This window comes from Wyeomyia smithii, chromosome 2 (assembly GCF_029784165.1).
Source record: "Wyeomyia smithii strain HCP4-BCI-WySm-NY-G18 chromosome 2, ASM2978416v1, whole genome shotgun sequence".
NCBI lineage: Eukaryota > Metazoa > Arthropoda > Insecta > Diptera > Culicidae > Wyeomyia > Wyeomyia smithii.
In genome coordinates this window covers 208053667-208297459 of record NC_073695.1, presented here as the reverse complement: position 1 = coordinate 208297459, position 243793 = coordinate 208053667, and the positions used below count along the sequence as shown (strand labels likewise).

The 243793-nt window shown below is 38.6% G+C and overlaps 3 protein-coding genes and 1 non-coding gene across 6 annotated transcripts; 2 read left to right on the top strand and 2 right to left on the bottom strand.

The window, feature by feature from the left end:
* Window positions 1-350: 350 nt before the first annotated feature.
* On the bottom strand, window positions 351-123422 carry LOC129722806 (transcription factor Ken 2). 3 transcript variants are annotated; one of them, XM_055676572.1, is made up of 8 exons: window positions 122640-123422; window positions 121464-121532; window positions 45434-45800; window positions 7170-7335; window positions 6892-7106; window positions 6167-6828; window positions 5823-6099; window positions 351-5766 (listed from the first exon to the last, which is right to left on the bottom strand). In XM_055676572.1, exons 3-8 carry the CDS (start codon window positions 45441-45443, stop codon window positions 5057-5059), a joined length of 2040 nt encoding a protein of 679 aa, XP_055532547.1. In that variant the 5' UTR covers window positions 45444-45800; window positions 121464-121532; window positions 122640-123422; the 3' UTR covers window positions 351-5056. The 3 variants fall into 3 exon arrangements, with proteins under 3 accessions (XP_055532547.1, XP_055532548.1, XP_055532549.1); XM_055676573.1 differs by having other exon boundaries at window positions 122647-123422; XM_055676574.1 differs by having other exon boundaries at window positions 123358-123377.
* A 40251-nt stretch (window positions 123423-163673) lies between these two features.
* Window positions 163674-163747, top strand: Trnat-agu (transfer RNA threonine (anticodon AGU)). The gene has a single exon. It is a non-coding gene; the product is annotated as a tRNA-Thr (tRNA).
* Window positions 163748-204597: 40850 nt separating this feature from the next.
* Window positions 204598-206100, top strand: LOC129720373 (uncharacterized). Its single transcript, XM_055671835.1, has one exon. The coding sequence runs from the start codon at window positions 204598-204600 to the stop codon at window positions 206098-206100; it is 1503 nt and encodes a 500-aa protein (XP_055527810.1).
* An 8371-nt stretch (window positions 206101-214471) lies between these two features.
* Window positions 214472-216295, bottom strand: LOC129720372 (uncharacterized). The gene has a single exon (XM_055671834.1). It carries the CDS (start codon window positions 216293-216295, stop codon window positions 214472-214474), a length of 1824 nt encoding a protein of 607 aa, XP_055527809.1.
* Window positions 216296-243793: the final 27498 nt, after the last annotated feature.

Here is a 243793-nt window from a genome sequence, read left to right as displayed (position 1 = left end):
CAAGATGGCCGCTCAGGTTAGTTAACAGAGTGTCCAAAATATGTTGAGTGATACCTTTTCGAAGAAGAGTACGATGAAAATTGCACCATGTCAACATTTGAGCCCGAAATATCAAAAATTGGTTGATTAATTCTTTCGACGTGGTACACGATTTTACCAGAGAGATGACAAAAGGTAACGAAAAACAATAGTCAATACTACCTAACTCATTAAACGTTGTAAAAAACGCAACAAGGTTCAATTGGTTTGAATAACCTCGGTGCAACGAGTTCTTTTCTCATATTTTACTCTGCTTCATTTGTTTCGGAAAAGATAGTAACAGTTTTAGATAACTTTTCAAATTTATTTGCTTCTGCCACTAACTCTCCATTGTCACATCGAACTCGCTCACTTTTGTGCTGACGCTTGCATACACTAGGGCCTCGAAAAGGTTGGAAGTTTTCCTTGTTTTGTTTTGTTCGTTGCCTAATTGTAATTCCTACGCAGAACGTTCGAGACGAATTTCACGCTTGTTTTAGGCTAGGATAATTCCATTTTCTGACTGTTTCAGTCATCTATTTTTTGTTTGCATGGTTTTATTTTTGATTGTTCTATCGAATATGTTTTTTTAAGAGGAAAGAGAACTGTACTGGAACAGTAGCACGGATACGGGAACTAGGCAAAGATAGTGTTACAATACATCTACGTACAACATACACATGTAAAATTACACAGATCAAAAAGACTATTTGTTTTTTTTTTTCGGTGGAAAAATGCCATTCCGTTGGCAACAGAGTTTAGCGGCTTTCTTCTGCTTGTCTACGCTATGTGCAGGTATGCAGAGTAGCAGCATAATGTGTTACAACTTTGTATCAAGTGGCTGCATTAAATGTAACACAGACTAAGTGAGACCTTCGATCGTACAGCGGGAAGTGGGTGCGTGAGAGAGAGAAGCTGGGTTTTTTTTCGCCTGTTTTTACAGACTGATGAAAGGATACAAACGCTTCTGCTATCTCACTTTTTTAAACTCATTTATTTTTTTCTTTACAATCTAACAACTCTACAATCTACTACTGAACAAACTAAACAGGTAAAATAATAAAACAAGAACTTGTTCCTTCATATAAGTGGATCGGATATCATTCCTAGTAGGTATAGTAACGAATGTTTCATTTTTTTTGGTGGTCAAGTTGTCTTTTTTCGGGGTACTTAAGCTTTCGAGTTTGTTCTCTCTCTCTCTCTCTCTTTTCATCTCTCACTCTGAACAAACTAGATATCCTACTTCTTCTATGTTTTTTTTTTAGCTTGCAGCTTACGCGGTTTAAGTAATCGGTTACGGCTACTAGAAATACATTAGTATAATACACTACACGTTTACGCGGAAGGGATTTTCGTACCTAATTAAGTATGTTTGAATTTGCTGTTTTTTGCCATAAAATTTACACTCTACATATATCCAAGACGGGACCGCGCAGAACGAAGTGTTACCGTCCTGGCGGAAGATTTTGTTTTTTTTTCGCCAACAGTGTTGAGGATGGTGTCGTTTGGCGAACGTCATTCAATTACATAACTTTTAATTTATTAAATATTAAATCACTATATGTACACGAAAAATAGATATTCTGAACATATATTTATATGTATGTATATGAACAAGTTTTATCACCTAGAAGCAAATATTTATACTATGAACAAAGGAATAACGTCAGGAAGAGGGGTTCAAGGGGGAAGTATTGGGTGGATCAAAATTTACAACTATGCTTTGCTACACACTATAAATGGAAAAAAGCTGCACAATAATTGCATTTGTGGTTTCGCATTTTTGTTTCAATTTTGTTTTTTTTCGCTTATTTGGAACAACTAAGAAGTAAATATAATATTTCCTACTGGTTCTGGGGGAGACCGTTTTCGGCTCCACGTGTTTGTTTTTATTTCTCGTTTTAAGGGGACTCCCTCCATCTAGAGGGGGGTCTGTTTCTCCAATGCAGCGCAAGTACCGATGATTGGACGTTAAGATATTAATCATAGGTGAAATAGCCTAGGTGGAAGTAAGATCGACACGACAGGGTCGGTTGAGTACATTAGTTATTTTTTAGGGTAGGCTTTTGACAACTTCCGGTAATTTGGAATATACGCACCGCGATTAAGTAATCAATTTGTAGTTTTTGTTTGGAACACTGCAAAAAAACGGGTTTGACACTTAACCAAATCTCTGCTTAAACAAATAAGCTTTTGCTGATAAGGGTAAAAGGATACGGGTTAAAAAACATCTACCTACAGCGAACGGAATGATTGTGAGATTTTGTGGTTCTCTGGTTGATTTGTGTTAATTTATTTTACTTTTTTTCAGTTAGGTGTCAATTTTTTATTATATGAATTACTTTAATATGTCGTTAATGGTTTTCTCTCTTTTTGTGCTTCACTACAATTGTAATTTGTACCATTGGTTTACTATATATTTTAAAGTATCGCTTGTTTATTCACATGTTTTGTTGCTTTTATTCGTTAGTTGTATTATTATACTTAGACTTTATGAGGATTAGTCATCACGATGTCTCAATTTTGCGGTCTACCTTTCAAACTAATTGAATGTAGTACGTCGTAAGTGAGTTCGTTCGCGTGTCAGCTTCAGTATGATTAAGTGGTTTGAGTATAAATCTGACATACTGCCGGTAGCACGAATCGTGTCGGGAAGAACAGCATCGCGGGTCTAGTGATACGACTGGTTGTGTTCACGCAGAAGAAGAAAAACAAGTTTTAATGTAAGCCAATTAAGTAGAACTTGATTAAAAGAATCTTATCCTTCTTTTACAAATACATAGACATAACAATAACGCACGCTTAGCCTTGGGGCTAATAGCGGTCTCGATCAACTAGATTATAGTTGAGAGAATTCGTTATCGATATTGTTTTTAGCACATTTTGCATGTGTAGGGTACTTATCCTACACGATACACCGTGCCCCATGCTGAGTCGAGAAAATTTCCAGCTCGAAAAGTTCCTTGACTCGATCGGGAATCGAACCCGATATCACAAGGGGGAGAGTGGGAGAGCTAGCCGACCGACATCGCTAACCACAGAGCCACGGGGACCACATACATAGTACATAGTTACAGCGAATTCGTTTATCAACCCGGCCTAGGGTTAACCTGAACCCGCTTGCACTGAAGTCCGCTTTCATTTTCAAACTCCTTGGTATATTATTCATTCAGGGAACATGGACGATAATATTGCAACTGTAATGATGAAATGGTAGAAAAAAGAATGAAATCATGTTTTCATGAAAAATTGTGTTACGCAAGCTTTTAGCATTTAGAATATTTTAAATATGATTCAAATAAAATTTAAATATCGTATGATTTATTTGTGGTGTATTTGTGAAAACATCAATAACCTTCCACAAATGAAATAAATTTTTAGAAAAATCCATGTATATTAAAATAAAAAAATAAAAAACTGAATTAACATGTTTAAAATGCCATACAAAACTTAGTGATGAGTATTGAAATAGAGGAGGCGGTGAAAGAGTTCAGAGAAATTGAAATGGAACAGAAGTTGTTCAATATTTGTACACACATTTAGCAAAATCGGATCTATAGTTGGTTTTTAAAGGTTATATAAAGTAGTGTTTTCGATAGTCAGCTAATTTTACAATAAACAAAAAACAGGTAACGCTCGATTGTTAACAAGGTGTCAATTAGTCGATTTTCGATCAAATCGAAAAATGCTTGCGTGCAACATTGAGTGCAACACCAGGGGAACTGTCATAAACAATTCGATAGAGCTGAATTAAATTATGACTGTGATAGTAATTGAATTTTTGTGTTCTATAGTGCAACACGGTTATTAAAAAAGTACAGATAAAGTATCGCGAATCAGCAGCAAATTTGTGACGAATTATTAGAACACAAATTATAACCAGCGCTTAGTTAGCTTACTCGAATAATTGACAAATCTTGACGTACCGGTAAAAAGTGAAAAGTTCCCTAATATACGAATTCGCTAATAATCAGTCGTATCAGAGACCGTTCTGTTGTTTCCGTCCACAGTGCCGTCTCAGTTTAAATGCGACTACATTTCCGCCCCACTGCGCGCGCAGCTTTTCTGTCGTTTTCTCGTGCAGAATCGCTGAATCAGCGATCGCAGTAGGCTGCCCATGCAAGCTACCTACTAAAACATAACCTTGCTCTATTGCCATTGCTGCACGTGTCATTTGTTTACTTGTTTGTTGGTGTGGATGAAACTGAAATAAATTAATTAGATCAAACGTAGGCTTAACCTAAGTGTGCTGTTCGTAGAGTGTTTTTTTCTTAAATGGTTGTATGTGTGTTTGTGTGTGTGCTTTTCTGGAGGGTTCTGGTAGATATTTGTGTTCTACGTGACTTGTATCGGTTTCTATTGGTAATCTGAGTGAGGTGGTTGGTTCTGTGTATCACCATAGGTTCTAACAACAATAAGTTACTGCTCTTTTCACAATAAAAGACTTAATCTTAGATATTGCTTTTTGCTTGTTTTCGTGTGCTTGTAAGATGTTTTAAATTAACAAATGGTGCAATTTTTGTTTTGTTTTACAACAAAATATTATTAAACGAAGCAAAAAAAAATAATATTAACAAACAGTTAAACGCTTTTTGCGCTTTGGAAATGCCATCACCATCAATCACTCACGCGTAGACTATTGTGTGGTAAATAATCTCTTTCGGTGAGAAAAAAATCCTCAAAGGGGGGAAAGAGTGTCTTCTAGCTTGCGGATATCTTTGTTCTAGGGGGATGAATATTGGAGTGGTTTCTGCTGTCTAGTAGTATGTATGCGTATACTCGAGTATCCAAAAAACGAACAGTGATGGCGTCTGTTACAGAGGTTAGGTCACAGTTTTGTTTGTTTCGCGTAATAAATTCGAAGCTTACTCGTGGATGCTGCACAGTTTTTCGCCGTGACATTCCACGGCTAGCACTCCAGCGTGAATTCACGGTTTGTATTCTATCACAATTTCCAACTTCATATATCTTACAAACGGGTGGTGTACATCTCCAACCGATAGCAGTAATAGTAATCCAAATCCAGCATCAGCTGGTATCATTCGTGGAGGTTCTTACTAAGTAGTAAATTGTTATGATGCCCGGACAGATGTCGCACCAGCTCCTGCAGCGTCTCAAAGTACAGCGTACAGAAGCAGCAGGTGTACCGGCCGCCTGCCTCCGGTGCGTTGATGATGTTCCGATGCACCGAACAGAGATGCTTCAGCAGATGGGCTTTCTGTTTGAACATTGCCACACAGAGTCGACATGCGAACGGTTTCTCTCCGGTGTGAACGCGCAGGTGGGTTTTCAAATTCCAACTCATACCGAAAGTTTTCCCACAATATTCGCAGCGGTATTCCCGCACAGCAGTGTTTCCGCTCATATTGCCGCCACCGGCGACTCCTCCGGATCCATTACCGCCACCTGCCCCAGCACCTCCTCCACAACCGCTGTTTCCAGACCGAGCATTCAGCTCTGCCTGACTGTTCTCGAAGTTCTTCATTTGCTGGATCAGCTCTGCCGGACTTGTTTCCGCATTTGGTCCGCCATGGACGTACTGCAGCCCTAAGAGATCACCGGGGCCTCCCGGTAGACCAGCAAGCGCAGCCGTAGGCCACGGATACACGAAAGGAGCTACCGCCAATTTGTTATCGGTGCTCGGAGGACGTATCCGGTTGTTGTTGTTATTGTTGTTGCTGACATGGTTGCCGCCGGCAAGACTAATGTCGCCGGACCGTTGGGAGTTCGGGGAACCTGGCCGGACGTCTGGAAGAGCAACGTAATATGTAATGGCATGTAAATCAAACAAACCGTATACTAACCAGGCAGGTACGTGGGCGGAGCGGGCAGGAAACACTTCCGTGTCCTCAAGTCATCCAAGCCGAGATAGCTCGGTACGAAGGGCGGATTCTGGGCGGGCGAATTGTGGAAACCTGGCCGACGTTTTCGCCACGTGGTAGTGGGCCGTCGTGTCACCACATAATTGTCCGGTGTTTCCGTGTCGGGAGTTTCGGCGTCCGGTATTTCGGCATCCGGGTGCATGTAGTACGCTTTTCGCTTACTGCGAAACGGGTCAAGGTATCGGGGCGGTAGTAGATTCTGAAATCAGAATTAAAGAGATCGTAGTTAGAGCAGTTATCAACTAAACACACAACACCAAACTTACTTTGGTCGGAGCGTTTCCTATCGTTTCCACGTCAATGTTTGCGTCATCCGAATCGGCGTCCTGGGTCTTCACGATCGACAAGTTGACCGGATCTGAAGAGCTTCTTCGTCGATTCACTGCCGAGTCGGCCCTCCGTTCCCGTCGTTCCGCACTGTCCGCATCCTCGCCTTCACGATCTTCAACATCCAGCTCGTAATCCTCGTCGTCCTCCGGGTCTCGTTCGCCACTCCCACTTCGACGACAGCTGCCAGCGCATCCGCCGGTACTGCCTCCGCTCAAATTTGTCAGCGTTGGCCGATCGGCGCTTTCCTCGGTCGTCGAACCAGCTCTAGCCTCTCGTCGCTCACCCCCGCCTGGTTCACTTCTTTCATTCCCACTCCCACCTCCCGCGTCATCGTCCCCGTCATGTCTGCTGATCTGATGGTGCTGCAGGTTGTTGTTGCTCTTGATGATTGCCTCGTCCACCTCATCCAGAAACTCGTTGTCATCGCGGTCGCCGTCTTCGGAGCTACCCGAATTGCGTTCGCTTTTGACACTGACCTTCGGATTAGTGCTGTCACCGGACAGCGAATCCTGGCTCCGGGAACGCCGCCGAGAGTGATGGCTGGACACGATCCCTTCGTTGCGATTGATGTCCACGAGCGGTTCGCACTTTCGTGAATCTAAATCAAAATAAAATAGAAGAATGAAACAAATCTGTGGGCACTTCAACGGGAGAAATTTACCATTGTCGTTGGAGCCGTCACTTTTCTTCCATATACTGGCCTTGATTTGCAACAGCGCTAGCAGACCTTGGAGGTGGTGATACTCGTCAACGGACCGCACATACACCTGGCCGGAATAGAGAAAGTCTAGCAGCAGCCGAAAGTAGTACACTTGAACACCCGGGAAGTATACTGTCGTGATACCATCCAGAACGGGCGTTTCCTCCAGGATCATTCTGCGAAGGAAAAGAGACAAATTAGAAGGTTTCTGAGGGTAAACAGTCAGTCATCACGCGTACCGGATGAGTGGACTGGCCGCTGCCAGTACCAGCTTGTGGGCACGAAACGTTTGATTGCCATCGCAGATGAGCAGGAGGTCTGTTGCATGCTCGCCCCGGAATGCTGCACCAATTTCCTGGAGTATGCACTCGCCGTGTTTGTGATAATGCAGCGTCAGCATCGTAACTGGAAGAGAGAGAAAAGAGGTGAGGATAGATCCGACGGTGAAATGGAACCAGGAAATGCAATAGTTTCGAGGATGTGTAGTTGGTAGATTTTGCGGTTCCAATTAGGGAGTTGTGACCTGTTGCGACGGTAAAACAACTAGCGTCTACACATTTTTATGTGAAAGTTGTGAAACATTCGCCGTACCTATTGAGAGTCAATTTTCAGATTGCATAGGCTCAATTTATTTGGAGATTCCATTGCTTCCTATGAATTCGACTATAGAAACTTTGCGCTTTGAGTAAATAAAGGAAGAAGAGTACAAAGCATAATGACTAACGAATAACTTCAAAATTCAGCGTAAAAGTTCAAACCATTTTCAAAAATTATCTCTGCAATTTTATTGATCTTTAGAAAATTATCAAATTAATAGTGGTTGTTAGTTTATGCTACACAAAAAAATCTACGCAATATTTTGCACACACTTGCATGATAAAATTTTTCAACGGTAATAGGTTAATGAAGAATTCTCTCAATTTATTTTATGTTCCAGAAATGTTCATAAACTATATTTATTCTATGATGGCAATGAGATTTTTAGAAATACTATATTTCGAACGTCTCTCAAATTACAGACAGGACTGATATTTTTCAGTCTTTTTGTATGAAAGTGAAAAATAGCCACCATAACCGTTAGTGTTACCATGGTAAGGAAATATTTCACTATCATGCAAAGTTCACTCTCTCTGCCTTCGTCTTTTCATTGTTAGTGTAGAGAAGTCAAACCATCCATCAGTCGCAGTGAAACGTGTTAGTTTGATTTACACAGCTTAAAACTTTCTGAAAATTTATTACTCAGAGATTTGTTGTGTGACCTGTAATTTTCTAAATTCTTTTTGGTGAATTGTATTGCGTGACCGTGAACGACGCGCGTGAAATATTTCGTCAGAGTTTGACAGCTCTTTTCAAGGATGAAAATCTAGTGTACCTATCTGCGAGGGTACTGTGTTCATCATAAGTGAAAACTGAAAACATCGGTTGTAATTTTCCGAAAATTTTGCAAGGGAAAATGATTTTCATCAGTACATATATATGTATATATACAAAGACATTAGAAAAGAAATATATTGTATAGATTTTGCTTTTGCAATGCTTTCTGCACTTTATTACGAAACAAGTTTAGTGCACAGCAAGAAAATGTACACTCAATTTAATATTTCAAACCACGAAAAATCGAAACAAAAGGTAATAAATTTACATTAATTCTGGTGCAAAAAATATGAATAAACAGAGAAGTATTAAATGAAAACTTGAATCGTGAAAACTTGAATGGCAAGCCACATTTTTTCTAATTACGGAATCACCGCTAAGAGGTCAGTATTCATCATTGTATGCTTTAGAAATTAAAAACTTAATAAACTTAATTATTGGTGATTACAATAAATACGGAGCAAGTTTGAGTGATATTCTATAGAGACTTATTTTCGTGGAAGAAAATTAAACGCGTTTCTCATTTTAATTTTAGATTTAGACTTTCTGTTTCGGAACCCTTGTTTTCAGTTATTTTTTTGTCATTAAGCTTTAAAGAAACCTATTGTTCGTTCTGGAAAACCTGAGTTGTTGTTGAAATTATTGGTTCAAGTGTTGAAAGTTTAACGAGTTCAAGGATCCGAATCATTTCGAAAATTGTATTCCTAATTGATTGATCCTTATTGATGTTTAACTAATAATTTTTGTATTTTTTGCATATGTACTTTTACCAGTAGAGAACGATAAATTTAAATTTAAGTTTTGGAAAACCGTTTGGTTCTTTAAGCACCTAATTATTAATATTCATTTATAGCCCAAATTTATTATTAATTACAACATTCAGCTGCTTTCGTTTTTCCACTCAAAAGTCTAATCAACCAGCAGGGTTTCCCGCCTTCAAAGCTGTTGAAGTCGTTCGTCCTTCGCATCACGCAAAAACACGGTGCGGCGTGGGAAAGTAGGCGACGTTCCTTCCACATAGAACTATACGTTGACGTCAACGGACGTCGAGCCGACAGCCGAGCACAACACAACGACGACGACACCGATGTATGACAGCGAAAGCTGCATGCATTCGGTAACCATGTTGCGCTCTGTCGCTCTCTCGTTCACATCCCCCGTTCTGCTGCTGCTGCTGCTGGTGTGATTGACTTGGCACATGCTCAGAAAAGGCAGCACGGCGTCGAAGCAGAGCTTTCATGGGCCGTACAGTTTTAGGGGAGGAGGTTACATCAGTGATTCCAACAGCGCGCCGACTTGGTGACTTGGTCCAAGGTCGTGACGAAAAACTTCTTCCACTCCGCAACGTCCTCGCCAGCAGCCGGCGAAATCTCATTAACAATTCGTTTAGCAGACGAACTTTACAGTGTGTCTATTCAGAAGTCGTAATTTGATTTTTGTTTGTGTCTTTGGTTGGTGATACGCAGGTTTCACCGTGAACGCACGCGTTTCTCATCGGCAGGTTGCTTAGATTACCCCGCTGAGATGTCCTTCGGAAGCCTTCGGTTACGCTACACGCTCTAGTCCTCTGTCGTCGTCTCGTTTCGCCGGAGCAGAAAGAATTCGATTAAAATTCGAAAGTCGCGTCGTCCCTGGGGGACTTTTTCGTTACAAGCTCGAACGACATGCCCGCACTATATTTGGAATTCTGATTGATTTCCTCGTTTTAAAGTTTAGAACAGTGACTGAGGAACTGATAACCATGCGTTCCCACCGTAGATATTACAGGTGGTGACTGTAACAGTAAGTAAACTTATTTATTTACACATGACACGCTTCTTGTTGTTTAGCGAAAGTCACCATCGTGTGGCAATCGCTATTTAATAAATCCGTTCGTACTCTGTAATCTGCATTATTTGCATTATTCCGCAGGTCGTATCACGATTTGTTCGACATAAATGCGATTCAGGTAATTTTATGTTTCTTTCGTTACAAACGCCGTACACTACCATTCTCCGCTGAAGGTGTTAAGCTTGTTGCTGTGACTGCTGAAAGGTGGATTGATTGCACGATGGATTAAAACAAGCAGTTTGCGCAACGTCTGCTGCAGGAGACGTGTGGCAGGCTCATTTCACATAGGCAAGCGAATGAGTCACGCTTCTGACATGACAAAAGGCATGGCAGAAATAGTGTCATTAGTAGGTGCAGTGCACACGGGAACGAGCAAACGATACTGCTCAAGAAAACGAGTCAAGTCCAAGGTCATCGGCAGCTTCGAGCTTTTGTTTTGTTTCTAATCATTATGATTTTGATCGCCACATGGGATTTCGTGATCGCTTCCGCTGTAATGGTGGGACGTAATTAAATATCACGAATAGTTGAACTTACATTGCTTTAGTTTGATAAACTTCAACCCAATTAAAATGTGACTCGGTTTGCACTTGTTCAAAACACATGCACCGGTTCGGTTTGGTCGTTCTCGGGCGGTGCGAATGACACGAGTTGCTATGGGTGGACAGGATATAGTTTGACGATTTGTATACGCATTTGCATGTATTTTACATGCAAAATTTTTTAAAATTGTGATAAGCTTACCGCGCTTACTTACTAATTCAAAACAAGAAGAAGGTGGAAATGCGGGTTGTTAATGACAGGTGACTGAGAAAAGACCGGTTACATGACGTTCGCACGGGCAGCTGAACTGCTGCAGCTAGGCTCAAGTGTAAAAGCTCACTTGTTTAGTTCCGTTTCATTGCGTAATAACGGAATTGCGTGTTTGTTTGGTAAGTCAGTTACTTAGTAGGCTAACCAATTATTTAACCATGATCGCCAGCTTATTTTGAATGTAAAAAAAACACTTGCAGAAAGTGAACGGATAGTGCAAACAACATTTTAGCATTCTGAATTAGCAGATTTTTTTAGATATAATTGATTTGAAAATGTCTAAATTTGTAAAAACGGCTTAACCAGGTAATCATTTTTTTTGTTTTTTTTTTTATCAAGAGGCTGATCAGAGTTGCCAGAACTATTTCGTGTAGATTCTACTGATTTGTGTTTTGGTGAAATATCGAATGAAAAGTGAAAGTTTGTACAAATCTAGCTCAAATATTAGCGATCACAGATAGCACTAAATTATAATCCAAAGCAGGGCGAATTAGAGTTGCCAGGACTATTACCTTTTTTCGTGTTGATTCTACGGATTTTTGTCTATTTGGTAAAATTTCGAATGAAAAGTAAAAGTTTGTGTAAATAACACTGTCGACAAAAGGGAAAAAAGGGCTGCCCAAAGCTCGAAATAGCTGCCCTAGAAAGATTATAGCTTTTCAACCATTTCTGTGAATATTGGTGCCCTTAGCCATTACCAAAACGCGTCAACTTACGTGAAAGTTCGCGTAGTGATTGCTCGCTGGGTTCGTCGCTTCAACGATATGTTTACGAGAAAACTCATTTGAGTCTTTGAAAAAAATGTGGCTGAAAACCTATAATATTTCATAAATTTTAAGTTTTAGCTTTAGAACCACACCTGTGTTGACCAGTGTGAAAGCTTCAGAACCACACCTGTGTTGAGCAGTGCAATCAAACGTCGGAGGTACAAAATTAAAAACAAAATTCCATGTTCCAAACTCGACGGTGGCATCGCTGTATTGTTTGCCGATCTCATCAAACATCTGTATACCTGCCGAGAAAATGGTGGCTTTGCTGGTGGAGGAGATAAAGAAGTATCCCGTAAAACCGGGGAAGTGTTCCGTAGATCTCGTTTGGAAACTAGAAGGGTTCAATGTAAGGCGGGGTGAGGTTCTGGTGTTGTTTGATGTCGCTGCTTTATTTCCAAGCGTACCAGTAGCCGACGCGTTAAGAAGCCTACGAAACTAATTAGAGCAAACCACCACATACAAGCCTATCTCCTAGTGGCTGAAGTTTGGATGAACCAAAACTACTTTGCCTACAGGGGGAAATTTTACAAGCAAATTTTTGGTTTCAGCATGGGAAGTAAACTTTCATCACTTCTCGCTAACGTTTTCATGAGCGATTTTTAGGTGAAGGTAGAAAATGATAAGCTATTTCCACGGGTCTCGAGGCGGTACGTAGACGATGTCTTTGCGTTGTTGAAAGAGCGCTACCTAGACCAAACGTTTAACACGCCAAATTCACAGCACCACAGGAGGTGGATGGAGAGCTGCCTTTTCTGGATCTGATGATCACCCGAAAGAGAGACGGTCCCCTCAAATTCTGCATATACAGAAAACCAACATCCACTGACCGCGTACAAAAGCAAGCAGCCTTTCATTCAATGGCACATAGAATCTACAACATACCTGTGGTAAAACATGAATTTTAGGAAAAAAAAACGAAATATCTGCAAAGCTTAAGGTTTTACAGAAACACAAACGCAAAAACACATACGAAATATAATAGCACTCCAACCCGCAACCGAAACAGTTAAACGAATAAACATATATTTCTACCCTAAAGTCACGAACCCAATTCAAAACGCACTCAGGAAACACGGATTACGCATAGTATTCAAGAGCGGCACCACTTTACGCGACTTATTGTGCAACTCAAAAAATGAGGTATTACTGGACGATCAGTCTGGGATCTGTGAAATTCCCTGCCAAAATATTGAGCAAACCCGCCGCAAAGTTAAAGCTCGCATTAAGAAACACAAATATCGAAACTTATTGATATTATAAGTCATATTGTTTTTAATAAGAAACACAAAAGTGCAGTCGACAACAACAGGAGCAACGAATCGTCTGTAGCAGCCCACACAGTGAATTTGAATCCACCAAATCGATTGGAGTTATAGTGAACTAATTAAATCAGTCCGGAAATCATCGCATCTCAACGCATGGGAGTCGATGTATGTCACCAACTTCTAGGTGCCACTATTGAATGTCGATGACCCCACCCCCATCAACTCCAGCTTGTACAATCAGGCTTCTGAAAATGACTGTATTTCCGTGACAGCAAATTTTTAACAAATTTGGCTCTCATTGTATTGCACAGCTCTCCCTGCTCCCCGTACGTTCGGTACATAACCCGACAGCCACTGACGACAGCACACACATGCAATGCCAAACGGGCTGTTATTTTTCATCTCCTTATGTCTGTTGGTTCTTCCAAGCTGTCGCTATTGATATCCTATAATCCCCGACATCCTTCGACACGCGTCCGAGCGGGATGCCAGGTAATTATGATGCACGAAAGTAAGGTCGATGCTGTAATGAAAACGAAGCGAGTCGACAGCGCAAGCCAAACCAACAGGACATCCTCAAAATGAACAAACTAGGCTGTCATGTCCGAACGAACAAAATACATGCGCAAGAATGAGCTATCGTGTGCAATACAAGATAGTTTCATTGCCTTGTGTAAGCTCTAACTGTATGTGAGCTCTCATGAACAGCTGATACATGACGTTGTTAGAGTGAAAAGAGAGAACAGTCGTCAGTATAGTGTCGCACCGCATTTTTTTCCGAAGCCTGTGTACAACCTGACGAAACTTAAAATCCAGTAACAGATTTTTAACTTCGACTGAGTTGAAACAGATAAATACGAAGTTCTAGCAGCACTGTGCTCGAAACCGGCTGACTTTAAACTAATTTTTATGTTTTTGTACGAACAACAAGGGTCGCGTCGATGTATTTGGAGAATGCTATAAATCCCATTTCAAAAGCAGCACGTCACGCCGAACGTAACGGACTCCATCGCATCGAACTGCCAAATCAGACAGTGGATTTTGAGGAGTGTCATTGAGGATGACGACGACGCAGGTTTTGAAAATGACATGGTATAGGAACTCAAATTAAACGCATCCCTCTAATGCACGCAGGATGACCTATCCATGAAGTGGTTCACCTGCTCCTAGTACTTCTTCTTGAGAAAGTCAAATCACCGTACACTAGTAACCACGTCATGCGTTATGTCCTACATCAGATTTTCTGCACGATCTAATCTAGTACTCTGGCTTTTTCAGTTGACTGTATAAGAAAACCTGGAAGACAGAATTGATCAGTACAAGCTCTGCACGCAGCCTCGACCACTATAAGGCAAAACGTAACGTCCACGAAACAAGCCGTCAAGTACTACGACATCCGCGGCAGTCATTAGCTTTGACAAAACGCGGATTCGAAGTAAACCAAAATCGTTCCTTAAGGACTGTTTTCATTCCAGCTGAAGAATATGAGTTGGTGGTCCATATTTTGAACATGTAGGTTAAAAAAACACTGCTACATGATCTGAAATTATATAACAATTCTCCCTCGTAATAATGTAGAAAATTACCGAGGGATTTCACTTCTATGCTGTATCAGTAAGACCTTCGAAACGCTGGTTCATGAGGCACTATATGATGCTGTTCGACCCTTGATCTCGGAATTCAACACGGACTCGTCCAGCTACCAGTACCTTGACATGCTACCTACAGTATGTCCCAAAAAATATATGGAAAAGTTTTCAATACTTACTTTTGGGAAGTTTTAAATATTATTTTTACTGTTTTAATGCGTATGTGTAATCATCTGACTGTATACTCTGGGACGATGTAAACAAAACAATGGTTTGCGAGTAACAAAGTTGAGAAAAATTTACGCAAAGGAGCTTGTGACTAGTTTGCTGCTCGCCCAAGTGGCTACCGTTTACCGTATCCAACGTACAATCCTTCATGAACCACGTTCACGAAAGCCGGGAAATGGCCGTTCACGGTCCGCTTGCACACCGAAGGTCATCAGATCAGTGAAGGACAAAATGAGATAAAATCCTATCAGATCGATCCAGAAATTCGCTATGGAAGCCGATATTTCAAAAACTACTATGCAACGGTTGATCAAAGATGACTTGAAATGTTCGTCCAGGGCAAGAGTAAAGTGCCACCTTGTACCGGCCGAATCAAACAACTACGACTGGAGCGCTCGAAGCGTTTGGTGTCAGCATTGAAAAAGAAGTATACCATCATCGTATTCTCCGACGAGAAAATGCTGACCATCGATTTCGTATCTAACACATGTACAGACAGGTTTATTTCACCAAAGAAGATTGAGGATGTTCCAGAGAACGTGAAATTCAAGTTCACAACCAAACATCCGGCCGGAGTCATGGTTTTCGAGGCAATTGCGTCCAATGGCTTGAAAATGCCTCCAGTATGTATTAGTTAAAGCAGGATAAAAAGTGAATTCCGAGGTTTAGATGAACATTTTGGAGGACCACGTTCTACCATGGGTGAAAGCCAACTTTGGAGCACACCAACACATATTGACATATTGGACGTATTGAGTAATGTAACCAGGAAAGGCCTAAAAAACGATTCACAAATAATGGATCCGTTCGTACTTAACCAATCGATGCACTTTCGTGGAGTTAAACGTGTTCGGAGTCTTTTACAATCACCTCGGGTGTTCCACAAGGCAGTGGCCTGGGGTCGCTGATCTTCGTATTATCCGTGATTGATTTATGTCCTCGTATATCACCTTTCAATCAGTTGTTTGCAGATAACCTGAAGATTCACAGGATCATCACTTCCACTCTCGATTGTTTGGCTCTCCAACGTGACAAAGATTATCTAGTACACAGTGGTATGAAGAAAATTGAAAGAGAATTGAAGTCAAGAAATGTAGAATATACTCCTTATTTATCAGTACTCCCTGGAACAATACCCGTTGGAACGTGCTCTCTTCATCACCGACCCATGAGTTACGCTAGACTCCTAACTGAGGTACAACGACCACGTAGCATTAACGTCATCAAAGGCATATGCTGTATTGTACTTCCGGCGTTTCGCCTAGCATTTCACGGATATCTATGCTCTGCATAAACTGTACTGCATTTTTGTTCGTAGCCTTTGGAATACCCTACTAGCATTTGAACTCTGTGCCATCAAAATTGGGCGGATACATAGGCAGTTCATTAGGTTTGCACAACGCAGTTTACCTTGGCATGATCCTCTTCACCTCCCAGAATATCCAGCTCGCTGGCAGCGCAATTTGGATAATTATTATTATTATTTGGATAATTATTATTTTCCACTGCCCTCAATTAGTTCAGGAAATTACACTCTACTCCACTCCGACAACTACGAAGATTCCTTCTTTTTTCTGTACCTTCACATAGAATCACATACGGCCAGAGCAATCTACTTAACTCTTGTCTGAGGGCCTTCTACGATGTTAGTGTTCATTATTACTGTTCAATTAACAAGAATATAGTAAAGGTAGTGTAGTCTGTACGATTTATTCAAAGACGAAACAATTAACAATAATCCTTTCAGAGATGTTGGAAATGCCTCCATGCATGGTGCAACGGACAGCTTTTCAAGAACAGAATGAATTTTAGACACCGAGTCTGCTGGCGAATCACTGGATGGCGAACCAGGTCCTTCTCAGAGCAGAAATAGGGAATAGTATCATGCCGACTTCTGTAACGTTACTTGTAAGCTCATTATTTTCTCTGATATTTTCTGAAATATAACAATAATTTCCCTGATATTTTTCAGTATTCAGCGCCAAAAAAGTGCAACGCAGGTGAACGCAATTCTGAAATCCCAATTAAAATTTTCCCTGATTGTTTTTCAGATTCCCCTGATATTCCCTAGTTTCCTTGATCGAAAAATGAATTCCCTGGCATACCCTGATTTTCCAGGTTTTTTTCAGGTTTTCGACACCCAGAACTGTACTGTACTAGAAAAATCGTTCGTGATAGAGAGACGAAAAGACCCACAATATAACAGTCAGTCCCTATCGGAACAAACGGAGGTCAATGTAGGCTGCTGGTGAAGAGAGCCACGAAGATGGAACATAAACCATTTCTAACAAATAGAGTGCCTAAAATATACAATTTTCCATAACTATGTGACATTTCGGGTAAGTTTAGGAAGTCAATTATCTGAAATGCATTTATTCTATAGAGGAACAATTTTCTTTATCTCGTTACACATTGTTTCAGTAGAGTTAGATACTTTAAAAATTGTTTCCGGTTAGAACACCCAGTCAAACGGTGGCATCACAATTATCTGTCAAAAATACTACACATTAGCATTCACTAAAATCACAGTCAGTTCGTTGTTGCAAAAAAGAAAAAAAAAACAAACTAAAGAAAAATAATATACAAAGGGCAGCAGAGCAGCTCACATCTGCGAAAGTACGCGATGAGTACTGTATGTGTACCCACTCTGCTGTATGACGGCTGCGCAAAAATAATAACGAACGAAAATCGCAGCTACAGCCGGAGAGGGAAGCGAAAAAAGCAGTTGACGATAATGACCTTGAACCGAACAATAACTCCTTTCTCCCGGTTTGGCTCATTACAAGTATTGCATTAACTCGCGAATGACGAACTCTTAGCGGTCCACTACCTTTTCGGGGGGTAGATCAGAGCATGTATTTTGTAACTTTCCCACCAGAAATGTTAAGCTAGCGTGTTCAATACTGTTCTGATCTACCTGTTTGCCGAAATGCAGCCAAAAACGGTTTCAAATGTCCTAACCATCAAAGGGTTAAGGATAGCGAACATTCACCCCCTTTTATAGCCTTGTACATCATTACTCCTATTCGTTATTTATAATATTGCTACTGCGTTGTAGCTACCGCACATGTCACTCCTGGTTCTGTGCAATTTCCATATGAAAGGAAAAAAATCGCGACCGCCTCTCGCTTCCGAGTGAATTAATGCCAAAACGTGTCGAGGATTTGCTTGGCGAAATCCGTTTGGCAGTGAGAACGACAAACAAAGGAAGAAATTTTTAGCCGCTCAATCATTTTCGTCCCCCGCGGATTCGGTGAGGCAGCATCTTTCGGCAGAATAAAGTTCGTTTAAAATGATCCCTCTGCTAATGAACTGTACATACTTTACGAGCCACTCAACGGACAAGAATTCGTCAACCTTCGTACTGAACGCATTTCTTCTGATTCGTCAGATCAATTTCGGCGAAATCCTTCCCCTCCACCAGCGATGGCACGTAAGCACAAACCACACCAGCATGAGAAGCGGAAATGATTCTTTCGTTAAGGTGCTGGTTCTTCTACCTTCGATCGAGATGAGGAAGGTTCTGGGAAACAATCTGGGAAGTTCTGGCTCATCACAACACGATGTGGGTTTCGCCGGTCGCCCACAAGCAGGTGAAGCGCGCGCGCGTGTGCGAATGTGTGATCGCCGCTTTCCGTTTATATTTTATTGTTGTTCTATGAGAGTGTACATCTAAACCCGCGGAAAAACTTACCATTTCTTGCTTGCGGTGCAATTTTACCCATATCTGTACGGAGTGTGTTATGTTCCCACTCACTGTGTGCCCGCCTAACGGCGGCACGTTTCATCAGTCAGTATTTTTCAGCGGTTGGCGCGTTAGTTGTTGACTAATGCGCATGGTCTTTTGGTTGGATCAATGAGTTGACGATTTTTGATTAGTTTCTCATGATTGAAAGCGAAAAGAAAGAAGGTGAAGTCTTTCTTTTCAGTTTTTTTTGGTTAGCAATGAATATTGTTTTTTGATAGGGAAACAATTTTTGTCTTAATTTTGTGAGGTCTCAAAATACAAACTGAAAGTTCATGTTTGCGTTTTTTTATTTGAGTTGCACAGGCCCATCTTATAACTTTGATCTTTTTGTTAATTTCTAAATGGGTCTTTGTGGGATGAAACTTAACAATATTTGGCATCGTTTGCTATCAAAAACACAAAAATGCAAAATTTCGAGTTGTGCCGGTGTTGCTCGAAACCGACGTCACTTTACATTGTAAATCATATTACTCAACTGTAATCGTGAACTTGTCGCTCTAACAACTTCAGTATTGAAGTAAAATTAAATGTACAATTACTATAAAAGGTTCGTGTTTAGAATCGCCTGCAGTCTCATGTTACAGCTAAGTGAAGATACTTAGCTGTAACATGTACCGATAACTAAACCAGGCTGAAAAGTATAACGAATAATGATGCAACCACCCGAAACGGGCTGTGATTATGTGTAATTTCTCCTTCCGAACTAACAAGTCGCGACTTTGAAAATTCTGGCCTCGCCAGCCAACAACAAAGAGAGCACTTTTTTCTCTGCTCGGCAGCGGCAGCGAAGCCACCAAACGAAAAAAGGTGAGGAATCTAAACGCGAGCGCGGCGGCGAACAAACCGGTTTTTTTTCGGTTTACATTTTTCTTGTTAGTTTTTTTCGCGCAAAACGATTTGCACACACATTCGCACCGAAATCCCTGCTGCGGCCATGCGGGGCTCGATCGAGGAGGGGGACACCGGCGGCGAGTGCGTGCGGCGGGGTTCATCAGACAGCCGCTCCGATGCCGGTTTCCTCGGGTCCGTTCTTTCTCCGGAATCAAGATCAGCCGAGAGCCGCTCAACAGCGCTACCAGACAGAAAGTGTGGAAGAAATGGAAGAAAGAAAGATCACGCAGGAGGAAGAGAAGAAAGAAAGAAAGAGTGCAAAAATGTTAAAGAGAGTCTCCGGGTATTACTGCAGGCACACATACACGAACGAAGGGTGCAGAGAAAAGGGAGAGCTTGCGCCGGGTGCAGTGCAGCCGGATGGATGGATGGATGTGGCATGGAGTGAATGGCTCTGGAGAAAAAAAGGAGTGCATGGCCTTGAAAATTTTTGCAATGTGTGACTGACGACGACGGCGCGACCGCCGGATGGCTTCGATCAGGCTGGTAGTGGAGGTGCCTGGTAAGGTTACACGTAATATGAAGCGAAAAAGAGACCGAGTGAGCTGGTGGTGCGCCGTCTGCCTCCTGCCAGTTTGTACCAGGGCGACTTGAGCGAGTGGCGGAAGAACGCGTGAAAGTCGTGTCGCGTCGCGCACATGTTCCACGAGTAGACGCAGCGGCGAACAGCGTAAGAAAAAATGCGACGGATGATTGAAAGGCTGGTACGTCACGGATATTGTGTTCTGGTTATATTTGAAGCATTTTCTTTATTTTTCCCGAATTTCGAATTGAATCGTTGTGCAGATAACACTCCCTATCTTTGCGTAATTGGGGAACCTCCTGCCGATGCGATAATCACATTAACCAACCAAGTGTGATAATTTCGTAACGACTCCCATTTATCGTGTAACATCCACCCCCGAAATTTATTTGCGAGCGCATATGTACAGAACCGAATTGACCGATGATGACCAAGGCGGGGTGCCAAAATTTCGGTAATATTTCCGCTACTTACATGCATGCAGCTACCGGACAATTTTGAACCCTAGTCTATTTTCCCGGGTTTATGCGCTTCCCGCAGCATGCGACAAGCAATTTTGAGTGCTTCCCCCGAAGCAGTCATTGAAGAGATGACCTTGGCAGTAAATCATCTTTTTCCCCGGTATTTCCATATTTGGGGTTAGAAACAAATGCGAAAGGTGGAGGGCGTAAATGAAACGTTTCATTTTTTGGTGAAATTTGCCCGTTTTTTATGAGGGTTAAGGTAATATTTGTTGAATGTAGTGAATGGTTTGTTTAGCTTTTCGATTAACTACAATTGCTACCTTAAAGGTGTTGGGCTTCTAACACGGTTGTAAAACTTGAAGATTTTTTAAGTTTTTAGTTCATGTAATGATGAATCAGTTTGTAGAAATTCGTTTTCTTAAAAACAGTTTCCCATATTTTATGTAGATGTAAGGTAAGTGCTGATAAAAATCATTTTCACTAGCGAAATTCTTTGACAATTCTAGTTTTTTTTTTGCTAATTTCCACTTCCAATGAAAGCACTCTTTCAAATACATTAGAATTTTATTTTTGCAAGGGCATCTTCAGCGGTGGTCTATTTTTGGAACAACTGTATACTAGATTTACACCAGCGAAACCTGAATAGAACCAGTTCACATAGACCAACTTTGCATTCCACGCACTGGTGTTGTATATTTTGTTGTTTAAACCGCTGGCCTAGCCAAACGTCAGTGACATATTTTCAGAATGGATTGGTATGATTCTAGGGTAATTATTTCATTATTCATCTCATTAAGCCGATATTCACGAAGAATGCACGGATTAAACACCAAATTTTCACGAAACAAATGAACAAAATACGCTTACGTGCTCTTATGGAATCGCCCAGCATTGTATATTTAGTAAACTTAGCCAGATTTATCCTGACTTTTGTAAAACAAACCATTTTTCACAACGCTTCCATATCCATCTCAAAACTTGAATCACTGCTCAATTATTCATCTCACGACGCCCCCATATTCATCACACTGCTAATCATGAATGAATCACATTATCATGAAAGAACGTAGCCACAGACCGTTGTAGTAGGTTACCTAGATATCCGCTCTAGTTGTTTACGTGCAAAATTGGTAACCTAGGTAACCACTGCAGTGCTGTCGATTTCTGTCAATTATTTCGGAATAATTCAATATTTTCAGTATGATGATTCGTATAAACAGGAACTGATTTGGCAATTTTTGATTTTTTTCAACGCAGTGAAAACAGATGAAAATACATACAGTTGAAATTTAGGATATGTAGAAATTCATATCACATATTTCTACTAATTCAAGCTTGTTTTTGGAAATTTGAGGTGAACATTTCAAAGATTAAAGTATTCTTAGTGTAGTAAGTGATTTTGTTAAGCGATTAAAATAAAAAGTGGTCCGCTAGTGATGAGAAAAAAAAAACTTTGGTTAGCTGCTGAATGAGTCTCGTTGTAGCCATTTGAAGCAAAGCGCGGATTTTGTTTTCTGAGGTAGGTGATTGAAATAAATGAGTTTTCGAGTGCAGATGCTCGACTATAATATCAAATTTAGAGCTTTTCAGTGAGTTTTTGAGGATTTTACTTTATGAGAAATCTAAAGTGAACTAAGAAGAATCGATTCCATGGATTAGTAGTCTGGTTTAGTTAGAAAATATGCGTTTTTTTCCTGTTTTCAATTGTGTTTTCGTGTGTATGAGAAGAATATATGGGCTGAGATCAATAATGGAACAGTTCCCCTATAATTTAAACTGTCACTAGGGTTTCGGAGGATGGCGAAATATAGTTGATCATAAAGATACTCGTCTTCCATTTTGTTTTTTTTTTCAATTTCTTCGAATCTAGCAGTTTTTTGAACTTGGGTTCGTCTTTGAGAATATAGTAACAAGCCCGTACTTGAACGTTTTCAGTTCAGTGTCTTAGAGCAGCGGTTCTCAACCTGAGGTACGCGTACCCCTGGGGGTATTCTAAAACCTTCAGGGGGTACGCGAAAGAAAAATCAGTAATGGCGGACGAAGCAATTTTTCTTTACGATAATTCATTTGTTGTTCAATCTTGCTCTTAAAACATGACTGTATTAAACAAACAAACCATAGTTCAATTTAAAATCTCAACTAGACTACCACATCATAATCTACCATTACTCCCTCCCACTCTGCGAAAACATTCCAAGCCAGGGGGTACAATCGATATGATATATATCGCCAAGGGGTACGCGGACAAAAAAAGGTTGAGAACCGCTGTCTTAGAGGAACATTTTTCTGGCCTCCTGAGACTGATTGACTTTTCCGATTCGGAACTTGACCTTCTGTTTATTTATACACAGACTTCGCAGCCAACTGTTCAGTATACAGGACAATTGCGGCGCTAGATCCTACTGACACTAACAGTCTCTGGCTTGTCAGGCCAGCATCGTACCTCGAGACCATCTGGGAGATGGCTGAAGTTTAATCTGCTTAATATTTGGTCGCAGCTTTTTATTTACTGTGGCGCCTCTATAGGTGGTTACGAGAAACCAATGACAGCACAGTGATGAGGAAGGTTTGTTTACATAGTGGTGAAAGTTTCATCAAATTCGTGTCAGTGGATCAAAAAAGTTTTCGACTATGGAACGTGGAAGACGTGAGAAAATCTGGTGCAAAAATTGCGGAGTGCCTCAACCGTAAACAGCGTGCTGAAACGATTCAATGAAATTCTAACGCTGGATCGCACTGATCACAGCAACCGTAAAAGTGGAATCACCATGCGTGATTTGGCTAAGAAATTCTCGGCACCGTACAGCACTGTTCGACGAATTTGTCGCCGTGAAGGCCTTCCACGCCAGCAAGCACCTCAACAGGACCCTCAAGCAGAATCTCGTTGCACAACGCCGCGCGAGGAAGCTGTATGAGAAAATCGCCAAGCGGTTTGAATTCGTGTTTGCTGACAAGTTCGTTCGCTGATGGTGTGGCAGGGATTCTGCAGCTGTGACAAAAAACAAGGTTTTCATTACCGGAATGAACCATGAATGAACAGGTGTACAAGATACAGTGCCTCCAAAAGCGGATTTTGCCTTTTGCTGATCTTCGCCACTGTTTCGGGTTTCATCGGTTATGGTTATAGCATCGCTGATCTAAATTAAAGTGTTACGGCAGTGCGGTATTACTATGCCCTCTATGGTAACTTTAGCAGCTATTTCCGACGGCTTCTAGCCGAAACGGTTACACGTTGTTTTGTTTGGAAAGCGCGCGGTGTAGATGTAGAAGATTGTGCCGCTGGCTCGCTTTGACTGCTACAAGTTTTGGTGTTTGCTCGCCGGATGGAAAGAGCGAAGCGAATGGCTACCTTAGGCTAAGTGTCATGGAGTAGAGGAGACATCATTCCATCGAATTCCCCCTCCTCTGGCGTGCCTCAAGGAAGCAATCTAGGTCCATTGCTGTTTGTGATATTTTTTAATGACGTGACGATATTTTTTGCGAATGGTGGAGTACTAATCTACGCCGACGATTTGACAATCTACCTGATCATACGACATAAAACTGATTGCAGAGAAATCCAGAAACTACTAGATGGATTCGTTCATTGGTGCAAGTCAAACTTCCTGGTAGTGAGTGTGGCAAAGTGTTACGTGATCTCATATCGACGACTTAAAAGACCTATCCTATACAACTATGTCATCGGTGATCAGATGCTTGAACGGGTTGGCGAAGTCAGGGATCTTGGAGTTCGATACTCGAGTTCGCATCGGTTGTTTGGTCGCCATATGAAGCTGTGTGGAAATCTAGCATCGAATCTGTTCAGCATAAATTTGTCCGTCGTGCGCTAAGAAGACTTCCATGGCGCAATCCTAACGACCTGCCCCCTTACGAATATCGAGGTGCCCTATTGGGTATAGAGCTGCTGGAGTCCCGTCGAGATATAAACCAAGCTGTGTTTGGCGCCAAAATACTACGCGGAGAAATCGATAGTTCCAGCTTGCTGGGGTGCATGAGAATCGATGCTCCAGAACGAGTACTGCGTCCACGGCAACTTATTCTGCCAGAACCAAGGAACACCGTATACGGTGATAACGATCCAGTCAACACTATACACAGACGTTTTCAAGAAGGCTATCATGTTTCTTGTGTCAGTTTTAGACAACGTTTGCGAACTATATTTTTAACTTTAGACTAGTTTGAAAACCATATCATTAAGACCACGATGTCAGATAAAATTTAAATTTATAAAGTAAAGTAAAATAGAAAACCATCGTTACAGCTGCTGGTAGATGGCGCTAGCTGTAGAAGCAGCTCGAAAGAAGCACCGGACGTCTTCATTCGGAATTTATTACCACCAACGACAGTGCTCTAGCCGAAATACGAAAATCCAATAGAGGTATTTTGCCGCTCTGTGAAATGTCGGGTTTGCCGGGCGAAATTACGCAACCCGAGAGTAGTTAGCTACTTTCTGCAGTTGGCTATATTAGTGTGTAGGGTAACCTCCACTAATAACTTATATTTTGGTTATTTTCACTGTTCGCAAAAATAAAATGTATTCTATAAACATTTGTAATTTCAATATTTACACATTTTTACCATATATGCCTTATTGCGTATTCAGCATATACAATACTCGCCATAAGTTTGGAATCGCTTCGCTGAGTATTGCAACACCCAGTTTGAACATTGCAGCACCCAGAAAAGTTTCACGTTTGCGGTAAAAAAATGGATAAAAATTGCCAATTTTTCATGGGTTTACCTTCACACGGATTGACGAAACTACCCATGCAGCATCAATAAGTCAGCAGAAAAAAATTCATTGCTCTATCAGTCGAACTCTAACCGTGATGGCGAAAATAGTGAAGCTACTCCGCTCAGAAGTGTGCGTGTTCAAAGAACGTCGCGTCGAAAACGAACATCGTGTGACAGTTCGAGGACACTGGATACACCCGTACCGGCATTTACAACATCTTGGCATTATTGGACAACAATCAGAGCATAAAAAAAAGCCCGGTTCCGGACGACTGACGACCGTGAACGACAAGAAGCTTTAAAGGATGCTGCAAAGAAAGATCGAGGGAAAAGTGGCTATATCGCTACGTGCGCTAGGCCGGGAGGTCCGCGCAACCGGCCAAACAGTAAAAAAGTACCTGGCATTGACATGCATGTCAAAAAGCGGCAATCTCGTTCACTGATCTCGGAGCTGCAGGCAATGACGCAGTGGCAGCGCCTGAATATGATGGTCGAGTCAATTTTCCCGGCAAATGGCGGTGGTGATGGATGACGAGACCCATCTCACCCTGGATGGCAACGACTGGCCGGGCACTTCGTATTTTACTTTTCCCACGATGGAAGTGAGCACCGAGGTGAAGTTTATTTCAGTTCCCGAAAAAAGGCTGTTTTCCGCAAACGTTAGCATCACCAAAAAAGGCCGATTTATGTTACTATATCACTTGATTCCTAGAGATTTGTGGTCTTCAGTAAACGTGTTCAGGACGTCGAAGGCTTGTGGTCGGTGGATAGCATTGTTCAGAATTCAGCAGCAATGCAGCTAGTGTGCATGTAGTTCAGATTTTTCTAAACCTGATTTATCTTTTGAACCCGACCACATAGAATGTCGTCTTCAGTAAAGATATTTAGGAGGTCAAGGGCTTCTGATGGGCTACAAATTTACTTCGGAATTCTGTCACAACGAGGTACTAGTGTGCATGAAGTTTAAGTATTGACTACTCCAAATGCATTTTTTTAAGCTGGCGGCTCCCGGTATAAAACAGCCTGATCTGAGCACATACTATCTAATAGGAGTAATATTGGGGTTCCGTAGCTGCAAGGTTACAGAGTCAGCTTTGACGAGCGGGTAGTGGTGAGTTCGAATCTTAGTAGAATCCAAGCCATTCGATGTCAACGTTTTACGTTTTAAGTATAGATTTATTTTCAGGCTCCTCACTAACCCTTCCTTTTGGGAGCTGCGTAGCCGCAAGGTTACAGAGTCCGCTTTGTCAAGCGGATGGTCATGGGTTCGAATCTTAGTAGAATCAGGCCATCCGATGTCAAAAAGGACTTAAGCATGTGTTTTTTCTCAGGCTTCCCACTAGTTACCCTTCCTTAACGCTGAAATCTACAAATACCTTTGCGTGACTTCCTCTTAACAAAAAATAAGTCCCTCTTATCAATAAAACTCGCCAGAAGGACGCACGACGAAACTTCTCCAGGGAATTATAATTGGTGATATTTGGCAAGAGGAACGAGTATCGGTATAGTAGAACAGAGAGCGTGTAAGGAAGAGTAGCACATTACACACAAGCACTGATGAACAATAATAATAAGCAGCCCACTTCTCAATACAGGTATTGGTATTAACAGAAGTGCGGGATACAGCAGACACCCGGGCATATCTCACAATAGATCTACGATTCTGGTCGCAGTGAGGAAGCCCATACAGGAAAAAAACCCTTCCTTTACGTTGATGTCTAGAAAACCTCAACAAATACCTCTTGATAAAAATAAGTCCCTCTTACAATAAAGCTCGCCAGAGGGACATTCAGTTGAAGGCTCGCCAGAGAATTGTAATTGGCAACGAAGCTCGGAGTAGTAAGCGTAAAAAGGAAGGGTGAAAAATACACACAATACACAACAATATCGCACGCTTAGCCTTGGGGCTAATAGCGGTCTCCATCAACTAGATTAGTTGAGAGAATTTGTTATCGATATTGTTTTTGGCACATTTTGCATGTGTAGGATAAGTACAACGATACACCGTGCCCCAGTGCTGAGTCGAGAAAATTTCCAGCTCGAAAAGATCCTCGACTCGATCGGGAACCGAACCCGATATCACAACCGTGTGGGAGAGCTAGCCGACTGACATCGCTAACCACAGAGCCACGGGGACCACAAAATCATACACACAAGAATTATAATAATCATGTCACTTACTATCAATAGTGATCATACTAATAACAGAAGTGCGGAATAAAGCAAACACCCGGGCGATATCATCCTCTAGAGGGTGACACCCATGAGGACAATTTTCATACGTGTCACCTTCAAAAGGATGACGGTCACGCTACGCCACTGCCACCCAGAAGCCTTTGACCACCTGAACAAGTTTGAACATCGCAACGAGACATCTGCCTATTTCAGGTGATGCTAAACTTTTTGGGGGTGCTGCAAAATTTAAACTGGGTGTTGGCGGGTAGTGCACCTATTTGTTAAATAAAAAAGCCACTTTCAACTTTTAACTCATACGATCGTGATTTCCCAGATCAAAACAAAATCTCATCGAACCGAAAACGTGTGCCACCTCAAATGCTAGGTAATCAACACCCGCTAAATGTTTAAATTACCGTACATTATCGCAGCTAAAAATGAGTAATACAAAATGAGCAATGAATTCCTTAAATCGCCCTGAACAAAACAGACATGCACACGAGGTTCTCAACAACTATGTGGGAGGATCGTGCAGCTAGCTTTTCTGTGTGCTTCTTCCCATTTCAAAACCAATCGCTGGTGGGTGGCAAAAGGCAGGCAAAACGCGCGTGTGACTGCGCTTTTGCAGGATTGCGATTCGTTTCACGGTCACCAGCCAATGACGGATTATATAAGCAAAATAGAATAAATGGAAGTAGTTTCGTGATTAACATATTCTTTCGCGATCGGAGGAGATGTTGGAATGTGTTTGCTTGCTACGGTATAGAGAGGTTGGTGATTGCAGCAGTTAAATTACGTATTTGCATTTGTTCTGTTTCCAGCTGATTTTTCGCTCTGGAGTCTAGATTTAATGACAGTCAAACGATAAGTTCTTATCGTTCGGTATTGTTACGTATGGATAATTCTCACTAGGAAAATTATCTATATCGAGTGCATTCTGATCGCATCGAATTCCAGCGAAGTGAAATTACGGCGGCGCCATTTTTTGCCATATTGTTTTTTGTTCTCATAGGTTTTCTTGGTTTCTATATGCTTCGCACATCATCGGCCGGGTTTGTCTCCGGTTAATCTGCGATCTTGTTTGTTACATAAATTTGCATATTTTCCACCCCCAGGCGAGTTTCTCGGACGTGGGGTTCACACGTTCTTGCAAATATGTAAAAAAAAAAAAAATGACGCCTACGTTAGAATCTGGCCACGTGTTGCAAGGAAATTAACCTCTCACCAGCTTCGCCAACGATTGGCCGGGAAAGGGCCCACGGTTCCCACATTTCTTCCTTTTCTAACTAACCCTTCACCGCTTTGAGTGGTTCTCTCCATATAGAGAGTACGGAAAAAACGCGCTAGCAAGAACAGCTGCCTGAAAAGTTCTAAGCAACAATCACTTCGATTGTTTTCCCTTTCTTTTTCCCACACGCGGCTGGACCGGACAAGACGATTAGATGCAAATATGCAAAAACTGAACTGAAATGCAGTGGCACATCAGAGGCAGAGATTATGGGAAGAGCTAACAGATGGAAGCGGGTTTGGGGGGTACACTGGAAAGTGGAGATCGATTAGAGCGTCGTAATGAGAGGAATTCTTGTCTGACAACATTCTTCTTTTCGTTTGTGCTGTTTTAAATTAGCTAATTGTGCTTGGTATGACTTAAGCGATTATTTTGTTGTTTATAGCGAAATAATCGTTAATGGTTGGACTAAAATATCAAAAAAAAAAAAAATACTGATGAGTAATCAAAAAGTCTACAAACTAGTAAATTTTGATTGAAGAAAGAATTCGTATATCATTTCAATAGTACGTAATTTGTAATTTGTGGTGTAAAACTCATATAACAATATGATATAGCTGCGAACAATCTTAATCGTTCAGTTTGATCTTCCGACATGACGCACTGTCTCAGTTCGCCCAGCTGAGCAACGCTAAACGCTTGTTGAATATATGTACTAGTTTTACTACTTCCAGAATTTATCGCTCATCTGTCAGATGTTGCAATGCCGCGAGCTCGGACTAGGCGTAGCGCAAATCACTTATTAACGAATCCGGTCACATACGGCCACTGTGTTCATAATTGCAATCCGACCCCCCCACCTTCGCTGCCCTTGTCCACCACACGAGTCAAGTCCGCCATAGAAACGCATCAATGAAAGCGACGCGAAATTTTCAGGGTCAATCGCCACGGGCCGGTTTCTTGCACGGAATGACAATCAGTCCGGACGGTCTCGAAATGCGCTGACAACAAAAAGCGACATGGCCTCATAGGCTTCTTATGCGTGCAACCGGCGCGAACCTATTGCCCACGGCGATAGGGGCCAGAAAATTATATAATTATTATTTTTATTGTTTCTTGAAGCCGTTTTGTGGCGTATTTCACCTTCGACGGAGTCATTTCTTTTCCCGTGATGGCTCGAGACATTAGCACGGGTCTCGCCTGAAACCTGATTCCGAAATGGGCTGTCGTTATCACGTTACCGAAAAAAATAATATGCAATACAAATAATGTGGCACATTTGGAACCAGTTTATCGTGCGAGGGTCAGTCTCTATTGTTACCGTCGTAATGATGAGAAAATATGAAAAGCACATCGAAAAACGTTTGGCTATCAAAATCGATTGCAGATTGTGAGGCAATATTCGCCAACTGTCTGCGGTGATTGCCGAAAGGTCAAAATACAACGCTGGCAGTCTTTTTTTTTCCTTCTGAGAAATGAAATTTGAATTTCTGAACGAGAGAGAGGAGTAAAAAAAGCAGTCTATAGCCAAGCGAAGAATCTATCGATGTGTGCGAAAAAAGGGCCAGACGGGGCCGCCTTTTGCCATGAGAACAGGGAACTAGTTGTTCATGGTTTTTATTTCTTCTCTACTTTTACTTTCATGCGAAACCGGTTTTTCGAATGTTTCGCGAAATTATTTCGAGACTACGGGCGATCGGCGGCGATACATTCTCCTCGGGACGTCAAAAGAACAAGGCAAGCTACCTGTTTGGCCATCCACCGGCGCACAGTGGCCGGAGGCTGGACGAAATGGATGTTTTTTATGTTGATTTTTTATACTATTCTAATAAGTTGCACTTTGATGGTTAATTATAAGTTGCTTTTCAAAAAATGTCTAATAAAATGATTTTTGAGTTAATATGAAAAAAATAATACTCGAAATAATGTGGTTTAATGGAAATGAATTCAACAAAATTTATTTTAATTGCATTTTGTCCGACATTTGTTCATAGAGCCACCACCGTGCGTCATTGCTCCTGTGTGTCTTTTTGGTACGTAAGTAGCAGCGGCGGCAGCATCAGGCGTTTCCATCGGTGCTTTCCCGTCTCCACCCGTGGATGGCATTTCCTTTTTCCTTTGAGTCTTACCTTGTACTTCGCACGTTGTTCTTTCTTCAATTTCTAACTCATCCTAATGTTTCCCTTTCACATCGTGTGCGAATCGACGGAGACGGATTGGATAAAACGAAGCAATATTTCGAAATGTGTTGCGTCTACTTCGGTTTCCCAGTGCTTCTGCTTCTGCTTTTTTTTCATTTATGGACTTTTTTGCATCTAAAAATCCCGAATGCAGTTTGCAAATTTATGCGAAGAGCGCTCCGGTCTTGCCACCAGCGGTCACAGGCGGTAGCATTTCTTAAAATCGTGTTCCGTTTGACTGCACTCAACCAAAATGGTGCTCTCCGTCTGGCTCAAGCCAGAAAAAAAAACAATAAAAAGTATGGAACCGTGCGAAAAGGCTACCCAATAGAAAATGTCAATTTACCAATAGTAACGTTCCTTCTATAATATATTCTCATATATATTATATGAGTAACTCAACTATTGACATTAATTAAAAGTAATATTATCAAGAACGCGGAAAATCTGCTGATGTTTTTGGTGCATCGTCAAACAATTTGCTCTAATTTTCCATCAGCTACTCCCTTCGGGTGGACAGACAAAAAGAGTGCATTTTTGGGCCCGCCAAAAACCGGCGAAGACAACTGAGACAACCGAGGCGAAATCCCTTCGCGTGACGGCGCATTTCTTCGAGACTTATTTTCGGTGTTTGTTCTTTTCACCCCGTGTTTGGGAAACGCTTTGCTGATTCGCGTGTCTGCCGGATGCACTGTCTGTCTAATCAGTCAGTCAGTTAGTCAGCCCTGCAGTCAATCATCGGCTTCAGGACTTCAAATTTGCCAGCCCAAGATGGTGGTGGTGGTGGCGAATGGTAGGGAGGTCCGGTGATGTTCCGGCGGTGATAGAGGGTATACCTTTTTAGGTACGTTCTCGATTTGAGTGCATTTTTCGCTGTAATTCGTGTCTTTAAACAGGACTATTGCTCCCGAATGGAGGTGATAATTGTCAGGCGGTGAGAGTGGCGAGTGGCGCATCGTGTAGATTTGCGTGACGAACAGGATGATTTCAATCGGGACGATATGGTACAATGTAATACTTTGTAGCAGTACTTGGGCGTAAGCTTTTTTGAAAGATAGGTAAAATAGGATAGGATAAGGTAAATAACCTTTATGGCATTTCCGAATTTCAAAATTCATCACGCGGCATTTCGTGTGGACAAATCTATGCCAAACAGTGTTTATTGTCTTATAACGCAGTTGTTGACGTTAACATTTTGTGATAAATACTATCTCCGACTTTATGATCCATGATTCAAAGATTATGAAAACTTGAATACTCTTGAAGGACATAAACGCTATTTATGGGTTGAATGACTTTAGTGCAGGTAAAAACTTCTTAACTAAAAAAATAAAAAAAAATCACAGGAGGGTTGTGTGCAAAGCCACGACCGCAAGGTTGAAGTAGAATACTTTTACAAGAAAGATAACCCGGCTGCTTGCGTGTCAGTCATTTTTTCTAGCAAATAAATGTTGACCGCTCATTGGCAGTATTGAAAATTCTGTGCAAATGAAGTTGAAGTACTACTCAATTTCAGTTTGCACATATAAATACGATCCACTGAACAGGAAAAGAACAAACTCTTTGCGGCAAGTTTGCAAACAAGTTTCAACAGTCAGAGTATATGTACATGTGAATTCAAATTAAGATATATAACTTTTGGTTAAAGCTCAGAACGAGAAAATATTGAATCTTCAATTCATTTGTTTCATTGTCCTAAAAAGGACAGTTTGTTGTTAAATTTAAAATCGGATATGACGCTGATTGCATCTCTGTGTTACGCCGATATCGGGAGTTATGGTGAACTTGCGTATGACGAAGGCATCGTATTACCTGTTTTATTGAATGGGAGAAAGAGGAATATTGTAAAATTTTGTAAACATTTAACACAAAAAATATTACCAAATCGTAGTCAGGCACTCTGAAAACAAAGTTGAAGGCTGTTTTCACACTGAAAATCAGACAGCCAGCAGAAGTTTTGATTGCCAAAATCCAGAATGCCGAACAGTAGTAAAAAGAGCTGTTTATTCACCTACGGCAAGTTTCTCGCCCCATAGCTCGCGTTCGCGTTCACCATGGCAGAGGCCTAACTGTCTTTGTGAATGCGTTCTAACAGGGCAGTTTGTTATTCAAAGTCGATTATGCGTATCGCAGCCTTTGCGCTGCCCCTACAGTGGGGGATTTACTAAATAAAGTAGAAGTAACAATTAGACAACTACAACAGAATTTGATTGCATCCCGCACAGAATGTCTGCTTGTGTTGATGACAGAAAATTACTAACCTTCAATTATTTGTTTATTTGCCTTGAAAAAGGCATTTTGCGGTTCAAAATCAGTTGCTGATCACAACCTAACAGTGGGGGAATTAAGATACACGGACAACATACTTCAAAAAATACTTTCTACTTCAAAAAAAAAACGTTATTTGCACAATTATTTCAGTTTCAGTTTGACAAACATAACCAAATAATGTTTTTGAAATTCAATGATACCATATACAAATTTAACGCATTGTTCCCTGCAATTAGGCATATATTAGCTTGTTATTGCTTTTTCAAGTTATTACGTATGAGCAATTCTCGCTAAAACCAGGCCATTAGGTGCACATGGTCTATCAAATTAGATATAAATGCAAAGTTGGTAAAAATAGAGAAAAAATGATAAAGCTAATTTTGTTCGATCGAATTTGTTAACCCCTCCGTCACCAAAAAGTGAAATGGGTTTTCGAAAGATTAAAATTTTAGCTATCCTTGATGTTTTATTTGAGCTATATTTCTAAATTCGGCTATGAATTCTACTACAAGTAATACTTTGCTGTAAAGAGGAATGATAGGGCTTTCATTTGAAGTGATCAGAGGTTGGCCACTATCTTGAATTTGGGTGCCATCTGAGGTTATATCAGGAAAATGCGATTTTAACCGTTTTCTTAACTACCGACATTCAATCCTAGACAAACATTGGAAAGCTCAGAAAAAAATAATTAAAAAATTGGACGAGCATCACGGCTATCACCTAGCAATTGAACCAATTTTCAAAAAGTAGTTTCAAAATATTCGATGTATACCCAATAGGGTGCCAATCACTTATATGGGGAAAAAGTAACCAGAAAATTAAGAAAAAAAAATTCCTACACAAAATGTTTACCTACTCGAAAAATCACCAAAATCATGATTTTTTCTTCAGATAATACAAGATCTCGACGTTTCATGCATTTTTAAGTCATCTGGCACCAAAAAAATATTTCGAAAACCGAAATTTCATGCATCCCATTTCGTTGCGTTAATTTTTGGATTTTTAAAGGCCAAATTTAATCGCTTTGCGCCACCCCGTTTTTGGTCCGATTGAACTGAAATTTCGCACAGGGTTTTTTTCTCGGACAGGTGAACATTTTGTATAGGGGTTCTCAAAATGACGTTTTTGGTTGGCACCCTAGTACCCAACAATCAATGTAGTCATAAATAGAAACCCTTCCCTCTAATGTTATTTTTTTGCGATGCGATAATTTTGCGGACATCAATGAGTTTAGTAGTAAATTTCGGAATATAAATAAAAATTTTCCTATTCAACGTTGATTACAGGTTAAGTACCACTATCAACTGGTTCGAAAAGACTGTTCATCTGAAAAGTTCGTAGACACTTTTAGTGGCAAACTGAAACAATGCCTAGCTCAATTTTTGTCTCTCATGGTAAAACTTATTAACATCATAGTGTATTGTACTTTAAAAAAGCGTGGAATTTTCACGCCATTATCAATATTAAGCAACATTCAAATTGTCCCAAGAGTCAAATACACCTTACAAAGAAGATTAGACATAAATATCAATAAAAATCGATTGTTATATTAGTATCTAACATGTTCGTGTTGCATTCATTTTTCGCTAGATAGGTTCACACTAAGCTCACCAAATTTTTTTAGTTGCATCTTGTAGCATTTTTTCTCCCCAATATGTGGAGAGAGCAGAGTGAATATTCACCGTTTACTTCTTGTTCAGCATGAGGAGCTGCGTGTAGCTTTTTTTTGCACTACGCTTTTCTTTCAGTCTGGTGTTGTGTCTCTGTTGTTCGCAGAGAAACACACTTGCTGCCTACACCACAGCTGAGTGAAACAAGAGTGGTGAATCACTCTATAGAGAATACACAGAAGAAAACTGCTGAGATCTATTTGATGGAATTCGAAGAATACACATTCGTGACGGGCGGCTGGGAGCATTCTCAGTACAGCCGACATAACTAGACACCAACCATTCCCTGTGATATTCTGTGTATCAAAATTACAAAAACAAATTGACACAACACATTGACAGTACCTCTCCGTCCCAAGTGGCCAATTTATGTTTGCATCCATGAACCAAGACTAATTTGAAGTCTCGAAGGAAAAAAGCTTTTAAAAAAGTTAGAAACAACCCTTTCTCTTGAACAATTTTTCAACCTGCTGTTAGAGCATAATGAAAACTAATGTCTTGAAAGAAAACCTGCAGTTCGAGCATAACAGAAAGTGCCGTACAGTATATGTGGTGCCGAGTGCGCTTGAAGAATTGAACATTTTTGTAACGGTTATAAGTTACATTTTTTTCAATTTCATTTTATTTTTAATATTCACTAAATAATCGTTAACGGTATGTTATAGAAAGAGTAGACTTTCAAAAATACAAATTTATAGAAAAGTAAGAGCCGCAAATGGTTGTGAATATTTTGTCTTCGAAAATATTTTCAGAATAAAATTCATATAATAAATTTAAAATTATAAGGGTTGAATAAGACAAAACCATTCATTGTGATAACGTAAGTATTGTTGGATTTTTTTTTGAGAAAATAGAATTAAATCGGATTCAGACGCGTCGCGAGAAATTCCTGGTGCTTCTTCAACAACAACGATACGGCACAAGACCTTGTCAAACGAATGTTGTTTGCACAAAACAAAAATACTACAGGCACAATATCGCCAAGTGTAAACGAAGTTCATTTGAGTGTTGTTAAATTTATTTCTGAAAAACACTAAGGGAAGGCTGAGGAAAAAATACGTAGGTCACTGAACAAACGAATTGATTCTGTCAGGGGACTTTTTAACTTTTGTATCTTAAAATCCCTCTAATTACAGTGTTCAGTTCCAATTTCATACAGCCCTAGGGTTGTATATTCTGTAGTATTTCAGTTTCGACATGCAAAGCAAACAACGCAGTACACTTTTTTACCTAGACTCTCCTCTCATTTGATATTTACTTGAGAAGAACACAGTAAAAGCACTGCAGCGAGCTCTGTTGTGTAGTTATTGAGCGTATTTCGTGTGAGAAAGATCACGCCAGTTTATTATCTCTCTGAAGACATATTTCAGGTTCACCTGATTCACTTTGCTCAGTAATGTGAGAGTCGTTGTTTGCGCAGTGAAAGATAGTCTGCTACACGGTAGTGTTTCTTCAAGGAAAAAAAGACAAGCCTGCCGATCACTGTTGCAAGAGGATGATTTACCGGGAACTGAATCGGCCAGCAGCAGGCGGTGATTTCGTATATTTCACTGCCTTCTGTAGTGGACGGATAAACAAAGTAAACAGCACTTTCCTTAGCGCTTGATTTTGGATCTCCCTTCTGTGTGGAAAGCACCGTTGACATACAGGCATGTCCCTAGTTTGGTGAAAACTGAACCTAACCGTCCTTTAAAGGACGATCACATATTTTCAATTGAAATAGCAAAATGAGTTTTCCACAACTGAGTACTTCAGTAATCGTGAGGTTACTGTCAAGAAACGGAGTGCTATTTACTCCTAGGAACTGTAAGCGTCATAGTAAAAATACAGCACCCGTGATTGGTCCGCAGTAAACTCACAAAATGAATAACAAAACTGTCACAAAATTGACAGATCGTCAACTCATATTACATAGTATCGAGAAAATGGGTTTAAAAGTTTAAAACTTCCCATTCTCATTGAACCTTTTTGGGTCTATTCATATTAAGACTTTTGGAGATACATAACAAGTGGCAGAAACATTTCACCTACTGTACGCACAATCGAATGATCTTTGGGTGCTAAGAAATCAATTTCTCTTCATTGCATTTGCATGACGTAAGGAATGGCTCTCGTGCTGTTGCCACCTCGGTAACAGTTTCTACCATATTCAGAACTAACAATATGTCATAAGAACATGTCATAATCTCAAATCTATTGCAAGAAATACGTTGACATGAGTCAGGCTGTCGTAATTCTACGTTGACCTTGCGGTCGTGTCTTATACACAACCTCTCCAATTTTATATTTTATAAAAAAAAGATTGTGCTGTAAATCAAATAAATATGGTAATAAATTTCAAAAGTAACATATTTTGCGGTAGACATGATGCGCTGATCCTGAGCGAATATTTCTATTTCTCTTGTTCTTACAAAGCAAACACGCAGCAAACTCTCGACAATCATGAACTTAGTTTGTCCTCCGTGATGGATTCGAGATTATGAAGTTGCACAAAGAACCACCGAAAGCTTCCGCTTTGTACAGATCGGCACCGTCCTTACAATCGGTTAGGAAAGGAAAGAAGAGTATTACAATCGTTGTTGCCAGAGACCGAGTTTAGCTCTGCATCTCTAACAAATATAAAGGAAAGAGAGGCTTCTTTGTCCTGGGGTGGTCAGTGACGGATTTTTAAACTTTTACTCTTCTCTCTACACACCTATATATACTCTACCGCTATTGTGTATCAAGCCTCGTTAGTTACCCTTCCAAGTATCGGCAATCATAACTGCCTGTCTGTTACTTTTTTCTCTACAATTTAGCTTGAGAAAGAGGTCAAATAGGGGGATGGGAGGTAGTCTGAGAATAAACCCATGCGTAAAAGTCCCTCTGAGACCGAACGATCTGATTCTACTAAGATTCGAACTTATAAGTCGCATGCTAAGCGGACTCTGTAACCTTGAGGCTACGAGCTCTTCTACATCAAACTTTCGAAAATTATGTACACAAACTCGCATCTTACACTTCTAGAAAAATGACATCATTAGTATTAATTTTCCTTGGAGTATGCGAGATTGATGACGTGACTTCACTTTTATTATGCACGGCGATGTAATTGAGTACGTTTACTTTCAATTTATGGCAATAGAAATTAATCAAATAAACAAATCAAATTTCTTTGAGCAAACATAGAAGCGATGAGCCCGGCGAGCAGTTACTGTGCGACCTTTTGCGGCAATTCCAACCTGGCACCAAAATTCAAAGGAATGGTTAAAAATCTATAATATTCCATAATTTTTTTGTTTGAGCTCTAGGGGAAAACGGCATTTAAGCGGTTTTTGGTCATAAGACCTCATTTAACGCGAAGATATAAAAAAAATCTGTCGACCTGTCATGGATCTCCACGAATTTGAAATTGGTACAAATCTCGAATTGATTTTTCATTTATTACTCTGATGGGATGATCTCTTTTGGTAGTAGAAATGCTGATTTCTGTCTCAGAATTTATTTTTTGATAATATTTGTGGGAACGTTATCTCTAGAAACAACTTGTCAGCTGGTTTGACAAAAAAAAAAGCTGGGAGCAACAAACCACAGTTCAAAAAATATTACTTTTATACGGTATAGACCGTTCCGATAATTATAAATACACTTACGATCAACCGTCATTTCAAATAACGTGCAGTATTCAATCAAACGTTGGCTGCGTCCTGTTGTTTACATCCAAAAGAAACAGATGCTGTCATTTTTTCTAACATTTAGTGCGAGCAAAGAAAGCGAATTGTGCACAACTGGGGCACCGTGAGTGGTCTTTCTATAAAAAAATTAACCAGAGAAGAAGGTATAAGTGTCGGAGCAGTTCAAACCGCATTGCGGAAGTATTGTGAAGAGTGCACATCTACTGATGCCCTGGGCCTGTTGATCCCACAATGGACAAAAAGGTTAAGGAATACTACAAGCGGCATTCTTCAGTATCAGTACGAGATGTGGCGAGAAAGCTTGGAACCTTGGCGAGTAACGTTATGCGTGCCAAGAGAAGAATGGGTCTGCAGACCCGTCGGAAGCAGAAGCAGCCAAAACGAAATCCAAAACAAGCTGAATCTGTGAAACCGAGAGCTCGGAAGCTTTATGACAAACTTCTGACCAAAAAAATGGGGTGTGTTATCATGGATGACGAAACCTACATAAAACTGGACTATAAGACTCTGCCAGGACCGCAATTTTATACATCACCGAAGGGAAAGGATGTCCCTGGACCAGTGAAAGCCATTTACACCGAAAAATTCGGCAAGAAGGTAATGGTTTGGCAGGCCATTTGTGAATGTGGGAAAATATCTCGTCCATTCATTACGAATGACACAATGAATGGTAAAATTTACGTGAAAGAGTGTTTGCAGAAAAGGTTTTTACCCATGGTTAAGCAGCATAACAATCCCCCAATCTTTTGGCCCGATCTTGCTTCCTGCCATTACTCTAAGGATGCACTAGGGTGGTATAAAACAAATAATGTCACATGTGTCCCAAAGGAGATGAATCCTCCAAACTGCCCTGAAATTCGCCCTATTGAAATTTTTTGGGCTTTGACCAAGGCAAAACTGAGGAAATATGTCAAACAATTACACAGTTTTTCGGAACTCAAGGACGAAATCGTTAAAAACAATCAGCATGTAGCTAAACTTGCCGATAAGGTAATCGCTGCAACCCCGGTGTGAATAACAAATCGAGACCGTCCCGCTAAGCGTCGTCGCGGCGAGGCTGAAACTCCAATCGAACCGGCTGTTGGTACTAGACACGTTGAAAATCATGACAGGCTAGTGGCTAATTCTCCACCTGATTTGTTTTGGGTATACCTCTCACGTTTTCACCCTACCGTGACCGTCGATGTCGTTGAGAAACTAGTCAGGGATGGATTACAGACACGGGATGCAATCAAAGTCGTCTCTCTGGTAAAAAAAGGAACTGATCTTCAGTCACTGAACTTTGTTTCGTTCAAGGTCGGTGTTCCCCCTGAACACAAAGCCATTGCCTTGAGTCCTGGTACTTGGCCACAAGGGATCGTTTTCAGGGAATTCGCCGACACACGAGGCAACTCCACAGTTTGGTTACCTCCCACCACCTCCGCTTTCCCAGCCACTCCGGTAATAATTCCCAACGGAAACATTGCTACTGGGACTGCATCCGCTACCCCTGTTTTGCCCGCCCCTTTTGGAGGAACTGCGTCGGACAGCGCTTCAATACAAGCATCTGCAATAGAGGAACCCTAATTAACCACGCTTCGTCACCGAGACGCAACGTTATCAGCATCATGGAAGTTCCCGACCCCGCCTCCGCATTCGAGCATTTCCCGCCAGCGTTCATCAGTCGTCCCGGTCCTGCGTGTGGGTTAGGGGAACGGAACTTCCAGATCGATGTCTGCGGCAAGTATGAATTTGTTAGCAATCCTTCTTTTGTTGATGCGCTACGCGTTTCCAGCCCACCGACAACTGACTTATCGCTCCTGGACGATCAAATCACTGACTCCCGCTGTCATGACAGCATTCTCACAACAAGACGACATCTTTCTTCAACTGACACTTCAAGATTCAACGACACCGGGACGCATCGATGTTGGCATCATGGATGCTCCCTACCTCCCCGCCGCAGTCGAGCATTTCCAGCCAGCGGCCATCAGTCGTCCCGGTCCTGCGTGCGGATGCGAGGGACGGAGCATCCAAAATCTCAGATCAGGCAAGTGCGCAAACGTTAACCATAGACCATCCACGGACTCGCTACCCGTTTTTAGCCCGTCGACCAATCCGAAGACGAATAACGTTGACCATGGACATGATATACTTCTTTATTACCAAAACGTGGGTGGTATGAATGCTAGCGTCTCCGACTATTTACTAGCATGCGCCGACAGTCCATATGACATCATTGTTCTGACCGAATCCTGGCTCGACAATCGAACACTCTCTCGTCAAAACTTCGGACCCAATTACAAAGTTTTTCGTTGTGACCGGAACCCTAAAAATAGTCGCAAAACTTCTGGTGGTGGAGTTTTGATCGCAGTTCACCGTCAACTCAATGCTTCTATTCTCAAACACGATGATTGGTCGACCGCCGAGCAAGTGTGGGCAACAATCAAACTCGTGGACCGCACGTTATTTTTGTGTGCTATCTATGTTCCTCCTGATCGTACCCGCGATACAGACTTTCTTCGCGCACACATGTCTTCGGTTAACAGCATCATTTCGAAGACGTCCGCGGTGGATGACGTAATAATCTTAGGCGATTTTAATTTACCTGGTATCACTTGGCAAGAGCGGGGTAATGGTTTCATGTACGCTGATTTCGGCTCGCTCAGCTTGTCACCAGCCACTGCCGAATTGCTAGATAGCTACGGTACCGCTACTCTTCAGCAATGCAACAGAATCACCAACGAAAATGGGCGCTTTTTGGACCTCTGTTTCGCTACTGTGCGCTGCCAAGCCCCTGAAGTGGCATTGGCTCCTACTCCGCTCGTTAAACACGCCCTGCATCACCCGGCCTTGCTGATGTCTGTCCATCAGAAAATCTCCTGTGCCGAGACTACGGCACCGACATCCGTTTATTACGATTTCGCCCGTGCCGGTTTTGAAAATATCAACGTATTGTTGTCTGAAATCGACTGGAACACGGTTCTGGACACAGACGACGTCAATGCCGCCGCCTTAACTTTTTCCCATATTCTCAATTACGTCATTGATCGACATGTACCGAAAAAAACTATCTCCGATCAACAGCGATTGCCATGGCTGAACACTACGCTACGACGTCTAAAATCAGAGAGGAAAGCGGCCTTGAGAAGGTTTTCAAAATACAGAACTCTACCTCTACGGAACATCTACCTATCGATCAACGCTCGCTATAAACAGCTAAGTCGCTCCTGTTTTCGAGGCTTCCTTCGGAATGTCGAGCGCAAGCTCAAACGTAACCCCAAACCATTTTGGAAATATGTGAACGAACAGCGAAAAGACGGCGGCCTACCATCAAGCATGTTCTTAGACGGTGATACAGCGAATAGTGTTGAACAGATCTGCCAACTATTTTCGCGGAAATTCTCTAGCGTGTTTATAGACGAAAGGTTAACGACGGACGAAATTACTTCTGCGACGGCACGTGTTCCTTTTCTCGGTCGTGCATTGACTAACATTTCCATTGACGTTAGCACGGTTACATTAGCCGCCTCGAAGCTCAGGTCTTCCATATCCGCTGGGCCAGATGGCATACCGTCCTTTTTCCTGAGAAACTGTATCAGTAGTCTGGCTGCTCCAATGAGTAATCTCTTCACCAAATCCATCAGTTCGGGTGTTTTCCCCTCGATCTGGAAATCGGCATACATGTTTCCAGTACATAAGAAAGGGAACAGAAGAAACGTTCATAACTATCGAGGAATCTCAGCGCTTTGCTCTATCCCGAAGCTTTTTGAGCTCAGCGTGTTCGAACCCACTTTCTCGTTCTTCAAGCAGTACATCGCAGACGAACAACACGGTTTCATGCCCAAGCGATCCACAGCCACGAACCTCCTGACGCTTACATCTTACGTAATGAACAGCTTTGACGAACAGTCTCAGACGGACGTTATCTACACGGACCTTTCCGCCGCCTTTGACAAACTGAATCACAAGATCGCCGTTGCGAAGCTTGAAAAGCTCGGAATCGGAGGCCTCTTACGACGATGGTTTAAATCCTACTTGACAGATCGGCGTTTAGCAGTGAACATCGGCGGAGTTTCCTCGAATTCGTTTTTCGCTCACTCCGGCATTCCTCAAGGTAGCCACCTCGGGCCACTGATTTTTCTTATTTATCTGAACGATGTCAACTTCCGGCTTCAGGGCCCTCGACTGTCCTTCGCTGACGATCTGAAGCTATTTGCAAAAGTGAAGGTCCCATCAGATGCCGCTGCACTCCAGGAGCAGTTATCGATTTTCGCGAAATGGTGTGTCGACAATCGCATGCAATTGAACGTCGACAAATGCGAGATTATAACGTTCTCAAGGAAGCTTAGCCCAGTGACTTTCGATTACAAGCTATCAAATACGCCTCTACGACGCACAACCTGTGTTAATGACTTGGGAGTACTGCTCGACTCCAAACTCACATTTAAACAACATATGACCTTCACCGTCGACAAGGCCAGCAGGAACCTGGGATTCATAATGCGCATTGCAAAAAATTTCAGCGACATTTATTGTCTAAAGTCTTTATATTGCGCTTTGGTACGATCTAGCTTAGAATACTGCGCTTCAGTGTGGAGTCCCTACTACCTGAACGGAGTAAGCAGAATCGAGGCAGTACAACGACGGTTCATTCGCTTTGCTCTCCGTAGACTACCGTGGACTGACCCCTTTCAACTACCCAGCTACGAACAGCGTTCCAGGCTTATCGATTTGGACACCCTGCAAATTCGTCGGGATGTGATCAGAGCTATATTCATCTCGGACGTATTGACTTCACGGATAGATTGCCCGGCGATTCTCGAACAACTTAACATCTATGTCAGACCACGTATGTTGCGAAATAGCCTGTTTCTTCAAGTGCAAAGTAGACGAACAAACTACAGTAGCTTCGGCACGATAACCGGTCTACAGCGCCATTTTAACCGTTACGCATAATGTTTCGACTTTGACGCCAGCCGCGAGGTACTGAAGAATCGATTTTTAACATTAGCACGTAGCACTTAGATTAAGAAAATCAGTTGGGCCACAAGGCCTGTTGATGTATTATTTACAAATAAACAAATAAAATAATCCCAACTTGAATTGAAACTGGAAAGAAAACACTTATTATCTATATTTCAGAATAAAATGACCCGAAAAATCCTGTATTTGTTTTATTCAAGAAAGAAGATGTATTTATAAATTTCGGAACAGTCTATAGTATTGACAAAAAAAATTATTTTGCAATTTTGCAACTGAAATTAAATTATCATTATGTTCCATACACAGTTTAAAAAAAGAACATTTGAAACATTCTGGCTTAGGAAACAATTGTATGGATGGTTTTAAAAATAACTTAAAACAAGTCCTTCGATTACACGCTAACGCTCGCAGCAGCCGAAAGGAGTTCTCTTTCATTTCAAGTGGATTCTTTTATTCAACTGTACCAGCATGGACGAGTTGTTGGCAGGCGGCACGGAATAACGAGGCTCCGAGTGATAAATCGATGACGACTATTAATCAAGCTAGTTTTAATTACCGGCAACAGTTCCGATAAGTTCTCCCAATGTTGTTGAACAGTGTTGATCTCTATCGGACCCGATTGGCCCCACAACGAAAGCCATCCTTCGTCCGACCCGCGTTTTCCATAACAAATCACTTTGCGCTGAATACACTTGTTGCAGTTGTTTTCTAAAGGGGGACTGCCCTAGCAAGTTTTGCTTGAGCTACAACAGCTCGTACACACATGTTAGGCAACTCCGTGCTCACAGGAATGAGTAATTAGATGCAAAAAGAGGTACATTCACCTGCGATCCACCGCCCCCCCCCCCCCCGGGAGCGAAGAATGATCACAAATCAAATCGCACTCGGATTCAGGTGCATCGAAATGCCATGCACGAGGTTTCCTGATTTCAGGTGAATTTGTAAACCACCTGTTTTCAGTGAAACAAGTTACATTTTACCCTGTTCTACCACCTCGCTGTACATGGAAGTGAATGGAAATGAGTAATTCAATATCTTGCTTTTCCATCTCGTCACGAGCGGCTTGGGGCTAGCAAATCTCAGCTTCCACGCCGGTTAAGCTTATCATGAGAAACACTGCCGGCCACTCTAAGTCACGATGGAGACTTTTGACAAGTCGTTATTTGCTGTTGTGGTGGCGGAAAATTGTGGAAATGTGTTATATAAATACACATCAACAAACCGAATCCCGGCAGCGAAAATAGCAGCATACTTTCGAAAACTATTGCTGCGTCGCCATCACTCCAACGTATTGCGGCGTATTTCGAAACACAGTTTTGTTTTACTGTCGTCATTTTCCTTTCACTTGTCAAGCCGTCAAGCGAACAAGTGGGAGAGGCGGTACGGTGGGCTTCTTCACTTTGCATTGTTTTAAGCTTCACGATGAAGATAATTCAACGTCTTCCCGCTTTTCACTGCCGCACCCGTTGTCATCGTCGTCGGTTTCAATTATATAACACACTTCGTTTATTGTTATTACACGCCTGACCTTGATCTTGCAATGCTGAATGTAATAGTTTCAACCGGAGATACTCACTCCGATCGTTTGCTTTCCGTTTTTTTTTTTCGCAGATCGATCGTATCTCCGGCCGGTCGGCCCCACCGGCGTTGTGGACAGGCAGGGAAAGCGTAACGACAAGAGAGCGTCTGTTTGGTTTAGTCGCGAATATTTCACGAGCGCGCGAACAAAATGTCTTACTTTGTTCTTGAGGAAGTTGGGCAAAAAATACGTAGCCTTATTCCGTTCTCTGAATCTAAATAGGAATTTAATAAATGCAATATAATGAAAAGTTTCCAACATTTCCAGAAGTGTATTACGTCATCGTCTCTCACTCTCGGGAACCCGCATTTTTCGCTTCTGTTTCGAAATAAATGAGTCAAGCGATTGTCTCATTTAAATAATACGCTGCTGTAGCCCCGTGTTACCCTCGGGAACCTCGCGCAACCCGATCCAGGTCCAGATTTGCATCAATATGCAGCTCACCGATATCGGGGAGGAGATGCAAATTTACCAACACTCGCTTACAGTAATCTACCCTCGAACGCGGCAGAATTGATTAATTATAACCTACCTTCAAGCATTTACACGGTCGCGTTTTACGTACTGCCCAGCTGCCAAAAAGCTCCAAGAAGTCGCAATTCGTTTGAGAACAAACGGACTAAAGATGGTGATGCTGCAGATGACGATGACTATGAAGGAGATCTGGAAATCGCCGGACAAAGCGAAACTTGAAGGTTGATGGTTGTGAATGGTGGGAATGTGTTCTGTTTGCTACCACCACCGCCGTCGCTGCGCTACTGGCCACCTCAGGATGAACGGATTGGACTCGTGTAGGGATTGTTGACGAATTTAGCAGTGCTGCCAGCATACGCGATGTTCCAGCGCTGTTCACGGTTCGGTCGGGTGGATGGATGTGGCCATTGCGGAAGGGGATCACGCTGTAATTAGAAAAGAAAACCGAGAGACGCTCACTTTAGTTGCAATTATCACACATTGTGTAGTGGACACGACACTGGCAGAAGGAATGCTGATTCGAAATAAATATTCGTTTTGACGGTAATACTGTGCCACCGCGCGTTTGGTTTGGCGTTAGGCGGCAACCGGTGGCGGACGCGCACGGTGAAGGAATATCGGATTGCACATTTCACCGAGAGTGTATCTGATTGCGTTGTCGATTCCTGCATACGCTTAGCGAGTCACGTTGCGGTTGAAAGTTATTGCTGCAAGATGCTGGCAGCAGCAGCGTGAAATGACAACCTGGTGGGATTTCACGTTCCTTGGTTAGTGGGTATATTTGCAGTCTTTGCTTCCCCGTTGCTAGAGATTAGGAAACTTGTTTGAGAAGAAGTAACTATGCTCGAAAAATTTCAAAATTTTGAGATACGATTTTGTCATCCGGTTTTTCCGATTAAATTTTATAGAACAAGAACTGGGTGCAACTTTTATCGTTTATTTTTTCCTGGTTTCACTGTTAAACCAGTTCTACAAGAACAAGAAACTATCAAATAAAAATACATAAATTCTCTGATTATCTAAAATTTGATAGTAAAACTTAGATGGCCTTCATATGACCTTTTGAACTACAATTTGGCCACTGCTGCCACAGCTTAATCCATTAGGTTTTATTTGAGCCACAGTTTTATAGTAATTCAGTTTCTACTGTTGAGTATACTACACACATTAGTTTTTGCCAAGATCACACCAATCAAGCCATTTTTCGATGTCTTCCTAGGACTAGAACTGTCGATAAGCCAGCCCAAGTACAATCGAACGGAACAGGTAATAATCGGACGGCATAATATCGAGAAAATATGGTGGGAGAGGTTGAACTTCCCATTTGAGTGTTTCTATGTATGTCTTGACTACTTTCGCAGTTTGAGGCCGAGCGTTGTTTTGCAGAAGAATCAATTTTCGTGCCTCTGTTTGTATTGTGGCCATTTTTCGCGCAATGCTCGATCTAATTGCATCAATTGAAGCCGATTCTGGTCCCTCGTGACGGTTTCGTTTATTTTCAACAGTTTATATGAACGGGTAGTCCCCATGACATTGTTTTCTCCGGGTTGCTATAATAAATCCATTTTTTATCACCCGTCACGATATGATGAAGGAAACCCTTCTTTTTTGTTGCTGGACAGACGAAAAAACGACGCTGAACATCTGTAGACTTCGAATCATAAGGAAGCCAAGTTCTTTTTTTCAATCATTCTTAAAGCAAACTTACTGGCTAATGCCGAAGCAAGCTGTTTCTGCGTTTGGTATCGCTCCTCATCGAACAATTCTTCCAGTTCAGTGTCTTCGGAGGTTTATGGCCTTTCTCAACATCGAATTTGCCGTCTTCAAAGCGACCACTCAAGGCATCTTATTTCACTTAGAGCAGCGTTTGCGTGAACTTTTTCAACGCTCGATGTACCTCAGCTATCGTTTTCTCTGAATTTAATGAGAAAAGTAACGCTTTAAGGTCTTTTCAACGCGAGGGATGCGTTCCAAATTTGTATAGAACCGTGTAAAAATAGGCTTTTTGGAGTTGAAAATATAACGAAGAAAACCGCCCTGAAATGTTTGAACCCTGTTTGAATATGATAATGGTGAATCTATAGGCCAAAACGCAATATTTTAACTTTCCAGTATTTAAAACAAAAGTTGTGTTTTTTGAAGACGAATGTGTTATAACTTTAGGCTTAAAACGGAAAACGTGATTGAAATGAGGTCGTATCTTGTATCGTTTTTGAATAACGGAGAAAGGCAACCCGCGTGTATTTGATCTTAGTGTATTTGCTGCAATATTAGACATTTTCACACAAGTAAAAGTACATGACACCACAAAAAAATCACTAACGACTCAAAGCGTTTTCTTTTACCATATGTATCAGATAAGTTTATCACGTTTTCGATTCAAACTGGTCCATTTATAGCCAATTCGTCAGAAGCGAAAAAAATATCAGATTTATTTAGCGAAAACTTCTATAGTTTTATGAAGCTTTCATCGCAGATGAGAACAAAACAAATTAAAAATTAAGAAAAGATAAAATCAGGAACTAGTAACATCGGATCAGCACTTTTTTCATTCGTAAGTGGTGTGTCATTATCGTTCATTGAAGAAATTCATGTGCCACAGGGTAGTAATCTGGGATCACTTCTCATCAGATTTTTCTTACGAATCAGAAAATGATATTTCGCGGCTGTTTTTTTCCTTTCCTCTGAGGAAAAAGTAGAAAAGTCTTTGCCTAAGTGTACAAATGTAAGCTTACTAAAAGACCAAGGATGGTATGATGAATTGTTTTGGCTATGAGTCAAACATTTCAACTCTTTCCAATAACCGCACTGCAAATGAATACGATCATCAGTTGGCAAAATTCTTGGACCAAGGGGGAACTGGGAAGGTGGTTACATTCCATAATCCCCAAGGTATCGACGAACCCGTGGTTCAAGGGGTTGGATGTAGGTCGGGATTTCATTTGCGTGATGTCCCGGCTTATGTCCAATCACTATAGATTTGACGCGCATCTCCGTCGTGTTGGGCTCGGGGAGAGTGGTATCTGTGCCTGTGGTGAAGGTTATCACGACATAGAGCATGTTGTTTGGTCATGCCCTGTACACCGTGACGCCAGGTCTAGATTAATAGCTTCCCTGCAGGCCGAAGGTAGGCAGCCGGCTGTTCCTGTTCATGATGTCTTGGCGAGCCGTGACCTATCCTACATGTCCCTTATATACATTTTCCTGAAATCCATCCACGCCCCAGTTTAGTCCTATCCCCTTCCGCCTACACCCAACCAAACGACAAGAACACGTTAAGACCCCGGATCCGAAACAGCAATCAGACCCGCACGATTCTCTCAAGGCCCGATGGAAACAACCCAATATGCCAGTCCGTAATATCTTGGCCCAGCAGCGGAACAAATTTAATATGCTGCTTACCTATGGCAATGAAAACCATCAAACAGCAAACCTGTGCTTTTAATGCAAAATATTCTAGCTTTAAGTTAGATTTAGTTTCAGCTCGTAGTCGGCAGCGAGGATAAAAATTTGCTTTTTGTTATTAAGATACTTTAGAAAGTAAGCTACCAGATATAATTGGCGCCGTTAAACATTGAATTGTATTTGTGCCGTGTCAAATAAACTATAGATGAAGAAAAAAAAACCGCACTGCAAAGGTGTTTTTATGAAGTGAACACCGTTAGCAAAATTTTGCTACAAAAGCCGGATCTAATCGTACGGGCCTCAACAGGGAGACACCATATGCCAAAAGTTCAGCAATACAAAAGTGTTTTTGACGTAGAACTACGTCTTTGACCTTCCTTAACATCGCAATTACCGTCTTCAAAGCGACCATTAAAGACACGTTGTTTCACTTAGAGCAGTCGTAAACTCTCGATGTACTTCAGTCAATCTAAAGGGTTTTTCTTGAAAACGGATATAAAGTGACTTTTAGCCTAAAATGGAAACGAAATGAGGTCGATATCTTGTGGCATTTTTGAGCAGTACTTATTACTGGTGCCATCTATTGACAAATGGCGATAGCTTAGTTGCGCACCTAATAATAAGATAAATCAATTTTATAAAGGCAGTTCGAACTTTTCCCATAATTTCGGATGAGACTCGTCAAGGTATAGAAGCAAAAAAATATCAGTTTTACTCAGCAAAAAATTTTAAAGTTTTATCAAGCTTCTATTAAAGATGAGAACAAAGAAATTTTCAAAATTTGGAAAAGATAAAATCAGGAACCACCGTGCTGGATCGAAATCCGTACACCTCAGCACATGATCATCTTCGACGGTCAATATTAAATCAAGAAATCACATATTGCTTTAAACTGACATGATTACTTATAGGTCTACTTATATTTTATCACTATTTTAAAGCAAAATGATTAAAATCACTCCGAAACTCGAAAAAATCATGTTTAAATAGAACATGTTTTGAATCGAAATCCGTACACAGTTTTTTGTCTGAATCAAAACCCGTACACTTTTGAATCGAAATCCGCACAAACGCAATATAGACTGGATCAAAGTCCATACAACAATAAATCAAAATCCGTGTAGATATAGAAGTACAAAAGTGAACATCTTCTTTTTATAATTTATCTTTAAGTTTACGAATAAATATATTTTGAGGATCAATTGGTTCATAAAGTTTCACATTGTTTTTTAATTTTTTATATCAGCTAAAATAGTGCAATTTTCGTAGCGTTTCGTAGTAACCGGAACGCCGGAACCTCTCGAAGCTTCCCGGTACGACTTTCCCTTGCGCACCTCAATCGCAGCTCCTTCGAAATTGTTTGCCGTATATTTATACTTGTTTTCTTCCATTATATGCTGAAAACAAGAAGAAAGTTCAACAATATATGCATGATACACACGCTGTACGGATTTCGATTCAAGCAATTAACAAGAATCAAAATCCGCACGGCACAGTTTTTGTTGAATAAATACAATTTAGACTATTTACCAGACAATATACAGCACGAAAATGACAAAGACTTCCTTTTTTCATCAATTTCGAAAAGATTCACAGAGTAAAACACTTATATCCCACTTGAAAATCGATTTTATCTGAAGAACGTTTCCCTAGTAAATTATCTAACGATACAACGAAATGACAACTGAAACCGATACACGATTGATTTTTCATTTTTAATATTTTTATTTCATGGCCTACTGGCGCATAGTTTAATTTAACAGAAGGCCAACAGCTCAACGGATATGTACATGTAACTATCATATGAATTTTAATTTTTATAATGCTTAAAACTGAAGAAAAACATGAAGGTGTACGGATTTCGATACTGTACGGGTTTCGATCCAGCTTGGTAATAACATATGATTATAAAGCATTTTTTTCATTCAAAACTGGTGTGTCACAATCGTCTATTGAAGAATTTCATACGCCACAGGGTAGTAATCTGGGATTACTTCTATTTAAGTTTTTTAACAGAGCAAAAAGAGCAAATTCCGTGTTTTTTTTTCACTTTTTCACTGAGGAAAAAGTATAACTATTCTTGGTTAAGCATACAAATGAAAGAATACTGAAAGACCAAGGATGGTATGACGAATAGTTTTGGCTATGAGCAGAACATTTCAACTCTTTCTAATGATCGCACTGCGATGATGCTTTTATGATCTGATTTTAGCGATAGTGATAGAGTAGCAAACAAAATTTGCTACCAAAGTCGGTTCCAACCGACACCGATTGCCAAAATAAGATCAATACGAAAGTGTTTTTTGACGTAAAATAACGTCTTACAGCAACAAATTCTGGGAAAGGGATGCAAATTGAGATACCGGAAACATCACGAGCGTCACGAATATTGTCCAATTTTAAATGCATAAAAATCAGTTTGTAATAAATTTCTTCATTCTTGCAGTAATCGATTGAAAAGAAAGTTAAGCGTACGCCAAAATGCGAAAAATTGCGATTTTAACTATTGTACTGTTGATAAATGTGGAGCCTCGTTGCTGTAAAGGCCGTACACACCTGCACGGGTCGACAAGAAGATGTTAATTGTCAATATTTATATTACAAAAATGCCTGCCGTTTGAATTGAAAACTTTCTTTATACCAAGCACTTTCACAAAAATAGCAAAACCTTTTTCTGGTCACAGACATCTTTCTATCTTTTTGAAGGAAATAAAGCAAATAAATCTGTTATGACGATTTGCAGTATATAGGATTTAGATTTTTGCAAGAGAAATTTATTGTATAATTTTAGGAAGCGATAACTTGTTCCGGACCGAATCACAATTTATCACGGTTTTATTCATTAGTCTTGACATACAGAAATGTTTGACGATTATTATCGTTTCGTTTCTCGGGTCGACAGTAAACAGTGTAATGTTGGTGTTTGGTTGTTAACTCTTAAAACCGATAATGGAAAGATATATTCTTAAGGAGCAATTCTCACGACTGACTTCTTGTATAATCTGTATGTATTTCAATAGAAAATCCAGTGATTTCATCATTTTCGGGCACTTAAAGTACCAAAATACATCTCGCCAGTACTAGCCTTCCGATGCGAAGTTCTTGAAACAGCGAAGTGCTACACCGTTCGTCTGTTTGGTAAACCGATACCCAGACACGCACGTGCGCCTTTGAAAACAACGGGAAACTTAAGAAAACCAACGAAAATAATATGCGACAGTTTGGCCGATGCGTTTCGTGGTCTGGTTTGGTTTACGCGTTAATGCTTAATCTCAACCCGGCAGTTGGGATCCAACGAACGACACGTGCGTATCCCACCGGTCCGCTATCCGCCAGAGCCAAGCCAAGTCTGGCTGCGGGTCGAACCGATAAGACATGCGTGAATGCGTGTAACAATTGCGACACTTGGTGATGACTTTGTTTCCTGTTTATTTTTCCTTTCGAGCCCGGTTTAGTTCATTCAAAAGGTAGGTTAAGCCTCCACCGCAATGTGTAAACAATGGTACCGGAAATAAAATGAATTACTCTCAATTGCGCAACTATCGAGGTGCTTCGGTTTACAACGTAACGCAACCACGCGCGACTAATTTTCATATTATTTACTTAACATATTTGCTGTGAGAGAAAGCATTGTTTGGATAAATCTTGCTGGGAAGTTTCTTAACGAAATAGGAACCTAAATTAGATCACTCAACTGGTAAATTTGATAATTCCAAAGCTTGCGTAAACACCGATTATGTTACATGAATCATTTTGCCTTCACTGGTTGCTGAACACTCCTTGTTCGCTCAGCTTCCACATTCCTTAGAACAAATAAATCAGCAGTTTCTTCTTCCAGGCTTGTACCTCTCCCCTCTCCAGCACACTGAACGTAGAAAAAGCGACCCAATCACCCACAGCGAGCGGCAGCAAACCAATGCGCGGCAGATTCGCAATCACTCGACGAAATTAATGTCGCCTGACACATCTGTGCTGCCTGCTTCCATGTTCGCGCGTTCGCCTGTATACCGAAAACCCCGAGAACAGAACGGCGTCTTCTCGCGTGGCGGAGATTTCTCCAAGGACAAACCGTGCTCCTGCCGCGGCCGGATTCTCCCCCACACGCTACAAAGAGATCGCTTTAGGATTTGCCACCATCATCTCGGTGGGGTACACCATTCCGAAACGGGCGGCGGAGATCATAATGATAGTAATTGCACCGTGCGCTGCTGCCGCGCGGTGCAGCAACTTTGGTGCCGCCGTTCGAGTGGCGATCTGCACCGCCGCCGCCGCGGTAGAATGGGTGGGAAAAGGCGAAGGCGGCGTTAACGATGCGACGACGAAAATCGTGCGCTGCTTGTTTTGATTGTAAGGAAATTGAATCTTGATGAAATAATTACCCGTGTGTCAGTTGCTCTCGCGCATATGCACAGCCACCTTCGAACGCGGTGGCAGCGGTTTAAGGCGCTAGGAAGAGGTGGGCCTTTCGCAATGGAAGATAGAATGTATCTAGATTGTTTTTTTTTATTTCCTGTTCAATGCCGCAGGCACTGGATTGAGAAGGTTTGGAAATACTTTGTGGAACATTGTAATACCGCATCGGTTCAGAACAGTGCTAGCACTTGATAGGTTCTAAATGAGTCACATTTGAAATAGTAAAAGGTAGTAATAAAAAATGTTGTGGTTCTAAGATCACATCACACAGAGTCAATTTTGGATAAATTACCGACTGACAATTAACAAGAATGACAAAAATGCCAACAATGTCAAAAATGTCAAAAATAAAAAAATAAATTTCAATAATGCCAAAATTCTCGAAAATGTCTCATGACTCATGTCGTAACACAAAATTAAAGCAGGTTGGAAATATTACTGATGGAGCTAAACAAACAATACTAAATACTAAAAACTAAAATACTAAAACATAATAAATTTTTAGTATTTTAGTTTTTAGTATTTAGTATTGTTTGTTTAGCCTCAGGCAATAGATTGTGTAGAATAATCCTAAAAGTAGTATTTAGACCAACATTGGAGTTACGAAAACAATGATGTGATTGGCTCAAGAAATTTGTGGAGGCAGAAGCTTTTTTTGTTTTGTGGAAATGGCAAAATGTTAGCATAGTTCACGAAATCGTATAAAACCTAACCTTAATCCGATTCTAATCAAGTGCATATTTTATTGCCATTTTCAAGTACTGGTAATGTATTTTCGAAATCTTTTCCCCTTATGAGATACATTTTTCCATATCGCGATACATTTCCATCAATCTCACACTCCATTGTTGATTTACAACAGCGACTCTGGTGCGCAAGCCAAGTCAGTGCAGTGCAGAGCTGGAGAGCGCGCTGATGAACACGCGAAAACTCATTTGTTAAGCTACTACTGACGAGATTACATAACCTCTCTTCTGTGCGACTTCTAGGGCGACGCCGGGTGGTACGGGGCAAATACGAGGAGGAACCCTCCTCCCCCCACGGTTGCAGGCAGCGTTCATGATCCAATTGTCATTCTTCTTTGGACTGCCCGGACTGAAAGGGGTTAGCAAAGCAAGTCGCTAGTCAGCAACACTCCTCCCAAACAACGGGGCGCAAGGTTTATCAATCGCGTTGCCCTGCCAGCCGGGGTAGGTACACAGGGCCAGAGAAGATTGCCATTTCAGCATGATGCCTTCGCGGTAGCTGCCGATTTTTCCTCCCTTATTGTCAACTCTCGAAACAATAAAACAAAAGACTTTACTATTATTGTTATTAAATAGCAGCTCGGGGGTTAGGATTGGCTGTTGCAGTTGCTACCGCTGCCTGAGAATACATTCACTTTTGTCGTAGATGGGGAAACAGCGCAGAAATAGTGAGCAGGCTAGAAGCAGGCGAGGAAGAACGAGAAGGAGGGGGATGCAACCTAGAACATTTGTTCGCTGTTGCTAGCTTGGGAGATGAGAACTATCACCACACCCTGTTACGGTCCAATAGGTACTAATAATCGAATTTTTCCGGCTAAACCATACCAAGAGAGCGGAGGTGGCCGCGATTGTCGCTGTTGGAATGTGAGATTAGCTTTTTATGTTCGAAATTGGCACTACCTTCCGAAACCGACAGCACGAATGGCTTGCGTAATCCGGATGGATGGTCGTTTGGATGCTGAATCGCAATCCAACTAGGTAACCTTGTTTCGAAAATTGTGAAAAATCCAACAATTGCCAACTGGGTTTTATTTTCTCCATCGCATCGAGTCGGTTTGTCAATTTGAGGTTCAGTTGTCCATTGCTGACTGATTTATTCTCTGGTGATTCGAGTTTAAGCTTTTTTATTTATATTGCTTGAAACTAAAATAAAATTTCAATATTCTTTTTTTTGCTTTGTTTAATTTTATTTTAAGCGTTTTAATTTATTTTAAATATTTCAAGTCATTTTATTATTGATTGTTGATATTTCTTCTAGAACTCTATTTAAACCAAATTTTGTTTTTTTTGTGCGTTTTCATATAGGAACTGAATTTATACTGTTGACACTTGTTGTACCTTATCCCTTATTTTTTATACTAAACGTCCTGAAATTTATCATTTAGAATGTTTAATACCATATAAGCTAATTCATCTCTTTAAATTTTTCTATCGATCGCTAAGCATTTTTGTTTTATGGAACCTTGATAAAATTTAATAGAATATGAAAGCAATTTCATGTGGAACGATGACATCTAAATGACCACCTAAAAGAAAAATTTTTTTATACAAATTTAAAAAAAGAATCTCACAGCATACAACAAAGGTCGGTCTCTTTTTATTTTTTCATGTTGCAAAGTTGTAATGGCTATTTTTTCGAGAGAAAAAATGGATTGAACAAACATATAATAAAACAGGTTCTCGTAAGTCGATTCGCTCGATTCGTAAGATTCGACGCATAAATATGTTCATCATATAGTTGTCTCAATTTGACATTTAACTGTTGTTAATGAATATATTTAAATAAGTTTTTGCTGTTTTTATCAGTATGCAACTTTATTCTGAAAACGCACGCATTCGCAGGTAGCTCTTAATACTGAAGTAAGCTGTTCCTGCGTTTGGCATCGATCCTCTTCAAGCAATTGCTCCAGTTCAACGTCTTCGAAGGTTTTTGGCCTTCCTTCACACGAGTAGTCGACAACATCAAAGTTATTTACCGTCTTCAAAGCGATGAAACCAATCATGGTACGTTGTTCCACTTAGAGCTCCGTACAATTTTCTTGACTCTCGATGCGTTTCAGCCGTAATTTTCTTTGAATAAAATAAAAAAAAACGCTTTCCGCGAATGACGATTTTTTGGTCAGATATTTTCACTTCTCATTTCACCACAGAAATACTAGCGTGTCAAAACGTGATGTGTACCACATGTCTCAGCTTGATTCATCATATTTTAGACATGCCGAAATCACACAGCACATACGCCAGGTGCCATCTATTGACAAATAGCGAGAAGTTAGTTGCACCTAATAATGTGAGTTGATGTAGTTTAAAAAGCATGCAACAAACTAATAATAATAAAATAGTTAGTTTTATTTAAAAGAACCAAAAAAATGACCTGTTAAAGATATTATATTGTGAACTTGTGCAGAAATCAACACTTGCCATGTTGATCTTGTATATATTTTTTTAAACAAAAAAAAAAAAAAAACAGAACCCGACTCGGTCCGGTTACATGTCCGGTAAATGGAACTTCGCAAAATAAGTGGCAACATATAACAAAACTTCAAAATGTGTGAATATCTTATGGTATCAGAAAAGCGATATGGATTTTGTTTATTCGAATGTCTGCTGTTATATAACTAACTGTCGAACGTTCGAAAAAATTTAACATATTTTTTTGAGGTTCTTAGAGTAAAATAAGAGTATACTCTCTCTCTTATTTTTATGCCAGTTTTTTATGCATTTTCAGCTATGTTAAAAATGTCATCGAAACAAGAAGCATTGCGCAAGCGTACAGCTCTATGAAATGTTTAAAAATTCCGGCAAAAAGTTCCGGGCAAAACATTTTAAAATTGAAAATCTTTTTGTTTCGACTGTGAATAATATTCTGGACAAAAAAAACCGTTGTTATTATCTAAATCATGGTTGAAGCACAGTGTCTTACATCTAACATTTTAGACTCTTCATCGTTCCGTAATTTTCAGCTATTCATTTGGAAACAAAAATGCAATTAGAATATTCATGTACTGCCTGTGATCGCATAATTGTAACATTCGACATTTTATGGATTTCGTGCTTTTTATTGGGAAATGCTTAGAATAGTATGTACTTTTTACATCTGGAAAAATATGCTTATGTTTGTGTGAAAAAAGTCGTAAAAAATACCAAGTTATTTTGTCACATAGCGTAAATAACCGCATAATTGTCACACTACTTAACTTTTTCAACTTTTTTGTCAAAAAAGTTTCCATCCAAATCCACTTCTGCATCTTTTGGAACTCGGAAGTTATTCTGGTCCGGTAACCAACCACCGGTGATCCGTTTCTGATGTTCAGCTCATGCTTGTTGAATACATGAAAAACTTCTTTTTCCATGTGATATATTCCAAAAGTAGCTTGAAAGTGACGGCATAAATGTATCATTGCAAAAATTTCAACCAATTTGACTTTAAAAGTTATATTCAATGTATACATAGTGTAAATTAGTGCTTTCTTCATGATACTAAGTTTAGTTAAAGTGTCTATTTGCGAGAATATATTAGTAACAATGCATTTAAGGTCAAAATATAAAAGTGCGAATTGGTCGAACAACCAATTTTGCAAATGTTACAAATATGCGATTATGGGCAGTGTAGTTATACCTGGTAATTTTTTTCTTTTAATTTGATATTTATTTAGGCCTAACCGCAAAGAATAACAGGGCCGAATGTCTTTTTTAGAGCAGGGAGAAGCTCGCTCGAATAGAGCCTGCATCTCGATGATAAATTGTTGTAATTCGATATAACCTATTTGTTCTCACCTACGATTGGTTTTAATTGACGTTTTATTCCCAAGTATCAATTGGAGAATTATCTCTTATAGTAGGCTTCACGGCTGATAAGACATGCTAAGGGCATCGCAAAGCCTGGGAACTGATATAGATTACACAGGTCGACAAACGCGACAAAAATGCTGCCCTTAAGCTTAAAATAGTTGCTCTAGAAAGATTATAGCTTTTTAACAATTTCTTAAAATTTTGGTGCCTCTAGTGTATGCGGAGGCGCGTCAAAGTGCAGCAGAGTAGGCCGGGTTCATCGCTTCTACGTTGGCTTATGCGAAAACTTATTTAAATCTCTGAAAAAATTACCTTCACTTCATTTTTACCCAGTTTGAGCTCTAGGGCACCTGTGTTAATCAGTGTTATCATTTACGATCAAATAGAAGCTCCGCTCCTTTTCAAGCTTTTCAGATGACTTTTAAACACAACATTAAGCCATAATAGTTGCTTTCGAATGTTGAAATGTTATGTAAGCTAGCTGTACTTTCGGCTGAGCAGTCATAGAAAAGTAGAACGACTTATTTTATACGTTTCGTCACTGAAGATCAAACAGTATAATATAAGTCGTTTTACTTTTTTGTGACTGCTCAGCCGAAAGTACAATCAACGTATCTAAGTTCAGGATAGCTTTAAAACTATTTGAAATTATTTCCTGTACTTTAAAAGCTACGCCCATAACCCCTTGAATACGACGATACGATTGGGAACTAGACCTTCTGTTTATTATACACAGACTTCGCAGCCAACTGTTAAGTGTACAACAATTGCAGAGCTAGCGCTACGATCTTACTGACACTAACAGTCTCTCTCGAGCCGAGACTTAAATTTACGACGACTGGCTTCGAGACCAGCTGGGAGCGATCTGTAGCAGTCTTATTTGCAATATTCAAGTTCAATTTGACCAGTATTGAATGTTCAACGTCTATTTTAGATTGTTTAAAAGAATACTTGCACAATTTTTATTTTTACTTCAAAAGCAATAACAATTTTTTTTTCCATTTGTAACAAATTTGTTACTTAAATAGCAATAAGATTCACCTTCAGTTAAGTTACAAAACATCGTATGTTTTGCACATGTTACTGGTTTTTCTATCCCAAATAAATCTGATTTGATGCACATTAGTTTGTTTGGTATATGCATAACGAGTGAAGAAAAAATGCGAAGAGAGCTGTCAGGTACACTAAGGTCACTTTTTACACGGTTTTTTACGCGATTTTTTTTGCGCGGATTCCAAAGTTTACGCGTTTTTTTTTCTTATGTGGATTGCGGAATTTCTTTACTCGGATTCCGGAGTTTACGCGGGTTTTTACGTGGTTTTCGCTTCTTTAAAATTCGTTTTTCTCAAAACTTCATCGTGTAAAACCGTGAAAAGTCTCATATGTACCTGTTTGATGGTACAGAACTTGTGCCAATCTAGAAAACCCATACTCGCTTTTTGACGTAGAATTACTTCTTACGGTAACGTATAACAAAACATCTAGAGTGTCACGAAGATTGTCCACATTCCACTTTTTTAAAACTCAGTCAGTTTGCAACCGGTTTCCTCCATTCTTGCAGCGATCGATTGGAAAATCATCTATGCGCTCGCCCAAATGCAGAAAATTGTAGTTTGATTATTTGAACTATATATTGTTCTATTGAAAGATTTAAAGCCTTGTTGAAATGCAAATTAAGACCTCTGGTTGGTCGCTTGATTGTTTGCTTTCCCTAACACGGTCGAAAGAAGATTATACCTAGTTATCCGGGAATGCACTCTTTGTTCGCCTAAGCATCTACCTATCTGGCGGCTGTTATGGAGTTTCTGGTAATTGGAGAATTACTGGAAATGACGGGAAATTCTGCCAGATATATCGAGAGATTTAGAATCATCGGCAAATGGCAATCCGAAATGACGATGAAATAAACAAACTTGCTGCTGTTACTGTTAGTGTCAGTAGGATCGTAGCGCTAGCCCCGCAATCGTCCTGTACATTAAACAGTTGGCTGCGAAGTCTGTGTATAATAATCGAAGTCAAGTCAAGTTTCGAATCGGGATGTAGCACCAAGGCTTGGCTTTGCTTTGCTGGTGTTGTTACTATGGTGAAACACAATGGTGCCTTTTGGCGCCCCAAAATTATGTGATTGTACTTCAATCGAAGTTTTTCTACCATTCGCCGAAAACTACGGAATCTCGTTTTTCTACTAAGTGTTTTGTTAAACCACAACTGTGGTTAGAAACCGCTGCAAATGCGCAGTAGTGTGATGTTCACAACAATTCGTTGATACTGTTAAAGCCCGCGGTATACGAAACTAAACCAATTGTGTACAAGAAAGTTCGGCATTCTGATAACAATACTGAACTCGTTTTAACAAATTCGAAACACTTAAAGAATGTGGATTCGATTACTGTTCGAAATCTTGGCAGAATTCCGACTGGAGTATGGAACTCATGTTTGCCACTAATTAACGCTAGCACAAACATAGTTTTTCACCAGTCGCACATCAGCAATATGTACCACCCAACAGTTGCACTCTTCCATCCAGTTGCTGGCTTCCATCTGACAAAGGAATAATTTGATTGTCTTTCTCCCAAGCAAATTAGGCAATTTTGTTCAATTCCTCGCCGTTGAAGTTTGCCACTTGCAGGGCGTGCGGGATAATTCACGTTCTGTTGGTATTTTGGCAGCATTTCTTATCATTTTCAGCATATCATCAGCTACTAAGGGAACATTCATAAATGATGTAGCATTTCAGGGGGGAGGAGGGGGTTTGCAGTTTTGTGACGAAATGTGACGAGGGGGAGGGTAGGGGGTCAAACCATGCTACGTAGCAAATATGAAACAAAGAAAAAAAGTGTTTGTTTTAACTGTTCTATTTCATCATTGTTTTGTCTGTTTAGGGTTATTTTTATTATTTTCTAGTTTTTTCTTGTTCATTCATGTGTTTTTGATAATAAAAACAGGCAAAAAATATCATGAGAGGGAGGGGGGGGGGTGCTATAATGCTACGTAATTATCTAGAGGGGGTCTTAACTTTGTGACGAAATGCTACGAAGGGGAAGGGGGGAGTCAAAAAAACGTAAAAAAAAACTACGTCATTTATGGATGTTTCCTAAGTGTTTTATAACAGCTAGTCGATAGACGAGCTCTCCCGCATCAAAGCCTCGCAATCTTTAACACATTTTTTCGTCTTTCTTTCAACAGGGACAACATAAGATGCATGTGTAGTGAGTAAAAAAAACTGAAATGAACCTGAATGTTGCACCAACACAAATGCAGTGAGTGAAGTCTGACTAGCGCATACATTGCGGCGGCTGGTTTTACGTTCTCCTGCAGAAACACATACAAGTACGTAGCTTTCATTTATTTTGTAACTTGTTTAATGCGCAGTCATAAGTCACGAAAGGCGATAAAAAGCTGATTTAAGCAAATAGAGTCAAATTAGGAAAATCTCATCTAGTCTCATTTGACCAGGATGTCGTTTTTTGTAGGGACCCCACTACCACCAGTTATTTTGATTTTTTGTGGCATTGTACGACCGTTTCTTACTGCTCGCACCTTTTTTATTTTTTTTCCATTTTGTTTTGCTTTTTTTTCTTATTTGGGCTGATACAAATTTCGGATAGTTTTTATGTCCACGGTTATCAAAGTTGGCTAAAGGGAGGGTAAAAAATAAATAACACTGAGAAGAAAAAAAGGTATCTGAAAACTCAATGCATTCATCATTTTGCTTCTATGTGTGAGCTTTGGCTTAAAAACTTATTACGATAACAATCAGATAAACCGTCCATATGAAAAACTGATAAGCCGCCTCATAAAAATTTATTTGCAATGTTGTCCAATAAACTAATAAACGTTTTAAAATAACTTTTAAAAGGACGCAACCAATGACCGAAACGTCGGATTTAAGAAAATTATAGTTTTAATAAGAATCTCTTCATAACCGTAGTCGAAACAACAGTCGAAAATCAATATTACAAAATGACGGCAATACACTTCGTCAGTTCCAGTTTTAGAAATTGGATGTCAATTTTCTATAGATACACTTTTTTCAGCATTAAAATTGTATTTTGCTGATCTTTCTGCTTCCAACCGACAAATCAATTGTTAGAAAATTTTATACAGACATATTGGTTATTGTCAGACTGTATAAAAGTCGATAAAAAAGTGAAAAAAATGAAAAGAGCAAAATTTAAAAAAAATTATTCAGTATTATGCTTTTGTTCTATTAAAAAGATGGATGTTCAGTGACTAAAAAAAATAAAATGGTGTATTAGATTCTAAGTTTCTTTGTTTTGCCAGGCACTCCTTGGTATATGTTGTTGAAGTTTGTGTTCGTAATTAGTGGGTAGTGCTTTCAATATTAATGTACACTGTGTTGACAAAGTGCACAGTTTGATAATACCCACTCAAATGTTCATCTGTCGATGAAGTAAACTCCGGTCTAGCTTGGACATTTTATTCGCAAAAGTTTTTTTTTTCACAACATACATATAAAAATATAATCGAAAATATCTGGACATCTCCTTTGAAGCCCTAATAACTCTTTATATAATTTTTCATTTCATCAGTTAGAAGAGTATAACCACCGGGTAGTGAATGGAAATCAGTAAGCACTTACATCATAAAGGCTGTGCTGTTTTTTAATTTTCATTGAAGAATAGCTTAATTTACAACGAAACAAAATAAAAAACAAATTTTAGATTGGTTCTTCTCTAAATAATACCCTGAGATCATAAATAAATAACTCTAAACTCCACATCAAAATGCATTCGAATCTAATTTAAAACGGCACCATCTTTGATGCAACGCTCCCACTCGAGCACTGATTTATTTTCGTTTTCAATGTCCAACGCTAATCATTATTTTCCCTTTGTGTCAGCTCCCGCAGCGACAGCGATTGCCAGCCTACTCCCCCAGCAAGTTAGCCCACTTTTCACGAATCATTGCACAAGCGCTTCACCAGTGACGAGGGGGCGAACCGAAGAAAAACACTCCACACTAGCAGCAGCAGTCGAAGCCCGCGGGGTGCACATTTGAGCTAGACAGAGAAGACATGATCGTGGCGAATGCAGCCAGCAAAGTAAAACAAAGACCTTAATTATTACAAAATTCACACCAAGTGCTGACATAATCGCTGCCGCTGCTGCTGCTGCTGCTGCTGTTGCTCTCCTCTCAACGCCTATGGTACTCCAGTTGGCGAGTTGCTTCGCTTGATACGTACAGCTCACACGTTTTGCTTTGGGAAGGCGGAAAAAGCAAAGCCACGTTTGTTTGTCGAGGCACCCCTGCAATTGCAAGTGCAGAGCAATACCAGTGACCCTTTCCGCTGTGCCTCTGTTCCCTGAAGGCGTGTTCCAGTGGCTGTATTCGAAGCTTCAACCGAAAGCGTGCGCGCAACGGAGAGTGAAATGAAAAATCAAACATTACCCCTTCCGCGACTCTTCGCTGCTTCTTCAGATAAGATATAATGTGATGCTGAGGTAACGAGCCGCCGGTTGGCGAGGCAAAACCGCCCCCGAACCCACCACGACAGTAGAGTAAATATTGCTGTGATAGCCCCAGCCTCACTTCTCATGGCACATGGACGGTTTTCGATTGCGAAATAACTGCAGAGCGCCCAAGATGAGAACAAGATCACTCTCCCATCAGCTTATTATTAATTAGAATTAAAATCATAAATTGTCCACGTAAATCGCGACCGGCAAGCGACTAGCGCGCGGCACAGAAGCTGCAGCTAGCGCTGCATCAGCCGGGTGAAAAGTTTTGTGATTTGGCATGATTTATTCCTGGCGGGATCGTTCCCTTCGCCTTGCTGGTGGACAAATTTTGGGGCAAAAATAAATGATTTAATTATAAATTATTATTTCTGATGAGTTTCGCACGCGGAATGTGCAATCCCACTTGTTCGTCAAACCGGCAAACGACGACGACTTTCTTCGCCGCAACCCGTGCAGTCTGGTGTGGATAGTGGGCCACCCGTTGCGATCAGAATTCAAAGTGAGTCGAGATTCAATCAAATTCGAAATTGGGATAGAAAATTCAGTGATATTGATGTTTGTTTAAAACAAAAATGTAAACAGTAACGATCTCATATTGTTACCCTGAGGGACCGAGTATTAAAAGCGAGCAGCAATTACGACCGTGCGTTGCGAAGCTAGGATCACCGTGATTCCCGTCGGTTCCCCATCACGCTCGATGCCATTGACGTGCTGACCGCATTGCTTTGTGAATTATTTTTTGTGAGTAATTGCACCCAGCGTGCATAACCTGAATAAAAGTTGTACCGACTTTTCCTGGTCGCGCTCCTTCTCCAAGGTGCCAGTACCTACTGTCAGTGTCAGTGCAAGCGCAGTGCGGTACGTTCGCGGAGAAAACACATCACCAGATCATGTCACGAAAAGTAGTCGCTCATTGTACCGTGTAAATTCTATACGACACTAACAACAAATAAAATACGGTCGTAAAAACAACGCAAACTGTCAACATTTAGTTGATAAATTGTACGATATTGTACGATCGGTTGGGCCAACTTTCGGTTCTAATGTCAGTGTAAACAGCTGTTTGTCACTTATTTTCATTAAATAAATGGCAATAGTGCACGACATGTGCTTTGAACGGATGATTTGACTAAACGGTTTCGACACGGATTTGGCCGTCATTCATACGAATTGTTAGTCTCGACATCCGGGGTGGCTACCTCGGGTGTAATACTCTGGAACAAGCATTACTTGGCCTTCTTAGTCTCGAAACGCAGTCTCACCCGAAACTGCCAGCACGTGTGTTTGCTCTCCATTATCCGACTGGAACTTATCAGTGTGAAGCTGTTTGCTCTGTGAGTGTCAAAGTTTTGGGCACGAATGTGAATTATTTTACCATGTTTACTTTGGGAGATTGTTAATGGCTGTAGGCGAGATATATTTCCGCAAGCACAGTATGATGCAATGAAAACTTAAGAGTGATTTCCAGAGACAGTATTTTCCGATAAAATTTGTAAATGTCGCATTTGTTCTAGTATAAATGCTATTAATATTGAAGAAAAAGTTGTATTTATTGTATAATAGATAGAAAACGACGCATTTGTTGTCTGAAATACTGAGCGTACCCGGAAAAAAAAATCAAACTTTTAAGATTCAGTACTAGCGAAACTAATGTCTCCTCATATTAGAAGATAAATTACGATAAAAATCATACCCATGCCCCAAATATTCTCCAACACTTCAACTATCATTAATGTCACCATTGGTGGCTTAAATCACATTCGCCCTAGTGCGCATTCTGTTCCCGCGAATTTTGCCCACGCCCACGGCCAGCGACCCTTAGCAAAACGGGCACCCGCTTCCCACCGTGGCGTAGTTCGCAGTAAAGTGGTCTGTCATAATAATATCGTACACCACGCCGAGCGGGTACAAGTAGAATACTTGACTGCACAACTATTCTCTCGTGAAAAACATTTAGGTCGAAACTGAAACCCCGTTCACTGGATGTCTACTTGTTTTTGTTTACTTCTATCTCCTGCGTTACTACTTACTGCGCCGAGTAAGAAGGGCTGGCAAAATACAGGAGAAAACTGAAATGAAAACACTTTCAAAAGGGTGCCCCCCTCGCTCCGGACCCCGTCCCAGCGGCGTACTAATGAAGTATGTCTTGTCATTTACTTAGCTATTTTCACACTCTTCGGTGGACTAGTTTACTAGGCCTTACCCATCCAGTTGCTCTGTTCGTGTGCGCGAAGATTGACAGTCAATCGTCATCCAGCAAGAAACGGCCATAAATTGTACACGATTTCCCCAAACTCGCCCACGATTGTTTCTTTTTTTTCACCAAATTCGTTAACATCTGCCTGTCAGCGTCTCAAAATTTCAAGAAACGATGTAACGATAGGCATCAACTTGCCATATAAATATGATGTAAAAAGCACAGTGGACGCATGGTAGCTTTTGTCAGTCATTAAATCATCATGCGTTTGCTTTACGTTACGACCGGCGAATGTCACTTACAGAGTAGAGTTTTTTTAAAGGGAAAACATGGACTGCACCAATTGGGTAATATTCTCATTATCATCGCAACAAAATGACCCCTGCCAGCTCTGCTTTTGTGCTCGGAATTCATCACAGCCATGGAGAAGTTGCACGAAGTTCGCCGTTCCAAATGAGGTAATATCAAGCGCGATGATCGGAGCGGTTGCTTTTCGCCTTTCGTGTATTGTTTGTTGTGAGACTTCACTTTTGTTTGCCATCTCACCCCGCTGGTGGTGGCTTTTCTTTCTTCGTCTTTGGTGCTGTGGCGGCGTTGGATAACACCGAGCTGGGTGTGAAATTTGTACAGTTTATTGGCTTTTAAAGCCGCTTATCTGGCGGCTTTGAAGAAGCAATAACGAGATTGTTATCGCAATCGATATCGGGGTAAATCTAATTATGGTGGGACCAAATATTTGCGGCAGTTGGCTTAGCTTTTTGTTTTCCTGTGCGTAACCAATATTTGGAGAGCTTACGTGCGGATCAGTTTTAATGGATAATAGATTTGGTTTGATAAATCAATGGCGATCCCTGTACATGAAGCAGATAAATGAGTCATAACATTTAGTGATTCAAAATGAAATTGTTTTTTAAATTTATCCTACCTACTACCACGATCTTGAAATAACAGCGTCTCATTATTACCTGAAACAAATAAATTAAACAATGATTATTTTGTGATGAAATATGAATTAACTTGTTTTTTCATTATTAAATTATACGAAAACTATTTTTAAATTGAAAGTTACCACGTTTTTGTGTCTGTTAATTATGCTAAATAGAATATCACATAGAACTGAAAGACAATTCCAACAGAATTGTAATACAATCTGAGTACTGGTGTTTTGACACAAACAATAAAATATTGACTAAGATTTTGTCTTTCATTTTCGCTTGTTTTCTACTAGTTAATTTCCGTCTAACTCATAAAAAAGTGTGTTTTCATTGAAAACTGAAAATTTCCAAACTTAAGTTTAATATATCTCGAAAATGGATACATTTCGAAATTCACTACCAAGAAGTTTACGATTTGAAATTATTATTAGAATTTGATTTTTCTTTATATAATTTAAATTTGTAAAATTGTGTAAGACTTAACTTTTAGGATTTCTTTTTATTTCTCTATGCAGGCGTTCTTATGAAAGGTTTCGGAATAATGTCAAGTTTCATGAAAAATAAGATTGAAAAGAAAATTCAACCCTTTTTAGATTGAATGTATAAGTTATTGTTTATTTTTTGATTCGCAACCAAAAACCATAATAACTTGAAAACGAAGAATGAATTTATGAAGAAGATCATCATGAGCTTTTTGATTTAGAATAATTTTTTAAAATTATTTAACACCATTAGGATTTAATTATTTAGAAAAATGACGAAACTGACTTTTTTTTATAACTTACACTTTAATAATAAAAATTGGCTTCCGCCTCTCCATCCTGGACTTTTTGCCAAAAGTTTTGTTATAACTTCCGAATCGACTCTTTTTTTCTAAATCCAAATTAAGTGTTATTTTAGAAATTTTCACACTGAAAAACATTGTTTTTATCATCTTTCTGTACGATCAAAGGCTTTAAAATGATCCAATACCAAAAGGCATACGCCCTTTTAGAGAATAGGTCTTGACTCTAAAAAACCCTCTACTTGTAAAAAATGCGCAGTTCAAGCGTATCGTGTCATCATGTTTTCTAGAAAGCATTTAAAAACAATATTCTACAGCCCATAACATTAAGTTTTTCGACAAAGACGAAGCTGGATTCAATATTTCACCGACAAACTCGACAAGCTTAGCCAAAAAAATTGTAAATTGACGGTATAAAAATATATTTTCGGTTTTGACGCGCAAGAAGGCCTGGATTTCTTGAAGCATAAGGCGAAAGACTTTGATATTAAAATCATGGAATCTACGAGCATCATTAAAAGTTAAACCGTATTGCTCAGTAATCGTTTCCAACCCTTCGTATCGTATTGAACGTAATTCAACGTCAAATCGGGGACACAAACACATTACCTAGTTGCCTTCTCCTTTTGCCACCAGCGTCGACTAATCAATCGAGGACGAGTATGAAAGCAACTCATCACACATGTGCCAGCCCGTAGTATCGGCTGATTGCAGTGACTGAAAAGACATTCTAATAGTGCCACTAACTACGACGAAGCATGATTGGATCATATTCTCGGCGGAAAAGATCCAATCACTTTTTCAGCTCACAACCGCATTAGATCATAGGCCGAGCTGACTGACGCTCACTTTGGAACAGCGCAAATCGTCGCTGCCTGAGCCTCCCCCCTGAGGGCGGGAAGAGCCTGTGAAGGTTCCGATCACGACCGTGTAATGTTGTGCGAGTTTGATGATCGAACGCGTTAGATAGCTATGCTACCGGCGTTGCCCTTCTAATACACGGGAAATCGAACACCATTCAAGTTTTTTTGTTCAATATAGTCATAAATGAAGATGTATTTCGGCAGATACAATCACCTAAGTTTTTGTTTCATGAGGCAATAAAAGAACGCAGCATTGCATTGCTAAAGGGTCATGAGTAAGCGGACCTCGATGTTCGGAGGTGAGTGGGACTCGAACTGAATAACTCAATTAACTTCGATTGGAAAGGGCCTGACACTACATTGTGTGTGGAGTATGATGAGGCATACTGTTTTTTTTTTTACTGCACACAACATAAGACACGTTCTAATGACTACTCGGCAGTGTGATTGCTTAGATCTAATATGGGATTAGAAAAAAACACACAGTGCGAAATCAGATTAATACAATTAACTGCGGCTCCACGTGGGAGAGGAAGCGAATAACTCAATCACGACTTGGCGTAGAAAAATCCTGCAAATCTCGCACTATCCTAGAGCCATCTAATTGCGACGGATTGCGATTGAAAAATAATGGGAAGGTGTAGCAACAACCACTGTAGAACTTTGGTGCCACACTTCGAGAGATAGCGCATAGTCAACATTTGTATGCCCCGTACCTGAACCCGCCGATGTTGAAACAGGCTCGGGTGAGGTTGGGCACGATTTTGATTGTTTCGGTTATTACGAACCGTGCGCGTGATGCCGATATTACTGGGAAACTGACAATGAGTCGCTCTTCATTAGCAGGGGTACGCTATCGCCAGCGCACAAGGCGCAGAACGGCCAACAACACATTCATGGCGAAAGAATGCTTATTGTTTGCGAATCAGAAGATTTGCGCGGACCATGCGTGCTGAAGCATTTTTTGGCAATTGAGCCATCACGATGAATTTAGAGATTTTCTCATTTAAAAATTCTGTTACTGAAGAATCTCAATCCAAAACAGCAAAATCGAGTAGAACCTACGTCACACAATTTTGGAGCCTTACTATCTCTGTTGAAATGTGTATAAAATTATCATTAATATTCACAGAGAAGGTTTAATATTAACACTATTGCTTGTTTGTGATACTCTAACATACTCGGACAAGAAAATGAGAAGAATTTAACTTTATCTGAGTTTTTCTCTAATAGGACCAGCGATCATTATTTGATTTATTATGGTATGCCTCAACTTACTCGGTGTGCGTACGAGCAGGCTCGTCACTATTCAACAAGTTGATGTCCTTGTCACTGCGTCATTCCCCCTCCAAATATCGGCAGGTTCAACGTGTCCCTTACCGCAGATACGCAATCTGCGACATTTATCAACATCATGTTTGCTTAACTTTTTAAGATGATACTTGCTTAGACAATGCCTTGTGATTATCCGAGTTACAAAAGAATTTTTGATCGTTGAGATTTCAATTTTCGTGGAAAATTTTCCAAAATTATTTTTATTAAATTGCCAAACATTCAAAAAAGAAGGCTCATCAGTTTTCCATTCTCATGGTAAGTTATATGCAATCAATTTGAAATTGAAGTTTTTGTTAAACAATATGCAGCAAATCAGAAGTAACAGACATGAGCTTAAATGATCATTAGATTCTACGAATATAAATCAAATTGAAGCTTAGCTTAGTTTTGACTGTACATATCAATGGTTGCTGCTCCACGATGTTCCGACCCACTGAAAATGCGCAATGAGTGCCAAATACGATTATGTTTCATTCCACAAAAACGTTTCAAAATTCACAAAAGCTAGAGTTATAAGTATATGTGTCTTTGCAACTTATATCAAAAACATAAAAAAAACATGGAAGGTTGGATGAGAATCGCAGGTCCTAAAACTTGGAATTTTCGTGGAAATGGAAAAAGTAATTTCAAACGCTAATTTTCAAACACGTTTCTCTAGAAATTATGAATTTTGAAATTTGCAAATGTTCAACGAGAAACACGCAAAAAACAGGGTGGCCAGCTAACCGGAAAAACCGAGAAAAATCGGGAATTTTAAAACCAAACCGGGAAATTTGTTGCGTTAAATTCAAACATGTTTATATAAATTTTCTCCCATTCCACAAACACTGGAAGGTTCCAGGAACTCGAGGTAAGATGCTAGAATTACAAGCCAGTCGTCATATGTTCAAATCTAGGCTAGGAGAGACGACGTTATATCTCTTTCACACTACACCGCATATCACTTGATGTCAGGCGATTCGTGCTATGGAGGCCAAATCACTATCTATAAAATCTGATATCTCATACAATCGAGCTGTCATCACATATTATCTCGGCTACATGATACCGCGGACACCATGTTCGAAAAGCAATAAAAACCAGAATTGCAGTAGTTGGCAACACGGCCGAATGACATTTAATGCCTCCCCACAAATTTCGCAATTCGCGTTGCATGTGAAAAAGCAGGAAGGAAATACTTTTGTTTTTGTAATCCCGCACATCGACAATTGCATGTAAGAGTTCTAGCTGACATCTCTATCCTAATTGCATTTCTCTTGTTGTCTTGTTTTTGCTTTAACCTGTCTTTGCTTTGACCTGTTTTCGATTTCTTCTTTTTTCATTTACCAAACCAAGCAAAGTAAATGTTAAACCATATCATCTCACTATAATGTGAACACCCAAAGTGATATCCGATATCATCTGCCGATATCAGGTGATATGCGGCGTAGTCTGAACAAGGCATTAGAGTCATCAGGATCCTAGCGCTTGTGCCGCAATCGTCCTGAACACTAAGGGTTGGGGCTGCGAAGTCTGTGTATAATACAGGGAAGGTCGAACTCCTAAACGGCGGAATGTAGCTGGGCTTTGCTTTTCTGGATATATTGTTTATCTCAAATTTGTTTTCTTTCTCATTTGCACTGACTGCCTGATTGCCGATCAACAATTACAACTTTACAGGGCTAACTGTAACGGTAACCCCGTTCCTCTCATATTGCCAAAGGTTTAACGTTACATTGTTGAAACAATTAGAAAGAAAAAGAAGCGGTCTTCTACCAGGTTAGTTATATTATACGGCACACAGACTTCTGCTAGGTGTATCTAGGTTAACCCGAAAAAAAATTTCATTGCACATTCTTGTCCAGGTAAAATAACAAACATTAAAAAGTATGTCAGTTAGTATGATCACGCGGCGCACTCAGCGGCGCATGAGTGTCCTAGGTGAGTTCGGAGATCGAGAGCATTAATTAACTGCCGCTCTTAGCTCTCCTGGTCACTAGAGCTTTCGCTCATATAGAATGAAATGGCCATTAAGCGGGATAGAAGATAGAAGTTAGGCTAGCGGTAAGTTGATTGTACTTAATAAAATTAATCTCTGATGTCTGATGTCATTTATCGCTGAGTATATTTAAAATTATGTACAAAATCATTTATAAATTACTAGCTGATTGGATTCTAAAGTGGCGCCTGGATTTGATTTCGATCATTTGATTCCGGTATCATATCGATTCCGGAATGAATATTTTTGGCATTTTCCCATATCCCGAAGTTGCCACTTTCGATTTTTGGCCTATGTGCATCATCTCGATTACGGAAATACCCATTTTGGGTAGTATTTGGTGATTTCTGGAAACCGAAGATCTCCATCTTGGATATCGAAACGTCGCACACTGTTTCCAAAACTGCAAAAACGAAATTATTTTGACTCAAACACATTGATTTTAGAGCCATAACGTCTTCAGCAAAGTTGTTCCATTAATTATTCTCCATGTTATAGAAGTTGCAATTCCATGATTAATCCACTCAACAGTGAGAAACGAATTTTCCTTTTCTAATTTTGGAATATAAAAATCCACTTTGCTCAGCAAAGTTGTAGCAAATTTCAAAAGAAACAACTTTGTGGAAGAAATCATACTTCTTTCTATTTAAATGAACTTTTGTGGAGTTTTCTATAGATTACTACTTAAACTCTTTTTTTTCCTATTTAACTTTTTATAGTGATTTTCTACAATTTTTCAATGTTCTACAAAATTGTTTGCTACAACGGAAAAAATAATATCTACGAAGAAAGTTTATTTTTATCTCACATGTATTTTTGGTTGTTGATGATTTTTACTAGAATAATGCGCTAATTTACACTAATTACTCTTAACTAAAAAATAATGATTTTGGAATCGTAGTCTCTTCAGTAAAGTTGTTCTATAAATTTTTCTCCACTTTGTAGAAGTTAGAATTTTGTAATTATTCTACCTAAAAGTGAAAAATGAGTTTTATTTTTCTCATTTTTGCATATAAAAATCCACTTTGCTGAGTAATGTCCTAGCACCTTTTGTAAGAAACAACTTTGTCAATGACACTATACTTGTATCTGCTAATTTAAATAAACTATTGTGAAGTTTTCTGATGGAATGCCCCTTAAAATATTTTTTTTTACTTTTTATAGTGATTTTCTAAAAATTTTTAATGTTCTACAATGTTGTAAACTGCCATAAAACACACAAGTTCTCCGAAGAACGTTTATTTTTATCACTTAAGTTTTTTTAGTTATTAAGGATTTTTATTAAAATAATGCACTTATTTATTTACAATTATCTGCACAGGAAACAGCGAGAGACAAATGCCTATATCTGGATTAAATGATGCTCTACTTATACTTAAATATAGAAAAAGTTTAGTCTGCAGATATTTGCAGATTTTAAAGATATCTGTAAGTGAATTAGCGCATTGTTTAACTAAAAATCGTCAACAATCGATGAGAGATAAAAATAAACTTTCGTCGATGAAATTGTTTGTTTTGTGATAGCAAACAACAATGTAGAACATTGAAAAATTGTAAAAAATCACTACTAAATGTTATATTGCAAAAATTGATTTTTAGTGGCAATCTGTAGAAAACTCCACAAAAGTCCATTTTAAAAGACAAATAGAAGTATGGTACCTTTGACAAAGTTGTTTCTTATAAAATGTGCAACAACTTTGCCGAACAAAGTGAATTTTTATAAGCAAAAATTAAAAAAGTAAAAAAATGCTTCTTACTGTTGAAGGGATTAATTACAAAATTGCAACTTCTATAATATACACAAAAATTAATGGATTCCTTAAGGCACGTACTATGGCTCTAAAATCTATTTTTTTGGATCAAAATAATTTCGATCAAGTTTTTGCAGCTTTGAAAACAGTGTGCGTCATCTTGAAATGATTTCAGGTCTCTTGGCATCATTTCGATTCCAGAAATACCCATGTTGGGCGGTGTTCGGTCATATAGGTTGTTTTCGGAAACCGGAAGTCAAACAACAACAATTTTAAAATGGTCTGTGCAGTTGATTTTACAAAATATGATTCCAAAAATAACCATACTGCGTGGTATTTATTCATTTTCGATAACCGGAAGTCTCCATCTTGTATTTCTAAATAGTATCTAGATTTGATTTCTAGTCTCTGGACATCATCTCGGTTATGAAATGGCATCTGGGGACGATTTTTGATTTATGTGCATCATCTCGATTACAGAAATGCACATATTGGGTGGTATTTGGCCATTTTCCGAAGCCGGAAGCCACCATCTTGGAACTCAAAATGGTGTCTAGAGTTGATTTCAGATCACTGGGCATTATCTCGATTCCAAAAATACCCATATCGGGTTATTCGGTCATTTAGGCTGTTTTCTGGAAACTGGAAATCTTCGAATTGGATTTCAAAATGGTGTCTGGAGTTGATTTTCGGCCTCTGAGTATGATACTGGGTATGGTATGGTTCCAAAAATAGTTTGATAGCTTTCTGAAACCGGAAGTCGCCATCTTGAATTCCAAATGGGTTATGGGTTTGATTTCTGGTCTTGGTACTCTTCTGATTTAAGAAATATTTATATTGGATGCTATTGGACCATTTCAGAATGTTTTCCAGAGACCGGAGAACGTTATCATGGCATCTCGGGTTGATTTCCGGCCAACCTCGGTTTCGAAAATGCCCATATTGTCCTTCTTTAGCTCCAATTAGTTGAAATCTGGGTTCAAAATATATCTCGACATTTTTCAATAATTAAATAAGCCTTGTTATTGAGAGGAGAGACGATCATGAGAGGAGAGAAGATCATTTCCATATTAAATATAAGAGATAAAGCAGTTGATACTAGTTGCTCGAACAGACCTGACGTGCCTTATCAGTTGGCCTGATATCTGAAACTCCTCTTGTAGTTCTTTCGGTCGCCTCAGCCATAACATTACAGTTTTCCACATGTTGGTGGAGGCGTAACTAATTTTCCAATCGATTGTTGCAAAAACGAAAGAAATCCGTTGGAAACCAATATCATGAAGACATTCTTCAGGCTCAAAACCTGATGATAGAAATTAACAATTTCTTATTTACAATACGAAAAATTCACCCCCTCCCCCTCTTCTTGCACACGATAGCGGAATAAAGCGACACTAATATCTTAGCAACATGTACAACACGCGAAACCCCTGGATACAAATTTTTCAAGATAAATTATTATATGCTTCAAAAATAATGAACATTGTTGTTATTTACCCCCTCTTTTAAACTACGCCACTGAGATACAGAACAATCAATATCACGGAAATATATCTGGTGTTTGAGAACTAACTTACCCAGAATCAGTGATCATGTTTGGTATTTAGAAATGTTCATGTTTGGTGTTTAGGAGCTTACAACGAACGAATTCTTTGTTGCTGACCCCTTCCGTCGCTCTCTTTTTTTCCACACTTATGAGATAGATAGATGTAACTTAAGGTGATTTAACCTGAATTTACCGAACTAGATGATGAACGGTTTTAAAATCATAAAGGTTGAAAACATTTACCCCCCTCCCCCCATTCTATCAACAACGCCACTGAAAATAGCAATGTCTCCAGTGACAGAGTTATGTTACAAAACTACCATACCTGAGAAATCCCATATGTAAATTGTTGAAATCGTTGCAATACATCACCTAGTATAAATTCTACATATCGAATTTAATACTAATCGGTCCAGCAAATTCAAAATTATTAAAGGTTAACATCGTTCACCCCTCCCCCCTTTATTTCAACAACGCCCCTGGGATACAGAAAAGTCTGACATTACACTTAACGTCGCAAAAATACATCGCAGACTCATAAATAAATATCTGTACATAAATTTGCACGGTTATCAGGAAGGAATTTTTAACGTTCATAAACTAAGATAGAGTAAAACTAATATTTCAGTGTCACTCCCCGTACTCGAAAACCCCTATGTACAAATTTTCACGGTAATCGTTGCAGTAGTTTTTGGATTTAATGAGAACAGACAGACAGACATTCGCATTCATAGATATAGATGTTTCTGTTGAAGCGTTTGACAGATTTCGATTTTTTTGTCGTCGAAATGATAAATGGGCCTTTCAAAAAACAAATACCAGGAGACCCTACCGCTTTTTTTGGAAGATTTTTTTCTAATATTTACGTTATCCGATGCGGTTCTATCTAGCTTTACAGTAACCAAGTGTCTCCATAAAAAATTGCATTAGCTTTTTCAAATGGAAGTGCTTGATTACTGTAATGCTTGATGGAGACGCATGATTAAACAGTTTCTATATTCAAAATTAAAAAAAAAAATATTTTCCTTAATATTTGATATTGTGCGTAAAATAACTTGCGGAATTAAAACAAGGGTTTCCTGGGTTTCATACCCTCAAAATTGTGTGATATTTTTTCTTGAAAACCACATTAATTCTTACACCATCAATTTGACAAAAAATTAAAAAACTGTTTGACCAGTTCAAAAGTACCTATTTGAAAATTTAGTTTGAAGAAATATAAAGAAAATTTAGGATGAAAATTTTGGAAAAAGTAATTTTTTAGACCACCTAATTTCAGAAGATGTCGCCCTATCAGCCAAATAAACAAAAAATACGGGACCAGAATTTTCCGAAGGATAATAACTATTGCGATTTTGAGAATAACACTGGAAAATACAGGTTTTGTTCTAGAGCACAAACTTGCAATAAAAAAATGAAAGCTTATACAGTCAAACCTGTTCTTGTGCGACTTTTTTTTTGTGCGAAATTCATTTTGTGAGACTTTTTTTATGCGATTATTTTTCTTGTGCGACTGTTTTTGTGCGGCATATGAGGACCACTTCCGATAACATTTTCTGCCATTTTTAGTTTTTCCGATTCTTGGAATAAATTCCAACGCATTACAGAAGTGTTGCGTCCAAAAATTACTATTTGAGCCAGTTTTACGTAGGAAAAGTCACGAATTGCTTGCCTACGAAGGAATGTGGTTGAAAGGATTAGTATGTTTAAAAAAGTTTTGTTCATCAATCCGATGTTTTAAAATTGTTCTCAGAGGTATTCTAAATCAGAATCAACAACTTTCGAGTTATTTTTAACTGGAATTTTTTTATGCGGTCCCTATCCACCGCATAAAAAAAGATTTTTCCTCAATAATGCTGTGGAAATATTGTTTTGTAGCTACACGTGAAGTTTCAAATGATTTATTTTTATGCGATTTTTTTTTGTGCGGTCCCTATACTTCGCACAAAAACAGGTTTGACTGTAGAAAAAACTACAAAAAAAAACCAGTCTTGTGAATTTTGGTGCCACTAGTGAAAATAACTTTTTCAGAGACTTTGATGAGTTATTCCATAAGCCTACGTAGAAGCGACGACCCCCGCGTACAATTACGTTGCCGCATTTTGACGCACTTCTGTTTGCAATGGGGGCACCAAAATTTACAGGAATGGTTGAAAAGCTATAATCTCTTGTAGGAAACTATTTTCAGCTTAGGGGTAACATTTTTTTTGCTTTTTTCGACCACTGCAATCGGAGCAAATAAGTAATTCAGATAGGATTTTTCTGCATGGCAATGCTGTCTAATAATTGAAGAATAATGACTGAAAAAATTACTCAAATATTCTTTCTTTTGAATAAGTAAAAAATAAACCATAAATGTTGACTAAAAGTATCGTTATATTTTTAACAAAATCAGTACAGCTTGGCCTCGATTACACTGGTGAACACTGGAACTGAAATAAATAAAAGGTTATAGCTTTTCAACTGTTTTTATGCCTGTCGATGTCTCTAGCAAAAATAACTTCTGTAGAGACTTAAATGAAGTTTGCTTACAAGAAACGTCGAAGAGACTCGATTGGGAAACCATTCATCTTAACACCTATTTTCATCTGATCGCTTTTGTTTGTTCAATTCACCCTTAAATTTCACTATTACTTTTTTTCATAGCAAAAATAATGTCAATTTTACCTCTCGGTGCAGTCGAGTGGACGGAAAATTTGCTTTGGAAAAAAAAATTTGAAGTTATATTGGACAAATAGAGTGATGAGATGAAAAGTAAAAAGGAAAATTAAAATATATTATCTAAAAAAGGCTCATTTTTAAAAACCTATTTTTTATGAAAATTACAAAAGATTACCTAAACAATGTAAACTATCCGATCATGCAGAAATTTTCAGACGGTACACTTTTCCATAGAGACACTATGCAATATTTAGGTAAATTTGTATAAAAAACTAACATGGCAGCCAAATTAAATATGGCGACCACTGAATTTCATGTTTGCAAAAAAGGCCCAAGTTTCCCTAGTTTCTAATGATATGTTGGTCTGAGTAATTCCATGATGAAATTCATAAGCTATTTTAGTCAGCCAGGTTTTGATGAAAAACCAAGAATCCATAGAAAAGTATTAATTTCCAGGTGATAAGCGGTTCATCAATTTGATTAATAACATTTTTATGACTTTTGTTTTCGGGATAAGTACATGTGCAACATGCGTAGAAAGCACAATGCTGTGTGAAAAATATACACCACAGGAAAAAATAAGAATAAACATAAAATTTTGAATTACCGGAAAGGCAGTTGTTCTATTTTTTTTAAATATTTCGATGGCAAAACTTGTAGTTATAAGCATTTGCTTTACTGACTCGGTGCAAATCTTATGGTGGGAACAAAATAAATTATTTTATTCATGAGGCCTAAACCAATGCGCAGATAGGGCAAAGCTGCATCTTGCACTGTTTTTTTTAAACAAAAATGAAGAATATGTAGGCATATGAAAAGAATGTTGATTGATAAGTTAATCACACGAAAGCGTTCTGGTTCATTTTTAAAGTGAAAACTTACGGATGAGGGTGTTTGATCAGAAGAATAAGATTAGCCGAGCAGAGGCGGTGAATGGAGTTGGTTTGAATATTGATCTAAATATGACCACGTGGCTTAGGAACGACCGCTACGTAGGTAACTCGAGGTGGACTAGATTTTTGAACCGAGAATCACGTTTGTTCCGTTCAGTAGTTTATGTTCGTGTTCTTAATTTGCAAAGCATGGATTTGAGAAAAATTGTTCTAATGTTTGTTAGGTTGAGTATTATTCATTGACCCTTACATATTTAAAACCCAGCTGCACATTTTATAACTCAAATCAATAAAAAACAGTTTACGATAGTCTTTTTTTACGTTCACCATTTCACCTAAATTTGGAAAGCATTGAATCATATTTATAATCAGTTTGGACGTTAAATTATAGATCAAATTTCCTCCGAAGCAACTGAGTTTATTTTTTTTTGCGTTGTACTATCTTTAATGGTTCGGCATAAAATATTTCAAACGAAGTAAGTTCTTTTCCGTTTAGAGAAGGTTGACAACGTTTTCCTATGTGTTAATTCGTCTCATAAATGTGAATAAACTCAGTAATCAAACCCATTAACTTGTGCGTGACCTGCGGAATATTTTGCCGCCGAATATAACGAAAACAAACGGGCAGGCGGAAATTTCCTTTCCAACCCTCTTTATCTTCCGGCGGATAACCTCAGCCATTGTTTTCATATCGCGGCGCTCACAAGCCCCTTCACTGTGCCAGTTCCTATCTTCAACCACCTTGAAAAACGCAGATAGTAAAATTTTGATTGTTTTCGAAATTCGGCCCACCTCTCACCCAGTCCGCGCTTCGCATTGTTCTATGTAGAGGAGGTATACCTACTACGCAAACGGCAGCGGCCACTATTATCGCGCTCGGAGTGCCCTAGAGAGTAGGCCTTGGACTTATCGCCACCCATCACCACCCACCGACCGCCCTGCGCCGCCCAGCACCCGACGACTGTTTCTTTTCTGTTGTCATTTCGATTTCGATTCGGTTCCAATGGTACCTATACTAACTACCATAGAGAACAGCGAAACCGCTTAGGCAGTAGTGCGTGTTGTGTTTGTCACCACAATTGTGCGTTTATTAGTTTTGCTTACTGCGGCCGCCGCGCCGCTGTCGTTGTCGTAGGGCAGACACACTTTAGAAAGCGATTTGACCGTGAACGCAGTTCGAACCACAAACGACACGCTGCTGCGTGTGTGCGCGTCCGTCTTCGCTAAAAGACAGTCGAAGTGACGAAGGTTTGACTAGTGCTCGCCTAAGGCCAACGGGGAATGTCTCGTCTTGCCGATGATGTGATGTGGGCCGGTGGCGGAGTGTTGGTTTAGCAATCGCCCCTAATCAACGCACAATGCGCGGTCCGCCCTTCTCGGACCGGCTAGGATTGCATAATTTAATATTTTTCGGGTTAATTGCATTCGCAGCAAGTTGTTGGTTGATGCTCCGTGGAGGAACGATAAATTGTACCGTAAACATCGTGAAGAGATGCGTGGGAGTCGAACGCAGATTAAGTAATAAATTCTTCTTTCTTAGATTTTTCTAGCCACAAGAAAGCGATTTTCGGTATACTCAACGTCAATTTCGGATCGTTTGATCGATTTTCTTTGTTTTTTCGGCCATTGTTGTCGTTTTTATTTCTTTTTTCAAGCTTTATTCAAGATCATTGTTTTTTATGGTTTCTTGGTTTGGTTTTTTGTTGATATATTCTGGTTTTTCAATGGTAACAATAGTTTAAAATGGTAGCAAATTGCAAACAGGTTAAACATGCTTGAAAACCTTTTGGATTGATCAGTGTCCATGTGTATGAAGTGAACTCATTTAAAATTGATGTCCTGCGTGAAAAGACATTTTCCAAGTAACCGTCTAAAAGAAGCAAAAGATGAAGTATTTTTAGTGAAACAAATTCCCTTTTTTTATGTTGTTCATTTGCAACAGTGACCAGAGTTTACTCGCCTTAGAGCAATTTTTGTTACTAAACGAAAACTTATCACGTAATCCATTGCAGGATTTCAATTTCTCCCATCTCTTTCTCTCTGCCATATCTTCCATCTGCCCAACAAACAATCGGGTAGGCGCGTGTCAAGCTGATAACCACGAAAAATATGTCGAAATCCTGCTCGACAATGAAATCAACAACATCGCATATCTCGCCCAAGCTAGAAGTAGGCAATAATCACGCGTCCGCACACTGGGCAGGCGGTTGGCGGTCCGGTCAGCCTTCCAGCGAACGCCAAGTCCAAGTCCATTGGCCGGCCTTATGCTAGGTTGCGGGCAACGTTATCTCTGCTACGGGGCTGCGCGGGATGTGGGTTTGCGCAGTTGGGCAATCGTAGTGTATTTATCTGCGCGGTACCTAAACGAGGTGAAATTAGCGAAGAAATTTCGACAAATTTGACACCGCTGCTGATAAGAGAAACAGTTGGTTGCGACGACGAGGACAGTGGTTGAGGAACCCCCTGTTCATGGGTGCCGCGCGAGTACCGTTTCAGATACCATCGGAAGGCGCCTTTCTTTCAATTGTTCATTCTGCCTGAGTTTTTTTTCGGCGGACTTCGGCGTAGAAATTCTTATCTATGTGTCGCAACTACGAAAGTGGACATGTGTTCGCTTCGTGTGACATTTGGTATCGCGATGCCGGGTGAGATTCCGAATAATCCCAATAGTCGAAAGTAGACTTACCTACTCGTAGGTATTTGGCGATGGGAAAACCCGATGCCATCATTGCCGCAGTATTTTTTCAATAGATAAAAGGGCTTAGTTAACGGTTTCATGACTGAATTGGGCTTGCTGTGTATTATATGGGATACATTAAATATTTTTTCGTCGAAATCCAAATCGCAAAGTCATAGGTTATTGTTACCTGAAAGGAGAAAAGAGAAAAAAGAAGCATAGTTTAGAAATTTGATTCAACAAGTTTTTCTTTCTGCAGATAGGAAGAGAGAAGTTCACTTGATTAATGTTCCCCTTTTTACCGTATCGTCGATCTGATAAGAAATTCAATGGCAAAACCCTAAACCTTCGAAATAAACAGCATCTAATCCGCTCAAGGAAATCAAAATCACATGCCCTAAACGTTTACCACATTGCGGTGTGCTTATCAGTAGCGTAGCTACACGCAGGGCATCGATCGTTTCACAATTTCGAAACTAGTGGTATTGACCGTGAGATGGACAATCACTCAAGTGAAATCGGACATTTGGACTTCTTTGGTAATGCTGGGTTGATGCTCACATCACATGATAAATTGTTCGAGGTATGGAAGCATCATCGTACATTCTAATTTGAGCATTGTTAAGCTGCCTAACGGTTGTGATAATCGCTTATGCCTGAAATAATTCTGTACGAGAAACCCCAAACTCAGTTGTTAACCTTTTCCCGGAGGAGAGAAATCTGTTTTTGTCTCAAAAAATGAACTTTGAACTCTTATTACTCGTCTATATAGTTGATTGTATTGCATATTATAGATCGATCTGTTCTATAATCATACTGAATAGTTTTATCGTATGAATTTTCAAGTGTAATTTTGTACATTAAGCAGACAGTATGTGAGTAGAGAAAGAACGAGAAATATGCGAACTGGAAATATGATACAGATTTGGAAAAACTTGCGTGTTAACGGGAAAAAGCCGTTGTTAAAAACAGAAATTCAGTTCGAAAAAATATAATTTTGTAATTGTAATTGTAATTGTGTAGTATAGAAGGGGGCCTAGGGCCAGGTCTCCAGTGTATACACCGTCCATGCTATACTAGTAGAATAGTGGAGATGGAACAATAAAGCGATCAGGCGGATCAAAATAGTATTGTCCAACTTACTAATTTGAGACAGAACGGCAATACTAGATTTTTGCAAGAATCATTGTAATTGATATCGTGCAACCCTCGAGCACTTCCACTTTCTCATTTCAAGTAAATCACTAGCCATAAATAATAAGACATTGGTTGGGATGCACTTGTAATGCATTTAAAAAATTTGATAAAAATAATAATAATATTAAAATAACAATAATAATAATAATTTCTGACTCATTATTGTATAGAACAAGAGAAAAAAGGATATAATAAATAATGGTACACAAGGCCTCTGCCAGGCCGAAATCCAACGCGAGCGATCGGGCGAAACTCCTGCCGTAGGCCAATGAACAGCTCTACCTATGGCTGTTTATTTACCCGCGGCAAGAATCCCGACCGACCGCCCGGGTCAGCATCCAGCATGACAGAGGCCTAATGTCTCCCCTTACGCTGTTTTTCTACGCTTTTTTACGCGGATTTCGGAATTTATGTGTTTTTACGCGGTATTCCCTGCATATAGAAAGACTTCAATAATGTCAGTATGAAATCAACAAAATATATTTTTATATTTTTTTTGGACAAAACAACTCAAAACTCACAGTTTCGAGTAAACCGTTTTTGAAAACTTTTTTCATTTCCGTGAAAACTTTAAATTTTAAGACTTCCTGTTTCAGTTGAACCTGTTCAGGTCGATAATGAGCAAGTTATACGCAGTGGTGGGCACCATTCCGCTAATTCGCTAATTCGCTAATTAGCGACGCTAAAATTCAGTTAGCGATTTCGCTAATTTTCGAGCTGGTTAGCGAAACTGTTAGCGTCGCTAAAATTTTGGCCTTCGAAACGCTAATCGCTAATTCGCTAAATTTTGTAGAGAAGCGACAATAGAAATATTTAGAAAAACTGAATTGCTGATGGCGTACGTAAATTGATTCGAAAGATTAACATACTTCACTGCGAAAGTTACTTTTGTCTGTTTTTTTTTACCCTAGAATGGAGTTCCAGTTATCGTACAAGCCACAGAAGCATTTTAAAGAACAAGCACAAGGTCTAGATAAAATTTTCGGCACACCAAGAACTCTGGTAAATTGCAATGCGCTTGAAATTATGGCAACTTTGGTTCTACTTTTTCGATTCAGATAATAATTGAATTTTTATGAAAACATTCCAAAGAGTATCTATTTTCAATGCAAGCTTAATAACTTTTGTTATTTTTGTATTTACAAAATCAAATATGAATACCGTTTTGTGAACCTCTTATTGTAAATACTTAGCTTTAAAAAGAAATTGTTTTCGTTTGTTTGACCAAAAAAGATGAAAGTGGTCCAAATCTTACAAAACACGAGCAATAAATATAGCGTAATGACTATTTACATATTAAAAAGTTAGCGATTAGCGATTAGCGAAAGTTCCGCTAATGTGGGTTTAGCGTTTAGCGTCTAGCGATTATCGAGCTAAATTTTCCGGTTAGCGGCTTAGCGATTAGCGTCGCTAAACTTTCGGTTAGCGGTGCCCACCACTGGTTATACGAGTTGTAATCTCATTTTGTGGTCTTTTTAGAATATTTTAAATTTGAGCTATAAAGGCACATCTCCTTAAAACTCTAAATTTGCTGTGAATTTTGAAACGGGTCTTTGTGAGATAAAATTTAAGCGTATTTAGCATCGTTTGCCATTGAAAACTCAGAATTGCATAATTTTAAGCCGCGCCAACACCGAATCTAACCGACGATTTATTTCTAAGGAAAAGTAGAAAAAAAAGAAAGACAATATAGAAAAAAAAAGAGAAGAAAAAGAAAAAAAGCGAAAAACAAAAACAACAAAACGGTGGTTTGGTCCACGTGTGAGATCCATTCTTCAAAACTAGCCTTTTGTAAAATAAAAGCATATTTTAATAAGTAGAAGAATTCTCCCACATAGGAGATAGCCAAGAGAAGTCATAATAGGAAAAAGGAAAAGTAATAGATGGCCAACTCTCTTCATCTCCCACTCCCATCCGCCACCCGGGAGTACGCGCCCTATAGGCTAACCACCAAGCCCAGGGACGAATTTTCAAGTATAATTTTTAAACTTAAATCAAAGTATGAATGTCAGGTGTGGCCAGCAGTGGTGGGCACCAATCCGCGAATTCGCTAATCGCTAACTAGCGACGCTAATATTCAGTTAGCGGTTGAGCGATTTCGCTAATTTTTGAGGTGGTTAGCGGACTGTTAGCGTCGCTAATATTTTGGCCTTCGCAACGCTAATTGCTAATTCGCTAAATTTGCAGAGTAGCGACAAGAAAATATTTTCAAAAACAATGAACCGCCGATGGCGTACATAATTTGCTTCGATTGATGAACATACCTTCTGGCGGAAATTATTTTTAGAACATATGTTTCAGTCATACAAAGTTCAATTGTCTTTAATTGTGTAGAATTCTTCTTTTTACGGCACAAGTGCAAGTCAGTCTTTTTACTCTAGAATGGGGTTCTAGTTATCGTATAAGCCGCAGGTGCATTATGAAGAAAAAACTCAAAATGACAAATATAAAATTTTTGGAACGCCAAAGGATTCTGCATGTTGACATGCGCTAGAAAATACGGCCACTTCGGTTCTACTTTTTCGATTCAGAGAATATTTGAGTTTTTGAAAACATTTCTAAAAGTATTTATTTTACATACCTACAGGTAAAATCAATTTTGTAACTCCTTTTATTCACAAAATCCTCAATTATGACCGTTATATGAGTGTAGAACCTCCTATTGTGAATAGCACTCAAAGGAATTATTTTCGTTTGTTTTTTTGAGAAATAAACATAACTATATGACAATCTACGAACTAATAAGCTAGCGGTTAGCGATTAGCGAAAGTTCCTCTGATATTGGTTTAGCGTTTAGCGATTATCGAGCTAAATTTTCCAATTAGGGGATTAGCAAGTAGCGTCGCTAAATTCACAGTTAGCGGTGCCCACCACTGCCCGCCAGTAATGGGTTAAGATGAGTTTATCAATATTCTCATTCTGCTTTCCTAAGCAGATCCTTTTTGTTCCGAAATTAAAAACATACCGTTAAAAGATAAGAAAGTTTAGTGTTGTGATAAAGTCCATAAAAAATCATGAAAAATGTAGGTGCACAAAATTTCTTTCGCATAAGGTGAAAAGTCTCATTTCTAAATTATTCCCTTGTGTTGGAAAGTTTGTCTTGAATTATCGAAGAAAACTGTGGTTTGAGCTCGTGTAGGTAAAAAAATCCTAACAACAGTAAAATAATAAAGTAATCTCGTGAATAACTGGAAGACTGAAAACGTTATTAAAAAACTTAAAACTCCAAAAAGCTTCGAATATAATCAAATTGTTAAGAGAAGCACTCTTATCTTGCTAAGAATGTTAAAAATTCTCAAAAATTACGAAATAGCTGAAACATAAATTTTTGCGTTATTCGAGAACTAATCAAGTAAATGAAGCCAAACTTGGCACGTTAATGTGTTAAGAAAAATTTTTGTGGTAGTTTGACACCCCTCTCTGCTTTAGAAGGCAGGGCTATTACACAAACGAAACACAAGTATCTGTATAACTCGAGATTTATTCAAGCAAATATAACCGAAGTTGACGCGTGGTGGTTCACAAGAGCAATAAATGTTTCTGTGGTAGATTGACACTTCTCCTTTTCCTAGGAGGGGGGTCTCCAATACAAATGAAACACAAATTTCTGCATAACTCATAAACTAATCAAGTAAATGGAACCAAATTTGGCATGTGGCGGTTTCCGGGGGTAAGAAATGTTTCTATGGTGGTTTGACACCCCTCCTTACTCTGAAAAGGGGGGCCTCCATACGAATTCGGCATAGGAAGAAGCGCAATAAATATTTTCAAGATGGTTCGACACCTCTCTCTCTTCAGAAAACACATATGAAACACAAATTTCTGCACCACTCGAGAACTAATCTAGTAAATGGAATCAAATTTGGCATGTGAAGGTTTTTGGTTTGTTTCTATGATGGTTTAACACCTCTCCCTACTTTGAAAGGAGGGGGCTGGAAAACAGCCGAAAGTGACCAAATACCACCCAATTTGTGTATTTCCGTGTTCATGATGATGCACAGAAGCCAAAATTCAACCACAGACACTATTTTGAATTCTAATACGACGACTTCCGATTCTCTGGGAAACAGGCCAAAACAACCAAATATCACACAATATGAGTGTTTCCAGAACCAGAATAATGCTCAGAGGGCAAAAACCGACACCACATGACATAGATAACGACTTCCTGTTTCTGAAAAACAGCCAAAAGTGACCAAATACCATTCAATATGTGTATTTCGGTATTCATGATGATGCCCAAGAGCCAGAAATCAACACAATTTTGAATTCCAAAATGGCGACTTCATGGCGACAATATTGGGACGATGCATAGAAGTCAAATATCGACCTCAGGCATCATTTTGAACTCTAAGACGCAGCGACTTCCGTTTTCTAGAAAACAGCCGAAAGTGACCAAATATCTCCAATAAGCGTATTTCCGTAATCGTGACAATGCATAGACACCAAAAATCAACCTCATATACTATTTTCAATTCTAAGATGGCGATTTCCGCTGACTGGAAAATCACCGAAAGTGGCCAAATAACAACTAAAATAGGTGTTTTCGTAATCGTGATGATGCACAGACGCCAAAAATCGACCTCATACACCATTTTGAATTCTAAGATGGTGGCTTACGGTACCTGGAAAATAGCTCAAAAAGACCGGTTACAACCCAAAATGGTTATTTTCAGAACCAGAATGCCGCTCAGAGACCAGAAATGAACTCCACATGCTTTTTTGAAATCCAAGCTGGCGACTTCCGGTTTCTGAGAAACAGCCAAAAATTGTCAAAGACCACCCAACATGGGTATATCCGAAACCAGAATGACGCCCAGAGGCCAGAAATAAACGCATCTTTTTGAAATTCCAAAGGAAGACTTCCGGTGTCTGGGAAACAACCGAAATTGACCAAATATGATATTTCAGTATTCCCAATATGGATACTTCCGGTATCAGACTGATGATGGTCAGAGGCCAGAAATTGACTCCACACGCCATTTTGAAATCCAAGTCGATGACTTCCTTTTCTGGAAATCAGTTGAAAAAGACCGAATGTCATCCAATATGGGCATTTTTAGAATCGAGGTGATGTACAAAAGCTGAAAGGCAAGGATGTTTTCATTCCGATAAAACCAATTAAAGGTCGGACTCGATTCTCCGGAATTTTAGACTTGATTATCCGGAATTTAATTTTTTTGGTGTTCGTTTTAAATTTTTATTCCGAAATTTTACCTTCACCATCCCTTCTGGCATATTTATTACAATTTATTTTACTTCCGGCTTGTTTGGGACATATTCGAATCAAGTGAAAATAATCAATGTCCAATTTTTTTTTTGTTTCTTAACATTTCACCACTTGTCGCCTCAGAAATAATTTCTGGTTTCGCCACTGCATCATACAAGTTAAATACCAAAAGAAAATATTTATGTTATGTTAATCGCAATTTGGATTAATTTTTCTGTGATTCGATTATCCGGAAAACTCGATTTTTTTATGGACTTTCTCACTGCGACCAGAATCGTTGATCTATTGTGAGATATGCCCAAGTTTTCGTTGTATCCCTCACTTCTATTATTAGCAATACTGCTATTGAAAAGTGGCATTGCTTATTATTATTATTTTTTTATCAGTGCTTGTGTGTAATGTGCTACCCTTCCTTTTACACGCTTATTGTTCTCCTATATCGAGCCTCGTTCCTCCTGTCAAATATCACCAATTATAATTCCCTGGAGAAGTTTCGTTGTGCGTCCTTCTGGTCAGTTTTATTGATAAGAGGGACTCATTTTTGTTAAGAGGAAGTCACGCAAAGGTATTGTAGATTTCAGCGTAAAGGAAGGTTAACTGGTGGGGAGCCTGAGAATAAACCCATGCTTGAAGTCCTTTTTTTGTCATCGAATGGCCTGATTCTACTAAGATTCGAACCCACGACCATCCGCTTGACAAAGCGGACTCTGTAATCTTGCGGCTACGCAGCTCCCCAAACTCGATTATCCGGAATAACTTTTTTTAAATTCCGGAAAATCGTGTCCGACCTGTATTTCGAACGATTTTTCTTTTGAGTTTGAACGTATTCAAAGTCCGATTCGTTACCATTTGCAGATTTAAAACAAATCGGAAGTTACATCTTTCACTGTAAGTGAAATCAATTTAGAGTGTTTGAAATCATTCAAAACAAAAAACAAAAAACAAAAAATCGGCAGAACAGCTAGTAAAAAAAAAAAAAAAAAAAAAATATTTCTTTGTGCTAACTTTAAATTTGGAAGTATTACCACAAAAGATCAAAATGATGGTCGCAGTGGTCCAAATCTTACAAAAAAAAAAAAAAAAATAGGAAGTATTTCCTGTGTCATGTGAATTTGAGTTTGAATCCTTTTTTTTTTGTTACGTAGGACTATGTCTTTGTTCTCTATACTAGATTACATTTTGTAAAGTTGAAAATGAAACTGGCAAATGTTGCGTCGGATTTCAAACGATTCTAGCTAACGAAGGACTCAATGCATCTTAGTCATCTATATGTCGCGAGACTGCGTGGCCACGGCTTCAATGTCAAAATCTACGGTCAACTCGATACAAAAGACTGCGTGTAGAAAATTCTGTTTCATTCTAGTTTGTCACACAATAGCGAGAGGAGAATAGCCGTTAGCAGCCTTTGAAACGGTCATCATTTGCATTTGATCTCGCTTCCTTAGCATGCGTCACAGTAGGCCTTCGCTCGTTAATGCAAAGCAACCGTCAAAGAAAAGGATGGTCATTCAACACTCGCGCATTAAAGAGATGCACACAATCATTCGTTTGGTGATGTTATTTTCGGCCTATTTCTGTATACTTCGTTCTATATATGTTGAGAAATATTATTACCAGATCAATGATATAGGGTAAGAGCACCGGTTTTGGCCATAGTATGTTATGTATGAGAGATATTTGTCCTTCTTCCTTCGCAAAATATTTAATTGAATAATTTCAACGGGGAAATCGGATGAAATCGCCTATATTCTGCACTAACAATGAGTTTAAATAATCAAATTATGTTGTATTGCTTGCATATTTTCCCATCAAAAAACTTCTCTAGGCTCCTGTTTTGGCCATATCATTTCTAAATTGACCACATAAGTCTCCTATTGTGGCCAATTCGCGAAAAAGTTGAAGTCACACGAATTAATTTTATATTTTGACTTTATCATATAGATATATTTTAACAGCAGAAAATTCTCGTTTTTGAACTAACCAAAGGGCCAGTATATATAATAATCAAACTAAATAATGATATTTTATTCACGCATAGCTAGCAGGGCAAAGTACTCCAAGTTAGAATTTGTTTAAACTTAACATCATTGACCTATATTAATTTTTCGTCTGTCGTTGATCTACATTAAAAAGCTTCCACTCTTGCCTTTTTCACATAGAAGCTTTTGCGTATTATTGGCTAACATAAACTTTGGTAACTAAAGTGCCGTTTATTATAGTCAAGTTAAGGTTGAGAATCCGAAGCGTTTGTTTTGGTAAATACAAATGAAGTTACAGATTTGTGAATAATCTGAATAAACGGAGACGTTCTCATCCCAAACCAGTTTTGTAATTTCACATATCTCATGCGATTAAAATATCAGCCCGAAAAACTCCATAAATTTCATGTTTTGCATGAACATCAATACGTTACCATGGTTTTGTTTACATATGGCCAATATTAGGATTATGAATCATGGAATTGCATTAGGGTGTTGTATCATGATCGGACCAGTCAGAAAATGTACCATGATCGGACCATTTTTTTATATGCGAGATTTTTCAACTATTGAATAAAAAAACTGTATCAAATATGTACCCGTATCATCAAAAAACGTCTTCAGATGATGTTCAGAAGGTTTCATTTTGATTACTTAAGTATTACTATTATTAAAAAAGTTTTAAAAATTGTCTATTGAGCTCAATTTGCCTCTTCAATTGTTACCAAGTCTTGTTTCCAAGCAGTGATTTTAAAATCGAATATTTGAAGATTGCAGTATATTTTCCAGTAATATGCTTCTGTAACATTACAATTCAATATAGGAACACTTTTTATATAAAATATTTGCTTTAAAATTTGAATTACACTGTGCTACAGCGATTTAGAACTTCCGAAGTGACCTAGTGTAGGTTGTAGGTCTTGTTGAGTATAACATTCGCTCATACTAGAAATTCTCCAAACACCCCCAAAATCTGGCGTTATTGTCAAAATACGGTTTTGGGACCTCAGTGCATTCAATATTTTTTAACTCAGTAATTTAATAATCGATTTTCAATATTTAAGCAGTTTTAGAAAGAAGACAAATAGAGCTTTCAAAATATATACAGGTTTTTACTAATATCAATAAAACATGTTGAATTTTTTGAGTTTAAATCTAATTTTTTAGACTTTCTCACGCAATTTTTCAATTTAATTTTAAATTTGCCGTCTATTTTTGTGAGAAACATACCACAAATATACTGTAATTTTTAAAGCATATTCAATTCCGAATCAATTGAAAGTAGTTTTGTGAAAATCGGTTGATATTTGGCTAAGTTATATATTTTTTAAGAAAACCAAAATTTTTGGCTTCTATCGCACAATTATTTCACGGTGCTACAAATGATGGAAAAATGCAAGAACTTTTGATGTTACTTAGTGTGGGTTGTAGATTTAGTCAAATGTTACTTGCGCGTTTATTTGAAGTTTTTCAAATACCCTAAAAATTATTAGCTATGATCAAAACCCTGTTTTTCACCTTAGCTCACATTTTTATGTTTAATTCGGTTATTTTTCAACCGATTTTTTATATTTTGGCTGTTTTAGAAAGGTGAAAAATAGAGCATTTGAAACATATAAATATGTCTAAAGAGTTTACCTTTACGTGATGAATAGTTTTAAATAAAATAAGATGATTTATATTAAATAAAATAAGATGATTTTTTTTTCAAATTTACCTATATGTTTATATAGTTTTAAAATAAATAAGATAGTTTATGTTATTTCCAATTTTTTTCAAAATTTATTCGCAATTTTTTACACATTTTTGTAATGAATGAGCTTTAATTGCTGTAGAATTTAAAAAGTACATTTAGTGCCAAACGAAAACAGTAAGTGTTGTTTATGAAAATCTGTTATAATTTGGCTGAGATATGACTTGATGTTTTCCATACTTAGATTTCATCAAATCATTTCTCAGCCAAATTATAACAGATTTTCATTAACAACACCTATTGTTTTCGTTTGGCACTAAAAAGAAATTTCCAAATTTTACAGCAATTGAAGCTCCATCATTACAAAAATGTGTGAAAAATTGCCAATAAATTTGAAAAAAATTGAAAATAACATAAACCATCTTATTTATTTTAAAACTATTCATCACATATAGGTAAACTTTTTAGACATATTTATATGTTTGAAATGCTTTATTTTTCGTCTTTCCAAAACAGCCAAAATATCAAAAAATCGGTTGAAATATAACCGAATTAAACATAAAAATGTGAGCTAAGGTAAAAAATAGGGTTTGAACATAACTTATAATTTTCGGGGTATTTGAAAAACTTCAAGTAGATGCGCAAGTAACACTTGACTTAAGCTACAACCCACACTAAGTCACATCATTTTTTCATCATTTGTAGCACCGTGAAATAATTGTGCGATAAAAACCAGAAATTCTGGTTTTCTTAAAAAATATATAACTCAGCCAAACATCAACTGATTTCCACAGAACTTCTTTCATTTGATTCGGAATTGAATATACTTTTAAAATTATAGTGTATTCATGGTATGCTTCTCACAAAAATAGACGGCAAATTTAAAATTAAATTGAAAAATTGCGTGAAAAAGTCTAAAAAATTAGATATAAACTCAAATAACTTAACATATTTTATTGATATTAGAACAAAGCTATATATTTTCAAAGCTCTATTTGTCCTCTTTCTTAAACTGCTTAAATATTGAAAATCGGTTGATAAATAACTGAGTTAAAAAATATTTAATGCGCTCAGGTCCAAAAAACAGTATTTTGACCATAATTTCAGATTTTGGGTGTGTTTGGAAAATTTCTAGTATGAGCAAATGTTACACTCAACAAGATCTACGACCTACACTAGGTCACTTCAGAAGTTCTTGCATTTTTTTTTCATTTGTAGCACAGTGTTATTGGTGAAACGCGAAAGCCTGTTTTGTATCATGAACGGACCAGCCTACTTCTGAGACATTACCGTTTTACTTTGCTTATGCTTGATACATCCAATAAAGGATTTCACGTTTAATTGATTGGAACTGAATATAAATGATGAAGCTTATTTTTATAGGAAAAAACCTCTCTAAAAGAACGAAAGGTTTGCAAACTAAAGCAAAACCATTTAAAATTTCACTATATATAGCCCACTATGCTTTAAATAGGGAAAATATAACTCAGTGTCATCCTTATTTATCCAGCACTTTTTCCCACGAATTTTCGAACAGTTTACGAGAGAGTAATAAATTAAAATATATGAAAATTTATGTGACGTTCCGCGTGAATTTTTTCCACGATTATTTTGAACGGTGAAATGATTTCACGAAGGTGACAAAGGTTTAAAAATTGATTGATTTGTGATCCAATGATAGTATGTATATCAAAGTTATTTTTCAGTAACAAGACTCTCTTTGAGACTAACTACTTTTTGAGCTGCGGCAAAGGAAACGTAAGGCAATAAACTAATCTTTGAATTTCGTTTAGCGATAAGGCTTAAAAGTATTAAAAGCGATAAGGCTTAAAGAAGTAGTGTCTCAAATTGACCGCTTTGAGTCTCACTTTTTCGACTGATGACGAAAGGCACAGTTCATGCAATTGTCTATATGGAAATTTTTGGTGATACCAAATATCTTATACTTGCGTAAAACGCCGAGGTCTGGTGTTTTCTCGAGAAAAAAATTATTGGAAAAACTCGACTTTCTGAGACTTAGAAATTTTTGTGCTGGGAAACTCATTTCACTTGTCACACTCTCATTTTCACTTCTGTCAATCTCACTTCACGGAGCTAATTTTGTCATTTCACTTTAGATGGAATCGGAAATAGGTCTCAAAAAATGAAGTGAGCGTGAGAGTGAAATATATTTTACCGTGAGGTAACTCCCGTAACAAGTACCATTGGCTGAATATCGCACTTCAGGTATAAAAGTTAGAGCATTGCAATATTCGGAAATTTGTAGTACTACTTGGATACTACAAGTTGGTCATACATCGTTTCTCAAAATTGTGCTGGTGGAGTGAGCTATCGGTAAAACGAAACTGCAACCGAAAAACACCCACAAATTTAATAAGCAAATTTGCCGTATTGGAAGCTCAAATATAATTCATAACGTTTTCGCAATAATTTGAAAATGTTTGAAAATAATTTGAGAATCACGAAAAACTATCTGATTGATCAAGCCCAAGCCAAACACCGTGCATGTAAAGCCCAGCACGCGAAGCGGAAAATCGCTTGAAGTCTCAGAAGCACACTAGTCCGATTATGATACATTTTTTGGTCCGATAATAATTCACCCTGGTCCGATCATGATACGAATTCTATGGTTAGGAAAAACGATATATTTAAATGAATTTACGTCAGATTTGCTATAAATTGTTATTTTTGTAAACTAGACAGATAGACTTTTCCGATAAATATATATTATTTATGATTACATGTTATATTAATGGTGATTATGTGACATGAAAAGCGATGTACCTTGAAAATAGTCTAAATTGGTCGGATCATAATACATTACCCTAATATGTGGCCAAGAATGGATCAATGATCGTTTTTGGAAGCTGTAGGTAATTTTAATATTGCAGAAAAAAATCACACTAAAATGTCTACTTTTTTACCCATGTGTTTTAGTAAGTTGTGCCTGGTGCTGGTAACAAGATTTGTTACAGAAATGGGCAAATTTAAACAAAGTTATGCTCTATGAGAAATAGCCTGCAAACTACCTAAATGTTAGGCTGTATAGTGAACAGGAGAAAGCATAGTTAGTTCCTGTATTAAAACTAAAATACGCATATTTATTTGCTTAATTTTGTAATAGTTTTGTTGAATAGTATCAGCAGGTTCAATAGGAGACTTCGAATTAGAAGTAATCTAAGATACTTTTTCACAATTATCAATTTTATTCTATCATGGCCAAAACCGGTGCTTCTACCTTAAATAATTTACGAAATATCCGCACCCATAGTGCGTAATTCTCATTTCTAGAAAAAATGTCAAAATACGTTTGAGGAAAAAAACATCGTGGTGGCGGTATTCTAAGGTATTTTTCACAAAAAATAACACAATGCTAATAATAGTGTTCAAATGCAGCCAAGAATGAAAATCATCACTGGCGTTAATTTTTTTCGCAAACCGATAGCTCATTTAATGAGCACAATTTTGAACAACTTTATATGACAAATCCTCAAGTAATACTACAACTTTATCGAAAAGAGTATTGCTCGTACTCAAACACCGGAGCTGTGAGAGGACATTCTGGCAAATTATTGCGATATTTTTCTGAAATCTGCTCTCACGGCTCCGGTGTTTAAGTACGAGCAATACTTTCTTCGACAAAGTTGTATTACTACTTGAGTACTTCAAATTCGTCATACATAATTATTCAAAATTGTGCTTATGAAATGAGATAACGGCTTGGGAAAAAAAGAGCGTGAGTGACAATTTACATCCTTGAATGCAGCTCCTAATAACATTATATTATTATTTGTAAGAAAATTATTTCATCCAAACGCGTACATTCTGGTGAACAACCTATGAGTTATATACTTGTTATGATTTATATACTTGTTATGATTTATATACTAGTTAAGATTTATATACTAGTTAAGGTTTATTATTGGCAATTATAATGATTTAACTGCTACTAAAATCGAATGATTGGCATCGTATTGAAGCAATCACTCCTTATGATGACTATTCAGCATTATACAGAGGATATTAATAATATCGAGTTTTTAATGTCACCAGATTTTAGAAAAGTATTAAATCCAGTTTAAAAAATCAGCCCCATAAACGAACAGAGTTTTTCGTCGACCATTCAAGTACCAAACCCGCAAACGGGTGATTCAAAATACGATAGCGATTATTAATAGGTTAACGTAAAATGAAAATAAAAAAAAAAAAACTTTCAATATCGAGTACCTTACAATAGAGATAAGGCGGCTACGGCAACCAATCAAACCCGCAATTACGCGTAAGTTCTTGATGGGCCACGGACTGCGCGAGCTAGCCGCCATCAATGGAACCGCCACCGCTCTACTCGTCGTTGTCGATACGCAACGAGAACTACTTTCACTTGGCCTAATTTCGGTCATGTAATCACTTTCCATTTCGACGTTTGTTGCGCTTCGCTGCGTAAAAACCGTTTGCTAGAGCTGGCACGTGAATTACGCGAGGGGCCAGCCAGCGATCGCGCGCGCTCGGAAAGGTTGTGTACACAAACCGGTATCAACAATGCTGCCCAGCCGTCAACTTCAAACTTTCGACCGCTTTGTTTTTCCGTTCTCGCGAAAAAGCCCATGCATTGCCGCCGATGGACGGAATGGGTAGTTTTCGAAAAGGTGAATATCAAAAAGCTAGGAGGATTTTTGGGCATCTTTGGTGCCCCGCTTAGTAAGGGAAAACTCACTTCGCCAATTAGTCCGAAACCCCAAACAGGGTCTGATCGACCGGCCAACCGTGAGAATTGCATAACCCGTGCGTAAGTGGTTGCAAATTGAAACGGAAGAGAAAATCGACCCGCAGTAGATCAGTCGCGGTCACCGCTGCTGGTGTGTCCGCTGTGCGTGCATGCGTGCGGTTGTGTTATTTAATATAAATATCAAATACTATTAATAAACTGTAACACCTATTATAGAGCGGCCCCCGGTTCGGGGGGTCCGTAGTGCCCTGGGGGAAGTGGTGATCGTATTCGCGCCACTCTCTAATTTGTGTTCCAATGGCGGCGGCGACCTTGAAAGCTCAAAGTCGCTCCGTTGGAACTGCGAGTATGCGTGTACGAGAGGGAGCGACGCGACCACCGGGTGGCGATGACGAGTGTTACGTATATTTTCACCAGCGCTCAAACCTCGTCATCGTTGTCCTCTCCTGTCCTCCCAGCTGCGATCAGCGTGTTTCCACGACCGCGCCGATCGTAGCCGTGAGCGTTTTGAGCGTGTCTGAGCGTTCGCTTGGCGAGCTGACCATGTGTGTATCGTTTCCTTCCTGTCAGCCGATCCAACCGAACGAGTCAGAACTGTCACCTCACGAATCATGATCGAGCGGCGATGGTCATCAACTTTCAACCGACGCTGATGCTTGGCGTACCGTCACCGCTCTGCTGGATGGAGCTATTCTACTAGCCGTCTCTAATCATGATGTTTGCCGCAATCAAAATCTCATAAGTGGGTCACAGAAAAATAAACTGTCCTCCAGCATGTTTGCGTATCATCTTATCTCATTCGCCTAAAAATGTGAAGAAAATACTGGCTCCAGCTAAACTAAACCGATGATAACCGTTCCATCCGTCACCAACACAATAGCGTACACGTGGGTCTAGTCAATATCACGCGGAATTAGGCATTTTCAGCCTGATTAGGTTGATTTCAGCTAGGAGAAATATTTCGAAGCAAAAAAAAACCTTCACGGCGGGCGGTAAGGGTAAACTGAAACTTTTGTACGCTCACTTTTCCGCCTTACAGATAAGCGCATGTTGCGATAGTCGACCACCGCCGAAGTCGTAGTTGAGCTCTCCCAAGGCTTAAGTTTGACTTACCGGCTAGACTAGGTAAGCGACGTACTACACGACAGTAGGCAGTAGCGCTAGATGGCAACTTCGCTGTCGTTCGTGTTCGAACCTTCAAGGTGGACGACCAGAGCGTGCGACATTCGGACGTCGTGTCCGCAAGTTCTTGAACAGGTAGCGACTCTGTTGGCTTTGAGGCAACATATTATTTCGCTGCGATTTTGCCGTTACACCTGGAATACTTCTACTAGGATGCTACTAGTCTAATTCCTTTTCAGTTCGAAGTTTAAACAAGTATCGAACAAGTCGTGACTAATAGACCATGAACGCCTTCTGAAGTCTGATGTTCATTTCATTACTCAAAGGAGCTGAACTTTTCAATAGTGTATTCGGTTCGTTAGTTTAGGAAGTCCTAATTGGGGCTCTCTCGTTGGCGGAACGTAATTCCGCGGACCTCGCGTGGATCGCGTTGCCACTCGACGCCTCGTTGTGCACTGCCGTCACACACGCGTGCTAGAAAAGCCGTGTGTAATACCCACTACTCGAAAGGTGCCATACATGTCGATGATAATTGGTTGAGGAAACATGCTCCGCTGCTGATTGGGGTGAACTTGAAAGTGCCTTCAAGGAGAGGGTCAACTACCTGCTCCTTCTTTATCTCCACCAACGGCAATCGATAGTGTTTCAGCCCGTACTGGGGAAGCAATTGTATTATATTTCTTGAAAGTCTTACTGCAAATTTGGAACGACTGAATGAATCAATATGGTTGAACAATTTTACAAAAGTTATCCAAAATTTATCGCCAAAAACCATACCAAAACATCGACATCGATTTGGAACTAAAAAATAAATTCCCGCATGATACTAACATCAAAAAGTTAAAAAGCCGTCAAACAGAATCGCGATGAAAGGTTTCTTAGATATCTTCTATTCGATTGTAACAGCTCGAAGATTTTATCTATTGAATGAATATTCAGTGGAAATTTAAAACAATTAAATCCGATAAGCTACCGCCCCTCGGTTTTATCTTTCTTGCTATTTTAATACCACGGCCACGAAAGTTTTTTTCTAGGCTCCGGAATCATTCGATCATGATGAGTAATCAAAACATACGCTTCATCTAGAATGTAAATGTATCAATAACAAATGAGTAACCGTTAGAGTCTTCTTCGAAAAATCTAAGAAAGTTTGTCTGTCTGATGTTTGTTTGTCTGATGATTAGATTTTTAAAATTAGGCTTGTTGAAAATATGTTTGTCCACATTGAAAAATTCAATTATAAAATAGTCGTTCCTGTAGTTTTCGCGTAAAATGACATGAAAATTCAGACTTATAATATTTTAAGCCACATTGGCACGTTTCGTTCAATAAACTGTATAAAATTATCAGTCTCATTAGTCTATTAGTCTAAGCGTATTCAATTGATTGATGATTTTAATCCTCGTTTTAATCAGTGCGAGGTGGTGTTAGCTAAAATCTGAGAGTCAATTTTTTGACTAAGATATTTTATATGTAAGAATATCATTGTTTCATGTTCGGTTCAGGTTTTGTATCTTGGTTAGAGCAACAAACAACTAAATCATATACTTTCACAACTCAACTCACACGTGATTAAAAGATATAGTTCAAAGGCTACGAGTTATGTCTCTTTCATCCAATTTCACACCTCAGGGCCCGGCTTCAGCATCGACAACCCGCCACAAAACGAGTCCGAGACTGGTCTCATGTGTGTAACGCAAATGCCACGTGTTGCGTTGCACAGATATTGCACATTCATAAGCCCATATACCATCAGGTCAAAGGGACCAAGGCTTGGTACAGAATACCAACACGAACGCGCGCTCTCACTCTCCAGGAAGGTTCGTGAATCACATCTCATCAGTTTGACTTAACCCCTGCTCTACCCTACCTTTCCTCACCAGCGCCCTGTGCTACTGCCAACCACCTCACACGGAACAAACACACGGAATGTACCCCCAAAGATCAGTTCATCTCTTTCCGCAATTGCTGCGGCAAACTGTGTGTAGAGCCGGTTTGCAACAACGCTGCAATATGTACACTTGGTTTATTACGCTAAATGAAAAATAATAACATGAAATAACCAGAAAAGGCAACAGCATAATTTGCGTCCCTCCCGCATGCAGCAATGCGCGCCTAGTCCCACAGTAATCCGTTCGGTACTATTTATTTTTTACGATTCTCCTTTCGGTTGACGGGCGGGCGTTCAATCTCTCACATAGTATTGTTCCAGTATCTAGGTTTACGCGCTCGCGCGCTCACTCCAAACTCGAAGACTCCGGAGGGGGAGGCAAAACGGCCCCGTGTGTGTGGGTGGAAACGGAAAAGCTCCCCAGCTGCACCCTCCCAGCTTCACCCGAAACGAGTTACGCTCCAACGGATTGGAAGTGAACGAAAGCGAAATGAGCGAAACGAGATTATGCAACAAGCATAAATTTTGTGCCACTGCACTACTACACCCATATCCATGCCATCATCGGCAGATCTACTTCACGGTTCGACTTCATAATAAATGCCATTTATACGCGTCGCGAGACCGACCGACCAAACCAGCAGAAGCTGTGGCAAGCAACAGAGTTTGGCCATCGTCAGCCGAACAGAAGTGAATGTGGAGAGCGCCGCTCACTTCCTCCTTTCACCACTTTCAACCAACTGAATGTATAGACGAGCATCATCATCATCGATCGGCGCACAGTGCGCCAATTGCTAAACTGTCGCAGAGAACTGTGGCAGCGATGGGTGCGGGAATTGGTCAAAATTAAATGGGTGAGCATTGTACTTAGTCGGTAACAGATAGACTTCATAAACTGTAGAATAAAAAATATACCAAAATTAGTTGCGATTGCAATTAATGATGAAAAATGACTGCCATTCGAGTTGTTTTAAACCTAGAATTAGCATTCTCATTTCATTTTCATGACATCTGTGAAAGCAACTGAAATCTTTGTCATGTCTGAAGACTTTAAATAAGTGACTTAGCATACTCTGAGCTTTCTTTAAAGAAATAAGGCTTATCAAAAGCGGCTTCAAAAAACAAGGCTTATCAATTGCTTAGGAGAAGTTATATTCTATGATTTTGCTGAGTGTTCCTTTCCATTTAATTTTTATAATCCAAGTGATAATTAAAAACATATTTTGAATCGTTCTTAGGCGTCATCTACAAATTACGTAAGGACTATTTTCGAAATTTTCGACCTCCCCTCCTCCAGTAATAAGGTTTAGTAAGATTTCACATTATTCCCTCCTCCACAAAAAATCTTATGTAAGATTTTTTAAATCTTATGTAAGATTTCCTAAAAAAAATTGTTCTTGAAGAGGAAACATTTTTTACATATAGCGTATTCGTTAAAAAACATAATAAGTTACCCCATTCAATGTTATAGTAAATAAATCTGAAAATTGAACAAACTAAGTAAAATTAGATAAAGTAAGAATTCAGCTAAAATAAATTCACTGCTTTCCCAAGGTTCAACTGTTAAAATCTCAGTAAGAAATAGTTCAACTATATTTTTTAGTTCTGTGAGTTTTTGTTTGTATTTTAAATTATCGAATCTTACCTTTAAATTTTTCAATTTTATTTTCCCTCTCCCTTTTAACCCTTACGTATTTTGTGAATGACCCCTTAAGGAGAAACTGAAATCTTCAATGGTCGCAAAAAATAAACCTGATCAAAATAATTGCGACAAAACCTTCAACAGATAGAAAAAACAGAATAAATTGAATAAAAAAGTAGGAGGTTGTATCCAAGACACGACCGCATTACTGACGTAGAACTACGCACACTATTAACAAATACATCGTTGAGAGTGTTGTATTAATGAGTCATTAGGTCTACTATTTTAAGACGTTACATCCGTGTTATGAAATGTTGTGAATATTTTAAAAGGAATTCAGTATTATTAGTAGAACGTGCCGAACTTCTCCGTTCAAAATCGGATTAGTTTCGCATATACCGATGGTTATGCACAGTATCATCGAATTGTGGTGAACATCACACATCGAATATAGTCGAATTAACCGCCTTTTTCTAACATTTTAAATGAAGTGTAATATTTTCAAATTTTTGTGCAAACGAGCTGTTAAAGGGCTATCAGCTTTTTATTTGCACATAAAAATTTGATATCCCTGACCAGTCTTGTCCACTTACTCATCTTTGTGCATTTATCAACACATAAATTGCATCACACCAGTTTTTTAGTAGGCATTGTGATGAGCAAGAAAAAAAGCACACCCTTATTGAGCGATGCCTTTGCGCGTAGGGAGTGTGGAATATAACTACACACATGAGTAGGCGAGCCAAAGCTGCGTGCTGTTGAGTAAATTTACTGTGTCTGGGCTTAATTTATCATAGACCGGCACCGTGATAGTAAAAAAACTCAGTGAGCATAATACAGTGAGTATAACGCAGAGCCCTGCGTAAACGCTACAGAACAGGTTATTGAGCAAACAGTCAGAAAAATTTCCCCAGCTAGAATTTTCATCATAGTGCCTTTCTCAATGAGTAATATATGTGCGCTATCTACATTTTAACTGTTGCAATCGAGAAAGTCTCTCTGCGGGAGCTTTATGCGCTTACTCTTTACAACACAAGCTTTCTGATGTTGCGTATTTTGCTTTCTTCACACAGTGTGCATTTGCTTTTAGCGCGCGAAAAAAATAATCAACTCATCCGTTTTTTTTAACATGCTTCAGTGTTCTGTGCAAATTATATGAGCCTCTTTGTTACACACGATAGTATGCCAAGACTGTCCCTGACTGAACAGAATAAAAAAGCAGTTACTCCCAAACTATAGCGCTCAGGACATTTCGAAAATATAGCAAATCTTCAATGACGTGTTTATTTACCTTCAGAAAGGCAATTGGCTGTTCAAAATCGGATATGATGGTAATCGCAACATTTGCGCTGCCCCGAGGCACTCTGACAACACACACACTGAAAAAGCTGTTTTCGCATTTAGAGCATTTAATGGCCGTGGCAGATTTTGATTGTCAGGATCCAGCAGAGAATGCTTGCTTGTGTTGTTGCCAAAATAAGGCAAAGCTTCATCGCGGGAAAAACGCCCTCAGGCGGAAAATCGAAACGTTTGCTGCTACCGCGCTGCTGTTGAGGTATGTGACCTATCGGCAAGTGATTTGTTTGAGCCGAAAGCAAATTCGGAAAGCCAGCAGAAACTGTAGCAACCCGCTGTTACTACTGCCACAATCGGTTATGATTTTTTTAATATAGGACCGTCCGTCCGTCTTATCTTCCGTCAAAAGAATGTAACTAGTTTTATAGCCAAAGAGTGCTCAGGAACAGGCTCCGCTATTTTTGTCAAGTTTCCCATTCTCTCTTCACTAGACGAAAGATCCAATAAACCGCATTTAATTTTTGTAACCAGCGAAAAAAGACTGAAAATGCTCTCACACGCGCAGCAATATAACCTGTATCGTGTTGCGACTTGGAACGACAAGTGGTTTCTTTTGCTCGCTTTTGCGTGTTGCAGCATATTGTAACTGTGCGGCTAAGTGACAAAATTGTGCTTATGCTGATTGGTGAATCGAAATAAAATTATTGCTGAAGTCGAAGTAACCACGTTCTAACATTTTGATTAAAGTGTAATATTAATATAAGTAATCTCGAGACCTTTCGGAAATTTGATTAAGCTTCGATAACTTATTTAGTTGCTCTGAAAAAGGCGGTTGGCTGTTCAAAATCGGATATGGTGATCGCAACCGTTGTGCTGCCACGAAATGGAGGGAATAAAGGCACCCTGACAACACAATATAAGAGCTGTTTTCACAGTTAGTAAATTAGATTAGGCAGATTTTGACTGCTAGGATCCAGCAAAAAATGTTGTGATTTGTTTGAGTCGAAAGCAAATTCGGAAAGCCAGCTGATACTGCCGCAATCTTTTATCAATTTCGCAAAACCCAAAAGAGGGGCGGGCTCTTGCAGCACGGCTATCGTCAACACGTGTGAATTCTTTGTTTAGTAATTTTTACATTTAAAGCGGTTTTTCATCAGTTTTTTTTTTTTTGCTGAAACTAGTGTGTTTGGTGTGAGTGGTCGCTACAGGCCATAGAGACGCTCGAATATGCAACAATGAATTCAGTAAGATAAGTACAAATTACACTGTGCTACAAATGAAAAAAAAAATGCAAGAACTTCTGTTTGTCTTCTGTTTTAGGTCTTGTTGAGTGTAACATTCGCTCATACTAGAAATTTTCCAAACTCCCCCAAAATCTGGAGTTATGGTCAAAATACAATTTTTTGGACCTCAGTCCACTAAATATACTATATACAGACCACTAAATATACTTTTCAAATTCTACAGTAATTAAAGCTCGTTCATTACAAAAATGTGTGAAAAATTGTGAATAAATTTGGAAAAACTATCTTATTTATTTTAAAACTATTCAACACATATAGGTAAAATTTGAAAAAATAATCATCTTTTTATTTGATATAAATCATCTTATTTTATTTATAACTATTTATCATATATAGGTCAATTTTTTAGACATATTTATATGATTCAAGAGTTTTTTTTTGCCTTTCCAAAACAGCCAAAATAAAAAATATCGGTTGAAAAATAACCGAATTAAAAATAAAAATGTGAGCTAAGGTAAATAAACAGGGTTTTGACCATAACTAATAATTTTCGGAGTATTTGAAAAACTTCAAGTAAACGCGCAAGTAACATTTGACTAAAGCTACAATCCACACTAATTCACATCCAAAGTTCGTGCATTTTTGCATCATTTGTAGCTCCGTAAAATAATTGTGCGACAGAAGGCAAAAATGGTGGTTTTCTTAAAAAACATATAACTAAGCCAAATTTTAACCGATTTCCACAAAACTACTTTCAATTTATTTGGAATAGAATATACTTTGGAAATTACAGTATATTTGTGGTATGTTTCTTACAAAAATAGACGGCAAATTTAAAATTAAATTGAAAAATTGCGTGAAAAAGTCTAAAAAATTAGATTTAAACTCAAATAACTTAACATGTTTTATTGATAATAGTAAAAAACTGTATATATTTTGAAAGCTCTATTTATCTTCTTTCTAAAACTGCTTAAACATTGAAAATCGGTTGATAAATGACTGAGTTAAAAAATAATCTATGCGCTGAGGTCCAAAAAACCGTATTTTGACCATAACTTCAGATTTTGAGGGTGTTTGGAAAATTTCTAGTATGAGCGAATGTTATACTCAACAAGATCTACAACCTACACTAGGTCACTTCCGAAGTTCTAAATCGCTGTAGCACAGTGTTATTGTTTTGATTTTGTTATGTATTCGAGCTCATACCCAGTAAAAAATATTCGACGCCCTATCTTACGCTGCTCAAAAAATGTAGGAAAATGTCGCGTGTGTGGATTGTAAAATCGGGTTTTTTCCTGCTGATGTTTTTTTAATCTTCATCATATATTCTTTATGCATTTGCTTATGAAGATATGTGATCTTTCCCGTACATTCACTGGCAAACGTGTACCGTAAGTGACATTTCCCGTACATACACTGACAAACGTGTACCATTTTACAAACTGGTAGGATAAGATCAGCGATACCAAGTTGGAAGACATGTCTTTGAATTAAAGACATTAACCCTGCGGTGAAAACATCCTTGTTTGTGAAGACAAATGGCAGACATTGAAAAATATGTGAAAACATTGGAAAATATGTGATTTAGATCCGCATTTTGAGGAGATGGTGGCCTTTTTTCCCGACAATTTTCGATTTGTCGGCAATTTCTCCAGCCTTCGGACGGTTTTAACGAGACATCTCGGGTTGGAAGCCATTTTTTCTCGGAATGTGAAGACATTTGAAAAAATGACCTGGCATCCCTGGAGGATACGCGGTATTTGCTGATGTTGATATTGCTTTTACTTGCGTTATACCAGCAGTTACAGGTTTTCTGTTGAAATTTTATTTATGAATTGAGTTCTGAAACGTCTCGTAAAATGGTCTACAGACGTGTAGGGTCGTTTCTGTTTCGCTCGACCTGTAAATCGTCGTATCTCGGTGCTCCGATTTTCACACTTTTTATCGATAACGTTTGTGGTTGTGATAGATGTGTGAACGTGGGGAGGACTTTATACGGTGAATGGTTGTAGAAAGGAGCGACACGTCTGTGCAAGCGCTGCAGTGTTGTTGTAATAATTTATGTTTGCAGGCGCAAAAAGCAGCACAATAACTAACTATTGATATAATAACTATTAAATTTCAATAACAACCATTGAAAAAAACTATTGATATGTCGTGAGTTAGTCTGATATAAATTCAACTATTTTATTTTAGCACAACATACCGGACACTTTCCATATGTTTTTCGAGTCTATTTCTTTGCGTTTTCTGCGTTCAAAAATTGAATATTTCTGCCGCTAACCGAGATCTTCTTCACATGCTCTAATTGTATTCTATAATTTATTTTTATTAATCTCACATTGTATGTACATGATTATCTCTATATCGTTACAGTAATTCAATTAAATCATGGTAATATCATTCATCAAGGAGTGAATTCTGGTCGAAATCTCACCCCTCTAACAAAAACTTCATTCCGTGGTCTTTGTAGGGATGCAGAGGTATACTTGGTCTCTAACAAAGCAAAGACTACATTCTAACATTCTTTCCTTATTGTAGGTTTCGTGCAGCACCGGCACAACTCGAAGTTCATAGTTCCAAGAGAAACGGGATTGAAAAATTAGCGATTAAAATCACCTTAATCACATCCACGGAAACTATGAGCATGTTAAAATCTCTTTTTTCCATCTTTGGAGCATGTTTTTGATTTTGACTCCAAAGACTCATTAGCTCAAAACTCAGTTTTGTTTTGTTAATTTTTAAACAAGTCTTTGTGAAATAAAAGTTAACCGTATTTGGCATCGTTTGACATCAAAATTTCAAAATGAAAATATCTTGAGTTGTGCCGGTGTTGCACGAAACCAAAAATATACCCACCAGACTGTACGGACGTGGCCTGCGCCGTTATAGGTCTAAAGTGAGAAGGGATTACTACTCCCAATCGTTCTTGCAACTGATTCATTGTGCATCTCTTGAGTGGCTCGGACCCACCACGGAATAGCAACCATTGATATGTACAGTCAGAACTAAGTTAAGCTAAGCTAAATAATGTTATATTCTGATTTAGAATTTGACAATTTCGTCGCGTTTCTGAGAAAATTTTACATTGAAAACATCTGTGATTCAGTGGTGTTGTGGCCAAACCTCACGTTACAGCTTTTTTGAGGAAAAAGAAGTCAAACTTACTCTGGTTTGCTTACAATTTATATTTTTATTTTGCTAATATTGCCGGAGCTTTTTCGATAAAGACCATTCCAAAAAAATGGTGTTTAAAGAACAGTTGCCAGTTACTTGCATTCCTATGAAAGAAAAAAAAAATTTTTTCCAATAATAAGTTTTTTTTTCTGGAGAAGAAATTTTAATTGACTAAAATGTCTCTAGAAATGATATGGTATACAGTGTTACCGAATGTGTTAGGATCGTGTTCCGCCAGAATTAAAATAGTGGTCAGTCCAGAAGTTTCACCCGCAGCTTGTATAAAATGAGAATAGAATGAATAGACTGTTCAGAATAACCGAATTTGATAGAAATACTGAATTTCAAGAATTTTGATGCATGCTTTGAAACCAGAGTTGATAAAAAATGCAGGTAGTAACCAAATAATTCGCATCTGGAAACGTTTTAACATCTTGCATACAGCTATTGCATTATCTATCTGGACCAAAACCGCAGCATTCCGCTCCCACTGTGCAGCTGGTCGCATCGTTAACAGGCTGCTTCGAACCAGTAACCCAGCTACTAGAGCTACTAGCGATGGGTGAGAAAGTGACTCAGTGCGGGAACGCACATGGCACACGGGAGGTGTCGTTGTTTGTAAATATACACTCATACATATTGCCGCCGGCGGCGCTGCTGGACGACGACTATCCGTCCTCCGCAACATGACAGTAATCCAATCGACCGCGGCATTTCTTGCTCTGGGCTAACCTCCTTTCTGCGTGCCGGACCCGTAGCATCTACGTAGATCGCCACATTCTACGCGCGGTTGCTGTTTCCATCTTTCGGCGGCCTATTTCGTACCCGTGACACGTTTGATCGAGTTTTGCTGTTTGCTATTGTTTCTCTGAGTTGTATGCAGTGAGTGAGATCGATCACTTGTAAAACCCTGGGGCGATATTTTAACTCGGCTATCTACGACTCTGTTTTGTTAAGGTGGTTGAAACAAAATATTTGCTTCATTGTTTTGGGTAATATATTAGAGCTTGAACAGAGATGCATTTTCACGATAAGTTGAGAGAATACTCAGGATGGGAATGGATACAACGAAGTCTAGAAAAACATTGTTATAGATTTCTATTACTGCTATGATATTAGCAGATGAAAACGTTGTAATTCTGCTAGGAAGATTACTTAGATCTACATAGTTCGGTATTGAATAAACACCATTCATCATCGATGTCTCTAGTATAGTATGTATGTAAGTTAGTAAGTCAGTCACGCATGGACTTCAATTACCAAATTACAGCAACTTCGCTGAGTTTTCCTCTTTTCGTTTCCGAGCTGCTCTCTTACTGGACGGGTTTTCCTGTGTTGTTTTCACCATCTTCTGACTGTCGTGAGGACGAATACCATTGCTAGAATCGGAATGGAGTGAAGAAGAGAAAGGCAACTCGCAAATAACCAGCAACTAGATATTATGTTGTCTAGCAATGAAGCTTACACGTACACTGTTGTAGCTGAACAGTGTGTATAATAGAAAAGAAAGAGCATAAAAGAAAGAAGCCAAGAAAAAAGCTCCAGATGTGACTTAACCAGTTGTTGAGCCATTCATGATCGGTACGCTGCAAAAGCGTGTATGTGTGTGTGGATAGGGAAATGTTGACGCTGGTTAAGATCGAGAGTGGAGTTTTTCGCAATATCGGCTGTTGGGTTGCCGGAGTGCCAGCGGGGAAAAATCGTAAGTAAAAGTGAATACGAAAAAGTGTGGTGGCGTCTCTTTCATTCATTGCCTCTCAAAATTACATCATCTCCCCGTGCTGATCGTACCTCCGTATGCTGGCGGCGGAGGAGACCGCAGTACAATGTTTTGGTGTTTGCGGCTGAATAAAAAGAAAAACAACGACGATGGGGTGATTGAAAGTGGGAGCGTCACAAATTCGACGTTAACGACAATAACAACAACAGCAACAACAAAAGCGGCAAAAGACGACTAAGGTGAAAGAGCACACACAGTATGTACTACTCTCTAGAACACAGCGTTAATTTCTCAACTGGTTGACATATCGCGGCATGGATGAGTGGGTGGAAACTAGAATTGTTACTTATGGCGGTGCAATTTACGGTTTCAGTGATCTCAGAGGTTAGTAATCAAGCTTATGTTGTTCCATTAGTGGAATTACTCAATGCGAACATTTTCTGAGCTGTTTGTTTTTTTTTCTAGAGAACAATATCTTCTGTCACGTCACGGCATATATTTGGAAACGTGTCATTCGTCGGAGAAGTAATCTAGAAAAGTAATTGAGTGGTTGGGTAATAATCTATGCAACTCGCTGAGAAGTTTTTGATTATGTTTGTTTGACTTTTCCCAATAGACTCTCATAAATTTGTCCGACTTGAGAAAGAAGGAAAAATAATACCGCCATTTACAGTAACCGTCGAAAGGATGACGAAAGCGCAAGATCGTGAGAAGCTCGGTAGGAAAACATTGCAAGCACCGACTCGAGACTTGGCTTAAGGTTTTAAGTCCCACTGAATTGCCGTTTCAGCGTAGAGTGTAAGAGTGAAGAGGAAAAACAAAACTATAGCTTAACTATCGGTACACTAGAACGAGAGAAAGAAGGCAGAGGGTTAAGGCGAAATAGAACCGAGGGGTGGCGCAATCCTTTTCTCATCATAATGAAAGACAAGTTTCCATTAACTTTTTTCTCCATCTCTGTCTGTCCCCCGACTTCTCGACCCACACCGCCGTCGGTCGGTACACCCCTTCAAGACCTATTCTGACAACTGAGCTGAGGTTGCTTGGATATTTCGATTAGCGGATTTTTTGCCTTTCTCTCTTCTGTGCGCCGAGATATAAGGTAGGTGCCTGCCCGTGTGCCTACCGGCAACTGCACTTCATCGCACACTTTGATTTGCGTGGGAGCAGGGCTGCTATTCGACGCTGGAATTGAGCGTTGTTCTTTTCTGCGAACTTTCCTGCGAAATAACCAGTTGGGTGAGTAAAAAAGTAGTCGATCGAGGAGATAGACCGTAGTAACCGAACAGGTTTCAGTGTACCAGTTTACTCACAGATGGTTAGTCCGGGCTGTATCTGAATACTTGCTCGTAACTGTTAATGAAGACGATTGCAAGAACAACGTAAATTAGCTTCCTTAATTTAACTTTTTCGAAGGAAAATTTCTGTTATAACTTGCAATTAAATTTTCAAATTGCACGTTAAATTCACTGTTAGTATGTAACATACAGTTTTTGTTTAAAAATTTTAACACCAAAAAAAATAAAAAAAATCAGAACTTCGAGATAAACTGCTTTGAGGCTACTTCTGGCAGCGGCCGTGAACAAGAGATTAACAAATTCCAAGTCGCGTACTCCGAGCTAAATATGAGTCGTTAAGATGAAACGGTGTGAATCCACAAATGGCCGACTTCGAGCCATCACTTCGAATTTTCATAAGCACAAGACTCGGATTTAGTTATTGTCTTCTCTGTGAAAACGCTATTTTATGTTTGCTTCAACACAGCAATCATAATATAGCGTTTTTTTCAGATGACGCATGAACTATGTCCGAGTCTTATGCTTATGAAAGTTCCAAGTGATGGCTTGAAGTCGGCCATTTGTAGCTCTCACACGGTTTCACCTAACAACGAAGTAAGTTCAAGTAGAATGATTGGGGAAAAGGATTCGTAATCCGATAGAAATTAGAAGACATTTTGCTACAAACGGAATCAATGTAACATCCTAATTGAATGGCTTTTTCCTTCATTTTATATTAAGGCGTATATGGAGTTGTTGTATATCGGAGCATGAACAAAGAAAACTTTTCTTGCAGCAAAATTCCTTGGCATGAGAAAAAATTGAAACAGTGCAGAAAAAAAATCATTGCAAGTCTTCGAAAATAACAACCAATGTTTTTCAATTTTAACTTCCAATGTACACTCAGATGTACTAGGTTTTTTCAACCTTGTAACGAGTAAAGTGGAAATGAAATTTAAACAGAAAGTAGATGAGAATGAAACCTTAAAATTGACCCAAGGGCGGACGGAGCTGGTTTCTTTCGGGGTAGGTATTTTTTCCATCCATCACTCGTCGCGTTATGCCACTTTATAGTACACAAAATGAATTTATAAATTTACAGTTCACCGAAATAACACACAACAAAACTCTGAGTAATAAATTTCTAGGAAATTTTAAATGGTGAAATCAAAAGAACACGTTTCCTTTGCAACTAATGAATGACTTGACTTTCTTTTTCTACAAATGATAAAAAACGAAGGAAAAAGAATTTGTCATGGTAAAACTAGCGCTTCGGGTTGCTATTTTAAATTTTCACGCAAAAGCGCTGACAGCTATCATTTCTGGTCAGGACAATTTTTTCTTCAGATGTTTTTTAAAAAAAAACATTAAAAAGTCGAAAATGAGAGGTTCTTTTTAGAAAGAAACAATCTGCGAGTAAATTTTTGATGAAGAAACTTCGATTAAGTTAGATTACTGATCTTTGAACGAAGGCGATGCTTAATGTCTGCCTTACTTTTATTTGGTTAGATCTGAAATAGATTCTCCAACACTAAAAAGCTAGAGGATCAGAACAAGTTTTATATAATCAACGAGCTTAGCATCATGCAACGCAAAAAACAGTTTGGTGTTATGGACAGATGTTATCAAAATACACTTAAAGAACTCTAATAAAACTAATTCTAAGAACATTATTTTAAGGCATGTTTTCAATTTAACTAGGGTCGAAACTTTAAGTAAGGGTTAGATGTTATGAGTAGATGTCCTAGGCATTTAAATGTATTAATTTTTCCACCAACAACCGACGCTGCACCTCAGGTGATGAAACACCATGCGAAAATTTCCTCAAATTCGACAGCTAAGAACAACATCCTGCAAGGGCACCATTTTTACTTCACTCTCGTAGGTGAAGTTTCCAAAATGGTTCACCCTCGCTGAAAGGTTGTCCTTCTTAAATTTAACACGCAATAGTTCCCTCCGTTTTCCCCTCGGTGCCATAAGCATCCCATTCTATAAACTCGAAACGGAATGGTACTTTTCAGTTTCACCACTTAACGCAATCCGTCGTCCCAAAATAAACTCTATACCACCCTCTCTCTGCTATCTGTTATAAATATTGTGCGAACAAAATTGAAGGTTCCCAGTGTCGCGTACGACATTTTTGCGTTTTCAACGTACACGCACCGTCTAGTTATCTTCACTTCTCGGTTCGCCGGTTCACTTTCTGCCCGGAGGAAAAAGTACGTGTAAATAACCCTGATCCCTCTGATGCGAACAGAACAAGGACGTTGTCGCGCTCACTCAGCAAACTGCTTATACATAGGACGACAAAGAAAATAGAAAGCAAAAGAAAAACAACATCAGTTCTGGGTGGGAGAAGGGGAAAAATGGTGCACTCTCTCTTTCGTTTCAGTCGAGTGCGTCTGCATTTGTTTGTATATTTGCATTTGCATAGCGAAGGACTACGGTCGCGGTGGAAGGCGTTGGGAAGCGACAAACGAAGGGCGGTAGGAAAGGACCAATAAACGGAGTAAAAATGCAATAAAAAATCTGGCTAGTTTCACGCCCCTTGCCAGCTACTGCTTCAACTTTTTCGTATTCAACTGACTGACTGCAAATAGCTCGAGCGGAGTGCGCTTTCGCAAAGGAAGAAGGCTTCGGCGAGAATGAAGTTGAGCTGATTCCTTGAACTAGAAATCAATTGGACTGTGAAGCTTCAAAGCGAAGAACCGTGCCAGCTGACTGGTAGAAGCGGAAATGGCTCGGCAACCGAAAGATTTGCCGCGCTGCCTCGTTGTTGTTGGGTGCCCTATTGCCGGCCGGTCACGCTTTCGAGCGTTGGTTTCGAAAGATATTCGTGCTGCCTTCGATGAGATTGAAAGAGTGGCTCGAAGAATCGAATCGCAACAGCACCCGTCAGGTGGTGGATATGGGGGAATGCGATTTTTTCAAGGTTCCGATTAATTTGTTGTTCGGGTTTGTTCTAATTTGTGGCAGTTTCGACTAGAAATTGCTTTCATTTCCGTGCCCATCCCACATGGTTGTGCGGAAACAACGTCTTGTCTGTCCGTCATGACGAGGAGAATGGAATGATTTCGATTAGCATCTGCAGTTGATCGAAAATCGGCACGAATAGAAGCACCCGTATTGACTCATTTACCAAGGACAAAGAACCTAAATAACCGGCGCTAGACGTGATAATTGTTACTGGATTTTCACGGGCACTGCGTGATCTCGTTGTTAACTGTAAGGTGTGCAAATTCGAAGACAACAGAACTGTTGACAATTGAGTAGAATATTTTTAGGCCAATAAAATCTCGTACAATTTAATAATATGTCCAGTTCGAGCCCCATCTGGATAAGGATGTCACATCAACCGAGGATGCCGCTGAACAGAAAAGAATCCAAATTACAGCCTCACAGTCAGAGCAGATATTTTTTAGCACATTTGCATAAATCATGTTAGTTATATAAAATATTAAGTTTTCTTTGGTTCATGTGAACTTTATTATATTTCAAGTTGTTATTCAGTATTGATTATTTCAAAACAACATTGGGAAAAAAATAACATAGGGGCCATCCACATACCACGTGGACAGATTTTTAACGATTATTATTCAGTATTGATTATTTCAAAACAACATTGGGAATAAAATAACATAGGGGCCATCCACATACCACGTGGACAGAATAATGCCCCGTGAAAAACTGGTTCCGGGAAGTCCGCTCTTGGATCTTGACAATTCTTGCTTTTTGATTTTTATTTTCGCTTAGCAAAAAAGAGGTGAAGATTATTTGGTTGGTTTTCAAGCGAATTTTATAGCGTGACCGTAAACACGATGGACGTGAAATATTTCATCATAGTATGACAGCTCGTTACAAGAATGAGAATCTAGCGTATCTTAGAGAGCGCTGCGTTCATTGGAAGTGAAAATTAAAAAAGGTTGGTTGTGTGTTTCCGAAGAATCTTTGCAATATTTATTAAAAGACATAATAAAGCATCTTCATAAATTCATTACAGTCAGGTTTTTTTTACGCGGGTAACTTGTTTCAATAACTCAAAAATGGTACATGATATCGACCTAATTCTAATCACGTTTTTCGTTTTAGGACAAATGAAGTCAAAACTGATTAAAAAAACACGATTTTTGGTGTATACATATACTGAAAATTTATAATATTGCATTTTAGCCTTCAGACTGACCGCTATCACATTCAGTCAAAGTTTAAACGTTTTGTGGCAGTTTCCTACGTTATTTTTAACTTAATTCAGTATTTTTTACACAAATTTGGAACGTATCTTCCGTGAAAAAAAACCTGACTGTTCCAAAAATTTTTCGCGTTCCTCATGAGCGTATAGGAGCATAGAAGTTGATTTTTTCTAACAAATTCACGTTGTACGTTGTGTCACCAAATCGATAAAAAGTGTAACTAAAGCAATTTTCATTTGTTTCAAGTATATTTTCATTAATTAGTATCAGGGATGGTATTCTACGCGATTTTTCGGGACTAGTAAGTAATCTACGTAGAAAAATGTATTCTACGTTTTCTACGGTAGAAAACCTCTTGCAAGTAGATAACTCTCAAACACTCGAAAATTCACAGTATGAGTCATAAAATGCCATTCGCTGCGCTGATTAGGTGTATTTAAGTAACGGGAGTAATTCACGGTTCAACAACATATTTGTTGTCATCCAAAAATGCTAATGAAGGCAAAATCGCATAATATACGTCACATACAAAATCAGTGTAACAGCAAAGGCGCATCTAAGGCCTGATTTCTACAGAACTATGCTATCGCTGTAAAATCTCATATATTTATAGCGTACCCAACATCTCAACGGTTCATGATTCCTCTGGCATATATAAAAAGCCCACCAAAAATTCCATGCAATTTTAAACGGTTGCATGGAAGAATTCTTACACCCTCGGGGAAAATAACTTTAAAATGAGTAAGATTTGAAGCATTTTCGTAAAAACTGGAACAACTCATAAACTGAGTAGCTCCGTAAATACGCATAATTGAGAAACAAGGCGTTTTAAAAACTAAGTGATTGTTTCTTACTTTTTGGGTACAGTATTACTCAGTTTTGAGTCAGATAATTACTCATTTTTTGGGTTCTATGCAGGGCCGGCGCCACACTATTTTTCCGAGTGAGTAGTAAGGAATGGGGAAGGTTAATGGGTGCCCTTCCGGTTCCCTTAACCGGAACAATCGCCATGGCGGACGAGAACATGCGTGTAGGCATGTTTTGAGTTCTTTCGTCGTTTTGTTTATCATTTTTTGCGACAAAATTGTTGGAGTAGATCTTATTCTTCAGTTTTGCCATGAAACTCTCGATGGAGCCAGCTAGGGGACGCTCCATCTCGTCCAACGCTTGCTTTGAGTAGTGGGTCGACGGCAGATCCAGTCAGAACACCGCGTTTTCGCCCTAATGGTATTTCTTGATGAACGACGCAACTTCCGGTAGACACTTCTTATTATAAATTTCCTCGTTCACAGCCAGTCCGGAGCGAAAGAAGAGCAACTTTGACATCCCCTTTTCGCCAATTATCAGCCACAGCAGCACCTTCTTGGGGAACTTGGTGTGTAAAATGAAATTCTCCTCGGAGCTCACTTCTTCGTGAAGGAAATAAAATACGAAGCGCCCTGCCAGTCGTTGTGATCCATGTTTGCCAGGCAATTTTCACAGTTTGGCCGGTAGCACCAACCGTCCGATCAAGCGCACGCAGCGATGTCCCACTTTTCCCTCGGTCTCCCTCTTCAGCATCCTTTGGACCTTTTATCGCTGAGGGTCATCGGTCGTTCGGAACTGAGTTTTCTTTCGATGCTTTGATTCTTGTCCAATAGTGCCAAGACAATATAGATGTCGAAGCGTGTGCATCCGGCGTCCACGAAGTGTCGGACTTCTGGTAAGGCTTTACTTACAGTAGTGAAAGTCTCACTTTTCTGACCAATGAAAAAAAAGCACAAGAGTAGCTCTTGAAGTTTTCGGAATCGAAATTTTGTTTGTTTGATAGCAAATCGCTTAGAAATGCATGAAATCTGTAGATATCCATTGATAAGTGGTCGCTCGGACATGTGCACGGCAATTTTAAGTTTCGAACATAGTAAACATTACAATTTTTTGGTTTTGTCTGATAATTCCGTGTGGGTAAGTACCCACAGAGATATTTTCCGAGTGGGTACTACTACCCATACTACCCACATCAAACGCCGGCCCTGGTTTAGAACCAGGCTACTTAATTTATTTTACAAATTCATATTAAGTTTTGAAGATAAAATTAAACATACCTGGGTTTGTAGTTTGTACTGGCTAGAAAGCCCTAGAATATTTTGCAAACAGGAGGTATTTCGAATCCGAAAACTCATGAAACATATCAGAAACAAATTCAATCGAAGGAGATTAAATGCAATTATTTTAAATGTAAAATTAGTTTTCAATTCACACAAAACAATCATCACAATTAAAAATAAATAGTATTTTAAAACTTAAATTTCGTTTATTCTTTATGTAATTCACCACAAAAATCTCTTTGATTTTGTAGAATACTCTTAGAATACTCGTTTTTGGTTAGGTATTCTACCAGAGGTATTCTACGCAGAAAACTCGTCGAAAACTAAATGAGGTTTTCTACATGACATCCCTGATTAGTATACTAAACTGCTTAGTAAAGTAACTGAATTTAACTCAAGTTGCCTCTTGAACCTTTTGTTAAAATTGTTGAATATCTGATTTGGATCTTAGTCATGTACAATTTCATGTCTCCGGCATGCATCACTACTTTGAGACGATTCAACACAAAGTAACATCATTACCGAAAAAAAAACGAAAAGAAAAGTGCTAAATGGGAGCCTTGCGGAACACTAGATGCCATTTCACCTGATACAGAAAAGCGCCCCTTAGCCGACCCATTTGTGTCCAATTTGTCAAATACGGTTTAAGTATTTCTGACTCAAATCCAAGCTGTTTGTCAAATGCTTTACTCAAATCCGTGTATAGAGTTTTCACGAAGTTGCACAAAGTTTGGGATACATTATATCACTAAAATTCCATGGTTATTTTTTTATGTCAGATCTTCTTCCTGAGTTAAAGATCGGAATAAGAAATGATTTTGACATAGAATTGCGTTCACAGCAACATATATATGGGTACAAATTGAAAAATCAAAGACATCGAGAGCGTCACGAAAGTTGTCCACCTTTATATGTTTAGAACTTAGTCAGTTTTTAACCGATTTGCTTCATTTTTACAGCAATCGATTGAAAAATCATTGTTGAAATCGTTGGAACATCGATTTCGACCTCTGATTGGTCGCTTAATATTTAATACTTAATACGCTTTCTCCAACATGGTCGACAGAATATAATACTCAGTTAACAGGGAATGCATTCTTTGGACTATATAAGAGCCTGCTTCTGCTCAAATCAATCAGTTTACTAGTGGATGGCCACTAGGACGGTCCTAGCTAAGTAGTAGCTGGTTGCAGCTGTAGCGGCAGCGGATAGCAGCAGCAGTTTATCCTTACGTTGTTGCAAAAGAATGATTTACTGAGAACTGAATTGACCAGCAACACGCAGCGATTCCGAATATACCGCTGCCTTCAATAGCGGACGGAACAACATAGCTAAATTTGAATCTTTCTTCTATGTGGGAAGCACCGTCGATTAACAGGCATGTCTCCTGTTTTGTGATAACTAAAACCAACCGTCTTTTTTTTCCACATATTTTCAATTAAAGCAGTAAAAATAAGTTTTCCACATCTGAGTACTGCAGTAATTGAGTTCACTAACAAGAAAAGGAAGGCTATTCACTGCTAAGAACTGTAAGCGTCATAGTAAGCACCCATGTTTTTGGGGCTGTAAGAAACTAATTTTCCATCATTGCAGTTTGCCATTTGCATGACGTGTGGGATGACTCTCATTCTGTTGTTTCCTCGGTTACATTTTCTACCGTTTTCAGAATTAAGTTGTCCATAACGGCTAGAATAACATAACGAGTGTCAGAAAATTTAGCAAATTCAAAATCAAATGATTTCACAACGTTTAACACAATTTTTTTTTTCATTTTTTTTCAACAGGGTCGACATGAAAACATATCGATTCCAGACTGATGGAAATTGTTTGGACTGAAGTGATAAGTTGAAAAGCCAAAACAAAGCCAGCTGGTACTATTTTTTTATAAATGAGAATGAAATTGTAATTGGCCCTGGTCCTTTTGAAGCATCCAGTCCGTTTGGTGTTGCGAGGATTTCTTGAACAGTTGTTCGTTTTCAATTACATGCGAGATGGAAAGCTTTTAGACTTCATTCTATCGTTTGCAAATTTAAAAGCTGTTTTGTGTCAGATTTTACATTATATTCCACCCTTTTGTTATAAGTCTCATAAGCCAAAAACGTTTTAGCATCCGATTTATTATATATTTTGAAATATCTGTCTAAATTGTCTTGAGGTTTAAGATTTTGTGTACTTTTTGTTTTTATATTTTTTCTCTGGTAAACCAAATTGGATCTTTGGAACTAGCCATTTTCGTTTTGCACTAGGTTTAGTAGAGTCTATAATACCGTACAAAAAGTATCAGCAATTATTAACCGCTTTGTTCATATCTGTTTTATTTTTTTGAGGTGGTTGCAAGTCGAAGTTAGTTGATTCGGGATTAATTAGTTCAAAGTTTGCAATCAAAAGCTGTTTTTTCTAACAATGTTTGTTATTATACCGTTCTATATGCTATCTTATCATCAAATGTGGCCCTCTATCAGCCCCTGAAAAACTTTAAACAAGGAACCCCTAAAACCATGTATAATAAAAGAGTAAATCTCTGAAGCTCTGTGTTCTTTTTAATTGTTGGACAAACATTCTATTTTCTATTGAATAATTTGAATTTAAAGCCCTGGCTCCTACACTTGGTTAACACGTGTTGTTATATATAACATTGTAATACTTAAAAAAAATCTCCTTGTCTTTCAGAGTAGATTGGCACACATTTTAGTGCCCAAACAAAACTAACAGTGACTCTGTAGGTCAGCGATTAGCAAAAAATTCTGCAGTTAGCGTCAATCGATAATATATGCACTCCAAAAGCTCAACCCGGAAAAAAATGAAAGTTTATGGCTATTCAACCATTTCTGTGAATTTTGGTGTCCCTAGCCTTTAACTTTATTTTTTCAGAGACTTCAATTAGTTTTCTCGTAAACATAACGTCGAAGTGACGAACCCGGCGAGCAATTACTATGCGAACTCTCACGTAAGTTGCCGCGTTTTGGTAATTGTTTGGGGCACCGAAATTCATAGGAATTGTTATAATCTTTCATTTTTGCCAGTTTGAGCTTCTGGAGTGCACTTTTCTGTAGACCAGTGTAATCATTTAATTTTAAATTTAATAATTTGAAATTAAAATTGATATAATTCCAACAGCAATAACTTTTTATTATTCAAAAAAAAAAAAAAAAATTCTCCCTATGCTTGAGAGCAGATTCGCACTAATTGTAGCAGTTGCAAACAAGTTTAACAATGACTCTTAGGTCAGCGATTAGCGAAAATTCTGCAAATAGCGTTAATCGGTAAGTTGCACATAATTTTCGGTTAACAGATTCCTAGCGATCATCTTCACGTGCAACATTTGCTTATAATTTTTTTTCAACACTGGTCATCACAGGTTTTGGTCAAGCAAGAAAAAGATCATAGATTATAGTTTTTAATACAGATTAATACAGATTTGCCAAGAGCTCAAACTAGAAAACTTTACAGTTCAATTGTTCCTGTTAATATTAATGCTTTTAGCCAGTACGGAAGTGTGTGAACCCTTCCGAGACTTAAAACGTAGAAGCGACGAACCGGGCGAGCATTTACTCTGCAGCCTTTTGACTCACCTTAGAGCTGTATAGGGGCACCCAAAATCAGAGAAACGGTTAAAACGCATTTTTTTTTGTTTTTGTCAATTTTTTCCAGAATTCAGAATTTTGACAGTTTTTTTCAGTTTGAGGTTGTGTGTTTTTACACAAATTTGATTTTTTTGGTACTCGAATGTTGCTCGATGAAAATTAGTTAAACCTATTTCGAAAATCTGCTGTGCGTGGAATTGGAGTGTATGAATCAGTTGTGAAATTTCTCATTGACACTAAGAAAAAGTAAGCAAAGCCTTGGTGCTACATTCCGTATCGGAACTCGACCTTCCGTTTATTATACACAGACTTCGCAGCCAACTGTTAAATGTACAGGACAATTGCGGGGCTAGCACTACGATCCTACTGACACTAACAGTCTCTCCCGAGCCGAGACTCGAACCTACGACGACTGGCTTGTTAGGCCAGCATCGTACCTCGAGACTAGCATTAAGAGTAACGATTTATTCTTCACAATTTAACTTTTGTTCATAGGCTAAATTATGCCTAATGAAAACAATTTACCAGATTAAAATCCGCAAGCCAATATTTACTGAATAAGTAAATAATAAAACAAGCTCCACTGTGGATTTTTATAAAATAGATTTTAAGTGAATAAATGTTTCTTTATGAAAATTTTGTTTATAAACTATTATTGTTTAAACGAAGAAATGATTCGAGCTTCATCCATGGTTTTATTTGGCGTACTTCGGTTGCGAATGCTGAGTCAAATTTGTTTGAAAATTAGCATCGATAGCATTGTTACATACGTTTCTTTGCTTTTATCTTTTCGATATGGTTTCTCCAGTGGCATAGCGTGACCGGGTGACACCCGGGACGGAAAATTTGGGTGTCACCCCCATCAGGTTGCAGTAAAATCATTCTGTTATCAAAAATTGTGAGAGTTGGCACGTTCGTTTTCAATTGCACTAACTCGACCTATTTTCGAAAAAATTGTTGAGATTATACTCTTAGGAGCAAATTTATCTAATTTTCGTGGGGTTTTTACCGCGACCTCCACCTAATTGATAGTTAATCTCACGGATATCACCCTTATACTTATGAAAATTTTCCTCATGGGTGTCACCCTCTAGAGGGTGACCGCCCTAGCCGCCCCCAGCATGCTACCCCAGTGGGTTTCTCAACAATTTTAGACAAAAACTTTCAACTGAAACTTTCGATAATATCAAACGACAAAAAACGCTTATCAAGGAGCTTATTTATAAACAAGTCAACCCCGCAAAATAAAATCAAACTGTGGTGGATAATGAACAAATTTTTAGAATTCTTTACTCCATCCTTTTTTGTGTATGTATTACATAATCATGACTCAAGTTATACCAACGTTCACTACGAAAAAGTTTTAGATAGTCACTTTGGATCCATAGAGCATAATTCCTAACGTCAGAAATTTTTATGTTATGATGGAGATTCATTTCTCAATTTAAACATTTCTTGTATTCAATCTAACCAAATTCATTCAATGAACAAATCGGCTTGTTTTTTCCCATGAATATCTCAATTCTATCTTGTGCAATTATTATTCTTAAATACTGCTCAAAGAAGAAGAAAAAGCACTGGATGGAAGTTCAAGGCTGCATTTATGTTTATAGCAGCTAGTATTACGAGCATACTAGCATCTGCATAAGCATATGACTGATTCTTGTCATAATGTTTGATGCAACATAATTTCATGATTTGATTCGAGCAATAACTCTAATGTCATGGAGAGGGCTGCGGTTAAACTTGAAGTTTTCACTCAGTTGAGTAAAAATAATAATTCTTTGCAATTTTTCTCTGTCTACGCTGAAGTAGGTTGCCGACGGTAACTTCGTAATATAACAAATAGCTGTGTATTTTTAATTTGCTTCTACCAAAGAACAAAATTGGCTGTGTTTTTATATTTCTTTGATTTTGTTGAAGACAGGAACGTTTAGGATAAAAATTCAAAATTTGAATCATGCGTAAAAAAAATAAAAAAAAGTTTTTGTTATTTGAGCAACAACTAACAACTTCGCAAAACTGATTGCAGTTACTAACAAAAAATCGTTCTGTTCTTGAGCTCTGCTTTCGCTAGTTGCTCAGCGCCAGGACGAAACCGAATCAATCAATTCGTTCTGTCTTCCGAACGGGGACCCCGGGGTAGTTTCACTTCCACAATTCGGTCAACCGAAAAGCGGTGCGGTTCTTGCAGACCAACACCACAGCCTAGGAGCAAGCTACGGTGCAGCCACGGCAAAAATGTTGCAATTTTGAACCGCACAGCAGACACTCCGATAGAACTGCAAAGCAGTGTGGAAAAATAGCAAAGTGAACGCAAATAAAAAAAAAACTCATTGCAAAAACAGTTCCAGTACCTCACTATTGCTAGTGCTAGTGCCAGCGCATTGTGGCGAACGAAATGAAATATTAAATTCAAAATTGCTTGTTTGCACTTTCAATACGCCAATGACACCGGGCGAGATTGATTGTGTGCTGTGGCTTTCAGAACCGGAGACCTTTCGAGAGGGGGCCTTTGTCAAGTCAAAGCGAGTTTAGTAATTGAGACAAGGTGATTGCCTACAACCTACTTACCTTCTTATGATGGACTTCAGCTCGGCGGTCCCTTGGCGATACTTTTGATGAAGAATTCCGATGATGGATCTGTTTATGAACGATGGAGTTTGGCATTAGTAAACTGATTCAAACAGAGACGGAGCGAATTCGGAGCTGGTGATGGCGACGGACGTCGCACACGGGTGGAGGTAGAAGTGTATGGTACCGAGAACGACTGCACGGTCTACCGATTCGCTTGAAGCGGAGAAGGTGCAAAAATTACCACCTACGACTACTAGTGCGAAAGGTAGTTATTTGAAGTTTTCGTGGCAGCGATAGCTGGCAGGCGGTTAACGAAGGCTTCAACAGATTTGAGAACCATGGATAAATGTCTGTCCTGTTAAACACAATCACAGTGGGTTCGTTAAGCCCCTAGTTTAATTTCCGGAAGTTCAACCACAGATGCTGGGTGCCAGATTGATCCCACGATCACTTCCGATGCCGTAGGTGGCGTCGATAATCCATTCACTTCTTAAAAATGTTCATTTCCATCACCAGCTGGCATCATCGCGGAAAGCGGTCGACAAGCGAAAGCAAAAAAAAATAGTTGTGGTAAAAGATATTATATAACATTTCGTAATAAAAAAATATTGCGGCCGTTGCTGCAGCTCGCGCCTTCGAAGGTTACAACATCGATTTCTGAACCAACCACGACACGCCGCGTACGCGAAACGGCAACTCGCGGTAGACCTCGAGACCGCTCGCGATCGCAACTTGAAAACTCGCAAAACGAAAGTAAAAGTTTATGCTCGCTGGATCCAAGTGGGCTCCGATGGGATCCCTGACGTTCACCAGCATGGCCTGCTATGCGCCGTCCACTGTGAAGACCATTCACAGGTTTTCACAGCTGCCGTCACCGCTGCCTGCTCCCTCACCCCTTAGTCCACAAACACTTTTGCGCAATAATGCTAGTTTTCTTGGGCTCTTCTTCTGCGGGCTTCTCCGTCCGGTCGCGTCGCGTAGTTATGCTTCAGCACTCTCTTTGCCGTGCACTTCTTCCTCCAATTAACCCGCGCACTCGATCGCCGCTTTACGCCGTTTCCTCTTTCGATTCCGTAACCTTATTCGCTTTTTTTCGTCGCTTCTTTTCGATATCGAGTCGTTCTTCTTTGCTGCATGCGAGTAATGACCATACAAAACATTAACTGAAATTACTTCTCACTTTTCCTTTTACTTGGAACTGGTTTCCTTTTGCGTAACCCTTTCTTCCGTTTTTGTCACTGTCGGTTCTGTCAACCACTCGAGATCCGATCCACGCCTGCCGAGTTAGTTGGTCACTCTAGCAAAACTGCTGACAGTTGCTCACTTTTTCCCTTCGATAGAATAATTCAGCTTTTAAACTTGTTTAATTGTATTTATTTTTCATTCTTTAAATTCCAAACATAGTTTAGACACCACTTTTACTTTGCAAAATTTCCACTAGTATTCAGCTGTCACAGCACGTCTCCTCATCTATCACCCGTCGGTTTCGATCGCGAAAACACCTTGAGGAAGAACACTCTTTCTTCGAAACGTCATTCTGCCAACCGGACAGATTCTATTGCACAAAAGTTGGTTCGAATTGATTTAGCCAGCGCTAGAACCCAAAATCACTTCCTCTGGCAGGGCTAACTTTACACCGCCGCATATGATCGCGAAACTTTCTTCAGTAAACAACAGTACGTAGGTACGTTCGATATCCAGAATCACGGGAGTCCCCAGTTCACCTTCCGGAATATCCCCAAAACTGGAGCCCACAACAAGCCGGACACACCGATTCGCTCGATCAATCAGAACCTCTGAGTAAGCAAGGGTGAAAGAAAAAAAAGCAAAAAAGAACGACGACGTCACAAAACGATTTGTCCTGTTCGGGTTTCCTGCAAGGTAGGTGTACCAGCACTTCACCACAGTTTACTCTCTACTCAGAGTCCACGCGCCGTGTGTGATCACCTAACGGCTGTCTACTCTCGACTACTTTTGCTTCTGCTGAATTTCCGTAGATGAGGGAGCGAAGCAAAGCTATCGCCGTCGCCGTCGTCGTCGTCGTCGCCGTCGGTCGACGTCGAGCTCGGTCCAATCCGATGCGGACGTACGCGCAAAGCGAAGCGAAACAGCAAAAGAAGAGATATATAGAGAGAGAAAGAGCGCGCGCGAAATGGAAATTACAAAAGCTGCTGCTGTTGATGATTGTTGTTGCTGTTGATGTTGTTGTTGTTTTTGCTGTTGCTCGTTACTTGTGTATGTATTATCATTGTAATGCGCCTTCTTTGCCTTCTCTTCTATACAACGAAACGCAAAACAACAACGCAGTCGGTCTGTTTTGTGCTGGTGAGTGAGTAAGTGAGTGGTTTATAGCATGCAATCCGCGCAGCTTTCGGCTTTCGCGTACGAATGTTGTTTCTGGCTTGCTTTCCTGCTCATTTCGCGATGTTGTTGATTTACGTTCGGAATTCATTCACTCACCTTGCCACGATTGGTCGCATTCAGCCCGCGAGTCACCAACAACTCTGCTGCTCTGCTTCATGCGCTGTTCGCAAGGTGGGTGGGATCGAGAGAATGAGTGGGTGAGTGCGCTTGTTGCTGTGAAAACTACGGCAAAAAGCATTGCAGTGTTGCCCGAAGAATCGTGCTTCTATCACTTTGATTTTGTTCTGGCATAAAAAACGGAACTGATTCCAAACTTTTTTCAATATCTCTCATAACCATGTGTAATGATATAGACAGAATTTACGTAGGTTTTTTGGAACTTCAAGAGTACCTATCATTACACCGGTTTTTTAAATAAAATCTTTACTTTCTTTATATAGTTCACAAAAAATTGTTTAAGTTAAGATCTTAAGAGTTAAAATGAAACATTTGTAGAGGGTTACTTATAATTACAAAGATTTGACATTACAAAATTCAATTTCATCTCATTTGCCATATTTTTCTACATTAGTTGGCAGTTTTTTCACTTGTTTTGTAAAATTCGGGGGTTCGTGACGGAGTCACATATAGATGACGGAGTAGTTGTAGTAATTTGTACAGGAAATGTTTGAACCGGTCGGACTCGATTATCCGGTAACTCGATTTTCTGGAATTTTATTTTATTGATGTTTGTTAAACTTTCTATTTCGAAAATTAACATTTACTATCCCTTCCGGCATATTTGTTACCATTTATGTCCCTTCCGGCTTGTTTGGGACATGTCCGAACTTAGTGAAAATGATCAATGCCTTATTTATTTTTGCATCTCTAGATTTTACTACTTTTTTCCTCAGAAATATCCTTCCGGCATATTTGTTACCATTTATGTCTCTTCCGGCTTGTTTGGGACATGTCCGAACTAAGTGAAAATGATCAATGTCTTATTTATTTTTTTTTGCTTCTCTAGATTTTACTACTTTTTTCCTCAGAAACAATTTCTGGCTACGCCACTGCATCATACAAGTAAAATAACGATTGAAAAGATTTATTTTATGTTTATGTCCGACCTCTGATTCGACCATCTTTTTTTCTGATAATTTGACACAAGACAAACAAATTCGGCTTGAAATGTTTATGATTATTAAATGCAGTGACATATATTTATTGACTTATCTGATTTTGTATATATGCGCACCATTGCCGTATTGTGCTCCAATTTATCTGAATATTTTTTTCTATGTTTTCTTTAAAGTATGCAGAATCAAGTTCGATTTTTGTATATTCTCTTGTATTTTTTATTCAATATCTATCACAAATTCGAGTTTATCGAAAATGCTATTTAAAAAATAAAGCTAGTAAGAAGAACAAGGCCAAATTGTGGATAAATTATAACAAAATTTAAACCAAATGCCTGTGCCGGCCAATTAAAACTAGATTCTTGTTGAATCACGTTACACTAATAGGTTTACTAGAAATGTCAGTGGATAGGAAAAAACAGTATCAAGTGATAGTAATACAATAAGAATCAATACAAAAAATTAGATTTTTAAAAGATGCACTTGTTTAGATAATTGATTTTTAATTTTTATTTTACCTTTTTTCACAAAATACACATTTTTTTTAGAAAGTATATTTTTTCGGAAAGACAAAATTATTATCTAAAACTTTGCCGAAGACGTCATACCGATCAAACAAAAAGTATTTGGCCCTACAAATATTTGTAATCATCAATATCTTCCCAAAATAGCATTTGTCAATAGCCTCTCAAAAATGAGTCGGGTTCCAAAAAATTAAACAAATAACACAAAATGACATCTTTTGCCTATAGAAACGTCCATACTAAGTTTCAGCCAAATCAAAAATGACAATTTAAAAAAATATTCACACTGGGACATTTTTTGAGGAACTGCTCAATACTAACTCGTCCACTTGGCTTACTTGATAACTTCTAAAAAATTTTAATTATTATTAAAAAATCTGATGCCTGAATATCTAATATTTAAATTATTTAAAAAAAATGTAAAACAAATTAAAACAAATAGAACTTGGACGAAAATTAACAGAAGGGTTGTATGCTAAGCCACGACCGCAAGATTGACGTAGAACTAAACAAGGTTATTTGTTACATTACTTGTATTAAATATTAAATTTGCACAGTGGTGGGCACCGCTAACCGAAAATGTAGAGACCCGAATCGCTAAACGCTAAACGCTAAACCCACATTAGCGGAACTTTCGCTAATCGCTAATCGCTAATTTATGAATATGGTAATAGTCATATCGCTATTTTTATTGCTCGTGTTATGTAAGATTTGGAATACTTTGATTTTCTGTGGTAAAACAAACGAAAACAAATACTGTTTAGAGCTATTTACAATAAGAGATTCACAAAACGGTGTTCATACTTGATTTTGTAAGAACAAGGAGTAACAAAAGTAATTCAGCTTGGATCAAAAATAGATCCTTTTAGGAATGTTTTTTATAAAAATTCAAATATCATCTGAATCGAAAAAGTAGAACCAAAGTTGTCATAATTTCAAACGCATTGCAATTCACAAAAGTTCTTGATGTGCCGAAAATTCAATCTAGACCTTGAGCATGTTCTTCAAAATGCTCCTGTGGCTTGTACGATAACTGGACTCTATTCTAGAGTAAAAAGAAGAATTGCACTTGTGTCGTAAAGAGAGGAACTCTAGACAATTGAAACAATTGAAACAATTGAACGTTGTTTGAATGAAACATACGTTCCAAAAGTAACTTTCGCAGTAAAGTATGTTCATCTTTCGAAGTAATTTACGTACGCCATCAGCAATTCACAGTTTTGCCTTTCTCCTAGAAAGGTATAGCAATCACCGCAAAAACTAAAAGTATAAAAGTGCTCAAAAGGGCCGAATTTCGTATATCACTTGACTCAGTTCGACGAGCTGAGCATTTTCTGTTTGTGTGTGTGTATGTGTGTGTATGTGTGTGTGTATGTGTGTGTGTATGTGTGTGTATGTGTGTGTGTAACGCTCTCCCAATCTCACTCGATTTTCTCAGAGATGGCTCGACCGATTTCAATGAAATCAATTGCAAATGAAAGGTCTAGTTGCCCCATAATACACTATTGAATTTTATTTTAATCGTATTTTTGGTTTCGAGGTTATGTATCAAAATGTGAAAATCATGAAACATCAATATCTCAAAAACTACACAACCGATTTGAACAAAATAATTTCAAATGAACGGGCTACCTAAAAAACCCTTAACTTTTGGATTTTATGAAGATTGAACTTGTGATTCAGAAGTTATGGAAAGAAACGTGTTTTAGAGACTATTTATTCTCACTCATGTTTCTCAGAGATGGCTGAACCGATTTCCATAAAATCAGTTACATATGGAAGGCCTAGTTGCCCCATAAGACCCTATTGATTTTTTTTTGCAATTGGACTATTACTTTGCCTGTTATGTTTAAAAATGTGAAATCCAGGTATGAAAAGAAACATATTCCGAAGACTACATAAACACACTCACTTTTCTCAGAGATGGTTAAACCGATTTTCACAAAATTAGTGTCAAATGAAAGGTCGAAATGTGAAAATCACGAAACTTCATTATCTTAGAAACTACACAACCGATTTGAACAATATTGATATCAGATGAACGGGCTAGTTAAGGGTTACCTGATGAATTATGATTGAACACGTGGTTACAAAGTTTGGCTGTCTTATACGTTCCCTTTTCATTCGATTATAATCGAACTTAATTAACCATTATGTATTAAATTGTTAAAACAACGAGAGTCTATTATCTTAAAGATTACACGACTTATTTGAACATAACTAGTGTCATACAAACGAGTCATCTCTCAAACTTACAAATAACAAACTTTATAACAATTTGATATGTGGTTCAAATGTTTTGGAAAGAAAAGAAATTCAAAAACTATTCAACACTATACCTGCTTTGATCCATATATTTGGCCTCAACATGATTTAAATGTGGTATCGCACTATTTGAACGTTCCCGGTATTGCTCGTGATTAAATTGTTCGAAGTCAAGAGTCATTTCTTGTATTTCGCTATTTCTTAAGCACTAACATTACGTCAAATGTCATGTTTCATACTTCAATTACAACATCAACATTTTAGAACCAAAAGAGTGAATATACCTTTTTTGGATTTAAGCATTCATGTAAATCTATTTTCACAAATAATAAGTTTGAAAGAGAAAGGCTGAGTCCGACCGCTAGGTGGATTAATTTAGGTTTTTTCTATTGTCGCTTCTCTACAAAATTCAGCGAATTAGCGATTAGCGTGTCGAAGGCCAAAATTTTAACGACGCTAACAGTTCCGCTAACCAGCTCAAAAATTAGCGAAATCGCTAAGTCGCTAAGCCGCTAACTGAATATTAGCGTCGCTAATTAGCGATTAGCGAATTAGCGGAATGGTGCCCACCATTGAATTTGCTCATATAAATATCCATCCACTAGTAAAATAATTGGTTCAACCAGAAGCAGGTTCTTATATAGCCCAAATAGGCGTTCTCGGTTAACTAGGTGTGTAAGTCTTTCGACCGTGTTAGGCAGGGCCGGTGTCACATTATTCTTCCGAGTGGGTAGTAAGGAATGGGGAAGGTTAATGGGTGGCCTTCCGGTAGATAACCGGAACAATCGCCATGGCGTGTAGGCATGTTTTGAGTTCTTTCCTCGTTTTATTAATCGATTTTCGCGACAGAATTGATGGAGTAGATCTTATTCTGAAGTTTTGTCAAGAAGCTCTCGATGTGGTCAGCCAGAGGACGCTCCATCTCGTCCAACGATTGCTTTGAGTAGTGGGTCGACGGCAGATCCAGCCAGTACACCGAGTTTTCGCCCCAATGGTATTTCTTGATGAATCACGCAACTTCCGGCAGGCACTTCTTACCATAAATTTTCAGTCCGGAGCGAAAGAAGAGCAACTTTAACATCCCCTTCTCGCTAATTGTCAGCCACAGCAGGACCTTCTTGAGGAACTTGGTTTGTTAAATGAAATTTCCCTCACTTCTTCGTGAAGGAAATAAAATACGAAGCGCCCTGCCAGTCGTTGCCATCCATGTTCGCCAGGCAATTTTCACAGTTTGGCCGGTGGCACCAATCGTCCGACGAAGCACACGCAGCGATGTAGCCACTTTTCCCTCAGTCTTCCTCTTCAGCATCCTTTGGAGCTTCTTATCGCTCAGGTTTGTCGGCCGTTCGGAGCTGGATTTTGTTTCGATGCTTTGATTCTTGTCCAATAGTGCCAAGATCATATGACACATTCTCTGCGAAGCTACACCAACAAACCAATTTTTGAAATGCATATTTCAGCAATGTAAATATTTTTCCTAGATTCTATAGTATTTGAACCTTCCAAAAACGTAAATGTCAAATTTATAGTGTTTAAGAAACTATAGAAAACTAATTGCAAAGTTCAAGTAAAATCAACGAAAAACAAGCGTTTTTGGTTACATATTTTTTTAATGGTTACAAATGATCAGGAGTATGTGTTTATAATATATTTTTTATGTTATATGACTGTGAAATAAGTACTTTATTCGATTCCTGAAGGGTTTTGAAGTGAAATTTCAAATATGTTGATCTTAGGCCAATATGAAAACAGGGGTAATTTAGCGTTGTAACGTCACGAAAAAAGTACAGTATTTTACTTCATTGAAACTCCTTACATTCAATCAAAGTAATATTTTGTTTTCTCTTTATACTCAAAAATACCTTTAATTTGATACTAAAAGATCGCAGCTAGGTTGAATACAACTTGAGTTATAACCGGGTTTAGTTTGCGTTGTAACGTCACGAATTTTTTTTCTCCCGTTATATAATATTCGTCTATGTTTAAAAACATATTTGATGCGTATAAATTAGTTCACGTTACATCTGTCATATAACACAGAATAAATTTTGTAAAACGGATTAATGTTTTTAATTATTAAACTATGGGTCATCCATGAGCACCGTTACATTCTAAAAAATTCTAATATTATTCTATTACAGTCAAATTTCGCTCGTTGGGCTATGTTTAGTTGGGCTACGTTTTAGTTGGGCTCCCGCTCGTTGGGCTATAACCCAACTAAATCGAAGTCAAACATCATTTCTGACAACACTGATTTTCGTTTGAGGGGTTTGTGGATACATTTTTTGAATGCAGAAAGTAGAGTTTATTCGAATAAGAAAATTAAATGAAGCTGAATATAAATTTATGAAAACAATATTTGAATAAATTGTTTGAGAAACAGTATAAGTTTATCTGACGTAATAATGCAACGTAGAGCTTTGCCTGTTTTTGAGAGTATTTGAGCACTTCTCTGGCTTGAAATGAACACACAGGCTTAAGCCAAGCAAATTTTGAATTTGGCCTTATGCTGAACTTTCCGTATTCCTTTGTAGATTTTGACCTCTTGAACCTTTTAAACGAATCTATATTAATATGGAAAACAATCATTTATGAACAAAACCCAGAAAACGTAGGAGAGAAATTAGTATAAGCAGTATCATTCTTAAAGAACGGTTTTGCAGTTTGTCAACCAACTATAACGATTTTGCAAAACTTTGCTGCGTTTCCAGTAACAACTCCAACAACAAGAAACAATCGGTGTGCTCCTTGATCGATTTGCAACTTTGACAGCTCAGCCCAACGACTGAAAGTCTTTCACTAGATGGGCTACGGATTTAGTGCAACGAGCGAAATTCGACTGTATATTATATTAAAATGCATTGCGTGAGGGGGGATTGAAAATTGTCAACTTCCGCGTTACGTAACATGCGAATGTTCCCTAAGAGAACAACTTTCGACGCAAGGTAACCGTATTAATGAAATGAATACTACGCATCGCTCAAGCCAATCTTCCGAATGTGATGGTTATCGCAATTACGGGACGTGACATCACCACATTTAACGAAGAGAAGAACATTTTTGAACGACCAACACCATATCGTGAAATAAGCCAGCTATTTATTTTTGGGGCAAGCCTAGATGAAAAAATCTTCAGCGGCAAAAATGCACTCGAATGTTCTTGAATAAGTAGTGTGAGTTTTAAAAAACCAAGGAAATATTACGGAAGCAAAAAAAGTCAAAAAGCGGCATTTTTGTGTTATTATTATAATTTTTGAAAGGTTTCTTGTATTTATTGGAATTAAGGACACATTTGTAAACTTGTTTTTAATATAAATGCTGAATAAACTGCTAACGTATCAGACATTGTGAAAAAACTACAATAAAAATAAATTTAATATGTTTTACACATAATGTCATATAAGACACTTTTGAGAATATTTATGATACATATGTCACTTATGAAAAGAATTGATTTGATCATAACTCACGCTCCTTCACTGAAAATCTCCAAGTTTAAGTTTGGTTCTGCATTCCCAAACATTAAACGACAAAGTAAATTTGTTACGTAGTTTATGGATAACCCCACAAACCAAGTGCATAAAGTAGAAGTAGAAATATATAAAATCAGATATTGAACTATTTCATATGAAAATGTCTAAGGAATATGTGATAAATAATGGATATCGACTGATTCATATTTTTGTGACGTTACAACGGAGTGAGAATACTCCTTGCTAAAAAATGAGCGTTGTAACGTCACGAAATATAAAAGCTTCTCAAATATAGATGTTACCAGTTATAGACACTCTAAACACGGCAAAATGTTCAATCATTATTTGTTATCAAATCGTGGAAGAAGAAATTGTTATAAAATTCCAAACAGAGCAGAGATTTAGACTTGTATAAGAAAAGTCCCGACACCTCAATTTCTCGCGCGTTGTAACGTCACGCTATATTTTTACTCCCCAAGGTAATATAAACAAAGTAAATCAATATCTTATACATCATTCTTATAGGAAATTTTGTTTACTTTCCAAATCTGTAATCAAGGATGGTTACCCAGTAAGAATTGTCGGGCCGATGTCGGACCAATTCGCGTCCGATTCTCCGATAGATCGGTCCGTCAACGGGTGGACATTTGGCTCAACATCGGTCCGATATCGTGCTCAAATGCAACAAAAATGTCGGACCAGGGTTCATTCGCTCCTAGGGGTTCATTCGCCTTCGTGCGTCGCGGGCGAGAGGGAAGTTTAGTTGTGTTTGTTTTGAAGCAAGTCCGGTGCGGCTGGCATGCGGACTTGGTCAAAACAAACACAACCAAACTTCTCCTGCCGCAAAGAGATCACGATGGCGGGGTGTGCGATTCAATCTTCATTGTATGCGACGCAGCAACGGCGGTGTGCAGGTTGCTTTGTTTTGATTATTTTGATAGCGCGGTTTTGGATTAGAGCGCTTCATTTATTTTAGGATGGTGCATGATTAATTATATTTATCCACTATATAAAAATGGATTTACGTAACGCAGATTTTATTAATATTATTCCCGCCGTTACTGAGGTGCACAATAAGCACCATCATTTTAAATCAAGAAAGTAAGCGGTGACATGTGCGTTTTATTGCAATAAAATATTTGTAGAGTTCGGAACAATATATTTGTGAAACATTTAGGGTTTCTTAATAATAAAAATTGTGATATCATTTACATAACGTAAAACGTGGTGGCGGGGCTGTGCGATTCAAACCTCATTGTGTGCGATGCAACTACGGCGATGTGCAGGTTGCTTAATTTTGATTATTTTGATAGCGCAGTGTTGGATTAGAGCGCTTAATTTATTTTAGGATGGTGCATGATTAATTATTTTATTCCACTCTATAAAAATGGATTTACGTAACGCAGATTTTATTGATGTTATTTCCGCCGTTACCGAGGTGCACAATAAGCACCATCATTTTAAATCGTTTAAAATCAAGAAAGTAAGCGGTGACATGTACGTTTTATTGCAAGAAAATATTCGTTGAGTTCAAAACAATATATTTGTGAAACATTTAGGGCTTCTAAATTATAAAAATTGTGATATCAGTCGCATAATGTAAAACGTGGTGGCGGGGCTGTGCAATTTATACCTAGTGGTATGCGACACAGCAGCGGCGGTGTACAGATTGCTTTGTTTTGATTATTTTTATAGCGCAGTATTGAATTAGAGGGCTTCATTCATACGATGCTTCATGATTAATCTACTATATTAAAATGGAATTACGTAATGCAGATCTTATTGATATCATTCCCGCCATTTTTGAGGTGCAATGGTAATGGTAATTATTTTAAATCGTTCTAAGTCATAAAAGTAAGCTGTGACGTGTACGTTCTATTGCAAATAATATTCGTAGAGTTCGAAACAATATATTTGTAAAACATTTAGGGTTTCTCAATAATAAAAATTGTTTTATTATTCACATAACGTAAAACGTGGTGACGGGGCTATGCGATTCAAACCTCGTTATGTGCGATGCAGCAACGGCGATGTAGCTCTGTTTGTTTTGATTATACAGGTTGCTTTGTTTTGATTATTTTGATAGCGCAATATTGGATTAGAGCGCTTCATTTATAGGATGGTGCATGATTAATTATTTTTATCCACTATATAAAAATGGATTTACGTAACGCAGATTTTATTGATATTATTCCCGCCGTTACTGAGGTGCACAATAAGCACCATCATTTTAAATTGTTTCAAATCAAAAAAAGTAAGCTGTTACATGTACGTTTTGTTACAAGAAAATATTCGTAGAGTTTGAAGAATATATTTGTGAAACATGTAGGGTTTCTTAAGAATGAAAACTGTGATATCATTCACATAATGTAAAACGTGGCGGCGGGGCTGTGCGAATTATACCGACTGGGGTGCGACGCAACAACGACGATGTGCAGGTTGCTTTGTTTTGATTATTTTGATAGCGCAGTATTGGATTAGAGCACTTCATTTATAGGATGGCGCATGATTAATTATTTTTATCTACTATATAAAAATGAAATTTCGTAACGCCGAGCTTATTGATACTATTCCCGCCGTTTCTAAGGTACACAATAAGCACCATGATTTTAAATCGTCCTTATCAAGAAAGTAAGCAGTGGCATGTATGTTTTATCGCAAGGAAATATTGGTAGAGGTCGAGGCAATATATTTGTGAAACAGTTACGGTTTTGTGATAATAAAAATTGTGATTTTTTTTCTTCATCTAAATGATAAAAATTGTGATATCATTCACATAACATTTAACATGAATAAAACCTGACTTTTTTTCGTTCAACCTTCAACGTTCACCATATAATTCGAAATTCAAAGCGATGGCATGTGGTTGATATTCAGACGAGGCATTCGAGGAGAAATTATAGGTATTTGATTACTAAAGATATAATTCACAAGACTTCGAAAAACATGAAAAACCGTGACTTTTCATGCTTGATTTACCTCTAAATCAAAGTCTGAAGCGATGATTTGTGTTTTTTTTTTCTATAATAAAATGTTTGTTATTGTTTCGAATAGACATGTGTGGGAAAGTTATGGTTTTTTTTTTTTACTAAAAACTGAGTTTATAATGCAAAATCATGTCTTTTTATGCTCCATTTTTTCTTTAAATCGTAGTTCTTTTTTTTTCTACATTAAAATGTTCGGAAAAATATTTGAGGAGAAATATGTTTCACGCATATTTCAAGCAGTTTTGTGAATAATGACTTTTAATGCTCAAACTTCATCTAAATCAACATTAAAAGCGATGATATGTTTTTTTTTTCAAAAAAAATGTTTGATGATGTTTAGAAGAGACATTTGAGGAGAAACAACAGGTACCTGATAACTAAAAATTGAGATATTATTCACCACATAAAACATTCATAATGATGATATTTATTGCGTGATTCGCCTCTAACTCGAATTTCAAAGCAATGACATAAAGTGATTTCTTACATTGAAATGTTCGGTAATGCTTAGCAATGAAATTTAAGGATATATGACAAATGAAGAAAATATGGAAATATATTGCAAATAACTCAATCTGATAAATAAAAATGAGATATTATTCATAAAATTACGAAGACATGTAAAATCATGAAAGTTAGTAGCCCAAAAATTGATAAATTTTAATCACATTAAATCGTTGATTCAAATGTGCACGCGAAGTGATGGTTTTGAATATCCATATTCTAAGCACCGATCTTATTTTTCCGCGTTTCGAACTTATGCGGTTTTTTACGCTAAACGGTGCACTAGATGCGACATTATGCGCACTGTGCATAAGCTAAAAAAATCTAATGTCGCACGCAAAACATTTTTTTTAATTTTCTGCTGGAACGGTATAATATATGACAAATATATGTGTGCCGCCAATCTCAGACACGAAGCTATTTTCATCAAATACGTAACTACAAACATTGTAACAATCGTGATTTATCTTGCAGATTGTTAGACCTAAACTTAAAAATAAAAAAAAAAACAACCCTAAATGGTCATCTTATATCAGCTCCAGCTGCCATATTTAATTTTGTGATGGTAATTTCCGGTTTTTGGCGAACAGCCCAAGGTAGTCAAATACCATCCAATTTTAGTGTTTTCAGAAACAGGATGATGCCCAGAGGCCAGAAATTATTCACAACAGCCCAATAGATTTTGTATTTAAAATGACGATTGGAGTATCAGAGGTGAAACGTAATATTTCTGAAGTGAAGTGCGGCAGAGAAATATAAAAAAAAATGATTCGTATAACCGTTATGTGCTTGACGGAGTACCCGGGTACCTTTTAAAGTTTCATAAAACGGAATTTCATAGTTCACTGCAATCAAAGCTCATTGAAAGGGAACTTTTGATAACATTAATTTTTATGTAATAACAATATGCCTAACGGGGTACCCGCGTACCCAAAGATTGTAATTCTTGTAACATTGACAATTATCTTCCGATTTCGACACTTTTAGCATCAAAAGATTCAGTTACTTCTCTGCATTGAAATCAGATTCAGTGGTGCCTCGAAAGAATTTTCTCATTGCCGAAAATCTGGGTTTTCGGAGATATGTTGCAAAACTGAAGAATTTCATGAATTTTCGAGCAGAATCTTATAAAACTACTTCCATAGGCCATTTTTATGGTGTTATAGTGATATTCCTTCGAAATGGCCCTTACGGAACAGATTCCACCGGGGCTTCTAGTGGACATACAAAACAATTGGATAACACAATGTCACATACTATCCATTATGAATATTTTCAAAACCGGTATTATATCTAGAGACTGTCAAACGAACCCCGACGACATTTTGCATTCCAAAATGACCACTTCCGCTATCTGGAAGAGAAACAAATTGACCGAATACGATCGAATATAGATAATTCCGAAATCGGGATGGTGCCTATAGACCGGAAATCAACTCCAGACGCAATTTAGAAAACCGAGATGGTGACTTCCGGTTTCTGGAAAACAGCCATAATTGACTAAATAGCACCCTATATGAGTACTTTCGGAATCTAAATGATGTCCGGAGACCTGAAAACGACCTCAGCGGCCATTTAGAGTATCAAAATGGCGACCTCCGGTTTCTGTAAAAGATTAAAAAATGGCCGAATGCCAGCCAAGATGGGTATATCCGGAACGTGAGACACCAATTGTAATTATTCCAATAATATTATCAAATATTCATAAAAATCCTCAGTTTCAAAACATATTACCGAAAAAAAAAACGGATTTCCGAGAATGAGAATTTCTTTTCGGAGCACCGCTGACACTGATTCCAATGGAGATGGTAGAGTTGCTGAATCTTTGAGTACTAAAACTATTGAAATCAGATGAAAATTGTGAAAGTTACAAGAGTTTCAATTTATGGATACCCGGGTACCCGCCGGGCATTTAAGGGTGTTTTTTGTCGAGCACATAACGGTTAATTTCAAATCTATCCCGAGCATCGCCGGAAGGGTTCAACTAGTAAATAATATCGAATCAATTATTATATTTAATAAAAAGTGTGTATCAATATTACAACGTCGCAGGTGTTTGAGTTCATGAATAATTAGACTTGTGTAGGTCATTCGCATTTCCAGGTGCGACAGCCGAAGTGATGACGTGCCTCTAATTTTTAATACAGCGCTATTTCGATCTTGTTCACACCAAACCGCCGTGTAATGTCCGGGACAGTGTTATGTTGTCGCCGTGCGAATGAAAAATATCGTTGCCGACGATATTTTTTGCTTCCCGGAGAGTGCACGGCAGCAACTTGCGAAGTTTTTACTAGGGTAATCGCTCTTATATTAATCTCATCACGCCTTTCTGATCAATTTATCGTCAAATTTTACCATATTTTCAACGTAAAACTTTCAACCACTTGACAAAATCGAGAAGCAAATAGATTTACTTTCAAAATTTGCAGAAATTTGACGGGAAATTTAACAAATGAGAGAAATAAGATTAATATAGGTGCACCTAGGTGCTGAGATGAATAATGGAACGATTACCCTATGTGGCAGTGAAATATTTTCGTTCTTTTATTGCATTTGCACCACGGCTTGGACACTGCCCGGAAGCAGTGGGAATAGCGCTTAATTCGCATATAACTTTATATATACAACCCAGAAGTGGACAGGTATGACAAGAGTGGCGCAGAGTCTGAAGCAAGAACAACCAAACGAACCGGTAAACGCTGAACCAAACGAGCAAAATAAATAAACTTTACTACTACGCTAGACTTGTCGGAAAGGGTATTGTAATCATTAAACAAAAGTTCACAATAAATTGAGTTTTTACTCTTTTTGTTTATTTTGATCATTTTCACATCTAAAATACCGTAAACAGATTAAATTGAATTAAATTAAGATTTCTTCTTTTTGTTCATTTATTGGAATCATTTTCTGTTAACCACAAGACATGTGTATGTACGCAGCTTTTCAATTGTGTTGGCTTGTTTGCCCGATCGATGTCGCAATCGCTGAATCGTTCGTATCTAAGAAGTAAAATAAAGTAAAAACATAAGCAACTGTTCTCATAACGGGAACATTAAATTTTTACCTTGGCATTCCCGCAGAGGCAAATCTACCAATCCCTTTGGAGCTTTCTGAACTTTCCAGTTGATTGTTGAACCATGCTGTAATGTTGTTCCAAGAGTTTCCACGGAGCTGCTTAGAGGCAACAATTCATCGTCGGTACCAGTTCCAGCAACAGTCGCAATAGTCCTAGCAGCTGCAGTAGTCTCAACGTCTTTTGTCTACCATCGACAATAATTTTACTATGGAAGACATTGTCAGTGACTTCTAAATTTATAAAAAATGCCTGAAAAATTGCTGTTAAGATGCATAACAATGAATGAAAATGACAAACACAGTGTTTTTATTGTTCTGAACAATGATATTTAATGTAAAATTGATGTATTCACAATGAAAAACATAAACTATGTACAATTATAGCAACTTTTAAGTTTTTTTTATGTTATTTTTTTTTCGGGTGCCCTTGTGCTGGTTCGTTTCACTTAAGTTCGGCATTGGGAAGCTTGAAGCACACCAGATATAGGTCTCAGCTTCCTGTTGACTGCGGCCACATACAGATCCTGCTCGTAATTAATATAAAGCATCCGCTTAACAAAGCGGACTTTGTAGCCTTGCGGCTATGCAGCTCCTCACTTCGAACTACCGATGCTCGTGGTACGCATTTTTTATATTTCAGTCAAATAGCCTAAATATTTTCGATAAAGAATTTATTTTTATCAAACTTATTATTCAATTAGTATGCTATGCAGTATTTTGTTGAGTCATTGATAGAATATTGCATTTTTACAAGAGTAAAAAAATGGTTTGCTCGATTTGATCAGTGAACCAACTTCAGCGTGATTCGAACCAGGATCATTCTTTCTCTGTCATCAATGAGATCAATCAAAGTGTATCATGAAAAAAACTGAAACTGGTTCGAATCAGGTTTAAAAACCCTGCATTTATTCATCTGCTTTGCGCCTCGGCTATGTTCTAGAACTGATGCATTTTTTGTTGTTTTCAATAGAAACGCCTAAACAAGGATTTGAATTTAAAGTTCTTAAGAGTTTATATATACTTGTGTGCTCGCGATCAAAAGTATTTTATCTTTCTTGAGAGTTGAAAAGTTAATGAGTTTTTTTTTAAATAATTAGATCTTACCTTTCTTTTTCAAAAGAAAATATTAATAACTGGACTCACTGGAGTTCATGTACCAAAATATAATTTTTTCGACATTCCTCGCAATAAGCATGATACAGAAAGAACTACTTGTCGGAAACACGAAAAATCCTGTACGCTATACCTGAACGAAGGATTTTGCATCATTAACTTTAAATCGGTTCTACTGCTCAGACATCCTTTAAATCGGTTCTACTGCTCCAGACACCTCCCAGATGGTCTCGAGGAACGATGCTGGCCTAACAAACCAGTCGTCGTAGGTTCGAGTCTCGACTCGGGTGAGACTGTTAGTGTCAGTAGGATCGTAGCGCTAGCCCCGCAATTGTCCCGTACACGAAACAGTTGGCTGCGAAGTCTGTGTATAATAAACAGAAGGTCGAGTTCCGAATCGGAATGTAGCACCAAGGCTTTGCTTTTTTTACTGCTCAGACCATTCTGATTTTTAAAGGAAAAATAATCTAGTCTAAAACATCAAATTTTTTTAATTGCAATTTTTTGAATTTCCGTATCCTTTTAAATAAGAGAAATAAAAAATATATTTCGATTTTTTCTCCTTAACATGAGAGTAACCCCTTTTAGTATAGATTAATTTATTATTGTAAAAATGGTGAACGCATACTTAACTTTCCCTGATAGGTGACTGTATTTTTTTGTAAAGAGCAATTCCACAAGAACGGGTCCCCAATTGATTCGACCCTTTTTAATTTGGCTGAAAATTTGCATAGTTGTTTCTATGGGCAAAAGATGTAATTTTGTGCTATTGGTTTAACTTCCTGAAGCACGTCTCATTTTTGGGGAGCTATTTAAAAATGCAATTTTGGAAAGGTATTGGTAATTACAAATATTTTTAGAGCCGCTTAAAAGGTTTTTTGATAGGTATGATGTCTTTGGCAAATATTGTCTTTCCGAAAATATAACTATAATATTTTTTGTTTGAAAAAAAAGGAAGAGAAAAACAAAAAAAAATATTTTAAAAACTCATTTTTTTAATACCGATTTTTTTTATAAAAATACAATAAAATACCTAAACACTGAAATTGGTTCAATCGTGGAGAAATAAAAAACAAATTAAGATGTTTTGGATTTTTTTTAATTATTATATTTGGAAGGACCAAATTGTTATCTGCAACTGTGCAGAAGACACTATGCCAATCAAAGAAAACGTTTTAGCTTTAAAAATTGTTCGAATCACCAATAGAGCAGTCTGATTAGTTTCTAATTTTTCTGCTAACTATTTTTTGAAAGAAAAATTTTTTTTTCAGGGTATTTTCTTCGGAAAAAAAATATTATCTACAACTTTGCCGAAGACGACACTACGATCACGAAACTGAGCAATTTTTATTGGCAGTGATGTTTTTTATAACTCAATTGTAACCCTATTCATACGATTGAAATGATTTAATGTTGAAAATGTTACTAAAAACATTTATTCTGCTCGGTGCAATAAGTGAAGTAACCCATAATTGTAGTGATGTTACGTTTTGCGGTGCACAATGGTGGGTCAGTCCATATTTTACACTAAACATGAACACTAAAAATGATTAATTAACAAAAAATGTGTCACTGCTCGGTGCGCTTCGGTGCAGTGACGATTCCGACGATAACTCATATATTGTTAATACACTCCCAATATAACATGTTTCACTAGCTTTTCAAAAATTAGTTGTTTCAAAAAATTAAACCAAGCACAAAATGACGTCTTTTGCCCATAGAAACGTCTATTGAAATTGATTCCCGTCGATTGTTAAAACGTTTTTTAAGTAGACCGCATTTAAAAACTTTAGTATCCTAGAGTCGCGAGAGTTTCCAAAAAACGCGTTAATTTCAAAATCCGCGAGTAAATTCTGAAATTCGCGTAGAAAAATGTTATTTCGTGAAAAATTTTAATCATATCTGCTTAATTCTTTCGAAAAAATTAATAAGAAGTGCTATTTCATATAGGAATAAATATGAAAAAACCCTTAGAAACATATCTCGTAAAATAACGACTTTTTTGGGAAATTCGAGTAAAATACGCGTTAATTCCAAAATTCGTTGTTTACCCACTTTTGAAGTATTTAGAAAAGTTTTGGAATTAATGATGATTCCGGACTCACCATGTTTGTTCCACGTGTCTGGTATTACCCGCGTGAAAAGCGATTTAAACGCCAGTGCATCGGGCATTCCAAGTGAAGTAAAATAAAAAAAAAGAAATATTTATTTTATATCCGTTAAACACAAATTTGAATATATTTTCTATGATTCGATTATCCGGAAAAATCGATAATCCAGAATGATTTTTTTCTATGTTCCTGATAATCGAGTCCGGCCTGTAACGATGAACCACGACAGTCGAAAAGTTAAGAAACTTTATAAAACGCCGACAATTAAAAAAAAACATCAAGCTCATACTGGCATGATATTACCTGTAGCCAATTTTAAACATAATTTAAACTTAGCATGCCCTGGGCCTGTTGACAATTGCAGTTTTCTACAAGTGCTATTCTGCCCATAATTCAAAAATTGGCTAATACGTCATAGGCATCAAATCGAGAAAAACGCATTTTAAAGTTTTTCGTCGGTACAACATATTTTGACTGTCGATGACAACATTTTATTGAGTATATCACCCTTCATATATGCTGGAACTTTGCCCTTGAGTTGAAACAGAGAAATCTGCAGGAAAATTCCATCCGCTACGTATTTTTAACGCAGTAGCCGTTTTTTCAATTATAAACGAGAGGACAGTCGACAAACCGGTGTGCAATTTGGCTGATATCCGTACGATGTGAATTATATCGTGCTCGTTGGTGATGAAAATTGTTTGTAATTTAGTAGAACAACACGGAAGCACAAGTGAGGGCGAAAAGGACGACAAGACAATTGTTTCGTGCAATAATATAACAATACATATAACGAAAATATTATTATTCATGATAATTTCACAATCCACTTTCCTATTTTTTCACATCAAATATAAAATGAAATCTGAATTTTCTCTTCAATATTACTTCTAATCAAAGAGCTAAATAGCATTTTTAAGAATGTAAAGATTTATGACAGAAGGAAACAGTCACGCGTTTTGATAATTGGGTTTCGCAGCACCGCAAATAAATTCTTGTTGCATCAAATATGTTGTTCGTAAATAGTCAAATTTGATGCAAGGGCCTTACGATCGCTTACCTGTCGCCAGTAACCACCAGGCTACAACACATTTTCGAAAGTTAGATGAAACAAAGTACAGTAATAATACACTGGTTCGTGAACATGCCACTGGTAGAAACATATTGGATATTAGCCAACTTCTGAATTATTTTGGATATAAGCCAAAATTGTTTCACCTCTGCTGCCTTCCCAAATGCATTTTTTGACAATCGGCTTACGTACGGACCTTGTTTAGGGTGTTAACCGTCTTGAGAAACTGTTTTCCCGATTTTGGTGAAAATGGCATATCAGCCGTTTTCTGAATTATGGGCAGTATTGTGTTAAACTAATATTAACATATTGTATTTTACATTACATTATTTTACATAAAATAAATTTATTTGACAAAAAAAACTGGACAAAAAAGTTTCCAGTTCAGTCGATCAAGTCTAAGTTTCTTGAAGCTTTAAGGATTGAGAAATCATCCCTTTTGAGAGTCAGTAGTCCCCGTCAACTACGTGAAACTAAAAAATAGCAGAATCGATCAACTAATCAACTCGATCAACTAGTGTGTGAGTATATATATATATATATATATATATATATATATATATATATATATATATATATATATATATATATATATATATATATATATACTCACACACTAGTTGATCGAGTTGATTAGTTGATCGATTCTGCTATTTTTTAGTTTCACGTAGTTGACGGGGACTACTGACTCTCAAAAGGGATGATTTCTCAATCCTTAAAGCTTCAAGAAACTTAGACTTGATCGACTGAACTGGAAACTTTTTTGTCCAGTTTTTTTTGTCAAATAAATTTATTTTATGTAAAATAATGTAATGTAAAATACAATATGTTAATATTAGTTTAACACAATACTGCCCATAATTCAGAAAACGGCTGATATGCCATTTTCACCAAAATCGGGAAAACAGTTTCTCAAGACGGTTAACACCCTAAACAAGGTCCGTACGTAAGCCGATTGTCAAAAAATGCATTTGGGAAGGCAGCAGAGGTGAAACAATTTTGGCTTATATCCAAAATAATTCAGAAGTTGGCTAATATCCAATATGTTTCTACCAGTGGCATGTTCACGAACCAGTGTATTATTACTGTACTTTGTTTCATCTAACTTTCGAAAATGTGTTGTAGCCTGGTGGTTACTGGCGACAGGTAAGCGATCGTAAGGCCCTTGCATCAAATTTGACTATTTACGAACAACATATTTGATGCAACAAGAATTTATTTGCGGTGCTGCGAAACCCAATTATCAAAACGCGTGACTGTTTCCTTCTGTCATAAATCTTTACATTCTTAAAAATGCTATTTAGCTCTTTGATTAGAAGTAATATTGAAGAGAAAATTCAGATTTCATTTTATATTTGATGTGAAAAAATAGGAAAGTGGATTGTGAAATTATCATGAATAATAATATTTTCGTTATATGTATTGTTATATTATTGCACGAAACAATTGTCTTGTCGTCCTTTTCGCCCTCACTTGTGCTTCCGTGTTGTTCTACTAAATTACAAACAATTTTCATCACCAACGAGCACGATATAATTCACATCGTACGGATATCAGCCAAATTGCACACCGGTTTGTCGACTGTCCTCTCGTTTATAATTGAAAAAACGGCTACTGCGTTAAAAATACGTAGCGGATGGAATTTTCCTGCAGATTTCTCTGTTTCAACTCAAGGGCAAAGTTCCAGCATATATGAAGGGTGATATACTCAATAAAATGTTGTCATCGACAGTCAAAATATGTTGTACCGACGAAAAACTTTAAAATGCGTTTTTCTCGATTTGATGCCTATGACGTATTAGCCAATTTTTGAATTATGGGCAGAATAGCACTTGTAGAAAACTGCAATTGTCAACAGGCCCAGGGCATGCTAAGTTTAAATTATGTTTAAAATTGGCTACAGGTAATATCATGCCAGTATGAGCTTGATGTTTTTTTTTAATTGTCGGCGTTTTATAAAGTTTCTTAACTTTTCGACTGTCGTGGTTCATCGTTACAGGCCGGACTCGATTATCAGGAACATAGAAAAAAATCATTCTGGATTATCGATTTTTCCGGATAATCGAATCATAGAAAATATATTCAAATTTGTGTTTAACGGATATAAAATAAATATTTCTTTTTTTTTATTTTACTTCACTTGGAATGCCCGATGCACTGGCGTTTAAATCGCTTTTCACGCGGGTAATACCAGACACGTGGAACAAACATGGTGAGTCCGGAATCATCATTAATTCCAAAACTTTTCTAAATACTTCAAAAGTGGGTAAACAACGAATTTTGGAATTAACGCGTATTTTACTCGAATTTCCCAAAAAAGTCGTTATTTTACGAGATATGTTTCTAAGGGTTTTTTCATATTTATTCCTATATGAAATAGCACTTCTTATTAATTTTTTCGAAAGAATTAAGCAGATATGATTAAAATTTTTCACGAAATAACATTTTTCTACGCGAATTTCAGAATTTACTCGCGGATTTTGAAATTAACGCGTTTTTTGGAAACTCTCGCGACTCTAGGATACTAAAGTTTTTAAATGCGGTCTACTTAAAAAACGTTTTAACAATCGACGGGAATCAATTTCAATAGACGTTTCTATGGGCAAAAGACGTCATTTTGTGCTTGGTTTAATTTTTTGAAACAACTAATTTTTGAAAAGCTAGTGAAACATGTTATATTGGGAGTGTATTAACAATATATGAGTTATCGTCGGAATCGTCACTGCACCGAAGCGCACCGAGCAGTGACACATTTTTTGTTAATTAATCATTTTTAGTGTTCATGTTTAGTGTAAAATATGGACTGACCCACCATTGTGCACCGCAAAACGTAACATCACTACAATTATGGGTTACTTCACTTATTGCACCGAGCAGAATAAATGTTTTTAGTAACATTTTCAACATTAAATCATTTCAATCGTATGAATAGGGTTACAATTGAGTTATAAAAAACATCACTGCCAATAAAAATTGCTCAGTTTCGTGATCGTAGTGTCGTCTTCGGCAAAGTTGTAGATAATATTTTTTTTCCGAAGAAAATACCCTGAAAAAAAAATTTTTCTTTCAAAAAATAGTTAGCAGAAAAATTAGAAACTAATCAGACTGCTCTATTGGTGATTCGAACAATTTTTAAAGCTAAAACGTTTTCTTTGATTGGCATAGTGTCTTCTGCACAGTTGCAGATAACAATTTGGTCCTTCCAAATATAATAATTAAAAAAAATCCAAAACATCTTAATTTGTTTTTTATTTCTCCACGATTGAACCAATTTCAGTGTTTAGGTATTTTATTGTATTTTTATAAAAAAAATCGGTATTAAAAAAATGAGTTTTTAAAATATTTTTTTTTGTTTTTCTCTTCCTTTTTTTTCAAACAAAAAATATTATAGTTATATTTTCGGAAAGACAATATTTGCCAAAGACATCATACCTATCAAAAAACCTTTTAAGCGGCTCTAAAAATATTTGTAATTACCAATACCTTTCCAAAATTGCATTTTTAAATAGCTCCCCAAAAATGAGACGTGCTTCAGGAAGTTAAACCAATAGCACAAAATTACATCTTTTGCCCATAGAAACAACTATGCAAATTTTCAGCCAAATTAAAAAGGGTCGAATCAATTGGGGACCCGTTCTTGTGGAATTGCTCTTTACAAAAAAATACAGTCACCTATCAGGGAAAGTTAAGTATGCGTTCACCATTTTTACAATAATAAATTAATCTATACTAAAAGGGGTTACTCTCATGTTAAGGAGAAAAAATCGAAATATATTTTTTATTTCTCTTATTTAAAAGGATACGGAAATTCAAAAAATTGCAATTAAAAAAATTTGATGTTTTAGACTAGATTATTTTTCCTTTAAAAATCAGAATGGTCTGAGCAGTAAAAAAAGCAAAGCCTTGGTGCTACATTCCGATTCGGAACTCGACCTTCTGTTTATTATACACAGACTTCGCAGCCAACTGTTTCGTGTACGGGACAATTGCGGGGCTAGCGCTACGATCCTACTGACACTAACAGTCTCACCCGAGTCGAGACTCGAACCTACGACGACTGGTTTGTTAGGCCAGCATCGTTCCTCGAGACCATCTGGGAGGTGTCTGGAGCAGTAGAACCGATTTAAAGGATGTCTGAGCAGTAGAACCGATTTAAAGTTAATGATGCAAAATCCTTCGTTCAGGTATAGCGTACAGGATTTTTCGTGTTTCCGACAAGTAGTTCTTTCTGTATCATGCTTATTGCGAGGAATGTCGAAAAAATTATATTTTGGTACATGAACTCCAGTGAGTCCAGTTATTAATATTTTCTTTTGAAAAAGAAAGGTAAGATCTAATTATTTAAAAAAAAACTCATTAACTTTTCAACTCTCAAGAAAGATAAAATACTTTTGATCGCGAGCACACAAGTATATATAAACTCTTAAGAACTTTAAATTCAAATCCTTGTTTAGGCGTTTCTATTGAAAACAACAAAAAATGCATCAGTTCTAGAACATAGCCGAGGCGCAAAGCAGATGAATAAATGCAGGGTTTTTAAACCTGATTCGAACCAGTTTCAGTTTTTTTCATGATACACTTTGATTGATCTCATTGATGACAGAGAAAGAATGATCCTGGTTCGAATCACGCTGAAGTTGGTTCACTGATCAAATCGAGCAAACCATTTTTTTACTCTTGTAAAAATGCAATATTCTATCAATGACTCAACAAAATACTGCATAGCATACTAATTGAATAATAAGTTTGATAAAAATAAATTCTTTATCGAAAATATTTAGGCTATTTGACTGAAATATAAAAAATGCGTACCACGAGCATCGGTAGTTCGAAGTGAGGAGCTGCATAGCCGCAAGGCTACAAAGTCCGCTTTGTTAAGCGGATGCTTTATATTAATTACGAGCAGGATCTGTATGTGGCCGCAGTCAACAGGAAGCTGAGACCTATATCTGGTGTGCTTCAAGCTTCCCAATGCCGAACTTAAGTGAAACGAACCAGCACAAGGGCACCCGAAAAAAAAAATAACATAAAAAAAACTTAAAAGTTGCTATAATTGTACATAGTTTATGTTTTTCATTGTGAATACATCAATTTTACATTAAATATCATTGTTCAGAACAATAAAAACACTGTGTTTGTCATTTTCATTCATTGTTATGCATCTTAACAGCAATTTTTCAGGCATTTTTTATAAATTTAGAAGTCACTGACAATGTCTTCCATAGTAAAATTATTGTCGATGGTAGACAAAAGACGTTGAGACTACTGCAGCTGCTAGGACTATTGCGACTGTTGCTGGAACTGGTACCGACGATGAATTGTTGCCTCTAAGCAGCTCCGTGGAAACTCTTGGAACAACATTACAGCATGGTTCAACAATCAACTGGAAAGTTCAGAAAGCTCCAAAGGGATTGGTAGATTTGCCTCTGCGGGAATGCCAAGGTAAAAATTTAATGTTCCCGTTATGAGAACAGTTGCTTATGTTTTTACTTTATTTTACTTCTTAGATACGAACGATTCAGCGATTGCGACATCGATCGGGCAAACAAGCCAACACAATTGAAAAGCTGCGTACATACACATGTCTTGTGGTTAACAGAAAATGATTCCAATAAATGAACAAAAAGAAGAAATCTTAATTTAATTCAATTTAATCTGTTTACGGTATTTTAGATGTGAAAATGATCAAAATAAACAAAAAGAGTAAAAACTCAATTTATTGTGAACTTTTGTTTAATGATTACAATACCCTTTCCGACAAGTCTAGCGTAGTAGTAAAGTTTATTTATTTTGCTCGTTTGGTTCAGCGTTTACCGGTTCGTTTGGTTGTTCTTGCTTCAGACTCTGCGCCACTCTTGTCATACCTGTCCACTTCTGGGTTGTATATATAAAGTTATATGCGAATTAAGCGCTATTCCCACTGCTTCCGGGCAGTGTCCAAGCCGTGGTGCAAATGCAATAAAAGAACGAAAATATTTCACTGCCACATAGGGTAATCGTTCCATTATTCATCTCAGCACCTAGGTGCACCTATATTAATCTTATTTCTCTCATTTGTTAAATTTCTGCTGCCTTCCCAAATGCATTTTTTGACAATCGGCTTACGTACGGACCTTGTTTAGGGTGTTAACCGTCTTGAGAAACTGTTTTCCCGATTTTGGTGAAAATGGCATATCAGCCGTTTTCTGAATTATGGGCAGTATTGTGTTAAACTAATATTAACATATTGTATTTTACATTACATTATTTTACATAAAATAAATTTATTTGACAAAAAAAACTGGACAAAAAAGTTTCCAGTTCAGTCGATCAAGTCTAAGTTTCTTGAAGCTTTAAGGATTGAGAAATCATCCCTTTTGAGAGTCAGTAGTCCCCGTCAACTACGTGAAACTAAAAAATAGCAGAATCGATCAACTAATCAACTCGATCAACTAGTGTGTGAGTATATATATATATATATATATATATATATATATATATATATATATATATATATATATATATATATATATATATATATATATATATATATATATATATATATATATATATATATATATATATATATATATATATATATATATATATATATATATATATATATATATATATATATATATATATATATATATATATATATATGTATATACAGTCATACCTCGCTATAAGGCAACCTTGATATAACGTAACTCGATAGAACGTGACTTTTTGAGATGTATTGAAATTGAAAATAAATATTACAGCAACTGTTTATGGGGTATAAAATGCTTCAAAAAACTGTTTGTAGTAAGTGTAGAAACCAATGAAACCAATGCGAAAATTGTTCTTAATGGGCATAAGAAAGGTTTGAAAATACTAATAGGTAATGCGAAATGGGTTTTCACGCATCCTTCAGTAACAGTTCACAGTCGTGCATCAAAAAACATTTTTTTGCTTGTTGAAATTTTCTTTGAATGGGCATAACCAAGGTTTAAAAAGACTGATAGGTGTTGGAAAATAGGTTTTCGCGCATCTTTGGGTAACCATCAGCAGTCTTGCATCAATAAGAAATTTTTTTTGCTTGTTGAAAATTGTACTAAATGGGCATAAGACTACGGTTTGAAAATACACTGGGGTCACTTTTGACGCGGTTGGTTGTACCGCATTTAAAAGATTAGATTAGACATACTTATACTAAACCTATTTTATACCGCGTACAAATAATCTTATAATCGAGTAAAAATAATCCGCGTTATTGTAAAAATATCCCGTTCAGAAAAACGCATAAAAAGAACCCGCGTAAAAAGCGGTGTACCGATAGATTGTGGAATAAATTTTTGCATAAATTAAAAAAGAAACAACAATTTTTTTTACGCGGGTTTTTTTACGTGGATTCCGGAATTTACGCGTTTTTTTTACGCGGATTCCGGAATTTACGCGGTATTTTTTTTGCCCGGATTTCGGTTTCCCTTCACTCGGAATGCAAAATTAACGATGTTTTTTTTACGCGGATTCCGGAATTTACGCGGTTTTTTTTACGCGGCACGTACCCCGCGTAAAAAGCGACTTTAGTGTATATATATATATAAATATATATATATATATATAAATATATATATATATATATATATATATATATATATATATATATATATATATAAATTTATATATATATATATATATATATATATATATATATATATATATATATATATATATATATATATATATATATATATATATATATATATATATATATATATATATATATATATATATATATATATAAATTTATATATATATATATATATATATATATATATATATATATATATATATATATATATATATATATACATATACATATACATATATATATATATATATATATATATATATATATATATATATATATATATATATATATATATATATATATATATATATATATATATATATATATATATATATATATATATATATATATATATATATATATATATATATATATATATATATATATATACATATTGTCAGCTTCCTATTATATGCAAAATCGAACTTCCCAATAATTTTTATGAAATGTTCCAAAATAAAATTAAACAACGACAATCAGTGGCTAGAAAACGTGTCACAGTAAAATTCACAACAAAACTTGAATGCAAAGTTTTAATTTGATGAATCTGTTTCCAGCATGCATATGAGAGCAGTCGGGAAAAAGAAATCAACTCAAAAAACCAATTCAAATTTCATTTAAATTATTGTTGTGGTTTGAATTTTAATTTTGGTTAAAACACTAACCTGGCGAGTGCAATTGCACTTGTTGCAGAAGAGTTAACACCCAAACAACACACTTGCTGGTTACCAACCAGCATTTTTTATCTAGCTCGTATCACATTTTTTTTAATCCGCTAGATTTTAAACTGCACTGCACTGACCGATGATATCCACCGCACTTCACCTTTTACCACCTAAGTTTTACGGTTTTATTCACAAAAAACAAATATTTTCACATTGCTGCCTTTCAGCAAATTTATCACCGAAAAAACCACGCACTATTGGCCAGCAGCCGGACAAACACTTTAAACACTTTTGAAACCGCCGCGACAGTCTTGTTGTTTTTTACACACGCGAAACTATTTTTTTTTTGCCGAGCGCGAAATAATCGAACTTTTATTACCAACTCGATTGAAAATAAAAACTGCGCTACGTTTGCTATCGATGAGAATAAAGAAAGTTCAACACACACACCAATACAATAAACCGTGCATCTGTTTGCGCGACGTTGCTATCGGTGAGAATAAGGTCTGCGCCAATGCGAGAAAGACAGAAAAAAAACCGAAAGAATATGCCCGGCGCCAAAAGAGAAAGACGAAAAAACAGAAATAGAGCGTCCAGCGCACACACCAATGCGAGAGATCGTGTATTTCGAGCGAATTTCGTTCAACCCGCATGAATTTTGAGAGAAGCGGGTCGGATGGTCCGAATCGCGTTCCATGAAATTCTGACTGGGTAAAAACGTATCAGAGAATTATCATGAGAGAATCCTATTGGATTCTGATCACGTATAATACGCGATGTGAACTTTCTAGCCTTTTACCTGTATGCGAGATTATCGTCGCTCGTTAATACGATGTTCCGATTGTCTCATTTGCTCCAATCGGTAATTCATTATCGTTTCCCAATCCGATCGAGCCGTGGAACGAAATTTTTGGTTTGAATCACCTTGTGAGTGAGAGTGTCCCGATAATCGTAAAATTGTATCGCAAACCAAAAACTCAGAGAGGGAAAAAACTGCAAGCGTTAGACCAACTACCAAGTATGATGACAGTTCTACAAGGTATGCTATTCACGTCGATGCATTAGTATTAGTGATCGTTATGAACTTTTGAAGTAGAATACTTCTCTCAGGAAGTTCGGCTACATAGGGATGTGAAATGAAAATCTAAAACCGAAAAAAGTGAAAAATATGTCCAATTTCAAATGCTAATAAATCGGTTAGTATTCGATAGATATCCTTCGTTCTTGCAGCAATAGATTGGAAAATCTTCTAAAATTCTTCTCAAAATAAGATAATTGTAATTTTATTATTCACACTATTGTACTATTGAAAATAGTCAAGCCTTGTCAAAACGAGAAATTCGACCTCTGATTCGTCGTTATATGCTTGCTTCCCAAGCACGGTCGACAGGATCATATACCTTGCAATTGAAAACATGCTATTTGGCCTATATAAGAGCCTATTTTAGCCGAAGCCGCTCATAATAGTTCTAGACAGCGACAACAGCAGTCGTCCTTCCTTAGCAGCAGCACTAGTCCTGTGGTTGGTCACCACGTCTCAGGAGCAGCGCGGATTTTCTCAGCGTGTGTCGCCAGACAGCCATTATTCCCCCCGTGTTGGGGCAGCATGATGATTGCCATCAGGAAATCCAATTTCGGATATCAAAATGCCTTTTTTAAGGCAAATAAACAAGTCATTGAAAGTTAATAATTTCTGTCAACGCAAGCAAGCATTCTGTGTTGCATCCTAGCAATTCAAATTTGTCGCACCCGTCTAATTTACTGAATGTGAAATAGCTTCCACAGTGCATGTTGTCCGTGTATCTTAATTCCCCCAATGTTAGGGCAGCTCAAAGGTTGTAATTATCAACCGATTTTGAACCACAGCATGCTTTTTTCAAGGCAAATAAAAAAATAATTGAAGGTTAATAATTTTCTGGCATCAACACAAGCAGACATTCTGTGCGGGATGCAATCAAATTCTGTTGTATTTGTCTAATTTTCACTTTATTTAGTAAACCCTCCACTGTAGGGGCAGCGCAACGGCTGCGATCAGCATAACCGACATTGAATAATAAACTGCCCTGTTAGTACGCATTCACAAAAGCAGTTAGTTCGACTATGCAGAGCTAATATGAAGTCGATTCAATCAATCAGCATAAACAGAATTTCGTCGTCTCCCAGCTGCCAAGTTGCAACATGATGCAACACGCAACAGCGAGCAAACGAAATCGCTTGATGTTACAAACCGCAATGAGACACGGGTTAAAATCGTTGCGTGTGTGAGAGCACCATCGGTGTTTATTCGCTGGATACACTATCTACAGAACACAATAATCTGCTTACATGCGACACGGGGACGGGAACATTTTCTTCAACCAAGCTGCACAACACGATACAAAACATGTTATTTTGTTGCTTCAATGAGAGTGCTATCGGTTCGGCTCGACAGAATGTTCACAAGAAATCATTTTTGTGCATCCGTGCTACGAAACTGAGGAAAAACTTTAGAAACTGAAAAAAGAGGTGGAGCTTATCAAATGATCGCTCTGAGCCAGAATGAAGTCACACATATTTTTCAAGTTGTCATTCCACCACGTACGAAAAATAATTCATTCCTATTTTCATCCCTATATAAGAGCCTGTTTTAGTCGAAGCCGCTCATAATAATTCTGAACAGCGACAACAGCAGTCCTCCCTTAGCAGCAGCGGGAGCGAGCAGTGGGTACCATCGATAGCGGATAGCGGCCACAACTGTGGCATGGCTGCGGATAAGCGTAGCCGTTTCAGCGGATCTCACCGTCGATAGCAGCTGGGCTAGTAGATGCAGGTACAGCGGATACCAATGGCGGCCACAACTGTGGCATGGCTACGGATAGCGTTGCAGTTGCTCAGCAGTTGGGCCAGCGTATAGCGGCCACAACTGTGGCATGGCTATGCATAGCGTAGCTGTTGCAGCGGGTATATCAGCATCGATAGTAGCAGGGTCAGCTGATGCAACGACACTCCCTTCACTAAAATGCTGTTTCAGTGTGGTAGCGAGAAGCATCAGCAGCAGGCTTGCATGAAGTGAATACATCAGCCAGCAACTTTCTCTAAGGCCTCTGCCATAGTAGACGCGAAAAGCGGCGCGAACCGATTCGCTCGGCCGCAGGTAAATGTACAGCTCTACTGATGGCTGTACATTAACCTACAGCCGAGCGAATCGGTTCGCGTCGCTTTTCGCGTCTATTATGACAAAGGCCTAATGGGAAAGTTGTATCATTTTGTTCAGAAGAATATTATTGTCGGTAATATTACAGAGATGCGATTGCGTAAATCCGATTTTAAATTGAACAATTGTTTTTTGAGAACAAATAAAACACTTATTTGAAGAGTTAATAGCTTTTGGTACCAATAGCAGTATGGTGACAGCCTCAGCGGTAGATGCAGATGCAGCCGGTACTTCCCTGAGGCCGATGTAAAGGTAAATGGGAGCAGCACGGCGAAACAGTTCGGGTTATGCTTAGACGCGCGTCATTTTTCGTTGTTAATATTCCCCACATGAAACGACGCGCTTTCGTATAATAGCGGTGGTATTAGCGGTAGATGCATTTGACAACACTTTCTCCAGTAAAGCTGTGTCTAGTTTTCAATGTGAAAACACCTTTCTCATTGTGTTGACCGTGCGCCTTAGTCCTCACTATCAAGGTCACACAGAGATGTAAGATAAACACTACATCCTATGATGAATTGAACAATTGTCCTTATAAGGACAACAAATGAATTAATGAAGATTTAATTTTGAATTAGAATACTTCTCTCAGGAAGTTCGGCTACATAGGGATGTGAAATGAAAATCTAAAACTGAAAAAAGTGAGAAAAATTTCAAATGCTAATAAATCGGTTAGTTTTCGATGGATTTCCTTCGTTTTTGCAGCAATCGATTAGAAAATCTTCTAAGATTCCTACCAAATGCATGAAATTGCAGTTTTATCATTCGAACTATTGTACTATTGAAAACTCTTAAGCCTTGTCAAAACACAAAATTCGACCTCTGATTGGTCGTTATACCGCGCTTTCCAAAGCACGGTCGGCAGAGTTATGGACCTAGTAAATTGGGAATGCATCATTTGGCCTATATAAAAGCTTCATCAGATAATAAACAAACATTTAATCGGATATTAAATTGAACAACTGAAATTTGAAGAACACAAATGATTATTTGAAGAGTTAATATTTTCTCGTTTTGCGCTATAATCCAAAGCTAATTATCTTCATCTACATGCATACTCTGACTATTATTACGTGTTTGCGTCGCTTAGTGTTTGGCTACGGTCATGCAGAACGCAAAAACGGCGCGATGCGATTCGGCAAGACGAAATCTGTTGAAATGTATAGCTCTACTTCGCCTTAAAAAGAGCTGTACATTTCACCACGGTAAGGCGAATCGCATCGCGCCGGCATTCGCGTTCTGCATAACTGTAGCCTTTGTTCCGTTCCCGTTTAATGATTTCGTATAAAATGTGCATATTACAATTCGGCAGCACTTCAACTTCTCATTTGCACAAAATTTAAAAATATTCAATGAACTTCATTCAAAATATCAGACAAAAAGAAATTACAATACTGCCAATGAACGGTCAACGTTTATTTACTAGAAAAAAAAGACTGACACGCAAGCAGCCGGGTTATCTTTCTTGTAAAAGTATTCTACTTCAACCTTGCGGTCGTGGCTTTGCATACAACCTTCTTGTGATTTTTCCAATTTTGTATGACATTTGAAATGATTTTGCATTTTAAACTAAACTCATAAAACATACTTTCCTGAAAAGTTATAGAAATGATGTTGAAACATGTTTTATTTGTGGGGAATACACAAACATGCTGCGATTTAGGTAAAATATGCTGTTTTTCATCAATTTGCCGGTAACCTTTTTGCACTTTTCGTTTTTTTATTGTAGTCTAATAGCGCTTCTAAATAGAGCCGCTTATGTTTCATACAGCAACAGAAGTCATGAGCTATGACAATGACTAAGATTATGCTCCAACTATTAGAAATATAGCATCTTTATATATTTTTCAGTTCAACATATTGTCGCAATTTTTCACATTAAATCTAAATTAATATTAATTTCTAGTGTGCTTCAACTGGAGATTCACTCTCCAACCAAAAAAATCAGATATAAAACAACATAAAACGAGAAATTTCCAAAAATGTTCTGAATTCCATACAAAACGCAAAATTTTTCATAACGAGATTTGTTTGTGTGCGTGGATAGACAAAAATGTAGCATACCTTGTAGAACTGTCATCATACTTGGAGACCAACTACAAGGCAGCACGAAACAGGGATACCAGATTTACAGAATTGTCTGTGATATGCAGTTTTTCAAAGTCCGTGGCCAATTTTGTTTTTTGTAATGGTAACTATTTGTTGTTACTTTTTGCATAGCTTGCAATCTTTTTTTAAATCTATTTTTATTTGCGGATTTTTTTTTCCAAAATGTTTGCTTGTTTAAAATAAAACTTCGATATCGGCCAACATACATTAGTGAAAAAACCTTAGATGCAAATAAAACCGATGAACAAGCAAGTAACGTTTTGTTAAACGATGAAAACCTATTTAACTGTCAACACTTGCGACTCAGAAAGAAAGGGGGATAATTGTGCAAGCGATCGCATAATCACTTCTCTTTTCCGATAATTATCGTCTCGCGATTCTTCTCTTTTGTTCTGACACTTGGATTCTATCAGCGAAGAGTGAATCGTCGGTTTGTAGAGCAATTGGAATTTCCATCTCTGAGAGAGAATGAATTATCTCAGCGAATCTCCGAATTGGTTCACTCGGACTGGCATATCGTACAATGAATTTTAGAACCGACTGAGATACGAAGTTGACTCACACGCTGAAAAAGAACGAATGTTTATCGTCGATTTTATCGCCGTTCACCATCATTGTCTGTAATAATAACAAAGGGTCTCATGCAAAAAATACAAGTTAGAATTGAAATGATGCCAACAGAATAGTCAAAATGTTGTAACGTCACGGTAGAATGTGTCATATAGATGTCGGTATCCGGCTTCCACAAAGTGTCGCACGTCCACAAAGTGTCGGACTTCTGGTAAGGCTTTACTTACAGTAATGAAAGTCTCACTTTTCTGACCAATGGAAAAAAAGTTAAAGGGTATGTGCTTGAGTGCACAAACGTAGGCTTGACGTGGGACTATTGTGGATGTAAAGATTTAATTCTGCCATAGCCATAGTATATAACACACACCAAACGTAAAATACCATACACAACAATACATGAACAAAAAAAAACACACACAGACGCTACTCACACACACACACACACACCCACACACACATGCTACTCACACACACACACATGCTACTCACACACACGCTACTCACACACACACGCTACTCACACGCTACTCACAAACACACACACACACGCTACTCACACACACACACTACTCACACACACACAAATACACACGCTACTCACACACACACATACACACACACGCGCGCTACTCACACACACACATACGCTACTCACACACACACACACACGCTACTCACACACACACACGCTACTCACACACACACACACACGCTACTCACACACACACACACACACACACACGCTACTCACACACACACACACACACACACACACACACACACACACGCTACTCACACACACACACACACACACACACACACACACACATGCTACCCACACACACACACGCTACTCTCACACACACACATACACACGCTAACGCTACTCAGACACACACACTTGGTATACGACACACTATAACTACACAAATTACTATCGGCAGCATCCAAACGGCTCCCAAGTCTTCCAATGGTCCCTTTCAACGGCTTCCAATGGTCCCCAGTGCCGATCACGTCCAGTTTCGGGCTGTATTCCAACAACGATATCTGAATTAGATTACCACTGGTGGGGTCCAACTCAGATCGAAGGGAAGCCGAACTGTTCGCTATGACGGTCGACCAGGGAATGAGCTTCTCTCAACACGGAATGTCCTTTTATAGCGTCACTCAGTGTGGGAAACTTGGGTGATTGGGGGAAGAACCAATCACGTGGAAGCATCTCTGCTTTCTTTCTTCGTCGCTTACGTTGGGTGATGAATGCGATGCCAATTGGCTGGCATTGCTAGCCAATGACTGAGTCCGTGAAATCATTTCGTCTATGTTTTTGAAGTCTGCGTTAGGGAAATATACCAATCGTATGAAAAATGTATGTGGATATTCGACCTTCAAACTTTCCCGCAATTTTCAAGGAGTAATAAGAAAATGGTAACTAAAATTATCATGTTATACAAATCTTGTATGTTTGAGCTTTCCAACGGTATATTAACTATTGAAATTGGAACAGTTGTTTGAGCGCTATTAGCATCTAAAATCTTCCATTCCGCCAACCAAAAACGTTACATTTTCAATCCAGTTTTTCCAGAAGGTACCTTAGTATAGTGAAGAAAGACGTAGTCCCACGTTAAAATGCACAAGAGTAGCTCTTGAAGTTTTCGGAATCGAAATTTTGTTTGTTAGATAGCAAATCGCCTAAAATGCATGAAATCTGTAGATATACATTGAAAAGTGGTCGCTCGCACATGTGCACGGCAATTTTATGTTTCGAACATAGAAAACATTATATTTTTTTGTTTTTGTCCGATAATTCCGTGTGGGTAAGTACCCACAGGGATATTTTCCGAGTGGGTACTACTACCCACACTACCCACATGAAACGCCGGCCCTGGTGTTAGGGAAAGCGAGCATTAAACGACTTACCAGATCAATCGGAATCTGCGTTTCAGCGAGGCTCGACCGTTTTAAAGCAGCTGTTATGCGTTTATGCGTTTTAGTGTCGTATAGAAGCAGATAAAAGATGATACCGCTGTCAGTTACGCACCATTTCATTTCGCTGTTGTTCATCGGTATGCGACACCGCCGAAGGAAAAGAAAATTTAGTTCTTATATATATGGAGATGAGGACGAATTCACAACCGTCCTTGTGAAGGCGTTCCAACATTTTGAATGAAGTGTAATGAATGAAAGAAAAAATATTAACTCTTCGATTAGGTATTTCATTTGTCCTCATAAGAACAATTTATATCGGACACGATGCTGATCATATCATCGGATATGATGCGCATCGCATCCCTGACAGTGTGAAGAGGGCAAACTGTGCCAGTAACACGAAATGTTTGTGTGTTGTCAAAATACGGTAGGGTTTCACTGGAGGAAGTGCTTGCCGATGAACTTACTATTGATGCTGCCCCTACCGCACAAAGGTAGTTTTTTAATAGAAGAAATGCCGCTGCTGATATCCGCTGCAATTACCATTGCTGGTACCAGCTGCCGTTGCTGTTATTCACTGCCGCTATCTCTTGTACCCTTTGCTACTTAGAGCAAGCCCACCAGTGGCTAAATTAAAGTTTCTAAAGCTAGTTTGGCAACTCCCACCATAACGCGGCAACCGCACCGGGCGTTGCTATGTTGGTTTGGGAAATGGCAATCCCCACCTCGGGTAGTAGCGAGTTATTAAATTTGGCAACGCGATAGCAACGAGCCGAATCGTTGCTATTTGATGAAATGTCAAACTGTTGTTTTTTTTTGTGCTCGATAGTGAATGTTCGTAATAATATTACGAAGATGATGAGTGTTTTGAATGCGGACTCAATTGGTCAGCCTCGGAAGACGAAGTGTTTTGTATCGCTTGTTAAACACGTCGTAGGACGCAAGTGTCGGCGTGAACCACTACTCAATTTAATTTCCGATTGAGCTGAAATTTTGCACAGGGTGTTTTTTCGGGCAGGTAAACATTTTGTATAGGTTTTTTATTGAGATGACCATTTTGGTTGGCATTTTGGTCTGCAACCTAAACGATGCGGAAAGCTCAAATCCTCACAAGATTGGCCAATATTATTCAATAAACCTGGAAGGTTTGGGCAAATCTGCTCGGGAGTATTACCAACTATTTTCCCGTTTCGTTCGGTCGTTGTATAAAAACCATTTTTCTCTTTTACCGCTGTTTCAATCTTCAAAAACAACCTAAGATGCGTTCGAAAGCTGCGTTGGAAATGGTCATCGGTATCTACCGTTGTTAAAACGCTGGATGGCACCTTCCTCCGTATGGCGGTTTTTTGGGTATTTACTAGGCTGAGAGTCGCCCCGAATCTTTCCAAAAACCATTTTCTTAATCGCGTATAAGGAAATTTGTTTTGGGAAATCACTTCCTTCATCACTAGAATCAATCAAATAATCGCAAACAATTTAGGCGTTCTATGTTTAAGTTCTTTTTGGCGGCAAATTTTCAAATAATAATAGCAAACTGTGGGAACCGAGACAGCATGAAATACAGAATACAACTAATGACAGTTCGCAAGCTTTCAGTAGAATAGTCATTAAAGCCAACGTTGCGGGACGTGCCCAGTTTACGGAATTACTTTAAATAAACATATAAGGATGAAAAAATTTATGTACGCACAAGTAAAAAAATCTGCAAAAGAATTATGTTATCGATAACTTGGGAGAACGGAATCAGAGTTAAAACAAAGTTATGTGAAATGGAGGGAACATTTTATGAAGTAGAAAGACATGCAAAAGAATTATGTTATCGATAACTTGGGAGAACGGAAACAAAGTTAAAACAAAGTTATGTGAAATGGAGGGAACATTTTATGAAATAGAAAGAACGTAGATCATTCCGGAAACGATTGACTGACGGATAAGTTGGTTATTACTAGATCCGCAAAAAATATGCGAAATACATCACAAACAAACATTGTGCCAACGCTGGCTAGTGACGGTCTTCAGAAATTGGCAACTGCCGGTGTGAAAAAGAAAAAGTGGAATTGGTAATCCCCATTAGCAACGACCGGTGCGAAAATCGGTTGCTATCCAAAATGGCAACGGCCAGCGTTGTGAAAATAGCAACTCGAATGGCAACTCACCGGTGCGCTTGCTCTTAGTTGAGACCGTTCTAGCCGCCATCTACTGAAAAAATGATTGGTTTGAGCAGAAGTAGGCTCTCATATAGTTCAAAGATTACATTCCCGGTTTACAAGGTAGGTGCTCTGACGACCGTACTTTGAGCGACAAATGAGTTTGAATCTTGGTAGAATCAGGCCATTTGTTTGTCGAAGGACTTTAGCATGGGTTTATTCTCAGGCTCCCTACCACGTACCCTTCCTTCAATCTGAATTCTACAGTACCCCTGTTGACTCTCCTTCTAACAAAAATAAGTTCCTATTATAATAAAACTGGTGTGAGTAACGCATGAAAGTTCTCTATAGGCAATTGTAATTAGGCGATATTGTTAGGATGGACAGAGGCTCGGTATAGTAGAGCAATAAACTTGAAACGGAAAGGTAAAATTTACACACAAGCACGGATATGAAAGATAAGCGTACCTCTTACTTCAATAGTGATACTGCCAATAATATGAAGTGCGGAGTACAAAAAACACCTGGGCAATATCACAATAGATCTAAGCTCTGCTCGCAGTGATGAGTCCACACAGAAAAAAAACCTTTAATAAATACAACTTGAAAAAAAACAATGCTTATGTATAGACCAGTAACTTGAATCCAAAATGGAACAGAAATAAGAATGAGAAAAAATATTAAATGACACTGGTAGACAAAATGAAAAATAGTGCATTCCAAAAGCTCAAATCGGAAAAACTGAAAAATTATAGCTATTCAACCATTCCTATGAGTTTAAGTGTCCCTAGCCATTACCAAAACGCGTCAACTTACGTGAAAGTGTCGCATAGTAGTTGCTCGACGGGTTCGCTTCAATGTTATGTTGACGAGAAAACTCATTTAAGTCTCTGAAAAAAAGTTAGTGGCTAAAGACACCAAAATTTATAGGAATGGTTGCATAGTTGTAACCTTTCATTTTTCCGGTTTGGGCTTTTGGAGTGCATCTGTGTTGACCAATGTAATCAGTTGCGAAGGATATTTGACAAGAAAAAACCATTTGGCTTGAAGAATATATGGTTATTAGGCAGGAAACAAAAAAAATACTAAACTTCACATGTTTAAGGCAAAATTTTGATTTACAAAAGAATTCAAACGGCATTTAAAATGAACTATGGTTCTTTGGAACTGAGGTTCTAAGGAAAGAAACTAATGTATAAATTTAAATATTGTTATGTCTGGGAGCTATAAAACCGAAATCAGATGAATTTTTGCATACACTTCCGGTATAAAAAAGTAAGTTTTTCGGACGGGTGACATTTTTATATACTGCAGTTTGTTTTACTGGGCACTAGAGGGTTAATTGTGACGCTTTAAATCAAGTAATTGAGTGAGACCAAAAAATATCCTTGTTTCACTTAATTATTATTATTTATTATTTCATCGATTCACCACTTCCAATTGGCAACTCTCCACAGGCGCAGACTGGAGAGCTTTCTTGAGTACCCTTTCATCGCGAAAAAGTAGCAGTCTCTTTGATGTTTTCAGTCTCTAGAGCTGTGATTCAATACAGCAGTAACGCGGAGCGCGTAGAATACAAAGCAACCACGACACTCATTCTAAACCAAACTCGGTCGGCTGGAGGCTCATAAAACTGCAAAGCAAATTTGCTTAACCAAAAAGGTACACGTGTATTCAAGAGGAGAGAAAGAGAGTGAGAATGACGCCTCTGCAGGCTGCTACAGTCTCTGTGCTGCAATTAGCTTTATCTCGCTAAACGGCTGCCTGTGAGTAACTCACTCATTTCACTTTTGGTTCGGAATCCGCGATGTTGGCGCTTCCCGCCCCGGCATAACGTCATCGTGATAACCAACTGTTTATTGTTCGTTTTCATTACAGGACCGTCAAATGAATCCCATAAATAACACTAAAACCTTTCTTTTCATTGCAATTTCCTGTTATGTATATGAGGTATTAATGACAGCCAGCTCGAATGCACATTCACTTTTCACCTACACGCCCGCAGCCTGCAACCACTTGCTGTTTTGCGTCACGAAAACAGGAAGACTTGAATGAAAGGTTCTCCCGGTCAGGCTGTAAACCCTTTCACTTGGTTGCGCAGCTGTGTGTAACGTAATAGTTTCGAGCTGTGCGCTTGTGCCATTCGCGCGGCCGGCTGATGCTGGAGTAGGCGTGGGAACTTTCCACTTCAACAACAGCAACAACAACGGTGAGTAGGCGCAATCAATGCTTTCAGATTCGGTTATCTCCGGGTTGCGTCACGTCTCCGGTCGCGCCGGTACTTGGAATTCTAAGTTGCTTCTAGTATCGTAATATCCTACATGAGTTCTCGAGTTGACTTGGAGTTAAGCTTGAGAGACGATTCACTCTTTCTTGACCTCCTTTCTTCCGCTTTCGGCTCCGTTCGAAATTCACCTGGAAATAGAACGAGGCGTGTTTCTGACTTCTGCTTTTTCCTGTTTCGAAATTGCATGGATACATATGAATACAAGCTTCCGCCCTTGTCCGAACGGCGCGTTCGCTTTCGGTTGGGCTCCGACGGTGGAATCAGAAATTCTAATTGTGGCTGATACGAAATTCGAATCGTTAGAGAACCAGCTGGAGCGAAGCGTCTGCTGCTGATAAATGCGTCGAAATCATTTGGAAAGTATTTTTAATTGCGTAAAAATAGCAGTATGCATAGTCAATTGCCTAACTTTTATTTCAACATCTATTTTATGGTCAATCACCTGCAATTAGGCTTTGTTATTTTTAACTCCATTTAACTGATGGATATTTTTGACATTACGAAGTAGTCCGATACCCTACTTGAAGTAAGTTTTCTTTATTAAGCTGTACAAAAGCTGACAAAAATCTTAATAGGTGAATCAATCACGATCACACGATGACACTGGTTTGCCCTCTAATTTTTACTGCTCAGCTCGGCTAATCCGTCTTCAGCTTTATTGTTCGGCGGCGGCGCTGGCTTCCAAGTGTAGCATTCATAGGTAGATTGGTGGCGAAAGGCTGCAATCGGTTTACATTGCGCACATGACTTTTTTTATTTGCTTCGCTCTCGATCGATCGGTATCAATTCTCCCGGTCTCACAGCGAGGCAGACACGACGTAACATTTTAATTTATTTTTCCTCCGTTCGTTTCACTCCGTTGAATTTGTGTTTTTATGCGGTTTGTTTCTGCAATGTTGATATTTTGTGGCCGTATCAGCTATCGGGGTTCTGCTACTTACCAGCGGCGGAGCGAAAGAAGCCGCTCAGCATCGCAATCGCAAGAGAAAGGATTTTGTGTTCCCGTCTTCGATGACAGAACACAGACTGAGTGAACGGTTAGAAGAGATCGGAATGAACAAGTTGTACGCGGAGGTAACAGAGACGTGCAACGGCGCCGTGGCTTAGTTGGTTAAAGCGCCTGTCTAGTAAACAGGAGATCGTGAGTTCGAATCTCGCCGGAGCCTAGAGTCTGTAACGCTTTTTTGGATCAGATTTTATATCGTCACTCCATTTTCAGAAAAAAATAAATTGTAAAATCGGCAGTGTGATTCCTAGACGCCACCACTTCCACCTGGATTTATTTAGTGGCTGTCGCCGAAATTTAATACCGCACCGACGGCGGCAATGTGCAGCTAAAGTTCGATTCAGCAGTTTTATGTGCTGTTGACTAAGAGTAAGAAAAGGAAAGAATGGTTTTTGCTAAATAAGCTCACTTTCAAAAGTTGTTAACATAGCTATAATACGTCATCGCAACACAAGCAGCCGAGAGTTGAATTTCATTTAGTGTTGATATTTTTATTTGTTCACGACACCTGAGCACGACGACACTCGAAACAATAAAAAAACGTTCCCCGGTCTTTTTTTCCTTTCATTTCTCTCCTACAGCGATTGCAAACTGATGTTCTCGGCGGATTATCGAATTGTTTTGCTTCGTTCGGGGTGATAGTTTTCAATGAGTAATCCACTCTCGTGTGGAAGATAGCGAGAAAGATTTTGAGGAATGTTTCTAGTTATAATGGGAGACACCCGCGGTTCATCATATCCTGACCTATTTCTTCTATCACAACCCGTGTAGGTGCTTTCTTTTGTACGGTCGAAATAGTTTAGGGTTTATAGCGCATTGATAGTTGAAAACTGTATAATTATGTAGCGTTTTTATGAAAGAATGGGGTAACAATCATCAAGGAGAAGATGAATAAACTCGTCTTATGTGCCTTAGGTAGAAAATAGATGTTTAGGTTAAGCTTAAAATCATTGAGATCATACACTCAGTAATACTTTTATTCCTTAATAACTTATTTTTAAATTTCAGCAATATTTGCAGATATATAATAAATATCTATCTGGAGGCAATGTTTTTTTTTGAAGAAAATGTGCAGTTCCACTGGGTATTAGGCTAACATATATTTTAAATTGAGTCAAAATTACTGCAAAAGGCCGTGAAAGTAAAGACAGAAACAGAGCATTTCGAAGCTAGCCTAGCAAATCTGGAATCATGTCTTGGGAGTGTATATATATGTTTAATTATACTCTAGAAAATTGTCCAAAGGACGAAAATATGCAAACAAAACCTTTCAACATAGGCTCAAAACAGTTGAAATTATTTTTTTGAAACTCTTGAGTGCAAGAAAGATATGAGAAAATTTCAAATTATGCCTCGAAAAACTCAAGATTTTTTCTAATCAAACCTAAAGACATATGGTATCGTCTAAAAGAACAGAAAAAGGGAGGTAAAGGGTTCAATTGAAACTCAAATCGCCTAAACTGTTCAATAAATATTCCAAAAAAGGACATAATTCCTCAAGAACCAGAAAAGACGGTAACCATTTCCAACTTGTGAACACCAAAAGAGACTAGAAAATTTTAGTTTATCGAGTTAAATTCAAAATCCTTTAAGTAGGATAAAAAATTAAAAGAATTAAGATTATAAATTTAAATAGCCTCAAATCGGTTTTAGAAACGAAAAATAAAAACATAAACAGAACCGTTTTAAAGTAGGCCTAAAAGTGCCATTTCAACATCTGTAAAAGGTATACAATGTTTTTCCATCTTTGGTCTAAACTCGCTAAACGGCAATAGAACAACCAGTTATTTATTTATTAATTTTATTTAATTTAACTGACAAAAGTCTGATTATGCCACTTGGACACGACCATCACAGATTTTGCTCAAAGTTGTGAGAACTATTCATCTACTGTCACTTTGGAAAAATCCCAGATTTGGTGTCGATTGGAGTACCCCCCGCTCTGTTGGACCTCCCTGTTTATTGCAAAGTCACACATTTTTTGTTCAAAATTTCTTTTTTCTTTTTCTTACAATTCATAGACGTAAGATGTCCGAAAAATACTGATAGATGTTTTTTGAAGAAAATAAACCAAGGAATCCAGAAAAAATATAAGTTTTGACCGGAAGTGTTGCCAGATAAATTATTTTTGTATTTGAAAACTAAATTTACATTTTTCGGTAAATGCAGCCATTTTTATTTTATATTTGATATTTTCATCGTGTTCCTTGGAAAACTTCACATAAGAAACAACTATCATCCCGAGGTAATATGAACTAATCTCGAGATATAACATTTTTATGAAAAAAGTTGTAAACTTCGTAATTTATTTTTTTTACAATTTATAAACGTAAGACACCCGGAAAATTGTGATATGTGAATTTTCCCCTTTGAACAAAATCTGTGATGGTCGTGTCCAAGTGGCATGTACACTTCGTATGGAATGACCCATATGGAAATAGCTACACTCGATTGGGGTTAATCAGTTTGATGGTGCGAAGCATAAGATTGTTCAGTACCTAGATAAGTAGGGTTACTGACATCGCAGTTTTATATAGGTTATGCATAGAGTTGATCTGCTGCGCAAGTAACGTCAAACATGTTTAATTTATGATTATTAATCAATGATTGGCAATCTTGAAGAAAAGGGTAGTTTAATTGACTTGAAGACTTTCGATAGTTGTAGGTTGCTAGAACACAGTTTTAGGTAGAGTACCGTACCCACTCCATCGTCAAACTGGGAATTAATCGAATACCTTTCCCGTTTTTTCGGAAGCAGAACAGCGTGGATATTCGTCAGAACTCCATTACGCAGCAGATGATGACCTACCTAACGAACGACCTACCGGAAATTTAAGCTCAGCACGAGATGAACGGGACTTCATTTTTCTCTTGACTTTTCTTCCTTTGTCACGACCAGATATTTTAACGTGCAAATTAGATTAAACGGAATGGCGCTATGACGATTAACACATATAATAGAGATGTGATGTTTTTACGCATCAACTAGGCGGCGTGGTACAGGTGGTAGAATAAAAGAATTTGAAAAAGGAGCCGGATTGCGTTGAACACAGTTTGTAAATATACAGATGAATGTTGTGTGCGAATTACGTTAGTTTTTCGTCAACTGTACAACCGCCAACAAGCATACATATCATTAAGATGGGACCGAAGATAAGCGGCAAAGCAGCCAGGTGCGGTACGTTTGCTTAGCTCCGTACGTTTTCGTATAGGACAGATAGACAAGCACACTGGGAGCGAAGTTGAAGCCAAGCTAAACAGCTAAACTACACTTTCTCGAAGTAAATTGTTTCATTCCTCCTACCAAGTAGAAATAACAATCAGTCCTTGTCAGAGTAACAAACAGGTTCTTGAAGCAATTTTGAATTTTCATACAGAAAAAGTGGCACTAAAGGTTCTTGAAATAGAAATTTTTCTACTAGTTTGAAGTGGTCGTGCTAGTTCAAAATATTTAAATTAGAAATCTGTGATTAGCCCTTTTGGTAATATGTGATTCAATCGAAACCGCCAGTTTTACGCAACGACACAACTTGGAACAATCGTTTGATGATTGAATTAAAAAAAAAAGCAAATTTAAAAACATGTCTCTTTTATCTTTTAACTAGCAATGTTTTGGCGAATGGCAGAAAAATATTAACTTCTTCCATTTGATAATTTTGGGGTGCCAATAAGAGCCATGGAAAGTTCGTTAAATATTTATTGTCATTGCGGGTTGCCGTTTACTGATGACACGGGGTGATTCTAGTTTTCTTATTACCTTTTCATACGGTGCAAGTAAACAAACAATACACGAAGTAACACACGTTGCCAGCAAAACTAACAATTAGACTGAAAGTGAACACGCCAGATACGGACAGAATCACTAAAATTGTCGGACATGTTCATATAATTATCGAATGCTGCGCTGCGATAAGTCTGCTTGCTGCTGGTCGATTTCAGTTTATTCTTTAAAAAAATATATACACTGAAAAAAAAATGAATTTTTTTTCAGTTTCAATTATTTTTAGTTTTAATTTATCCTAGCTCAAATCAATGTTTAGATAACTATTTGTGGTTTTCATAATAAATAGACTTTTAAAAATTGGGTGTTTAAATATTCATTCTATAATATACTTACCTTCAAGCTTAAAATAAATTCTTATAAAATCAGTCTGTATGATTTTCTCGAAGGCTTATATTAATAGTTATTAGTATTTTTAGATATATATTTCAATTTTTTCTTTCTATATTTTTTGAAGATCAAATTTACTGGCTGAAACTTTACCAACGACACTATACTAATTTAACAAACCGGCCAAAAAAAGTTTTCTTTACAAAATTTTAGCTATTTAATTTTTTTTGCTCCATGATCAAACAACCATCAATGTTTAGCCAACCTTTGGTAAATTTTGCAGACAAAAACAAGATTTTTTAAAAATTAGCATTTAAGAATTTAATTTTAATTATATTTATTGATCACTCCTTTAATTTTTTTTCAGTGAATACTTTTTTCAAAAGGACAAAACTACTATCTGCAACTCTGCCGTAGACGTCACACCGATTACAAAAACCCTCCTGGCTCTAAAAGTATTTTTACTCATCAATATCATTTTTACACAAGTTTTTTTTTCAAAAATTAGTCGTGATAAAAAAATATTACTAGAAAAGCTTTAACCAAATCAAAAATGGTCGATTAACATCGTTTTCTTGTGGCTTGGAATTGCTCCATTGATCTTGTCAATTTTCCTTTTGTAGTGTCGAGGCATTTGGGTCTTAAAGTGAAACAACAAACAAATGTATACGTGATGAATTTACCCCTAGTGAAAAATTTTCATATTCCACCGAAAAAGTAGTCAGAATTACAACATTACTCACGGTTTTTGATATTTCCATATGAAGACTGGTTCAGACAAGCGATTAAACGTGTATTCACAACAAAACAATAGGTTTTCAGACAGAAAAACCTTAAGTTCCGTAGCCGCAAAACAATAGCGCATTAACCGGTTGCAAAGAGGTAGTGATTGGATGTTTAGTTTGATTTAGACTGGCTCTACATTTTTCGATACCGGAGTTATATTTATTTTCAAGTTATGTGTTGTGATTTTATTATTACGTTTTGTCGATTTTATCTAGAAATACCGAATTTCATGCAGTATTTAGTTTTATATGCTGCGTAATAAACTCAAGGCATAAGGAGAGGTGACACGATTGATTCATCTCATTACAATTAATTTTTTAAATTTGACAAACATCAACATACAGTCGCTAGATAATTTTTATATTTTGTGTCGACATTATTACTGACTACAATATTCGTTTTATCAACTAAATAACTATTCTAGACGTGAAAAAAAAATGAATTAAAAACCGCTTCGATTATCCGGAGTGTTCGTTTATTCGAAGTGAAATATTTTTCAAAACTCTGAGTGCGACCTGTAGTACAATAGTAAGCATCACAAAATATCAATTTTCTGCATTTTGGTGTACGCACAGCTAATTTTCCATTCGATTGCTGCAAGATTGATGAAATCCGTTGGAAACTGACTGAGTATTAAACATTTGAAAGTGGATCATTTTCATGACGCTCTTGATTTTTTGGTTTCTCAATATCCGCCCATATATTGTCGTAACACGTGCTTCTACGTCAAAAAAATGTTGAATCTCTTAAAGCAGGAAAATAAGTGAACGTATTCCCAATTATAAATCAAAATGACCCATTCAAAGCAGCTAGAAAAAATCTTTATCTCAAAATCCACTCCATTCACAAAAAAACACCAGAAAAGGCATAAATAGAAGTCGACTGTTTTGACGTAGAATTACGTCTTACTGCAACATTCTGGAATAGGGGTGAAAATTGAAATACTGGAAACATCGAGAGCTTATGACTCAGCCAGTTTTCAACAGATTTTCTTAATTTTTACTGCAATCTATTGGAAAATTAGTTACGCGTCCAAAATGCGAAAAGATGTGATTTATGATGCTAACTAAAGTACCATTAAAATATGTATAGTATATGTATAGCCAGAACAAGGTCGAATGCCACCAAATTTTGATATTTTCGGAATCGAGATGATGCCCAGAGATCGGACATCAACATTAGAAGTCATTTTGTAGTTCAAGATGGAAATTTTCGGTTTCTGGAAAACAACATAAAATGACCAAATACCTTTTAATTTGGCTATTTCCGCAATCGAGATGATGTACAGATGCTGAAATTCAAGCTAGTTAACTCTATTTTATGATGAACAGTCTAAAACGACCAAATACTATTTAAGATGAGTATTCACGGAACAGGAATGAAGCTCAGAGACATTAAATCGACCATAGATGCAATCGAGCAAAATCGCGCTAAATGGCCTGAAAATGCGCAAAAATTTAATCGAATATTTTTTATTTGAATGAAACTTTGCACTCGTCGGAAGCAGCAGCAACCAAAACAAGGGACATGCTGAATCTGTGAAACAGAGGGATAAGAAGCTTTATGACAAACTTTTGATCAAGAAATTAGGATGTCTTATTATGAATAACAAAATCTACATAAAATTTGACTATAAGACTCTGCCAGGACTTCAATTTAATGCTGCATCGAAGGGAATAAATGTTCCCAAATCAAGCTATTAAGGAGTAATATCCACCAAACGCTCAAAAAACAAGGTTGATTTTCTTCAAAGGATATTTGAGATGTAAGGTATATAAATAATATATCATTGGATCAAGCATTCTTGCAGAGTAGAAAAAAAATATTGCTCTTTTTCACAAAATGGCGGCTGTGCGGCGATTGGCGTGAACCGCTTTTTTAAAAGTTGTTCCGCGGCGAGCAGTACAAGTCGTGCCCAACTCCACCAATCATCAAAACAAAAATTTTCTCATTATCTACATAAGTGTCGCTAGTGAAGTACACACGTTTATATTTCTAGAATTTTTCTTCGCCGGTTTGGAAGAAAAAAATCTTTTTCGCCAAAAAAATCGACTTTGATTGTTTATAACTTTTGTTGTTGTTAATGAATCGCTAAAATCGTGTGTACTTCCCTAAATAATATACCTAATAAAAACGAAACGAAAAATGTGATTTTGGAGCATAAAACTAGATTTTGATTCTAGGATAGTTTAAGCGATGAAAATAAGAGCAAAAAATTTTTTCGGTGGATATTACCCCTTAAAGATATGTCTATTCAAAAAAACCTAACTTAATCCATTTAGCGGTCAGACCCAGCCTTTCTCATTCAAACTTATTATTTGTAAAAATAGATTAATACATAACGGTTGGAATAAAAATACGATTATAGTCAAATAAAATGGGAACCTATAGGAAAGCCAAACTTTTCATTTGACACTAAGATTGTTGAATTTAGTCCAGTCATTTTTGGGAAAACGAATGAATTTGAAAAGTCACCGGAACATGTTTCTTTCACAATTTTTGAACCACTTGTTTAATCACTATGAAATTCATCAATTAACCTTTAACTAGCTTGTTCATTTGATACCAATATTGTTCAAATCGGTTGTGTACTTTCTGAGATAATGAAGTTTCTTGATTTTCATATTTTGATACATTACAGACAAAGTAACAGACCGATTACATTGACTCAAAAGGGTGTTATGAGGCAGCTAGACCTTTCATTTGACACTAATTTCGTGGAAATCGGTTCAGCCATCTCTGAGAAACATGAGTGAGATTAAACACTCTCCAGAACACGTTTCTTTGAATAACTTCTGAACCAAACGTTCAATCTTCATGAAACTCAAAAATTAAGGGTTTTTTAAGTAGCTCGCTCATTTAAAACCAATTTTGTTAAAATCGGTTGAGTAGTTTCTGAGATAATGATGTTTCGTGATTTGTACATTTTTAAACATAACCTCCAAACTAAAAATCCGATTGCAATGAAATTCAATATGGTCTTATGTGGCAACTAGACCTCTCATTTGCAATTTATTTCATAAAGATCGGTCCAGCCATCTCTGAGAAAATCGAGTGAGATTGGGAGAGCGTTACACACACACACACATACACACACACACATACAGAAAATGCTCAGCTCGTCAAACTAAGTCGATTGATATACGAGATTCGACCCTTTGGAGCACTTTTATATCTTTGGTTATTCCAGTGATTGCTATACCTTTCTAGGAGAAAGGCAAAAGTATTGACTTAAATTTTTAAATGACAATAACAACTTGAATACTTCCTCAAATTCAATAAAAATTGGAAAATCTACTTACCGAGTGAAACTCTTGAAGTTTTTAATATTTGTTTGCAAAAACAAGATACCGTGATTTTTAGTAATCCGTTTCATGAATTCTGACCTTATAGAAAACCTGCCGAAGACAACGACTGCCGACGTAGTTCAATATTCAAATTGATTAAAAAAAAACTAGCGATATTAATAGAAGTAGAAAAAAGGCTCGATTCAAGCAAGAAATAGATGAAAATGTTACTCAATCTCAATACTGTGATACTGCCAATAATATGAAGTGCAGAACATAAAAACAACCTGGGCAATATCACCAACCAATTATTTTTGGTTGCAATGATAAGTCCATACAAAGAAAAAAAAATACATAAAATCAACACGGTGTAAACAGTTTGAAATTCAGAGCACGATGTCTCTGGGGTCAAAATCGCACATAGTTTGGCATTTGTTCTATGATTTCAATAAAGTTTTATTTATTTTCAAAGCTTCATAAGCTTGAGAGATGACCAGTGAGTGGTTAATATTTTTATAGGAACTTGAAGGTGTGTTTTTTCGAGATAATCTATGTAATACATCTATGCATCGATGGATACGCAAATGATTAATAACCGTATAATGACATATCAGGTAAAATAACAATATTCGTAAACGGGTGACGGTGTTAGCAATTATCTGCTGTATAGTTCACCTGTTACTTTATTAGATAGTTTCAAGGTTTAGTTGTTTAGCCATTTCGCACGTTTGTTTGCCATTTTTATCTTATGCGGTCCGTTTCTTACGAAGCATGATCAAAACATTAAACTCTCAGTTTCTCATGTAAAAATAATTTTAATTGGTTTCATGATATCTCTATTTGAGTTTCATTGCTCAATAAAGTCTGTTAGTAATCAACCGTCGGCTAGCTAATAAAATTTCCAATACACCTCAGTATTCATGAATATCGTAAACTGAGATTTATAGTAAAATGCAAGATCTTTCGTTAATTAAATAATATATTGAACAGGTGGGGAGGATTGTTATTTTTCAGGTGTCAGGGAAGATGGTGAATTAATTTTTATGTCTTATCACCTTTAGTAATCATAAGTCTTGAAATAAATCGCCATACCAATAGTCCAAATAAGCAAATAACAAAGATAAAATTTTCGAAGCTAATGGCGGGAAAATTTCATTTACGTTACGAGAGCAATTAATTCCAAGGACAGGTTCGCGGGTATCACACTTTTCCAACTCGGCCCAAGACTTCCACTCTTATGGCTCCGCAGTTGGCTAACACGTAAACTAACACTTTCCATTTCGGTTCTCCACTTACCCTTACAGCTACTAGTTATTGCAGCATACAAAAGCCGTCCGCTTTGCTCGCTCGCTCTTCGCTCGCGATCGCGATCACCGATCGTGCGGGGGGCCGCAATACCTACCTACCAAAAGCAATTTCAGCTCAACAGGAACCTGGTTGGTATGTGTGCACTGGTAAAGCGTTCGTGGTTTTGTTGCCTATCTCTTTTTTCTTCGGCGCGGTGTGCTTTTTTTTTCTTTCGTCCGCAACTTTCAAGGTCATGCTGCCGTGTATGTCGGCTAGGTACTTGATTGAGTGGGTCTGATTTGTTTAGTTATGTGGTTATGTTGATGTGTGGTAATAGAGAGAAAGACGCCGTGCGTTGTGCTGCCTACATTCGACCTATGAATAATTGTCAGTTATGAAAAGGGTACACATATTACGGATTGGTTGATAGAGTACTTTGCAAAGATTCAACCAAAAGGCGTGAAATTGTGTCTACTTACCACTTGCAATTTTAATTTAGTTCGGTGATTTCAAAGTACAGCCGACTTGGTGAATAATTAACTTAAAAAATTAAAAGAAAAGTTTGACAGAATTAAACTGCTGAATCTGATCGATTGGAGAGAAAGAAGCAGTTTGTATCGTTCGTTAAAACAACTAGTAGTAATAGTGACTGTTCCCTTCGTAAGTGTTCGTAATGTGGGTAGCGCAATAAAAAAACAATTCCCAGATTTTAGCTTTATAGTGTTGATCGCATAACAAGATTTCAAAACACAACTATTTGTAACAATACCGAATTAAAACGTACACGTAGTGCTACTAGAGCAACCAAATCTATTTAAAAAACTTTTCTGATTCATAGCCATGAAAAGTCTTTTTTAACGATAATCTTGATAATCAAACGTTTCAATTAGACCACCACGCGATGAAACAAGGAAATTACCTAATCCGATCTGACCTCCCAGCTGGAAAACGCGACGCAGCAGTTTTCGTTCACTTCATTTACGACCCCCTATTTTCGAAGTGCTATATGGTGGGAATCGAAACAATAAGCCTTGTTTGCTAAAATTTATTTCAAAAGACCGAATATTTTTCTCTTACACCGTAAGTAAGCAGTACAAAAGCAGTTCAGCAGTTCTTCTACACACGTTCGGTACCACGGTTGCAAGACACCTGAATGAAAGGAGAGGAACAATGGATGGAAAAACCTGCGGCAAGGTGGAAAGCAAGCACACGCAATCCGCACCCGTTTTGTACCTGCATTACAAACAGTTTCGTTTATTACAAGCGGAAAATGAATGCTTTCACGCCCACTCATGCGCTGACAATCGTCACACGAGAGATTTACTTTTTCAGGCCAACATAAAATTATGAACGCGGTTTGACCTTTTACTTTTGGCTTACCTACCCTCTCGTCCGCCGCTGCTGTCGAAGAAACCACAACGACCAATCGGTTTGTACTCCATGTGCTGATTAAGGGGTTGTTGGATTCAAATATATTGCTAGTAAAGGTGAAAAGCCGCAAATCGTTTAATCGCTGCTATAAATCATAACCGACTACCGGGGTGGTTTGGGTGTTTAGTTTTATTAACTGCGGAAACAACCTGATTTCGATCCGGAAGTGTGCCCTTTTTGATTGAGACTAGCAGAGCGACCTAATTTCAAATGAAGTTTTCTGAATATTTGGCGGTAGCGTATGAGGGCGGTGTATTCCTGTTTTGTGGTTGATTTTTCCTGTTCTTACATAACTGACGCCTCGATCAAACGACTGTAACAAACTGTTTACACAAATATAACTGAACTTGATAAAAACAATAAAACCTGTAATATTTTTTTGATATCACAATAATCATAGGTACAGATTTATATCAAATTAAGCTTCGAGCGATACCCGTCGATATTTTATCAGATAGAAAGTTTCGAATATTTCGCAGTTTTTATTTCATCGATCATCAAACATTGTAGATTCTAAGGTAATATAAGGTAGGGTAGATCTGTTTAATATAGACCACTTCCTTTAGTGGACCACCTGAACACCTTTCACCAAATGACACATGATAAATATAATTATTTTGATAGGTTCTTTGGCAATGTCAATAATGTTCTTCACCAGAAATGTTGCAACAGACGTTTACTATAATATTCTTAATTAAAGCTGTGAAAAATATCTATTAACCTGATGCTACGTGATTTGTTCGTTAACGTTTTCATGAGAAACGGCTTTACCCAAAACTGAACTCCAAGTGTCTCCAAGCAATAAAAAGTGGTGTTTCGATTAGAGAAGCTTCGACGATCCACCGTAATATTTCGTGCAAGCAGGAAGTCGTCAGGAAAACCACGAAAAGGAAAACCAGCTGCATTGTAGAGGATTCCCCATTTCGAAAGAGCGACAGCGGTAGTCTACAATTGCAAGATTCATCTCGTCTTTCAAGGTTTGTACAAAATATTCAGAATTACTTTGGAGGATTGACTACGAAGCGAGCAAAAAGCGGCCACATGGTCTATGGATGGTCCTTTATAATTCGAAACAATCTACAGTGGATTAGAAAATTATTTAAGTAGACCTGGCCCAAATTAGGAAATTGTTGTGGTCCAAACTGGGAAACGGTGGCCCATTGAAGGAAACTGCAGCGATGATTGATTTCTATAAGGATTATAAAGAATTATAGGTATTATCTTGTTGCTTTTCATGCAGAAAAGATAGAAAACATGTTACTTCATGTTAATACATAATGAAATACTTAATTCAGTTGAGATATTTACTTTTATTCTTGCAAAATATGCAGCTACACTACTAAGTGGTCCACTAAAGACAGTTATACCCTAATCTACCTGTGTTTTTATTCACATACTGATATATATTTAGTAACTGCATTGCCAACTGTGTGGCGTGAATTACTATGTTAACGCATTGTCGTAAACTGTTCTTCAGCCGCAATAGATGAAAACTTTCTGGGTGATCGGTAGATCAGCCTAATATATCAGGCGATATTTTGCAACGAACCAACTAAAAAATTAATGAATTTTGGGAGAATCCTAATATAATGTTTAATTGATACAAAAATTGAATATCACGGTTGAAGTGAATTCTCTAATAACATTGTAGCGTATTCATGACAACATTTGTAAGAATCATTCCAACTAATTCTAATTCTAATTCTTTTTCTGCCGAAAATCTAAGAACACTTGGTATAATTCGTAATAAACTTAAATTAACCTTTAAAATATTTCAACTATTAACGAGACCAGGATTAGACCACAAATTGATACAAAAACAGGTCGTAACTAAACAATACATATGGGTCATTCCATACGAAGTGACCACGAAAAAGCACAAACTTGGACACGACCATCACAGATTTTGCTCAAAGTTGGGAGAATTATTCATCTACTGTCACTTTGAAAAAAATCCCAAATTTGGTGTCGATTGGAATACCCCCCGCTCTGTGGGACCCCCTGTTTATTGCAAAGTCACGCATTTTTTGTTCAAAATCTCTTTTTTCTTTTTCTTACAATTCATAGACGTAAGATGCCCGAAAAATACTGATAGATGATTTTTGGAGAAAATAAACCAAGGAATCCAGAAAAAATATAAGTTTTGACCGGAAGTATTGCCAGATGAAATATTTTTGTATTTGAAAACTAAATTTACATTTTTCGGCAAATGCAGTCATTTTGATTTTATATTTGATATTTTCATCGTGTTTCTTGGAAAATTTCACATAAGAAACAACTATCATCCCGAGATAATATGAGCCAATCTCGAGATATAACATTTTTACGAAAAAAGTTGTAAACTTCGTAATTTTTTTTTTAAATTTATAGACGTAAGACAACCGGAAAATAGTGATAGGTAAAGTTTGAAGAAAATAAACCAAGGAATCCAGAAAAAATATTATTTTCGACCGGAAGTGTTGCCAGATAGATTATTTTTGAATTTAAAAACTAAATTTGCATTTTTCGGCAAATGCGGCTAATTTTATTTCAAATTTCATGGTTTCATCATATTTCCAGGAAAATTTTACGTAAGAAACACTTATCACCCCGTGGTAATATGAGCCAATCTTGAGATATAGCATTTTTACGAAAATAGTTCTGAATTTCGTAATTAATTTTTCGTAAAAATGTTATATCTCAAGATTGGCTCATATTACCACGGGGTGGTAAGTGCTTCTTACGTAAAATTTTCTGAGAAACACGATGAAACTATCAAATTTAAAATAAAATTAGCTCCATTGGCCGAGAAATGCAAATTTAATTTTAAAATACAAAAATAATCTATCTGGCAACACTTCCGGGCAAAAACAATATTTTTTCTGGGTTCCTTGGTTTATTTTCTTCAAAATTCAACTATTTTTCAGGTGTCTATAAATTATAAAATAAATTAATTACGTAGTTTAGAGCTTTTTTCGTAAAAATGTTATATCTCGAGATTGGCTCATATTACCTCGGAATGATAGTTGTTTCTTATGTGAATTTTTCCAAGGAATACGATGAAATTATCAAATTTAAAATAAAAATGGCTGCATTTGCCGAAAAATGTTAATTTAGTTTTAAAATACAAAAATAATATATCTGGCAACACTTCCGGTAAAAAAATATATTTTTCCTGGATTCCTTGGTTTATTTCCTTCAAAAACCATCTATGAGTGTTTTTCGGACATCTCACATCTATGAATTGTAAGAAAAAGAAAATAGAGTTGATGATTGACGGCAGGCATACGGACACGAGGCATATGGACGCGAGGCCGAATGGACGCGAGGCCGAATCGACGCGAGGCCGAATCGACGCGAGGCCGAATCGACGCGAGGCCGAATGGACGCGAGGCCGAATGGACGCAAGGCCGAATGGACACAAGGCCGAGGAGAAGTGAGCCGGAATACGGTATTATCGTCATCATCATCACAGCCCTCTTTTAATAACATATATATCGCTTCAGAATGATATTTGGAAAGCAATATACTCGCGGCCTTCGGCCGACTCGCTGTTCGAGCGAATGCTGTCGTTACTCGCTACCGCTCGTTCGGACTTAACTAAAGGAAAGAAACTCTGTTTGAGTAGACCTAGCAAACCAGTAGATCAGTCGTTTGTGTGCGAGAGGCCGCCGCTTCCGACGGCGGGTCGGCGGTCGGCTCGGACTGCGGAAACCATGGCGGCTTAGTGCCGCCTCCTTTCCTTGCCCTCGATTATGCGTCTTCGCCGCATGATTTAAAAAATAATACTATACCCAACCTAAGCTCTTTAGGAATGTAGTTACGCTTGAACTACACACGTAGAGTAAAACATATCTGAGTTTAATATACAATTGATTGGATGACGCTTTTTGTCAATCATCAAACGTGCAACATATTTTTCAATAGACATTCTGATGGAAATTTTTCAATGGATATTCTATTTTAAATATGTTAATTTATTTTTAATTCACTTGTTATTCTGTTTCAATTATTGATTTTCAATTATCGAAAAATAATTGAGGTTTGGTGATGCTTATCAACCAGCTGAGAGCCGGTGTGGCTCGCTCCGAATCAAGAAATCGTCGCCATTTTACTCAGTTTTGGGCTGATCCCAGACGTTTCTGCATTCGCAAGATGCTTTCTATCTGATCGAGCCATCGTTCACGCTGCGCTTCTCTATTTTTGGTTTCGGAAGGACTGGTGCAAACAAGCTTATTACCCGAATTGTTGTCCGGCATTCTAGCGACGTGTTCAGCCCACCGCAAACTATAGATTTTTTTATCCGGGGTTCTCTCCAAGCAGTGCCTATATAGACTGTTCAGGGAATTATAAATACACTAGTGATTAACTGCCATTTCACAAAACCTACAGTATTCAGCCGAACTTTGCCTATTTTTTCTAACATTTTGCGCGGATGTTTGAAAATGCGAGGCCTTTCGACCAAAGATAACACATTGTGCACAAATGAGGCACCGTGAGTGGCATTTCGAACAGAAAATTATCCAAAGAAGAAGATATAAGTGTCGGAGTAATTCAAACTGTATAACGGTAGTATGGTCTCGAGACGTTGTAGAAAACCCAGACCTTTGTTGACCCCACAATAACCCATCGACAGGAAGATAAGAAATAATTACAAGCGACATTCTTCAGCATCAGTACGCGATGTGGTGAATAAACTCTGTACTTCATCGACTAGCGTTATGCGTGCCAAGGAAAGGATGGGCCTACAGACTCGTCGAAAGCAACAGCAGCCAAAACGAAACACCAAACAGAGAGGACTAGGAAGCTTTATGACAAACTTCTGGTCAAGAATTCGGGGTGTTTTACTGTGGAAGACGAAGCCTACACAAAATTAGACTATCAGGCTCTGCCAGGACTGCAATTTTATACCGTATCGAAGGGAATGAGTGTCACTGAATCAGTGACAGCCGTTTATACCGAAAAATTCAGCAAAAAGGTTATGATTTAGCAAGCTTTTCGCGAATGTGAGAAAATTTTCCATTCATTACGGTGTAAGTCATCACAGGCAACATCTACGTGGAAGAGAGTTTGCAAAGAAGGTTGTAACTGGTGATTAAAAAGCACAACAATAGTACAATCCTTTGGCCCGATATTGCTTCCTGCCAATATTCTAAGGATGCGATAGAGTGGTATAAAACCAATAATTTCACATGTGTATCATAGAAGGCATAGAAAGGAATCCAGCAAACTGCTCTGAAGCTCGCTCTATCCAAACATTGTGGGCTTCGACTAAGGCGAAACAGAGGAAACATTTAAAACTAGCGGATGATGTAGAAACATTCAAGAAAGATTGGCCGAAAAAAGAAAATGTCGGGGAAAGCACAGAAGCTTATTTGAAAACATAATTTTAAGCATACTTGAGTACACAATATTAAAAAAACTTTTATTTATTTTGTTTTAGTTGAGAATAAGAGTGTATTGATAATTTTCGAAACAGTCTATGCTCCGTCGCACTTTCTTTTCAAAAACTTCAAGGAGCCATCCACATTCCACGTGGACAGAATTTTTTGGATTTTGACCCTCCCTCCTTCCCCCTCCGTGGATATCTGCCCATACAAATTCTCAAAATTTTGTATGGACCGTGGACATTACACAGACCCTGTTCACGTGGAATGGTGATGGTCCCCAAGGGTGTTCAGGTCCTTTGAGGGCAACCATTTCTCATCTCGATGTGCAGACTAACTTCTTTTACGACATGTGATCTTTCTTATGTGGACAGCGCACGTTGATGATGGAGTATTTGTAGGATGTTATATTAGATACACATGGCCAAATATCCTTCGTACGATCTTTGTTTTTCAATGTAGTTCTTGCAGCGTTACGATACTAGAGTGACCCATCATTCGAGGTGGTCCTGTCGCCACCTAGGATATCCACAGTTCCAAGTACCGAGTTTCTCATCGATATCTTTTATTCGTGTGAAAATCTGTACATCAGAAAAAAGCCCTACAAGAACATCAGTTGAAGAACTTTTTACAAATAATGTTTTATAAGAAAAAATTTAATGTTTTTTAGAATAAGTTTTGTTTATTTTTTGTTCAAGGTTTTTTCTTAACATTATGAATGTAGCGATGAGCAGAGGATTTATAATTTATTTCGATTTGGAAATGAATAAATTAAAAACTAGATTTCATGACCGTTCGCAACTCGAAACAGTACCACCAGCGCAATAGCCACTGTTATAACTCCCTGTAATCGTACATCAAAACTCACACTTCGTCCATTAGTTCGCAACCGCCAAGATCGCAGCTCTCTTTTTAGCGCCTAACGTAACCCAATCTCCTAAATCATTCCACTCGATCGATGAATGTTGTTGTTAAAGCCATTTTTTTGCCACCCGGCTTTGTTCCGCTATATTCCGCATGCTCTCTCGCTTCCTTCTTTTTGATCTTAAAATTTTCCACTTCCCCTTCACATTCTGTCTCTCGGCTATCCGCTTTGGTCTGTCTCGTCTCGTTCTGATGATCGTAGTGCTGCGCGTTCTACCGCCACCACCCGTGCCGTCCACTACCAATAATCTCGCGAACCAAGCCGATTCGCGTCTTATTTTTTTTTTCCTATATTTTGCTGTTCCTTCTCCATCCTCTGTTATTCTGTACATGCTGCCTTCTAATTAATTGACCTTGATGCTGCTTTTGTAGCGATTCGGCTATGTGCAGCGCGCTGCAGACACGCAAACAATGCGGCTCTCGTCGCAATTTCCGTTCGACTTCCTTGCAGTTGTTGCTGCCGATTGCCAACCGTATTAACCGATTCATGTCAGGGTTCTAGCGCCCGGTGGCAATTTGTTCTAGTCTGCGGCAAGTATTTTGCAGTGTCATATTCGAAAATGGAGATTAACCGGCGCGTCTAGAACATTTTTATTGCAGCTGAATTTTTAATTGCAGACTTTTGTTTTGCAGCCAGCAAACACCTATGCCATTTATGTACCTTCAACAACTAGAGGCAATCCAAAAATAACTTGTCAGAATTTCCTGCTAATCTTCAACCAAGGTAAATACAGAGACAGAAAGAGAGAGAGAGAGAGAGAGAGAGAGAGAGAGAGAGAGAAGACCACGCACACAAAACAGCAATCGAAACTTTGGTTGTTTGCGTTGCTCTCCACTAATTTGCATCCTTCATTTCACTTTTCGGTTTCGATTTCTCTCGTACGCGCTGCTGGTTTATTATCATCTTCTCCCGGGGGGCGATGAAGGTGCCGGAGGTGCGAGTTTTTCGCGATGCGGTTGATTGTGCGATGGATCATCCCGACTCAATGCTGGATGATGGATGGAGATTTTTGGACGTCGAGAATTCGTGTAGGTGTGTGTGATTGATGTGGGGAATAAAGTTTTTATTATAATGTCGTGCGTTTTGTCTGACACAAATCAACATTTACTTGTTTTATCAGTTTGCAAGAATTAAAATGAATCTATTATGAGTCTATTTTTTTTAAATCATTGAAAAGAAAAATGTCAACATAATTGGATTGTTTAAGGTTTATTTCGATAAAAAAATGCTAAACGCAGAAGGTTCTGATAATGTGGCAAATTATTCATTGTTTGTAGCATAATGCAAAGCAACACCGAATCTCTGTCAAGTTTTGTGCCCAAAGCGACTCCAATCGAAGCAGTTAACTGGCTTAACATTTACCATGTAGGAAGTAATTACAGTTTACTCAATTCTTCGGTTGCATGATCTTTGTTTAAGTTAAGCAACAATGTCCTTTGCATGAATTGCCAGGTTCTGGTCTGACAGGCAAGTGTAGGTGCGAAAATGGATTCGCTTTTCGATTTTTTTTTCTGACTGAAAAGTTTTACAGTCTATCCCACGTCCAAACTTGTCGACTAAAATTTTTTATACTAGTTTATTGTGCCAACAACATAGCAATGTGTTATTCCCATAAGGTCAAAAAATTATATTTTTAACTGTAATCCTTTCAAAGTCATAAAGACATTTCTCCACTGGGTGGATTTATCTGTAGCTTTTGGGGGGTTGAAGCAATTTGTGCACCACCTTGCCGTAGCAACATCAACCAAATCAACGACGCCGACAACGTTGACGATGACGATGACGGCGACGACGATCTCCAATGCTGCAGTTGGTAGGCATGTACATTGACATACGCGCTCTTCTAGGCACCGCCGCGCCGTGGTGAGGGCCACGCGGCAGACCGAATATCACATATTTATTGCTGCGTTTACTTACATTCGCGTTCGGTTTTCACGATCACGATCACGGTCATTTAAACGGCAGCGCGGCCAAACGTCGATCGTTGGTGGGAATTGGACTCGAACGATTGAGTAATCGCATTTCAATTGGTCTCACTCATAAGAGATTACGGCCAATTATGATAAATGCTTGATTTTTATACAGCTGAAGTAGCGCGAAACGTGACGGCGGTATTGAGAACACGTCTCCTAAGTGAATCCTAGCAATGAATAACTGTATGACATTCATGAAATATTACGGTATATGACATAATGAATTGATTATTAGTTCAATTCTCGTAAGGAACTTGATACATGTACTTATTTTGGAGCACGTCTAATACATTTGATTTAAACATAATACCATCTGATCCGATGATTTGATCTAAAGGATAAAAACAGTAGCTCAAATAACTGGATTTCCTGATATACCTAAAAATCATATACTCGGAGGCTATGAGTCACCTGACGATGATGTGTTGATAACTGTTTAAAACAACAATTATACATATTTATTCATTTACATAGGGTATCGGTTCTATTATCACCCTACATTGCACGAATCACTCCGATTTCTGTCTTCCGTATCCTGTTTTCGGTTTTTTTTCTGTTGTCTGTTGTACATGCTTTTTGTTTTATGTTAACGGTCTTCTTGTTTCTCGTATTCTGATTTCAGTTGAAATATTTTTGTTTACTCTTTTCTGTTTAATATTTGGAGTATATTTTATTTTCTGTTCTCAATATTCTGCTTTCTTTTTATTGTTTTCTTTTTGCTAATTTCTGTTTTCTATTTTCTGTTTTGTTCTCTGGTTTTGTTTTTTGTTTTGGTCTTTTGTTTTCTTTTTTCCTGTGCTCTGTTAATATTTTTTTTTTATTCTCGCTTATTTTCCGTCGGTCTAGTTCCGCCACTGTTGTGGCCAATCACCGACGCCCTGGGAGGCGACTCCACACCCAGGACCCTAACTCACGACCCGTTTATAAACGGACCGGCGCCAACGGCTTTACTTCCTCATGCGATGGAAGGCGTGATCCTAGAGATTTTTCGCCTCAGAAAATCTCCCGGTGTCGGCTAGGATTGAATCTAGACCAGTTGGGTTGGTTGTGAGTGGATCACGCCACCTCACAACCATCGACACCTATGTCGGCGGTGGGATTCGAACCCAGGCGTCGAGCGTGGTTGGCGGAGGCGTTACCAACCACACTAGGCCCCCGCTCTACTCTGTTAATATGTTTAGTTTTGTTTTATTTCACAAGTTTTCTCTTATCTCTTCTCTATGTTCTGAACCTTGTTTTCTGATTTATGTTTTCTATTTTTTTTTGTTTTGTGTGCTCTGTTCCCTGTTTTTGTTTTTTGTTTCTACTTTATAAATTATGTTTTTTCTATTGTTTTCTGTTTGTTGGTTTTGTTTTCTGTTCTTTGTTTTGTTCTTATGTTTTCTGTTTCATGTGTTGTCTTTTTCATTTTTCGTATTCTGTTTCCTTTTATTTGTTTACTCTTATATGTTTAATCTTATCTGTTTTCTGTTGCATGTTTTCTTTTTATTTGTGTTCTTATTTTTTTCTCAATTTTTTGTTTTCTATTTCTACTTATTTTCTGTCTGTTGTTTATTATTTTCTGTTACTGTTTTCTGTATTCTAATTTTTGTTTTCTGCTTTCAGTTATCTATTCGCTGATTTTTTACTCTTGAGTTCTAATTTCTCTATTTTGTTTACTGTTTCTAGGGTAGAATATTTTCTTTTCCTGATTTCTGTTTCAAGTTTTCTGCTTTCTGTTTTTTGTTTTCTATTCTCTATTTTCTATTTGCTGCTTTTTGTTTTTTAATTTTTGTTTCCTGTTTTTTGTTTTCTATTTTCAGTTTCATGTTTTCTATTTTTTATTTTCTGTACTCTGTTTCTTGCTTTCTGTTTTCTATTTTCTTTTGCTTTCTTCAAATTTCTGTATTCTTTTTTTCTTTTTATTTTCTTTTATTTTCTATTCTATCTTTTCTTTTTTCTCTGTTCTATTCTTATTTTTTTACATTTAATACTTCCTGTTCTATTTTCTTTCCTGTTTTCCTTTTTTTATTCACTTATTTATTAAATTCTATTTATTTGTTCACTTATTAAATTATGTTTTCTTTTTCCACTTTCCAGTTTTCGGATCCTGTTTATTGATTTCTGTTTCTGTTTTCTAATTTATGCTCTTCGTGTTTTATTTTCTTTCGATTTTTTTATTTTCGATTTCTATATTTTGCTATCTAATTCCTGTTCTCTTTGTTTGGTTTTTTGATTCTACGCTATGTTTTCTGTTTTCAGTTTTTATTTTTGTTTTTTGTTTTCATAGTTCTGTTTATCGCTTTTTTGTTTTCAGTTTTTTTTCTCCTTTTTCTATTTTTGATTAATATTTCTTTTCTCTTTCCTTTTGTTTTTTTTTTATTTTCATGTACTTTTCATGTTTTCTCATTTACTCCTTTTTATTTTCTGTATTTTGTTTCTTTCTGCTCTTGTTTATATTCTAATTTCGGTTTTCCTGTTTTCTATTCTGTGGTTTTTGATTTTTTATTTCTGATTTCTATTTTTTGTTTTCTGTTCTCTTTTTTGTTTTCTGTTTCTACCATATATTTTCTGTTTACTGATTTCTGTTTTCAGTTTTCTGCTTTTTGTTTTCTGTTTTCGGTTTTCAATTTTTTGTTTTCTGTTTTGTTATTTTGTTTTCCCTTTGTTTTCTATTTTAGTTTTTTTTTTTTAAGGGGGGATTTGTTAGTAGCTTAAGTATTTATGATAAATATTAGTAAATAATGAGTATGTGTGTCCAATCACAAATGGTGACTTCTCAACACTGTTAGAAATTTGTAATTTTCATTATTAGGATTTGTTTGCTTTCGCAATTAGGACTTATCGTTCGTAGGGATTTAAACCAACTTGTCAGAAAAGGGGAAGTAAACTTACAACTAACTTAATTGCTAACTTATTGGCTATAAAGAGAGCTTATCGTAGCAATTGAGGATTGCAACGATTTTTGTCGAAAATTGTTAATAATTTTATTTGACATAGCTTCTAATGGTTCAACACCAGTAAGTCTATGTAATTCGAGTGTACCAAACCAAGGAGGACGCTTCAAAATCATTTTCAGAATTTTATTCTGAATCCTTTGGAGCGTTTTCTTCCTTGTTGAACAGCAACTTGACCAGATCGGTACAGCATAAAGCATTGCTGGTCTAAAAATTTGTTTGTAAATCAAAAGTTTGTTCTTTAAACAAAGTTTAGAATTCCTGTTAATGAGAGGATATAAACATCTCGTATATTTGATGCACTTGGCTTGTATACTCTCTATGTGCTCTTTTAAAATAAGTTTTTTATCGTAAATTAGTCCCAAGTACTTAACCTTGTCAGACCAACTTAAAATAACCCCATTCATCTTGACAACGTGATTATTGTTTGGCTTGAGGAAAGAAGCCCTAGGCTTATGCGGAAAAATTATCATTTGAGTTTTAGAAGCATTGGGAGAGATTTTCCACTTTTGCAAGTAGGAAGAAAAAATATCTAAACTTTTCTGCAATCGACTGCATATGACACGAAGACTTTTTCCTTTTACGGAAATGCTTGTGTCATCGCAGAACAATGACTTTGTGCATCCTGGAGGCAAATCAGGAAGATCTGAAGTGAATATGTTGTACAGGACTGGACCCAAGACTGAACATCGAGGTACACCTGCTCTGACAGGAAATCTATCAGATTTGGAATTCTGATAGACAACCTGCAGAGTTCGGTCAGTAAGATAATTTTTTAAAATTTTGATTAGGAAAATTGGAAAATTAAAAGTTTGCAATTTCGCAATCAAACCTTTATGCCAAACACTGTCGAATGCTTTTTCTATGTCTAAAAGAGCAGCTCCAGTGGAATAACCTTCAGATTTGTTAGCTCGTATCATATTAGTAACTCGGAGCAATTGATGAGTTGTGGAATTCCCATGGCGAAACCCAAACTGTTCATTCGCAAAAATTGAATTTTCGTTGATGTGTGACATCATTCTGTTAAGAATAATTCTCTCAAACTGTTTACTTATTGAAGAAAGCAAACTGATTGGTCGATAACTTGAAACTTCTGCTGGGTTCTTATCCGGTTTTAAAATTGGAGTAATTTTTGCATTTTTCCATAATTTGGGAAAATATGCAATTTTGAAGCAGCAATTGAAAATTTTTACTAAAAATTCCATTGTGCTCTCAGGGAGATGTTTGATTAGTATGTTAAAGATTCCATCGTCACCAGGTGCTTTCATATTTTTGAAATTTTTAATAATTGATTTAATCTCATTCAAGTTAGTTTCAATTATTTCTGCAGGTAAAAAATTCTGGGAAGAAATTAAATCAAATTGACGTGTGACTTCATTTTCAATTGGACTCACAAAATTCAAATTTGAGTTATGAACACTCTCAAACTGCTGAGCAAGTCTTTGAGCCTTTTGTTCATTGGATACAAGAAAACGTTCACCAACTTTTAAAACTGGAATAGGCTTTGAAGGTTTCTTAAGAATCTTCGACAGCTTCCAAAAAGGTTTTGAATATGGTTTCAATTTTTCAACCCTAGTCTCAAAATTTTGATTTCTCAGAAGAGTAAATCTATGTTTAATCTCTTTCTGTAAATCTTTATAAATAGTTTTAAAAACAGGGTCACGAGAACGTTGATATTGACGTCTGCGGACATTTTTCAAACGAATTAGAAGTTGAAGATTTTCGTCAATTATTGGTGAATCAAATTTCACTTGAGCCTTTGGAACAGAATAATTCCTGGCATCAACAATTGCACATTTTAATGCTTCCAAAGCGGAATCAATATTCACTTCGTTTTGCAAATCAAGCTCGTTATTGAAATTTCTCTCAATATGATTTTTGTATCTTTCCCAATTAGCTTTGTTATAATTAAAAACAGAGCTCATAGGGTTTAAAACTGATTCATGTGATAAAGAAAAAGTTATTGGAAGATGGTCAGAATCAAAGTCAGCATATGTGATCAAATCACTACATACCTGACTTTGATCTGTTAGCAACAAATCAATTGTTGAAGGGTTTCTTACAGAAGAAAAGCATGTAGGACTATTCGGAGACAAAATAGAATAGTATCCTGAAGAACAATCATTGAATAAAATTTTGCCATTGGAATTACTTTGAGAATTATTCCATGAACGATGTTTAGCGTTAAAATCGCCGATTATGAAAAATTTCGAACGATTTCTGGTATGTTTTTGTAAATCACCTTTAAAATAATTTTTGAGCTCGCGTGTGCATTGAAATGGTAAATATGCTGCGGCAATGAATAAAATCCCAAGTTCAGTTTGAACTTCAATTCCCAAAGTTTCAATAACTTTCGTCCCAAGATGGGGAAGAGCACGTTGTTTGATTCGGCGATGAATAACAATTGCAACTCCACCGCCGGAACCCTGAATCCTATCATATCTATGAACCACGTAATTGGGATCATATTTTAATTTTATGTTAGGTTTCAAAAATGTTTCAGTAATAATTGCAATATGCACATTATTTACTGTTAAAAAATTAAAAAGCTCATTCTCATTGGCCTTCAATGAGCGAGCATTCCAATTTAATATTTTAATTGTTTTATTTAAAATCATTGCTAAATTTAAAATTAGAAACAATTTTAATAGTAAAATTTGTGCCTATTTGAATGGCTTCAAACATTGATTTTGCCTGCAACATGGCGTTCATAAGATCGAACATTGCCTGTTGCAAAAAAGAAAGTTTACCTGCCGTAATAGGCCCCAGGCAGTTTTTTTTTCTTCATCTATAGTTTATTTGACACGGCACAAATATAATTCGATGTTTAACGGCGCCAATTATATCTGATAGCTTACTTTCTAAAGTATCTTAATAACTAAAAGCAAATTTTTTATCCTCGCTGCCGACTACGAGCTGAAACTAAATCTAACTTAAAGCTAGAATATTTTGCATTAAAAGCACAGGTTTGCTGTTTGATGGTTTTCATTGCCATAGGTAAGCAGCATATTAAATTTGTTCCGCTGCTGGGCCAAGATATTACGGACTGGCATATTGGGTTGTTTCCATCGGGCCTTGAGAGTATCGTGCGGGTCTGATTGCTGTTTCCGGATCCGGGGTCTTAACGTGTTCTTGTCGTTTGGTTGGATGTAGGCGGAAGGGGATAGGACTAAACTGGGGCGTGGATGGATTTCAGGAAAACGTATATAAGGGACATGTAGGATAGGTCACGGCTCGCCAAGACATCACGAACAGGAACAGCCGGCTGCCTACCTTCGGCCTGCAGGGAAGCTATTAATCTAGACCTGGCGTCACGGTGTACAGGGCATGACCAAACAACGTGCTCTATGTCGTGATAACCTTCACCACAGGCACAGATACCACTCTCCCCGAGCCCAACACGACGGAGATGCGCGTCAAATCTATAGCGATTGGACATAAGCCGGGACATCACGCAAATGAAATCCCGACCTACATCCAACCCCTTGAACCACGGGTTCGTCGATACCTTGGGGATTATGGAATGTAACCACCTTCCCAGTTCCCCCTTGGTCCAAGAATTTTGCCAACTGATGATCGTATTTTGACGTACAAATGCAAAAAATTCATTAAAGGCAATTGGTCTTTCATAAATATCACCGTTTGTTGCGCCCACCTTAGCCAAAGAGTCCGCTTTCTCATTACCCGGTATCGAGCAGTGAGAAGGGACCCACGCTAAGGTAATCTGAGTAGATTTTTCGGATAAAGCACTCAGATGTTCCCGTATTTTCCCCAGGAAATACGGAGAGTGCTTAACATCTTTCATCGATCGGAGAGCCTCAATGGAACTGAGACTGTCCGTAAAGATGAAATAATGGTCCGTGGGCATTTTTTCGATAATCCCTAGGGTGTACTGAATTGCAGCTAATTCTGCGACGTAAACAGAAGCAGGATTATCGAGCTTATGGGAGACGGTTAAATTGTTATTGAAGATACCGAAGCCAGTGGACCCATCAAGAAGTGATCCGTCAGTGTAGTACATATTGTCGCAGTTGATGTTTCGATATTTATTGGAAAAAATTTTAGGGATCTGCTGCACGCGTAAATGATCCGGGATTCCACGAGTTTCTTCTATCATGGATGTATCGAAAAACACAGTAGAATCAGAAGTATTTGATAAGTCGACACGATTTGGAATATTCGAAGAAGGGTTAATATTTTGGGACATGTGATTGAAATACAATGTCATAAAACGGGTTTGAGAATTAAGTTCGATTAACCTTTCAAAATTTTCAATCACGGGACGGTTCAAGACCTCACATTTGATAAGAATACGAGAAGACAGGCTCCAGAAGCGGTTTTTCAATGGTAGTACTCCAGCTAAAACCTCCAAACTCATCGTATGGGTCGACTGCATGCAACCTAAGGCGATACGCAAACAACGATATTGTATTCGCTCCAGTTTGATCAAATGTGTGTTTGCTGCGGAGCGGAAGCAGAAACACCCGTATTCAATAACAGACAATATCGTTGTTTGGTAAAGCCTTATAAGGTCTCCTGGGTGGGCTCCCCACCATTGTCCGGTTATTGTACGAAGAAAATTCACTCTTTGTTGACATTTTTTCATCAGATACCTCACGTGACAACCCCAGGCTTTTAGAGTCGAACCAGACACCAAGATATTTGTGTACCAAAACCTGAGAAATCGTTTTACCCATTAATTGTGTTTGAAGCTGAGCAGGTTCATGCTTCCTAGAAAAAACTACTATCTCAGTCTTCTCCGGAGAGAATTCGATACCTAGCTGTAAAGCCCAAGCAGACAAATTGTCCAAGGTATCTTGCAATGGTCCTTGCAAATCGGCAGCTTTGGCTCCTGTAACAGAGATTACACTGTCGTCTGCAAGTTGTCTTATCGTGCATGAATTTGCCAGGCATTCGTCGATGTCATTTACATAAAAGTTGTAAAGAAGGGGGCTTAAATATGAGCCCTGGGGAAGACCCATGTAGCTAATGCGAAAAGTTGCCAAATCGCCGTGCGAAAAATGCATGTGCTTTTCGGACACCAAATTGTGTAAAAAATTGTTTAAAATTGGAGAAAGTCCTTGTCGGTGAAGTTTGCCCGAAAGAATGTCAATAGAAACGGAATCAAAAGCCCCCTTAATGTCCAAGAACGCAGACGCCATTTGTTCTTTGCGAGCATACGCCAGCTGAATATCTGTTGAAAGCAGCGCAAGACAATCATTCGTCCCTTTGGCGCGGCGGAAGCCAAATTGAGTATCTGATAGTAGACCATTTGATTCGACCCAATGGTCTAAACGACGGAGTATCATTTTTTCCATCAATTTCCGGATACAGGATAGCATTGCAATCGGCCTATAAGAGTTGTGATCAGAAGCTGGTTTCCCTGGTTTTTGGATGGCGATCACCTTCACTTGCCTCCAATCCTGCGGTACAATGTTTTGCTCCAGGAACTTATTGAACAAGTTCAACAAGCGCCTCTTGGCATTGCCGGGTAGATTCTTCAACAAGTTGAATTTGATTCTATCTAACCCAGGCGCGTTATTGTTACAGGACAGGAGGGCAACTGAAAATTCTGCCATCCTAAAAGGTGATTCTATCGCGTCGTGACCCGGAGACGTATCGCGAACAAAGTTTTGCGCAGGAACAGAGTCCGGACATACTTTCCTGGCAAAATAAAATATCCACCGACTTGAAGACTCCTCGCTTTCGTTGACCGTTACGCGATTCCGCATTCTTCGGGCTGTGTTCCAAAGAGTGCTCATCGATATCTCCCTCGACGTCTCGTTCACGAACCGACGCCAATATCCGCGTTTCTTTGCTTTAGCCAAACTTTTAAGCTTGGTATTAAGCTCCGAATACCGTAAATAGTCGCCAGGTATACCTCCCTTCTGGTAGGCCTTAAACGCGTCGGATCTTTGCGTGTAGACATCGGAGCACTCTTGGTCCCACCACGGAGTGGGAGGCCGTTCTTTGATCGTTACGCCGGGATATTTCTTCGTTTGGGCTTGCAACGCGGCGTCGAGAATCAAGCCCGCGAGGAGATTGTATTCTTCAAGTGGTGGATGATGTTGAATCGACTCGACCGCTTTTGAAATTATTTCCTCGTATAACTTCCAATCGACATTCCGTGTGAGGTCATACGGAGTGTCAATTGGTCGCATGCGAGTCGACCCGTTATTAATTGAAATAAGAATAGGCAAATGGTCGCTACCGTGAGGATCAAGGATTACCTACCATGTGCAATCCAACCGTAGCGACGTCGAACATAAGGATAGATCCAAAGCGCTTGGGCGCGCTGGAGGTTTCGGGATACGTGTCATTTCACCGTTGTTTAAAATAGTCATGTCGAAGTCATCGCAAAGGTTATAGATTAAAGAGGAGCGGTTATCATTGTATGGGGAACCCCAAGCCACGCCATGAGAGTTGAAGTCTCCCAAAATCAAACGTGGCGAGGGAAGAAGTTCTATTAAATCAAAGAGCAGCCGTTGCCCAACCTGTGCTCTGGGAGGAATATATATTGAGGCAATACAAAGCTCTTTACCTTGTATTGTCATTTGACATGCGACAACTTCGATGCCTGGAATCGAGGGGAGGTTAATACGATAGAAAGAATAGCACTTTTCAATCCCTAAAAGTACTCCTCCATATGGGGTGTCTCGATCATGGCGAATAATATTAAAATCATGGAAGTTGAGATCAATATTTGAAGTAAGCCAAGTTTCACAAAGGGAAAATGCATCGCATTTGGTTTTATTTATCAAAACTTTAAACGAATCAATTTTTGGTAAAATACTTCTACAATTCCACTGTAAGACAGAGATAGAATCCTTCATATACGCAGTTGAATTAGGCATCGAAGGATACAATCGCTGCAAGGAGGGGCCATTGGGCAGTCAACTGCTTCAAAAATGATCTAACTGTTGGGAGGAATGCTGTAAGAAAAATTTTAATTGGATCCGGTATGTTGAAATTTTCAAAAATCCAGTCCACAATGTCAGAAAATTTCACTAATCCAGAGTTTGTTTCATCAACTGGATGTGCAAAAGGAACAACTGAGGTTTTAGATGTTCCTGGCAGGGCTGGGAACTCCTTCTGGGACTTTAAATTTGCAAGCCCAGGAGGAGTTTGCTTCGGTTTTTCCGCAGCACTGTTTGGTTTGTTCGTACTTTTCATTAAACTTTGGGAAATCTTAGGACCTTTTCTGGAAAGTTTAGGAGAAGAAACATTTTTCCTCTTCCTAGACTCCCCAGGATTGGCATAAGATGTTCCCACTGATGAATCGGTTTCATCGGAGGGCAACAGATCAAAGGGGTTCGATGTTATGGTAGAAGTGGTCACGGTCTTCTTCAGCATCTCAGCGTAAGAACGCTTTGAACGCTCCTTAAGTGACCGCTTGATTTTATCTCTGCGCTGCATGTACACCGGGCATGTGGAGAGCTCATGCTGGTTTTCCCCACAGTGAATACATTTTTCAGCATTAACACTGCAAGAATCTTCCGCATGAGTCTCCCCACACTTGCTACATCGTGCCTTATTCCAGCAGTAGGCAGCTGTGTGGCCTAACTGCTTGCAATTGGTGCAATTCATAACACGGGGTACATACAATCGCACAGGCAGACGAACCCGGTCGATCGAGACGTGGTTAGGGAGTGCAGATCCGGCAAACGTAACGCGAAACGAGTCTGACGGAGTGTAAACTTTTTTACCGCCGACGAGAGACATGGACCGCAATTGCTTACAATCCAAAATCTTCGCCTGTGTTTCGGTATTTTTGAAGCAACCTGTTTCGCTTTTTAGGATACACTCGACAGACAGACTCGAATCGGTTATGACACCGTCGATCTCCACGTCTCGTGCGGGTATGTAAACGCGATACTCGCGTGTGAAGAGCTCAGAGCAAGCGATAGCATTGGCCTGTGCCAGATCACTGACCACGACACGGAGCTTGTTAGGTCGGACCTTGGAAATTTCGGTCACGGCCTTGTACCCCTTCGTCAGGTCTTTTGAAATTTGCAGTATGTTTAATCGCTTTGAATTCACTCCTGCCTTTGGACGAAAATAAACAGTATAGCTGCCCTGTTGAGATCCGTCCGGGTAAAGCCTGGGGCGAGGGGGGACTGGAGAATGAACAGGGGAGGGGTAACAGAAGGGTCAGGGTCAGGGGGGTTCGGGGATGGTGGCACGGGCGGCGAGGGATCTATATCCATCGCGCTAAATGTAGCGCACTAGCGAACTAGCGCCGACAAGAACACGTACCTCTTTACTTCTTCCTTCCAGCAGTGGTTGTCCGATCGTTCGAAGCAGCACCAGTACAGCAGCACCAATACAGCCACCAGCAGTGAGCCGGGTGTGAGATCACTCAGCACAGCGACACGGACTCGACTGTCAACTGATGGCCTTGAATAATACACTCTTTTGTTTGGCTATTCGTACACACGGACCGGATTGTAATAGAACGACCACTTTACACATCCGTTTCTGTCGAGTGTTCGACGCGGAATCGCCCCAGGCAGTTGACATTAGAAAAAATATTTTCGGTAGCAATATTAGCTGGGGTAATAGGTGTACAATTATTTTCTAGCGTGTTTTGCTTACCCATATTAGCGGTCATTTTCGAACTACCAACATCATGCGGTAGAATGTTCGAACTACCTGTAACCTGTGCATATGTTGAACGGGTATGCAAAGGAGTAGGTAAACTATGCGTCACTGGTACGCTTGGAGAATTTTGTTTTGAAGTTGGTTTTAATTGAGAAATTGAATTTTGTTTTCCTTGCCTTGCCTTAACAATTGCTAAACGGACTGGGCATTGATAAAAATTTGACATATGGTTGCCGTTACAATTCGCACAGCGAAAATTATTACTCTCTTTCACAGGACATGTGTCCTTTTTGTGAGAAGAGTCTCCACAATTAAGACATTTTTGGTCCATGTTACAGAATTTTGAACCATGGCCATAACGTTGGCAAGTACGGCATTGGGTGATATGCTTTTCACCTCCGCCATACTTCCTATAAATTTCCCACTTTACACGCACATTATACAAAGCATGTGCCTTTCCAAAAAATTTTAAGTTGTTAACCTCATTGCGGTTAAAATGAATTAAATAATTAACAAGGGAAATTCCAGTTCTCTGGCTGTTTTCGCCTCACGATTTTTGTTTCATTAGAATTACTTGGGTAGGGGCTATGCCAAGTAATTCTGTTAAAGTAAGTTTGATCTCATCAACGGTTTGATCGTTGGTGAGACCTTTCAAGACAACCTTGAACGGCTTGGCGTTCTTGGTGTCGTATGTAAAAAATTTGTACATCTTGTCAGTTAAATACTGAACAAGACGATCACGACCCTTTACTGAGTCGGCTAATAAGCGGCATTCACCTCTACGGCCAATCTGATAGGTAACTTTAACGTCAGAAACAAACGTTGAAAGTTCCTTTTTGAATATATTAAATTCAGAAGAAATAGTTACCACAATAGGTGGAACTTTCTCCTTTTTTAAAGATTTTATATTTTGTAAAGTTTCATTATTAATAACTTCCATTTCACCAGCTTCTTGCTCAGGCAAAACATCAAAAGGATTGTCACTACAGACACTCGAAGTGTCAGAAAGAGATGCCTCTCTTTTCCTCCCCGCAGCGATGCGAGGTTTCTTTTTCCGTCCAGCCATTTCAGGTGATACGAAAAAAGTTAAAACAAATGTTAAATTCAAAAGTAGGTAGTCTTGAGAAAGACTGATGGGAAATAACTTTCAGGTAGTCTTTAAAAGACACACTGACAAAACACAAACTTTGAAGCTATAGGCAGTCAAAGACCAGTCCACAAGCAACCGAAAAAACGTCTGATCTGTAGGACAGTTCAAGACGCACTGTGATTTTCTATTTTAGTGTTTTTTTCTTTTCCTTTTTACCTTTGTCTATTTCCTCAACTGAATTTCCTTTTTTTCGTTTACTGTTTTCTATTTCCAATATCCTGTTTTCAGCTACCTTCTTTCTCATCTCATCTATTTTTATGTGTTCTTTTCCTCTTTTGTCTCTTCTCTTCACTTGTTCTTTTTTTTCTTTTTATTTTGAATCTTTTTCTATTTTCTGTTCTTTATTTACTATTTTCGGTTTTTTTTTATTTTCTGTTTTCTAATTTTTGTTTTCTGGTTCAGCTCTATTTTTCCTATTTTCTGGTTTTTAAGTTTAATTTTCGATTCTTTTTTCTTTTTGTTTTATTGTAGCATTACATTTTCTGTTTTCGGATTTCTAATCTTCAGTTTTCTGCTTTCTAATTCAGTTTTCTGCTTTTTAATTCAGTTTTCTGCTGTCTTTTTTCTGTGTTTTATTATTTTTTAGTTTTCTTTTTGTTTTCTATTTTCTTATTTTCCTTCCCTTTGTTTTCTGTTTTTCATTTTTCTCCTTTTATTTTTTTATTTTTCAGTTACTGTTTTCACTCTGCTATGTTCTCTTGGCTATGTTCTGTTTTTAGCTTTTTTTTCATGTCTATTTTTTGTCTTCTGTTTTCTGTTTCCTCTCTTTTCTTTTCTCTTTTTTTCATTTTATTTGTTTTGTTTTTATTTTCTATTTAGTATTTACTAATTTTAGTTTCTTTTTATTTTTTGGTTTTCTAATTTTTGTTTCCTCGCACTGCTTTCTGTTTCCTATTTTCTGTTTTTTTTTATTTCTTATTTTCGGTTCTCTTGTTTTTTGTTCTCTGTTTTAGTGTTTTTCTGTTTTCTGTTTTCAATTTTCTGCTTTCCGTTTCCGTGTTTGATCTTCTACTTTCTGTTTTTGTGTTTGATTTCCTACTTTCGCTTTTTTCGTTTTCCTATTTCTGTTTTCTATTTTCTAATATTTTTTTCCACTTTTCTCTTTTCACTTATTTCTATTTTCTATTTTCTGTTCTTTTTCTTTTTCTTGTTTTCGCTTTTTCCATTTTCTATTTTCTGTTTTCTGCTTCTCGTTTTCTGTTTTCTGTAGTTTGATTTCTTTTTTTTCTTTCTTCTCTATTTTCTATTTCCTCTTTTCCAATTTGTGTTTTTTTACAATTTCCTGTTCTAGGTTTTATTTTTGTTTTTTATTTTTTGTATTTCTGTTTTCTGCTTCCAATTTTCTTACTTTTGTTTGTTTATTTTTGTTCTCTTTTTAGTTTTTTTTCTGTTTTTGGGTTTCGTTATTTTGTTTTCTATTTTCTATCTCTTTCTTTCAATTTGCTTTTTTTTTGTTTTCTTGTTTCTATTTTTTGTTTTCTTATGTTTTCGCTTTTCTGCTTTCTATTTTCTATTCTCTGTTTCCGTTTGCTGTTTTTTGTTTCTGTTTTCTGTTTGTGGTTGTAGTTGTGAGAAATTCAAATCTCTTTTCCAGTTTCCATTTTTCTATTTATTTAATCCATTTTCTGTTATTTTGTTTGCTGTTTTTTTTGTTTTCTACTTTATATTTACTGTTATACATTTTTTCTGTGCTTTGTGCTCTCTGTCACTGTTTACTGTTTTCAGTATTCTGTTTTCTGTGTTCTCTGATCTGATACTTATTTTTTTATTTTTAAGTTTTTCTAATTATGTTCTCTTAACATATTATCATATTCATATTCATTTTATGTCCTCGCATTATATTTCGTGTTTTCTGTTCACTATATACTGTTTTTTTTGTTTGCTTTTTCTTGTTTTCTGTTTTTTATTTTTTGTTTACTACTCTCTCTTTATGTTTTTATTTCTGTTTATCCATTTTCGTTTTTTCGGTTTATTCTTTGTATCTGATTTCTGTAATTTTTCTGCCTGTTTTCTGCTCTTTGCTTTTGTTTTTCGTTCTCTGTTCTCTGTTTTCTTTTGTTTTGTTTTTTGTTTACTGTTTTCTCTTTTCTGTTGTCTGTTTTTTATATTATTTTCTGTGTTTTTTGTTTTTTCTGATTTCTTTTCTGTGTTCTCTTAACTGATGGCTATTTTCTGTGTTTTGTGTTTCTAGTTTTCTGTTGCCTATTTTATGTTTTCTTATCGTATTTCCTGTTTTCAGTTTCTTTGTTTTCAGTTTCTTTGTTTTCTGTTTTCCTATTTCTTGTATTTCTTTTTGGTTCTTTGTTTTAATTTTGTTTTGTTTTGTTATTTTGTTCGTCTCCTTGAGGTACGCTTGTTTTACATCGAAAAGGTTGTTAATATTACTCATAGAAAATAACGGTAAAATGTACTCTAATGTTATTAGATATTTGTAATCTATGATATTTGTGAGTTATGTCGATAAATTTAAGTGAAGACTAATGAAAAGTAATTGAAGATCAATAATTCAAAGAACAACTCTAACACCAATATAAGAATCAAAACTTGCATGTGACCTTGCTCCTAAAAACTAATTACATACCATAAAATTCATTTTTAAAGCAATTCACGGTTACATGGTTACGAGAAGCCCTAGCCGTGGATTACTCGTCTAACTTTAAATCCACAGCACAGAGACAATCCGTGGCTAGTCTAGCTAACGCGAGAAATTCGGAAGGCCAAATTTCAATGCTACAAATGACTTACCTTAAGCCACTTCCCCCACTCCTTTCTTTCGGTTCCTAACTCAACTCGTCCCGGCGCAGCGCTAATCCAGCGCTAAAACCACAGAACCGGAGAAAAAACGACATTTCGCTTCGCTTATTTTACCTATACTATACAATAAAAAGTTAGCAATGTGTATTTTTTGTCAGTTTGACATTGAAATGATTTTCGGCGCGCTGTTGTTGCTTTTAGTAACTCGCTTTACTGGAGTAACAGCCGCGGCACGCAACAACAATAGCAACGAAAAAAAAAGCTCCATCGCAGTCTTCGGTACTCGTTTGCTGTTGACTTTTTTGGCCGCCAAATCACCCTACCTGCCCTATCTCTCCTTTTCGCTGTCTCTTTCTCACCACTCGGTTAGCCAGTCAGCCAGCCAGCCAAAACGGCTTAACTTGCACTCATCATCATCATTATCATCATCATCGTCGCTTACGTCCACGGCAAGCGGCACAGGCCATACGACTTTCGGCTTCTACCGACCGATCGACGGGTTTTGCTGGCTTTTGAAAACTTTCCGGCTGTCGAGGGTGCTTGTGGTGGCAGCCGCGGCAAGTGAAGGGGTGAGAAAACAAATAACCTTTCCTTGAAGAGAGCGACCGAACGACTACCCCGAAGCGTATGTGTGCGTTTTGTGAGTGCGCGACACGAAGCGACGCCGCCGCTCGGCTTGGGGATGTTTCTTGTGCGTTCGATGGGGGTTCCTCGCTTGCCGTTTCGACTGCTAGGCTAAGTCACCACACGATATGGAGAGTCGTGTTTCCTTGAGAAAATTAGAGGGTTGCTTCCAGGCGGCTGGATTCTGCGCTGTTGTTGTGGCATTCCTAGAAATTAATATGTATCTGCCGGAGTGCGGGTCATGCTCGGGACTACGGCAGTGATTCAACATGTTTACGTTGTTTTAGAATGTCGACTCTTCCGCGTGTATTACGTCGTAGAAATGGACGTAAACAGGTCCATTCGGCTTGGTGTTTCCCGAAAGTGTTTTTCTTGACATTGTTTTCGAGTCGATCTAGTTAGGCTACAGTTATGATTTCAGTGTGAAATGTTAGAAGTCAAAATTGTTTACCATCTTAGTCTTAATTTATATAAAACTAATAGTCTTCGATTTAACAATATTAAGGCATTAATTTTATTATAATATTACTGCATCTACACATGACTCCATGACTCTAGGTGAAAAAAAAAATTGTATAATTGTCTTAACATAAGAAAAGTAAACGTTATTTTGAAAGCTACCATGCGTCTCCTGCATTTGATTATAAAGTACAGGTAATAAACCTACTTCACTACTACCCCGGAACACATCTCATTTCACACCTGAAGCTACCTGCTGCAGGATGCCTCACGGACAAACGGTTCAGTAAGTCATTAGGTCTGATTGCGCATCCTTGTGCCTATAATGCACATGCAGAGCGGCGGCGGTTCGTGACTTCACGGTTGTGAATCTGGCTCAAGAGCCCCCGCTACAGGAAATCTAGAACCGCACAGAACTGCCGCTGCTAGCCCTCGAACGAACCGGGTAATCAGACCGGCACCGGTTGGCCCGAATTGGTGCCCATATTGCAATCATAAATCCTAATGAACGGCACATACGGTTTTGTTATTTATATGGAAGTGAGGGCTTTAATTATCGAACCGTAATTGTAATTGTGGCATTTAGCCCCGTTCCGATTGTGCATAGAATGCACAGAACCGAGCTTGTAATGTTAACAAAACACATCTGCTGAAATTCAATAATTCCATAGTTAGGACGAAAAAATTATTTAACTTTAACTTGACTTGAAACTGTTTTCTTCGTGCTGCGTGCTTCGCAATGCGAAGGTTAACTGTACGGTTCGAGAGGAGAAGAAGCCCAACTAACGCGGAAGCGAAAACAGCCAGCACCGTGGCACCGTATAGGAAGTGAATCTCTGTTGATTCGTCTAATTTTGTTCATGATCACCCCCCAAGGCAGAAAAACCGAACAACCGCAGCAGCCACAACAGAAGAAAATTGCTCAAGGCCACGCGTTAGAAAATTACCACTAATATCTGCCACAATGGGTACGATTTATTGCTGCACGTGGGTCTGCGGTATTGATGAACAATATGCTCTCATAAAAGCGGTGCTAGAAAACAATCGTGTTATGTAGACTGATTGATTTAATTAAGTATGAATGCCGTTATTTGATTTGAAACGTAGCACGCGTCTATTCGGAAATAAAAAAAATCATTACAAAACAATTTGGTTCGAGTTGTTGGATAACACTGGTAAACAGAATTGTTGATGCCAAGTTGTGAGTATGTTTTTCGTGTGTTTTCGGTCCAGCTGAAAAATAAAATGATTTTAGTTGAAACTTCATTATATTCCACTGGAAGAATATCATTTATCGTCTGACCAGTCGTTAATAAGTTAAGGGAATATTAAGTTTTACACTTCTTTACATCAGGAAAACAAACAGAAATTTTCTTTTCGAAATTATAAAATGAAAATTTTGTTCAATAACACTGGTCGACAAAAAACAAAACGATTCCTGTAAATTTTGGTGCCTTTAGTGTATGCAGAAGTGTGTCGAAGTGCGGCAGAGTAACTGCCCGCCGGGTTCGTCGCTCCTACTTTGGTTAATGGAAAAACTCATTGAGGTCTCTGAAAAGTTATCGTCACTTGGGGCGCTAAAATTCACAGGAATGGGTGAAAAGCTAGATTCTTTCATTTTTTCCAGTTTGAGCTCAAGGGCAAAACTTGTGTTAACAGATATGATATTTGCAAGGATCTTCGAAATTTTACCAATTTTCGTACATAATAAATACTTGATATTTAGCAGAATTGTTTCAAATACATATACCAAAGGATAGTTTTTAGCCCATTCCCTGCGAGTGATGCCGTATGGCATCCCCTGACATCTGAACTTTAGCCAACAACTATCCTTGAAATTTTCAACGATGAAACTTTTTAATACGGATAGAAACAGATCGATCTTCAATTGACGATACAGTTTGTGCCAATTGTGCATGTAGTTACTGGGTAATAAGAGTTTGAAGGTCCTTTTTCGAGGTTCCTAAAAACTGATTTCTCTCCGCGGGGAGATGCTTAATGAGTTTACATATGTGAAGTTTTTTTTTTTTTTATTCTCGCTTATTTTCCGTCGGTCTAGTTCCGCCACTGTTGTGGCCAATCACCGACGCCCAGGGAGGCGACTCCACACCCAGGACCCTAACTCACGACCCGTTTATTAACGGACCGGCGCCAACGGCTTTACTTCCTCATGCGATGGAAGGCGTGATCCCAGAGATTTTTCGCCTCAGAAAATCTCCCGGTGTCGGCTAGGATTGAATCTATACCAGTTGGGTTGGTTGTGAGTGGATCACGCCACCTCACAACCATCGACACCTATGTCAGCGGTGGGATTCGAACCCAGGTGTCGAGCGTGGTTGGCGGAGACGCTACCAACCACACTAGGCTTGTGAAGTTTTTATTAAGGTACAATTGTTTTGATTGTTTTTTTTTTTGTTTGAAATATTTAATTACAATTGTACATATATTAGAACAAATATGCCAGAATATTAGAAAAACTTATATGTTTTTGAAATTGCATTGCTAGTTGCTTAAAATGGATTCTACCTCAAGAAAGAAGATGAGCGAAGTTGAAAGTTTGATGAACTTTAATAATATATAATAGACAATTTCCAGTTTGCGCCATTTATGTATTTACTAGAAAATTTCGTTTGATTATTTTCGACAAAGTAACATAATAGCAGAGGCTATCTAGAAAAGTTCTTGTTCCAGCTTTAAACGGAAAAATGACAGATTGTTTTTTAACAGTTTCTGTGAATTTTCGTGCCCCCAGCCAGCTCGGAAATGTGTCAAAAAAACCGCAAGATAATCTTTCGCCAGGTTCATAGTTTTTCTTTTGCTTTCAAGCTGGCTAGAAACGATTCAAACATGACGCACTTCCGAAACGGCTAGATTTACCAAAATCCACAAAAAAGGTTGAAAATCTACGAACTTTAATTTTTAGGGTAGTTTTTTTCGGAAATTAAAGTGTGTCGATTTTGTACCCGTCCTGGTGAATTTTGGTGAACCAAGCCGCTTTGCAAGCGCGTCCTTTCGCGTGATTCTTACCTTCATTTAGATCTTCAATTCAACTTATGATCAAATGTTTATTTTTTTTTATTCTCGCTTGTATTCCGTCGGTCTAGTTTTGCCACTGTAGTTGTGCCAATCACCGACGCACAGTGCGTTGAATGTATGGGAATGCGGGTCAAAAATCAAAACAACCATTCAGGCCATTTTTCAGTCGATGTAATACCGAAAATGGTCAGTACTGATTAGAGCTACTATTTGCATAAATGACGAATGTAAAACAAGTAATCGCAAAAGTGTCTCAAACGCCTTCTTTTATAAAGAAGCATAAAATAATAATTTTCTCAGAATATTATCCATTTCGAAATGGGAGGCTTGAAAAGCATGTTTGAATAAGTTTCAGGCGACGATAAAGTGACATAAGCGCCACCACAATGAGTTTTCATTTCTATTTTTATTTAATTCTCCATTAATTATGTTTAGATGCGGTTTACTTTTGCAAAACATCTAGATATCATCCATCCGGAAATCTTTTATATGTTTTACACATCAATTACGTGTTATACATAAAAATAAGGGACAAATATACGATACATTGCTCAATCTTGGTTGTAGAGGTATCATTCGAAAACGTAAATTGTGGGTAAAAGAGCAAACTTGAGCAATGGCAATCACCTCCAGAATGTTAAAGATATTCCAAATAAAAGAAAAAAGTGAAATTCAGAGCGGCACTTTGAGGTACTTTTTTTGACGATCGATTTTAAATCGAAACTGTCTTTTTTCTCTAAGCATAAATAAGCATGACCAAGAAGCCTTTAACTACCACATGCGCTACGTTATGTCTCATTAGTGATATGTTAAATGTAGTAGTTACATGCCTCTACAGTTGCCATTTTGGTTTTCACTGCAAAATATAGAGAGTATATTTAAAAATGTATTTGAAAACTAAGAAGATTTTCTGAATATAACGTTTCTTTTAAATAGGTGAAACTACTTCACAGTAAATGCTTTTCATGACCGTATAGGTGAACTTACGAGGTTAATAAATTCATTACAATATGTCTCAAATATGTATAAAACATATCAACATATAGAATTGGTTCAATAAGAGATTCGCTTTTTTGATTTTTGTCTATGGAACGATGCACTGTGCGACGTCCGGGGAGGCGACTCCACCCAGGACCCTAGATTACGACCCCGTTGATTAACGGACCGGTGCCAACGGCTTTACGTTCTCATGTGATGGAAGGTGTGATCCCAAGATTTTTTGCCTCAGAAAATCTCGCGGTGTCGACTAGGATTGAATCTAGACCAGTTGGGTTGGTTGTAAGTGGATCACGTCACCCCACAACCATCGACACCTATGTCGGCATTGGGATTCGAAACCAGGCGACGAGTGTGGTTGGCGGAGACGTTACCAACTACGCTAGGCCCCGCCAAAAATGTTTATGTTTGAACCAATTAATTTTCTAAAATTTTATCAAATTATATTTGTGACATCCATTGAGTGTCACTTTTTTTAAATTTTACATTATCCTTATTTATTTGAAATCTCTTAGCTGGTCGTACCTCAACGACGCTGGCCTAACAAGCCAGTTGTCCTATGTTCGAGTCTCGGCTCAGGAGAGACTGTTGGTGTCAGTAGGATCGTAGCGCTAGACCCGCAATTGTCCTGTAAACTAAACAGTTGGCTGCGAAGTCTGTGAGTAAAAGAAATAGCAGGTCAAGTTCCGAATCGGAATGTAGCATCCCAAGGCTTTGCTATTTATTCGACATATCCTAATTTTCGGCTCAAAATTTATTTTTGATTTGATATGTCTTTTTTTCACATTTTTTTTTTGAAGTTTATACAGTTAATGTACATTTTTAATGGAAAATTTATCGAATTTCCAAAATGATACCCAGATGCCAAAACCCGACCCCGGACACTATTTCGAAATTCAAGATGGCGATTACCAGATTCCCGAATACAGCTTGGAATGGCTAGATACCGCCTAAGATAAGTATTTTCGGAATCGGGTTGATTTACAACGGCCGGATATCACTCCAAACAACATTTTTAAATTCAAGATGGCCGCTTCCGGTTTCTGGAAAAATGGCTAATCACTACCCAATATGAAGTTTCCTGAATCGGCTTGATACTCAAAAGCAGGAAGTCAAATTTTTGAAATACGCCATTTTTTTTTTCTTCACAAATCATTTATTTGACACGGCACAAATACAATTCAATGTTTAACGGCGCCAATTATATCGGATGACCTTAAATCTATAAGCAAATTTTTTATCCTCGCTGCCGACTACGAGCTGAAATTAAGTCTATCTTAAAACTAGCATGTATTATTCAATCAACAACTTGATCGAGGAGGCTAATAGAGCACGGCAAAAAGTAGCCCATTTGATGGGAGAAACTAAACTTGAGAGAAAGTTTTATGTTCTGAACTCGAAAGTGGCTTCATTATATTGCCTCCCGAAGATCCACAAAAATCCGGTGGCAATGAGGCCTATCTGCTCCAACATTTGCACACCGACAGAGAAAATGGCAGCATGGCTAGTTGACGAAATGAAACGGTACCCGGTGATTCACGGGAAAAGTGTGAATAATTCCGTTGATTCGGTGGAAAAATTGAAGGGCTTGGTGTTGCGACGAGGTGAAATATTAGTGTCGTTTGATGTTACTTCACTTTTTCCAAACGTCCCTGTCACTGACGCCCTCTGCAGTTTGCGAAGACACCTGGAACGCTACCGAGTACCACCAAACCACGTCGAGGCCTACCTTGCCGTGGCAGAGGTTTGCATGAATCAGAACTTCTTTACGTTTAGAGGTAAGTTCTATAAGCAAACCTTTGGACTCAGCATGGGTGATAAACTGTCACCCCTTTTGGCTAATGTGTTCATGAGCGATTTTGAAGTGGATTTAGAAAAAGAGAGACTTTTCCCTCGTGTTTGGTGGAGGTATGTTGACGATATTTTTGCCACTGTGAAAGAACGACAGCTAGCACAAACACTTGAGTTGTTGAACTCCAAACATACTTCAATAAAGTTCACGGTGGAGAAAGAGTCGGAAGGAAAACTCCCTTTCCTGGACTTAACTATTACCAGAAAAGAGGACAATTCCGTAAAGTTCAGCGTTTACCGAAAACCGACGTCAACCAACCGGTACATCACATGCGATTCTAACCACTACGGCTCCCAAAAACAAGCCGAGTTTCATTCGATGGCACATCGGTTATACAGCATACCGATGGAGAAAGAGGATTTCAAAGCAGAAAGGAAGAAAATCCATGAAGCGGCCTATTTAAATGGTTACGATGAAGAGTTCGTGAACAAAATTCTCCGGAAACATGAAAGGAAAAGACATCGACGAAACGCTACAACATTCTTTCCAAAACTGACCAACACAATTCAAAACGATCTGAAGCAACATGGATTTTGGACAGCGTATAAGAGTAATCATACGCTGAAGGACCTCTTATGTTCTTTGAAAGATAAAATTCCGAGGGATGAAATGTCAGGCATCTACGAGATCCCATGTAAAAGTTGCCCTGCAATATACATTGGCCAAACCCGCAGGAAATTTAAAGTCCGATTAAAGGAACATAAAAACGCTGTTGACAACGATAGACCCAACGAATCCAGCGTGGCCGTCCATTCTAAGGAGAACAACCATGTGATAGACTGGGATAACGAAAAACTGAAAAAATGTGTCAGCAAACCTTCACATTTGAACGCTTGGGAATCTATGTTCATCGAGACTGCTGAAAAGCCACTGATGAACGAAGATGATGCCCCAATAACTTCTGCCTTATTCCAATCGACGAAACAGAAGATAATTTAACACCACCCCCCTTTCCGACGTGTACTGTACCAGTATGAAGCTGTGCAATTTTCTATATGTCATCAGTTGGGCATTGTCCAGTAAATGGTCCACACGGGGACCGAAACCGGTCGACTTAAAAGGTAATTTTTTGTTGTCCTTTTACGTTTGTAAGAACAATAAGTGTTGTGTCCGTTAGCGCGTCGCGTTTTTATGTGACAGTGTTTTGTAGTTGAATGGTCGTCTGATGATCATCGAATGAATATGCAGCATGTATGGATTTGTTCTGCTAAGCCACGGTGTCATAAGCTGGGACAGGGGCTTGTAATCCTCGGGTTCTGAGGGTATTGTGCGGGGTCTAGTTGCTGGTTTTGGTTCGTTGTTGTTGTTCGCTGGTGTTCAAGTTGCCATATGGTGTGTGCCGCTGAGCCAAGATATAAAGAAAGGCCTCGGGTTTTCCTGGCGAGTTCGTGTGGGGTTCAATTGCTGGTTCCAAAATCGAGGTCTACGATGTGTTCTTGCCGTTTTGTTGAATGTGGGTGGAAAGGAATGGGACTAGACTTGTCATGGATGGATTTCAGGAAAATGTATATAAGGGACATGTAGGGTAGGTCGCGACTCGCCAAGACATCACGAACAAGGACAGCTGGTTCTCTACCCTCGGCCCGGAGGGAAGTTATTAATTTAGACCTGGCGTCACGGTGTACAGGGCATGACCAAACAACGTGCTCTATGTCGTGATAACCTTCACCACAGGCACAGATACCACTTTCCCCGAGCCCAATACGACGGAGATGCGCATCAAATCTATAGTGATTGGACATAAGCCGAGACATCACGAAAATGATATCTCGACCTACATCCAACCCCTTGAACCACGGATTCGTCGATACCTTGGGTATAATGGAATGTAACCACCTCCCAGTTCCCCTCTGGTCCAAGAATTTTGCCAACTGATGATCGTATTCTGACGTACAAGTGAGAAAAATTCATTAAAAGCAATTGGTCTTTCATAAATATCACCGTTTGTTGCGCCCACCTTGGCCAAAGAGTCCGCTTTCTCATTACCCGGTATCGAGCAGTGAGAAGGGACCCACGCTAAGGTAATCTGAAACGATTTTTCGGATAAAGTACTCAGATGTTCCCGTATTTTCCACAGGAAATACGGAGAGTGCTTAACATCTTTCATCGATCGGAGAGCCTCAATGGAACTGAGACTGTCCGTAAAGATGAAATAATGGTCTGTGGGCATTTTTTCGATAATCCCTAGGGTATACTGAATAGCAGCTAATTCTGCGACGTAAACAGAAACAGGATTATCGAGCTTATGGGAGACGGTTAAATTGTTATTGAAGATACCGAAGCCAGTGGACCCATCGAGAAGTGATCCGTCAGTGTAGAACATATTGTCGCAGTTGATGTTTCGATATTTATTGGAAAAATTTTTGGGGATCTGCTGCACGCGTAAATGATCTGGGATTCCACGAGTTTCTTCTATCATGGATGTATCGAAAAACATAGTAGAATCAGAAGTATTTGATAAGTTGACACGATTTGGAATATTCAAAGAAGGGTTAATATTTTGGGACATGTGATTGAAATACAATGTCATAAAACGGGTTTGAGAATTAAGTTCGATTAACTTTTCAAAATTTTCAATCACAGGACGGTTCAAGACCTCACATTTGATAAGAATACGAGAAGACAGGCTCCAGAAGCGGTTTTTCAACGGTAGAACTCCGGCTAAGACCTCCAAACTCATCGTATGGGTCGATTGCATGTAACCTAAGGCGATACGCAAACAATGATATTGTATTCGCTCCAGTTTGATCAAATGTGTGTTTGCTGCGGAGCGGAAGCAGAAACACCCATACTCAATTACAGACAATATCGTTGTTTGGTAAAGCCTTATAAGGTCTCCTGGGTGGGCTCCCCACCATGATCCGGTTATTGTACGAAGAAAATTTACTCTTTGCTGACTTTTCTTCATCAGATACCTAACATGGCAACCCCAGGTGCCCTTAGAGTCGAACCAGACACCAAGATACTTATGCACCAAAACCTGAGAGATCGTTTTACCCATTAATTGTGCTTGGAGCTGAGCAGGCTCATGCTTCCTAGAAAAAACTACTATCTCAGTCTTCTCCGGAGAGAATTCGATACCTAGCTGTAGAGCCCAAGCAGACAAATTGTCCAAGGTGTCTTGCAATGGTCCTTGCAAATCGGCAGCTTTGGCTCCTGTAACAGAGACCACGCTGTCGTCGGCAAGTTGTCTTATCGTGCATGAATTTGCCAGACATTCGTCGATGTCATTTACATAAAAATTGTAAAGAAGGGGGCTTAAACATGAGCTTTGGGGAAGACCCATGTAGCTAATTCGAAAAGTTGCCAAATCACCATGCGTAAAATGCACATGCTTTTCGGACAACAAATTGTGCAAAAAATTGTTTAAAATTGGAGAAAATCTTGTCGGTGAAGTTTGCCCGAAAGAATGTCAATAGAAACGGAATCAAAAGCCCCCTTAATATCCAAGAACGCAGACGCCATTTGTTCTTTGCGAGCATACGCCAGCTGAATATCTGTTGAAAGCAACGCAAGACAATCATTCGTCCCTTTGGCACGGCGGAAGCCAAACTGTGTATCTGATAGCAGACCATTTGATTCGACCCAGTGGTCTAAGCGACGGAGTATCATTTTTTCCATCAATTTCCGGATACAGGATAGCATTGCAATCGGCCTATAAGAGTTGTGATCAGAAGCTGGTTTCCCTGGTTTTTGGATGGCGATCAACTTCACTTGCCTCCAATCCTGCGGTACAATGTTTTGCACCAGGAACTTATTGAACAAGTTCAACAAGCGTCTCTTGGCATTGCCGGGTAGATTCTTCAACAAGTTGAATTTGATTCTATCTAACCCAGGCGCGTTATTGTTACAGGACAGGAGGGCAACTGAAAATTCTGCCATCATAAAAGGTGATTCTATCGCGTCGTGGCCCGGAGACGTATCGCGAACAAGGTTTTGCGCAGGAACAGAGTCCGGACATACTTTCCTGGCAAAATCAAATATCCACCTACTTGAAGACTCCTCGCTTTCGTTGACCGTTATGCGATTCCGCATTCTTCGGGCTGTGTTCCAAAGAGTGCTCATTGATGTCTCCCTCGACGTCTCGTTTACGAACCGACGCCAACATCCGCGTTTCTTTGCCTTAGTCAGGCTTTTAAACTTGGTATCAAGCTCCGAATAACGTTTAAAGTCGTCGGAATCGTCTGTATCCCGGAAGGTCAGATACGCGTCGGATCTTTGCGTGTAGGCATCGGAGCACTTTTTGTCCCACCACGGAGTGGGAGGCGGTTCTTTGGTCGTTACGCCAGGGTATTTCTTCGTTTGGGCTTGCAACGCGGCGTCGAGAATCAAGCCCGCGAGGAGGTTGTATTCTTCAAGCGGTGGATGATGTTGAATCGAATCGACCGTTTTTGAAATCATTTCCTCGTATAACTTCCAATCGACATTCCGTGTGAGGTCATACGGAATATCAATTGGTCGCATGCGAGTTGAACCGTTATTAATTGAAATAAGAATAGGCAAATGGTCGCTACCGTGAGGATCGAGGATTACCTTCCATGTGCAATCCAACCGTAGCGACGTCGAACATAAGGATAGATCCACAGCGCTTGGGCGCGCTGGAGGTTTCGGGATACGTGTCATTTCGCCGTTGTTTAAAATAGTCATGTCGAAGTCATCGCAAAGGTTATAGATTAAAGAGGAGCGGTTATCATTGTAAGGGGAACCCCAAGCCACGCCATGAGAGTTGAAGTCTCCCAAAATCAAACGTGGCGAGGGAAGAAGTTCTATTAAATCAAAGAGCAGCCGTTGCCCAACCTGTGCTCTGGGAGGAATATATATTGAGGCAATACAAAGCTCTTTACCTTGTATTGTCATTTGACATGCGACAACTTCGATGCCTGGAATCGAGGGGAGGTTAATACGATAGAAAGAATAGCACTTTTTAATCCCTAGAAGTACTCCTCCATATGGGGTGTCTCGATCAAGGCGAATAATATTAAAATCATGGAAGTTAAGATCAATATTTGAAGTAAGCCAAGTTTCACAAAGGGAAAATGCATCGCATTTGTTTTTATTTATCAAAACTTTAAGTGAATCAATTTTTGGTAAAATACTTCTACAATTCCACTGTAAGACAGAGATAGAATCCTTCATATACGCAGTTGAATTAGGCATCGAAGGATACAATCGCTGCAAGGAGGGGCCATTGGGCAGTCAACTGCTTCAAAAATGATCTAACTGTTGGGAGAAGTACTGTGAGGAAATTTTTAATTGGATCAGGTATATTGAAGTTTTCAAAAATCCAGTCCACGATGTTAGAAAAATTCACCAATCCAGAGTTTATTTGATTTTCTGGGTGTGCAAAAGGAACAACTGGGGTTTTAGATGTTCCAGGAAGTGCTGGGAACTCCTTCTTGGACTTTAAATTTGCAAGCCCAGGAGGAGTTGGCTTCGGCTTTTCCGCAGCACTTTTAGATTTGTTCGTATTATTCATTCCATCTTGAGAAACCTTAGGTCCTTTCCTGGGAAGCTTAGGAGAGGAAAGATTCTTCCTCTTTCTAGTCTCCCCAAGACAGGCAAAAGAAGTTCCCTCTAGTGGTTCGTCAGAGCCGGTTTCATCTGAAGACAACAGATCAAAGGGGTTCGATGTTATGGTAGAAGTGGTCACGGTCTTCTTAAGAATCTCAGCGTAAGATCGCTTTGAGCGCTCCTTAAGAGACCGTTTAATTTTATCTCTGCGTTGCATGTACACCGGGCATGCGGAAAGCTCATGCAGATTTTCCCCGCAGTGAATACACTTTCCAGCGTTTACACTGCAAGAATCTTCCGCATCTTCCTTACACTTGCCACACCGTGCCTTATTGCAGCAGTAGGCAGCTGTACGGCCTAACTGCTTGCAATTGGTGCAATTCATAACACGGGGCACATACAAACGCACAGGCAGACGAACCTGGTTGATAGAAACGTGGCTAGGGAGTGCAGATCCGGCAAACGTAACGCGAAACGAGTCTGACGGAGTGTATACTTTTTTACCGGAGACGAGCGACATGGACCGTAATTGCTTAACATCCAATACTTTCGCCTCGGTAGTGGATTTTTTGAAGCAGCCGACGCCGCTTCCCAGAATACACTCAACAGTCAGACTCGAATCGGTTATTACACCGTCGATCTCTCTCTACATACACGCGATACTCGCGTGTAAAGAGCTCAGAGCGAGCTATATCGTTGGCCTGATCCAGATCATTGACCACGACACGGAGCTTGTTTGGTCTGACTTTTGCGATTTCGGTCACGGCCTTGTATCGTGACGTCAGATCTTTCGCGATTTGTAACGTGTTCAGTGATTTTCCTCCTGGTTTGGGCCTCATGTAGAGAACCAGTGGACCCGTTGATCCGTCTGGGTAGAGCCTGGGACGAGGATTGACTAAAGCAGGGACAGAGGGGGGGTGAACAGGAGGGACAGGGTCGGGTGGGTTTGGAGACGGGGGATCGGGGGCTAAGGGATCCACATCCATTGCGCTCAAACTAGCGCAACAGTACAGTGGCAAAGAATCACGTACCTCTTTTTTGTTGTCTTCAATAGCACAATCACCGAGTCTTTCGGTGCTGGAACGGGCAGCTTCGCAGCGGCACATCTATAGCACAATAGCAGAATGACCTTCGGATTATCAGTTTGTCTTTACACCGCACTTCGCACTCTTTGAAACACGACCGAGTAAGCAATGCTTCTTTTCTTTTTCACACAGTAGCGACTTTATAGCGAGACAACCACTTAATGCGTCCGTTTTCGTCGAGCGTTCGGGACGGAATGTAAAATACGCCATTTTGAATTATGGTAGCTTCCAGTTTTTGAAAAACAACCTAAAATGCCAGATTATATCCAACATTTCGGAAAATGCAGCCAATTTTTTTTTAACTTTGATAGTTTCATTGTATTCTAAGGAAAAATTTACGTAAGAAACACCTATCAGACCGAGGTAATATGAGCCAATCTCGTGATAATACATATTCACGAAATAGTTTTAAATTTCTTAATTTACATCAAACAATATATATTTTAAAATGCCTATTATATTTTCATCCTAAAGAACAACATAAGAAATAATTTTTGGGATTTCTCTGGTTATAAAAGAATTGGAAAAAATCTTTTTTTCTGTTACAGCAGCGTTGCCAGTTTTTTTAAGTAAAAATACTATATAAGACTGGGTCAAAAATACTTCCTTGAGGTACACCAGCTCTAACAGGCAAGAGAGTAAACTAAATGGACAATAACGTGATGCTTCAGCTGGATTTTTTCAGGTTTTAAATTGGAGTGACTTTGGCATTTTTCCATTTTAAGAGAAAACATGCTAATTCAAAGCATCTGTTGAAAATTCTCACCAAGAAATTTAAAGAGCTTTCGGGAAGTCTTTTGAGGAGGATATAAAAAATCCCATCATCTCCTGGTGCTTTTATGTTTTTGAAGTTCTTGATAATAGTTCGTATTTCATTCAAGTTTGTTTCCAGTACCTATTCAGAAAGAAATTCTTGAGTGGTGATCTGATCTAACTTTTGTAATACTTCATTTTCAATAGGTGTCATTACGTTTAAATTGAAATTATGAACACTCTTGAACTGCTGGGGCGACATCTAGAAATTACGTTATGCAAAATACCCAACTTTTGGACCCCCACCCATATGTAACGAAACGTAACGCCAACGCCAACCCCCCCTATAAAAATTACGTAACGCTGTAGAAGAATTTGCTTGATAAAAATGCTCGTTTTTGGAAAGTTTCTCCAGAGTTTTTTTGTTACGTAACGCTGATCTTACCTCCCCCTTTCCCTATGTAACAAATAGTAACGCTCGAGGATACCCCCCTCCCCCCTATGAGCGTTACGTAATTTATGGATGCCGCCTGAGTGAGTTTTTGAGCTTTGTGTTAATTCGTAAGCAATATATGAATACTATCTTTGAGGACTGGAATGAGCTTGGAAGTTTTATTAAGAACCTTTAAGCTTTTAAAGGCCAGAAAGGTTTGGAATATGATTTTCCGGTCAAAATGGTATTTTTTTTGGTATTTTCCGATCCAACGTCGATCGCGCGTAATGGCATGATTTCAAAATCCGGCCAAAATAATGTCTCGCCTGGGTCCGCAGGAAGGGCAACAGATGCCTCTGGAGGCACTCGATGCGGTAAATTTCGCTGTTGATGGTAACCGTTGTGATTTACAGTGTACTCAGTTTTCCGCATTGGCCTGCGAGTATTTTTGGGCGAATTTGTCCACTCTCTTCTTCCTTTTGACTTCTGGAACATGAAACCGTCCGGTTCGGTGCCTCCCGGACCTTGAATACCTACACGAAGCCCAGCTTGTTTCATGGTTTGCTTAACTAACCACCCTTACTAACACACAGAGAATCCTGAGTAAGAATCCCCAGGATACCGATCAACACGGTGACGGAATCGTGAAAGGAATCGCAAACACGATCCGGAGGATTCCCACTCACGATTCTTATTCAAGAATCCTAGAGCCATATACAGGGCATTCCTGAGGATTCTATTTTCAGGAATCCTTTTCAAGGACGCTCACGAACCCAATGTGAGGAATCCTAGAGAATCTATGCGAATCGTATGTGTTCGTCCGGGCAGGCGGAACACTTTGCCTTCAGAGCCGGGTCGCGAATCGAAAGATTCGGATTACGCTTGAAATAATCCAACACCTTCCGGGACTTCAAAGGGTCAGCTGTCTCCGATTTTGATCCACTTCTAGCCCGTCACTCGGTTGTCTGGGACTCCTTGAATGCTTTTGTCTCCCAAGACATAGTTTTTGGGTGATTTCTAGTTGTGTTCCAATCGGATTTTCCACGACGGTGAGCGAAATTCACTGGTGATTTTCTTCTTGTTTAGATGACATTTAAATAACTACTGTTCCGAAATAGCGGAGTTGTATGAGGAACCGAATTCTTTTTAGCAGCACGTAGTTTTTTAGAGAATGCAGCTTTTAGCTGTGAAATATTTATTTTTAGTTGATTTTTTTGAATATAATTCAATGCGACTTACATAAACGGTCTTTCCCACAGTAATACAAGCAAATTCTGCTTTTTCTCCACCTGGCGGTAATCTCTGCTCAGACACAGTCTGTTAGGTTAGATTTTTTTTTATATGACTTATTTTTACTTACGTATTCGTACTCAATCCTATTTTTTAATCTACTTTAATTTTATAATATGACTAATTTTATTTGCACAAATTTTAATTTATCTTTAGCTGTAATTCACTGTTTAAATTTTGACAATAAGTTGTGGTTCGCAAATTCACTCTTTCACTCGACGTGTATGCAGTTGGTCTCCTAGTTGTCGTCTCGTGTTTCCGCCCGCTTGACAGCTCCACTTTCGTTTTGGGTAGCAACTTCACTATCGGAGATATTGGTAGCTGGCATAGCAGTGTCGCCAGAGCCAACATCCTCCCCCCCCCCGTAACACTGACCCTCTGGGTCTGTTTTACATTTTTCATCTACCTCTAATACCGCCAGCTTATTCACCGCCCTACGAATCAACCCCCTCGCAGTTTGTACTATAGCCTGACGGATCCTCCCATCACTGCTTCTGATGACTTCGACAACTCGACCTCTTTCCCAGGTGCTTCTGATCGCCTCGTCTACCAAAACAACCAAGTCACCAGAGGTTATTGGTTTTCCCTCCGCAAACCATTTCGCTCGCTTAGCAATAGTAGGCAAATACTCTCGTACCCACCTCCTCCAAAAGGTGGCCAAGTGCAATTGAGTTTGACTCCAAGACTTTTGCAATATGGCCACATTGTTTCTTGATTGAGGCACTAGCTGGTGAGCCCCATTTGAGCTGCCTAATAAAAAATGATTCGGGGTCAATGCTTCACTTTCTTCAGAGGCGATTGGCAGATATGTGAGCGGGCGACTATTCACTATACCTTCTGCTTCCATCACCAGTGTTTCTAAACGTTCATCATCCAATTTTGCATGACTCTGGTACGCAGCGTTCATGCCATTTTTTATTGAGCGCACCATGCGCTCCCACGCGCCCCCCATGTGGGGTGTACCGGGAGGGATAAACATCCACTTAGTTGAAGTGCTGGTGAAGGTAATGGCTAGCTCTTCCATCTGCTCCTGCAATAATCTATTTGCTCCCTGAAAATTCGTTCCGTTATCGGAGTAAATAGTAGCTGGTGATCCACGACGAACGACGAACCTGCGAATGCTTTTTATACAGGAACTAGTGCTGAGGCTGTGAACCACCTCACCATGAACTGCTCGTATAGTAAGGCAGGTGAACACCGCAATCCAACGTTTCGCATTGCTCCTACCAATTTTCACCACTAAGGGTCCGAATAAATCCAAACCGGTATGCGTAAATGGTCGTTCAAATGAAGCCAGACGTACAGCTGGCAACGGTGCCATTCGGGGGATGCTGGGTTTTACTTTGTACACTTTACACCATTGGCATGCTTTAGCGACCTGCTTCACGGCAACTCTTAGTTGCGGCACGTAGTATTTTTGACGAACCTCGTTCACGACTGTTTCGTGGTTGCAATGGCGAAATCTGCGATGGTAATCATCCAACATGAGATAAGTAAATCTATGTTTTCTGGGGAGTATAATTGGAAACTTAGAGCTTTCTGTCACGTTGGGGGCGGCTGTTATGCGCCCTTCCATCCGCAAAATTCCAAAGGTATCAAGCATAGGCGACAACCTGTACAAGCTACTTGATTTTTCAAGCTGTAATTGTTTATCCGTCGAGTTCTGTTGGTTGTGCGTTAGAAGCACCATTTCGTCTGGAAACGCTTGCCATTGCGTTAAACGAATCAGTGTCCGTTGCCCTTTGAGCAGCTCCTCCGAACTCAAATAGCTGCTGTTCTGTCTTTTCACGATCGACATTTGTTTTCGGGTGTCGAAAACGCGATGTACGTATGCGGCTGAGCCAATCAGGCGTGACAGACGTGAGTACCGCTGCAGGTCGAACACCATTCCGGGTATGGAAATATGGCGGTGTACGTGACACGGTCGCAACTCTTCTTCCGTGGGTAACAATTGAGTTTTCTCACGAGGCCATTCGTTTGGGGAACCTTTCAAAAACTCCGGCCCATTGAACCAAGCGCCAGCTATGTTTTTGCATGGACCCTTCCCCCACTTTGTTGCCATATCAGCTGGGTTTAGTTTGGTTGGCACCCAATGCCAATGATGTTGGCTCTGGCGACACTGCTATGCCAGCTACCAATATCTCCGATAGTGAAGTTGCTACCCAAAACGAAAGTGGAGCTGTCAAGCGGGCGGAAACACGAGACGACAACTAGGAGACCAACTGCATACACGTCGAGTGAAAGAGTGAATTTGCGAACCACAACTTATTGTCAAAATTTAAACAGTGAATTACAGCTAAAGATAAATTAAAATTTGTGCAAATAAAATTAGTCATATTATAAAATCAAAGTAGATTAAAATATAGGATTGAGTACGAATACAGATTACCGCCAGGTGGAGAAAAAGCAGAATTTGCTTGTGTTACTGTAAGAAAGACCGTTTATCTAAAAGATTGTTCCGAAATAGCGGAGTTGTATGAGGAACCGAATTCTTTTTAGCAGCACGCAGTTTTTTAGCGAATGCAGCTTTTAGCTGTGAAATATTTATTTTTAGTTGATTTTTTTAAATATAATTCAATGCGACTTACATAAACGGTCTTTCCTACAGTAATACAAGCAAATTCTGCTTTTTCTCCACCTGGCGGTAATCTCTGCTCAGACACAGTCTGTTAGGTTAGATTTTATTTTATATGACAAATTTTTACTACGTATTCGTACTCAATCCTATTTTTTAATCTACTTTAATTTTATAATATGACTAATTTTATTTAAACAAATTTTAATTTATCTTTAGCTGTAATTCACTGTTTAAATTTTGACAATAAGTTGTGGTTCGCAAATTCACTCTTTCACTCGACGTGTATGCAGTTGGTCTCCTAGTTGTCGTCTCGTGTTTCCGCCCGCTTGACAGTTCCACTTTCGTTTTGGGTAGCAACTTCACTATCGGAGATATTGGTAGCTGGCATAGCAGTGTCGCCAGAGCCAACAACTACTGAACCGATTATTATGAAATTTTGCACATATAAATGACACACTCTAAACTAGTTATACCTAGCATTTTACCCACGGATAAAAGAGATGCATTTATATAACATAATTTCGCAGCGACTAATGGATGACTTGACTTTTTATTTTTACCAATACAAAAAAAAAACTGAGAAGGACATGACGAAGGATGAGAGAATGAACATTGCATGATAATAAAATATTTCCTTGAAATGGTGACACTAAGGTTTACGGTACCACTTAAAACATCACCCCTGCTTCATGCTTTTATATTTTGACTTTGATTTTATGTTTCACGAAATGACTAGTTTTGTTTTGAATAACCATTTAGTTCTGTTCATTTTAGAATACCCCGTCGCCAATGTTATCAGAGCACTGATGGCATTGAAGAAGATCACAATCTGAATCTTTTCCGATTTAAGAGAACGTTAATATCTTTTGTTGGTGGAATGTAAATAATCAAAATTTTCAGATCATTAAAAATCAATCAGATATTGTTAGCATCTAGTTTTAGAGTTTTTCATAGCCATAATCCAAAAACATAGACCAATTATCGTTTAGAAGATTTCAACTTTGAAGAATTGATGAAGAAAACAAATTAATGTAAAGAATCATGTCATTTATGTAAAATTTATGTAAGTGCTGATGGCTGACACATTTATTAAAAAAGAATTGAAGCTGACGTAATCAAATTTAACGTCAACAGTCAGAAACTAGTTTATCGTTACTTACTTTTTCTAATGTATGGAAAGTTGAGTTGAGTTTGATTATTTAGAATTTAGCTTTTTTGCAAGTACCACAATGTACTATGCGTCCATTCTTTTTTTGATAAACGGAAGCGCAAAACATTACACAAAACATTAATAATTAATCAGGTCTTGTTCTTACCTCTGTGCCTCTTGACTGGTCTATTAATAAAACATCCGCCACAGAAAAATGTGGGTCAAATTATGCGCAGAACGTTAGATAACTTCCCGTGTTCTGTGTTTTTCGTTAGGCACGCGAATAACGAAAAGCAGCACATCAAGCTGGCCTTCAGTGCGATTCGGTTTTCTAACGCGCCTCTTCAGATTTCCGCGATTCCCCTTTGGCCCCACTTCTGAAGTTCGCACCATAATAGCTTTGTCCTTCACATTCAGGCAGAAGCTTTTTCTCGTTGAGCGCGATTCACTTCCTTCCACGCTATCCAGATTCTGGCTGTTGGAGGCTGGCTTAACCGACAGAATTACCACTCCAGCAAGCCACTCTTGAAGACTTCCTCCACCCGTTACTCTCACACGATTTCGTCGTGTACACCTTTGTTTTCCAGCAGCCATACCTCCTGCTTCCGCCTACTCCAAGCACGACCTCGGGGGGCTGAAAAGAGCAATATTTCCGCCATCTCACGCCGCGAAGTGGCTTAATTTCAATTCAATTGACTGTCAAAACTGAACACGAATTTTTTTTTCACAGCAGCTCAGAGGCTCGAGCGCACAGCTAGGGGTGAGTTTTGAAAGGAACCATATTTCGACCCGCACACAGAGTCACAGTCACGGAGAGAGAGGGTTGCACGCGTACGGTTCAGCTCGGATGGCAACGGAGAGCTTCATGCAGTTCCAAGTTTGGAGCTTGCTGTTGTTTTTTTTTTTTCGTTAATATTACTCGTTCTAAGATTTTGACGTGATAGATCGCGCATTCACACAGGCATGCTGAAAATTCAATTACCGAAAAAATAACAATCGACAGACAAGTCTCTTTCGACTGCTCTTTGCGGCGATCCTCATGGCCGTCCCCGTGCGCGCAGGCCTGTCTGCGTGTCGCGAACCCCCGCAACCCCGGTTACTTCGAAGGGAAGTGACTGGCGGATGGACGAACAGCAGTGCAAGGAGTAAGATTCCCAAGCGACTCTCGTGCAGATGGATCGCTGAGAGTTCAGGGTTAGCCGAAATTTGATTGGGGGGAAAAGATACACACTCATCGTTAATTTCGGTATATTGGGATAGGAAGTGTGACACGGCAAAAAATACAGCAACTCTCATCGGCTGGCTTGCAGCGGCGACGACTCTAAAGTGACTTCAAGGTGACTCATAGATTAAGCAGTAATCTGGTATGGTTGATTTTATATTGCATTCGAGTGGTGCATAACAGATTGGCTGTAACTGCTTTTCGGTGGATGAGGAAGCATCCGTGGAGCAGAGAAATAGTGAGAATAGAATGATGCTAATATCTAATGGTAAATAAAAGTTTAGTGCGCAGTAAAAAGTGTAGTTCCAAGTTCCAACTTTTATTCGCTTACGATTTTGATTTACACAATGCTTGGGTAATATTGGGATCAGGAATAGAACCAAATGAAGGGTATTCCACATCACAAAACGCTGTAGAAAATAAACTAGTTGACCGATCCTTTTCAAACTTTCAGACAGTAAAATATAACCGATTGGTAGCTTAGCTTTTGGCATATTTATTTCCTTCAACATCAATGCCATTACCGTACGCTCGCACCTGACGCTTAAGGTGAAACGGTATTGAATGCACAAACGGCCGACTTTGAGCCACCACTCCGAATTTTCAGAAGCACAAGACCCGGAAATAGATAATGAGCTCCCTGTGAAAACGCTGTTTATGTTTCCTCTTCATTGGTTAAATAATTCAAAGGATCTTGATTTACCACTGGTCGACAGAAGTGAAAATAAGTTGTCCCAAAGCTCAAGAATGTTACTCTAACAAGATTATAGTTCTTTAACCATTCCTGTGAATTTTGATGCCCCTAGTAAATGCAGAACTGCGTCAAAAAGTGGCAGAGTAATTGCTTTAATTCTCTGAAATAAAGACACATTCGCTAGAAGCACCAACATTCACAGTAACCTTTCGTATAAACTTATTATAATCTTTCATTTTTTCCAGTTTGAGCTCTCTGTAGGGCAACACCTGAGTTTACCAGTGTTATTCATTCAATCTTATTGCTGTCAAAGAAAGAAGTGTGTAATATCGATTAGCCTTGGTGCTACATACCGTTTCGTCAAGCGACCTTCTGTTTATTATTTTGTATGAAAATATTTGTACTAAACGTGTACTAAATTAGTACTAATTTTTTTTGTCTTCATTTTCTCAATTTAGAAGGATGGTTTCTTCTACAAAGTTGTTCATTAGCCAATAATATGAAAGTCTTCCAAAGTCACAACTATTCAAGAATGCATCGCGTATAAGATATTGATTTTTTTGGACAAAATGGACAAAAAACTGTTATTTTCATTTTATTTTTTTTTCTGAGTGTACTAACCAACTTTATGAGTTTTTAATCATAAATCCTTTGAACTTTGATCTTTACCGCAGAATTAGGATGGCTATGGCATGTAATTTTTGAGATATATAAAAAAACTAATTTTTTTGATTTTCTTCATTATGTCATATCTCCATTAGCGCACGAAAGCGCATTTTGAAACTCTCATGGCTGAAAGAATATTAAACTAGGTGTCTGCAGACAAAATTTCAGCCCGGAACTTCTTGGAGCTTTTACTCTGTGAGTAATTTTGTTAAATTCTTCAAAATTAGTAAAAAAGTGCTATTTTGTTTCCAATATTATGCCCAATGTCTTCGGAGATGTTAAAGAAAAATAAATATAAATGCAGAACTGCGTCAAAAGGTGACAGAGTAATTGCTTTAATTTTCTGAAATAAAGACACATTCGCTAGAAGCACCAATATTCACAGTAACCTTTCGTATAAACTTATTATAATCTTTCATTTTTTCCAGTTTGAGCTCTCTGTAGGGCAACACCTGAGTTTACCAGTGTTATTCATTCAATCTTATTGCTGTCAAAGAAAGAAGTGTGTAATATAGATTAGCCTTGGTGCTACATACCGTTTCGTCAAGCGACCTTCTGTTTATTATTTTGTATGAAAATATTTGTACTAAACGTGTACTAAATTAGTACTAATTTTTTTTGTCTTCATTTTCTCAATTTAGAAGGATGGTTTTTTCTACAAAGTTGTTCATTAGCCAATAATATGAAAGTCTTCCAAAGTCACAACTATTCAAGAATGCATCGCGTATAAGATATTGATTTTTTTGGACAAAATGGACAAAAAACTGTTATTTTCATTTTATTTTTTTTTCTGAGTGTACTAACCAACTTTATGAGTTTTTAATCATAAATCCTTTAAACTTTGATCTTTACCGCAGAATTAGCATGGCTATGGCATGTAATTTTTGAGATATATAAAAAAACTAATTTTTTTGATTTTCTTCAATATGTCATATCTCCATTAGCGCACGAAAGCGCATTTTGAAACTCTCAGGGCTGAAAGAATATTAAACTAGGTGTCTGCAGACAAAATTTCAGCCCGGAACTTCTTGGAGCTTTTACTCTGTGAGTAATTTTGTTAAATTCTTCAAAATTAGTAAAAAAGTGCTATTTTGTTTCCAATATTATGCCCAATGTCTTCGGAGATGTTAAAGAAAAATAAATATAAATGCAGAACTGCGTCAAAAGGTGGCAGAGTAATTGCTTTAATTTTCTGAAATAAAGACACATTCGCTAGAAGCACCAATATTCACAGTAACCTTTCGTATAAACTTATTATAATCTTTCATTTTTTCCAGTTTGAGCTCTCTGTAGGGCAACACCTGAGTTTACCAGTGTTATTCATTCAATCTTATTGCTGTCAAAGAAAGAAGTGTGTAATATCGATTAACCTTGGTGCTACATACCGTTTCGTCAAGCGACCTTCTGTTTATTATACACAGACTTCGCAGCCAACTGTTAAGTGTACAGGACAATTGCGGGGCTAGCGCTACGATCCTACTGACACTAACAGTCTCTCCCGAGCAGAGACTCGAACCTACGACGACTGGCTTGTTAGGCCAGCATCGTACCTCGAGACCAGCTGGGAGAGTATACAATACAAAATGGTTGGCAAATGGATGAGCACGTGTAACTTGAGGCCCGAATGTGGTCATTCACATATGTCCAGCAACTCCTATCCCAACCTCCACGAGGTGCCAACCGGGATACGAGCAACCTTAGCGAAGAATGGGTAACCAACCCCCGGTGGAAACTATGATCGTATGCTGACTGGGAAGGGGGTCGTAAGCGGCTGTGTCCCCATATTAGGGGCGGCGTACAACAGCGTCTGACCCTGAGCGGACGTCTGAAATATATAATGCTGTATCCCGCCAGCTACATCTAAGGTGGTAGCCCCATCAGCAGGATGTAGGTATCGCGACCCTGGTAAGGTAGCATACCGAAACCTCTCTTTCGATCACGAACAACAAAATTTGAAATACGGAACGGATCTGTCGATAAAGACCTAGGCTACGAACTCGGAAAAAGATTAAGGTAAACGATTGAAAATTGGGTACTTGGAACGTCCGATCTCTCAATGAACAGGCGCGAGCTGGCTTGCTTGCTTGAGAACTACAGCGGAAGGTAATCGAAATCGCAGCGATTCAGGAGGTTCGGTGGCCGAATTCCGGAGAAAAGAAATCCGGTGGAGGCCTGTAGATGATCGTAAATGCGTGTTAAGGATTAAGGGCAGATTTTTCAACTACAGTTTAATCAACACCTACGCACCGACAAACGACAAATCCGATGATGTCAAAGATGAGTTCTATGACAAGCTTGAGCAAATCTATGACGAGTGCCCAAAACACGACGTGAAAGTCGTCATCGGAAACGCTAACGCATAGCATCCACTCTTCAACCAATGAAAGGTTGGTTGATAAACTTTGCCGCGGTCAGAGGAATGACCATATGTAGCTCCTACTTTTAACGTTTGAAAATTCGAAACACAACTGGAGGCATCCAAATAGAGAAGCTAGCTCCCAGATCGATTACGTATCAATCAAACAAATAAATGGGTTCCAAAAATAAATATTTCATCCAAAATATATCCGTTGTTTAAACTTCGTCATATAAAATCTTGTCATTCTCAAAAAACCTAAATTTCGTTCTGTACAGCAGAATCTTTCACGTGTGAAATACATTGTCTCTTAAACTCCGCAAGTGTTGGTGCACGTTTAACATGTCTTGGCATAGAATTGAAAAAAATTATACCTTTATAAAATAATGAACTCTGCGAAGCTCTGCTTAGAAAGAAAGGTGTTCTTATTTCATCCGCGTTTCTAGTGTTATATCTATGAAAATTTCTCCCTCTTTTAATTCGATCATACAAATATTGAGGTAGCAAACCATTAATTACACTGTGCTACAGCGATTTAGAACTTCTGAAGTGACCTAGTGTAGGTTGTAGGTCTTGTTGAGTGTAACATTCGCTCATACTAGAAATTTTCCAAACACCCTCAAAATCTGAAGTTATGGTCAAAATACGATTTTTTGGACTTCAGCGCATATAATATTTTTTGTCTCAGTCATTTATCAACCGATTTTCAATACTAAAAGAGTTTTAGAAAGAGGACAAATAGAGCTTTCAAAATATATACAGGTTTGTTCTAATATCGATAAAACGTGTTGAGTTATTCGAGCTTAAATCTTTTTAGACTTTTTCACGCAATTTTTCATTTTAATTGTCAATTTTCCGTTTATTTTTATGAGAAGCATACCACACTTATACTATAATTTTGAAAGTTTATTCAATTCCGAATCAATTGAAAGTAGTTTTGTAAAAATCGGTTGATATCTGGCTAAGTTATATTTTTTTTAAGAAAACCAGAATTTTTAGATTCTATCGCGCAATTATTTCACGGAGCTACAAATGATGAAAAAATGCAAGAACTTTTGATGTGACTTAGTGTGGGTTGTAGCTTTAGTCAAATGTTACTTGCGCGTTTACTTGAAGATTTTCAAATGCCCCAAAAATTATTAGTTATGGTCAAAACCCTGTTTTTTACCTTAGCTCACATTTTTATGTTTAATTTAGTTATTTTTCAACCAATTTATTATATTTTGGCCGTTTTTGAAAGGCGAAAAATAGAACTCTTGAAACATATAAATATGTCTAAAGAGTTTACCTATATGTTATGAATAGTTTTAAATAAAATAAGATGATTTATTTTTCTTCATGTATAGTTTATTTGACACGGCACAAATACAATCCAATGTTTAACGGCGCCAATTATATCTAGTAGCTTACTTTCTAAAGTATCTTAATAACTTAAAGCAAATTTTTTATCCTCGCTGCCGACTACGAGCTGAAACTAAATCTAACTTAAAGCTACAATATTTTGCATTAAAAGCACAGGTTTGCTGTTTGATGGTTTTCATTGCCATAGGTAAGCAGCATATTAAATTTGTTCCGCTACTGGGCCAAGATATTACGGACTGGCATATTGGGTTGTTTCCATCGGGCCTTGAGAGTATCGTGCGGGTCTGATTGCTGTTTCCGGATCCGGGGTCTTAACGTGTTCTTGTCGTTTGGTTGGATGTAGGCGGAAGGGGATAGGACTAAACTGGGGCGTGGATGGATTTCAGGAAAACGTATATAAGAGACATGTAGGATAGGTTACGGCTCGCCAAGACATCACGAACAGGAACAGCCGGCTGCCTACCTTCGGCCTGCAGGGAAGCTATTAATCTAGACCTGGCGTCACGGTGTACAGGGCATGACCAAACAACGTGCTCTATGTCGTGATAACCTTCACCACAGGCACAGATACCACTCTCCCCGAGCCCAACACGACGGAGATGCGCGTCAAATCTCTAGTGATTGGACATAAGCCGGGACATCACGCAAATGAAATCCCGACCTACATCCAACTCCTTGAACCACGGGTTCGTCGATTCCTTGGGGATTATGGAATGTAACCACCTTCCCAGTTCCCCCTTGGTCCAAGAATTTTGCCAACTGATGATCGTATTCTGACGTACAAATGCGAAAAATTCATTAAAGGCAATTGGTCTTTCATAAATATCACCGTTTGTTGCGCCCACCTTAGCCAAAGAGTCCGCTTTCTCATTGCCCGGTATCGAGCAGTGAGAAGGGACCCACGCTAAGGTAATCTGAGAAGATTTTTCGGATAAAGCACTCAGATGTTCCCGTATTTTCCCCAGGAAATACGGAGAGTGCTTAACATCTTTCATCGATCGGAGAGCCTCAATGGAACTGAGACTGTCCGTAAAGATGAAATATAGGTCCGTGGGCATTTTTTCGATAATCCCTAAGGTGTACTGAATTGCAGCTAATTCTGCGACGTAAACAGAAGCAGGATTAGCGAGCTTATGGGAGACGGTTAAATTGTTATTGAAGATACCGAAGCCAGTGGACCCATCAAGAAGTGATCCGTCAGTGTAGTACATATTGTCGCAGTTGATGTTTCGATATTTATTGGAAAAAATTTTAGGGATCTGCTGCACGCGTAAATGATCCGGGATTCCACGAGTTTCTTCTATCATAGATGTATCGAAAAACACAGTAGAATCAGAAGTATTTGATAAGTTGACACGATTTGGAATGTTCGAAGAAGGGCTAATATTTTGGGACATGTGATTGAAATACAATGTCATAAAACGGGTTTGAGAATTAAGTTTGATTAACCTTTCAAAATTTTCAATCACGGGATGGTTCAAGACCTCACATTTGATAAGAATACGAGAAGACAGGCTCCAGAAGCGGTTTTTCAATGGTAGTACTCCAGCTAAGATCTCCAAACTCATCGTATGGGTCGATTGCATGCAACCCAAGGCGATACGCAAACAACGATATTGTATTCGCCCCAGTTTGATCAAATGTGTGTTTGCTGCGGAGCGGAAGCAGAAACACCCGTACTCAATAACAGACAGTATCGTTGTTTGGTAAAGCCTTATAAGGTCTCCTGGGTGGGCTCCCCACCATGATCCGGTTATTGTACGAAAAAAATTCACTCTTTGTTGACATTTTTTCATCAGATACCTCACGTGACAACCCCAGGTGCCTTTAGAGTCGAACCAGACACCAAGATTTTTGTGTACCAAAACCTGAGAAATCGTTTTACCCATTAATTGTGTTCGAAGCTGAGCAGGTTCATGCTTCCTAGAAAAAAACTACTATCTCAGTCTTCTCCGGAGAGAATTCGATACCTAGCTGTAAAGCCCAAGCAGACAAATTGTCCAAGGTATCTTGCAATGGTCCTTGCAAATCGGCAGCTTTGGCTCCTGTAACAGAGATTACACTGTCGTCTGCAAGTTGTCTTATCGTGCATGAATTTGCCAGACATTCGTTGATGTCATTTACATGAAAGTTGTAAAGAAGGGGGCTTAAACATGAGCCCTGGGGAAGACCCATGTAGCTAATGCGGAAAGTTGCCAAATCGCCGTGCGTAAAATGCATGTGCTTTTCGGACAACAAATTGTGCAAAAAATTGTTCAAAATTGGAGAAAATCCTTGTCGGTGAAGTTTACCCGAAAGAATGTCAATAGAAACGGAATCAAAAGCCCCCTCAATGTCCAAGAACGCAGACGCCATTTCTTCTTTGCGAGCATACACCAGCTGAATATCTGTTGAAAGCAACGCAAGACAATCATTCGTCCCTTTGGCACGGCGGAAGCCAAATTGAGTATCTGATAGTAGACCATTTGATTCGACCCAATGGTCTAAACGACGGAGTATCATTTTTTCCATCAATTTCCGGATACAGGATAGCATTGCAATCGGCCTATAAGAGTTGTGATCAGAAGCTGGTTTCCCTGGTTTTTGGATGGCGATCACCTTCACTTGCCTCCAATCCTGCGGTACAATGTTTTGCTCCAGGAACTTATTGAACAAGTTCAACAAGCGCTTCTTGGCATTGCCGGGTAGATTCTTCAACAAGTTGAATTTGATTCTATCTAACCCAGGCGCGTTATTGTTACAGTACAGGAGGGCAACTGAAAATTCTGCCATCGTAAAAGGTGATTCTATCGCGTCGTGGCCCGGAGACGCATCGCGAACAATATTTTGCTCAGGAACAGAGTCCGGACATACTTTCCTGGCAAAATCAAATATCCACCGACTTGAAGACTCCTCGCTTTCGTTGACCGTTACGCGATTCCGCATTCTTCGGGCTGTGTTCCAAAGAGTGCTCATCGATGTCTCCCTCGACGTCTCGTTCACGAACCGACGCCAATATCCGCGTTTCTTTGCTTTAGCCAAGCTTTTAAGCTTGGTATTAAGCTCCGAATACCGTAAATAGTCGCCAGGTAAACCTCCCTTCTGGAAGGCCAAAAACGCGTCGGATCTTTGCGTGTAGACATCGGAGCACTCTTGGTCCCACCACGGAGTGGGAGGCCGTTCTTTGATCGTTACGCCGGGATATTTCTTCGTTTGGGCTTGCATCGCGGCGTCGAAAATCAAGCCCGCGAGGAGATTGTATTCTTCAAGTGGTGGATGATGTTGAATTGACTCGACCGCTTTTGAAATCATATCCTCGTATAACTTCCAATCGACATTCCGTGTGAGGTCATACGGAATGTCAATTGGTCGCATGCGAGTTGACCCGTTTCTAATTGAAATAAGAATAGGCAGATGGTCGCTACCGTGAGGATCGAGGATTACCTTCCATGTGCAATCCAACCGTAGCGACGTCGAACATGGGCGCGCTGGAGGTTTCGGGATACGTGTCATTTCACCGTTGTTTAAAATAGTCATGTCGAAGTCATCGCAAAGGTTATAGATTAAAGAGGAGCGGTTATCATTGTATGGGGAACCCCAAGCCACACCATAAGAGTTGAAGTCTCCCAAAATCAACCGTGGCGAGGGATGAAGTTCTATTAAATCAAAGAGCAGCAGTTGCTCAACCTGTGCTCTGGGTGGAATATATATTGAGGCAATACAAAGCTCTTTACCTTGTATTGTCATTTGACATGCGACAACTTCGATGCCTGGAATCGAGGGGAGGTTAATACGATAGAAAGAATAGCACTTTTTAATCCCTAGAAGTACTCCTCCATATGGGGTGTCTCGATCAAGGCGAATAATATTAAAATCATGGAAGTTGAGATCAATATTTGAAGTAAGCCAAGTTTCACAAAGGGAAAATGCATCGCATTTGGTTTTATTTATCAAAACTTTAAACGAATCAATTTTTGGTAAAATACTTCTACAATTCCACTGTAAGACAGAGATAGAATCCTTCATATACGCAGATGAATTAGGCATCGAAGGATACAATCGCTGCAAGGAGGGGCCATTGGGCAGTCAACTGCTTCAAAAATGATCTAACTGTTGGGAGGAATGCTGTAAGAAAAATTTTAATTGGATCGGGTACATTGAAATTTTCAAAAATCCAGTCCACAATGTCAGAAAATTTCACTAATCCAGAGTTTGTTTCATCAACTGGATGTGCAAAAGGAACAACTGGGGTTTTAGATGTTCCTGGCAGTGCTGGGAACTCCTTCTGGGACTTTAAATTTGCAAGCCCAGGAGGAGTTTGCTTCGGTTTTTCCGCAGCACTGTTTGGTTTGTTTGTAAGTTTCATTTCACTTTGAGAAATCTTAGGACCTTTTCGGGGAAGTTTAGGAGAGGAAATATTTTTCCTCTTTCTAGACGCCCCAGGATTGGCATAAGATGTTCCCGCTGATGAATCGTCAGAATCGGTTTCATCGGAGGACAACAGATCAAAGGGGTTCGATGTTATGGTAGAAGTGGTCACGGTCTTCTTCAGCATCTCAGCATAAGAACGCTTTGAACGCTCCTTAAGTGACCGCTTGATTTTATCTCTGCGCTGCATGTACACCGGGCATGTGGAGAGCTCATGCTGGTTTTCCCCACAGTGAATACATTTTTCAGCATTAACACTGCAAGAATCTTCCGCATGAGTCTCCCCACACTTGCTACATCGTGCCTTATTCCAGCAGTAGGCAGCTGTGTGGCCTAACTGCTTGCAATTGGTGCAATTCATAACACGGGGTACATACAATCGCACAGGCAGACGAACCCGGTCGATCGAGACGTGGTTAGGGAGTGCAGATCCGGCAAACGTAACGCGAAACGAGTCTGACGGAGTGTAAACTTTTTTACCGCCGACGAGAGACATGGACCGCAATTGCTTACAATCCAAAATCTTCGCCTGTGTTTCGGTATTTTTGAAGCAACCGGTTGCGCTTTTTAGGATACACTCGACAGACAGACTCGAATCGGTTATGACACCGTCGATCTCCACGTCTCGTGCGGGTATGTAAACGCGATACTCGCGTGTGAAGAGCTCAGAGCAAGCGATAGCATTGGCCTGTGCCAGATCACTGACCACGACACGGAGCTTGTTAGGTCGGACCTTGGAAATTTCGGTCACGGCCTTGTACCCCTTCGTCAGGTCTTTAGAAATTTGCAGTATTTTTAATCGCTTTGAATTCACTCCTGCCTTTGGACGAAAATAAACAGTATAGCTGCCCTGTTGAGATCCGTCCGGGTAAAGCCTGGGGCGAGGGGGGACTAGAGAATGAACAGGGGAGGGGGTAACGGAAGGGTCAGGGTCAGGGGGGTTCGGGGATGGTGGCACGGGAGGCGAGGGATCTATATCCATCGCGCTAAATGTAGCGCACTAGCGCACTAGCGCCGACAAGAACACGTACCTATTTACTTCTTCCTTCCAGCAGTGGTTGTCCGATCGTTCGAAGCTGCACCCAAAGCAGCCAGCAGTACCAGTACAGCAGCACCAATACAGCCAGCAGCAGTGAGCCGGGTGTGAGATCACTCAGCACAGCACAAGACTCGACTCTCAACTGATGGCCTTGAATTAGAAAGATCTATTCACTGTGCACAGATCAAAACTGCAGCTGGTATTTTGCACCAATACAGCCAAAGTTGCGAGCCGGGTACAGAACGTAGCGACACAACTCACAATCTAGTTGGCCTTTAGCGCGAATAATACACTCTTTTGTTTGGCTATTCGTACACACGGACCGGATTGTAATAAAACGACCACTTTGCACGTCCGTTTCTGTCGAGTGTTCGACGCGGAATGTGTAAACTGAAAATAAGATGATTTATATTCAATAAAATAAGATGATTTATTTTTTTTAAATTTTACCTATATGTGATGAATAGTTTCAAAATAACTAAAATAGTTTATGTTATTTTAAATTTTTCCAAATTTATTCGCAATTTTTTACACATTTTTGCAATGAACAAGCTTTAATTGCTGTAGAATTTGAAAAGTACATTTAGTGCCAAACGAAAAGAGTAAGTGTTGTTTATGAAAATCTGTTATAATTTGACTGAGATATGACTTGATGTTTTCCACCATATACTTAGATTTCATCAAATCATTTCTCAGCATAATTATAACATATTTTCATTAACAACACCTATTGTTTTCGTTTGGTACAAAAAAGAACTTTCCATTTTACAGCAATTGGAGCTCCATCATTACAAAAATGTGTGAAAAATTGCGAATAAATTTAGAAAAAAATGAAAATATCATAAACCATCTTATTTATTTTAAAACTATTCATCACATATAGGTAAACTTTTTAGACATATTTATATGTTTCTGTTCGTGCCAAAACTCCCGCCTCAGCTGGGCTGGGTTTGCGCGCGCTTATTTCAAGCTTTTGTTCTGGCTCGACAATGCTGCCGTCCGAGAGGCAGCCTATAAAAGTGCTCTTCACAGCAGCGCCAGTGCTAGTCATTAATGTGAGTCGTTAATTGTTGCGCCGTCACGCTGCCACTGTTGTAAATAAATAGAATAAATATACCTTAGTGAAGTAAAGACTAGTGTTTGCGTTCGTCGGGAAAAGAAAACTTCTCCCTGGGCCGTAATTGCCCATCTTGATGCCAAAGGGGGAAAAAAATTAACACAACGTAGGGCCGTGCGCGATCAGTTTCAAATGCTCTATTTTTCGCCTTTCCAAAACAGCCAAAATATAGAAAAACGGTATAACCGTATTAAACATAAAAATGTGAGCTAAGGTAAAAAACAGGGTTTTGAACATAACTTATAATTTTCGGGGTATTTGAAAAACTTCAAGTAAATGCGCAAGTAACATTTGACTAAAGCTACAACCCACACTAAGTCACATCAAAAGTTCTTGCATTTTTTCATCATTTGTAGCTCCGTGCAATAAATGTGCGATAGAAACCAAAAATTTTGGTTTTCTTTATAAAATATATAACTTAGCCAAATATCAACCGATTTTTACAAAACTGCTTTCATTTGATTTGGAATTGAATAGACTTTCGAAATTATAGTGCATTTGTGGTATTTTTCTTACAAAAATAGACGGCAAATTTAAAATTAAATTAAAAAATTGCGTGAAAAAATCTATAAAATTAGATATAAACTCAAATAACTTAACATGTTTTACAGATATTAGAACAAACCTGTATATATTTTGAAAGCTATATTTGTCCTCTTTCTAAAACTGCTTTAATATTCAAAATCGGTTGACAAATGACTGAGTTGAAAAATATTATATGCGCTGAGGTCCAAAAAACCGTATTTTGACCATAACTTCAGATTTTGGGGGTGTTTGGAAAATTTCTAGTATGAGCGAATGTTACACTCAACAAGACCTACAACCTACACTAGGTCACTTCAGAAGTTCTTGCATTTTTTTTTTCATTTGTAGCACAGTGTTATTTTAGAAACGAACACCATAGACAAATAACTACTAATTGTTAATTCTTTTTCAAACGACATAATATTTCATACTTCTTGGCAGTTTTCTTGATGACATTGTCAATGTGATCGTTGAACTTTAGGTTGTCATCAATAATCACGCCAGTGCTCCGAACACTAGAGAAGAAGACTGAATTATTCAAACACGGCAATATTTATTGTATCCAAGTCCACTTGCATTCAACAGTATCGCGAGATTCTCTGAGAGATTATCGCCAGTGATACAAAATTATGAATCCAAATGAACGTTAGATTCCGTTCAAATGTTTGCTCGCCGGAGCTAGTAGGTATCATCAATGCTTATGGAAATGGTGCATTAGTACGTGATATTTGAAATCACCAAGAATCGTCGAAGAATATCACGGTGAAAGCACGATATGGAGTAACCGAATTCCAACTACAAGCAACCAACATTTGAAAAAATTGTTGCGATCGCTCGAGTGCAATCGTTTAGGATTCTTTTGTGAAACACTAGCTATATGTTGCTCGCTCCGTATAAAGCAAGCAATATTGAAACAAAATCATTAAAGAAATCACCATATATTTCTTCGCTCTAAATTGTCTCTTGCATACGTGATAATGTGTTATTTTTAATAGCGATGGTTTGCTGGGATTGGAAGCTTATGAATAGCACGTTCAAAAATGATACTCAAATGATTGTTATGCGATACGATTTTTTCCATCCTTGGTCTCATCATCTATTATAACAAAGATAGCGTCATTTACCACGGTGCGCGAGAAAAGCAGAAATTTAGTTTTATCAATATTCAATTTCAATTGCTTATACTTCAACCATCTGCTTAGAGATCGTAAATCTTCATTCAAGTGGGAAACGGCTTCTTCTACATTTTTAGCTGCAATGAACAACACGGTGTCATCGGCAAAAAGAATTATGTCACAAAAACTCGTCGCATGTCATTTTTATACATAAAAAACAAAAGGAACCCAAATACACTTCCCTGTGGAACTCCAAGATCATTCTCCACGGCACTAGATACAGAATCATGCGTGCGGATAGCTGGCGAGACATCAACCGCGTTCGTAACATTAAATGGACTTAAGCCCTTGAAGGTACAGTACGAAGAGCAAGGGCCGTTGAGGAGACCATTGTGCCTTTCAAGAAGGAAGCAGCGAGATTGGGACTCATCATAACTCTACCAAAACAAAGAACATGATAGCTGGTAGAGAACGTGGGAGTGCCCGTGGTGTTGGTACTGAGGGGGAGATAGATGGGGAATGATTTGAAGTTGTTGATGAATTCGTTTATTTTGGTACGCTTGTGACATGTTACAACGATAAGAGCCGTGAAGTGAAACGACGAGTTGCAGCTGCGTACAGGGCCATCTACGGGCTACATTACCACCTAAGGTCCCGTAGTTTGCAAACTCGCACAAATCTAGCGCTGTATAGGACGCTGATACTACCGGTGGCCCTCTACAGACATTTAGCATGGACGCTGCAGGAAGCTGATCGACGAGTGCTCGGAATTTTTGAGGGTAAAGTTTTGCTGTCGATACGTACTTACTTTTTGGCTAACGGACTGTTCACCGGTCTAGGGCCGAACGAATAAGAGATGTCCAGCTTCTTTTGTCTTGGGCAGCCGTTCTCCAGTCTCCTCGTACACCAGCAGATCGTGCATCTTCTTCCACCGCGCACATCCACCGCGTGCGAGGCCTACCACTGAGTCGACGGCCTCTTCCTGGTTCTTCTGCGGTCGATACTTGGCGGTAAACTGGAAGGTGGAGTGTGGCGCAGACGCATGAATCACGAATTGTACCAGGTATACAAACATGCTGATATAGTATAGGTAATACAGCGGGGCAGGCTTCAGTGGGCTGAACATGTAGCCATAATGCCTGACGATATAGCCGCCAAAGCTATCTTCAGTAGAGAACCAGGAAAAGGCCGTCGACTCTGTGGTAGGCCTCGCACGCGGTGGAAGTAGATGCACGATCTGCTGATACGAGGAGACTATAGAACAGATGCCCAAGACAAAAGAAGCTGGACATCTCTAATTCGTTCGGCCCTAGACCATTAGCCAAAAAAGTAAGTAAGTACAATACAAAATAATATTTAACGGCGTCGGTATATAAAGTGTTTTACTTTAACCAGAATCAACCCAATGCACAGTGGTCCAGGAATGCAATCTAGCGGAACAAAATTAATAACTCCGAATCGTGTTGGTTTTTTGAGACAGTGATTTCGGCAATGTTTATTAGAATAATCAAGGAATATTTTTGTATGAAAATATTTGTACTAAACGTGTACTAAATTAGTACTAATTTTTTTTTGTCTTCATTTTCTCAAATTAGAAGGATGGTTTCTTCTACAAAGTTGTTCATTAGCCAATAATATTAAAGTCTTCCAAAGTCATAACTATTCAAGAATGCATCGCGTATAAGATATTGATTTTTTTGGACAAAATGGACAAAAAACTGTTATTTTCATTTTATTTTTTTTTTCTGAGTGTACTAACCAACTTTATGAGTTTTTAATCATAAATCCTTTAAACTTTGATCTTTACCGCAGAATTAGGATGGCTATGGCATGTACTTTTTGAGATATATAAAAAAACAATTTGTTTTGATTTTCTTCAAAATGTCATATCTCCATTAGCGCACGAAAGCGCATTTTGAAACTCTCATGGCTGAAAGAATATTAAACTAGGTGTCTGCAGACAAAATTTCAGCCCGGAACTTCTTGGAGCTTTTACTCTGTGAGTAATTTTGTTAAATTCTTCAAAATTAGTAAAAAAGTGCTATTTTGTTTCCAATATTATGCCCAATGTCTTCGGAGATGTTAAAGAGAAATAAATATGAAATCTTTTGGTCTACAAATATTTAGTTCAACGAAAAATTCAAAAAATCATTATGAAATGATTTTTTAATCAAATAAGATACTTTTTGAGATACCAGTTCCATCTACTGTAAGATTTTGAACTTCGCTTGGAAGACCATCAATTGAATGGTCTTCTGTTCTGTTCTGGGATTTAGAGAAATTATCGGATCATATATGAGTAAAAGGCATTTGAAAACATCTTCCATGTTCACTAGGCGGTTGAATTTTCTTGAGTGAAATTGTCGATAATTTTTGACGGATTTATTCCGTGCCTCTTGAACTGTTTGAACTGTCGGAGAGAACGAGTAAAAAGAATACAACTCAATTATGCGTCATTGACTAGCATCTTAAAAAGTATTCTATTTGAAAAAGAGCATTTCATAAGACTTCATTAGTTCATTGTAAATATTGAACTAAATATTTTTCACTTTTTACCAAAAGAGTTCATATTTAATTCTCTTCAACATCTTTGTAGACATTGGGCATAATATTGAAAAGAAAATAGCACGTTTATTCCTAATTTTGTAGAATTTTACAAAATTACTCATATTTAATAAAAGCTCCAAGGAGTTCCGGGCTGAAATTTTGTCTTCAGACACCTAGTTTAATATTCTTTCAGCCCTGAGAGTTTCAGGTTGCGCTTTTGTGCGCTAATGGAGATATGACATTTTGAAAAAATCATCGAAATTTTAGTTTTTTTAGATATCTTAAAAACTACACGCCATAGGCATCCTATTTCCGTGGCAGAGATCCAAGTTTAAAGGATTTATGATGAGAAACTCATAAAGTTTGTTAAAAAACTTAGAAAAAAAAACACAGTTTTTTGTCCATTTCGTCCAAAAAGATCAATATCTCATACACGATGCATTCTTGAATAGTTGTGACTTTGGAAGATTTTCATATTATTGGCTAAAGAACAACCTTGTAGAAGAAATCATCCTTCTAAATTGAAAAAATGAAGACAAAAAAATTTAGTATTAATTTAGTACACGTTTAGTACAAATATTTTCTTACAAAATTATTCCTTGATTATTCTAATAAACATTGCCGAAATCACTATCTCAAAAAACCAACACGATCCGGAGTAATTGAATTTGTTACGCTAGATTGCATTCCTGGACCACTGTGCAATGATTCGATATGGCGTCATTTGACACATTGAACATTTTTGGACTTGACATAAAAATCAATGACATTTGCATCATTTGACAATACTTGAAAAACACCAGTAGATGCTGTTTGATAGAGAAAATCATTTTTGGTAAGTTTAGTGTTGTACGTAGAAGCAATAGATATCCAAAGTTGAAAAAAGTGAAATATTCACGGATGCTGAACTGATTCGGATTAAAGTATGTTATAAACTAAGGGCTATTTTTTATCCTCGCTGCCAACTACGAGCTAAAATGAAATCTAAAATTAAAACTAACAGGTTCTGTTTAATCAGTGCATGGTTCGTTGCTGCTGTTCGTTGGTGTTCAAGTAGTCATAGGAAAGCAGCATATATGTTGTGTGCCACTGAGCCAGGATATCACGGAAGGCTTGTATTCCGCGCGTCCTGGTGGATTTGTGTGGGGTCTAGTTGCTGGTTTTTGCAACGGTTTTCTTCGTTATATTTTCAACTCAACAAAGAATTTTTTACGCGGGTCCTTACAAATTTGGAACGCATTCTTCGTGTAAAAAAAACCTTAGTGTTCATTTTACACTTGTTGAAACAGCTGTAATAGCTAAGTTTAGCATTTTCTTTGACCAATTATTATTTATAGGTCATTCCATTCAAAGTTACCACGAAAAAGCACAGACTTGGCATCGACCATCACGGATTTGGCTCAAATTTGGGGGGAATAATGCATCTAAGTTCAAGATTTATTTATTTATTTATTTATTTATTTATTTGGTCTATTCACCAACAGGCAAGCAAGTGCCCCAATGGTGTAACTTAAAGCTAACAATGAAAAATATCTTTAGAGAGTCAATACATGTAACGAAACGGGAATACAACAATACGACATTACAACTAGTTAGATCTTAAAAAATATAAACGATATCGCCGACGAAGAAGCGTTCGAGATAAATTGAAGTCGAATAGAGCGGATACTCTGTTAAATAATCTTTGGAGACCAACTATTGCGCCAAAAACGCTGTAGTTAGTTCGTTGAGCAGCTAATCGCAGCATCGAGTTGTTTCGCAGAGCACGAGGTTGAACGTTTATATTAACTTGTTCCAAAAGAGCGGGGCAGTCTATGCGGCCTTGCAAAAGGTCTCTGGTGAACAACGCCCTGGCCGTGTCTCTACGGACAGACAAAGGCTCCAAACGTATTAGTAAGCAGCGACTTTCATAGCTTGGTAGGCGGAAATGATCCGTCCATGGCAGTTTACGAAGAGCAAATTTTAAAAAAGCGCCGTTGAACTGATTCTACTCTTTCCACGCCATTGTTGTAATGAGGGGTTCAGACAACCGAGCAGTACTCTAATATAGAGCGAGATATTGCGCAATACAACGATTTGAGGTAGTGAATATCTGCAAATTCCTTAGCGGTCCTGAAGATGAATCCCAGAACTCTAGAGGCTTTGTCGATGGTAAACGAAATGTGAGGCTTAAATGTTAGCTGGGAATCCATAATAACCCCTAAGTCTTTAACATGGTTTACGCGCTCGATTTCAGTTCCTAGCAAAGCGTATTTGTAATGTAAGGTCTGTTTTTTCCTCGAAAATGATATAATCGAGCATTTAGATGGATTAACGTCCATACGGTTCTGATGGCACCAATCGGCAAAAATATCTAGCTGACGTTGAAGGAAGTGGCAGTCTTCAATTGTGTGAACTTGAAGATAGAGTTTGAGATCATCCGCGTAAGACAACCGTGGTCCTTTAATAACTAGGTTTACGTCATCAAAATAGAGCAAGAAGATAAGTGGTCCTAGGTGACTTCCCTGCGGTATTCCAGACGTAGTGTCAAAATAAGAGGATTGGCAATCCCCAATAGCAACGGTTAGACGGCGACCGGTAAGGTACGATTGGAACCATAGTAACAGATTCCCGTTGATTCCAAGATTGTCAAGTTTTGCGACGGCTATGCGATGGTTCAGTTTATCGAAGGCAGCTGTCAAGTCAGTGTAAATGACATCCGTCTGAGCACGTTTCACCATATTGTCACTGATGTACGAAGTGAGACAAAGCAAATTAGTAGCGGTGGAGCGACCGGCTGTGAATCCATGTTGGTCAGTGCTTATGAAAGCTTTACAGTGAGCGAGCAAAGGCTCCATGATGACAAGTTCAAACAGTTTTGCGACAGCACAGGGTGAGGTGATGCCACGATAATTGTTTACATCGTGTTTGTTTCCCTTCTTGTGTACCGGAAACATGTAAGCAGGACGGGAAAATTCCGGAAGTGACAGATAGGTGGAAGACAAGCTGAAGCGGAGTAAGTAGGTTGGGAATCTACGTTTTTATAAACTTCGACGGAATCCCGTCAGGACCCGGGTTTAGGGATGATTTGAGTTTGCTGCAGGCTCTGGAAATCATTGTCGCGTCTAAATGAATGCTGCTCAAAGCTTGACCGGATCGTGAGGTGTTACTGGCGGCACGTTCAACGTGATGATCGCTTAGTGTCTCACGCTGGCGAATTTCTTTGAGAAAAGCTGACAGATGTCTTGCGAGGTGGTTGCCTCCTTACCGTTAAATGTCATAGAGGATGGTATTCCTCCTTCATGTCGCTGTTGATTGACGAACTTCCAAAACTGCTTGGGATGAGACTTAAGCTTCCTCTGTAGATCTTGTTGATAACGAAGAAAGCATCGTTTCGCAACACTTTTGTATGTGTGGTTGATTCTCGCATAATGGCGTTTTAGGGACAGTGAACGGTGCTTAGTGAATTTCTTCAAGGCAGCTCTATTCTCAGATTTCAGCTGTCGAAGTTCTCTCGATAGCCACGGCTGTCGGGGCGCAGGATGTTGGACCTTCTTTGGAACGTATCGGTCGATGGCATAGGCCAATACGTTGGAGAGAGTTTGAGCGGCGTCTTCGGCATTGACGGAGTCTAAAATAGAGTTCCAGTCGAGCTCGGCGAAAAACTCAGCGATACTGGTCGGCATTGCGGAAGTCGTAAGATACGGTAGCGGATGCAGTGCCAAGATCGCGTTTCAGATCGGCATTACTGGTTACTAATAAAGGTGGGTGGTGGGGGACTATTTTTACTAATGGAGCAGGGGCTTCGCACAAACATGGGGCCGTATCCTGGGCGCTCACAAAGCAGAGGTCTAAGATGCGGTTGTTCTGGTTAGTAATATGGTTGATTTGAGTGAGTGTGGCCGAGCTATAACAATCCAAAAGTAAAGCAGCGTTTGGGTGGATACTCGAATGATCCAAGTCTGGAAAGAAAAACCCGTCTCGGTATTCTCTCCATGAAATCCGAGGATGATTAAAATCGCCGAACACCATAACTTTGTCTGTTGCTTTTGCGGTTTCCAGTACTGAGAAGACTGAACGGCAATGGGCAACAATCAATTCACGCTCGTGGACTCGATCCGGAGGTATGTATAAAGCGCAGAGAAATAGCTTACAATCGCCCAATTTGATCGCTGTCTAAACCTGTTCAAGGCTCAAAGAGGCGTCATCCTCTAATGTTCTAGCTTCAAATTTAGAATTGAAAGCCACGAGAACGCCCCCACCAGTAGATTTACGACTATTTTCGGCGTTCCTATCGCAACGGAAAACCTCGTAGTTATTTCCGAACACCTGACGAGAAAGTGTGCGCGAATCCAGCCAAGTCTCCGTAAGAACTATGATATCATAGCAAAGATCCGAGACAGCAACGCGGAAATCATCGACAACGCTGTTCATACCGCCGATATTCTGGTAGTACACGTTGACCTCCTGGGGCGGGTAGAGAGCAGGCAGCTTGTTGATCGTATTGTTGATGTGCAGCTCGAAGTACTGGGAGTGCAGCTAGAATGCGAAGTGGTATCAGGCATCGAGTTGGATGAATCAAAGTTAAACTCGCCTGCTGAAGTCGGTTGGAAGACCCCCAGTCCACGTCTGCCGTCAGGACCGAGACGACTGTGATGAGCGCTGGCTGCAATAGGCGCGACTGGGACAGAGGAACCGGGGGCTTCCATATTGCTTTCCACAGTGCGTCCCGGTTGCAGCTGCATTCCAAGATTAGAGAGCTCGGTTTCATCGCTGCAATTTAAAATATTATCGGAAAGCAAAAAGCAATCGAAACACGCTTGTGTCGAATACTTGCCTGAGATAACAGGCTAGAAGACCCCCTCTATTCCTCTGAGTTCGGTACCGGGACGGCTCTGTTGGCAGGAACTTTGATGAAAAACGCAGAGATTGTCAATTCTTGGAGATGGTAGAACCGAAACAGAGTCAGAGGGGACTTCCATTGAACCTTGTTGCGTGCATCCCGGTATAACCAAGTAAGTTGTTACCTGGACATCGAAGATGGTGGATCGGTTCCTGTGGCATCTGCGGGTTGGATGGGTGAATTCAGTGGTTCTTTCGGAGTAATCTGTTGTTGTCTCATTCGGTGAAACGGTTGTGAGGGAGTGTTCCGAGTTTAGCTCAGATCCGTCATGGGCGTTGCTGGAGACGAAACTTGGGGTAGCAAGAGCGGTGTCGTTGTTTTTTTTTTTGGTTTTCAGCGGTGCGCGAAATTTTGGTGCTTTAAAATCCTCGAATTCGCGAAAGAGAGTACCCTCCGGTCATGTTTCTGGATCTTGTGCCTTGGCCTTTAGGGAAGGATCAACTCCAATTTTAAAGGACACGAACGTAAGGGTGCTAATGTTCTTGTCCTTCGGGACGAGTTTGACAACGACAGGATCGTCGTCGGTCTCGAGATAGGCTTTCGCTATAGTTGACATAGATTCCGAAGAGAAATCAGGCCGAATCCTAGATATATACAGCCAGAATTTATCTTCGATGTTATTGGTAGCGGGTGCTACAACAAAGCAATAAAGAGTCCGCTTACTACCGACAGTGCAGTTGTCCGAGGATCGTGGGGCCGCATCTGATTCACGGGGTCGCTTGAAAGCCCTATGTTGATCTACTGGTTCACTTTGTGAAATGGCAATTTGGTATCGAAATCCCCCCCCCCCCCGCTCTGTGAGACCCCCCGATTTATTGCTAAATTACGCAATCTCTTTATTTGTTTTTAATTCATAGAAAATACATGATACATGAAAATACCACCAAGGAATCCAGAAAAAAAATATTTTTGACCGAAAGTGTTGCCAGATTGATTGTTTTTGTATTTACATTTACATTTTTCGGGAAATGCAGCCATTTTTATTTTTAATTTGATAATTTCATCGTGTTCCTAGGGAAATTTCACTTTAGAAACAACTATCACCCCCAGGTTTTATGAGTCAATCGCGAGATATATCATTTTTATGAAACCTGTTTTGAATTTCTCCATTTTACTTTAATCAATCGTCTTATTGGAAAATGTTTGAACAGCAAAACAATTTATGGAATGAGAAGAATTGTTTGTTTCCATTTCTATTGCAGAAAATTGGACAATAATGGGATTATGTTCTATTGCGCCCTCATTCGTTAATGCCACGAGCTCAGCTAGTGCAAACAAATCAGTGAAGTTACCAAAAGTAGAATGCTGAACACGAAAATAAAATTTGTTTATGAAATTATTTACTGCATTTTGTTCCCGTTTAAGCTGTCATGTATCCATGACCAACGCTTTTTTATTATTTTCAAACAAACCTGAAACACAAAACAAGCTTCCTTAGACATTTGATAGGCGAAATTCTAATTATTATTCGAAATCCATCAGCTTTATCGTGGCATTCACTGGCAATTAAACGTAGCTACATTATAATGCCTTTTTTTATTGCCGTCTCCACTTCGCTGTCCATATAAATGTCGCGATTCGATACTGTTAATCAAAAATATCGATCGTAAAACGGCTCGATATTTGCATCTCCGCGCGCTTGTGATGCATTCTTCCACGACTTTTTCCCGAAAAATAGAATTCTGTCTGCGGGCAGGCGAGGCAGGTACGGACGACCTCTCCGGCTTCGAGATTGACCACTTCACGTCGACACACTCAAAGCGGAGAGACAAAAAACCCACCCAGACAGCCGCAGTCGCCACTGCAGAATCAGAATGCACCTCAAACGTTTCAAGGCCACACAGCACTTGATTTTCTTCCGTCTCAGGTTTCGTATTAGGTACCAGATCGAAACTCAATTCATCAACGATCAACAGTTTTATAAGAGCAAAAAAGTATGTACGTGCACTGCCTCCGCTTATCCCTCCGCAGTCCACCGGGGGAGGAAAATGTAAAACATAAGAAAAATCTAATGTGTGTTCGGCGCAGAAGGGACCGTTTGAGGGTTCATCGTCTTCGAAGTGCAAGAGAAAAGCCAGGTCTACTGCTGGTGGTTCGATTCGGGACAAAAGGACACGCGAGTGCCAAGAAAAAGAACTTGTCCGTCTTGCACCTAACACTGTGGGTATAACAAACGGCTGGAAATAAATCAGAATCAAATCAAAGTGCATGTCTCGCAGTTTTATGTCAGTCAGTCAAAGATTCGAACCCCTAGGAGAATACACACGGACACGACTGACAGAGACAGGAGAATTCATTTTCGTCAGCACTGAGCGGGCGGTGATCGAGGGAAGCAAAGGAAACGGTAACACTGCTGAGGCGATATTCTCTGGTGGATCAAAACGGGAGGAAAAAAACATAAGCAGATTATAGTGATCACCCTTGCTTTTTGCTGCTGTTGCCGTGCTGCTAACTGTTGCTATTGTGGTTAGCAGATTGTATGGTGAGAGAAATTTTCGGTGTAGGAGAGCAATACAAATTGTCGAATCGTGTTTTGAAAGTATAATTTTTGATGACGCACTGATTTCGCCCTCCGGTGATCATAATCTGAAGGTGGCCGACACGGTGGGACATCCGGTGATCGGTTCTGGTTGTGCGCTGGTTTTTTGTTTGCGATGTGATCGTGCGTTTGATTGGATGGATTGAGTAATTCCAAGTCTCCTAAAATAGACTAGTCGTTCAGTTATGTAACGAGGTATGGAGCAAAAAACAATAAATTCGAAAGCAGCACAATAAACCAAGAATAAATGTTATTGCATATTTTTGTACTAGCATTTAATGTATAGCACAGTCAAACTTGTTTTTGTGTCAATTTTTTATTCTTATAATATTTCTGCGTTTATTTTTGAACGGCATACATCGTACAAAAACTGGTTAAGCTGTAATTAATTGCACAAACACAGTGCGAAACCTGTGGTAAGTATAGTAACATTTTGCTAAGCTGCTTATAAGAAATTTTTTGCCGAGATATTATTATATAAATATTTATGAATACAAATGACGTTTCTCTACTGCCTTGTAGTTAATATTTATAAATACATTGTGCACAATCTATATTTGCAGCAGTTTTAATGATGTTTTAGAAATCCTAATGGTATAAAGGAACACGAGCAAAATCTAAAGGAAAGAATACGAAAATAGGAAGAGTTAAATAAACTCTTGTTAATTTGAAATTCGAAAATTGTTGGTAATTTTTTATGGTTCGAACGATTGAAAAAAAAATGGTAAAAATAATGAAAGTAATGAAAGTTTCGGACTTGTAAACATATCAAACATTTCAAGCAATTTTGCAGGAAATAGAAAACTGACAGAACATGAGTCTTTTCAATTTGTATGAAATTTTATATCTGTTTCCGGTTAGAGGATACATGATTTTTCCATAGGTATTTCGACCTTTTTTTCTGAATGGGATAATCATTGCAATCGGAAACGATATACTTTTGTGATATTGATAGTGATAAGAATTATTTTAATTATAAATTCTCGGAGTGACACTTTGCAGGAACGCCATCAATTAATCCCAAAACCAAAAACAGAGAGCCTGATCCGGCTCAGACTGACAATTAACTGACCTGAAATTGAATATTACCAGTTGCTTGTCAAATTTTAATTACAAATATTAATTAGATTTTTCGTCCGAGCACGTAGTGTGCCATGCCATCATTCATACGATGCCGATCGTGGACGCCTACTTTCACATACCAGCCAGCCAGCATCGGTGCTGATCGATACACCATTCATAAATATGCTCCCGGGGTTTCGCTCAGGGGTTAATTCCTTGCGTGAATTGGACTCGGGCCGTAGTTTCTTTTTTGTCGCCCTGATTCGCAGTGACACAGTAGATATTATTTATATCGGCTG

Bases quoted from the DNA above. Each gene is read 5' to 3' on its own strand.
- LOC129720373 (XM_055671835.1), top strand. From the start codon at position 204,598: ATGTATTATTCAATCAACAACTTGATCGAGGAGGCTAATAGAGCACGG.
- LOC129720372 (XM_055671834.1), bottom strand. From the start codon at position 216,295: ATGGCAACAAAGTGGGGGAAGGGTCCATGCAAAAACATAGCTGGCGCT.
- LOC129722806 (XM_055676572.1), bottom strand. The intron at 7,107-7,169 runs GTACGCGTGATG...TTTCCTTCGCAG, and splicing joins GCGGCCAGTCCACTCATCCG to AATGATCCTGGAGGAAACGC. The intron at 5,767-5,822 runs GTTAGTATACGG...TTGCTCTTCCAG, and splicing joins TCCGCCCACGTACCTGCCTG to ACGTCCGGCCAGGTTCCCCG.